The sequence below is a fragment of the Acomys russatus genome, chromosome 23 (genome assembly GCF_903995435.1).
Source record: "Acomys russatus chromosome 23, mAcoRus1.1, whole genome shotgun sequence".
Lineage (NCBI taxonomy): Eukaryota > Metazoa > Chordata > Mammalia > Rodentia > Muridae > Acomys > Acomys russatus.
This window is the reverse complement of record NC_067159.1, coordinates 32717811-33006168: the sequence shown is the minus strand read 5'-3', so window position 1 is coordinate 33006168 and position 288358 is coordinate 32717811. Positions and strand designations below refer to the sequence as shown.

Sequence of the window (288358 nt, the reverse complement as noted above, 5' to 3'; positions counted from 1 at the left end):
TGTTTTGTCGGGTTTGACAAAGCTTTGGGGGGTCTACTGAAAAAACTCATTAGGTGGGGTTTTTGTTTTTGTTTTTTGTTTTGTTGTGTTTTGATTTGAGACAGGGTTTCTCTGTGTAGCCTTGGCTATCCTGGACTCATTTTGTAAACCAGGCTGGCCTCGAACTCACAGTGATTGGCCTGCTTCTGCCTTCCGAGTGTTGGTATTCTAGGCATGAGCCACCACGCCTGGCTCATTAGATGTTTATTTGGTTCAGTCCACTAAGACCTAGCATTAAGCTGTAGTTTCTCCTGTGTGCTAAAGCTCAATATGCATGGCTCTTGTTTGTAATTTCAATTTATATAAATAGGATAATATTTTCCTTGACTGAAGTTCAGTTTCTATCTTTGGTAGATTAAATTCTTTTAAACTCACACATAAACTTAGATAAGTTCTTTCGCTTGTCAGCTGTATTTACACAGTTAATATACCTTATCGCCATAAAGGAGTCATGTGCGTAGCCGGGCAGATTTACAGGGCTAATAAACAGAGCCTTTCTCGGCCTTGGACTTTAGGCCCCTCTGCAAATGTGTTTACCTAGCCTCCTATCAGCCCTGCAGAGGGAGGCTCCCAGGAGTGAGTGGCCTTTAATGCTCCTACCGCAGCTTGCAGCCTTGACCCTGCATCCCATGACCCCTTTTCCATTTGGTTTACTGTAACCTCTGCTAGGATTTGTTGATGCTCTACTGTCTGTGAAGGTTGAATTTCTGCTTAACTGTATCCTGTATTATTTTAGTAGATAACGTTTCTCTTTTGTAGCCATACAGTTATGCCTGGGATCAGAAAGCTTTCTAATGGGGGCCTGGGAGTAGAGAGACAGATGGTTCAGCCCTTAAGAATGCTGCCTGCCCGTGAGAACAGCTGACACTGAGCCTCTCACCACTGCTTGTAACTCCAGCTACAGGGGATCTGATGCCCCCTTCTGGCCTCTGCAAGCACCTACACCCATGAGGCAGGCATGCTAATCAAAACAAATCTTTCTTAAAAGATGGTTTGGATTGGGAAAATTTTTTTATTTTGGAATATTAGCATATACATAATGATATTTCTCAGAAGTAGAATCCAAGCCTAATTATTTACCCTTCATATATGCCTTATATGTGCAACGTGAGGTCATTTTATATAACATTTTAATAATTTTACACATGAATTAAGTTGTGTGCGTTGATGCACAGGAGTTATGAAACCATGAAGGATCACTTGTCTTACGCTGCCTACCTTTATGTCAACTTGGCACAAGCTAAAGTCATCTGAGAAAAGGGACCCTCAATTGAGAAAATGTCCGTATAAGATCGGGCTGTGGGCAAGCCTATAGGGCATTTTCTTAATTAGTGATTCATGGCGGAGGGCCTAGCCCATTGTGGGTGGGGCCATCCCTGGGTTGGTGGTCCTGGGTTCTATAAGAAAGCAGGCTGAGCAAGCCCTGAGGAACAAGTCAGTAAGCAGCACTCCTCCACGGCCTCTGCAATCAGCTCCTGCCTCCAGGTTCCTGCCCTGCTTGAGTTCCTGTCCTGTCTTCCTTCAGTGATGGTCTATGATGTGCAAGTGTAAGCCAAACAAACCCCTCTCTCCCTACATCGCTTCTGGTCCTCTTGTTTCATCACAGCCATGGAAACCCTCACTAGGCAGCTGGTTCACCGAGTAGAAGACTGTTTAGTAGTAAAGATGACAGGCATAAAATGTAGGAACACAGTATGTGATCTGTAACTGACCGAAGGATCCTACATTTGAGTACAAACGGAAGCAGCAGCGGGAATGCTTCCCACAAGACATTACCTCAGGTAAAACACAACTAAGCGTGATACTGCCACCAAGCGAGCCTAGCAATGCTACCTCCCAGTCCTAGCACCAGATACTTTTATCTGCAAATTGGATCCTGGAAGTTATCAGATGCCCCCTTCTACTTCACTCAGTGACTTCAGAAAAAAAAAAAAAAAAGAAAAAGATTGATATCTTTTTATTTGTGTGTATATGTGAGGAAGCAAGTGTGCGGATGTGTACCTGTGACGCAGGTGTCCACGGAGGCCAGAAAAGGCTATAGGAGCTTCTGGAACTGGAGTTACAGGAGGTTGTGAGAGCCCACCCATCCACCTACCTCCCACCCCCCTCACCCCGTGTGGGTGCTAGAAAACAAACCCAGGCCCTGTGCAAGAGCAGCGGGTCCTCTTGTCTGCAGAGCCCCAGCTCCAGCCTAACAACCCCTTTTTTTTTACATGTGCTTTTGGTATGTTTAGCTATAATCACTTCCTAATTTTAAACCTGTAATATGTCCCATACCAATGTACCAAAAACAAGTGTCAGCATTTTGCATTTGCTACCACAAGGGAGATAGATGGGTTTGTAAAGGCCCTGCATCGTTGCAGCGCAGTGTTGTGTAGGGTAAGTCACAGTACTTGGTGACGTGGCGCCTGTTAATGTCTTGGTATGGTAGGTAACCCAAACAGGTAAACTAATCGGATTGCCACCCAAACAGGAAATGACTATGGCTTTTGTCACTTTCTCAGGCAGGGGTAGGAAGGGATAATTATAAGAACGAATATGGCAAATATGGCATAGTCCTCATCTTCACAGTACACATAGAGTCTGACGTTGGATTACCGGGACAAATAGGCTATGTATTTAACCTTAATGAAATCCCAAAGAAAATATCAATTCTCCCACTAATGACAATCAGCGGCACTGTGCTCACGAGCTGGTTCCTCCCAAGGGCTCACATTCTACGAGATCATTATTTCAGTCAAGTTCATGGTAGTCCCCTGAGGTAGGTTCCGGAGTCCTTCCTCTGGGGGAGAAGAGTGGATCGGATTTTTTCCTCCACGTTCCATGTTCTAGAACTAGGTGACTACCTTACAAAGGCCACCTGTATGTGCACTGATAAAGCGTCCTGTATGCATGAACACCAGGCTAGGAGAGCTTGTGGGATGTTGGATATGTTCAGTCAACTAAGCTGGAGTGGGTAGAAACCAGCCTTTTCTGCTTGAGGGCCTGGGTATCTTCCTTGGAAGGTGGAGAGAGGTGAAGTTGGAATCGTGTTGGCGAGGCTCCTCTTGGCAACACTTACTCTTCCCACTGCATTTTCTAAGGCACTGCAGAGAACATTGGTCAGGCTACAGGAACACTGGCTTTCTCATCCTTTCTAGTGTCTCAGGACTTGGGTGATTTTCACAGGGACAGGAGGAAGGTGAGATGTTAGAAGTGGGTGACCCTGATCGCTCCGCATTCCCCATTGATACTTCTTATACTAGGTCGACTTCCCCAGTGGCTTTTCTTTCTCCCAAGTGGGCCGTGTCTGCAGGTGGATGCCTCTTGTTGGAGGAGAGGGACAAATAACAAAAAAACCTTTTATCTAGTGGCCAGCTCATCTCAGGTCTTTCACAATGTGTATATTTCCTTGTCTCCCATAGCCTTGTTGTGGCTCTGTCTCTCTTCAACTAAACTAGGTGCTTTTGGCTGAGTGTGTGTGTGTGTGTGTGTGTGTGAGAGAGAGAGAGAGAGAGAGACAGACAGACAGACAGACAGACAGACAGACAGACAGACGTATGAGAGTGCATTTTCATGCACACTCATGCTTGTGTATAGGCCAGAGGTCAACATCAGATGTCTTCCTTAGGCATCCTGCACCTTATTTTTTTGAGCCAGGCCCGTCAATCTGCATCTCACTAATTCTGCTACACTGGACAGCCAGTGAACCTAAGGGATCCGCGGGTCTCCAGCCACCACCTCGACCCCCACCCCACCCCCCTGATGCACTGGAGTTACTGGCATGCTCCACCTTGCCTGGTTTTTTTAAGTGGGAGCTTGGGATCTAAACTCTGGTCCTTACGCTTGTATAACAGGCATCTTACCAGCTGAGCCATCTCCCTAATCCCTGTGTTGTGTTGTCTTTTTTTTAAAAAAAAAAAAACAAAAAAAACAAAAACAAAAAATAAAACCCTTTAATCTGCCCCTGCATTCCTCAGTGTTGAGAGGAATGGACAATAAACCCTTGTAGTTGATGTTTGCCCCCACAGTTTCAAGGAACTAGCAGGATATATTAACTGTACCCCTTAACATTTTCCTTTTTATCCATTAAATAAAGGCTTAGCTGTCATTGCATTGAATTTACCCGCATCTACCCTGAAAAGGAGGCCTTTAAAATCTAGAGAAGCGTGCTAAAGTTGTACAGTGTGCTCAGGGTGGGGACTAATTACAAGGTTCTAAAACTCCTCAGGTGGCCGGGCTGGTGGCTGACTGAAATGCTGCTTTCCTAAATTGGGAACAGCTGGGTCATAGTGCAAGCTAGTATAAGAGTCGCCAGCTCATGTGGCAAGAAGTCTCTGCTCCTCGGAGCCTGTGTGTGGCACTTAAACCAAAGGTGCCTCTCCTGGGCCACAGTAGGTAAGTTCCCTAAGAGGGACCGAGAGTGCTGGTTTCTGTTGCTTGGTAGAAATTGTGATGATTGTACCAAAATATGGTTATCAGCTTCCAGGGGTAGTTTTTGGAAGTCCACCCTGCCGCCCCTTCTAACCATTTTCCAAATGAGACACAGAAAAGACTTTGTACATCTTTCCACTTTGGTAGTTTGAAGCTGGTTGGCTTTGTGTGTGTGGTGTGTGTATCTCTGAATGTGAAAGGATAGACTGAGGCGGTGTCATCTTAACTACGTTGACTGTGTTACTTTGCAGTCTGTTCATAAAAGTAGTCACTAATGGGATCATAGGGTTTTTTTTAAAATAGAAAGTTAAAACTGCATTATTTTGGAAAATGCAGACAGTAACAATTCGTCAGTTCCCTGAAGTTTTCAATTGTTTTACACTTTTACATTTTTGAGAGAGGGTTTTACCCTTTGGCTCAGGCCAACCTGGAACTCACTATGTAGCCCAGGGTGACTTCAGAGTCACAGTAGTCCTCCTGCCTCAGCCTCATGAATGCTGTCATTAGAAGTGTGAGCCATCCTGCCTTGCCATCTGATCTTTTTTCTTAGACAAGCTCCAGTCTCAGGAAGGAGGGGCGTGGTGTCCAAGCCGGTTCTAGCATATTATGACTTCATAGTTACCAACTTGTGAAATGTTTGAAATGCTGGGTCTCCTGGCTTTACTGGAAGAAATTAACTGGGAATTGATAAGATGTTCATATCTATGTTGACATCAGCTCAAAGAGAGACAAGAGATCCCATATTAAATAATCCAGTGTTTGATAAATAAATTCAATCTCAGCAGCCCTGACTGTGTTCCGAGGATTATCTGTATAAAGCAGGCAGTTTGGGTACTAGCTTCCTTACTTTGAGAGCGTTTACATTTCGTTGGTAATTGGACAAGCCATTTCTGACTTCGTTCTGTTTTGCTCACAGGAGGGACGATAGCATCACCTGTGGCAAAGAGAACCGACTTCCGCGTGGTGAACACACAGAAAGCAGATTGTTGTATGGGAGGACCAGGAACCAGAAGGCCACACGTCTACATTTTGTATTAGCATACACAATCAATTCTGAGAGTCCATGTTGGTCTTGGATGCAGAAGGATTTAAAAGAGATAAGTTTCCACAGGCAGCAGGAGCCTTGCCATCTACTTCGGCTCTGAAGGCTGGCAGACAATGGATGTCATAGAGACTGCAAAGCTTGAAGGCCGTTTGGAAAATCAAACCGACGACTCCACCAACACTTACACAAGTCCCCCTGAAGCTGTGGAAGAAGAAAGCAAAAATGGCAATGGTAAACCCAAGAGCTTACCCAATGGCTTACGAAAGGGAGCCAAGAAGTACCCGGACTACATCCAGATTTCTATGCCCCCTGACTCCAGGAGCAAGTTTCCCCTGGAGTGGTGGAAAACCGGCATTGCCTTTGTGTATGCACTCTTCAATCTTGTGCTGACGACGGTCATGATCACAGTTGTGCACGAGAGGGTTCCTCCCAAGGAGCTCAGCCCTCCACTCCCAGACAAGTTTTTTGACTACATCGACCGGGTAAAATGGGCATTTTCTGTATCAGAAATCAATGGGATTGTATTAGTTGGCTTATGGATCGTCCAGTGGCTTTTTCTGAGATACAAGTAAGTATTGACTGATAAGGTATCTGGGTTTGGGTTTGTTTTTAAAAGAGATGATGTGCCATTAAAATCATCTTTCTCAGGTTTTCTGATGTGTCTAGTTTTACCTAGGCATTTGAGGAAAGAAAGCATAGACAGGCATAATTGGATAAAGTCACAATTCCAGAAGCGTGCATTGAGTGACCATGTAGGAAAGTAAGTTGTGGTAGTCCTGGGGGGGGGGGGTGACTCGGCTTATCAAATTAAAGTACAGTTCCTGGCTTCCAGTAGGGTGGTGCCATAGTCCTAACCTAAATCAAGATGCTTGAAAACACCTTTAATCCCAGCACTTGAGAGGCAAAGGCAGAAGGATCTCTACGAGTTCGAGTCTAGCCTGGTCTACATAGAGTGTTCAGGACAGCCAGGACTACATAGTGTCTCAAAAAAAAAAAAAAAGAAGAAGAAGATGGAAAGAAAGAAAGAAAGAAAAAAGCTAGGAAAGGACTAATGATCTTCAGGCTCTCAACAGGTACAGTAAAGAATAGGCTAAGACACTAACTTATTATGGGATGGTTGGTCTGCCGTCAATGGCCCGCCTTGAGTTTACATCTGTTCAAAAGTTCTTCAGCCCTTTTTCCTTTCTTGTCCTTTTCCTGCCAGGCACAAGGTAACATGTGTTTGTTTAAGAAACTGAATTTCCAGCTGGGTTTTGGTGGTTTGAGTTTTAGATTTCTAAAGTAAACTTGTCCTCCCTGCCTTCCCGTTGGCACTGCGAGAGGACACGGCTCAGTAGTCCAGCCCCTGCCTCTCTCGACTTGTCTCAGAACGGTATCAATTGGGAAGCATAAACTAGGCTTTGCCACTTGAAGCTAGGCAAAGTATGGGCATAGCTCTGGCTTGACTATTTCTGCTTCTCTGTGTAAATTCTAACTTCTGGTCCACAAAATTGGAAGCCACTCAATTCCCCTTGTCCTCTCGGTTGTCATTTAGGTATTTTCCTTCTGCTGAAGCCCACAAATTAAAGCCCCAAAACACAAGTTTGTACAAAATACCCACAATCTACAACTTGGAAAAAAAAAAAAGTGAAGTGTGGCGAACTCCCTCAAAACAGGTCCAGAATTCAAAGTCAAGTAAGAGTTTAGTGTTGGTGCTGCATGGTCACTTTTAGAAGACAGAATCAAGGTGAATTGTTGCTTTGTATTTAGAATTCAACCAGCTCGCCTTAAAGACTTTCCCAAAAGCAACCCTGTGTTTTTAAGTTTTGTAAACGTGCATGGCAAACTGAAGCCATCCGTAAGCAGTTTCCTTAATGTAAGTCTCAAAATGTTTCTTCAATATATTTTGGTAAGCAGCAGAGCTATCAGTTGCCTTCTATATAATAGAAATGAATCGCTTCTCCATGTTTCAGCTATGGCATTCTTTATGCTAAAGGCAAGAGTATATTTATTGACCATTGGTTATCTTTTTAGTGCCTGGAATTGACACTAAACATAGCAGGGCTTGCATAGGCTGTGGGTGTTTACTTTCTCCGTCACTTTCTGTGTGACGCCTATTCATAGTCCCATTTGTGTGAAGAGATCTTTAGTCTGGTGTGGGACCAGACTCCATCCTGCAGTAGAGTCTTCATCTTGGCCTATGTGAGCTCCAGCTGTTATAACTGACTTTCTCTCGTCATCTCAGAGTTCACCGTGTCAAAGTCATGATCACGGACTGGGGATGCAGTTCACGGAGTACCATGCTTGACTTACATACATGAAGCCAATCTCCATCATGAAATAAATAAGTAAATAATAAGTAAATAAATAAATAAATAAAAAGAGAAGAACAATTGAAAAGCTATACCCTGCTCTTATTGCACATCAATACTGAAATTTCACACTACCTACTAAAAAATTATGTGCAGTTATGACGTACCAATTAAAAAGAAATTATTTATTTAAAAAAAAATAATCAAGGGTCACATACCTAGGCCAAGTAGTTTATACCCACTGCTAAGATCTCAAAGAGCACAAATTTGCCATTTTGTTTCGGAAGTAGATTTGGACCTTGTATTTTGGTACCTGGTGGAGTAATTCTTATAACCTTGTTTTTAATGCCCTATCCAAGTAAGAAATCCTAGCCCCTCCCAGCCTCCCTCAAGATGTCCTTTTTTTGGTGCTAGTACCCAGCACACACACATGCCAGGCGTGTCCTCTACCACGAGATAACTCTCAAGTCTCTTTCTCTTTCAAAAGCTATGAGGGAAAATATTCCACGTGCAGTTCTTTTTTCTAGGTAAGCCTGTGGAGTGAATGTTCCATCTAAGTTAATTTTCTATCCTGGGCACAGGATGCTAGAATGGGTATACTTGACTCGTAGTAACATCTCCTTATTTCTTGTCCTCATCTATGGGGCACAATTCAAAGCAGCATTGCTGTGTGTGGGGCCTGGGGCCGAATCCTGGAGTGACTTGCTTTCCCTTAACCAAAGAAAAGCAGCCAGCACTATTGACTGCCTGTTCCTCAGTGCAAAGAGAGCAAAGCTAGGTTACCAGGGATGCAGTCAATAAGCACTTCCGTCAAGTGTCTTGGTCCTGCTTCTTTCCCCGCCCCTCCCCTGAAACCCTAGAATGTTCTCGAAATAGCTATTGGTGGCAGACAACTAAAATAGATATTTGTACATATTATTTTTAATTAAAAATCCCAACAGTTACCAGAATTTGACCTTAAAAAAAATTTCTCATTCCCGAGGCTACCTGTTCCTCTAGAGTCTTGTGGTCAGGGATGGTTGGGAAAGTTTGAGAGCAGGGAGGACGAGCAGCCCAGTGGGATGAATGCACTTTATGTTCTGGAGAAGTTTAAAAAGGAGCAACTCGGGGAGGGGGGTAATGCACCCCGACTCATGCCTACTTTCAGAGCCGGCGCTTACAGACATAACCACAAAAAGAGCACTGTCACCATGAGCTGGACCCGGGAGCCCGCAGACCCTTTTATAACCATGCGGACACACCCATGAGGCAGCCATGCTGTGGGTTGGGAGTTCAGTGGGCTCAGCTTAGGCTGAAGGGTCAGAAGAGCTCAGAGCCTCACAGTGGAGGTTGCACATCCATACTGAAATTTCACACTATCTAAGTGTGTGCATTTGCTACATACCACGTTATAAAGATGTGCAATCTTGGTAAAATGTACAGTGTAAAGGACTTTTGCCTTTATTTCTTAACCTGTTTGCCTTTTTTTTTTTTCATTTTCATTTTATTAAATTCTATTTTAATTTTTGAGATAGAGATAGGCCTTAAATTTATGATGTAGCTAGTGTTGACCTTAAGCTATTGCTCCTCCTGCTTCTGCCTCCCAAATCCTAGGGGTTGGTTTACGCGGTATTAGAAAGCCAAACAAGGACTTTGTGTAGAAGGCAAATATTCTAACACCTAAGCCACATTCATAGGCCTTTTAATTCTCAACTGGTACATAAAGCATAAAAGATTGGATTCCGTAATGGGGTATTATGTATATATTCATATAAATGTATTATGTGATGTCCATATCAAGCTAAGCATGCTTCTCTTTAAACACATTTCTTTTAAAAATATTTTTCAATTTAATTTTCATTTTGCATATATGGATATTATGCCTGCATGTATGTCTATTCACCACATGCATGCCGGGTACCTGCAAAGGCCATGGGATCCTTTGGAACTGGCATTGCAGATGGTTGTGAGATGCCATATGGGTGCCGGGAAGCGAGCCTGTGTTCTCTGGAAGAGCAGCCAGTGCCCTTAGCCACTGAGCCATCTATCTCCAGCCTACTTACTACTTTCCTCATGGCAAAATATCTACAGTCCTTGTAACTTATTTTTGAAATACACAGTTCCATGTTAACAGTAGCCATCTTGCCATATGCAACATCCCAGCACTTGGTCCTGTTCCTAACTGTAGCTTAGTCCACACAACCCCTTCCAAACACAAAGAGTCACCCCAGTCTCTGGTAAACTCTAGTCTGTGCCCAGCTTCTTAGAGACCAACCTTTTTCAGCTTGCCAGAGAAGTGGAGTTCTTCTGCGCTTGTTTTTCTATGACTGGCTTACTTAGCATGATGATCTCTAGTTCCATCCAATTTGCCCCAAATGACAGGGACTGAACACTTTTTCTCGTGTCTGAGTAATATTACATTGTAAATGCACACAATATCTTCTTTATCTGTTTATCAGCTGGTGGGCACTCAGGCTGTTTCCATTTTGTGGTTATCATAAACAATGCTTTAATAATGCTTCAATAAATAATAGTGCAGTCTTATTCAGAAAGAGGCAAACGATACTAACCTTTTCACTCCTTTTTATTTTCTTTTGCCATTTAAAAATCAATAGTGAGTAAGACAATAGCAAATCAATGCAGTAGTTACTTTGGACGTGTTCAAAATATAATTCTATGAAAATCTATGCGGCCAGAGGAGACAGTTCATGCCTGAGCTGTCAAACTACCTCTGGATGGTCCCAATTAAAATCTTTCTCGAAACATAACTAGGGTTTAATGAGTTGTCACATTTCCCTGTGTATCCAATTATGTAATGTCACCTGATTCATTAGATTATTCCTCTATGGCCACGGTTCACTTACACCTCTGATGCGTTCTCTAGAGAGTTCCGTTAATCGTTGAGTTGACTGAAAACAGAGAGAGGCTCATTGAGTTCCCTGGCAAAGGGAGATGCTTTATTAGGAGAGGAGACTGTGTAGATGCTTTGTCTTCTTAAGTTGCCCCTGCCCCCCATATTCTTAGTCCTTTTAGGCCCCAAATCACTTAGTCGTAGTTCAGTTTATAAATCTTTCTTTTTGGAGATGGGGTTCCAGTCTTACTATGGAATTATGGGATAGGAAGTTCTCAGGCCTTAAAACTCTGTGAAGCTGAGCTTTATTTGTTAATTGCACTGTTTCCATTATTTTCAGTCCATAAAGCATTGTCTTATATTGCATTAGGAATACAGGGGTGGGAGCTTGCACTTGTAGTTCTAGCACTCGGGAGGCTGAAGTCAAAGGATCATGAGTTTGAGGTGAGACTCGAGTACATAGTGTGGTCCAGGCTAATTTGGACTAGAGCGAGAGACCCTGCCCCGACCTCTCAAAAAAAGAAATTAATATAATAACAAGACGGAAAACTGCTAAACTTGTTTCTTCCCATCCCTGTGTTTTCTTTAGGTCAATAGTGGGGCGCAGGTTCTTCTTTATCATCGGAACTTTATACCTGTATCGCTGTATTACTATGTATGTCACTACGTTACCTGTGCCAGGAATGCACTTCCAGTGTGCTCCGAAGGTAAGCCTCCGGGTCCCACAGAGGAGAATCAAGAAAGCAATTCCAAAGCCCCCACTCTGTCACACACTGTCATAGACGTTAGCTGCAGTCTAGCATATTCTCTAATTGGCTTTAGATTGAGGAAAGGCATCCATTAAAAACTGTACATTTCCAGCCGGGCGGTGGTGGCGAAAGGCATCCATTAAAAACTTTACATTTCCAGCCGGGCGGTGGTGGCGCACGCCTTTAATCCCAGCACTTGGGAGGCAGAGGCAGGCGGATCGCTGTGAGTTTGAGGCCAGCCCGGTCTACAAAGCGAGTCCAGGACAGTCAAGTCTACACAAAGAAACCTTGTCTTGAGACACGCCCCGCCCCAAAAAAAGACTTTACATTTACATGTATAAAGAATTTGTTTTCTACTAACTAAATATTTACCACCATTTGGGTTTTGTTTTGTTTTGTTTTGTTTTTTCTATTTGTTTATGTATCTCAAGCATTCATTCTGTAAGGATTGTACTTATGCCCTGGCCCCTGTAGTAACCAAAGCACAGGCTCTCTCCTGGAGCTTATGTTCTTTCACGGAACAACAAATAATAAATAAATTCAGTATGTATTGCTTGGTGGTAAACCAGGTGACTGTCAGAGGAAAGCAGTAGGTTTCTACTGTTCTACAGAATGATCAAGAAAAGATGTTTAAAAACAAACAAACAGACACACACAAAAAAAATGCTTGGGCTGGAAGCAACGAAGAGAGTCAGCCACATGGATGGGGTGAGAGCTAGGAGAACAAGTGAAGAGCAGCAGGTAGTGGGAGTGTCAGCAGGGCTGGCCACAGGCTGCAAAGGCTCTCACTGCTGTCGAGAATGTGAGCCTTGGTGCCCGTGATATCAGTGAATTCAAGGCGCATCTTGCAGGTGAGGTTGAGAGGATATACTAATTCTGTGGCTAGGCTTTGAAAGGGGAACAGGAAGGATGAATTCAGCCGACTCAGCCTTGGACATAACAGAGGAGCCTTTGCTGCCGTTGAAGCTGTCTGAAGGGAGGTTAGTTTTCTCATGTAGCACCCAGTCACAGGAGGGTGACCCTTCTTGCTAGATCCCTGGGCACTCGGGTTTATGAGACAAAAGCTTACCGCTCATGTGCTTTCTGGGTGAGAGAACAGGGGCTAACATTAGAGTTCTGTGAACACTAAGCAGCTATGGAAGCATGCGGGGGGGGGGGGGGGAGGGACAGAGTGGTTCTGGAGCAGCCAGCCACCTCCCTTACCAAGTATAGGTGTGGCTTGGAAAGGCAGTCATTTCCTAAAACCATCAAAGCAGTGAGTGTCTGTGATTAAAACAGTGTACGTATTGAATTTAAACACTGGCTGGGCTCGACTGAAACTAATTTTAGACATGAGAGTTCAGAAACGCAACGAGCATGTCTGCATCTTGGCTACTGAACGGATTACAGTGTGTTCCGTAGTGAGGTGGCCACCACAAAGGGGGAGGCAGAGCCTTCCGAGGAATGGATGAGGTTAGCAGGAAGGATCACTGATTACAGAAAGGCGGACTGAAAGTCACCATTCACGGAAGGACATAAATATCCTATGGGATACTCAAGCCTCAGACACTCCTGGTGAAGGCTCCCTGACTAAGCACCCAACAAAGTCAGGGATCAGGCCCCATCCTCCACCCAAGAAGGAGGGAGGGAGCACTTGCCTGCAAAAGGATCTGTAAAACAGACACATGTATCTCCCTGTTTGGCTGAAGGAGCTCTGTGCTGGTAGCGAGCAGGAGTCAAAGTCGCATTCTAAATTTGGCCCCAAGTGCTGCTTCGATCTTGTAGCCACAGGGCTCTTCTGTATCTACCTGTTTCCTGTGTTGGCAAGGCTGTAGACTGTCCTTCAGAGCTAGCAGTGACAGATCTGTCGGATGCTGAAACCTGTCGCTGGGAGAGGCTGTCCCTGCCTGGAAACTGGAGAGCAGCACAACTGTCACTCAGTCAGCACAGTGGCATTCCTCCCCGCTCCTTTCAATCATCCCGCTCCCCCCACCAATTCTCCCATCCCCCACCAAACCCCACTCTTGCTCTTGTAGTTTGGCTATCAGCTTCTGCCTCATCTATCCTATGGCATTTTTAAGCCCTTGGCTGACAGTTTGCTTCACCCCCCCCCCCCCCCCCCCCCAAGCTTTGGTTTACAACCAGAATGTCTATTTGAATGTCTAGGTGAAAGTTGGCTCAATTGTGAAATGATTTCACTTTTCCATTCTGTACAGGGATAGTGACATGCTGCTTTCTCATGGAAGCCTTTTGTGTCTTGCTTTCCCCTTGCAATGGCTATAGATGGCCAAAGGGCTTTTTTTTTTCCCCTGCTCTTTCATTAATTGAAAATTTTGTACATGCATATTATTTGGGGCCTTTTCTCCTTTTATTGGAAATAGATTTTCTTTTCACATTACCCTTCTCTCAACCCCTCTGAATTCTCTCCACCTCCCCTCCCATCTGGATCCACCCTCTTTTGTCTCGCAGTAGAAAATGAATAGGCTTCTAAGGCAATATAGTATAATTAATATAATATATAATATAATTAATATAAAACATAGTATGATAAAACAAAACCAAACATATCAAATAGAACAAAACAAAGAAACAGAAGGAAAAGAGCCCCCCAAAAGGTACAAGATTGGTACGGGAGGGCGCTTCCCATTTCTGAGGAGAAGGGGAGGGGGGAAAGGGAATAAGAATGAAAAAGTGGGACTGGGCAGAGAGGAGGGAGGGGGCTGTGACCAGGCTGTGGTTGAATATGAGCAACTGAGACCTGAGAATACAAACTATAGGGGGGCGGGGCAGGGTGGGGCAGGCCTGGAAGGGCATCATATGCCAACAGTGCAGAAGAGCGTAATGGCGTAAGTGCTCCCACCTTGAGAACCATGGAGTTGCTGGAACAGGTGAGCAGAGGCTAAATGAAGTACAGTGGTATGTCCTTTCAGTCTGGGGTGCAGTACTTGGCCGGCCACCATGCCTGCTCCTTTTTAATTGATCACACCATGGGTAGTTTCTGTATCAGTCTCATGGCAAGGCAAGGGTGATGGCTGCAGATAGAGCAAATGCTTGTCTCTTTGGTGTCAGGGGCCCGGTGCTTTATATGATATAGTCCTCTGCCTTTTTGAGGAGTGCCTAAAGTCAGTCATGTGACTGTCAAAAGGCCCTCCGTTCTTCCCTCTGAGTCTCACCCCATCACAGGTTGGGCCCAAACTCACAAAGACCTGCCTGCCTCTGCTTGCAGAGTGTGAGTGCTGGCATCAAAGGCTTATGCCACCCTGCCTGGGCACTTAGTAGCTAGACGACAGTAGCAGCAGCACTTGCTACGCTGGAAGTGATCCTTAGACACGCGAGAGACACTTCTCCCGCTCATCATAAGGACTCCACTCCTGGGAACTCATTTTTGTTTTGCTACCTGGGCATCTTGAAGCAAACTTTAAGGCAAAATGTGTTAGAAGCCTTCAGTCCCTCACTGTACTAATTCCATTTTGAGTCATTTCTATACAGTGCTTATTTAAGTGCTGAGCAACTACAGTGTGTTTCCCTTCTTACACGGGTCTCTTAGTAAGCAGGTAGCTGTGTGCACTAGGCCAGGAATATATCTTAAATCAGGGCATTTTCTGGTCCCCTAAAGGGGGACAAAGAGTCTGGTTGTAATTCCTTATTGTGCTAGGTGGGACTGTACTCCAGTTGCTTTAAGGCTTTCCCCATCCATCCGTGTGCATCCTCCTTCACAAACCTGTGTCCGCTTGGGCAAGACATGACGGTGTTTGTTGCGCCTGCCACTCTAACCACTGGTACGGCTGGACGTCCACACTTCAGGGACCAGCAGCACTCAGAACCACCAGAGCTGAGTATAAAGAAAGCATATCACAAGCTTGTCCCCAAGATCCCAAGGGACTAAGTCTGTGAGTCTCCTTCATGTAAACTGTCACTTGGTTTCATCCTGAGTACCCTTCTCCAGCACGCTCCACTGGCTTTCTGTGTTGTCCGTCCAGCTCCTCTCCTACGTTTTTATGCCTCATAGTTTAACCTACTCTTTCTTGGATGTCTCATTTTTTTTTTTGAAGAATTTTTCATTCATATTTATTTCTTTTTTTTTTCATTCTCTTAATTTTTTCTTTTTTAAATATATTTTATTAATTTATTCATATTACATCTCAATTCTTATCCCATCCCTTGTGTCCTCCCATTCCTCCCTCCCTCCCATTTTCCCCTAGCTCCCCTCCCCTATGACTGTGACTGAGGGGGACCTCCTCCCCCTGTATATGCTCATAGGGTATCAAGTCTCTTCTTGGTAGCCTGCTCAGTTTTAAGAGGATGTACATCTTTAAACTACTGCCTGATACTCATGCCCTAGCCTGTAACTGTTTCTTATGACATCACTGTGGTTTAGAGAGATTTCAGTACCCTTGACCCCTGTGTAGAACTTTGTGGTATGCTTTCCTGGTCAAAGCTTTGAAAGCCTGCTGCTATAATCCCTAACGTGTCTCTTGCAAACCTATTTAAATTACGGATGATTCTTGTAACCATGTTACCATCAGGTACTAATGAGACCGTGTGCACACTCTGATGCTCACACTCCATGCTGCACACTTGACACAAGGTGCCTATAGATTCGGTACACAGCTCAGTGAGATGGCAGTAGGCACAAATCCTCACTTCCTCCTGCCAAAAGGAAACAAAGTAGCTCTGATCTGCATTTTATCACATAGTGATGAAGTCATTGGTTATTAGTATTTTTAAAGCTTTGCCCAGGGACACAACACCACTAAAAATATTAGTAGTAACAAGCTGAATAATTTAAAACATGTCAATAAGCCTGACCAATGTACTGAGAAGAACCTAATTTGAGGAGTTTCCTCTTGGAATACTTTTGACATTCCATGTTACAAGGAAAAAATTTATAAAGACGATCACAACGTTATGGCTTTTCTACGTGATTTTGAGCGTTGTGTAAACTTTCCTATCTGCCTTGTGTCACTCAGCTCAATGGAGACTCTCAGGCAAAAATACAACGGATTCTCCGGTTGATTTCTGGCGGTGGACTGTCCATAACGGGGTCACACATCCTGTGTGGAGACTTCCTCTTCAGCGGCCATACGGTGGTGCTCACACTGACCTACTTGTTCATCAAAGAATGTAAGTGACCGTTCATTCTCACTGAGCTGACTCCTATAGTGTGCGGGGTCCTGGGGCCTTGGCATGGATAGGATCCCTCCTGCCACTGGGACTGACAGGAGAGAGAAAGATGTAAAGATTCTGCCACACGCACTTTATCATTCCATCTAGCCATCTGTGGCCTGGATCTGAAAAGTGAAGTCTTGCTGTGGTTTTCTTCTAGCGGATAGTATACCTCAAAACACCTCCCTCCTTCCTGAGTGCCTCTCAAGGCATCAAGTTCTTAATATCGGGACTAAGACCAGGTCAAGCCTGGTGGCACACACCTTTAATCCCAGAATTTGAGAGGAAGAGGCAGGTGGATCTTGGGACTTCAAAGCCAGCTTGGTATATATAGTGAGTTCTAGGCTATCCAGAGATAAAGTGAGGCTCTGTCTTTTAAGAAAAATTTTTTTCAAAAAGGGTGTAAAGTAGGCAACAAATGGAATGAAAATTGTATTGTAAAAAGGTCAGTACATCCTAAAGACAAAGACAAATGACCTAGCCGGGCCGTGGTGGCGCACGCCTTTAATCCCAGCACTTGGGAGGCAGAGACAGGTGGATCGCTGTGAGTTCCAGGCCAGCCTGGTCTACAACGTGAATCCAGGATAGTAAAGGATACACAGAGAAACCCTGTTTCAAAACAAAACAAAACAGCAACAACAAAAGAAGACAAATGGCCTTTGACTTTTACAGTAACTCATATGTATCCTCAATTTTATCCACACTCTTGCCCTACTTTATTCCAATGTCGTCTTTCATCACTTCCCAGCCTTCTCTGTGATACTATGGTATGTTGTGGAATATCTCCTCCTTAAGAAATGTGCAAACAAGAAATTGAAATCCTTTCTGTATTGATACACAGAGTCCCCATTATGTAAAGTCCTTATTTTTGTAGTAGTTTGTTGTTTTAATGTTTCTAGTAGTTTACTTTTTCAATTTGATTGGATAGTGTTTGGTGTTTGGTTTGTCGATATTTGATTGCTTAAAATGACGTCTTGCCATATAGCACAGGGCTGGCCTGGAACTCACAGCCCTTGTGTGACCTTTTGGAACCTCTAAACCTACCCCCCAGTGACATATCTCCTCCAACAAGGCCACACACCCTATTCATTCCCAAATAGTTCTACCAACTTTGTATCAAACAATCAAATATATGAGCCTGTGAGGGCCGTTCTTATTCAAACCCCACAGGCAGAGACCTGTATCCAGGGACTTCCCTATCTCTGGCTTTCCTCTCCTCTTTTGATTTTTCATTCATCCAAACAGGTTGAGTCACATGTAGGGTTCTTACCACCTTTGCATTAAACGCCCAGGAGCTTCTGCGCCTATCCCAGAAGTCCATGCACACACTACAGTGTGTTGGGGGATGAGCTATTTCATCTCTTCACAAGCCTCGGAGATTCCCCATTGAGTGGGATTGCCACTTTTCTAATTTGTATTTATTCGTTATGGCAGCATGTTCTTTAAGGTTCTAGTTCTACCTTTTGCCCAAGAAAGTTCTATCCACAGACGGTCCGACATTCTCTAGGCCAGTGGCACACTCTTCAATCTGTAGATTGTAGGAAGCTTCCAGAGGGTGGGCATGCAGGTGTTGCACATCACAGCAAAGGCACTGTGTGTTGAAAACCATAAAGTAGTGAAAAGAAAACATCCCAGGGAACTCAGTGTCCGTTTACTTGGTAGCCAAAGAGTAAGTGATATGACCACGATGATCCTGCTCAGAGAGGAATGGTTCTACGGCCAGCATTAATCTGAGCCTTTGACACAAACTAACTCTGCAGTGTTTGCTTCCCGCCTCCAGGGGCTGCTGTTTCCCCTCCTTTTTTCTCCACTTGTATAGAAAGTGACCAGGCTATTATACACAGCTCTAGTATTTGAGGATTGAGTTTTCAAACTCAGTCAGTCTGACTCCAGAGAGTATGGTCTTCTTCTTCTTCTTCTTCTTCTTCTTCTTCTTCTTCTTCTTCTTCTTCTTCTTCTTCTTCTTCTTCTTCTTCTTCTTCTTCTTCTTCTTCTTCTTCTTCTTCTTCTTTCTTCTTCTTCTTCTTCTTCTTCTTCTTCTTCTTCTTCTTCTTCTTCTTCTTCTTCTTCTTTCGTTTTGGTTTTTTGAGGCAGGGTTTCTCTGTGTAGCTTTGGCTGTCCTGGACTCACTTTGTAGACCAGACTGGCCCTGAACTCACAACGATCCGCCTGCCTCTGCCTCCCGAGAGCTGAGATTAAAGGCATGCACCACCAAGCCCTGCCTTGAGATTATGGTCTTAATTTCTTGGTTCTGTTTAGAAGTTTTAGAGATTTTAGGTTGGAGAGATGGCTCAGACAGTAAATTATTTGCTGTTGCAAACATGGAACTCTGAGTGTGGATCTCTGGCCCTCCGGTAAAAAACAAAAAACTGGATGTGGCGGCACGTGCCTGTCATCCCAGCATTGGGAATATAGAGACAGTATGGTACTAGGTGGGGAAGGAGGGGAGTGTCCCTGGAGCTTGCTGGTGGCTAGGCTTGTTGGCTCAGTGAGTATTTTCATTAAGGTTTCTATTGGTGTGAAGAGGCACCATGACCAATGCTACTGTTATCAAGGAAAATATTCCATTGTCGTTGGCTTACAGTTTCACAGGTTTAGTCCATTACCCTCATGGCAGGAAACATAGCAGCATGCAGGCAGATGTGGTACTGGAGGAGCCGAGAGTTCTACATCTTGATCTGCAGGCAGCAGAAGGGGACTGTGTGGCACACTGGGCATGGCTTGAGCATAGGAGATGTCAAAGCCAGCTTCCACAGTGACATACTTCCTCCAACAAGGCCACACCTCCTTATAGTGCCACTCTCTATTGGCCAAGCATTCTAACACATGAGTCTGTGGGGGCCACACCTATCAAACCACCACAGTAAGCTTCAGATTCAGTGAGAGACCCTGCATCAAACTCAGTGAGGCAAAGAACAACAGAGGAAGACACTTGACATTGGCCCTTCCAGCTTACATACACACACATGCACGCACACACACACACACGCAAAAACACACACACACATGCAAAACAAACACACAGAGAGCAAGAAGAAAAGAAACAAGCCATTTCAAGTTGTCTGGTCTCATACAATTGTCTAAGAAGTCTACTTATTGATAAATAGGACTGTAGAAAGGCAAGTTATGACTAAGTCTATATACAATATAGTTTTCCCATGGCATGATTTTTTTTAAGTTATATAAGTTTACATATGGCATGGGAAGAATTATATTTTCCCAACAACTTTTGGTGCCAAATAAAAAATCAGATCTTCACTGCCTAGTATAAATTCAGCTGTATCGTTGGCCTTCTATGTGCATGGGGTGCTCTGTGGTTGCACCTGTTCTGTGGTCACCGTCTCAGTCATAGCTGTCTTGTTTCCCAGAGTAAGCTAAGGCTCTGGTGGGTCCTCTGGAGAGTCTGCTTCTAGAATAAGTACTGCTTATTATATGTGATTACTGCCCCCCTGGCCTGTGGATCATTCTGGGTTCTTCCCTTGCTAGCGCTCTTGTTGAAAGCGGAGTTACATTGGGATGGCGTACTGGATCAGGACCATGTCATTAGTTAACATGAATGGGTCAATTGCACCAATGTGCTCACGGGAGCCTGGATTCTTTAGAAACCAGGCCCTGCAGAAGTCAGCTGTGGCTGTTAACACTGTATGTCTGGCCTTGTCGTCCATGGATTTTTTTAGTGCTTGCCACAGTCTAATGCCAGCTGTGCTAGAGATCTCACACAGACAATGAGGTCCATTTTTTGTCATGTCTTTATTCGACGCTATCCCTGCTAGAGTAAGTGAACAAGCGGGATGCCCATTGGCCAGTTTGTTTGTTTGTTTGTTTGTTTTCCAAAATAGCTTTTACTAGCTGGATGTGGGTAACTAATGGGGCTGGGGCAGGAGGGTTGTTTAAGGCTATGTAGCGAGAAATTTTGTCAAAGCATTAAATAGCAGGAAAAAAAATCTCAATGGGTAGAGAGGAGAGAGTGGGTTGTGGTCTCAATGTGGCATCATAGAAAACACATTTTCATAGAAGGACACGTGAGGGTTTCCCAGAATTCCTAAAAACCCCACCCTCAATGCCAACAGTCATAAGATAGCCATCCGGGCCATACTGCCCCCTTCCCTCCCCCCCCCCCCATTTTGGCTCTGTTCCTGGTGACCCATGGTACAGAACAGCTCTAAAGCCCAAACATCCTGTGCTTTTAGTAAGTCCCCGATGGCCAATGTGTAGCAAAGTAGGTCAGATGTGAAACTTCAGAAGGGCTGGACCATGGGGCTGCAGAACGCATTTAATGAGACCTTGAGCGTTGCTAGGGTTGCCTCTGCTTTCAGTGTTCTAATGCAATAGCCACTGGACTGGGTCTGGGCCCCCCTGAGGCCCCTCCTGGCATTTAAATCCAAGGATTCCTTAAATTATCTTGGGGAATGTAGAAGCAGGATGAAATGCTTAAGAAATGATGAGGAGCAAACGGAAATGAGAGAATCAAATATAGTGCTGTGGATGTACTTAGAATCCACAGAACTGTAGCTGTTTTGCCAAAAAAATTTTTTTTTTTTTTTTTTTTTTTTTTTTTTTGGTTTTATGATGTAGTCCTGGACTGATTTGTAGACCAGGCTGGCCTCACATTTAAAGAGATCTGCTTCCCGAGTGCTGAGATTAAAAGCATGCACCACCACGCCCAGCCCAAGAATCATGTTGTGTACAAACAATAACTGTTTAGGTCATCTGGAATTTTGGGGAGTCAGCCTTATGCTCTTCAAGCACTGTCTTACAGTTGAGCACGTATGTTGCTATGAGCATAAACAAAGTTTAATATGAAAATGATTTCAGTTTATTAGATCATTAAACTTTTATTGCGAGACAGTAAAGCTTTAAAATAGAAAGAAACAGAATGGTGCCAGATGGCCAGATAACTAGGGGGTAGGCAGTTTCAGCCATGTCTGTCAGGAACACTCCAGTGAGAAGGAGTGGAGGTTGTGACCATATTAGCCCGATGCATACCCCAGTTCTCTCCCAGCTGCTCAGTGCAAAGAATTTCTCTGTTAAAAAAAAAAATTTCTCTGTAGCCTCAGCAGGAGGCTAAACTTCTGTAGGGAGATGGCGAGAAGCCAGAGCGTTCCCCTGGAGAGCTGCACCATGCTATCTGCAACTGTAAACTATACGTGCAGTAAACATCGAACCCCTCCCCAGATCTAGCCGACGGACATTCTCCACAGTTGAGTGGAGAGTGGTGTCTGACTTTCACACGAACTCTGGTGCCTCATATTTGACCATGTCCCCTGGATGGGGAGGCCTGGTGGCACTCAGAGGAAGGATAGCAGGCTACCAAGAAGAGACTTGATACCCTGTGAGCATATACAGGGGAAGGAAGTCCCCCTCAGTCACAGTCATAGGGGAGGGGAGTAAGGGGAAAATGGGAGGGAGGGAGGAATGGGAGGATACAAGGGATGGGATAACAATTGATATGTAATATGAATGAATTAATAAAAAAAATTTTAAATGGCTGAGAATCAAATCTTGCTTGCCACAGTGACATTCCCCATTACAGATGAAAAAAAATACACACATGAAAAAGTAAAAGCGAGCTTAAGACCTCATAATACCCCTGCTTACTCATTTTGTCCCCCTTATTTTCATAGACCTTTTCTGTTGGCCTGTGCTATTTCTCTTCTAGTGGGGTCATGTATATGAGCCAGTATGGGCCAATTCTAGCCACCCTAAATAATAAGTCTATTCTCTACTTCGTTTTTTTTCTTTTCCCTTTTTCTTTTTGTCTTTTGTTTGCTTTTCAAGACAAGGTTTCTCTGTGTAGGCTTGCATGTCCTGTAGACCAGGCTGGCCTTGAAATCACAGTGATTTGCCTGCCACTGTCTACCAAGTGCTGGGACTACAAGGATGTATCACTGCACCCAGCTATTCTCTTTCATATTAAATAGATTATTGATGATGGCAAGGTCTGGAATATCTCGTTACCCATCAACCCCCTTGTCAAAAAATGGGAAAATTGATCAATGTATATGAATGGATATATTTCTGGACATAATAAAATTCCATATATATATATATATATATACACACAGACACACACATCCACACACACACACCCTGAGAGTGACTGCCGTACCTGCTAATACACTTCCCTCCACCCTCTCTCTACCTGGGCAAACTGAGGCAGCACATTGCCATAGCAATCTTTAATTGTTCTGCTTGACATTATTGGGATAACTGTAAGATGTAGCTCAGGGGGGAGAACATTTTCTTAGCATGTGTAAGACCCTGGGTTCCATCCCCAGCCCACCCCCACCCCCAAGTCAGCCAAGCTGGCCATTCCATCTCTGGGAATCTTGCTAACCCTGCTCTCCCACTGCCTAGACTCGCCTCGTCACTTCTGGTGGTATCACTTGGTCTGCTGGTTGCTCAGCGCCGCCGGGATCATCTGCATTCTTGTAGCACATGAGCACTATACTGTCGACGTGATCATCGCCTATTACATCACAACGCGGCTGTTTTGGTGGTACCATTCCATGGCCAATGAGAAGGTGAGAGCAGCGGCAGTCCTTAGACTGCCTTTACATGCCGGGGACCCACATTCATAGACGGGAGTTTTAGATAGCTTCGTGGGAAGGACTGTTGTTGCTACCCAGCTATGTAGTTTTGTCAGTTCAGCTAAATTTACTGTTGTTGCAGCTTATTTAAAAAAAAAAAAAAAAGGCAACAACAAAGAACTTAACAAATACACGTGTGTGGATTAAGAACGTTATAAAATTACAGACAGTATGTTTTGCCAGTCCAGCTGGTTTACACTAGAACTGAAGGAGTGAGTATACACACAAACCGAAAACTTAGGAACCCTCTCTGTAAAAAAGCATTAGGGTGCAGGTGCCCCCTGCCTCACCAATTATATTTTGGGGTGATCAGAACCTCTCTCTTCCCTTCTTCCTGTGCCAAGATGACACCCCCCCCCCCATTATCTTCTCATTCATTCTTTTAGTGCTTCCCCACATGCCACTCCCTTTACCCCTGTCCTGGGAAACATCTCATTTCTCTTGTTCTCTCCCTTTAGGCCCAAGGTTGCCTCACCAACCCACACCCACACCCACACTCACACCCACACCCACACAACAAAGGTTTTTCTGGCTTTGGTAATATCCTTGCTGTAATACGGTTGGTCTGTTTGCAATGACTGATTTATCTTGGAAGACATTTCCCCATGGTTGTGATGACGTGGTAGGTGCATGGTGTGCGTGTGTGTGTGTGTGTGTGTGTGTGTGCGCGTGTGCACGTGCTCGTGTGTATATGTAAGATCTATAAGCAATTGATTTGTCATTGATGAAAGACCTACACAGTGGTGGCCACTGCCCTTTCTGTGGATCCCTTGATCTCACTCTGTTGCTCGGTCGCTCGCTCTGTGGGCCCCTGCCTTCATTAGCCTTCTTACACACCGATGTAGATGCTTCCTGACACCTCAACCAAAATCTCCATCTTTCTCCTCGAGTGTGTTCAGCCTTCTGAGTCGTCCTCCCTCTCCTCCTTGACCCTTCCTTATATCTGACCAGAGCACTTCCTAGAGATGCTTCCCTTGAACGCTGTCCATGTCTTATCCCTGGGCCACCTCTTTAGGGAGCTGCAGGCCAAGGTCTCGTGAGCCACAGAAGGCAGGGCATGGGGCCAAGGTCAAAGCAGAGCTGGGGAAAAGGCAGGGCGGTAGGTAGTTAGTGCCACCCTGTTCACCTTCTAAGTTACAAAAAAAAAAAAAAAAAAAAAGCCATTTAACTAAGAAATCTAGATTGCATCCCTGAGTCACGCTTTATTCCATTTTCCCCCATCTTTACAGAACTTGAAGGTTTCTTCCCAGACGAATTTCTTATCTCGGGCTTGGTGGTTCCCCATTTTCTATTTTTTTGAGAAGAATGTCCAAGGCTCAATTCCTTGCTGCTTCTCCTGGCCACTGTCCTGGCCCCCTGGCTGCTTCAAGTCATCGTGTAAAAAGTATTCACGGGTCCAGAAGATCGGGGAGGACAACGAGAAGTCTACCTGAGCTGCCAGTGGGGCAGCAGCTTTTACACCAAAAGAGTCCGTGCTGCGACCAAAGGCACAGCTTTATATTTATTTTCAGAGACCTGACTGGTAAATGAAGTGGACCAAATTTTGTGCAGAAGATCAGAGTGATGAATGAAGTATTACCTTTTGGCTTTCTTTCTTTCTTTTTTTTTTTTTTTTAATTCATCCCAAGAAACGTATATTTTCCTGCAGCTCTTCGTTAGTTGATGACAAGGCCCCCAAAACTGGGACTGTGAAGAGGCGGTAAAGAACATACTGTGCCTCTCCTCATTTCTTCCTCCACTTCTGCATTCTTTCCAGATTGTCTTCCCCCCTCAGGGTCACAACAATTTGCTAATGTTTTGAATAAAATGCCTGCATATGGACGGCCACTGTGTACATACCCACAGTTGACGGTAGGAGAGCTTTCCATCACTCAGCTTAATGAGGGTCACAGTAAAAGTGGGTCAAGGTGGGTCAAAGTCAAGGTCACTTTGTGTCTACCCTGTGTAGGAGAAGGTTAGGGTGTTTTCCTGGATTCGCTTTGCTGCTACCCCCTCCCCAATGCACTATGTGTGACTTTTACTTTTTTTTTTTAACTTGATAATGTTTTTTTTTTTTTTAAAGGGGTGTTCCAAGGAAACATGAAAGTGACACACTCATGGATTTTTTTTTCCCCCTGTGTGTGGATTTTTCACTTTCAAGTCTATGACATACACAGGAAGCATGGGGCTTTCCTGCTATACACGTTAGCTGCTGCCTGCCTGGAGCCCAGGGCTGTTAAAGGCACCAGCGCAGGCTGTAAACACAGTTGAAAAATGCCCGCACTCACTGGAGAGCAAGCTTGTGCTGCCCTTCTAGCTTGGGCCCTGCTGGGACATGTTTCTTAGGGAAACCTAGAGAAACCATTGGGCACAGTCCACGAGAACAGTTTCTTAGGTTAATATTGTGCATCGCAGGAAAGGCAAGATGGATCCCAAAGGTTTTTACTGTTTCCTTGCCTTTCAGCAAGATACTGAGAGTATCTCCCTAAGTGCTCCTAACGGCACCCACCACCACTGAGCAATTTCACCTTCGCCCTGTGAACAGTTACGCGTGGTGCTGCACTTAAACATGCCATTGGCATCAGAGCTCCAGACAACTACAGCAACCCCATGGGAACAGGGACAGCTGGGTCTGATGTGAAGCTATGGATGTTTAAAATCTGGTGGCTTTAAGAACTATCTGACTTAGTCTGAACATGACTCGAGTGCTGGTTCACTCTCACATAATCCTTGCCTTGATTTCCTTAATTACTGGAAGGTTAGTTTGTGAAACTTCTAGAGAGAGACACCCAGTGGAAGGGCACAGTTACATTCACACTGGTGAGAAGGGAGAGAGAGGCCTCTCCCCCACCCCACCCCACCCCACCCTCAACCCCGCCCCGAGTTATCCTTGTAAGCTAGTCAGCCTTGATTGTTCAAATTAAACTTTAAAGTGCTTGGGGGGAAAGCACAATGCCGAGGTTTTCAGAAGGACCATTGCCTTCTGGTGCTACACTTCTGTGTATGTGTTCAGAGTGTCCTTTTTCTGTGGTTCGGGGTGGGTAAAGGAGATAAAGGCCACTGGATTCAAAGGCAAGGGAGAAAGATTCTCAAACCCACCTGTCCTCACAGGAGCGGAAACCCTAACCGTCTTTCGCAGACTTTGAAACACAGGGATTTTTCCCCCCAAATATTTTTTATCGACTAAGCCAATAATAAATGCATGCCCAGTTTACCTTGTACTAGACACAATTATGTACAGTTTTTCACATGACTGTTTCCTCAGCTTTGTGGTAGAGCAGAGGGTTTTGCTCGGAAACACTAGTTTAACCTCTGTCTGATTATGGGAGCATTGTTTGACGCTGACTCCGGGCTTTGGTCTGTCAGTCACTCATTGAAACAAAACTCCTGAAAGGCCTATCTAGCTGTGCCTGGGCTTCCCCATGTTTCTTCAGTTAAGGGAAATGCTTGGGCCTTATTATATTGCGTGTTGATCATTGGGAATCCCCGAAACAATAAAGCTTGCATTTGGTCAAGTACCAGACTATAAAAAACAATACCATCACGTTCTAAGTGAAAATGCCCATGAGTCTTGTGTGGCCAGTACTACTGCCATGTCTCTGTATTTGCTGTGGCTCTCTAATAGGATGCTGACCGGGAAGCACATGGCCTGAAAATAAGAGCGGGCATCGCCAAGGTTTCAAGATGCAAAAAATAACAGAAACTCATTTCAATGTATGAAAGCAAATTTGAGACTTAATATGCCATTTCGGGATAAAATATAGATAATTATGATGTTGCCTTTGAAACAGTAACTTTATTTTTGAGATGGTCTCATCTCACTGTTTAGCCCAGATTGACCTCCAACTTTCAATTCCCCTGCCTCAGCATCCTGAGTGGTGGGATTGCAGGTGTCTGCTCCCAAGCCCACCCAGCCCAGAGCAGTAAATTATTGTAGCACCTTTTCTTTACCAATTACAATGCAGATCTTTCCCCATTATCTTGGCTTTTGTGAGCCCAAGCTCCTGTTGGAAGGCTTTCCTTTCATGTACTGCTTCTGGAAAACGTCTACAAATGTGTAGCATAAAATATGCCTCATGTCTTTTCTGAACCCTCCCAATGGAAACGGGGCTCTCTCAGACTTCAATATTTGAGCTCCTCCAATAAACCTGAAAGCGGAAGCATCTCCCCGCCAGTTCCTCCTGAGCTAATGTTGACTGTCCTTTGAGTTCCTGGCATCCCAGGAAGCAGTGGCTGAGACTCAACCCTTGAATCTCCGGGCAGGTTTTGTGGCCTTGTTCCTTGCTGTATTACCAGCGCCTCTTGTGGCAATGTGTCATGTTTGGACTGCAAATGCCACTTTAAAAATATTTTTTCAAGGTTTCTCTAAAGTTAGTTTGCTTGACTTTTTTGTTGTTGTTATTCGGTTTTTGCCAAAATTTGAAATTGTTATGGGAGAGAGAGTATTTTAAAGACATTGTAAATCCTTCCCATACGGAAAGAGCTCGGAATCTATCTGATCAAAGAACATTTGCTGGTCATTTTTACCTCTTATGTCACAATCATTAATGTCTAGTCTATAACTACAGACTTTGTTTACTTCAAAACCAAAGTCAACTGTCTCATTTTTATTTATGTGCTAGAATTCATCATTTTATTTTAATTGGTAGTTCTTCTCTTGTTCCATAAATATTTTACTTTTTTTGTTATTATTTTGGTTTTGTACTATAAAACTGATTAAAAATGTAAGCTGGTCTTAACACACCTCTGTAGTGTGAGGAAGTGTGAGAAGGGATTTTTGTTGTTGTCGTTGTTAGTATTTTTGCTATTGTTGTTCTTTGAGATAGGGCTTCTCTGTGTAGCCGTGGCTGTCCTGGTACACACTCTATAGACCAGGCTGGCCTTGAACTCAGAGATCTGGTGCCTCTGCCTCCTGAGTGCTGGGATTAAAGGCGCCTACCACCACCACCGTCTGGCAAGAATTCCTTAATAAAAGAGTTTACATGTCTAAGTCAAATGTAAGTTATATGCATTGTGTTAGAACCTTTTCTATATTTATGTATAAAAATTTCTAATATTGTTTTTAATGCTGTTGTGTTGCAATAATTTAGCTCCTTTGACTCATTTAAAAAAACACATCTCTTATGAAGAAGTGCTCTTGACTTCGATGTCTGTGTACCCAAAGATACGTTTTTATACAGATAGAGGCCTTGTAAGTGCTGGTTTATTACTCACTGATCTTACTGTACTGCGTTCTTAATCAAGAACGACAAGAGTGGGTCACTGTAGAATTATTTTAAACTGTCCTTTAAAAGAAAGAGGAGAAGCTGTGAGCTAATCTAGTTGCCAAGTGGGAATTCATTATTTAATTTACCTCCTATGCAATGAGTAATGCTGCAAAAATGTTCAGTTAATAAGTTACAGTATGTTCACAAAAGAAATATCTTTACAAGGTATGAGAGGCAGCCAGTTGCATTCTTTTGGAAATTTACTATACTATTTCGATGTGTTAAAGTGCCTTGTTGTAAAGTAAAAATTTAAGTCTAGAATTCCTTATTTTCCTGACCTATATTTTTCATTATGATTATCTACTGTGTGCTGTTGTAATCATTTTATTAAATGCTTACATTTTAATCAAGTGTGACTTTCAGTCTCTTGTTCTACCCACTACTATTTTTTACATGTTTAAAAAAGTACTAGTGTGTGGGTGTGTGAATGTGTGTGTGTGTGTGTGTGAGTGAGCAGGGATAGGTGGAGGCAGAAGTCAAAGGACAACTTTGTGGAGTCAGATTTGTGTTCTTCCTCACCAGAGTCACACAGCAAGCATGCTACCCACTAAGCCACCTCATAGTGTCTCAGTCACTGATCTGTCACATGGGAGTTAAGTGTTCATTGTTGGTTTGTTTTAAGAGAAAATGTCCTTTGTTTAGACATAAATGTATTTTCTGTGCTCGTGAAAATATTCTGGGAGGGATGTAGGAATATGACCAGTTTATATTTACATATAGTAAATAGTAATGAGACTATTTTTTTTTTCTTCTATTCAAAAGAGTATGTGTGTACTTGGTTTCTGGCCTACAAATGCCTAAAGCTGTATTTGCTTAGTAATTGCACAGTATTTGCACAGTAATGTCGTCCATCTTTCAAAATAGGCGTCAGCATTCCTTTGCATTCAGAAGTTGTGTTCTTCGGTTTTCAGAGGATGTCGTAAGAACACAAGAGGGGCGGTGATGGCTGGAGAGGTGGCTTAGCAGTCAAGAGCGCCAGCTCCTCTTCCAGAAGACGCAGGTTCAATTCCCATCAACCCATATGGCCACGCTCATAAGGTTTGTCTTGGACCTGAGACAATTTCTCCTCCTCTTCCTCCTCCTCCTCCTCCTCCTCCTCCTCCTCCTCCTCTTCCTCCTCTTCCTCCCTCCTCCTCCAACCCCAGGTCCAAGATATCTGAAACCCTCACACAGATATACATGCAAGCAGAACACCAATGCACATAAAGTCATTTTTTTAAGTACAAAGGATTATTTTCTTCATTTTTTAAAATGAGGATAAACTTCAATTAAAGGAATTGTAAGTAAATTAAATTTTTTATGTTTCCTAGCTATGGATTTATGGTTAAAACAATTTAGAACATTCATGGGTGGAAAAGAAATCAGTTATACGATCCCAATATTCTGATTATTACTGTTCTAAGAAACAAATTTAATAGTCCCTGAAGACAAGAAGGGTCTTTTCTGTCCCCCAGTTCTGAAGGAAATGTCACAGGAGGGTGGGGGATGGGGGGGTGGGGACAGTACTAACCTAAATTGGACTCCTTAGTCATTTCCAAGGCAGCTTTCATAAGGTTATTTTTAAGACTCCCTGGTGAAGATGAAAGGAAATGTAGGAAAGGCAGTCCAATGGGATGAGGGAGGACAGTAAGGGGGAGACAGACAGTGAAGGGGAAGAGAGACAGGAGGGCTCAGAGATGGGGCTGTGGGGAGTGGTCCTGGCTTTAACCCTGGGCTGTCTGGAAGTGATAGAGCAACGGTCCACAGAGGAGATGTGCCACCTCTGCCAGGGTGGCTGGAAAGCTCACCCCAGTGATGGGCATCCTGTTGCAACAGCGGCAACTTCAGCCTCAGTCTGTGGTTATCTAGAACGTGTGATACTGATGGGAATTCTTGCCCATTGAACTAGGTGCAGGCCAGAGCCTCCACTAACAGGCTGATTGGTCCTTTTGTTTTCTTTGTAGGAAGCCCCTGGTGGGCTTCCTGTGAGAATATCACTATCTCCCAGCACCTTAAGAAGTGCTGATGGGATGGACTATTCTGGACCCACAGTTCTCTTAAGCTGCTCCCACTATGGAGCCACATGTCAGAACTGTGTGCAAAGCTCCTGGACAATAAAAAAAAAATTGCTTGTCATCCATGCTTGGTGAGAGGCTCATATTCCAGTTACTGATTTTAGAGGCAGGGTGTAGTAGTGTGCCAAGAGTTCCGGCACCAGGATTAGACAGCAGCCATGGGTGGAAATCTCAGCTAGTGTCACTGTCAGGTTTGCACAACCTGTCCCCACCACATTGGGAGATAGAGCAGCATCACCTCCATGCTTATTTTAACAATAGGCTCAGCTCCAAGGTGCCAAAGGTGTTCTGTTCAGAGATTATTGTGGTCATAGACTTGTAAAGAGCCTTCATTCGCTTCAGATAGTGATGCCATTCTGCTTAGAGGTGACTCAAAGTTGTAATGAATGACATTCATCTCCAAAGAGAGAGGAAAACAGCAAGCTAAGCTTTGTTCACTAGGTATCGACCGAAGTGCCAGTTTGTGCCACGCCCCAGAGCTGCTGATAGAGGATGCACTGCAGAACTCACCCATAACTGCTGGGGGGAGGGGGTTGAATGAGATGTCCCTCATCCTCTTGAGCATTTGAATACATGGCCCCTACTTGGTGGTGCTGGTGGGAGAGGCTGGGGGTTGTGGCCTCATCAGAGCTGAAGCAGGGCACTGGGGGATGGCTTTGGGAGCTAAAGATGTGCCGCATTTCTAGTTCACTCTCTGCTTCATTCTTGAGATTCAAGACGCGCTCCTGTCACCATGCCTGCTGCTTGTGCCATGTTTCCACGTAATGACAGACTCTCGCCTCTCTGGAAATGTAAACCCAACAACAAATCTTTAAGTTGCCTTGGTCGTCCTGTTAGAGAAAGAACCGATACAGCTGCTAAGTCAACTAGTGAAAAGTTCCGATCACTAACCAACAGCGGGGGCTAGGAAGCAGGAAGGCAATTACTTCCGGGGCTAAACTTTCGCTCGATTTTACGTTGCTTCCTTTTTTTTTTTTTTTTTTTTTTTTTTACATTTTGACGAACTACAGTTCGGGGCTAAACTTTCGCTCGATTTTACGTTGCTTCCTTTTTTTTTTTTTTTTTTTTTTACATTTTTGACGAACTACAGTTCGGCCTAGATTTTGTTTCGTCCAAATGCACCTGACCATAGGCCCACAGCATATGTTTGCTGGGCACGTCAGGGATGCAAGGCCAAAGGTCATAATTACTTAGAGGAGGTGCAAACAATACCGATGTGGCATCCATCCTGACTTCTTCAGTGTCCTTCGCCATGGAACTTGGGTGACTAGGGCGTCCAAAGCAACCATGTTGACACTGGCTGCCGCGGCGCCCAGGCACTATAAAGACCTTTGTCTCTGACCCAGGAATCTATACTAGCTTGTTTCCTTTCTGAACAGTCACAGCTACCTCACGATGTGACAGCTAGTGTTTAATCTTCTTCTAATAAAACAAAAATATCAGAAGTGTAAAGTGATTACTGCCTGGGAAGATTAATGGATTACACACCTGTGTGTAGTATATCTATAAAATGAACTGTTTGTTTGTTTGTTTGTTTTTCAAGACAGGGTCTCTGTGTAGCCTAGACTGTCCTGGACTCGCTTTGTAGACCAGGCCGGTCTCAAACTCACAGAGATCCGCCTGCCTCTGCCTCCCAAATTCTGGGATTAAAGGCACGCGCCACCACTGCCCGGCTATAAAATGAACTTTTAATTCAAATGTGGCACATTTAGTGAGGCATAGCATTTTATACATAGTCTTTGATATATATTCTTTAATGTTCCCAAAACTGCGGCAGAGGAAAGAGGGGGTAACCAAATCTCATGAGATGAGAAAGTTGATCGATGTTGCAGTTGGACCTTGAGTTTTGTTTCCACTGGCTGCACTTTGCTACTTTCTTGTCATAATTCCAAGACCATAATCACAGCTTGTTTATTAAAGTTACACCTGGCTACATTCCAAATGGAGAAACTTGTGCAAAATGGCCTTGAACTCAAGAGAACCCCGAGGTTTGAGCGCACAGGCTGTTAAGAATAAAGCAGTTGTCGATCACAATGCCTGCCATTTCCACATTTTTGAATGCCAACTTGATGCATGGATTGCTTCTGCTGTACTTTTCCAGAAACTTCTAGAAATTCAGGAAATTCCTAGTGTAGTTTTTTTTTTTCCCCTAACAAAACAAGAACTACTCGTTTCAATAAAGTAATCTGTGTCTCACCCTAGCTCTATTGCATTTGACTGTGGAAGAATGGTCATTTTACCCTGCCCTCTGGTGCTTGAAGCTGTCTGGTGTCACACAAGAAGCAGGGTTACTGTAGCTCACTGTTAGTGAGCCGACCTGAAAGACCAGCTTATGTGTATTGAGACAAGCACTAGAGACTGGCCATTCTCCACTTGTCTTAAGGTTCAATTATATCAAAGACGGTTAAGCTCAAAGGTAGAAATAGGTGTTAAAGTTCATACTGTAACACAAACAGCTTTCCTAAATGAGGTAGTGAGGAGGCTGCTGCCGGAGCTGCTTAAAACACAGCTGCCCAAGCTGGGCGCTTTGCTCAGTGTAATGTGCTTGCCAACATGCATAGGCCCTCAGTTTCACCCTCTGCCCTTCACCTCCAGATTTGGCTAACTTGAAAAATAAATAAATAAATGTTTGCTGGGCATGTCAGGGGTGCAAGGCCAAAGTTCAGAGTTACCCAATGGAGATGCAATTAAAGCCAAAGGAGAAAGATGAAACCACAGGGGAAAACTGAAAATGTCAGAGGTGATAATGAAAACCTAAAGGAAACAGTGAAAGCAAGGGAAGTTTGCTTTGGGGGCCAGCAAGGTGGCTCAACAGGTAACAAGGATTCTTGCCAAGTCTGACAACCCGAGTTTGAGCCCTGGGACCCACGTGGTGTAGAGAGAGCTGGCTTCCACCTGTATGCTCTAATGCCCACATGTGTCCCACAGCATGAGCAAGCAAGCACACATACAAACTGTCAATCAACTGACAATCAACTAGGAAACCACAAAACTGGCTAAATGTCCATTTCCAAATTATTGACGTCAGACCAGTGATTCTCAGCCTATGGGTCATGACTTGGTTGGGTTTGGTATCTGATATACTGCATATCATATATTTACATGAAGATTCATAACAGTTTAGAAACAATCATCCTGAGTGAGTTAGCCCAGCCCTAGAGGGCTGGAGAGATGGCTCAGTGGTTAAGATCACTGCCTGCTCTTCCAAAGGACCCGGGTTCAATTCCCAGCACCCACATGGCAGCTCACAACTGTCTGTAACTCCAAGATTTGACACTAACACACATGAATTTAAAAATTAAATAAAAATATTTTTTAAAAACCCAGCCCTAGAAGGATACACACGGTATATACTCACTTATAATTGGATACTAGGCCAACATGGATGTCCTCTGGGAGTCTTCACTCAGAGGGGGATTGAGACAGATACTGGAACTCCATGTGAGAGTGGTATGGGAGAATGGAGAGTTCGAAATACTCAGAGGGTCTAGGAACCCTACAAGAAGACCATGAAGGCTAGCAGATCTGGTCCCAGGGGGGGGGGGGGCTGCATAAACTGTTGTACAACCAAGGGCAATGCATGCAGTAAACCTAGACCCCTCATTCAGATCTAGCCAATGGACAGCGCATTCTCCACAGTTGTGTGGAGAGCAGGAACTGACTCTGACATGAACTTTGGTGCCCCCTATTTGACCACTTCCCCCTTGGTGGGGAGGAAGGAGAAGCTGGCTATCTGGATGAGACCTGATAGGCTATGATCATATGATGAGAGAGGAGGTCCCCTTCTGTCACAGGTCTAGGGGAGGGGAATAGGGTGAAAGAGGGAATTAGGGGGGGAAGGAGAAAATACAAGTGAGGGGATAACAATCAGGATATAATATGAATAAATTATTTTTTAAAAATTCATAACAGTAGCAAAATTACAGTTATGTTGTGATTGGGGTCACCACACCATGAGGAACTGTGTTAAAGGGTTACAGGATTAGGAGGGTTGAGAACCAATGCCTTATATTCTCCTGCCAAATATGAAAATTAACTAAAAATGTACCAAAGACATTAAGAGCTACTATTATGAGATTCTTAGAAGGAACATAGGGCTTTTCAAGTATGATGCCAAAAAGTAAGCATTAAAATAAAAAAATGAATTTTATTGAAATTGAGTATTTAAAGGTCACTAATATATTCTACACAGACTAGGACAAAATGTGTGTGTGACATGTCTGGTAAAGAATTAATACTCAGGAGCAGGGCGTGGTGGCGCATGCCTTTAATCCTAGCACTCGGGAGGCAGAGGCAGGCGGATCACTGTGAGTTCGAGGCCAGCCTGGTCTACAAAGTGAGTCCAGGATGGCCAAGGCTACACAGAGAAACCCTGTCTCGAAAAACAAAAAAAAAAAAAAAAAAAAAAAAAAAAAAGAATTAATACTCAGAATATTTAATGTGCCCCCAAATCAACACCAATAAAGCAACCCAGTTCAAAGCTGGAAAAAGAACTTGAATAGCTATCTTCAGAATATTTAAAAATGACCAAAAAGTAGATGAAAATATATTCAGCATCAATAACCAGCAGAAAAATGCAATTCAAAGCCTCAGTAAAGACAGGCTGATAGCTAGCTAGATCAGTGGTAGAGCAGCTGCCTAGGCCATATGCAGAGATCACAGTAGTAACTGAAAATGCTATCAATAAAACGGGTGGTCAGATAATTTTTGAAATTCTGCTAACCATTGGCTAGAGAGTGCATGTGTGTGTGCTTGGAGGCTAGGTGCTAGTTCTGCCTCTTTTGATAATCTTTTTACTGAAATATAGCCACGGTCATTCAAATGTGTGTGGAGTTGGCGGAAAGGAAAACTCTGACCACTTGTTGCAGTTTGACCAAGTGGCCCTGAATAGCTCGAGCAGTCTTTATTTACACAGAATTTTAAAGCATTACACATAGACAATATCAGATTAACCTTTAATAATTATCCAAAAATCTCAACGTATACTGTTTCTCTTGTTCCCTCCTAGTTAGCAATTAGCCTTTATCCATATCTAAGTAATATAGTATTACAATCCAAATGATCATGTCATAACTAAATACACCTAAGTTCTACAAGCCAAATGATTACATTTAGCCAGGCACAACCCAGTTTGGTTTATGCACAGGCTGGGAGCAGACATGCAGTTTCAAAGTAAAAAACAATCAAAATCTGAGAATAAGCCTTTAACAGCAAAATAACTTTTACATTTTATAATCTGAATCAATATACTCATAATATGTATTAAGTTATTTTATAAGCCAATTTTATCTAATTATACAATACGGTCCTACTTTATTACAACTTTCTCATTATCCAATACTTTTTTCTTCCTTGTCCAAAGTAGGAATGAATCTATCCAATTTCTTTTTAAGATAATAACAAATTTTTACTTACTAGCTTCTCCTGAAAACAAATTGGCCTAAGAATGAGTTCTTTACTATTGGCCTTCAGGGCCCCATCTCAGTAGGTCCTATCTCTTTAGGCACTATCGTCTCTTGGTTTTTATATTTCTCTCAGTCTAATGTATTAGCATACTTAGGTACTCAGAAGAAGTAGTTGACCTTTCCAAGCCCTTTTTCTTTCTCAAATATTTTATCAATATTTAAAGACCATCTACTAAGGAATCTTTATTATAAAGGTCTTGACCAATCATGTCTTTACTTGACCTTTAATAAACAAGCAGGGGTCATAAGCAGGGATCATGGCTCCATTTGTCAAAGATTGACATAAGTCATTCTGGGTGTTGTTCCCACTGGATCTTGCCAAATGGAAGAAAAGCTCCAAGGACCTTGCCTCTAAGACATCACTTGCAGAAGACTCGAGTACTTTTCTCAAGAGATGTAACATGGCTCCTACCACACCCTCTTTCCCATTCCCTCTTCCCCTTCTCCTCAGAAAAGCGGAGCCCTCCCCTGGAACCAACCCACGCCAGCACATCAACTCAAATCAGGACTAAACCCATTCTCTTCCACTGAGACCATACTAGGCATCTCAGCTAGGGGAAAGTGATCCAAAAGCAGGCAACTCCATCAATGTCATAGACAGCCTCTACTTCATTTGCTAGAGGACCCACATGAAGACCAAGCAGCCCATCAGCTACATATGTGTAAAGAGCCTAAGTCTAGTCTATACATATTCTTTGGCTGGTTGTTCAGTCTCTGTGAGCCCCCATTTGCCTAGGTTAGTTGACTCTGTTGGTATTCTTAAAGAAGTCTTGTCCCCTCTAGGTCTCTCTATCCTTTCCTCAACTCTTCAGCAAGACTCCTTGACCTCTGACTCATGTTTGCCTGTGAGCCTTATTATCTGTTTCAATCTCCTACTGTGTGGAACCTCTCGGAGGACAGTTATGCCAGGCTCCTGTTAGCAAGCATAACAGAGTGTCATTAATAATGTCAGGGGTTGGCTCTCTCCCATGGGGTGAGTCTCAAGTTGAGGAAGCCTTTAGTTGGCCAATCCCTCAATCTCTGCTCCATCTTTATCCCTGCACATCTTGTAGGCAGGATAAATTTGGAGTAGAAGATTTTGTGGGTAGGTTGGTGACCCCTCCCTCCACTGGAAGTCCTGCCTGGCTACTTCAGTCTCCATGTCCCTCACAGCTAGGAGTGTCATCTAGAGTAACCCCTATATCCTCCCAGGAGCGTACTCTATCACAGATCTCCAGTTTGTCTCAGTGATGACCTCCTCACTCGATTCCCATACTCTCTCCCAAACCTCATGCCTCTCACTCCCACTTTCCCCACATCTAGTCCCCAAATTGTTCCCCTCCCTGTCCCGCTTTCATCCAGTTCCCTCTCTGTCCACTTCTGATGTTTATTTTATTTCCCCTTCTGAGTGAGATTCAAGCATCCTTCTGTGGGACTTCCTTATTATTTAGCTTCTTTGGATCTGTGGATTGTATTATCCTATACTACATAGCTAATATCTACTTATGAGTGAGCACATACTATGTGTGTCTTTCTGGCTCTGGACTACCTCAACCAGGATGATATTTTCTAGTTCTGTCCATCTGCCTGAAATTTTCAGTATTTCCTTGTTTTTAATAGCTGAGTAGTATTCCATTTTGTAAATGCACATTTTCTTTATTAATTCTTCAGTTGAGGGACATTTGACTTGTTTCCAGTTTCTGGCAATTACAAATAAAGCTGCTATGAACATAGTTGAACAAATGTCTTGAAGAATGGTGTAGCATCTTTTGGATATATACCCAAGAGCGGTATAGCTGGGTCTTGAGGTAGAACTAATGCCAGTTTCCTGAGAAATCTCCAGATTGAATTTTAAAGTGATTATTCAAGTTTTGTCCCCCCATCAGCAATGGAGGAGTGTTCCCCTTTCTCCACATCCTCTTCAATATGTGCTGTCGCTTGAGTTTTTGATCTTAGCTAGCCTGACAGGTGTACGATGGAATCTTAGAGTCATTTTGATTTGTATTTTCCTGATGATTAGGGCACTGAGCATTTAAGTCCTTCTCAGCCATTCAAGAACCTCTGCTAAGAATTCTGTTTAGCTCTGTACTCCATTTTCAAATTGGATTATCTGGTATTTAATTTCTTGAGTTTATTATATATTTTGTATATTAGTCCTCTGTCTGATATAAGGTTGGGGAAGATCTTTTCCCAATTTGCAGGATGTTATTTTGCTTTATTGACAGTGTCTTTTGCCTTGCAGAGGCTTTTCAATTTCATGAGGTCCCATTTATTAAATGTTGATCTTAGAGCCTGAACTGTTGGTTTTCTGCTCAGGAAGTTGTTTCCTGTACCAATGAGTTCAAGGCTATTCCCCAATTTCTCTTCTATTAGATTTAGTGTATCTGGTTTTATGTTAAGGTCTTTGATCCACTTGGACTTGAGTTTTGTGTAGGTAATAATAATAAATATGGATGTACTTGCATTCTTCTATATGCAGATTTCTTTAGTCTCTCTCTCTCTCTCTCTCTCTCTCTCTCTCTCTCTCTCTCTCTCTCTCTCTCTCTCCCTCTCTCTCCTTCTCTCTCTCTCTCTCTCTGGTTTTTTGAGACAGGGCTTCTCCGTGTAACAGCCCTGGCAGTCCTGAACTCACTTTGTATACCAGGCCTCAAAGTCACAGAGATCTGCCTGCTCATGCCTCCCAAGTGCTGGGATTAAAGGCACGCACCAACATGCCTGACTTCCCTTTCCATTTCAGATTTTGTTAACTGGGATATTATCGCTCTATCTTTTAGTTAGTTTGGTTAAGTGTTTGTCTATATTGTTGAATTTTCTCAAAGAACCAGCTTTTAGTTTTGTTGATTCTTTGTATTTTTCTCTGTTTCTAAATTATTGCTTTCAGCCTTGAGTTTGATTATTTCCTGCCATCTACTCCTCTTTGGTGTGCTTGCTTCTTTTTGTTCTAGAGCTTTCAGGTGTGCTGTTAAGTTCCTAATATGAGATCTCTTCAGTTTCTTCATAAAGGCCCTTAGTGCTATACACTTTCCTCTTAGCACTGGTTTCATTGTGTCCTGTAAGTTTGGGTATGTTGTGCCTTCATTGTCATTAAATTCTAGAAATTCTTTAATTTCTTTCTTTATTTTCTCCCTGAATCATTGGTCATTGAGTAGAGAGTTGTTCATCTTCAAGCCAAAGTTTGTAGGCTTTCTGTTGTTGTTGAATTCCAACTTTAATCCATGTTGGTCTAATAAGATACCTGGAGTTATTTTAATCTTCTTTTATCTGTTGAGGCTTGCTTTGAGATCAAGTATATGGTCAATTTTGGAGAAGGTTGCATACGGTGCTGAGAAGATATATTCCTTTGTGTTTGGGTGAAATGCTCTGTAGATATCTATTAGGTCAATTTGACTCATAATGTCTGTTAGTTTAATTATTTCTCAGTTTAATTTCTGTCTCGTTGACCTGTCCATTGGTGAGAGTGGGGTAGTGACGTCTTCCACTATTAATGTGTGGGACTCAGTATATGATCTAAGCTTTACCAGTGTATCGTTTATGAATGTGGATGTTCTTGTGTTTAGAGCATAGATGTTCAGGATTGAGATGTCATCTTGGTGGATTTTTTCCTTTGATGAGTATGAAGTGTCCTTCCTCATCTCTTTTGATTTCTTTTGCTTGAAAGTCTATTTTATTAGATATTAGAACAGCTATTCCTGCTTGTTTCTTGGGTCCATTTGCTTGGAAAACCTTTTTCCAGCTCTTTACTCAGAGATAATGTCTATTTTTGTTGCTGAGGTGTGTTTCTTGTATGCAGATGATGGATCCTTTTTCTGCATCTATTCTGTAGCCTGTGTCTTTTCATTGGGGAATTGAGTCCATTGATAGTGAGGTGAGAGATATTCGTGATCAGTTATTGTTGATGTCTGTTATTGGTGGTGGTAGTGTGAGAGTGTGTGCTTCTTTTCTTCTCTTTCTTTCTTCTTCTTTTTTTTTTTTTCTGGTGTAAAATTATTTATTTTCTGTCTTTTCTCAGGTGCATTTACCCTCAATATGTTGGTGTTTTCCTTCTAGTATCCTCTCCTGAGATACTGGAAAGACATTGTTTACATTTTGTTTTGCCATGGAATATTTTGTTTTCTCCATCTATAGTGAATGAAAGTTTTGCTAAGTATAATTGTCCGGGCTGGCATCTGTGGTCTCTTAGGGTGTGCAAGATATCTGCCCAGGTCTTTCTGGCTTTTAAAGTCTCTATTGAGAAACCTGGTGTAATTCTAATAGGTCTACCTTTATATGTTATTTGGCCCTTATCCCTTATGGCTTTTAATATTCTTACATTTAGTGTTTTGATTATTATGTGGTTGGAGGATTTTTCTTTTTTGACCCAATCTATTTGGTGTTCGGTAGGCTTCTTGTATGTTTATAAGCATCACTTTCTTTAGATTAGGAACATTTTCTTCTTTGATTTTTTTTTTTTTTTTTGCTTGTTTTTCAAGACAGTGTTTCTCTGTGTAGCCTTGGCTATCCTGGACTCACATTGTAGGCCAGGCTGGCCTCGAACTCACAGCAATCTGCCTGCCCTTGCCTCCTGAATGCTGGGATTAAAGGCATGCACCACCACACTGAGCTCTTCTATAATTTTGTTGAAGGTATTTTCTGGGCCTTTGAGCTGAGATTCTTCTCCTTCTTCTATTTCTATTATTTTGGGGTTTGTTTGTTTGCTTTGTTTTAGGTTTGGTCTTTTTTTTTTTTTATTAATTTATTCAGATTACATCTCAATTGTTATCCCCTTACTTGTCTCCTTCCATTCCTCCCTCCCTCCTTCACCCTATTCCCCTCCCCTAGGTCTATGACCAAAGGGCACCATCTCCCCCACTATATGGTCATAGGCTATCAAGTCTCATCTTGGTAGCCTGCCTATTCTTTCTCTGAGTGCCACCAGACCTCCCCACCATGGAGAAGTGGTCAAATGTGGGGCACCAGAGTTCATGTCAGAGTCAGTCCCTGCTGTCCACATAACTGTGGATAATGTCCTGTCTATTGGCTACATCTGAGTGGGGTTCAATGTTTACTGCATGTATTGTCCTTGGTTGGTGCAGTAGTTTGAGCAGACCCCCCTGGGTCCAGATCCACCCGTCATGATGTTCTTCTTGTAGGTTTTTAAGGCCATCTGAATCTTTCTATTTCCCCATTCTCCCATACTTCTCTCACCTAGAGTCCCAATAGGAGGTCCCCGCATCTATCCCAATCTCCTGGTAAGTAGAGACTTTCATGGGACATCCCTTTTGGGTAGTGTTTGATTATAAGTGAGTATACACCATGTGAGTCTTTTTGAATCTTGGTTAACTCACTCAATATGATCATTTCTAGTTCCATCCATTTGCCCACAAATTTCAAGATTTCCTTGTTTTTAATAGCTGAGTAGTATTCTATAGTGTAAATGTACCACAGTTTCTTTATCCATTCTTCAACTTAGGGACATTTAGGTAGTTTCCAGGTTCTGGCTATTATGAATAAGGCTGTTATGAACATGGTTGGACATGTGTCCTTGTTGTGTGGTGGAGCATCTTCTGGGTATATTCCAAGGAGTGGAATAGCTGGGTCTTGAGGAAGCCCTATTCCCAGTTTTTTGAGAAAGTGCCAGATTTATTTCCAAAGTGGTTGTACAAGTTCGCACTTCCACCAGCAATGAAGGAGTGTTTCCCTTTCTCCACATCCTCACCAGCATGTGTTATCACTTGAGTTTTTGATCTTCGCCATTCTGATGGGTGTACGATGGAATCTCAGAGTTGCTTTGATTTGCATTTCTCTGATGACTAAGGACATTGAACATTTCTTTAAGTGTTTCTCAGCCATTCGCTATTCCTCTGTTGAGAATTCTCTGTTTAATTCTGAGCCCCATTTTTTAATTTGGTTATTTGGTTTGGTGGTGTTTAATTTCTTGAGCTCTTTATATATTTTTGATATTAGACTTTTGTCAGATGTAGGGTTGGTGAAGATCTTTTCCCAGTCTGTAGGCTGTCACTTTGTTCTGTTGACAGTGTCTCCTGCCTTACAGAAGCTTCTCAGCCTCATGAGGTCCCATTTCTTAATTGTTGACCTTAAGGCCTGGACTGTTGGAGTTCTGTTCAGGAAGTTGTCTCCTGTGCCAATGAATCCCAAGCTCTTCCCTACTTTTTCTTCTATCAGATTTAGTGTCTCTGGTTTTATATTGAGGTCTTTAATCCACTTGGACTTGAGTTTTATGCATAGTGATAAATATGGGTCTACTTGCATTTTTCTACATGAAGACATCTAATTAGACCCACACCATTTGTTGAAGATGTTATCCTTTTTCCATTGAATAGATTTGGCTTCTTTGTCAAGAATCAAGTGTCCATATGTGTGTGGATTTATTTCTGGGTCTTTGATTCAATTCCATTGATCAATCATCCTATTGCTATGCCAGTATAGGTTTGGTCTTTTCAAGATGTCTCAAATTTCCTCAAATTTTGTGTTAGAAACTTATTATATTTAGCATATTCTTTGACTTATGTATCAATTACTTCTGTCATATCTCCTATACCTGAGATTCTTTCTCCCATTGTTTGTATTCTGTTGGTGATATTTGAGTCTGTAGTTCATGTTCTCTTTTCTAGGTTTTCTATTCTGGATTGCCTCAGATGGTGTTTTCTTTATTGCTTCTATTTCCATATTCAGGTCTTGAACAGTTTAGTTTTATTTCCTTCACTTGTTTGTATTTTCCTGTGTTTCTTTGAAGGATGTATTAATTTCCTCTTTAAAGACATCTGTCATCTTCAAAAGATTAGGTTATAAGGGCATTTTCTTGTACTTCACATGTGTTAGGCTATCCAGGGCTTGCTGTAGTAGGAGAGCTGGGATCTGGTCATGCCATATTGCCCTGGTTTTTGTTGAGCATATTCTTATGCTGGCGTCTAGCCATCTGATTGTCATTGGTGGTGGCAGGCTTGAAGGTCTTTAATGACAGTAGGCCTCCAGTAGTCCCTGATGGCTGCCACCCCTGGGATTGCAGGTAGAGCTGAGGCCGGGGAACTGGTGTATGGAGAGCACGGAGCTAACCACATTACTGCTGGTAGACCCTCATGGTTGCTGCCTCTGGGATTCAGGTAGAGCTGGGGTGCAGGAAACATCAGGAATTTTACTTTTTAATCACCTTTTCTACCTTCTTTACTCACATATTAAACCACTGACCACTGCTGTTTCTACAACAGTACATCACGTACCATACTCTGGCCATCCCTTTCTCAGTGGATGCTTCGCAATGTCAAGCCCGCTGTGTCTTCTAACCTTCCTTTCATGCCCTTTTTCCCACAGATGCTTGGTTGCTATTTTTTTTTTTTTTACTTATGTTGTGAAGATATAATTTTCCTAAACTCAAGTGCTTCCATTTGCATTTGGTAAAATGGATACACCATGTAACAAACATGCCTATATCCAGAACATTCCTGAAGACTCCAGAAGAGCTCTTCCTTCCCTGCCTTTCCATTGCCAGTTCTGATCCTGATCACCTGGGCTAGTTCTGCCAGCTTTGCATATATACACTCTGTTTTTGATTGGGCTTCTTCACTCAGCTTGACAGTTGTGTTGAGATTTATCCATGCTGTGTAGAGCATCATGCTTTCTTTTTTTCTACTGCATAGTGGGAACGTGTTATCTCCTGTCCCCTCTGTCCTGGTTGTAGGACACCTGATCTCTTTCGATTTTGGGATCAAACAAGGTACTTGTCCCAATCCTGGCAAAACTCTGCCAAAATAAAACTGAACTCTGTTACCTTCGAAGTTCTGCCTTTTTGCTTGCATTTAGGCATTTCGGCCTGGGGGTGGGGGGGGGGAGTGCCTCCATCTCCTCAAGATCCATTACAGTAAATATGTTCAACTAAGGGGTGAGGGATGGATAAAAGTGGTACCTAGCAGAAGATGACCATGTCTATTTAGCCATCACACAAAGCAGTAAAGGCGTTATGCAGCAATCAGTACGTTGGCTGGGCTCAGCAGCCAGCCTCGGGATGTGTTGGCAGAGTTGCCAATGGCCAGGAACAGGCAGCATATTGTCTCAAGGTATTATAAGGCCTCAACCACCCGTAGACACTGTGCTGATTCTTTCATTTAATCCTTACATTTGATGGAGGTACAGTATAATCTCAGCTTCAGAGTACAGCCTATGAAGGCATGGGAAGGCATGCATCTAAAGAAGTATACAGCTGGTCATGGTGGCACACACCTTCATTTCCAACTCTTGGGAAGTTAGAGGCAGGTGGGTTTTTGTGAGTACAAGGCCAGCCTGGTCAACATGCCTAGTTCCAGGCCAACTAGAGCTACATGAAAAACCCTGAATGTGTGCGTGCGTGTGTGTGTGTGTGTGTGTGTGTGTGTGTGTGTGTGTGTGTGTGTGTGTGTTAATACATAGCCATTGTTCGAAGGAGTATATGCAAATCAAAGAATAAGAACATGAAGTGGAGCTGGTGTTGAGGTAAAGTTCAGTAACTTTGAACAACTAAATAGTATTAACAGCGTTCCTACTTTCTCTTTTCATTGGTATTTCACAGAACCTTCTTAATCCCTGACTCCTCTCTGTCCTTGCTCACTGACCCTGCAAGACTATGATGTGTGGCATATACTTCTCTGACGGCTTAAAAACCAGTTGCACAATTGTGGTTTTGCAAACGGGGTGACTTAACACTGCTCTTGATAACAAGCTTATATAGATAGTTTACATATACAGTTGCCAACAGCTTCGGACAAAATCCGTGTAAAACCAGAAGGATTTCAGGAGGCAACTGACTGGCTTAAAATTCATATTTGGAGCTTCAATAAAACCAATCATTTTTCTGAATGCTGTTACCATTTTTCTTGCCTCCCTGCCCAAAAGACCCTTCTATGTCCTCTTCCTGTACTGTTCCTGGTTGTAACTTTATTAATCTGTTTAAAGGTGAGGCTGTAGTAATGTGTGTAACAGTTTCCTCTGAGATTAAAACATTGTAACCTGCAGGAAGCTCCTTAAGCGGGAAGGTAAAACACTAAAAGTAATTTCAGGAAGTCTCTGAAACTGATCATATTCAATAGGCCCCTCCTCGCCAGTGTGAGCAATAAAAACTGAAAGTCCCCCTAAGATGCAACCAAGCCAAGCTGCCAAGAAGACTTACAAACATGGAAGAAGTAGACATCAGAGGAGCTGCCTGAAAGAGGTTTAGACCAACTAAGGCACCTGCAAAGGACATTCTCCAACTCGTGGAGCTGCTTCCTAGCTGTGCAGTGTAGTCTAGGTCCCCAGCTTTTGTAAGCTGTCACTCATGCTGGGGTGGGCTTTGGTGACAACAGTGGCCTTTAGTAACCCCTCACCCATATTGTTGTAAATCCAGGAAATCTCATGGGTTCACCAAACTGGACTTCGGTGTTATCGATACATTGGTCTGTCGTGAGTTCCCTACCTGGAATGAGAAGATGTGTGCATTGCATCTCCCCAGGGGAATTTTTACTACACAAGAAGCAGAAAGTATCCCTTTACCTGGTAAGAATGTCCTGCATTTTAAACGGTACCCAGCATTAGGAAGAAGAATATGGCTTTCTGTATGAGTTTATAGGATTGCTACCAAGGGATATTGCTAGACAAGGTGGCTCAATGGCAGGAATTTACTTGCCATGGTCTAGAGGCTGGAAGTCAAGATCAAAGTAGTTCCAGCTTCTGAGGCTGGGTGGGGCTGTCTTCTTGCTGGGTCCTCAGATGGCCTTTCTTCTGTGCCCTAGTCCCTTCACAGTTTCCAGTCACATTGGATTAGGACCCACCCACTTAACCTTAGGGCCACTACCTAGCCTCATTTTAAGTTAATTACATATACAACCCTTCCTAGAAATGTGGGCCCTATTCTCAGGTATTGGGGATTGGTTCTTTAATGTATGAATTGGGGCATACAGGTATAACACTTTCTACCATCCAGAGATGTTAGTGAGAACAAGAGAATATTTAGGAAACACCATGAATGGAGTTATACCTTACACAAGATGGAGACGGTTAGCTGTTAGATTGGGTCAATCTTCAACCTCCCTCCGGAATTAGTTGCAAGTATGCATTTCGGTGGTTCTAGGGGAGGTTAAGGGAGGAACCCCCTTGAAAGACCTAAATCTCAGTGGAAGATGGAATTTCAGAGGTAACAGGGTCCAGCTTTATTTCAATAAAGTTGTGCAAGGATTGGAACCAGTTTCTTAATTCCAAAAGTGCAAAGGTCTGGGTGTTTGGTATCAGGGAAAGGGAGGAAGATAAGACAAGCAAATGTGTCCAATAGATTCCTACAGTGCATTTAAAAAAAAAAAAAGACTAAACAGTTTAGTGAATTGAACTTGCCTGTAAAGAAAGATAGTAGTGGTGAGTGTTTTAGAGAGAAAGGCATAAAGAAAAGAAAATGACATCTTGGAGAGTATCTGCCAGACAAGCAATTAAAAAGTCACAGTGTGGACTGCCAAATTAAAGGCCAGATTGTTTGTGAGTTACAGGAAGACCCAGTCCAAGACAACAAAGTAGCAATTAAAATTATAATGTCTTTAACTTAACTTAATAACCTTTTTAAAAGTCACACACACAGAGGAATCTGATAGTGGTTAATTACAGAAAATTGAAGTGGGCTTTTTAGTTTGCAGAGGGGAGAAGGGAGGAAGGAAGTATCTGTATATTTTACAAATATGTCAAAAATTGCATGAAAACAGAAAGCTTGGGCTTCAGCTTGCCCAATTCTGGGGGACTCTGTTGGATAAGGTGGAAGTCTGACTTTTGTAGACTTGGTCTATGAAGGTTGAACTCCCTTTCTCAGAGCAGGGTTCCCACTCCACCTGATCGGGTAAAGGAAAATTACAGATCCTACCCTTTTCTGATAAGGAACTTGTACAAGCACAGGGAATTCCTGGACGTACCCCACTCTATGCTGAGAAGATCCTAGCCTCCAGCAAATGACCTCTAATTGTACCTAGAAGTTATCCTCTCATCCGCAGACTAAGTAAATGCTGTTTTTTCCTTCTTGTGATAGGGTTCCCATGTTACTGCATATAAATGAGGTACTGTACCACGGTATGTAGATTAAGTATCTTCCTGGCATCCTTAGCCCTATCCAATCAGACACGCTAACCCTCGAAACCCCTCCCCATTGCTCAAGGTTTATAAATAATGGCTGGCTGGCTTGCTCCAGGGGCTCTCTCGCTTGCCATTCCTACATCATGACTGTCTGAGACTCCATTTTTTCTGGGAGGGCAGCAATGCCAGAACTGCCTTTGCAGCTGCCTGGAGTCTGCTCCACCACTGTCGCTAGCTCAGTGCTGACCCCTGTGCCCCTCCATCCCCCTACCCCACCCCCACCTCTGTGAAGCACTGCCAGGCCTGTGTCTCACCATACCTGCCTGCCAGCGAGTTTCGGACATCTGCCTGCTTCTTCTGCTTAGCACAGCTACACAAACAATGAGCTAAGACTTTGGTATCATCACAGGCTCGTGGAGCTCCCGAGTCTCCACTGCCATCTGAGACCTGCAGTCTCATTCTGAAAGAGCCAACCTGTCTAACACTCCATGGAAAACTCATTTTCCATCTTCCTCAGAGAGACCAGGAACCTGGCCTAGCGCCCAGGCGACGGGCCTCACCCTAAAGTGTTCTAGCGCCGCCCCCACCTCCCACCCCAAGGGAGAAACAGGGCATTGGGACCTTTGATCCCGATGTCTGTTTTCGTCCACAGGCAAGCAGTGCCTGGACCAACCTTCCTGTCGCAGAACCCAGGCCAACCCGCCAGGCGCTGAATGACACCACTTGTTTGTAGAAAAATAAACAACAATAGGAAAAGAAGTTAGCATCCTTCAAGCTTTGGCCACTTTTATAATGCACCATAGTGTTCAAAATGTATGTGTGTGTGTGGGGGGGTGAGTACTTCAATAGCACGAGCAAGACCTAGCATTTGATCTCCAGCTGACAAAATAAAGAGAAATAAAAAATGGTTCAACTTTGGGCAGGCATGGTACATATGCCTTTAGTAGGCGCAGCCTGGAGGCAGAAGCGGGTGGATCTCCAAATTTGAGGCCATCCTGGTCTACATAAGGAGTTTCAGGCTGTCAAAAGTAGAAATAAAAAATTGGTATAACCTTGACAATTTTAGGGCCTAACCAAGAAACCACCAGCATTGGACCTGTAAATGGCAGGAAGGTAAATCACTCAGGAGACATCAAATAGCAGATTCAAGGACCGAGTTGTTGGAATATCCACAAATCACATGTTTTATTATGAGCCCAGCATCTCAGGTCTGGTCTAATGCCAATAAATTAAACTGTCAGCCTTCCCTCCCTGTGTTTTGATATATCACGCCACGTGCAGAAACCCACAGAAAGCTCTCACTCTCGGGGGAGCCTGCTACGCCTAGAGCACTAACGTGACAAAACAAACAAAAAAACGGTTTGGGACAGCTATGTTCTGCTGCCCTGGGCCTTCATCTGCCTGGGACCACCGGGTGTCTGGTAGTACGTCCCGCCCCCAACCCACGCCGGAGCAGCTGACTGGAGGACACGGAGAGGGTCACGCAGCTCAGCCAATCCGGGGTGCGCGCCTTGCCCTACCCCGCCTCTGACCTTCCAGCCTTGCCGCCAGCGAGATGCCAGCACGGTGCGTCTGCTGCGGAGCTAGCTGCCGGCCGCACTTACACCATGTCCTCGCCCGGGGACCCGAGTCCCGTGGCTGGGGAGCTGCCCGGAGCTGGGCCACAGGGGTCGGCGGCCGCAGGGGCGCTGCTGCTTTGTGGGCTGGCGGTACTGCTAGGCTGGGTCTGGCTGCGGTGGCAGCGCGCATGCGGCATCCCTCCGGGACCCGCGCCCCGGCCACTCGTGGGTAACTTCGGCCACTTGCTGGTGCCACGCTTCCTGCGGCTGCAGTACTGGCTGGGTTCGGGCAGCCAGAAGGAGTCCGTGGGCCAGCACGTGTTCCTGGCCAAGTTGGCCGGTGTCTACGGCAAAGTCTTCAGCTTTTTCATCGGCCACCGCCTGGTGGTGGTCCTCAGCGACTTCCACAGCGTGCGCGAGGCGCTAGTGCAGCAGTCAGAAGTGTTCAGTGACCGCCCGCAGATGCCGCTCATATCCATCTTGACCAAGGAGAAGGGTGAGCGCGCTGTGGGCTCCGGACCCCCGGGACGGTTGGGGCTGCACGTGACCACCTGCTCCTGCTTACCTGCACCCAGCCTTGCGCCAGGACCTGGGAGAGGAGCGGGAGGCATGGCTTCTAGTGCGAGATTAAAGTGGGAGACGTGTAGGAAAGTGAGGGAGGGGGTACCAACGTATGAAAACCAGGGCCACCCTCCTGTTAGTCTTCCTTTCTCTGTCTCAGATAAGGTCTCCCCACTGAAGTCTGACCCCCAACATTTCTAAATGTTGGCCATGTTAGAAAAGGAGGAAAAACATTCTTTTCACCCAGAGACTTTCCATTGCAAAAGTATAGGAAGATATTTTTCATTAAGAACGTCCAGAAACTAAGCTAGGAGACTATTGAACTGGATGTGTTGGTTGCTAATATTTTGGCAAAGAATGTGGCTGCTGTCTGCTCTTGTCTAAAGAATTTGCCTGAGGTTAAATTTAAAAGATATTGGCTAAAACTGGGTGTGGTGGCCCATGCCTTTAATCCCAGCACTTGGGAGGCAGAGGCAGGCGGATCGCTGTGAGTTCAAGGCCAGCCTGGTCTACAAAGTGAGTCCAGAGAAACCCTGTCTCGAAAAACAAAACAAAAGGTATTGACTAATTTGGGGGGCGGGGGCAGAGGATAGATATTTCAAATAGCCTATTTATTATGCCCCAGGACTTCCGCTCTGTTCCCATACTCCACATGTATCTCCTTCTGCAGACACCTGTCAATCCTGTATTCTGTCTTTACACACCGAAGTCCAAGACTGAAGTCATCACTTCGTTGTGAGTGGCATATGTGCTTCCATTCAGGAGGGTGGCCCCTGACTTCACACTTTGATATCCTCTCCTTTTCTCCATTAGTTACTTTCCTATGGAAACTGCCCCCTTCATGGCCTCAGAAAGGCCCTGGAATTGGAGGCACCTGTGATCTAGGGAGACCGGCGAGCACTGGGCTAAACGCAGGGAGAATTTGAACGCTGTATAGAGTATAGTTCGTTCTTGTTCCTAAGACCGCTCCAGCCTCTGCAGGAAATAGAACATGATTGCTCTGGACTACACTGCATCTTAATTGGCCTCTTGGCTAGAGATGGGTTCAGGATGGGCATATGACAGCCACCATGAAAGATGCTTGTAGATTAAAATTCACTCTGAATGAAATCTGAACCAAGAATACCCAGCTGCTGTGTCCGCTAGTGGAGGAAGATGAGGAGATGCATCTTTGGCGTCAACCTCCAGTGTTCTTCCCATCCTTCACCCAGTTTAAGTGGCAACTCCTTGTCTTTAGAGCCAGAGGCTGCAGTGAACAGACCAGCCTTCTGGCTTGTGTTCCAAGGCCTGAGACAGGAGAATCACTTCCGCTTTCTGCCTACCAGCGTAGGGGTGAGCTCCTGATTCAGCAGGAGGTAGTCAGTGGAATGAGGCAGAGAGTGGGGTACCCCAAACCCCTCCTTTGGCCTCCTCATGTACCCGCCTACACGTGTTATCCATCCCCATCCCCACCCCAGTTATCTATACAGAAAAACATACTTGGATTTATAGTTCACTTATAGGAATTATAGGCAAATCATAGAGAATTAAACGTGAAGAAAATCAAAACCTGGGGACTAGAGAAATGGTTCAGTGAGTAAGAGCATTTGCTGTTGTTCTTCCAGAGGACCTAGGTTCAGTTCCCAGCACCCACATGGCAGCTCATGACCATCTGTAACTCCAGTTCCATGGAATCCAACACTCTCTTCTGGTCTCTGTAAGCACCAGGCACACACATGGTGCACATCCATACATTCAGATAAAACATGCATAGACAGAAATAAAAATAAATGCTTAAAAAAAAAAACAAACAGAAATCTGTTCTCAAAGTCAACATCTTAAAATTTTATAAGAAAACGGCGTGTTTCTGAATTTCTGGTAGAAAAGGGTTTCTAAAGTAAGACATACAGCACAAATCATAATGAAGATGACGTGGACAGGCACAGTGGCACACACCTCTAGTCTCAGCAGTTAGGAGGCCGAGGCAGGAGGGTTGACGTAACTTTAAGGCCAGTGTAGGCATCAACATGAGGGCTGGAGATATTGCTCACTGGTTAGAAGCACATACCGCTCTTTCAGAGGACCCTTCAATTTCTAGCTCTCATGTCAGGAGGCTTTCAGCCACCTCTAACTCCAGCTGCAAGGCACCCAGTGCCTGCTTCTGGATCCCACAGGCATGCACATGAACACATGGCACACAGCCACATACACACAATAAATAAATTTATTTCTAAATTCACACATGATATCTTTAAATTTAAAACTTATGCTTATAAATAATACCATTAAAAGTTAAAAAACACAACACATGATGAGAGAAGAAGTTGGCTATGCATTTAAAATATATAGGAAGAAAATCTCCATGCAGTAGTGTGACTCCTGAATAAGAAAGCCGCGTGTGTGAAGCTTCTGTGACCCACACTGACAATCACAGAACCACTAATGAAAACCACACAAGATACATTTCCTCCCTCTAGTGGCAAGAATAAAATTTGCAAGTACCAAGCAGGCAGCTGTTTTAAACAGATGATGCTTATATACTTGTGGATGTACTTTTGCTCCACTCTTAACCTACTTAAAATAATTTGGCAGTGTCTATTTGTGGTGCCCACGCCACCGTGGTACTGAGTCAAGGGCGAGGGACTGCGGATTTAACACACACACACACACACACACAAACAGTGGGTCCTTCGTGCTAAGAGAGCAGCAGCAGTGGCAGCAGCTTTTATTCAGTGTCCAAAGAGCCTTTTTATAGGCAGCAAAACAGGAATGCCACTCGCAGGTGAAATCTCTCAAGAGGTGATTGCACACAGGAGGGAAAGTCCCGAGGAGGGGAGGGGCGTGTTCTCAGAGCAGTAAACATGACCAGCTAACCAACATAAACACAGACACGGAAGCTGCTAGAAACAGGACATGAAACAGCAAGACAGGCAGGCAGCCCAGTCAGGCCTGGTTCATACATCTATTTATGTGAAGATTTACATATTTTATGGCTCATCGCTGCACCCCTGAAGATATTTACTGATGTCTGTAAAGTTTTGGAGGAGGAAGTCCATATTCACCCATGCATTTGTCTACATAAATGTTTATATTGATTGAGATGCTTCTTTTCCCCCCTGTTTCTAGGGGTTGAGCCCTGGGATTTGTTTTGTTTCCTTTTTTTGCATGCTAGTTATACACTGTACTGCTGAGCTGAACCCCCACCCTTGGAAGACACCTTATAGAGGGACTTGGAGTATGAAAGAACTCAACAACAGAACCAGGCCTTTCTTTATTAGCAGTTGTGTACCCCACACCCCATGATAAGGATTCAGAGCATGGTATGGGTGGGCTGAGTGTGGACTGTCCCTCATGGGCTCGTGTGTTTCAACACTTGGTCCTAAATCGTGATAGTGTTTGGGGGAAGTTTTAGACCCTCTAGAGGGTGGGTCCCAGCCAGAGGAAGCCGGTCCCTGGGCCTTCAGTGTGGATTAAAGTCAGTCTAGCCCCTAGTCCAAACTTTCTCCTTCCTGACAAAGGTCTAAGCAAGCAAGCTAACACTTGAGCTGCAAGGTGCTCACACTGCCACACATTTCCAGCCACCGCGGGCTGTCCCCTCTCAAACCAGACGCCAAAGGAATCCTCTCTTCCCTAAGGAACTTCCTTTAAGGTATTTGCTCACAGCAACAAGAAAAGTAACCAGTGTGTGTGGGAAGAGAGATGCTGTGACCTGCACAGCTTTGGAGTTGACCCAACTAGGGCCAGGGACAAATGAAGAAAGGACAGACACTCGTGAAGTAGAGCTGGGATCTGGCGGTGGGGATGCACAACCAGCTTCCAGGAATCTCAATGCATTTATTTTATGCTTCTGAGCCGAGGAGGCAGGGTTATTGCACACAGAGGAGCAAAGGAGGCAGGATCAGCTCATCTTGCTAGGAGGTCTCTATGGAGGAGCAGTTTTAGGCTGTCAGCATCAGGAAGGAGGACGCTGCACCCAGTACTTCCTGAACATATCCACACGTGGACCAGAGGAAGGCTTTGCCATTTCTTTGAACCTGATTGGGGCGGGAGGGGGGAGGCTTTGCTGTTTCTTAGTGTGAGACATCCGGGTCCTTAACATGACCATGCTCATGTCAGCAACACACATTTGCTCAGGACTTCATCTGCTCCCCACAGGAAGGAGAACTGGCTGAGATGATAAAGGAGACCTTGGAAATGAGAGGGATGAAGTGGGTGGCAGGAAGTCAGGAGCATTTGGTAACAGCTGGCACCTCCAGGAGCAGCTCTGTTGAGTCCTGTGTTGGGAGACGGATATGTTAGGATCAGATAGGATGTAGCTCTTGATGCTCATGGTGAGCACAAGCTCTGTCGGCTGCGGTAGCCAGCACTGTGCCAGAGGCCAGAATGGCGTGGGCTCTGCTCGTGTGTCCGTCTGCTGTTGTGGCTGTACTTCCATTCACAGCGTTTGGAAGATGTGTGCTTTGAGTATGGGTGCTTTTTGTTTGGAAGGTTTTCTAAGCCTGAATCTATTGTTTTGAAATATAAAGCTATTTAAGTGTATAGTAAGTTTAGGCTTCAAAACCCTTTGCTTTTCATTTTAGCAGAAGTGACAATAAATATTAACAACTTTATAGAAAATTATCCTAATTTAGACTCAGCTTTTATTGGAAACAAATGTCTTTTTCATGAAACTTGACTGGTTGTCTTTATCTGCATTTGATCCGGAGACTTGGAAATACAAAATATACCTCCTGGTAGGTCCCGTTTGCTCTTCCCAGGCTTTGCTTTCACCTTCCCCTCTGTCCTTTGCAGGGATTGTGTTTGCACACTATGGTCCAATATGGAAACAGCAGAGGAAATTCTCCCATTCGACCCTTCGCCATTTTGGCTTGGGAAAGCTTAGCCTGGAGCCCAAGATTATTGAGGAGCTCAAGTACGTAAAAGAAGAAATGGAAAAGCACGGCGACGCCCCCTTCAACCCTTTCCCAATCATCAGCAATGCCGTCTCTAACGTCATCTGCTCCCTGTGCTTTGGCCAGCGCTTTGACTACACCAACAGGGAATTTAAAAAGGTTCTGGATTTCATGTCTCGGGGGTTAGAAATCTGCTTGCACAGTCAGCTCTTCCTCATCAACATATGCCCCTGGTTTTACTACCTTCCCTTTGGACCATTTAAGGAACTCAGGCAAATTGAAAGGGACATAACCTGTTTCCTTAAAAACATCATCAAAGAGCATCAGGAGTCTCTGGATGCCAGCAACCCCCAGGACTTCATAGACATGTACCTTCTGCACATGGCAGAGGAGAGGAAGAGCGGCGGTGGCGGCAGCAGCTTCACCGAGGATTACCTGTTCTACATCATCGGGGACCTCTTCATCGCCGGCACCGACACCACGACCAACTCTCTGCTTTGGTGCCTGCTGTATATGTCACTGAACCCCAGCGTGCAAAGTAATTGATAGATTTGTTCTTTACTCAGGGTAAAGGCAGGTAGTAGCCTCCGTAATCTGCTGGCTCCAGGTACTCAGGGCTCCAGGTTGGGAAAACAAAACGAACACCTGCATTTTATAGGGAGTTTAAGACATGAATAGTGAAGCCTCAGATTTCTAGATGGGCTAGTGCCATCGCTTGCTTGCCTATGCTTCCAGCTCTGGAGTCCGGTTCCCTGTGAAATCTGTGAGAGTAAGGGATGGTTAGGGAAGTCAGTGTTTTAGAGCTAAGGGCATCATAATGCTCATCTTGCTGTGAAAATGGAGAATACAAGTCCAAAACAGTCAGTGAAAGTCATAGCTGGAACAGCCACATTAGCCCCAGGAGATGGCGGGTGGCAGTGGCAGCAAATGCTAGGTCAATAGGGGAGCGTGAGACACTGGTTTCTACCTCAGCCCTAAGTGTTCACTACAATCTTAGTCACTTAAACAAACCTGAATTTGCTGCAAGTCAGAAGTGTGACATTTGCTTCACTGGCGTAAAGGTGGGGTGTTGCCCGGGCTGTGCTGATCTTGGAGGCCCCAGAGGAACATTCTTTCCCTTGCTGTCTCTGGCTTTTCCAACTTCTGGTCCTCATCTCCTCCATCTTCAGAGCCAGGGAGCTGTACCACTCTGATCTCCTTCTGACTAAAGTCAGCTGGCCAGGGCTATCTGATTTTAACACCCATGTTACGTGGTAATGGGTACATGTCCTGAGACTATGTCAATAGATGATTTCATCATTATGCAAGCACCACAGAGTACACGTAAACAAAGGTAACCACAGGGTCGCTAGGCAACATAACCTTACAGGACCATGCTTGTTGATGTGGTCTGTGATTGACCAAAGTGTTATCCCACAGCATAAAACTACTTCGCTGGGGATACACCTCAGGATGTGTTCCCCGTGTTTAGTATAGTCCCTCTGCCATGTGCTGTCACATGGTATGATTTGAAAGTATCTCCCAAAGGTTCATATACTACAAGTTTGGTCCTCAGTGGTGTCACATCGAGGCCATAGAACCTTTGAGATAACCTGCAGCAAGGTAATTAGTCATAGGAGTTTGAGAAAGCTTAGTCTGGACCCCAAGATTTTTGAGGAGTTCTAGTACGTAAAGGAAGAAATATTAAGGCATGGTTGAATGCCTTTCCCACGCTCTCTCTCACATCCTCAAACAGGTTAATGTAGTACTTATGGGAACCTAGTCAGTTCCCATAAGAATGGGTTAGTGTAAAATAGGTGGCCTTGCCTCCCCCCGCCCCCCGGGGCCCCTCTGGTTTCCTTCTTGCCATATGACCTCTCCCTCCCACCATGCTGTCTGCCATGCTATGATATAACCAAAGAGGAGCTTCTGAAACTGTGAGCTAAGGGTTTCTCTACAAAATACCCAGCTACAAGTGTCCTGCTACAGAGACTGAACAGAGAGAGGCCAGGGATGGAGTGGTGAACTCCGTGAAGGTTCTGTCTTCTTTTTCTTACCACAGACGTCATGGTGGCGACCTACTTGAACGAGCTACTACTAAGCCACAGACTATCCCCAAAATTAGATGCTTAAAACAACAGCTTTTATTATTTTATAAAATGTTGAAATATCAAGAATCCAGGTGGGCTGGGCGTGGTGGCGCACGCCTTTAATCCCAGCACTCAGGAGGCAGAGGCAGGCGTATCGCTGTGAGTTCAAGGCCAGCCTGGTCTACAAAGTGAGTCCAGGACAGCCAAGGCTACACAGAGAAACCCTGTCTCGAAAACTAAAAAAAAAAAAAAAAAATCCAGGTGGGTGAGGGGTACATGTCTATAAACCTAGTGCTGACAAGCATTGAAAAGCTGTGACAAAGTATGCCTGGTAATTAGGTGACCAGAGAGAAGTGTTTGGGCTCGTGGCTTCAGTCTGTGGGCAGTCGGCTCTCTTGCAGCAGGGCCTGTGGTAAGGCAGTGCATTGTGGTAAGGAGTTTCCTTGGGGCAGGAAAAAACCAGAAGTGCCATGGTTAGAGCCATTCTGTTCAAGGACACACCCCCCAGCCTAAATCTTCCCACAAGGTTCCCCCTCATAATGACACCACTGTAGGGAACAGACCTGCAACCACAGGCTTTTGAGGGCTGTTCTCAACTATATATATAGCAAACCCAAAGGTGGGGTTTGTTGGGTATTAATTTGGACTTTCACAAAGTGTTAGTGCTTAAAAGAGTCACATGAGAGGTTAATGTTGTGTGCCCCTGAGTCTAGAGTGCGGTTTCTTTTGCCCGGTCTATTCTGCTTTCCTCCAAAGCCCCAGTGTGCCAGAGCCCCACCCCCAATGGCTTGTCCTGTCTACCAATCCCAAATCAGGCCACCATTGCCAGCTGATCCCTTGGTGGGTAAAGCTTGCATAACATTGCTGACTCAACTCTCCTGTGGTTTTTTTTTTTTTTTTCTTTCGCTTTTGCATAGAAAAGGTTCATGAAGAAATTGAAAAAGTCATTGGTCATGATCGAGTACCTTCCCTCACAGACAAGGCCCAGATGCCATACACAGAAGCCACCATCATGGAGGTACAGAGGTTATCCATGGTGGTGCCGCTCGCCATTCCTCACATGACCTCAGAGGAAACAGGCAAGTCTGGATCCGCTGTCGCTGCACACCCCTCATGGAAGTCCTCCTCCGACTGTGGGGAGGGGGTGTGATCACCTCAGAGCTAGGTCAGGGGTTATTTCGACCCTTAACTGCCATCATTGGCTCAGGCACTGTAGTCACCACTGGGAGTCTTCTAGCCTCCAGGGCACGCATACTTACGCCAACAACTCAGATGACGCTGTCCTTCAAGTCAGCTGTCCTGCAGAAGAAACTGGCATTGAAGTGACCCATGTAGTCTGTCATTAGATGTCAGAGGAGCAGCCAGGGTAAATGTAGAACTCAGCATTTTGGCTAGAAGTTAGCCCCCTTTGGTTTCTACAATTCTGTAACCTAAGTGTAGTTATTTAAAAGTGGGAATGTTCTAGCCTGATTCTAGGGTCACCAACTTTAACCTAGGACATTTGTCCACATGGTGGAGTCCACAGTGTCGTTAATCTTCCCCTTTATAAGGCGGGGTGCCCCACACCTGTAATCTCAGCCCTTGGGAGACTGAGGTAGGAGAATTGTGACTTCAGGGACAACTCTGTTTCCAAGAGGCAGAGAGATAGAGGCTGATGGGGAGGGCAAGTTTAAGGCTTCTGGAAGCATCCCCGGGTACACATTAGAAGCACCAGTGAAGAGAGAGCACCTGCAGCATACCGCTTAGCCTGCCAGCTGGTAGTACTGGGAGCTGAGTTCTCTGCAGAGCTTTAATCTTAGTTTGCCTCCCTATTCTGTGCTGCATAGTTTTATGTCAACTTGACACAAGCTAAAGTCATCTGAGGAGAGGGAACCTGAGTTAAGAAAATGTTTCTGTAGGAGTGGGCTGCAGGTAAGCCTGTAGGACCGTGGTTCTCCGCCTTCCTAATGCTGGGACCTTTTAGTACAATTCCTCATGTTTTGGTGACCTCCCAACCATAAAATTAGTTTTGTTGCTACTTTGTAACTGTAATTTTGCTACCGTTAGAAATTGTAATTTTTAAAAAGTAAATGTCTGATATTTCTGATGGTCTTAGGTGCTCCCTGTGAAAGGGTTGTTGGACTCCCAAAAAGGTCTCCACCCACAAATTGAGAAACCCTGCTATAGGGTATTTTCTTATTTATGATTGATGGGACAGGGAGTATATAGCCTATTGTGGGTGGTATCATCCCTGGGCTGATGATCCTGGGTTCTATAAGAAAGCAGGCTGAGCAATTCATAAGAAGCAAGCCAGTAAGCAGCACCCAAGATTTTAACAGTCTATCTAGGCTCATTGATTCAACACCTAGCCCCACTCCTCCTGTCTCAGGTTGGGTCTTGGGTAGAGCAGAGAAAAAGTCCTAGTTCATATAATCTTATCTCCCTTCTCAGGCACCTCAGAGTTTGGTCTCAGCCGACTACAGTGTTAAACGGGTAAATATTTTCACCCTCACACAGTGAGGTTTGAAGAGCTTGTTAGCGAAAGGGTGGCACTGACTTGGTTCTCACTTGTTGTCTACAGTCCTCCAAGGATACACCATTCCTAAAGGCACAGTGGTCCTACCCAACTTGTGGTCAGTACACAGAGACCCAGCCATTTGGGAGAAGCCAGATGACTTCTGCCCTGATCGATTTCTGGATGACCAAGGACAACTTTTGAAAAGAGAAACTTTTATTCCTTTTGGGATAGGTCAGTTATACCCTGGTTTAATATTTGGTGTTAAATTCATCATTATCGGGTGTGTGTGTATATGTGTGTGTGTGTGTGTGTGTGTGTGTGTGTGTGTTGTGGTTTTCCTTCTCCCAGGTGTGTGTGTCTGTGTGTGTGTATTGTGGTCTTCCCTTCTCCTAGTGGTGTTGGCCACCTACCCACGAGGACAAAGGGAGCAGAAGCGACAAATGGGGTTTGGATGGCTCTGAGTACAACAGAGAAAACTTGCAGGAATCAGGTTCAGAGAGGCAGCTCATTTTATTGTTTCAGAGATGAGGTGTATAAGGGTTCTTAGGGTAGGAAAGACACAGTACCTAATTATTCTATGGTCAGGGGGAAAGAGTGAGACTCATATGCTTTGTCACAAAGTGTTTGTAAGAGGCTCTGTTGCAGGGCCACCCTCCAAGTAAGGTCAAGCATCTGTGCCGAGAGGCGCTCTTCAGATAAGGTCAGGCAGAAAAGAGGAAACCCCACTGACAAAGGAAGTCCCCCATTTTGCGCCAAGCTGGAAGAGCTACCCAGACATGGGGGCACAGCAGCCTTAATAGCAGGGTCTTCCAACAGTGCATGTTGGAGATGTATATATGTGAGGGTAGGTATAGGGATCAGATCAGAAGACAGCTTGAAGGAACTGGTTCTTGTCTACTGAGTTACCTTTTTTTTTTTTTTCTTTAAAAAATAAAACCAAAAGTGGAACTATGGACAGAGGTTACTCAACAGTGCAGTGTTCTGTTTGCCTTGCGTGTGTGAGCTCCAGTTCTATCCTCAGGGAGAAAGAAGGAAGGAAGGAAGGGGGCGGGGCCGGGCTGCTTCTTTATGACTAGAGCTCTTCTCTTCCTGGTTGTTAGGCTCTGTGGGGCCTGAAAAGCAGGGAGGTTAGGAACTATTGAGTTAACAACAACTTTTTTAAAACATTACTGTTTATTTACTTACTTACTTTATGTGTGCATTTGTGGCAGTGAGGGAGACAGATGCCCCAACACGTACGTGTAGCTCACAGGACAACTCAAAGCAGGTAGCTCTCTCCTTCCACCATGTAGGTCCCTGGGATTGAACTCAGGTGGTCAGTTCTGAGCAAGCGCCTCTACCATGTTACAGCTCCCCCATCCTCCACCTCCTGCCACCCTCCCCCACCCCCACCCCACACCCCCACATCTGCTAGGCTCGGGAGTCAGGTCTTTCTTTAGGTTCCTAGACTAAGGCACACAGAGTGCTTTCTGTGGTAACAAGAAAGTTCCAGAAACTTTCATCTCACTTTCTTCCCCGTAGTCCTCCAGGTGACAGGGAAGGTGAGGAAGTAGGAAGGTAGGGTGGCGGCTGCTCTAGATCCATGCCTAGTTCCCATCTCTATGACTAGGAGGTCAAAGGTGAACCAGCGTGGTCAAATAAACTGAAGGAGACCGTGGTTTATGTGGCAATTTTGCTTTTAAACCCTCCACAGACTCCAGTTAGACACCAGCTACGAAAGAACAGGATATGTCATAATTGTCCCTTCCCTGCTCTCACTTTTAGGGAAGCGGGTGTGCATGGGAGAGCAGCTGGCAAAGATGGAATTATTCCTGGTGTTCGTGAGCCTCATGCAAAGTTTCACCTTTGCTTTACCCGAGGGTTCCGAGAAGCCCTCCATGACTGGGAGATTTGGTCTAACACTAGCCCCACACCCATTTAATGTAACTGTCTCAAAAAGATGAAGATGCTACTGAGAAGAGAGGAGGGGACAGCAGCCAATATGTGTCCTAGACAGCCTTCCCGCTGCTGTTGAGCCCGGGCCCATCAACTCGGCACGTGAGAGATTCCAGACGAGAGACGGAGAGGGCTCCTCAGCAGGACTCCTCGCATGGCAGTGATGCCCACGGCCCACAGGGAAGCATGGATGCTGCCTCCATTGGGAGGCAGGCCTTTTCGTCTCAGCCTCCATTGTCCCATGGTAAAACGAGGATAATGGAATTTCTGTCCACTTCTCAACTCTGAGGGGACCGAATGCATCATGCATCTCTGCTGTTAGTTAGCAAATGCAATTCAGGAGTAGACCTCCTTCAGACCTTTCAAGGCCCCTGACAATGGGGAGTGTGTTCAGCATGGATACCTGGTCGGAAAGGGATGCAGACCTAGGTTAATATTGAGGCAGACGTATTTACTGTCTGTCTTATCTTGTCTTTTTTTTTTTTTTAAGTATAGATTCAGTGTCACTTTCTTTGGGCTTGTCTTAAAGTATCTTTTTTGTTTAGGGCTGGGCTCTTTACTTTTTATGGAGCTAAGATGAGTCGACCCCTTGCCCAGTTTGTTGAGGAAAAGCAAAGCACCTCTTGAAGTTATTGTCTACCCATGTGTCTGCTGCTGTGTGAACCATGAGCCTGGCTACACAGTACAGGTCCACCCTGCTCAACTGAGTACAAGAGGTACAGCTCTGCCTGGTTTGGACCCTGGATCCAGGACAGGGGAATTTGATAATGGAATTGTGGAATTGGTCAAGAAGAGATTTCTCATTCCAATGACTTTGAACCCTCATCTCCTGTTGTGTTACCAGCCATAGTATAACTGATTTGAATACTCTCCAAAACAAGAAGCCATTTCTTGATAGGCGTGCCCTCTAAAGGCTCCTTCAAAGGCCATGTGGAATTGTGGGAATGTATTTATCATATTGGCCTTTTGCTGCCCCGGATGAGGCTGATTGGTGGTGAAGCCATCCTTCCCAGTCAACAGTGTACATCTCAGTGTGTCGGTACAGTCTTAACACCGAGGGAGCTGAGGCTTTGCAATGCCAAGGCCGGTCGTTAAGAAGTGCCATTACCGGGTCTCTAAGATGCTCACCCTGTGACCAGAAAGCACTTTGTGAGCCCCTCTCAGTATTGCCTCCATGTGGTCCTGAAGCTGGCCTCAGGGACCTGTGCTCACCCTCATCCCAGTGGACTCCTTGGGCCAGGCTTTGCGCTGCTGCCTCCTCACTATGCCTTACCCATGTGGATGCCCAGACAACTTGGAAGTGAGTCAGCGAAGGTGGTCAGGGGAAACACCCACCTATGGGTTCATTACTGTCAGTCCAGAATAGTTTTAAAACACAGTATAGTTTGCCCTACCTGTGTAAGCCAGTGTTCAAAACTGTACTAGACTTTCGTTTATCATTTAACCTTTTAGGCAAATTTAGGATGATGCCTAAACATAATACACAATGAAAGCTTCCAGTAGCTTCCCGCTGGCCACACCCACAGACTTCTGCCCAAGTGCCCTAAATGCTTACTGAGGGAAAATAACAGCTGCCGAATAAGAGTCTAATATGAGGAAGAAAGGAAGTACAGATATTGCGTAACCACGTGTTGGTTAACTTTTTGATCCTGCATTTTTTATATTTCCTGCCACACTTTTCCTTCTCATACATCATAAGCACTTTTAGAATAGATAGATGAGTGAAGTACAGGCTAATCTTTAGGTGTCTTGAAGATCGTTTTGAGGCCAGCATACTGCATGTAGAGGGACTGAGACCGCATATGCTGTACATGAGGTGGTGCATGAGTGGGTTATACTGTTGCCTGAGCATCGTACTCTGTCCTGATCTGAAGGTCATGTGATTTTTAAACCTCGGCATTTGCAAGCCCCGTCTTCCTTGACTCACACAAAGATTTCTAGACCTCCTAACCAAAGACTTCATGTTGTACTTGAAAAGGACTTCTGTCTTCGGTGAGATGACATCAGAATTCCAAGTTTACCCAGCAGTTTAATATCCGGTGCCTCAAGCTGTAGCATTTTGAAAACCCCTTTACACGTCTAGTACAAAGGGCCTGTGCTTTCCCCAAGTCTACTGATATTTCACCATTTTGCACTTCACCTGAAATGTGAAAAATAACTGTAGTCAGTTTTCTAAGCCTAACAAGGTCTAGACCTCATCTTTAATGGAGCTCTTGGAACTCTTATTAAACCTTTTATTCTAATGAAGAGGGTGTCATATCTGGTTTGTGTTTGTCGTTAGTTGCTTAGCAGTTTGTTGGTTTTATGAAATCTTAGTCAAAATGAAAGAGGAAGCAGACCTCCACAGAAAGGGTTCCACAATGTCGTGCAGGCATGGCCTAGAGTGACTCTTTTTAAAATATGACACTCGGAGGACCTGGTACAAACAGAGATGCCCAAGCAAGCCAGGTGTTGCCCAAGCAAGCCAGATGTTCTTGTAATTCATTTTATGTGTGTGAATGCTTTGCCTGAATGTACGCACATCTGTGCACTACATGCATGCTTAGTGTCACAGAGGCCAGAAGAGGATGTCACCCCTAGGACCGGAGTTACAGATGTGAGCTGCCATGGAGGTGCTGGGAGTTGAACCTGAGTCCTTTGTAAGAACCAGGGCTCTTAACTGCTGAGCCCGGTTTTCTTCCATCTCACCACAAACCCGTGCACAGAGAAGAGGATGTGTCTTGTGGCATATTATTGAGTGCCTGTCCGTAGAAGTTAGCGTTTGAGACAGTGGTGTTTGGGCATCTGCAGTGCTGCCTGGTACATTCACTGAAGCTCCCGGACCTATTTGAAGACTGGAGCCAGAAAAATGCCTTCAGTCCTCCTGCTGAAATGCCATTAACCAAGGAAGATGACGCTCATGTCAGAGAGAGAGACTGAAATGAAACAATGCATGTAGGGCCAGGAGGAAGTTTATTCAGCACACTGTCTGTCCCTCTCCTTAAAGTCATGGACTGCTCAAGATGCCTCCAGCCCCATCTCTTTCTCTTTCTTTGACAAACCCCTTTGTGGTTTGGGGGGTTTTGTATGGTCTTCCTATGATGCCCCTTTCACTCAGAAAAAGGAGCTTTAAATACCTGAAGCATCATTTATTGCCAGTGGATGAGCTAGCTCCCTCCAGCCTTTTCAAAGCCATTCTTCCTCCTGTAGCTCACACTTCGGACCAGCTCTGCAGAGAGGACCCATTCCACATTCCTATTAAAACTGAATCCCCAAGAACTCCCAGACCTCACTGACAGCTTATTTCCTCCAGAGCCACTTCACTATCTTTATGTCGTTGAACTTAGTGCCTGTCATCTTCCCCACCCATCTTCCCTCTCTCTCCCTCCCTCCGCCTTCCCTCTCCTCCCTCCCCATCTTCCCCCTCCTGTCTCTCCCATCTCCATTCTCCTTTGCCTCTCATATTCTCTGTGTTCTATCCTTCCCATCTCCCACACCTGCCACATCCCACCTCCCACCTCTGGTCCACAGAATACAAAGTGCATGCTATACCCTGTGCCTCATTGGAGCAAGTGTCGCATACTGTACAAGTGCTGGGTAAATCTGCTGAGCAAATGAAGAATGAAGTGACTCTGGGGGAAGGCAATGGTTTGACCCTATAGACGGTCAAGTGGGCAACATGGCAAACCTTCCACTGAGCGCTGTCTCCCACTAATTGGGACTGTGGCCCTACTGTAGGCATCTCAGTTGGAAAAGCAATAGCGGCATAAAGGCACATAAGAAATTAAATTGTGCCAGGCGGTGGTGACACTCGCCCTTAATCCCAGCACTTGGGAGGCAGAGGCAGGTGGATTGCCATGAGTTCAAGGCCAGCCTGGTCTACAAAGCAAGTCGAGGACAGCCAAGAGTACACAGAGACAGGGTTGTCTCAAAAAACCAACCCCCCCCCAAAAAAAAGAGAAAAGAAAAGAAATTAAATTGTTTGGCACCCTTGAGTCTGCTTTAGTTTTGTTATGTTGCTTTGAGAAAGAAGATTTATTTAAAATGGGCATTTGTTTAATAAATGATTCATTATCTGTGTTAGTCACTGTTCTATTGCTGTGAAGAGATAACATGAACAGATCAAGCATTTATTGTGGCTTGCTTACAGTTTCAGAGGTTTAGCTCATTTTCATCATGGTGGCATGCATGGCACTGGAGAAGTAGCTGAGAGCTACATCCTGATCCACAGGACAAGAGAAAGACACTGGGCTTGGCATAGGCTTTTGAAACCTCAAAGCCCACACCCAATGACACACTTCCTCCAACAGGACCACACCCCTTAATCCTTCTAATCCTTTCAAATAATGCCACTCCCTGGTGTCTAAGCATCCAAATACATGAACCTTGGGGACATTCAAACCCCCACCATGTTAGCTAAGTGATTATTTTGTTATTTTTGCTTTTTGAGACAAGTCTCCCAGTATAACCCAGGCTGGGTTGGTATCCACTATGTAGTCCAGGCTGGCCTTGAACTCATGACAGTCCCCCTGCCTCAGCCTCCTGAGTGTTGCACCACCATGCCTGATAGAATGGTAAATCTCACTGAGGTAAGTCTTCACTAAGGGGAAAGGCTAATGCAGCAAGGCTTGATGGTCACCAAGCATTGTCTCACTCAGTCTGGGGTGCCATGCTTAGATTCCTCTGCAGATGGCATTGTTTCTGGAACTGTGATGACAATGCCAGCAATGAACTTCTATTTGCTCATCATAATTCTCACACTCACTTCCCGGTGTTTTGAAATCTCTGAGGCTTGGCTTGCCTCCTTCCCCAGAAGCAGAGTCCACTGAACTAGAACTTCAGATCCCCAAGGATCCTGCCATGTCGCCTGGAGCCCTGGGACCACTGTCCAGACACTGTCCACCCTAGCCCCAAAACACTCATGAGAAAGACATTCATGTGACAAAGAGGCAAGTTTTGCATTTACTTACGTGTAATTATATCTGGCTAAAATTCCACAAAATGTATCAAACTCACATTACCAACTCTCAAATGAAAAATGTCACAATCAGAGCCCCAGAAGCCACCCTGATGCCATGACAGCATCCTTCTTCCCAAGGCTCAACGGAGCACATCCTTTTGGACTTAGCAGCGAGCACCTTTACCAGCTGAACTGTCTTACTGGCCTGCTAGTGGCCAGATTTTGAGTAGACACCTCTCTGCTTATGGAAACTAGAAGCGGGAGCGCCTATCTGAAGGTGAATTCAACTTTGCACAGCTCTCCCCCTGCCCCCTTCCTGGGGCCTACTCTTTCCAAGGTTCCCAGCATTAAAAAGTCACTACAGATGATTTCCTCTGCAAACATCCTCTTAGCTCATCTTAACTTCAGCCTCATCTTAAAGCTGCTTATTAGGAATAATGCTATTGGCTGAACAGTCTCAGCAGAAATGACAGTGGAAATAAGTCACTAAATAACATAGTTCAAGAATATTCACATCAGCCAATGAGACAACACAGCATATTAGCACATCCTCTGAGATTTTAAAGAGTGGCAGTTGTGTGTGTGTGTGTGTGTGTGTGTGTGTGTGTGTTTTATGCAGCTGGGGGTGCAGGAGGGGTTCAGGCCCCTGTGCGTGACTATGAGAGGCCAAAATAGGGTGTCAGATGTTCTCCATACTGCCCTAGTTCAGTAGTTCTCAAATTGTGGGTTGCAACCCCTTTGGGGGTCAAACAGCCCCTTTTGCTGAGGTTGCCTAAGACTATTGGAAAACACGGATATTCATATTACAATTCATAACAGTCACAGATTACAGTTATGAGGTAGCAACAGAAATAATTTTATGACTGGGGTCACCATGTCATGGAGAACTGTGTTGCAGGGTCACAGGATTAGGAAGGTTGAGAACCACTGCTCTAGATGCCCAATCTTAGCTCAATGAAATAGGATGGATGAAACCTTCACCCAGGCATAGAGGATTGATCTAGGCGTTGGGACAGCAGAAAGGACATCGGCAGTCTATGGCTTAGGGAGTGGAACACTCTCTGCCCTTCAAGCCAGGCACCATGAGTAAGATGGATAAAATATGGCCAGTATACTAAGGAAAGGTTAAAAGAAAAAGAAAAAAAACTGGAAAAGAGAATGCAGAATGCCAGGGAGAGATTGTAATTTTAGGTAAGAGGTAAAGAAAGCTGTCCTGGAAGGTGACTTCGTTGGGGGGAAAACAAACAGGAAGAGAATGGTGAGTCCCCAGGACACGTAGGAAGAAAAACCCTCGACAGAGAACCACCCATACCGTCCCCCTTCCCCCTCCTTTCCACCCCTCCCAATCTCCCCTATATCCTCCTCCACACCCTTCCCACCCTCCTCCTACCCCCCAACCCCATCCCCAAAAGCTTCCTGGGAAGAGCAGACCCGGAATCAGTCCACAGTGACAAGAAGCAATCATGGCCGCAAAGGGGCAGTGTTGCAGAGAGAGCTGAGGTCAGGCCGGCTGTTAACCAAGCAGAGTTATGAGCAGAAAAGAGACCTGGGCCAATTTGCAGTTTATGTGGCTGGGTTTTGTTTTCTTCTTCGTCTTTTCTGTGCTTCTCAAGTTTTCTCTCATAAGCATGCATGTAGGAATAAGTGAGTGGTGCCCTGTCAGGTTGTGTGGATTGCTCCCCTGAAACCAACAAGGTCGTGATAACTAAGAGCCTGTTTGGCTCACAATACTTTAATAACCATCTAGAAGGTCAAAGCCTTACTTGTTCTTCGTGAGTCAAACTGAATGTTTTCAGTAAAGTGTTCTAAAAGGAGCTGGGATGTAGCTTGGTTAATAGGTTGCTTGTTTAGCATGCAGAATGCCCTGGGTTCCATGCCTAGCACAAAGATAAACTGGGTATGGTGTGCACGCCTATAATCATAGCACTTTGTAGGATTAGGAACTCAAGGTCATAGCAAATATCCATTGCCTGCATATAGAGTTTGAGAGCAGCCAGGCTACAGGAGATCCTGCCTTAAAAAAGAAGAAGAAGAAAAAAAAAAGGAGGGGGCTACAATGATAGGCTCAGGTTCTTTAATTACAGAATTTTTGAACTAAAGGAAATTTAAAGCTGATCTATTTTAGTTTCCTAGTACTTTAAGAAGTGGGGAGATCCCAAATGAACAAAGCAGCCCAAAGGCCCTTGGGTCCAGAAAGAAAATCTGCATGTTCTGACCCTGACCCTTGGTCTAGTTGCACCAAATGTTCAAGACTCCCAGAAAGCAACCTTTAGGACTTAGCAGAAACAACAGAAGTATGGTTCTTCCTACCAATGACGTCATGTGGTTAAATATCCACCCATTCAAAAGATTATTTTGAATAAAAAAAAAAAAATGAGGCTCGGAGCTGGAGGAGTGGCTCAAAGGTTAAGAGCACTTGAAACTTTTGCAGAAGACCCAGGTTCGGTTCCCAGTACCCAAATGGTGGCACAACCATCCATGACTGTACTTCCAGGGGATTCAATGCCCTCTACTGATCTCTGGGACCACCAGGCACACATCCGGTGTACATAAATAAAACTAAAAGAAATATGGCTCAGGACCACTGTAGAAGAGAGGGTGGAGTGAATGCAAGACCCTGAAGAGGAAGGGCTGTGAGCTGGCATGCCCACTGTAATCATGGACTCGCAGCAGCTGTGGTTGCCTGCACGGACTACCCATCAACAAGCAAGCATGCCTGGGGCAGGGCTCACAGAGCCATACTCCTTACTGCTAAATACTGCTGAACTGCTGACTACCGGTAAATTCTAGAAGACGGGGGGGGGGGGGGGGGGGGGGGGGGGGGTGCCACTGTTTTCAGTTGTGTGCCCACTGCTGATCCCACCAGGCTCCAATAGACTAGCTCAAAACTCATGGTCACGTAGATGGTCCTCATGAAAGTCAGCCCTCTGTGAAAACAAAACAAACAGAAATGTGAGAATGAGATTTGTGGAGAAGTGGGACAGACAAGATGGCTCAGTGAGCAAAGGTGATTGCTGTCAGGCCTGACCACCTGAGTTTGATCCCTGGGCCTCAACATGGTGGAAGGAGAGACTCAGCTCCCAGGAGTTGTCCTCTGACTTCCACATGCCCACTGACAACAGTGGCATCCATGTGCCCACACCCACACCCACAAAAACATGTGAACACGTGCCTCCTATGCACAGTTAAAATAAACAACACAATCAGGTCTAAAGAAAGTCCCCCCTCCCCCTCTTGAGAGAAGTGGGTTGAATAAGCTCTTGGCTGCCCTCTTGTGGACAAAAATTCTTCCCATTAAAAATCTAAAGGCAAACTGGGCAGCGGTGGCACAGGCCTTTAATCCCAGCACTTGGGAGGCAGGGGCAGGTGGATCTCTGTGAGTTCCATGACAGCCTGGTCTACAGAGTGAGTTCCAGGACAGACAAAACTACACACAGAGAGACCCTGTCTATAAATATAAATAAATAAATAGACAGATAAATAAATATCTAAAGGCAAAAGCTACATTGGAAATAGACTTTCTCAGGGTCTGAGATTAGTTTAGAGCTACTGCACTGCATTTGCTGTATGTTCTTTCTACCTCGTTGGTGTGAGGTGTAATAGCAAGGAAAGCACCTGCACAGGTTCACGAAGGTAAACACAGAAAAGCTGGACCACAATGGAGGCCAGAGGTGACTTGCAGATGGGCAGAGTGCGACCAGAGCATCCTTCAGACCCGAGTCCTGCTCTCTGTAGGCCTTGCCTTCCTCTCCTGTCCCAGACTAGGAAAGACATCTTTCAGATGCTCTGCCTAACATGGATTCCTACTGAACATCTGGGCTGTGTCCAAGGACTAATAATATCTAAACCCCCACCCCCAAATTACCAAAACTACCTCCCTGCAGATCCTAGATGTAGGAAGTTGAGATGTTTCTGTATTGACATACTCAGGGATACAGATGGCAAGACGGTGTCTGCGGTGGAGCACTTTGCCTGCAGTTGTCTGTGTAACTTTGGCATGCCTACCCTTTCTTTGGGTTTTGATTCCCTTTATGCCACAGACTAGAGTTTAACTAGATCACTGTTCTCAACCCTACAAGGATTTTAGAACCACCCAGGCATTCGATAGAGATATGAACGCTGATGGTTCACTTAAGATCAATTAAACCCAAATCTCACTGAGATCAGGGTTGAGTACCAATGAGTGAATTCAGCCAAGGCAAAAAAAAAAAAAAAAAAAAAAAAATCCATACATTAAAAAAAAAAAAAAAAACATATTAGGTACCCATACTTACAGCAGCTATATAAGCAAGACAGTGTGGCGCTAGCTCAGAGGAAAAGAGCAGTTCATAGACCCAGCATGTAAGCACCTGTGATGTGTGACAAAGGGACACTGCAATGCTGCCAAGTAAACAGTGAGTCTTGTAACAGTTCTCTATGGCCTTGGGATAGCGCAGTAGCCAGAGCCCAGGATGGATGACCCAGACAGTCCTGGTGCGGCTCCCTCCCACGCTGATCAATATGAACCAATGTAAACACCAGGCTGCTGTGGAAACGACAGTGTGAAACTTTTGAAGGTAGGTCACAAAAACACTGTGACTTCTGCCTTTTGTTCCCTGGGACCACTTCCAATAAGGTAAGCTAGCTTACCTTAAAGTTAAAGCTGAGCAAATGACTCACTTTCAAAGCATACAACTTTGCTCATGGAAATCCTAAGAAAACAGTTCCAGAGTTTCGTTTGTAAAGATGTAACCTGCACGCATGCCATTTCCCCTTTGGGTGGTAAGGAATTTACATTGTCCCGTCCTCACGGGTCTACTTGCTGATTCTTGTATCTCAAACAAAGATGCCAGAGATAGTTGGCTGAGAGCAGTCCATTCTCAACAATGCCGCCCACCCCTCCCCCCCCCCCCCCCCCCCCCCCCCCCCCCCCCCCCCCCCCGTGCTATAAAATAGGAGAATCCTGACATACAAATCCCACAGGCACGAGTTCACAGGTGACGTATGCAAGGGCTTGAAAGTTTTAATCCACACTGCATCAACTTTCCACAAAGCATTTTATTTTCCTGATTCAGCATTTTCTGTAAACAGTCACTTTAAGTGTTTGGTTTGTTTTAGTGAAACCACTTTGTTCTCAAGAGCAGTGTGTTTTAGGCTTTCTAGACTTTAGTTTTATCGTGTGAGCTGGAAATGCCACCTGTGCTTTGGAATAGAGAGAAAGGTTTTCCAAGTGGCTGGAATGATAAGACAATCTCAGACACATACATGAAGTCAGCCATGACCTTTTCCCCCTAAAAGCTGAAATTGATAAAATTAATTTGTAAAAATACCCAGTGTTGTTCAAAATCTTGGCTTGTCTGTCATTCAGAGGATGTTTTCAGTTGGGCTGTGCAAACACAGGACTAGGACCTCTCACACTGATTACATTCCTTAGCTGTGCAAATCATTAATTTATTCGCACGAAACCTCAGGCAACATCAGTCGTCAGGTATTTTTCAGTAAGTGAGCCTTTGGCTCAACGCTCTGGGCTTTGGTGTTCTACCACTCCAAGGAGCACAATTTTTTGCTTTCTGATATAGGAAACCTAAAACTTATTCAATAAAACAAGAACGTTTACTTTCCATTTGTTCCCCCCCGCCCCCAGAAGCCAGAGGTCATTCACTTTCCATAAACAATAGGAAAATTACAACCTGTTTGATGCATTTGCTCCCTGGCCAATGCTTTTGGTTGTTACCAAATCCTGCCCCTGTATGTGCCTAGGAAGGGCTGTCTGCCCAGCTTTCTCTGCCTGGCCACGCAACCTTGATAAAGCACAGGGACTACTGTTACCTGCTTCTGCTATTCTTAGAGCCTACTGGGTATGTTGTCAAATAACGCTGCTTTTGTGTATCTGGGGGCATATGTGTGTATGCCCATGCGGTATGTGAACAGGCACGTCAAGGAGTACACACGTGGGGCTACAGGTTGATGCAAAATGCGCTTTCCTATTACTTTATCTCTTTCTGCCTTATTCGGTGATGCAGTCAGTCTCTTACTGAAGCTGGAGCTCACTAATTGGCTAGACTGGCTGTCCATCAAGCGCCTCCCCCCCCACCCCCGGGAATTCTCCAATCACTGCCTCTCCTGGGCTAGGATCAGAGGTATACACCTCCTCACCCAGGTTTTTACATAGGTGCTAGGGATCTTGACTGCAGGTCCTCATGCTTGCAACAGCAAATACCCCAGAGCCATCTCCCCAACCCCAACTCATGCTGTTTGGCTGTGTTCTAAGTATTACAATTATCCATCTATGGGGACCAACACAGAAGCCATTGTTACTTAGCTAGTCCTCTGTGCCAGGCCCTTCCTTCAGCAAAGCAAGCAGGGTCCTGTTTGCCAGTGCTAGCACCTTGCTCTTTCCACAGAGAGAAGGGATGGAAAGTCCCACCACCATTCGAATGAAGGTGCAAGTCAGGGTCTGTAGAAACGGCTATCAGGCTCTCAAACACTCAAGGCCGACAGTCCCAGCAAAAGAAAAATTCCATTGTAACTGTTATTTGGCTGGCACCGAGGAGAAGGAGGGCGGAGGTGATCTTTTTTGTTTCTCAAGACTACACTGGATGACGTTCAGGGAGCAATTGCTGAAGATCTGAAGATTTTATTCTTGGACCATTTCTCTTGACATGAAAAATCAAACAGAGAGTAGGCCATCATAGGTCACATGGCCCACAGTTGCCAGCTTCGGAATTCCAGAATTTGCCCTGCAGCTGTTCTTTCTTTTGTTTTATTGGGGAGGGGGTGGGGTTTTTTTGTTTGTTTGGTTTGGTTTTTTGAGACAGGGTTTCTCTGTGTAGCTTTGGCTGTTTTGGACTCACTTTGTAGATCAGGCTAGTCTCAAACTCAACAGCAATATGCCTGCCTCTGCCTTCTGAGTGCTGGGATTAAAGGTGTGCGCCACCACTGTTTCTGGTTTTTTGAGACAGGATCTTGCCACATAGCCCAGGCTGGCCTTCCATTCACAGTCTTATTGTTTCCTGTCTTGTTTTGTTTTGTTTTTTGGTTTTTCAAGACAGAGTCTCTCTGTGTAGCCTTGGCTGTCCTGGACTCACTTTGTAGACCAGGCTGGCCTCGAACTCACAGGGATCCGCCTGCCTCTGCCTCCCGAGTGCTGGGATTAAAAGCGTGTGCCACCACACTTGGCTTTGCTTCCTGTCTTTACACAGCACTTTTCTTTGTGATAGATAGCCATGGATTTGAGAATCACTAGGGAATAATACAGTAGTGTTTGACTCCTCTTCAAATTCACACACTGAAACCTAATGTGGGAGCATTTGGAGATGGTCTTTGGGAGATAATTGGGTGGGGCTAGTGGCTTAGAAGGGAAATCCCAGAGGGCTCCCTCTAGACCAGTGGTTCTCAAATTTTCTAATGCTGCGACCCTTTAATACAGTTCCTCATGTTGTGGTAACCCCAACCATAGAATTATTTTTGTTGCTACTTTATAACTGTAATTTTGCTGCTGTTAGAAATGTCAATGTAAATATTTTGGGAGATAGATGGTGGCCAAAGGGGGTCTCAACCCACAGGTTGAGAACCACTATGCTAGAGGCACAGAACAGACAGAGGAATCGGTGTTAAGCGTTAGGACTTCTTAGACTGGCTTACACAATTGGGGCTTGAATGGCCATCAATGGTGTCCGCCGCTGGAGAGCTAAGAATCTCACCGAGAATTTCATAACTGCTCAGTCCACAAGGCTGGCCATCTCAGCAGTCCCAGTCTGGTCCTGGAATCCTGGAAAGTCTGGACTTCAGCCATGTTGCAAGGCCTAGGCCAGGTTCTGACAGCAGGGACGGATGCGCCCGGCAGCTACTGCAGAGTAGAGGCACTCTCCATCAGGAGAAGGCAGCCAGGCAGTCTACTCTTTCTCTCAGATCTCTTCATAGCTAGGGTGCACCCCACCCCCAACTCTGTCAAAAGTGCTGCCCACTCTGGGAGGACATCTCTCCTCTCTGAAATGCCCCCATGGGCTCTTCAGAGGTGTTTCTCTTTGTTGGTTCCAGAGTCATTCAAGTTGACAATCAAGATTCACTGTTCAGCCCCTCCAACCATCTGAGGTCACAAGAAACTACCCTTGAGCCAAAAGTGGGTCTTCATCAGGTAGAGTGCCTGGTAGTACCCCGACTTGGCCTTTCCTTGCTCCCAGGAGAAACTTGGGGGTTTTGTTACAGTAGCACAAATGGACTGCAACACAATCATCATTACTTCTCAAGGAAAAGCAGAGATCTGAAAACGTTCCGTACCTCAGGCATGAGATACTCATGAGATTACAACCCAAATGCCATTTGTGAATACACTGTAGGGCTGGAGAGATGGCTCAGTGGTTAAGAGCGCTGGCTGCTCTTCCAGAGGACCTGAGTTTGAGTCTCAGCAAGCACACGCATGGTGGCTCACAACAGTCTGTAACTCCATTCTAGGGGATCGGATGCTCTTTTCTGGCCCCCTTGGATATGGCCTGCATGTAGTGTACAGACATACACTGAAGAGAAGAAAGAAGAAGGAAGGAAGAAAAAAATTATACTGTCACAGCACTAAACTTGGATTGTAATTAGCCTTTCATTGGATACGACTTCTAAATGAAAACAAAGTTGAAAGTCTCTTCATCGCCTCATTGGGCCTTCTTTCTCCCAGTCCGCGCTCTCAGCTGAGCCTCTGGCCTCTCATCTCTGTCTTGCGTTCTTCTTCATCTGGCTGCTTCACATTTCTTTCTTTATACATTTACCTGTTTGTTCTTCAAGCCGTTAAGTTCCTGTGGGTAACCTTCCACTTCCGTTCCTAGTCTCATAATTTTTTTTTTTTTTTTTTTTACTTGTCGCACTCAGGGGTCTTTGCTTATTCTGAAGAATTAAATATAAAAACAAGATTCAAAGCATCAATGCAAAATAAAGCCCTCGCTCCAAAGGGAATGAGGGAGCGATCCTTTTCAGCCACGTGCAAGCGCCTGCGACAGGGAGCATGTGTGGAAGCAGTTCTGAGGGATAAGCTCCACTGCAGGAAGGGTTACGTAAACTTTTATAGCGACACAACGAAGAAAGTCGTAAATCCCTACATTTGCCAGAACGTTGGTGAAGACCCTGGGCAGGCAGGTTGCCCTGGAGCAAAGAACTCTTTTTCTTGTTTTGTTTTTAAAATTTGTTATGCTTTAAAAAGAAAAACAAACAGTCTCAGTTTTGGACTGGTGGGAGCGAGCGGCCTGCTGAGCAACACATTCCTAAAGTTGTATCTGTTAGATACAGAGGTAGGTAACTAGGAACAGCCACAGAGAACTGACTATCTCCAACATTTCATCTCTCCACAGATAAGAAGTTAGTTCTATTCTGTAGAATATTAGACATAGATGAGGCTTTTGCAGGGACATTCAGTCATTCAGTACACACAGGATTAACCATCGTTTCTTCCAGAGGGGAAACCGGGACGGATTGCTTCCCTGTGGATGGTGAGTTTGTGGGGGCAGATCAACCTTTAGAAATAAAGTCAACCGCAATTCTGTAACACTAGCGCAATGATTGGCAGAAAATTAGCCTATGGCCAACCATTCCTTTCCAGCCTTCTCTATCCCGGGTTACCACTCTCACCCTAAACAATGCTCAGGATCACAACTTTCCCCAGCCCACAAGGTTGCGATGGCAACAACAGGTGGCCTCTGGCTCTGCCTTGAGTTTCTGCTTGCTTGAGTCCAGGAGCCGCCCTCGGGCTAGACCAGGAGCTTGTCAAGCTGGTGGGTGGGGCGTGCTCGAGGCCCCGCCTCTAACGTCACCGGCCACGCCCACGAGGCTCTAGGACCTCTCGCGCTGTCCCGCCAGCTTGTTCTCGGCTGCTCCGCTGCGCCATGGCGTTCGTGACCAGGCAATTCGTGCGCTCCATGTCCTCCTCCTCCTCCGCGTCGGCTGCCGCCAAGAAGATCCTGATCAAGCATGTGACAGTCATCGGCGGCGGGCTGATGGGCGCGGGCATTGCGCAGGTGAGCGGGCCAAGCGCCTTCGGTGTGATAGAAGTAGTTCGAAGCGGTCCGTGAAGGTGCAGCATGCTCCACTGTCCCAGATTTAGAGGCTTTGGCCCGATCTTACGTGCATGCTTAAGAACCAGCTGTCCCCGGCCCGGGAAGGCTCGGTGGAGAGCACTGGTGCACGCGTGCACGCTGGAGCTGGACTGTGCACAGTTCTGCGTGCAGAGTTGTAGAGTGCGTTTGCTCATCGCCCGGAGCTGACAGGAATCTGCTTGCCAAGACCTGGGCTGAGATTCCTTTTAGTTTTTCTTATCTTTTTTTTTTTTTTCCAGCTCTCTGGTTGTTGTCTGGGCAGTTTTCTTTCCAAGTGTTCTGCCTCTTCCCCAAGTTTCCTTCGTTGGTTGGCCTTCACTTTTGTAACAATTTGGAAAGTCACTTAGTGGGAGAGTGTGGAGTTGTTGAGACTCTGCCTAGGGCTGGGCTAAGCCACTTTGACCTTTGACCTAGTGCCGTGGGGCAGAAATTTGGGCCTGTGCCCAGCTCTGCACTTCAGGAGAGTGGAAGACAGATAAAAGGGCACTGAGAAGTCTCTAATCTCTAATCTGCTTCTGTAGGACTGCCTGGTGCCAGCTGAGGCACAGTTCTGGATCAACTGTACAGTTCGGATACTACAATGCATGTAGTCTCTTTTCCTGTTAATAGTTACCTTCCTGCATACACTGGAGAACCACGATTTTTTAGATTTTTTTTTTAATGTCCTCGCTGTTATATTTTTACCTTTTTAGGCCTTTGCAACTTGAGTTTTGTAGCAGTGGAGGGCAGTATGCTTACCTAATTTTAAGTAAGGAAGATATCCTCGGATCATGGTCTTTTCCCAACCAAATGCATACTTGCATGCTTGCTTTAAACATATTACCCAGTTATCTGGATTGATTGCATTTTCTTCTAAAATTTGTTTTTTCATTTTCGTTTTTGTTTTTCCATACAGGGTTTCTCTATGTAATAGCCCTGGCTATCCTGGAACTCTCTTTGTAGACCAGGCTGGCCTTGAACTCACAGTGATCCCCTCCTGTCTCTGCTTCCCTAGTGCTGGGATTAAAGGCCACCATTCCTGGCTAAAATCTGTTTGTTTTTTGTTGTTCTTCTTGTTGTTTTTTTTTAAATACATGCCTAAACTGGAGAAAGTACAGTTACTTTGCATCCCTCTGCACTAGCAAAAGGGGAGGAGATGAGACTAGATTGCCTGTCCAGGTCCAATGACACAATGTATCCCTTAAGAAATGTTTAAGCAACATCTTAGTAACAAGATAATAGGGTTTTATGCCTCCAGTAATGATGTAGGATCCAGAAACAGTTGTGGATCAGAAACTAAGTAGAAAGCTTTTATGCGAATGCAGGTTGCTGTGCTCTGTGGATGCTGTGTCCACCACTGACAAATAAATGAACGAATAAATAAATAAATAAATGTGTTGAACTGCCTGAGGACTCACTCATGAAGCACTTAAAATTAAGTGGATAAGGTGCTAGACCTGTGACCTGAGAAGAGCAGACTGCGAGTGATTGACAGGGAAATCACAGACCTGTGGATTAAATCCTTGAGTGCAGGACCCGGGTGTGCGTATGGAAACTTAAGGGGGAGGAAAAAGGATGATTTACTTCCTAGCAGAACTAGAAGAAGGAGAAGAAGAAACAAAGATACAAGGTCTAAATAGTAGGCACTCATAGGACCAGCCTTTCTCTGGGGCACCTTAGGTGGCAACTCTGAGGCTGCTTTCCTGCATATGTCTATCCTATGTATCCAATGGTTTAGCTGGTCCATTTCTTACACTTAGCGTTGTAGCATGCGGTTCTAGGTAGTACTATCTACCCTCTCCATGCCCCCCCGCCACCCCCTCCCTGTTTTTTTTAAATTGCAACTTGAGTTACAGTTACAGACAGTTGTAAGCTGCCGTATGGGTGCTGGGAACTGAACCCACGTTCTCTGGAAGAGCAGCCAGGCCTCTTAAGTGCAGAGCCATCTCTCTTAACCATTGTGCCGTTTCTTTCTTTTTGAAAAAAGAAATCCATAGTGGACAGTTTTTGTACAGGGTAGTAAACCTTTTTTTGCCCCTGGTACCAGTGATGAATTATTAATTAACATGTTGAACATAGGGAGTTGGGTGGTCTACATGTTGGTGAAAACATAAGGAAGTTGCTTCTCTCTGCACTTTACTTTCTCTAGAATAGGCCTCGTGTTGGCTCTGTAGGAGCGTGGAAAAGGAACAAGTGAATTAATTAGCACACACATAGCGTATAGCCCCAAGAAGGCGTCAGAACTGCTTTTGTGACTATTGCCATCACTGCTGTGATGCTGTCCCATTGTCCTTTTAGCCTCATGTCTAATTTTTTTGGTTTTGTTTTTGTTTTTTTCCAAGACAGAGTCTCTCTGTGTAGCCCTGGCTGTCCTGGACTCACTTTGTAGACCAGGCTGGCCTCAAACTCACAGAGATCCGCCTGGCTCTGCCTCCCAAGTGCTGCGATTAAAGGCCTGCGCCACCACTGCCCAGCCTCACATCTACTTTTGTCCCCGATCTTCGAGGTTGAGACAGTTTTTTTGGGGTTTAGGTGGAGGAGGACATTGATCCCAGGTTCCGGGTCCCTGACACAGGTACCAGCTGACAGCGCAATTTACCCAGGGACTGCTGCAAAGGACTGTGCCTCTTATTTCATTATTCCACCTGAATGAAGCCACGAAAGTACAAACACAGATTAGCATCTAGGGTCCCTCCGTGAGTCACCTGGAGCCGCCATCTCTTCTGAGCACTATGAATCGGTTGAAGTCAAATGGCAGTTCTGTTTATAGTTTTACCTAATTGATGTATTCCAGTGTGTGCTGAATAAGATGGAAAAAAAAGTGTAAATAGATTTTGTATGCACCCAATGCATTTATCAAACAGTTAAGTAATTTCAGACAAGTGAGGTCCCTGTGTAGGTACATTTGGCCAGAGCATAGGCCATTAGTGCATGTGTACTTTCTAAGAGCGTCTACATTGCCTGCCATTTTTTGTTTGTTTTAAATTAAAAAAAAAAAAAAAGAGCCCTCTTAGACTGCAGGTTAATATTTAAGTGCACTGACTTGTTTTATGTGTTTGCCTGTTATATACTTGCTGATGGCTGCCGCTTTATCTTCAAGCAAAGAGGCCTGTAGCATTAAATGAACTTTGAGTGGACAAAGATTGCTTTTTGCTTTGTAAAGAAGGAAGGAGGAGGCTGCAAGCTCTGTGCTTCTCAGGATGGGAGAGGAGACCTTTCCAAGGGTTGCTCTGCAGGAACATGTGTTTTCATATGCAGAGTCCACAAAGCTGACACGCCTCATTACCTGTCTGGCGAGCAGCCACTGTGCCGACTGGCAAGACTGTTTCAGAGACTTTCTGGCACAGTGTATCCAGTTTCTTACACTTTGGGGTGGGGGAAAGTTTGAACCTGTGGAGATTAGGAGTGTAAATTCATCTTACCAAAGCCCCCAAACTTGTGTGGTTTGTGTGCTTGTGTGTGTGTGTGTTTGAGCATGTGTGTCCTTTTCAAAAAGTCAAAGATGAGCTGGCTGGTAGTAGCTCAGTGACGAGGCTGTGTGACTGTAGTCCCAGCACTCTTACATGTGAGATGGGAGGCGAAGATAGGAGAATTTACCTGGAAGCTCAGGGACCAGCTAGCCTGGAGTATGTAGCATGACGGCAGCCACAAGAAAGACCCTGCCTCATGGTAGGAGAGAACCGACTCCCAACAGTTACCCTCTGATCTTTTCATGCACAATATAGCACATGCACGCACACACGCATAGACACACAAACCAACAATGAACTTTTCTTTAGCGCTCTTTAAAGTCTTGAAATGGCTATAGGGGAGTATTCTCAGCTGCAGGTGAACATTTGCTGGAGTCTACTGCTCTTGCGCAGTGCTCAGTAAGCGGGCAGATGTAGAAACGTAGAAGTTGGCACATCACAGGAGACTGGCATAGTCCTGGACTGTGGACGCTTCGGTTGACTGTTCCTTATGAAGGTCATGTTTTTATTCCTAGTGGTTCTGTCCTCCCTCCCTCCTTCTCTTCCTTCCTGGTTCCTCCATGTAGTCCTAGCTGGCCTGAAACTCACCATATAGACCAGACTGGCCTTGAATTTACAGAAGTCCCTTTCCTTCTGCTGGGATTCAAGGAGGGTATGTTCGTACCCAGCATACTGGCAGTTTTTTTCTGCTCAAGGCCATGCCATTCGCCTGTCATGAAGTTCTCCATGCTTTTCTTTTCTTTGTTTTAATATACTTCTATGTTTAATATATTTAATTTATTCATATTACATCTAAATTGTTATCCCATCCCTTGTATCTTCCCATTCCTCCTTCCCATATTCCCCTTAGTCCCCTCTCCTATGACTGTGACTGAGGGGTATTTCCTCCCCCTGTATATGCTCATAGGGTATCAAGTCTCTTCTTGGTAGCCTGCTCTCCTTCCTCTGAGTGCCGCCATTGGCACAGGAGACAACTTCCTGAATAGAACATCTCCATGCTTTTCTGAGTTGTTGTTGTTGTTTTAAACTGGGTTATTCTCTGGTATCGAAACACGGCCCTATGACATATCTATCTTCCAACATGAAGTGTATTTGGAAGTTCTGCCATTCCTAGAGGCTGTAAGAGGTTGGGCTGTCGGTTTCTCTTTGTGATAGTGATATCCCACTTTACCTGTCACCTGTCCCTTGCTTAGGCACACATCCGTCCTCACTGCCAGCTGTACGAGAACATGTACACACAGTTACTGCTGGAAAAGGCGCCTGGTGTCTGGCGGGCCGTGCTCGAAGTGTGACAGAGAAGACACCAAGCTCCCTGCAGGAGTATGTTTTATTGTTTACATGATTTTATCATTTAGTGTATACACACACCATCCATGCCACAGCGAACCCCTGGAAGTCAGAGGACCGTGCCTGTCTTTGAGTATTTGTGGTAGGATTGGGAACAGTCAGAAGTCAGCCGGGAGGACAATCGTCATGGCATTGGGAGTTTGTGGATAGACTGTGATGTTGGAGCAGTACCTCCCTCCTGGGGTGGGGTCCCAAGACACATTCGCTGGAGATGTGCTGAGGGCGTGGGCCAGTCGATGCTCGTCTCTTGGATTTATGATGTAGTTATGCTTCAGAGACCTGGTTCAAATTTTATGATGCATTAGCAAAAATATATAAATCCAGCCTGCTTCTGCTTGGCACAGTTGCTCGTTCGTTTGGCTGGAGTACTGGGGGCTTTGACAAGTGTGCTATTCACTGGACCTATTTTTACAGCTCTGAAGCACCCTTGTCTAAAAATATTTCCTCTTTGGCTGAGCCTGCCTTCCCCAGGCCTAGGAAAGCTATGGAGCTAAGGACATAGCCTCCAAATAGTTGTGTGTTGTCCAGAGTGTTTGCCCTCAATGTCTTACTGTGAGTGTGCAGGCCACTGTAATATGACTTAAGTTCTCAATGGCTTAAATAACAATCACTAAAGTTAAAGAATCAAAAATAGTCCTGTGTCAGTCTCCACAGTTGAGTGGAGAGTGGGGACTGACTTTCATATGAACTCGGGTGCCTCATATTTGACCATGTCCCCTTGATGGGGAGACCTGGTGGCACTCAGAGGAAGGATAGCAGGCTACCAAGAAGAGACTTGATACCCTATGAGCATGTACAGGGGGAGGAGGTCCCCCTCAGTCACAGTCATAGGGGAGGAGAGTAAGGGGAAAATGGGAGGGAGGGAGGAATGGGAGGATATAAGGGATGGGATAACAATTGAGATATAATATGAATGAATTAATAATAATAATAAAAAGAAGATAAAAATAAATTCAAACTAAGTGAAAAAAAAAAAAGTCCTGTGTATTACAACATTGAATACACAGTGGAAAAAACAAAATGAAAAATGACCTTTGTCCTCTGGTGTTTCACTCTACACTCCCAGCTCCAGCCTTTCCAGACAGTAGGAGTCCAGGTGTTTATGTGACTCAGGAAGCCGAGTGTTGTTGCTTTGTTTTTAAAGCAACTTTTTAACGTGTGTGTGTGTGCATGCAAGCATGGCCATATGTACATGTGTACTTGCCAGGGACTGCATAGGGAGATCAGAAGAAAAAAAAAATCCTATTGGAGTCAGTTCTCTCTTTTTGCCATCTGGGTCCTGGGGATTTGAACTAAGATGACCATGTTTGGCACCAAGCTCCACTTCCTGCTGAGCCATCTTGCCTGCTGCCCGAAATCTTTTTCTAATACCACCCCCCATTAGTGTAATTAATTATTATTAAATTAATTGTAATATAATTACTCTTGAACTATCAGGAGAAGTCTTCAGCCACCTCCAAAGGAAGATCTGATGGCTTTTATCTGTTTTTAATCTCATAAGCATAACCCCTGCCCCTGAAAATGTGGATTATGCAGTAATAAGGTGTTTTAGTTCTTGACAGATTTCCATGTTTTTCCATAAAGGTATTATTTTGCATTCCTTCAGCAATCCGTGAGAGTTGTTCTCCATCTCCTTGCCTATACTATTGTTGAATATAATAGCTGTTATTTAAATTTTTCATTTATTATTTGATAATTTTATGCAAGTAGACAATATGTTTTGATCCTCTCTACCCCAGCTCCCTCTCCCACTTTCATAACCTCTTCTCTTTGAATGGCTTATTGAGTCATTCGCAGCTGCTTGTGTGCACAAGGGTGGGAGGCCGCCCAGCAGAGCTTAGGGAACCTACCAGCCACGGCACTCCAATGGCAAGTGCCTCCTCCATCCCCAGTAGCCATCAGCTGCCAATAGCCGGTCCACCAGGGGTATAGAGCCTCGTGAGGTCATCATCCATCCACGTGGGATATTTTCTGGCTTGATCTTGTGCAGGGAACCATAGCTGATGTGATCGCTTGAGTGCGATGGCTGTGCCGTGTCCACAGGGCGCCATTCCTCCCCAGCCTTCAGCTCTCACATTGTTTCTTCCCTCCACCATCTTCTGCCATGTTCCCCAAGCCTTGTGTGTGTGTGTGGGTGGTGGTGGGATGTCAGTACAGATGTCCTATTTTGGGTTGAGCACTTAACAGTCCCTTATTCTTTGCATTTCGACCAGTTTCCGTCCGTATTAACTGAGGGGGCGGTTTCCCTGACGAAAGTTGAGAGCAGGACTGATTTACGGGCATAAGCATCACATGTAGAAGGGTGTTGACAATGACATTTAGCAAAGTGATAGTAGGCTTTGACCTAGGGTCTATCACCTGCCATGGGCTGTTGACCAAGTTTAGAGAATCAGGAAGCATGAATTCCCTGTTATAGGGCAGGTCTTAAATCTAACCAGAAAGTACTTGCTTATCCCAATAATAGTCATTCCACAATTGTACCAGGGGACACATCTTGCCAGGTGGGTCCACACTAGAGCGTGTAGGTCTACCACTGGGGTGGTTGCCATTGATGACTCTTCTCCCCTAGTAGCTTACACAGCACCTTTAGGCCCTGTGAAAACCAGCCAATGGGGAGGAAGACTGCAGGTTAGTTTCGGCATGATAAAACTAAAGCATGCTGTGTCTTGGCAATAGTGTCTTAGTTGTGATGGGCAACCAAGGGCACTGATAGTAGCCTGCGTTGTTTGGGGAGCCTCTACGGCCTGTCTGATCATAACTTGTAAGGTGGTATCCCAAACCTGGTGCTGGGTTTCACTTAACAACCAGTCCTCTCAGCAAAGCATTGTCTACCCATGCAGGATACCTCTGTTCAAAATTCTTCTTTTAAAAGAATTTGTTTTTAATTAGCTTACAAAGTAGTGTGTTTCCATAAGGCCTTTTCATACACCTTTAGTTTTGGTTAACCCCCTTTCCTTTCTCCAATCCTTTCTCCCTTCTCCCCGTCTCAACTTAAGCCTTGACTTTCATATCACATGTACCCTATGCTCTCCCTTCCTGAAGCCTTCTTTCCCTCTCTTCTCTCATGAGCCCCTTCTAGCTTCCGGTCCTCTGTGGACACTCTGAATTAGACAGACAAGTTTAAAAACTTGAATCAGCCATGCTCAGCAATAGCAAATGGATGTGACATTAGCAATAGCTAGGGCTTTCTTACAGTGTGCTCTTGGATGGACTTTAGCAGGTCCACGAGACTCCTAGTGGACTCAGTTGCTCCTCTTTCTGACCTTTGTTTTGTTTATTGGTCAATTGTGTGCTTTTCTATGGAGAAGGGCTTCCTGGCTAAAAAACAATTTGAAAGGTACTGCTGTTGGCCAGTGTGCCAGGTGATCTGTAATTAATACCCTGAGCAATAAAAGTCTTGCTAATCTATAATCTTATAATAATGAAGAAACTACAGTCTCTTAGTCCCCTGTGGGATGGAGGGAATCACTGGGTCTCTGTCCCTGACAGACAGGTACAAACAGCAGGGTCCCTTTGATAAAGGGGTCATGACACATTGACCGGCTAGACTAATATGAATTTGACACTGTCCACTTAGAAATCACAGGTGTGGCGGTCAAAGGGCATAAAGAACATGGGTTCTCTGTAGGCAGCACACAGCACTTGCCCCGCTGTTTGCTTTTCTCCAGCACACCAAAATAGTTTCTGCTCTCAGCTCATCTCTCTTTTCTTACTATTCTTTGCAAGCTAATGATGTGATGTCTCACAGTTCTAAAACACGTGCACGTTTTCTACGGTTGGCTGTAAAGGGTTTCTAGTCACAAACGGCAGTTACGGTTTCTTAAGCACTCATTTCTAAAATAATTTACAAACCAGGGCTTTGGAAAAGCAGCTCATGTCACCCCTGTGTTGTTGTTTTTATGAAGCCCTCCCTTCCTGAAGCCTTCTCTCCTGTGTTTGGCAGCAGGTAAGATATGGTTGTTGCCCATGAGGAACTCCTTGTCTGCTGAGGAAGAAGTACAGGTAGGAGCTTTACAGACCCAGGATGGGTCAACACAGATGAGTTCTAATAGCTTAGTGCTATGTTACAGTTCTTTTTAAATTGCATTTCTGGGGGGCTGGAGAGATGGGTCAATTGCAAGGAGCACCTGCTGCTCTTGGGTAGGACTCAGGTTTGGTTCCCAACACCCACATCGAGTGGTTCATAACTCCAGCTCCCACACCATCTCCCATCCTCTGCAAGCACCCGAATGCATGTGGTGCACATACAAACAGACAGGCGCGTGCACACACACACACACATACATAAAAATAAGTTTTTTGCTTTTCTTTTTGATGGAGTGTGGGGCTGGGTTCTGAGGTTGAATCCGAGACCTTCCAGCAAGCGGAACATGGGCCCTGCTGCTGAGCGTCCTCGTCCTCCTCGGGCTGCGGAAACGTTTGTTTTCAGTTCTTTCCTGTAGCAGAGTCTCAGAGTTTATGAAGACATTTTAAACATAGATTGTAAGTGAAAGAGTTAAGAGAAAGAGGCATCAAGGAAGGAGACGGGCTGCGCAGAGGGCATGGGTGTGCACTTTCCAAATAAGACTCTCCAGGAAAAAACAGAAACAAAACCAAAAGCCATTGAGACTCTTAAACGGTAGTATGACATATTAAGTGTTCCTTCTCATGATAGGGAAAAAGGGACATTAAAGTACATGGTGTGTGTGTGTGTGTGTGTGTGTGTGTGTGTGTGTGTGTGTGTGTGTAAAGAAAGATGGCACACGTAGCTCTACCTATATGGACCTTACAGTTACTGGAAATTTTGGTTGTTCTGTGGACAGGGGTGTTCCCGAACTGCCTTGGGGCTGCGGTTGTAGCAACAGCAACTTCAGAACCTGCAGTAAATGATGCAACAACCGTAGAATTAACCCCCACAGCAGTAACTGTGTTCATGGCTGAGAATGACTGTTGACCAGCTTCTCAAGTTTTAAATTATCCTCACGTATCTTCTATAGCTGGAATTTTTTCCCTCACTTTGGCTGCTTAAGGACCAAAGTTTGCAAGTTTTAGTGGAAAAAAAAAAAAAAACAACCCCTCCCCCACACAATCAGTTCCCTGCCATTTCATGTTCATTGGTGTGGAATTGTGGACTAGGTGGAGGGGGAGGAATTGGGCAGTGTGTTGAGCTTGACCAGTTGCCTAAGGGAAAAGATTTGAGTCGATTTCTGTCACTAAGAGATTTTAAATATCAAAGCAGACAGATTAAAAACCCATCCAAAATAGCAGAGTGTGTAAAGTGAATCACCTTGTAGTACTGGATGAAACTGTTGGACAGAAATTAAAGATGTCTGTGCTGGAGCAGTGACTTATCAGGGAAAGTGCTTGCTGTGCAAGGGTCAGGAGCAAAGTTCGAATCCCTAGAACTCATATAAAGCCCAGCTGGGTGTGTCAGTTCACCTGTAGTTCCAGCAATCTCACCTGCAAGCAGGCTGGGCAGATCAATCAGAGCTCCGGGGTCAGCAAGAGACCCAGATTCAGGATGAAAATTGGGAAGTAATCGAAGAAGACACCCCATGTCAGCTTGTGGCCTTTGCATGTATGCACAAGTCTCCCCCGGCCCCATGCATGCACACACGCACACACGCACTCAACAACACACACGCACACACCACACACATATACATTTTTTAAAAGGGGGGGAACTTAAAGATGGGGTTAAGGGAAAAAGTATTTTCAGGAAATTCTGTTCTGCAGGACGGTGAGACCAGTAATGACAGGAGAGCTGGCTTTAGGGCAGAACGTATCGGTTTCAGGTATGGCTGGAATTACAGGGTTGATTGGCATTTCAGGAGGGAGGCATGTAGAGCCAGGAGAATATGGACAGCAGAGACTTGAAGGATATCTTTGTTTAAGGAGAGTCAATTCACAGTGCCAAAAGGAGACACGTGAGAAATTTGCAGGGTCAGAGCAGAAACTCCAGTTGGCTATTTCATTTTGTCCCAACACTGATATTGGTAGTTGTTGGGGGTCAATGGCGCTTCCAGAAGGTTCTTGAGTCCTAGGACAAACAAAGTAATAAGATATGTTAAGATGGACATACTTCCAAGGATGCCCTCTTGCCAGAGCAACCCAAAAGCTCAGCAGCTCCTTCTGGCTGCACTGTGGGGGCGGGGTGGGGGTGCTTTATGTCACACAACCTGGGCTTCTGGGGTCATTTGCATAGCACGGACTGTTTGGGTCACTTACACTGTAGTCTTTCTCATGCATGCTCCATTATATGTAGTTCTACATATGGTTTTAACCATTGCACATCTCATTGAATGTGCATTGTAGTGTGGTAATTAGCTATAGATAGGTCGTCTTCAGATTACCTGTCTACAGTGCTTCTGAATCTGCACCAGTGGCACCAGTGGCACCAGTGGCACCAGTGGCCACATTTAATTGGGCTCATATGGTTGGGTTTTTTGTTTGTTTGTTTGGTTGGGTTTTTTTTTTTTTTAGCTTTCTGATTTGCCAGGAGTGTTTCCTTGTATATTGACTACGCTCCACATAAAATATGGCCGTGATAAATGAACATAGACTAGATATTGGGAGGGTTCTCTGTTGCTCTAATAATACCTGGTGCTGTTCGTCAAGGAGAGTGGTTTGCTTAACTCGTAATTCTGTCGATTGGAATATCCCATTTCAGGCAGCCAGATCTTGTGAGGGATTTGTGCTGCCTCAACTCCTAATACAGAAGGGAAGGGAAGGTGGGTTCATCCAGGAGAGAAGCAGGAGAGCCACACTCACTTCCTAGCAGCTTGTTCTGTGGTGATGGACCCACTCCTGCAGAAGACTTTTGTCTAACGTGTCTGTTCCCATAATCCTCTAGTCCTCACCTTCCTATACCAACAGCACTTCATTGGAACCAATGCTGAACACAAGGTTTGGTGGGGAAACAATTTCAGTCTACAATAGGCCTTGATAAATCATCTGTAATTCGTGAGACAGTAATGGTAGTGGGAGCTGGGGACCAGTTTCAGGTCCGTTGCAAGAACAGCAAGCACTCTTAACAGTGAGCCAACTCTCAATGGTCTAATCACTTTAAACAAAATAATCTCAATCTCTCTCTCTCTCTCTCTCCTTTCTGCTCTCCCCCCCCCCCAACTTGCCCTGCTCTGTGCTGAAGATTGAACTCAGGGTCACATGCATACTAACTACATCCATTACCACTGAATTACACCCCCAAGCCTCTGGGGTTTTTGAGTCTTGCAAAACGTAATAGCCTACAGGTTGCCAAGAGCCTTATCGATCTATAAATTAACACAGATTTTTGTGTGTTATATGTATTGTACACTGTGAAAATGCCAGACCCCAAGAGGTCCCTTAGTACTGTAACAGTGAGCTGGAATGTTCCCACCTTCAGGTGGCACAGTGCTCCCACTATGAGAATGCATCTATGCGATGGTTCAGCAGTGCGATGTGCATTTGGGTAACGTTCTGAGGTTATGATTTGATATTTCACCTTTATTTACATTTCTCTCAATTGCAAATGGAACCATGTGTGGTCAGAGCTTGTGAGTGTAAGTTTTGACAAGTTTTGACTTTCTGGTGTTGTACTTCCCCTGAGGTGTCTATTTCTTTATTGCCTAATTAATTTGTTCTTTGACAACGTTATACTTGTCCATAATGCACTTGGTTACTCTCACATGCCTTACTCTCTCTCGTCTCCTTCCCACCGGTTTCAAGTCCCCCCATCCAGGCCCTTTCCCATGTCTAGGTCTTTTTGTTTTCTTTTGGGACCCACTGAGTCTAACCGGGCCCATCTGAGTGACCGTGGGCGTGGATCATACAGTGGAACTTGCTGGGCTCCGCAGCAAATACACATTGAAGATAATGACTCCTTATCCTCCACAGTGTACTGCTCAGCCCAGATGGATGGGGCCCCATGAGCCCATCCAATCCACGCCTTGCTGTCGACTGGTTCAGTCATGTTCAGGCAAACGTTGTGAGTCCACGGTTGTACTGGGAGCCTTGTACCTAGAAGATGCCGTTCCTAAAGACCCTCTTTCTATTTACTCCAGATAGAAAGTGGTGACAGACCAAAGACGTTATTCTACCCACACTCAGTCTGGCCAACCAATGGCTTTAACAGGGTTTTTTTTTTTTTTCCCTCTCATAGGAGCTGGCATTGGCTTCTCTCCAGCCTAGGGTAGATGATGAAAGCTGTATCACCAGAGTTCCCTGTGCAAACTGCAGCAGCTACGTCATGAATGCTTCTCCTTTCCCCAGGCACTTGCTTACTGCTCATATAACTTCCCAGGGAAAAGCCTTGTGAGTCTTAGGAGTGTTTTGAGCCTCTGAGACTTGTAACCTGGGCTTCTCTCTTTCCAGGAAGGAATGTTTCCATCCGGGAGAAACAGATACAATTTCTTATAACAAATAGGTTTGTTTGTATTTCATGGTAGCAAATGGTAAAACAGATAATCCTATACATGTTTTCTGCATTGATGACATACCGGATTCTCTCTTGGTTCTTCGGGTACCTGTGCTTTTTGGAATGGCTGCACATCTCCCAAAGGCCTCTGTGTGGATGTAGCCAGTCAGTTGGAAGCTGTGCTGCAAGATCTGCTGTGCTTGACCACACTGGGCTGAGCCTGGTCCAGTCCTTAGGCCCTTACAGAAGGCGGAAGGGAAGCCTAGTGTGTACAGGTAGTGAGTGCTCTTTGATGATGCACCACCATGCTGTAAGGGGTTAGCTTGCATTCCCAGGTGCACTGGTCCCAGCCTTTCTATTGCTCCAGTTCTGTAGATGAAGAGATGGGTAGGGGAGGTGAAGGGATAGTTTTCAGCTTCCAGTTGGCTCTCAGGCACCAGAGTTTGGCCCCTGCCCAGCCCATTTCAGACTGTGGCCCCAGACCCTACCATGCCTTGCCGGGGTAAGGACATGTGAGTGAGTGAGTGAGCAGCTCCAGTTTCAAATCCCAGTCACATGTCACCTCTCAGTTTCCTTACTGCTGCAACGAGAGCAACGTACTTCCCCACAAAGGCCGTTGCGATGCGATGAGATGGTTTGTGAGCCGTGCATGACTTTTGAAGACAGATTTGGTTGTTCACCGTGTTATCCTACTAAGGCTTGGAACAAGGTCCCAGCTGTGTATGGAGTCAACAACAGGCAGTAGTTAATGAAGAATGGTACCCTGCGTAGTGTCCTCAGTGGTAGTTACAGTCCGTGACGAGAGTGCAAAGGCACTGGGGCAGGCTGTCACTCACCCTAGAAGCCAAGTATTTTATCTGTGACCTTTGATCATTGATAGAGGGCATTTCTAGTAGCCTCTGAATTTTATCCCAACTGTGGAGAACTCTGCATCCCCACTCTGCAGGCTGTTTGTGTACTCCACTGCAGTTGCTTGGCTGCCAAGAAAACACATGTAGCTGAATGCTGTGACGAAAGCCTTAATCATGTTCATGTTTCATATGTAGAGACCTGGCTGTCTGGTGCAGGAATGATATGAGCCTGTGGAGACAATATTTGAACTATACCATCAGAAGATGAAACAAACCTCTTCTGGTGAGTGGGAGAGTGAACTTGAAGGCAGGAAGTCCAAATGGAAGGCTATTGCTACAGTAATACGCCTCTAAAACTAGAATGTGGTTGTCTCCCATAGTGTGGAAGAAGACTGTCGAACCAAGTATAATTATGTTCAGCTTACATGTGCGTTCGATCCTACAAGTCAGTGTGCATCTCTTTCCTAACAGTTGATCTCCTGGCGTGGTGGTTTGGCTGCGAATGTCCCTCATAGGCTCATGACTTGAACATTTGAGCCACAATTGGCGGTGCTGTTCGGGGAGGTTTCGCAGGCGCTGATCTTATTGGAAGAAGTCTGTCACTGGAGGCAGCGTTTGAGAGTTTAAAGCAGTGGTTCTCAACCTTCCTAATGATGTGACCCCTTAACACACCCAGGTCCCCATGTTGTGGTGACCCCTGACCATAGAATCATTTTTTGTTGCTACTTCATAACTATAATTTTGCCGCTGCTGTGTTATGAATCGTAATGTAAACATCTGATATGCAGATGATCTTAGACGACCCCTATAAAAGATTCACTTGACCCCCAAAAGGGGTCATGACCCATAGGTTGAGAGCCACTGGTTTAAAGACTTCCGGTGTTTCCTGTTCACTTTCTTTGTTTCATGTTTGTGGTTGAAGATGTGAGCACACCTGCCACTCTTCTCCATTATCATGGACTCTAACCTTTGGAACTGTGAGCCCAAATAAACTCTTTCTTCCTCAAGTTGCCCTGGTGACGGTGTTTTGTCACAGTACACCTGGTTCTCACCAGTAACCGTAGAGAAGAGCTTGGTATGTGATGCTGCATCTCAGTTGTCAACTCGATGAGGTCCAGAATCTCAGGTGGAGGGGGGCGGGGCAGTGCTCTGGCCATTTCTGTGGGCAGCTGTTGTGGATAGGCTCATTATGGTGGGAAGACCCACCATGAAGTGGGCGGCACCATTCCCTAGGCTTGGCTTGTAGACTGCATAGGAAGGAGAAAGTGCACGGATCACTTCCATTTGTTGCTTCCTGACCGGGACACAGTGTGAGCAGCTGCGTCGGCATCCTGTTGTGACTCTTCCAAGACAAGCCCTACCCGCCTTAGGCAGCCTTCATCACAGGAGCATGAGAAGTGACAAATAATAAATACCCAATGCTTCTTGACTTTGGCCTTCAGGCTTATTTGCACGGAGCCCAGAAGTTTTTAAAGAACATTTTAAACTTGGGTTTTCTTTTTTTATAAATCAGTGATTCTGGATTAAATGTAGGCATGTTATGGATGATATGGGTGTCTGTTTTCAGCACTCATGAGGCATCAGTGTCCTCTCTACCTTTACATGCAGAATCTTATTTGTGCCAGATGAAGTCACAGATTCTCTTTCAGTGACATTTTGTCACAGATTGAGGAAAGAAAAGCAGTGGGAGACTGGGCAGTCGCAGGCATGCGATAATGAGTTTCTAAGGACATTTGGTCCATAGATCTGAGCCTCGCTCACTCAGCACAGTGTTTACAGTGTAGACACGTCCATTACCTGTGCTGTCTTCTTGGATCAGTACTTACTTGGGTGAGTTTTCCTTTTCAAAAATCAAAAGCAATCATATGCTCATCAAGTTCAGGTTTTAATGTCATGATTATCACATTTTCAGGAAAGCAAACTGTAGAACTATATACATTAACACTTTGTTAAAATTGGCATTCAAAGCTTGAGAATGAGTTAAACAAGGCAAAATGAGATTCCATAGGTCTGCTATTTGGCATAGGCAAAGTACTCTTTAAACTCCTTAAAATTTTGCTTATTTTGTACTATGTGTACATGTGTAAGTCTGCATTAGTATGTGTACTCCACGTGTGTACCGGAGGCAGAGGAGATCAGAAGAGAGCATTGGATCCCATGGGACTGGAGCTACAGTCAGCTGTGAGCTGCCCTGTGGTTGCTGGGAACCGAACCCTGGTCCTCTGCAAGAGCAATGGTGTCCTTAACCACTGAGCCACCTTTCCAGCCCCGGGAAGGCATTCTCCCACGGAAGCCGTTCTTAGGGTGGTCAGTCTCTGTGGGCTCTGCTTTTCTTTTGCTGTGGAGCCTTTCTAAAAGAGTTTAGTCTCCAGGAGACTTTGGATGTTCTCCTAGCATTACGGCGTGTGCAGAGAAGTCAGGAGACGGTAAGTGAGCAAGAATCAGCACAGGCGCGCTTGATACTCGGGGTCAGAGGTCAAGGAGAGGGGACTGGAACTTAACGAGTGCAGGGCCCAACCTTTAAGAAAAGGATCGAACAAGTTCTACTTAGGGGAGGGTGGCACAAGAAGCCTGGGCTGAAGGCGACGTTGGGGGAGTCTTTGGGCAGTCCCTTTATGATACAACATCTGAAACGTTTTCATGGGCAGAGTCAGGAAGGCTTTTCAGCGGTACCAGTTTGACAGAGATTTCCTGACTCTTGTGTTTGAGGAGACTTGACAACCCAGGAGTGACATGTGGAGAATGCTGAGCGGTTGTAACAACTGTCAATAAAGCGCTGTTTAGCCAATCAGCTGGCAGAAGAACAGGAGTGGAAGGCGGGACCTCCTGGAGGAGAGCGAGAGGATTGTTAATAGGGAGGTAGGAGATGGTTGACTGTGTAGGAGGATGAAGGGGAGAATGGCCGGAGGAGCATCTTAGTGGCAAATGCTTGGGGTGTATGTATTATATATCATTTTAGAGTAGTTTGTTTACCGTAGTTTAGGAGAAGATTTGTACTAGTTTAGATTCTGTTCAGCCTTGTGCTGGCAGCCTTGACATATGCTTCAGACTCTTGTGTCTTTTATTAGCAATCTTAGGCTGAACCGATACATTTTTAATGTAACAGTGACATGTGTAGGAGGAAGAACAGGGCTGAGGTCAACAGGAGTTGGCGGAGCAGTGCTCTATGTAAGGGACTGTGTAAAAGCATCCGCAGGACTTTTAAAATCCATTTCCTGGGCACTCGGTAGACTGGATGGTTCATAATACCCGCCTGTGGTGCCTGCCCTTTGGTCATTAAAGTTCCCAGTTGGGTCGAGTTTGCAGCCGCATTCTGGTCTTGATCTTGGGAAGTAGTTCTCAGACCTCAGCAAGCATCAGAATCACCTGCCAAGCTTTGTTGACCCACAATGCCCTGCACCCACCTAAACTGAGAAGGGCTGGGTTTGTTGAGGCATTTAAACTGCTCACAAGTCTCCAGCGACAGTATTGCTACTAGCCTAGGACTGGCACTTGGAGGTCCCCTGCCCTAGAGATGCAGACTGTAACCGGTCCCATACTGCCTTACAGCTTCTCTCATGGAACAGGGAGCTCACCAAGCAGGCCAGACTAGCTAGCCAGTGAATCCCAGGCATCCTCCTGTCTCCACCTCCCCCCAGGCATCTGGCTTTTTATATGGGTGCTGGGAATCTGAACTCAGGTCCTCTTGCTTTCAGAGTGAACACGTTAGCATTTCCCTAGCCCTGACAAGTAATTTTGGCTGTTACCATAATTATGCTTGACTGATGCCATATGACTGTAGACCTGTCATTCTCATTAAGTTCTGTGTTGTGTAACAAGACTTTTCCTGGGGAGATGAGACACACACGCTTACTCAGCCGAGATGAGAACCCATGACAAACCAAAGTCCAACTTGGTCAACCCATGAATTTTATTGGAGTTACTTACAGGAATATGGGTGATGAGTTACTTAGAGAAACGACTCGAGATAGCTGCATTACCAAAGCTCACCCCTGCACAGGTGACCGCTCACAAAGCTAGGAGCCTGGTTCCAGGACAGCCAGGGCTATATAAAGAAACCCTGTCTCTATCAAACAAAAACCAAACAAACCAACCAACCAACCAAACAACCAAAAAGCAAGAAAAAACAAAGCCAGGAACCTGGATCACATTGCACAGTTTGCAGGCAGTGTAACAGGTTAGAGAGCATCCTTTCTGGGTGCCTCAGTTGGTCTGACCCTCTTAGCCGCAGCTCTCTTGGTTTTTGCATCCTCCAGGCAGCTGATCTGGCCTGAGAGTCTTCTTTGCAGCTTGGCTTTGCTGCATCCGAGAGCGGACTCTGGGCTTTTATTGCCTACTCTGGCAGGAAGGAGCCTAGAGATTCTGGTCAGTTTCAGGGACTTCCTGAAGCTATTTTGAGTTGTTTACTTTCCTGCTAAAGTAGCTTCCTATAGGAGAGATGTTTTAATCTGAGAGGAAACTGTTGTACACACTGGTAAATTTCAGTTTTCTTCATTTATCAAATGAAAGATAAGGTTACTTTCATAAGCACTGTTAAAAGGTATTGGCTCATCAGTGGGGGAGTTGATTTTTTTATAAGTCTCTAAGCATCAGTGGGGGAATTGATTTGTAATAAGTCTATGAGAGGATCGGTGGAGGAATTGATTCATTATAAATGTATCAGAGCATCAGTAGGGGGAATTGATTTGTCATAAATATATGAGAGTCTATCAGAGCATCAGTGGGAGTATTGATTTGTTAGTTACTTAGTAGAACTTTTTAGTAATATTGTTACCAAGCCTACAGTAATTTTTATTCTCTGTCTCTCTCTCTCTCTGTGTCTCTCTCTGTCTCTGTCTCTCTGCCTCTCTCTCTCTCTCTCTCTCTCTCTCTCTCTCTCTCTCTCTCTGTGTTGAAAGAGAATATAAATTTAGTTTGTATTCTATAAATGCTATTTTATAACGACCATATCTTGAAAGCTGATTATTTCAGCAGATAGTCCCAGTGTCATGTGTGCCTCCAGCTGGATTACAGGAAGACAAAGCCTGGAGCCAAACAGTCTTAGAACTTAATTCTGGCTTCCCATCTTAACTGAGTGGCTGTGGTAAAGCAGTCCAGCCTCTTTTGTAGTGTGGCATATTTGCAAAATGGCTGTTGCTTGCCTCACCAGACTTGTCGGGCTAGTCAGAAGTAGTCTTGGGAAAATGCAGCCTTGATCCCAGCACTCACTAGGTGCTCAGTCCATGTCCTTTCTAGTTCTTGTTAGTTTTCTTCTTTTAAAAGGGTTTTTAAATTTTTCTGTTGGTTAAGAGTAGGTGCAAAACGTTCACTCCACTGGCTTATGCAAAAAAAAAAAAAAAAAAAAAAAAAAAAAAAAAAAAAAAAAAAAGCAAGTCCATTGATAATTCAGGAAGAAGCACATTGGCTCTCAGAAGGCCTTGGCTGCCTAACCTAATACCTAAAGTTGCCCTGAGTGGGTGGATTTCTCTGGGGCAAGAGCCAGACTGCTCGCTGCAGCATCCCTCTCTGTCGTAATACATTTAAGCTGCCTAACCAGTAAGGGGGCTATGAAGCTGGTGTAGAGTGGAATGGTAGAAGCAAGGAACACTGGTCCCATAACCCCATGGCTATTTTATGAAGTATGTGATATGTACTAGGCCGTGTGCTATTTGTGGGTCTGGCTTTGATGTTTTCAAAGATGATTAAGACATGTTGTTGCCCTCAAGTAGTTGCTGGCCCGTGTCTCTTTGGCATCTGCTAGAAGTGACTGTCCGGAGCCTGAGTATTCAGACGGTGATGGTCTTGGTAGCGACATCTTTTGTGTCTTATGATCAAAGTGGGAAATAAGCCAATGATTTACACAGAGTCCCTCTGATGTGATCGTGTAACATGCATTTCACTCTCCTGGAAGGTTGCCTGGAGGTTTAGTTGCCCTACAATTAAGTAGCTGTGTTTGGCCATTGTCTGCACATAGGAGCACCTGTGGGTTTCTTTTAACATCTTCTTAAAGACGTGAGACTAGCACAGCACCTCATCTGACTCCTAGCGAAAAGTGCTCGGTGACGTCAGTGAGATGAGGTTGTATTAACTGGGAAGGTGGTTTTCTAGAAATGTCACCTGCAGTCTCACCAAATGCACTCTCCCACTTCCTTAAGGATTGGTCCTTGCTCCCTGGGATGCTGGGCCATTCCTGGCTTGCTGGTTGACAGGAGGCTTCCTCATCACCAGTTTTTTGCTTTCATGAATGAGATTATAAACTCATGCAGGAGGGCTGTCACCGTCATCGCTCTTCGCCGCCGTTCCCATCAGCTTTGGTATTATGTGCCATAACTATTTAAATCATCTTGACTCTAAGACCTGAAAAGACCCGAGCAGCTTCCCACTGGAGATGAAGAGGGAGAAGTACAGGTTGGGACCCAGGTGGCTAAGAGTCCAGGAATCCTGTTTAGCCACCTCAAGGAATGATCAAAAACAGAAGTCAAGAGAAATTATGTGAAAAATCACTTGTTTCAAATGCCATAGGGATTGCATGACAGAGGGGCCAAGACAAGTGCAAGAAGTCCCCAAAGCAGCTCCTTACTTGTCCCTGCATTGAAGGTCACAAGTGAGGTCCATCACTCCTGCTTGTCAAGTGACAACTTCCAAACCCGGAGCAGTTCAGTTACCTGCCTGGCCCTAGCGGGACATTGAGATTTACCAATTTCTGGGAAAGTGTCTCTCCTAGCCCTCCCCCCACCTGGTTTGACAATTCTTGAGGAGAGCCCACGGGACCCACATACCGTCATCCTCATGCAGTGCTTTGCTACTGCAAAGGTATAAAGCACAAGTGGCAAAGAGGAGGGGCCTCAGGGTTAGTGTCAGATGCCAGGCGAGAGCTTGCAAGGGTCTTCCGTCTCCGTTGGACATGTGCAGTTCGCTCGGCAGCAAAGTGAGGCAGAAAGTGTTGAAGGTTGTCTATAGGGGCACCAGCTAGAGCCTTGGTGTTCAAGATTTTTACTGAGGGACGACCATGATATCACTCCCTACCTGCCTAGAACATTCCAAAATTGCACTGTCTCAGAGGGCAAGCCCACAGCAGCATAGGCTGCACTGTCGGACAATGGTAGGGACTCACTCCCACCCAAGGTCCAGATGTCAGCCCCACAGTCAGCTTTGCAAGCAGCCTTCCTGAAGACAGAAGACCTGGGCCTTTTGTGTTCACTCCTTTCTATGCTGTTTTAAAAAATTGCTCTGCCATTCACCTTGAACTCACTGAATTGGAGACTCAGATTTGTGCATCATCAGAGTTCTTTGACTTGCCGGAGAAATGCTGGGCTGGGTCCACGGCTGTTTTATTTTGGAAAACAGTTTGGCCTCATGCTGACAACTGGGCTCACTGTGTGCTCCTGTCTTTTATCAAGGTGACTTGTCCTTCTTGCCCGCATTGCCCTGATCTGTCAGCTCAGTGACTTTCTCTTCTGCTCTTCCCTTTTTGGGTTGCCGAAGCTGCTGCCCACAGGCCGCGCAGGCCCTGTCCTGTACCGCTGCGTGGGAGAAGCCCCAGGTGTAGTTGCAATGTGAAACCTGCAATCTCAAACTTGACGTTGCCTTGAAACTCTTACGTTAGCATCTTAAACCTGTTTGCTTAGATTGCGCATTTGCTTCTGTCTCTTTCCCTCTTTGTTTTCCGCTTCGAGGTTTAGTTGCTTGGCTTCCAGCATCTTACAGGATGACTGCGGTTTGAGACTTGCTGTTTTTTCACCTTCTGGTCACTTCTTGGGCAGATCTCCAGCTAGCCTGCCTGTCTTTTCACACCACCAGTGCCCGCTGGTCCTAAAGCAGTGGCTCTAGGGAGTACTTCGGGTCCCCAGGGATCTTTCATTGGTGCTGGCTGTCACATCGTGGCTGTGTAGCTCAGGTGTGTCTTTCTGCTCCTGCCTGGAATTGAGTCACTTAACTGTGTAGGTGAGCCAATGGCTGACTTTCCAGACAGACTTCCTGTTCTGTGGTCTGTGCTGGAGGCTTTAGCAGACAGACTGGTGAAAGAGGGGCCGACATGAGAGACTGACCATCTATAAACCAAACTGCTTGTTTGTGAACTTGAGAAACAGCTTTATTCAATATACCTGCGCCTCAGGGGCTTCATCCACACAGGATGGAATGGAGGAAGTGACGAAGTCTGGAATGCCTCAGCCCCCTTCCTTACACACTGGCTAATTGTCACAGTCCTTGCTCTCCTTTAAGTTTTGTCATTAAGTAGCTCCTGGGGATAGGGTCTTCTTTGGCTTGGTTAGAATTTTAAGCTTCACTTACTTCTGATTTAAGGACCTCAGAAGCGAGACAGTGGAACAGAGGGAGATAGAGGGGTGGAACTGCACCCAATCAAGCTCCGACTCCAAGGTGAAATTGCAAGCTCCTTTCTGGAATATTGAGTAGTCAGGCCACTGCGTGGAAGGCCTTCTGTGGCCTCCACTTCCTGTGGGAAGGTTTATGCTTCTGTGATGCATGAGAATTTGCTGTGTGATTTAGGATCATCCCAGGCAACAAGTACCTGTCCAATGGTGGCTGATTCTTAACCTTCCTGAGCTATTTTGAGTGGAACAGTGGTAGAAGTAGCGTGGAATAGGAAACTGATTCTTTTTCTTTCTTTTCTTAAAAAAAAAAATTTTTTTTTTTTTTTAAATGCAGGTGGCTGCAGCAACTGGACATACAGTAGTATTGGTGGACCAAACAGAGGACATTCTGGCAAAATCCAAGAAAGGGATTGAGGACAGTCTAAGGAGAATGGCAAAGAAGAAGTTCACAGAAAACCCTAAGGTAAGTTCTTCTTCTTTTTTAAAAAAAAAAAAAATTTATTCTTTAATCAGTGCTCCGTAGGCCCTCTTTTTTTTAAAAAAATTAATTTATTCATATTACATCTCAATTGTTATCCCATCCCTTGTTTCCTCCCGTTCCTCCTTCCCTCCCGCTTTCACCCTATTCCCCTCCCCTATGACTGTGACTGAGGGGGACCTCCTCCCCCTGTATATGCTCATAGGGTTTCAAGTCTCTTCTTGGTAACCTGCTATCCTTCCTCTGAGTGCCGCCAGGCCTCCCCGTCCAGGAACATTTTTGGTGGCGTGGGCACTATCTTTTCCCTACTAGGGAAAGCCAGGGCTGATTGTTCTCCTTCTCCTGAGCAGAAAAACCAGAAGACCGCGAGTGAATGGGGGCTTTTGCTTGTTGGAACTTCCTGCTTCCAGCACTTTCCTGGGCATTCACAATAGTTTAAGGAAACCACTCCTTAACCATGCTGAGAGGACAGCAGCAGATGGAGGAAGTAGGAGAGCAAGAGCAGGAGACTAGATGGGTGCGCTGGGCAGAAGCGGAGAGCCACAGAAGTCCACACTTAGCTTGCTTTCTTACTGTATGTAGTTGGGATACCCCAGCCCAGGGAAGGGCGTCACCCATGAGCTTGGTCTTCTCAGTTCAGTTAACCTCATCCAGATAGTCCCTCACAGGCATGCCCATAGGCTAGCCTTTTGGGCTCTGTTAAGTTGGTAAGATAACAATCATAGTAAGCCTACAATGAAAAGGGTTTTGTTGTGGCCATTTTTATACTCATTAATAGTTTCTTGCACCCTCCCTCCTCCCAAATAGTACCTCCTTTTGCTGTTTTGTTTTTTGTTTTTGTTTTTTCAAGACAGGGGTTTTTTTTTTGTGTAGCCTTGGCTGTCCTGGACTCGCTTTGTTTTTTTGTTTTTTTTTTTTAAGATTTATTTATTATGTATGTATAGAACGTTCTGCTTTCATGTACATCTACAGGCCAGAAGAGGGCATCAGATCATACCACAGATGGTTGGGAGCCACCATGTGGTTGCAGGGAATTGAACTCACCACCTCTTGAAGAGCAGACAGTGCTCTTACCCTCTGAGCCATCTCTCCAGCCTCTGGACTCGCTTTGTAGACCAGGCTGGCCTCGAAATCCTCCTGCCCCTGCTTCCCGAGTGCTGGGGTTAAAGGATTGTGCCACCACATTTATCTCCATTACTCTGTTTCTCCACACCTTTTAAGGTCTCTCTACCCACCTCATGGTGCCCTTTCTACCTCTGTCTCTGTCTCTGTCTCTCTCTCACCTCTCTTCTTCCTACCCCTCTCCCTCTTACCTCTATCTCTCTGTCTCTCTGTTTCTCTCTGGGGTACCCCTCCCCCCTTTCTTTCTCTCCCCATGCTCATTTAATAAACGTCTCCATTTAATATTTGTTGCCTGGCATCTTATTTTTTTAATCATTTCATAAGGACCTCTGTGATATGTTGGCTTAGAGCTTTTCATTGCAGTGCTGTAGCAAGTGAGGTACCTCCATACTTGTCTTCCAGCAGTATGTTTTAGGTCCCCCTTTCCCACATTCTTGCCAACACTGGCTGTCACTTGCTTTCTTGATGTCACTTGTTTTCTTGCTGTCAGTCATTTGTTTTCTTGGTCATTCTGTCTGGGATGAGAAGGAATCTTAAAAACAGTTTTATTGTTTTTTGTTGTTGTTTGTTTTTCAATACAGCTTTGGGTGTCCTGGAGCTCACTCTGTAGACCAGGATGGCCTCGAATTCACACAGATCCGCCTGACTCTGCCTCCCAAGTCCTGGGATTAGAGGCGTGCGCCACTGCCGCCCAGCAGCCACTTAAAACCGTTTTAAACACTTTTGTGTCTTTTGAAAACTGTCATTCACTAACCCATCTGTTGACTGGATAACTTTTGCTGTTTTTACTTGAGGCATCTACAGCAGTATGTGTGACTGTGTGAGGGAGGTATCCAGGCAGGGAAGCGAACCCCTGAGAATAGTTAAAAAATAAAACAACCTGGTGCAAATTGACTTCGTCAGCCTGGATCAGACTTCAAGGAGTCTAATGCCAGGTGATTTGGTTGTTAGCATGTTTAAAACACAGGACAGGGGCCGAGCATGGTGGCACACACCTTTAATCCCAGCACTTGGGAGGCAGAGGCAGGTGGATCTCTGTGAGTTTGAGGCCAGCCTGGTTTACTAAGTGAGTCCAGGACAGCCAGGGCTATTATGCTGAGAAACCCTGCCTCGAAAAACCAAAAAAAAAAAAAATAAAAATAATAATAATAATGATAATAAATAAATAAAACACAGCACAGTTTGGGGAAAGGTTTCCAGGCAACAACCAGCCCAGTTACAGATGCACAGTAAGCTTAAGGGGACTACAAGAAACTCCTTTACCAAGTACATGTGACCATGAGGGTGAGTGCTGTAGCCAAAGGCCCAGAACCCAGTGTGGTCTCTGACAGGTAGCATAGAGGTCAGCAGGTCATAAGGTACACGTGACATCTCCCCTAAGGATGGGTAATGATCTGGGAAGGGAAGAGCATGGGATAATCATCCTGGGCAGTTTTGGTTAGGTCCATCTCTATAGCAAAAGGTGGGTGAAGGCTGCCTCCGCAGACAGCACAGAGGTTACCAGGTCACTAACAAACTCTACTCAACTTTCTGGGTGGAATGCAGGTATTTGATTTTTATCCCCTCCATTGAAGAGACACCCCCTCCTGCTTAAGATCCCTGGCTCTCTTGGTACTTCTCTGTGAGTACAGGGACCTCTGTGCCCCCTCCCCCAACAATTGCCTTACATGTTTTCTATTGTGGTATGTATTATATATACAACTTAAAATTTGCCATCTTAGCCATTTAATGTTTTATTAGCATGTATGATTTTTACACGGTGCATTCTACATTATGTTGCGGCGTTTTTACACACAGGCACAGTGCCTTTCAATCCTATTTGCTCTTCTCCACTCTCTTGCCTCCCACTTACATCCAGTGGTCTCAGTTATATTTGTGTGTGCACTATTCTAATGTTTCATGATTTTGAACAGAAACCATATTCATTAAGCAGCTAACAAAATAGTCCCTCTGTCCTCTGCCCCAGTAAACGGTTATTACTTTCTGTGTATAGTCGAGTTTGCCCAGAGGCTGACTCTTGCCCTCGTGTCTGGAACAACATGGATGTTCTTGTCCCTCCTCAGGGAGGATGGGAGTTTGCTGTCGCAGAGTTCCAGGTGGCTTCTGTTGGCTCTGGGTGTGCTGGTCTCTCGGGCCTTGCACCCCACTTCTGCCTGAGCAGGGGGGCCCTGTCCCCTTGCCGGCAGAGCCCAGTGAACGCTCTCTTCTCCTTCTTGTCTGCCTAGGCTGGCGATGAGTTTGTGCAGAAGACCCTGAGCTGCCTTTCCACCAGCACGGATGCAGCCTCCGTCGTGCACAGCACGGACCTGGTGGTGGAAGCCGTGGTGGAGAACCTGAAGTTGAAGAATGAGCTGTTCCAGAGGCTGGACAAGTTTGCTGCAGAGTGCGTGGCTGGCTTTTCCGGGTGCATGCTGAAATTTCTGGGGGCAGGCTGAAAGCTTTTCCCCTCTACCTCCTGAACTTCTCTTTCTGACAGCAGGTCCACCTCTCCGCTACCTGACATTTCTGTTTCTCTTGCTGTGAAGGGTCGTCATGACCAGGGCAACTCTTTCTTACAAAGGAAAACACTGAATTGGGGCTGGCTTACAGTTTTCAGAGGTTTAGTTCATTACCATCATGGCGGGATGCATGGCAGCGTGCGGGCAGACATGGTGCTGGAGAGGCAGCTGAGAGTTCCGTATCTGGGGCTACAGACGACAGGAAGAGTGAGTCACTAGGCCTGGCTTGAGCTTCTGAAACCCCAAAGCCCACCCCCAAGTGACACACTTCCTCCAACAAGGCCACGCCTACTCCAACAAGGCCACACCTCCAACAAGGCCACTCCCTATGAGTCCCATGGCCTACTTGGCCACATTTCTCCCTTCTTAGAGCTGAAGGATGGAGTAAGATTATAATAAAACGTAATTCTCAGGGAAATGCTGGTGATCTGTGGCTCTAGAGAAACACTTACATGTTAGCTTACAGGGCTGTAAATCTGTATGTCCCCGTGGCTGGGAGGCCCTGCGTCTTCCTCCTGTCTTGCCTTCTGTACAGCGCTCTGCTGGTCATGTGCATTTAGCGTTTCAGAAACATAGCGACAAAGAGGACACTCCTAGTAATCAGGGTTGGGTTTCAAGTCAGCACAGAGCCTGGCAATGTAATCAAACTCAGGCTGGTCTACAAAAAGTGTAAGCAGTTTGTTCTTGATGCAAGGAGGTCACTTAGTGGCAGTGAAAGGTCCAACTGCCCCCTGATGTCGGTGGAAGGTAATGAGAGGAGGGGATGGGGGTGGGGGGTGGGATGAGGTCAGGAGGCTGACCCCGTCCCACCACGTTTTCTGTCTGACCTTTGGAAGTCCTGAGGTTTAAAACCCGTGTCACTTAAGGGTCTTGGGGTAGAAAATTTTGACCATCTTCCCAGTAGGAATTAGGTTTTAAATAGCCTGCCATGAAGGTTGAAAAGAGTAGATCTACAAAGCAGGCTCTCCTGAGCTGAGGCCTCAGAGGTCTTCATCCTTTACCTGCCTGCCCACTTCAGCATCTTCCCACAGTCGCCAAAGGCAGTGTCTTCTTCTGTAGTCTAAGATGACAGCCACCAACTCACAGCCCTGCCTCAGGCATCACGCACTAGGATTACATGTACATATGAGCACTCTCAGGCTGTCCTTTCCTTTCACCTCACCCTTCTCTCCTTTCCAAATTACTGCCTTCTTTTCTCCTCAGCTGCCCTCTTCCTGCCTGCCCTTGACTTTAACAGGAACCCCTAGAGAGAATCTGGCCAATAAGGGCCAATAAGGGCCACTATGACCAGCTCCAACTGTGCGGAAGGGCATCCTGCCGGTTTGTTAGTTATCCACAAGGTGGCGCTGTAGGAAAGCCTAGCGTCCAGCCGGAGGAGGATTTACCTGGGTGCCTTTGGCACCCTCACATTACTCTGGTCTTAATAAATTAAATTTTGAGAGGAGAAAAGAAAAGAACTGGATCCGGTCAATGAGTATGGAATTTGTAAGTTGATAAGTTAATGTTTACAGTTTTTATCCTTCTTCCACTAGTCTGATCGTCCCACTAACCGCTACCATTTCTTTCCCTCACATACCATGAAAATTAACTAGTACATGTAGATGAGAGAGCTTGACTTCCTACAAATTAAGGAAAACTTGATGAAGATTATGTCTAGGGAGCTGGTAAGGTAGCTTAAAATTCAGGGATTTAAAATAAAAATGTGATAACTTGATTTCAGCCGCTTGTGTAGACTTGCCTTTTGACTGACTTCCCCAGGGGGGGTGTGGGGGGCACATGGGACTCACTCTGGTTCTCCACGGTTGTTCTCTCCACAGACACACAATCTTTGCCAGCAACACCTCCTCTTTGCAGATCACAAGCATAGCCAATGCCACCACCAGACAAGACCGATTTGCCGGCCTCCATTTTTTCAACCCAGTGCCGATGATGAAGCTTGTGGAGGTCAGTGCGCACCCGGCCCTGCGCCTTTCGCTCTCCGCCTTTGCGCTCTTGGCTTGCCGAGTCTTGCTGACCTTCCCATTGGGGGATTATGTTGTGTGAAACTGAACGGGAGCCTGGAAGGTCACCCTTTTGTTTTTCCCTTGTCACAATTTGGCCTCCTCAGGACCAAAGAAAGAAAATGCTGCTCGTACCTAGGAAGGCACCTCTGCTTTGCTTCTTTGTGTTCCCGTGTTTGTCATTGAGCTGTTTGTGTCAGGGCCAATGGCAGTGCTGACAGGGACATCAGACGGAGAGGGACACTAAGGGTCACTGATATGAGAGAGCTATGACCTGTAGACTTCCATACTGTCTTGCTGAAATCAGATTGCTCCATGCTAAGGATGCAGTGCTTGTCCGGCATCATGAACTCACTTGTCTGTCACTCCTGGCATGAGTTCTGGTCCCAAGCAGCATTCCTTTAATATTGTCTTAGGTGAGGCACAGCTCCATGCTGCGAACAGAATTTTTTTTTCATTTTCGAGACAAGGTTTCTCTGTGTAGCCTTGGCTGTCCTGGACTCACTTTGTAGACCAGGCTGACCTCGAACTCACAGCGATCCACCTGCTTCTTCCTCTGGAGTGCTGGGGTTAAAGATGTGCGCCACCATGCCCGGCTGGAACAGAGTTCTTAGAAGCAGCTTCCTGTAGCCTCGAGCCTGCTGACCTCAAAGGCGGGCGGTAGAGGGAAGGGCCAGGCAGGGCTTGCCAGCGTTCCTGTTTGGACTGCTTCAGCTCACTCAAGGGGAAACTCGCTTGAGGGAAATGGAGTCATGATAGACAATTTGTGCTTGGGGTGTGGCAGCGTGCCCTTTCTGGGGGTTAATTACAGGGTCTCTGGGAGAGACGGCTATTAAGGCAGCATTTGGTCTGAGGTTGTGGAGTTACTGCTGTGCGAAGTGTGGGGGACGCTGCCATGTGGAGCCAGGCCGACCTCCAGACACTGGCTGAGGCCTCTGTAGGAGTCGTCTGTGGCTGCCTTCTCTCCCAGCCCTTTGCCTTCCATCCTCCTCACTGCCGATCCCCAACATAAGCATGTTTTATCCTTTCTGGCTGCTTCACATCCGCTTTTTCTCAAGTGCCAGGTCTAGTCTTTCTGCAGTGGGAATTTGACATTGCTCCTCTATTCCTTTAGGCTGGTATTAAGGAACTTAAAAAAAGGGGGGGGGCAGGGCTGGAGAGATGGCTCAGTGTTTAGGAGCACTGGCTGCTCTTCCAAAGGACCTGGGTTCAATTCCCACAGCATCTACATGGCATTTCACAGCTGTCTGTAACTTCAGTCCCAAGGAATCCAGCACTATCTTTGGCCTATGTGAGCACCAGGCATACCCATGGTGTACAGGCAGGCATACACGCAGGCAAAATACATATACATATAAAAAGAATAAATTAAAATTTAGAGAGGATGTGTCCAGTGAAAAGAAGAGGCAGGAGAAATCATGGGGAGGAGAAGGCGCAATTGGCTCTTATGGAACATGCAGCAGAGAGGGGGCAGGGCGGAGGGGGGGCAAAGGTGCTCATCTTAGCACCTAGCAATTCATTGGTTCTAGCGACCAGGTTGGGTATGTTTGCGTTCTGCAGACGGTACCCATTCTGTAGAGTCACTGTAAACAGCAGGACTCTTTCCTACTGCATCCTTGAGAGAAAGGGAATCTATTGGTTAGCAGGTGATGCTTAACAAATGTTATCAGTTTCTAGAAAACATTCTATGGAAGTGTTCCACCCTATTGAGTATTTATAGTTTTTATTAATTTTTGTGAGTTCTCTGAGAATTTCATATGATGCATTTTGATGATATTTACCTACCCCCAACCCCTGCAACCTGTTCCAGGCCCAGCTCTCATTCCTTATCTTCTCAATTTTGTGTCTTTTTTTTTCTTTTTTGTAAATAAAACCCACCAAGTACAGTGTGTATGCAAATACATTGTGTGTATGTGTGCATGTGTGAGTGCTCACGCACGTGCACACATATGGCTTCCCACTGAAGTACATAGACTCTTGGGTGTGTGGCTTCCCACTGGAGTATAATTGACTTCCCAGGGGCCACACCCTTAAAGAAAGCCTACCCCCCAGATCCCAGCAGCTGTCAGTCACCACTAATCCCTCCGCTAGGGCTGGGACTTCTTGTCCAACTCCCTATTGATGATGAGCACCAGAAAAAAACAGAGTAGTGAGCCCGGGAGTCCTTCCCTCCCCTCCCCTGCCCTTCCCTCCCTTTCCCTTCCCTTCCCTTCCCTTCCCTTCTCTTCCCTTCCCTTCCCTTTCCTTCCCTTGGGGCAGTGCTTGTGTTGGGGCTGTAGGTTACCCTTGGAGGCTGCCCTTTGTTAAAAGAAGGAGCAATGATGCATTCATCCTCTTTACAGAACTCCCAGACCTCAGCCTCTGCCTCCTTTAAGTCAGCAACTTACCTTGAAGATCCGAAGCTGGCAGCTTTTGTCCCAGGTTCTGATCTGACACCAGGCCTTTTCGGGTTCCCTCAGAAGAGTCTGAAGTGTTTCTGGTCCATTCTGTCCTCCTCACCTCTTGGAGCTTGTTTCTGTTTCTGCCCAACCCCTGCTTCCTGGCCTGTTATGTCGCACCACCCGCTGCAACATGGGCTCTCCTATACTTTATATGTTGCTCCCTTAATCCCTGCGCAGACTTGTTCATTTAGTCAGAGTATCTTCTTACATGGGAGAAGAGAAGGAGACGCCTGTTGAGGGTCTGCTATACAAGTTAAGATGCCTCATTATGACTCTAGTTGATGCTCCTTACTGACAGTTAACATATTTGTGTCGTATGTGTTATGTATAATCATGTCAGGCACTTCCCATGTACCAAATCTAATTCCCGACAAATGATCCCGAGAGCTACAGTTGGGGTCACCTCTTCTAGATTCCAGTGGGGTCACCTCTTCTAGGAGCTGTGCCCTGTGTGTCAGGAAGGTTGTCACCAGCCCCAGTGGCAGCCCCAGTTGAGGGGGGTCCTACGGGGAAAAGGGGGAAAGAAAGCATTCCTCTCTGAGGTGCAGGGGCCTGTGAGCTGGGTCCTCTGTGTGGGAGCGGGTGGCACAGTGAGACGGGTACTCACGTAAGAATCTAGGAGGCTGTGACTTAGGCATGTCAGCCCTCATCTGCAGCAGAGGTGGGTTCCATGCAGAGAACCTTAAGAACAGCCACCACCCTCCCCACCCATGGCACCAGTTTCCACCCTGCAGCCTTTAACAGTGAAAGGAACCAGAGCGGGTGTCTCCTGGGCTCGCTCTTCCGGTAGGCACCATGATGTGGCGCTTTACGCTTTACCCTTAGTCTCTTTCTTACTTCAGCTCCTTGATGTGGACAGAGTGGTTTTAATGTCACTTCAGCTTCGAGAAAACATGCCCCGTGTCCCATGCCACTAGGTGTGGTAAGTGGTGCAGCTGGGTCTGACTCTTGAGACACCTGCATCACTGAAATGCCTCAAAGGCTCCCTCCCCAACTCCCCCCCCACCTCCTCCCTCCCTCCCCACCCCCTCCTGCTGCACAATACTGGCTTTGAACCCTTGGGCTTGTGTATTCTGCAGACTCCAGGGTCTTGAATGGGCATTTGGGCCAACGTTCTGCTTCTACTCAAGACATCTACTGTGCTAAGACTAAAGATGTTTTTGTCACCTGTGTCACTTTGTCACCCGTGTTAACCTTTGATTCAGCTTTCTCAAACTATTCTACTGCTTCTCAGTCCTCCCTGGTCGTAATTCCCTGCTTTGCAATTTCCAGGTTATTAAAACACCGATGACCAGCCAGAAGACCTTTGAATCTCTGGTGGACTTTTGTAAAACCTTAGGAAAGCATCCTGTTTCCTGCAAGGTAAAGCGTGGCTTTGTGTTTCTTCTGTCTGTCTTTTGTTACTATAGTAAAACACCCAAGGCAGGTAACTATGAAGGTGGGGCCGGTGAGATATTCTTTAGCTTGTAATTCTAGAACTTTCGAGGGCAGCATGCCTGTATCTGTTGAGCTCTAGTGAAGACCTCATGGCTAGTGGAGTCACAGTGGCCAGAGATCACTCGGGAGGAAGGAGCACATCTTTTTTTTTTTTTAATTTTTTAAAATTAATTTATTCTTGTTACATCTCAATGGTTTCCCATCCCTTGTATCCTCCCATTCTTCCCTCCCTCCCATTTTCCCATTATTCCCCTCCCCTATGACTGTTCCTGAGGGGGATTACCTCCCCGTGTTTATGCTCATAGGGTATCAAGTCTCTTCTTGGTAACCTGCTGTCCTTCCTCTGAGTGCCACCAGGTCTCCCCCTCCAGGGGACATGGTCAAATGTGAGGCACCAGAGTACGTGAGAAAGTCATATCCCACTCTCCACTCAGCTGTGGAGAATGTTCTGACCATTGGCTAGATCTGGGTAGGGGTTTAAAGTTTACCACCTGTATTCTCCTTGGCTGGTGTCTTAGTTTGAGCGGGACCCCTAGGCCCAAATCTGGCTATAGGAGCACATCTTTGTACAGCAAGTTAGAGGGCTGCTCGGCTCAGGTCACTGGGAGGAACTCTCCAAGAAGGCAGTGGTCTCTTCCGGGGCCCAAGTCTTAAGTGATCTAAGTATCTTGCCTCTGGGGCTAATCTCTTCCAGGAGGCCAAACTCCCAACACATGAACCCCTGGGGGATGGACTTCAACTAGCTTGGAAAAGAGGTGATTGTACGTGGATGCTTCCAGGAGAACGGTGCTCATAGACAATGTGACTCCTGGGCTCTGCTGACAACAGGCCTCCCCATGTCCTGGAAGGGCCAGGCTGTGCTGTATTGTAGTCTGGAGGCCAAGAAACCAGACTCCAACCAAAGCCAAGCCCAATGCCACCACATGTGTATTTTGAGATCTGAGTGGAGCCAGGCTTCGGTTAAACTGAAGACTCAGAGATCCATCTGGGCCCTGACTCCTGCCTGTTTTGTTTAATAAAGTATATAAGAAAATAAGATGATAAGATACCAGGATGCCAGGCAGCAGATACTATGTTGTAGAAGAGTTTATTAAATGAGCATGGGGAGAGAAGGAAAAGGGAGAGGGGTACCCCAGAGAGAGACAGAGACAGAGGCAGGAAGAGTGAGAAGAAGAGAGAGGAAGAGGAAGAGGGAGGAGAAAGAGAGACCTCCTTAAGGGTCTGTTCTTTTATATGGCTCTGGGCAGGGCCACGCCCCCATGTCAGATAAGCAGTGACATCACAGGTAGGCGGGCTGAAGCAGAATCCTAACACTGCCTATTGGACAGCTATGCGTTTATGAACAGTTTCTGTGCCTCTATCAGTTTTAGCAATTTCTGACCCTTGAGAATTAGAAGCTTGTCTGTCAAACCCAGTTTAGTGGACACAAAACCCTAGCAGAAAACAGAGGGCTGGCTTCTGGAAAGAACACTGCAGACAGTTATGGGGGTGCTGAGACAGGAGGACACCAACCTGGCTGAAGGGCATTAAGGAGGTGTTTCTCAGTGGCATGCAGAGCTTTTCTGTAAGAAAACAAGATTGAACCCTCAGAGGTTCTGGCTGCTCTTCCAGAGGTCATGAGGTCAATTCCCAGCAACCACATAGTGTCTTACAACCATCTATAAAGTGATCTGATTCCCCCTTCTGCAGGCAGAGCTCTGTATACATAATAAATTAAAAAAAAAAGAAAAGAAAAGAAAACAAGATTGTATAGAATACAAACTTGACCTACACACACGCACACACATACACAAGCACACACACATACACACACGCACGCACGCACACACATACACGCGCACACATACACACGCACACATACACACACACACTACACCACACCACCCAGTTCTTAAGAGACCCTGTGGCTCTGAGTGCTTTGCTTCTGCATAACTCTGGGCCGGGTGAGCCTGCCTGCTGACGTGATAGCCACGTTACCTTCAGCCTCTCCCCTTGTATTAATTCTTCCTGGGTTTCACATATATGGTAGCCACATAGAACGAGGATCATAATGCTTCTGTGAGAGACAGTACATACAATTACATGTTACATAACAAAATGTTCCTGTTAGAGACACATGGTGTGTGTACCAGTGACCCCGTAATACACAAGAGCCGAGAAGACCCTGTCACTCAGAGTACTAACACGGGACCGATGGTGCTTCCAGCTGTTTAGAGGCAGGGCACACACCACTGTGTGTGGTTCATTACCTGAAAACAGACAGTGGCATTACTGGTTTACATGTCTGTTACAACACAGTTTTCTTCCCTTCTATTTTTTGAATGAAGACATGTAGAGCAGCTTCAGGTGGCTCTTGGGTGCTCTTTCTGGAGGGGAAAACTCACTTCTGGCTCAAGCCAGTTGCCACACAGGCGTTGCGTTCACTTTGTATGTGGTGTGTTTTCTGTTTCCTGCCCTGTCCTGACCTTGACAGTAAACCTGATGTTGAAGGGTGCATTTCGGCTGTTAAGAAAACATCGTGGTGTCATTAGTACTCTTCTGGCTAAGGTGCTGTCTGTGGAGGCAGTGGCAGGTCTTGCTTTCTGTGTGCTGGAGCAAAGGAGCTTTTGGACCCTGTTGCCATGATGGCCAGTTAGTGCGGCGTGCAGCTGGGTTAGCTCTGAGGTACACTGAGATGACCCAGGGATAGCTCTGGGAACCTGGGCAATGCTACTCCTTGGATGAGTGCTTGAAACTAAGCTGATTCCTGAGAGGGAAGTAGAGGTCAGAAGCGGGACTGTTGCTGTGTGGGACAGGAAGGGACTTCCCAGCGTGTTTTGAAGATGTGACTGGCATAAGCACAGGCAGCACAGTCCAGCATGAGAGGCGATGTCTGTACTGAACAAAAGGCCAAGCTTATCAAAAAGTCACTGTCTTTCTCTCTCCTCTGCCACAGGACACTCCAGGCTTTATCGTGAACCGTCTCTTGGTGCCATATCTCATAGAGGCCATCAGACTTCATGAGCGAGGTACGTGTCCCAGGCCAGGCTAAGGCCTGCAGCTCTCAGGCTGTGTGCAGGAGGGGTGGGCTGTGCAGGGCCTGGGGAGGGGCTTTCTTTCTGCTTTGCAGCTCTGCATGACTAAGCTTTGCCTTTGTCACCCAGTATCTTTGTCACTGGGTTCTGAGGGTCCCAGACCTCCCTGTGAGCCTCTGTGCTAATCCAGACTGCAGCAATGGTGTCGGTGGTGCAGGACTCAGTTGTGGAACTCTGCTTTAAGTTTACTGTGTATGGTGGGGGTGGTGGGTGGGTGGGGGGCGGGTGATGAAGAGATGACTCAGCTTTTGAGAATGTCCTGCTCTTCCAAAAGGCCCAAGATCGAGTCCCACCACCCATGGTGGGCAGCTCATACCTACCTGTGAGTCCAGCTCCAGGGGATCTAAAATCCTCTTCCCAGCCTGCGCGCGCGCACACACACACACACACACACACACACACCACACTACTACAAATAGTAAGAATTAGCTGCTTTCAAAATTGATAGTATTGATAGTAGCCTGGCATGGTGGTGCACATCTTTAATCCCAGCACTCGGGAGGCAGAGGCAGGTGGATCACTGTGAGTTCGAGGCCAGCCTGGTCTACAAAGTGAGTCCAGGACAGCCAAGGCTACACAGAGAAACCCTGTCTTGATAAACTAAAAAAAACAAAACAAAACAAAACACAAAACTGATAGTAATGGAAAAATAACCAGAGTAGAAGTTGTTTTTATGTTTTTTTTTTTTTTTAAAGATTTGTTCATTTATTATTTGTACAGTATTCTACCTGCCAGAAGAGGGCACCAGATCTCATTATAGATGGTTGCGAGCTACCCTGTGGTTGCTGGGAATTGAACTCAGGGCCTTTGGAAGAACAGACAAATGCTCTTAACCTCTGAGCCATCTCTCCAGCCCTAAGGTGTTTTAATGTAGAAAACCTGTGACTGACTGTATGACAGGAGATGGGAAATGAATGACAGAGCTAATGCATGGCAAAGATATTGTCTTTATTGAAAAATGTCATGGAGGCTGGAGAGATGGCTGAGAGGTTAAGAGCACTGACTGCTCTTCCAGAGGTTCTAAGTTCAATTCCCAGCAACCACATGGTGTCTCATAACCATCTATAATGTGATCTGGTGCCCTCTTCTGGGGTGCAAGCAGAATGCTGTATACATAATAAATAAATAAATCTTAAAAAAAAAAAAAAGAAAAGAAAAACGTCATGAAGCACTGTTCTACACCTCATGAATGTTCTAAAATGCCTCCATCTCTTAAAAAAAACACTGGTTATTTGTGCACATGTGTGTGTGTGTGTGCTCATTTGTGTGTGTGTGTATGCACACATGCCTGCATATCATGCCATGGTGTATCATGTGTGAAGATCAGAAGACAACTTTGTGGGGTCAGTTCTCTCCTATGCTTATGCAGATGCTGAGAAGCAAGCTCAGGTTTCCAGGCTTGCGTGGCAAACACTTTTACCTGCTGAGCCACCTCTCTGGCCCTACGGCCTTTCTAAGGTTGGCAAAGAGTGACTTTGCCTGCTGTAGAAACAGAAGGCTCAGGACACTGTGGTTAGAATGGATTCTTGCTCTCCCTGCCTGGCTTCTTTCCCATTTCGGAGAGGGAAAGTGTTATGTCTCCTGAAGGCAAGCAAGCTGCAAGGACTGTGCTACCACAGGTGCCATGCAATGTGATGCTAGCGACTTCATTTACAAATACTCTCCAGAATGCCATTTCCCGAACAAAGCATTTACAGCAGCTCTTCTCAGCAGATGAAAGCACGTTTGCTCCTCAAAACTGCCTTTAAATATTAAACTTGCCTCCGTGCTTTATGGAAGCAGTTGCCTGCTTTTTACTCCAAGATCAAACCAACACTTCTATGTTTATCTTCAACAAATGTGCCTAATTACACCTCAAAGAAAGTATGTGGCATTTTGGCCTACGTTGAAAGACATTCCAGTTTTTTGTTTTGTTTTTGTTTTGTTTTCTTTTGTTCTCTCTCTCTCTCTCTCCCTCTCTCTCTCTCTCTCTCTCTCTCTCTCTCTCTCTCTCTCTCTCTCTCTCTCTCTCTGTCTGTGTGTGTTCCCCCTAATAAATGTAATGTTTCAGAATGTAGCACCTCCTCATGGTGGCTTTCTCTCTGAAGCACGCTGTGCTTTCAGACCGTTCCCATGTGCCAAGTATCAGAGGCTCATCTGAAAACCGTGCTCTTCACTCCCATTGCCCCTTGCCAGTACCAGCCACCTCTATGTTGCCTCAGGAAAAGCAGGACCTGGCTCCCAGAGGATGCTTCAATTTGCTCTTGCTCTTTCTCTGGGTGTGGGAGAGGGGGCCTGTCATTGCTGGTCCTGTGGCCTCTCTCTCTTTCTCTCTCCTCTCTCTCTCTCTCTCTCTCTCTCTCTCTGTAGCTTTCTGGATCCTGTGCCAGACCCTCTGTCCTTCCTGAAGTCACTAAGTGTCATGTGGGTACAGGTCTACAGCACCTCATGGTGTGCTCTTACATCCCCTTTGCCCCTCGCTGTAAACCTGGCCAACACTGGCAAGTGCTCAGATGCATGCCCAGACCCCTGGCTTCATCCACATCTCTGCTTTTTCACTGAAGGCTCTAGATCTTCCGACTCTTGCTGCTTGTCACCTTTGGTGCTTGGCTGTCTTCTTTGTTCCCTTTCTCCTCCAGCCCTACCTCCTCCTGCCAGGAGGCTCAGCCAGGCAGCCATCCTGGTTACTACATGTCTTTCTTAGGTCTGTCTCCTCCACTGTGCTTGCTGTGCTAGTGCTAGGTTGCCAAGAAAATGGAGGAGACACTGCTCCCTGTTTCTGTCTACACACCCCGCTGGGGCCTGGCCTCAGCCGGTGCTCTGGTTTTTTTCCTAACTCCTTTGGGGAGAATTTTTTTGTTCTACGCTATTGACATACTGTGTGTATATGTGTGTCTGTGTGTTTGTCTGTGTCTTCTGTGTATGTCTGTGTGTGTGTCTGTGTGTCTGTGTGTGTATGTCTGTATGTGTGTATTTCTGTGTGTGTGTATGTCTGTATGTGTGTATATCTGTGTGTTTGCCTGTGTGTGTATGTCTGTATGTGTGTATATCTGTGTGTTTGCCTGTGTGTGTATGTCTGTATGTGTGTATATCTGTGTGTTTGCCTGTGTGTGTGTCTGTGTGTATGTCTGTATGTGTGTGTGTATCTGTGTGTGTATGTCTGTATGTGTGTATGTCTGTATGTGTATATGTCTGTGTGTGTCTGTGTGTGTATGTCTGTATGTGTATATGTCTCTCTGTGTGTGTCTGTGTCTCTGTGTATATGTCTGTGTTTGTGTGTGTATGTCTGTATGTGTATATGTCTGTGTGTGTGTGTGTGTGTGTCTGTGTCTCTGTGTATATGTCTGTGTTTGTGTGTGTATGTCTGTATGTGTATATGTCTCTGTGTGTGTGTGTGTCTGTGTCTCTGTGTATGTTTGTGTGTGTGTGTGTGTCTGTATGTCTCTGTGTATATATCTGTGTGTATCTGTGTCTTTTGTGTATATGTTTGTGTGTGTGTATGTGTTGGGGGATCCCTGCAGGTTAGCGAATGCTATTGTGATGGTAGAACCTGTAGAAGGATGTGTGGGAGACTGGTTAGTCAAGGGCTTAGAGAGCTGAGCTGCCAGTTAGTACACCATGAGTGCGTACCACATCTCTCCCACTTCGTGTAGAAAGAATCTCCTGGAGGCTCACCGTATTTCTGACCTCCGAGAGCCTCCTGTGGAAGGCCTTCTGTGTGTCTTAGCTGTGTGCTGTCCATGGCGTCACTCCTTCAGGCTGATGGAGGCGCTGGTCAAGTCCCAGCTCTGAAAGTCAGAGTGGTGTCGGCTAGGGAACCTGCTGTTCCTCCACCTTGTCCCCTTACTCAGCTCCAAAATGGTGGCCAGGGTGCATGGTTAGTTCTTCGTAAGAAGGCTGTGCCGTAGCTGGGGAAGTCGTGGGCTGCAGGGCATCCTATTCACTCATAAAAATTCCACAGCCCCAAACTCCCTACCTCACCCAGCCTCAAGTTAAGTACAGCTGTTCTCTGCTAACTTGTGTACAAGCCATGGCTGGAAATTCTTCCTCCTCATCCTCGGACTCTGCCATCACCTCCACATACCTCATTCCATCTTTCTCACAGAGCCCTACATGGTCTCCCTGAGGGCCAAACCAGGCATAATCTCTGCGGTGGTTCTCCCTTGAGCCATTTGCCACCCTTCCTGTGGCATGACACATCTGTCAGAGTCCTCATCTCCATGTCCCCAACAGCTCACTCCAGACAGGGAGTGAGGACTCGGCCATCTGTCAATGAAGGAGTGTCTGGCCAGCCTCCTCTCCTTGCTGGAGCTCCTGCGGGTAATGTTGAGAATGGCCAGCAGGTGGTGCCAGAAAGCCAGAGAAACACTCAACCGTGCCAGCAGGTCCCTGGCTGCAGGCTCCAGTCCCAGGCCTCCAGCCAGCCAGGTTTGGGGGTTTGCTGAGGAAGCTTCTTATTGTCCTGAGTAGAGTTAAGGGCCCCATATTCAGAGGAGCTAGAGAGAGTGAAGCACAGCTTTGTGATTTTTCTTTTTTCTTTTTCTTTTTCTTTTCTTTTCTTTTTTTTTTTTTTTTTTTAATGGAGGGACCATTAGGTTCTTGGACAAGCACTGGGCACCTCAGAATTTGGGAATTACCAACATCTTGTTGTGTCACTTTTCTGTCTTTTTCTCTTCCCCTATTTACTCTGATATGCTTAAGACAGATTTTTTTTTCTTTTTAAAGAATTGTGCTGACTTTGTATACAAGCACTGATTTTTTTTTTTAAGTACTCTGTACCATTCAATACTTTTGGAAACATAGTAATAATCCTCCGGTGAGGGTCTGAGTTGGGAATTATAGCCTTGCCTTTGGGGCCCATAGTCTTTGACTCTGGGTTTGATGAAATAGTTTTGGGTTAAGTTAGATGCTGTTAGATTTCAGTCCCCAGGGCATGTGCATTCTTTTGTAGGGCACTGCCTATTTAAATGAGCAGTCAGTAAGGCTCTGACTGACAACCGTGGGGGCTGTACAGGGGTGATGCGTGCCCTGGCTCCCAGTCCTAGCAGCTACTGTTTCCTGCACTGCAGGGTGGGCATGGGGTGGGATGGGAGGAGAGGCTCTGATCGGAGCCATCTGAACAGAAGCCCGGGGGAAGGAAGAAGCCGAGGCCTGAAGATGTAGGAAGGCTTATTGTCCCAGACCCAGGGCATGACATGCAGGAAGGAGTCCTGGGGCAGGAGCCCGTGAGGGTGTTAGGTCTGGCATCTGGAGGCAGCTTCAGCATTATGGGAGCCTGGCGTGTCCACATCCTGAGCAATGCAAGTGTGATCTGTGGAGTCAGAACCCTGTCCGTACTACATAGCGTGTGCCCTCTCTTGTCCTCTGCGCAAGTGCTGTAGTGTCTGCCTCAGCTCTTTTGAGGTTCCCTTCACGGGTCAGAACCTGGGCCTCAAGGGGCAAGGGTGGACTGGTGAAGTCGGAATGGACCTGTTCGTCTCTGCCCACACATTGTGAGCTGATTCAGATGCTACTGTGTTGCTTTCTCTTGCTCCTCCCATTGTGTCAGCAGCACCTTGAAAACTTGGCCTTTGTCTCTTTGCAAGTGTCTAGTGCCTGCCTGGTACCTAATGAGTACAAACTGCTGCGGAGTGAAGTAAAGCTGAGGCTGTAGCCCAGCGGTAGGACACTCGCTTAGCATGTTGTGACCCTGGCTTCAATTCCCCACCCTGCCATGGGCCCGAGAGGGAAAATGGGCTGTGTGAGACCACCTGGTGAGATTTGTATGTATGCCTATTTTGGCTTTTGTATTTCTTAAAAATTTAAAGTGTGATTTCTTAGAGGCCTCTAACTCTAATTTCTAAAGGATTCGTTTGCTTGCTTGTTTGTTTGTTTAAAGTGTTTGAGTGTGTACGTGGTTCCCACAGAGATGAGAAAGAATTGTTAGATTTTCTGGCACTGGAGTTGTAGATGGTTTTGAGCTGCTATGTGCTGGGAATCGAACCTGGGTCCTCTGCAAAAGCAACAGTTTCTCTTAACCACTGAGCCAACTCTCCAGCAGCTTATCTAACCCTAATTAGTAAAGTATTTAGCCTCACTCAAAGAAAATAATGAGAGAGAGAGAGAGAGAGAGTGTGTGTGTGTGTGTGTGTGTGTGTGTTTATAGGGTCCTACTTGGTCCAGGCTGGTCTGGAACTCACTCTTCTCTTTCTGACATTCCAGGCATGTAATCCTGTGCCACTTTGTGTGGTATCATAATCACCCGAGATTGCACTGACATCCTCCAACATTGTTTTAGTGTTTTTAAGTGTGGCATTTATGATTTGTGGTCTGTATTGTTGAAGAAGAGGCTCCTAGTTAAAACAGCCAATGTTTTTAGGTGTAGAATGCACTGTTTTAACACTTCCTTCAGCTCTGGTATTATTGGCCACTCCTTTATGCTTTGAAGCAAAATTCTGGATAGCCACATTTTATAGGTGGTTCCTGTTTCTGTTTTTGGAGGCAGAATGCATGGTCCTTACGCGGTTGGCTTGACTGTGTGAATGCAGGCCCAGTAGAAAGCTCATTTGTAAAACACAGAATGTTTAAAAATATACACACACAACACAGAAACTGAAACCTAAGCTTATGTGCAGATGTGAGCTTGTATGTGTGCATGTATATATGTGTATATGCACATGTGTGTGTATGTATATGTGTGCATATGTAGGTATGTTTATATGTGCATATGTATATATGTGTGTACATGTGTAGGCATATATGTACACGTGTATATATGTGCGCATGCTTGTATGTGTGCGCATACGTATATATGTATGAACGTGCACATGTATGTGCATGTATAGGTGTACATGTGTATGTATGTGTGTATGTTTGTATGTGTGTGCATATGAATATATGTGTATGCATGCATTGCATATGTGGGTGTATATGTGTAAAGCCCATCCATAAAGGAAAACGCTCTAGTATCAAATGACATTTTTGTGAATGGCTCTAGACCTGGGTAATCTGAGTCTGTTAGGGAGCCGGTGCCCCCAGGGCCGGGCTGCTCGCTCCCTGCACTGGGCAGCAGGACCTAGGTGTCTCCTCATTTGCTGCAGTTGGTTTGACAAGTTTATGACCTGTGTGGCGTGCGATCTGAGACAGAACTCTCACCCACACCGGGAGCATGGACTTTCAGACATTTCCAGAATGTGTGTGTCTACACAACTCTGGTGGTTCTAGATGTTCCAGGGTGGTTTCAGGGACGGGGAGAGGTGAAGGAAGGTGGTGGCAACTCAGGGCCCCTTTCTCCACAGGCGATGCATCTAAGGAGGACATCGACACGGCGATGAAGTTGGGAGCTGGGTACCCCATGGGCCCATTTGAGCTTCTTGACTACGTTGGGCTGGATACTACAAAGTTCATCTTGGATGGTAGGGGCTAAGTCCTTCTCTTTCGTTTGTAAACTGCATTCAATTGGTCTCCAAGAACTATAAATTGCAATGCCAATTAAACAATTACAAGGAATGTTAAGACTTTTTTCAAAGTCTTGCCTTACCTTGTCCGTTTTGTGTTACTGTAGCTAAATGCCTGAGGTAGGATACTTTATAAAGGAAAAAAACAGTGTTTGTTAGTTCCGGTAGCCAGAGATGTTCCAAATGACAAGACACTCCTGGCTTTGTCACAACATGGCAGAGAGCCTAAAAAAACAAAACAGCCAAGTAGAGAAAGGTCTAAGGTATCCCATATAGGTATGGGATGACCCCGGTTTGTTATTGATTGTCTACTCTCTCAAGAAGTAATCTAGTCACTAAATTTGACCCACTCCTGAGAAACGTAAAAGTGCACTAGCATTGGTGGAGCCCCATGAGTTCCCTTCCCGGCTCCACTTCTTGAAGAGGGTTCCAGCACTTTTCACACTGCCACACTGGGAATCACGCTTTCGGGGAACAACAGAAATCCAGCCATAGCAGCAGGCCAGAGATTCGTATTGACAGCTGGCAGGAGGAGGGAGATTTGGAGACAATCATAGGTCCATAGGCGTTTCTCATCTAACTCAGGCCCTGTATGTCCTTAAGTTTCTCCTCCAATAAAAATGCAAGTCAGGACATTGACGGAGGTACGCTGAGTCATGCTGCCACAGGCTGATTTGTGTTACCACCCTTAAAACCAAGCTATTCAGTTATTTTTTTTTTTTTATAAAGGGTAGCGGTTTAGAAGACAGCACAAAAGTCATTAAAAGCTAGACTTCTGAAGTCTAGTGTAGTGTACTATTCCAGCATTTCACCAGAAGCTTTTGTTTTGCTTTGTTTTGTTTTGTTTTGTTTTGTTTTGTTTTTCCAAGACAGGGTTTCTCTGGATAGCCTTGCCTGTCCTGGAACTCACTTTGTAAACCAGGCTGCCCTCCAACTCATAGAGATCTGCCTGCCTCTGCTTCCCAAGGGCTGAGATGAAAAGTGAGTGCCACCACGCCTGGCTCACCAAAAACTTTTAAATATTGGGCAGGAGAAGGGTCTTAGCTGACTTATGTAATTTGAAACTGTATGAGGCTGCAAAATACGCCAGCCGGCGGGAACAATCCAGGATTGAACAAGGATCTGGAAAGCTGCCTGCCTTTTGACAGTTAGTGGGAGAGTCTCTTTGTGCTCTTGGCTTTGCAGGGAATCCTGGGTAGCAAGGCACAGGCAAATAGTGGCACGAGCTCTGGAGGGTCAGTGTCGCCTGTACATGCAAAGCTTGCCTCACGTGTCTGCCGTGGTGGCCCGGCACGCCCTGAGAATACCAAAACTGAAGTAAACCTTTGTCCTTCCTCTCAACAGGGTGGCATGAAATGGACCCAGAGAACCCCCTATTTAAGCCCAGTCCTTCCATGAATGATCTGGTGGCCCAGAAGAAGCTGGGCAAGAAGACGGGAGAGGGATTTTACAAATACAAGTGACGCCGCGGGAGCCCCTCAGCGGCATCTCCAGCCAGCCACAGGACAAGCATGAGCGCGCTCTGGGAGGGGCTTCCGAGGCTTGCCACGGGCTGCTCAGTGGGCCCTCCTTTGTAGGCTCTCTGAAGTAATCATTTGACTAGTTATAATAACGAGATTCCTCCACTGAAATCTAATTCTCTGGTTTAGTCTGTACTCTTCTGCGTTTTTGGTTTTTGTTTTGTTTTGTTTTCCTAAAAAGCTTTAGAAAAAGCCTTGGTGCCTTGGAGCAAACATCTTTTTTTCTGAACCTTGCCGTTTCTTGTAAGAGCCTTGCTCCGACTCATTCACTCATGTCTTCTGAAAAGGAGTATGCTGTGTTTTTCTCCGGGTTGAACCCAGGGAGCAGGAGTCATCGTGCCTACAGATGCATCTAAGGGCAGCAGGCAGGATTATCCCGAGGCCTTGCCTGTCTGGGAACATTTGCAGCCGCCAAGCCTTAGCCTACATTCTGGGCATGACAGAAAATGTACCGTCTTTGTTTATTCCTCCTCAGGCCAGGACTTTTTGAGTGATGGGCAAGAACTTGGGTTTTGGGGAAAGGCCTGTCTCTGGCCATTCAAATCTTAACCGTGGCTATCCATCTCTTTTTTTTTTTTTTTTTTCCATGAAAAATCAGTGCTATGAAGTGCCTATGAATTGACTCTACCAAGATGCAGTCTTTTAATCTGTCAAAAATTGGAATAGGGATAAATAAACGTGTATACCTTAAAATCATAAAATGCTTCAGTAATTATAAAAACGGACCCATCTTCTCTGACCTCTGGCAAGAACTGAAGGGACAGCGTGGCAGGGATGGGGGAGAGCATTTGTGTGAACCCAGCCTATGTCTGGCCCTTCCATGTTTCTTACCAGTAAAATAGTAATAAGGGCACAAAGCATGGCTTTCAAGAACATCTGTTTCTTCTTTGCCAACAAAGTAAAATAACGTAACATAAGATTCTTTTAATCATTGGGTTGACAGGGTGTCTTCCATGATAGAATGTGGGGTTGGAAAGACATCAGAAGCCCTGAGGTCCAGTGGCTTCGTTAGCAGAGAGCATAGGGGGATGTGTCCAAGGTCATTAGATATTTAGTAGCAGATTCCGGATTAGATCTAGATTTTTGGTGATAAATACAAAAGAGTGAATCTGGAAACCTCAACTCTAAACTTTCAGATAGTATGTCCCCTAAAGCATGTACGTGTTATCTTAGGTCACAGTCCTATCAGGGTATTTTTGTTTTCCGTATTTCATTGTTGGTAAGAGAGACTTTATTAATTTAAAATGCTCTGAGCATCTCATAGAATGAGAAAATGCACACCTACATGCATTTTGGCGGCAGCACTCTAGAACCCGGTTGATGCCTGGTCCCAGGAGGACAGCTCTGGGCTTCTGCCCTCATCCCTGTTTCTAGGTTACCCGTGGCCTCACAGCCCTGCTTGTTCTCAGGATAGCTCTCAACCTTTGCTCTGACCCCTGGCCCATGGGCTTCAGTTTGTCACCCTCTAACCAGAGTCTGCAGAGGATGTGGGCACTTACCCTGAAAATGGCCAAGCTCTTTCTTAACCACTAAGTTTCAGGAGAGAGAGAGTGGGGGGTGGGGGAGAGGACAGACAGACAGACACAGGAGAAAGGGGAGAGAGAAAGAGAGAAGGGGGGAGGGAGAGGAGAGACAAACAGACAGGCACAAGAGACAGAGACAGGAGAGAGAGAGGGAGGGAGAGAGACAGAGAAGGAGGGAGGGAGAGAGACAGCGTGCTCAGTAGGGCAACCAGCAACTTCCAGAATTGGGAAGGACACAACACTGTCTCTGGATGGCATTTTTAAGTGCACTTTGATCCTGCCACGTGTTCAGAAGGCTTGGCCTCTGAACTTTTGCCGTTTTATCTTTCCCATGCATTATGTTCCTGGGAACTGACAAGAGAGGGATCTGGAATCTTCTCCTCTTCTCAAGTTAGCACTTGAGGAGAGGTCTTCTGTCCCCTTTGTTATGATGTAAGTGGTGGACACAGCAATATTGGGAGGCGGTATCCAGGGGCTACCTCTGGGCGAGGTTAGAGAGAAAAGGAAAGCGAGAAGAGGAGGGACTGGCCTCTTACAAGTGGATGTAGCGCATGTGTAGAGGGAGGATATGTTAACAGTGGGAGATGTGTCTTCGCAGCTAGTGATGAGGTATCCTGCTGTCACTGGGTACCTGGGGCAGGCGGGGGAGATGTCTGGTTGCTAACACATTCCTGTGGCTGTGCCTGACCTTGATAGGCTTCCTATCTCCTGTGCTTTCTTACCTTGGCTTTGGTCAATGTTGTGGTGGATGAGCCTGGTCCTCAGCTTCTAAAGTTGCCTCCTAACGACCAGGGTGTTGGTAAAACAAAAAGTCTTCTTCCTCTGCCCCTCCGGGTCATTAATTCCTCTAACAGAAGTGGAATTTTCAAAGGAAATTTTCTGGTTATTTTGAAAACATGTTACAGAACAAAGCCTATGGTCCTTTAATGTCCATAAGATTTATTGTTAATACAGTGACTAAAAGGGAAGCATTGCTTAACTTGCTAGCACTGAGTCTGAGGTCTGTTTCCATTGGTTGATGTAGCATGCGGTCACACGGAAGCAGTGCTGAGCCTGTGAAATGCTGGTGTTAGCCAAGTGTGGGGTGGCACATGCCTGTAATCCCTGCACTGCGCACGTGGAGACGGGGATTAAGGAGTTCAAGACTGATCTGGGCCACATGGGCCAGATCCTATACCCTCCAAAGCCACTGAAAGCCTATCATAAAGGGATTTGTCACTGGATTGTGCCAGGTAGTTATGTTTGGCTAATGTCAGCTTTCAGAAACTCATTTGAGATTGAGCTGTTTGTTGCTGAAGAAAGTAAAACCACAGTGTGTGAGTGCTGGCTCACACAAAGGCTGTCTCTACCTGTGACGTGGGCTTTTGTTTTGTCCCACCTTAATTTTAATCCCCTTAACGTCTCAAGCCAAGTAAGTCTATTAAAGATACAAGGTGTGGCTATAATTCTGGGGATTAATTTTCGTGTTAAGAAGCAGTGAGCAAGGTAAATAATAATCTAAAAATGCTTGAACAATGGAATCACCATTGTGCTCCCTTCTGCCCCTCTAGCTTGGAGACAGAGCCTCCTCGTGTGGCCTGAACTGGTCTCAGATTTACTACGGAGCCCAAGATAACCTTGAACCATTGATCCTCCTGCCTCCACCTTTTGAGTATTGGGACTTGAAACCCAGGACATACTGTGTGTCAGGCAAGGACTCTGCCATCTGAGCTATATCCTTAAGGCTTGTCACTCTCAAAACCATCCTTTGAAAGAACCCATTTGATTTTGTGTGTGTGTGTGTGTGTGTGTGTGTGTGTGTGTGTGTGTGGTGGTGGTGGTGGTGGTGGTGGTGTTGCTGTTGTGATTGTTTGTTTTGCTTTGTTGTTTTTTTGAGACAGAATTTCTCTTGTAATCCTGGATCCTGGACTAGAGAGGAGGCTGGCCTCAAACTCACAGAGATCCACCTGCCTCCTCTGCCTCCCAAGTGCTGGGATTAAAGGTGTGCCCTACCACGCTCAGCTGTGTTGCATTTTTTAAAATTGGTCTCAAAGTTTCATAATCACTGGCGTTCCCCCTCCCATGTTTTTTGTCACTTTTTTCTTAGCTACCCTATTGATGATAAAGCAAGGCTTATCCACTGAGGACAGAACACTGTCCATGCCAATGTTGCTGGGTTTTTATCTCCACCCACCAGTTGTAGCTGCTGTAGGATTGTCATTTCTCTTCATGCCTTGGGCTTTGAAAGGAAGCAGCTGGGTTGTGGTCTTCAGCCCCACTTTGTTTGCCTGAGTAACCCAGAGGGGTTCTTGTCTGGATATATCCAGTAAGATGGACAGAGTGTTGGACACAGCATCCCTGAGGAGGCTGAGGAGCAGATCTTGAAGTGAAGGATGTCACATGTCTGCTGGAGAGGCCTGCTGGAGAGGAAGCCATGAGGCTTCCACAACACTGAGTACTTTATACCTAGGGGAATGAGCTACTGGACTTCCTGGTGCATATTCCACTCCCATGCCTACTAGGGTAGGGCTCTCCAAGTCCATAGAGAGGTGGTGCATCAGCGATGTGGAAAAGTCTGGTATGCTGGAGGAGTGGCTAGTGTGTGTGTAAGTTACGGTTTATATATAGGCAGTAGGGTAGATGATTTAAGACTTCAGGGCAAAGGTGGAGGCTTCCTCAAGTGTCTAGGCATGCATGGAAATGAGGCAGTACATGCACGTTATCCTACTGTGTTGTGGTTTATAGCTTTAACAAAAATTTCCATGTATTTTACATGTTGGGTGTTTTGCCTGCACACATCTCTGCTTTGCTTGTGACCTGTGCCTATGGAGACAGGAAGAGGGTGTCCTTATCCTGCATCTGGATTTACAGATGTTGTGAGCTGCCATGTTGGTGCCCAAACCAATGCTCTTAACCATTCAGTGATCTCTATACACACACACACACACACACACACACACACACACACACACACACCACTCCCATTGTGTTTTCAAATAACACTGGATAAGCTGCTAAGGATTTTATGGGAATGAGTCCCCTGTAGGTATATTCAAACAGGGGAGAGAAGGCAGCATCGTCCTCAGTGTCCACACTAACTCAGGCTGATATTGGCTCATATTGTAGGGGATTTGGCGGTGTAACTGCCTGAAACAGAATCCTGTGTGTGGAAGGAAAAACCCCCCTTCAGGTCAGAGTGGTGATGCAGGCCTTTGGGGTCCTCAGAGACTGTGGGCTCTAGATGCTGTCTTCAGCTCTTGGTGAGATGCCTCAACTTCATTTCTGTAGATGACTTTGCTAGATCATCCTACCAAAAGCATGTCCCATTCTCAGGTGAACAGGCATTTACCAGGGAAAACCTCCAGTAACTGCCCTTGCTGGCCTCTCAGAAACAGCCACTGACTCGGAATTACCAGGTGGAGAAGGTAAAACAAAACAAAACCGGGAGAAAACTCAGGCAACTTTAGGTGAAGGAACCATTCTGCCTCACTTGGGATCATCAATTTTCAGAGCCTTTGGCTTCCATCTTAAAGCTGTAGGGAGGCAGGCTGGGAGACTGCCCCCCCCCCCCACCTCTACCCACTGACTTCCAATAGGACTAGAGAAGACAAAGTAGAGAAGCCATTGCCCAGTGTCATCTCCGTTTGCAGGCAGTCTTTAGTATTTGGACACACCTACTTTGTCAGAAGACCAGCTGCTCTTCCTCACATGGCCTCATGGTGGGTCATTGAAGTTATGCCTGCAAGAATCACAGGCCTAAGGGAAGGTTGTTAATGCAACTTTGCATTTCCTTGTTTGCTTTTTGAGATGGGGTCTTTCTGTGTAGTTCTGGCTGGCCTCAATGCTACTATGTAGATGAGGCTAGCTGGGAACTTTGGGCACTCTTCCTGCCTTTACCTCTCAATTGCTAGGATGGCTGTGTGCCAGCTCACCTGGGGGTATGTGCCCTTTCTTAAGTCTTGGGTGAGCACACTTGTGTTGGGGATGATTTGCTGGAGGAGCAGTGCTTGGCACCCCTGTATTAAAATCAAAAGGACCCCAAATGTGGAGGTCAGAGGGGGCAATAGAGCTCACTCTTGTGGTCTGTAATTAGTAGCTTCCTCCTCTCTTAAGACTCTATGTACCCCACAATTTCTAGTAATGCTTGGCATCCCACATCTCAACCAGCTGAAGACCTCATCATTGAATCTGAGATGCTATTCTATGAAGGGGCGGGGAAAGGAGAGAGAGAGAGAGAGAGAGAGAGAGAGAGAGAGAGAGAGAGAGAGAGAGAGAGAGAGAGAGACGCAGGCAGAGGGAGATATGAATGAAAAAATGAATCCAAAAAGTCATGGCGAGAAAGTTTGAGGTTCCTAGCACCCCTGTCAGGCCACTCACAACTTCCTGTAACTCCAGCTCCAGAGGATGCCATCTACTGGTATCCATTGGGCATTGCAGGCGTGGTACAAATCCACACACATTCATGCTTCATTAAAAAAACAAAACAAAACAAAAAACCTTTTAAAATAGTAGCAATTGCCAAGTGCCTCATAAAGAAGTAAAGTGACGTTTGCAAGGGCATCTGATGAGTGTGAATGCTCTGGGCCAGAAACAGAGAGACAGACAGCTAAACGGAAGCCGAGGAAGGCAGCAGGTATAGCCTATAAGTGTCAGATGCCGGCAAATGTCAAGAAAACTAAGGTCATCCACAAGTTATCTGTGGATTGTGTTAAGCTCCCTAAATGAACACCACCCAGACCTTGTCTTGGGAGGCATACAAGTTGGGCAAGTCAGACTTGGGAGCCCGCTTTAAACAGAGCACATGAATGAAGGAAAAACCGATGGTGCTGGAGAGATGGCTCAGGGGTTAGGAGCACTTGCTGCTCTCACTGGGCACCGAGGATTGGTTCCTAGCACCAACATGGTGGCTCACAGCCACCTGTAACCCCAGTTCATGGAGCTCTGATTCCCTGTTCTGATTTTTGAGGGTACCAGGCACACTCGTGGTGCGCACACACATACATACAAGTGAAACACATAAAAGAACACTCATAAAATAATAATTTAAAAAACCCTTAAAGGCCTGTAACAACAATAACAAGGTTGGTTTGTGGGGCTTTATTCCAGTTACCTCATATGCTTTTCTTTTTTCCTGGAGAAAACATCCCAGCATAGAATAAAAATTCAGCAATGCCCCTGACTTCACATTCTGTGACAAAGGTAGGAAATATGGCTACTCCACTAATTCTGCTGTGACTGCAAAGAGATGACACGCGGCCACATCTGCTGTTCATGTGAACCATTCTCATTTCCATCTGGCACGTATGTTTTCTGTCAATTTCTCCCACACATCTAATACAGAGGTAAATTAATTTAGCTATTAACATCTCGAGCTACATTCAGCAAAATATTTCCTCTGTAACCTTAGCACTGGGGAGGCAGAGGCAAGGAGGATCATGAGTTTGAAGCCAGCTTGAGGGCACAGAGTAAGATCCTGCCTTTAAAAAAAAATATATATATGTATATATATTATACACACACACACACACACATGAGCCAAGGCACACAGGACCGCTCAGTGGGTAAAGGCTGCCAAGCCTGATGACCTGAGTTCAATGCCTGGGGTCCACCTGGTGAGAGGTGAAAGCATTTGCAGGCTGTCCTCTGGCCTCCCCACAGTTCTGTGGCACACATCCATGCAAACACATGCAAAATGCAATTTTAAATGAGAGATGTTGAGATTTAATGCATGCACACTCATTAGTGTTGTGACTAATATACCAACGCTACATCCCCTTGTCTAAGCGCCATACTGTTCTTGAACTCAAAACAGGCTGAGTCTTTTAAACACTTCCCTAAATAAACTGTGCACCAGCATTTTATGGCCACAAGATAGCCACACAGGCCAATTAAAAAAAAAAACAAAAAAAACAATGGACTTATATGTATCTCCTAATAAGGGGGAAGTCCATTCATGAACTGTTTCATACCTACTGGGGGTCAGTCACTGCTGTGTGCTCTGTGCCCTAAGTGCTGAGCCTGACACTAACATGCCTGGCTGATTACTTAAAACCACTTCACTGTGGCCCACAGCATTTGATACATGGACGTGTAGCATCGTTTCCTCAATAAATAAAAACGACCTTTTTGAGCCAGGCGTGGTGGTGCATGCCTTTGATACCAGCCAGCACTCAGGAGGCAGAGGCAGGTGGATCTCTGTGAGTTCGAGGCCAGCCTGGTCTACAAAGCGAGTCCAGGATAGTCAAGGCTACCCAGAGAAACCCTGTCTTGAAAAACCAACCAACCAACCAACCAACCAAACAAACAAACAAATAAAAATGACTTTTTTTTCACTTGGGTTCTTGAGCTTTAGAGTTCTGTGTTATTATTATATCATATATCGGGTTATATTCCCTTCTTCCTTCTTTCTGAGGACGATGACTATTTTTTTTTTTCATTAATCAGCAGCATAAGTTTAAAATAACAGCTTCCACAATGAGACCTGAGAAAACCAATGGTGCCCTCTTTGGCATACTCTACAAAAATTCTAGTAGTTCTGCTAGAAGTATTACGGTGGTCAGCTTCAGGTTCACATGTGGAGGTCGCATGGGGCAGCTCCTCAAAGTCCCTGGCACTGGGAATGTGGTGTCCACTGGAGATGCCAAGTTTACTCTCACTCATTAATTTCCTATTAGCTCTTTTGTCTAAAGTCTTTTTTGGTAAAACTGGTGTGGGAAGTTTGTTACACCATTGCTATGTGCTGTGAAATTTAAATGTCCCCCTCCTGTTGGGGCTAGCCATCATCTTATTCCATCTCCTTCAAAAGGAAAGTCACACACATGTCTTATTACTGCTGGTCAGCAGAGGTTTCCACGTTGTTGCAAGCCTTATGCCGAGCAGTGGGAGAAAATGAGTACATTAGGACAGCCATGTTCATGAAATAGTTGGAAAGGTCCCTTCCAACTGGACAGGTACTGCCGGTTACCCTGACAACCAACCCAACCAAACCCAAACCAGGAGGAAAACACTTCTTTCAAAGGCTGGTGTGTGCCAACTGTGACCTCAGGCAAGGCGAGGCTCCCGGGAAGGCTGGGCTTTGTGCCAGCTGCTGGCAGGGGAAGCCACATCACTTTTTAGATCAAACGGAAGTGGCCAGAAGAATCTCTCCAGCCATGATGGGCAGCCTTTGTGATCTGTCTCTAGGAGTGGTGTGTGTGTGTGTGTGTGTGTGTGTGTGTGTGTGTGTGTTTCTTGATTCTCCTCCCCTAGTACAAATGCCTCCAGAAAGCAGGTTGACAGAGTGGGTGGGGATGAGCCTTACCCTGCTAGCTGTATCCTTAGACATGGCTGCGGTCCCATCCTCCTCCCCCAGAAAAGTAGTCCACCATGTCACCATGTTTGCTTTTGTAGCTAACGCCCCAAGTGATCATCGTGGTGGCTGTCGGATGGAGGGCCTTGAACCGTGTATGTTGAGGAGACACCCCTGAATGAAGGGGCTGAATATGAAACCTTCCTAACAAGGAGGACCCCAGAACATAATACGGTTTCTCCTGGTTCAACTTTAGGCTTAAATGTAGAGGAGATGGAAAGGAGCCAGAGGACAGTAATGAAAATGATTAAAGGGCTGATGATGAAAGCCTCAAGGAATTGGGATTACTTAGCCCGGGGAAGAGAAATTTGAGGGGTGATTTAATGGCCGTCTTCAGTGCAGTATGTGGAGGGTTATTGCAAGCATGGGAGCCAGCTGTTCCCCAGCTGTGCCCACAGTTGAAAGAGGAGAACTAGAAATTTCAAGGGGGTGGAGATTTCAGTTAGCTAGTGATACCAAACTCAAAAGGTGGAGGACCACATTTTAATGTATGCAGTTTCTGCTAAATGAAATAACACGTACTACGACATGGCCTTGTGCGGAAATTATGGGTTGTCACTAAACACTGAGAAAATGTAGGCTCTGAGGGGATGAACAGGACTGATGACTTTCTTCACTGCTTGGGCCCCAGGACTTTCGGGGATTGGGTTGAGATCCGATGAGCTGAAGAGGGAAGAGGGCAGGATGCGCATTGGCTGTTGAGTCTCACCACACCAGGGCTGGGGTCCGTGTGGAGCCTGTGCTGTACAGGAGAAGCTCACTGCCACATGGCTCTGGTAACTCCCTCTCTGACCTGTGTTACATCTGTGCCTGTCACAGAAGCGGAGACCCTGGGGTCTGTAGGCATGGGAGGCAGGGACAGCCCTGTACCCACACAGCCCCTTTCTTCCGGGAACTGCTGCTCCTGAGCCCCACCCAGTCCTAGCCTTGGTTGGCTTCAGTTCATTACGAACTCTCCCAATCATCAGCATTTATTATTCTTAATAAAATGACACTTTTAAAAAATGTTTTATTACAAAGCTTCTTAAAAAATGCTCAGCACGTTAACTCAAACTGGAATGACAGACGTTCAGATGACAGTTTGGGGCAAAGGCTGTGCCTTGCTATTTAAAAATAACAGGTACATCAATGCTCATTTTAACAACTGGCATAAATTCCCACTAATTGGCTAATAAAAACAGATACAAATACAGAACATTGAAAGTAATAATTCAAGTGCTGGGCTTTTTACATGAGTGAAAGGAAAGAAGTGAAAATCCACTGCAAATGGGTTTGCTCAAAGTATGTGTTAAGGTTTGCTGTTATAAAAAAAAAATATCAGAAAATGAAGGAAGGGAGATGGGCTGCCAATCGCTACCTCTGACATCAGTGGGTTTGGCTATCTGTTTAGCTTTATCAGACACTACACAGGGCAGAGGCCACTGTGTGTCACAGAGAAGCCACGTACTGGACAAGATCTCTCAGGAAAACAACAGCAACAACAAAAGGTTTCTTTTCTTCTTGTTTTTATACTAAACTCTTCCAGACCTATGAATTTCATTGAAAAGCTCAGAGCTAGCAAAATATACAAGGAAATAAAAACTTAAGAAAAAAATTTAAAAATTCAAGTTAAAAAAAAAAAGAAGAAGAAGAAGCAAACACAAGCTTGATCCTTTTTTACTGTTAAATAAAAACGTGAAGAGATAGGAAAATGAAGACAGAAACAGGAGGAATCTTCCACAATTCTCACGCCAGGATGCTAATGCCTGCTCTGGTCACTGGCTCTAGTTGCACATGACAAGGCAAACACAGCCAAGGTACTGTCCTTGTTGAAGGGTGACAGGCCTGCGCAGAAGAGACTGGAGAAGTGCAGGCAGAGACTGGAAGCAATTCTGCTCAGGGGGCAGGGCCTGCTAGCATTCTCAAGGGCTTTTTTATTTTTATTTTTTAAATTTTATTTATTTTTCAGAAGCAACCGTTTTTTCAGCTTTCTTTTGGAAGTCGGTGCTTGCAGTAGACAGGAGGGAGGGGCTGGCAGTGACTGTCTCTGTGGGTCAGCGTCCGCTAGCAGTGACCTCAGGGTAAAGTTGCTGTCAGTGCTCCTTGTGGTCAGCCGGACAAGCTATGGAGACAGTCTGGGTTTTTCAACAAGCTTCCATCTCCAGAAGAGGGCCTGGGGTTGCTGCCTTGGCTTTACACGTTGGGAATGAGCTTCTTTTGCCACCTCGAGAAGGAACAAATGAAATACTATTAATACAAATTTGTCACAAGCCTTTAAAAAACAGTGCCTTCTCTTACAGGCAGCAGTGTCTGACCTACACATTTAAATTATCCATTTTCTTGAGTTCACATCAGCTAAAATGGATTGCTGCATACTAGCCAAAAGACTCTCAAAATATATCCCAGGGTAGCTATATAAAACTGAATTTTTACTTGGCCCTGAATATGTATATCAGAGATATGACATAACATGTATTTTAAGTGTTAGCTCTTAGTTAAACAAACAAACAAAACAAAATCATGTATGAGAAAATATCAGTAGGAGGGAGGACTGAGCTAGACATGAATTGGAGAGGTGAGCAAGAGCCTCGTCAGGGGAGATCTGCCATGCTGAAGTATTACCAGTGCTTTCAGTTCACTACAAGGAGCCATTGCAGGATTCTACACAGGACTAGACCATTCCAAACAGCCAGCATGCTGCACACACATGCAGGATAAACTGCCCATTCTTATGGTCCAAGGGGTAGAAGCACCTTTGCTTTCACTTAAGTTCTCAAGATGAGCCCCTCCATACCAAGGAAGGCTTCTCACATTATCTGAAAATGAATATGCTGCAAGTAATTAGCTCATGCTTTTCAAAATGGAGAGCTCTAGTCCCCAAACTCTTAACGACCTGAAACTTTACAAAGTAATTAAAGGTTAAAATGAAATGCCATGACAAAAGGAGACAGAGGAAGGTGAAGACACAGTTTAGTTCCTTTGCCCCAGGAAGCACTGGTCTCCATGGCTTTGTGTCCCACCTGGAGCCTCTGATGGCCTCAGATGAACCCAGCTCTCTGTTTGTGGTTGGTATAGCCCCTTTACAAGTACAGTGCTCCTCTAAAGGGTTAATTCTAAATGGTGGCCCCTTTATGTTTTCAGTGAAGAGTACAGGAATCAGAATAATCAGATGACAGAAGGAAACCTGTGACCATTTGAAAAATAAAAACACAACCTGGGTGGCCGAGAGCTTTCCATAGGACTGTGGTTCAGAGTAGGAGAGGGTGCCTGCACACAAGCTGTGCTGAGAAGGGTGGGGAGTGTTTGCCTGTGCATGGGGATAGCATGCCTGTGAGTGGGGGGTCAGCAAGCTTCTGTGTGGAGGACAGCACATCTGTGTGTGGAGGACAGCCAGCCTGTGGGTGGAGAATAGCAGTCCTGTGTGTTGAGGACAGCACACCTATGTGGGGGGGGGCAGCACACTTGTGTGGGGGGGGACAGCACACCTGTGTGTGGAGGACAGCACACGTGTGTGGGGGACAGCCAGCCTGCGTGTGGAGGACAGCATTCCAGTATGTGGGGGACAGCAGACCTGTGAGTGGGGGACAGCACAACTGTGTGTGGAGGACAGCAAGACTGTATATGGAGGATAGCAACACCTGTATGTGAAAGACAGCCAGCCTGTGGGTGGAGAACAGCACACCTGTGCGTGGAGGATAGCATACCTGTGTGTGGAGGACAGCATGCCTTGTATGGGGGACAGCACACCTGTGTGTAGGGACAGCACACCTGTGTGTGGAAGACAGCCAGCCTGTGGTGGAGAACAGCAGTCCTATGTGTGGAGGATAGCACTCCTGTGTGTGTGGGACAGCACACCTGTGTATGGAGGACAGCACATGTGTGTGGGACAGCACACCTGTGTGTGGGGGGAACAGCACACCTGTTGGGGGGACAGCACACCTGTGGGGGACAGCACACCTGTGTGGGGGACAGCACGCCTCTGTGTGTGGGACAGCACGCCTATATGTGGAGGACAGCACGCTTGTGTGTGGAGGACTGCACACCTGTGTGGGGGACAGCACACCTGTGGGGGGGGGGACAGCACGCCTGTGTGTGAAGGACAGCACGCCTGTGTGTGGAGGACTACTGCTCTCACCACAGTTGTCCCCACAAACACCTGAACCACACTGTGAAGCAACTCTATCCCAAGTAGCGACTGAGAAATAAGACACACCAAGAAAATGGGAAGAACACCTCCCCTGTCCCACTCTCCCCACCGCACCATCTATAACTATGAAGTCTCCAGAGAAGAGTTAAAGTCCTGACTCCACAAAGCTAGCCTTTCCCTATTAGTACACTGTTCAGTTGCAAGCCTTTGTTATCAACTGAGCAACCTGCCAGTCCTTCCCACGGAAGATCAAAGAGCTAAGAGAGGCAAGGCCTTTCCGATGACAGAGGAACAGGCCTGAAGGCTGCATGGGCGTGGGCCCCGCAGGTCCCCGGTTTACTTTGTGCTTTTGCATCAAGGTTGTTCAAAGGCTCGGTCCACGCTGTTCTTCCTGGGCAGTTTTCCTCTCAATCTGTGACAGGAAAATATTGTTTCCTAAGAAGGTATGGCCTTGAAGTTCTAGGCTGCTGGCCGAGGCCAGACTGCTGGGGTTTAGATCTGAGTGGACACAAGGGTCTGGGAATGTCTTCTACTATGGAGGGCAGCCTGGCCCTCTGCTGACGTCTGTCCACAACCCCAGGTGCAGTAGGAAAATCTCAAGTTACGCAATGCAGACAACCTCTGTGGCCTTGCTATGGCTCTAATTGTATAGCAGAGTAGGACTCCTTCTCCCACCTGCCTGTCTTACTTACAAGTCCCTTTTTCCTCCTGTTTGGAGTTGGGCTCAGTTATAATAGTTATAAAGACAAACATAGCTGCCTAGAGCATCATTCCTCATTGTCAGGACATTGGTTACGCCGACAGAATCTCTGTCTCCCAATAGTCACTTACCCACACACGCATGTTTTGGCTGTTTTTATTTCATCACTCTGCTGCCTAGTGACTCCCCCTGACACGTTGGCTATCTTCAGAGGTCCCTTGTATGGCAGCCTACCAACCCAGGGTGCATTCCTAGTGAAAAACTGTCCCCAAAAGTGGCCAGGGGAATTCTTGACCACTCTGTTAAAATACAGGGCGTCGGGGCAGACCATCTCTTACTCCCTGGGGAGAAATTGGGTCTTGAGTGTGTTGTCTTACGGGTATAAAACGGATCAAGTAAGATTGTTTTTGAAGAAACCAAGCTCCAGAGATGGGAGACTTGCCATAGTCTGCAGAAGGGCTAGGTTGCTTGTTGGCAAGGGACAGGGTCCACCCACTTAAGCCTTCCTTTGCAATCAAAGAAGCAATTACCAAGCCCTCAGCTTCAAAGGGAGCAAGCAACTCTCTCCTGCAGATGTTAAGGCCAGTGGCCTGCCACGGGGCCATTTGTGCAGTGCATTGACAGCAGCGCAAAATGCAATGCCCTGCATACCTGAAACACTGATGCTTTTCTTAAACAGTCTCTAAGCTGACTTATCACCTCTCTACTGGAATGGAACCAAGACCTCTTTCTGGCTTATGAGGAACCCGAATAGAAAGGGCAAGCCTGAAGACCCCTCCTGGCTGGTGAACTGCAGCTGACCCTGACAAAATGGGCCTCTGGCGTTGGCACAAAATTGAGAGGGATGGGGCGGGGGAGGGAGGGAGGCAGGAGGAGCTCCCTCCTTATGAAAACATATGCGGAATTCTACTAAAGGCCTGGAGACTTGGGCAGCCCAGCTATCTTCTGATGGGAGAGTACCCCTGAGCACCTGGGCTTGGCAGCTATACATGCTAAGGCAGGGCTAGCAAAGCAGGTCTCTAGGGACAAGATGCAAACTCTCATGTCCTAGACAGCATGCTCAGAACTGGTTAGCAACCAAAAGCACTGAATTGGGATAAGCTGCAACCCCCCTCTCCGTTGCCTCAGCCTAAATGCCACCAGCAGGAAGTAGGGACCCGAGTGTGTTTTCAGTTATGACATCATCTTTGGGGAGATGGTGTTAGAGACTAGCTCTGTGGAGGTGAAAGGAGGTTTGAATGGCAAGAGTTGCCTTGTGGCAACATGCCACAGCCCTCATGCCAGCAGCCTGCTCTTCTCTGCCTCTTGCAGCGTGGCGGGGACTCCTGTGTGGCACAATTTGGTGTGCAGGGTGGCTGTGCAGGATTCCAGGGCAGGAAACAAGCATGGCAGAGCTGTCTAGCCCTGTCTTTCTGCAAAAGAGTCTAAGGCAGATTATAACATGACAGGCCCAAGGTGACCCCTGGAGCTGTTCTCCAAGCATTCTGATCCTACTACCATTGCCATGTTGACTTCAAGGTGACCGTGCCTGCCAGAAGCCCCAGCACTGGGACAAACTTTACAGTTTCATACTGCTGGGACAGAACACAGTATGTTCTCACTTATCTGCAGAGGATAAAATCAAGGCCCAGGGAGGTGAAGAGCTTGTCTGACGTCACACAACCCACAGCGGGGATGGGGGTGGGGTAGGGGGGTGGGGGTGGGGTGAGGGAAACGCCTCTGAGCTCTCAACACATACTCTCTCCACCACTCTTACTAAATTATCATTTGTTTTCTTGACCCCCGCCTGCCTTCTCCCTGTCCGTCTGTCTGTCCATCACTAGGCAACAGCACCTTTGTCCTGACACTGCACTCTACATCTAGAATACTGTAGCTTTGCCCAATCCAAGATGCCACGCTGGTTGGTAGCAAGCCAGTAGTAGAGAGGCCTAAGCTTATCAGTCAACGACGCAACTCCAGTGCTCTCTGAGGGTCTGTTATAACCTGCTAAGCCTGCCCGGGGATCCTTGGCTGTGAGGCACAACCCGGGATTTGGGAAAAAGACAAATGGAAACGTGAGGTCAGGAAGCTTGACACTGAGTTGTGCTCCTGCAGCTGGATTAGTCCTTGGCTCCACACTCAGGACTCGTCTGTCCCTTGACCATAGAGGTGTGGGAAGAGTCAGGAAGGGGTCCATAGCCTTGGCTTTGGACTCCAATTAGACCAAGGTGGAGCCCTAGTGTGCAGCTTTCCTTTGTGTTGGTTGACCGGTTAAACTAAACTTTGGTGGTTCCGAAGTGACGGAGGCAGGCCTGGGGTCTGTCAGCGATGACTGCAGGGTAGTTTCTGTCTTCAATCTATACGCACAGACCAGCCTGGTCTCATGTCCTGTGGGGAGGCTGCAGCTCCAGTGACTGCTGGGTCTACAATCTGCAGGCACACTTGGGACATGCCCTAGATCAGTGGTTCTTCCTAATTGCTGGGACCCTTTAATACAGTTCCTCATGTTGTGGTGACCCCACAACCATAAAACTATTTTGTTGCTACTTTATAACTCTAATTTTGCCACTAGTATAAATTGCAATATAAATATCTGATTCACAGGATATCTGACCTGCAGCCCCTACCAAAGGGTCGTTTGACCCCCAAAGAGGTCACACCCCACAGGTTGAGAACCACTGCTCTAGAGAAATTAAGAATTAATTTCTAAATTAAGAAAGCACCAAAAGCCAATTTTATTTCTGTGAATATTAGCTCCAAATCTAAATTCTCTACTTAGTCCACATTTCTCTCATCTCGACAGAAATTCACCCAGAGAGGGCAGATGTAACTTCCCATTACGAAAACGAGGCAACAGGCTCTATGTACAGTGCTTTCCTTTTCAGATCAGCTGCCTTTCACGTTTACACTGGCTTGTAACATAGTAATGTAAGGACATGGAGGGTGGGGAGGTGACGATGTGTGTGAGATAAGACTTCCCAGGACAGACAGGTCTGAGTCAGGCTCTGCAGTCATCACCTGGCTTTACTCAGGAAGTCATTGGAGTGTCCAAGTCCCAGTTCCTTATCTGTAAGGAGCAGCTGGCAGCCAGCTCTTGCTCCCAGTGTGTGGAGGGACGAAGGGTGTTCCTGGCACCTGGTGCTCTCTAAGAGACAGTAAGCGTACTGACATAGGACGAAACACGCATGCGTAAACTCCACTACGGTGTTCAGCAGGTGCTATGGTAGAGCAACAGCCTAGGGTTCTTCAACCCTCCTAAACAGGTGAAGAATGTGGGCTATGTGGGCTGTGAAGGTGAGGAGAGAGGATTCGCTGTCGGCCGGCCAATAGAGAACCAAGGCTAAGCACCGAGGAAACGAGATGACACCAAATGGGGAATGTCTGGCGTAAAATAAGGAGCAAGAGGGTTTTCCTGGGTACAGGATGTCTTCTAAAACAGTGGTAGCTGAGAAAGTCTGAGAAGCAGAGCTGAAGTGTTACCGGCAAACAGAATATATAGAACTTAGCGAATACCAAGGCTGAACAGAAGCCAAACCCGTGAGCATTCTTGCTTTGGATTTTTCTATCACGTGGTTATGAACGACGACGTCTCCCTGCTAAAGCGCCACCCAGTCGCCGAAGCAGCGCAGCTTCAGGCACGGAGAACAGTGGAGCGGTTAAAGCATCACAGGAAGCCACAGTGGAGCCACGCAAACCCAGCACATCTCCACAGCGCCCTGTACTTTGACTCTTACTATTCAAATAATGTTCGGTTTTTGTTTTGTTTTTGTTTTTGTTTTTTTGAGGCTTCAACTCCCACAGCACGGCAGAAGGCACATATTCCTGGAGGAAGGGGAAATTATTCCATATAGCAAAGGAGGTTACAGAAAAATCAGAGACGGCAATTTAAAACTTTTATAAATTATTTGGAGTCATTTTCAGCGATTAACAAACCATCATCTTCCTTGCAGTATATACAATATGCTACACACTCTGTAGAATGGTGGCATAAAGTACCAAGAAATAAATTCCAGTGTACTATGTTGGAGGCAGAATTATACTTAAAGTCTTTTTAAAAAACATATATTATGTGTGTATGTTGCCTGCATGCATGCATGTCCTCATGTTACCTGTGTGCCTGGTATACTACAGAGTCTGGAAGAGGACGCTGGATCCCCAGGAACTGGAGTTACAGGTGGCTGCGAGCTGCTAAATGGACACTAGATCCTCTGTGTGAACACCCAGTGCTCTTAACTGGGATAAGCCATCTCCTCAACCACCTTAAACCCTTTATAAAGAGTCCATGTTTGGCGATGTGGATTTTGCACAGTGGTAGAACCTACTGCCTTCAGAGTTTCTGTTGCTGTGATAACGCACCATGACCAAAAGCAACTCAGGGAGTAAAAGGTTTATTTTATCTTACACCTCCTTAGCGTAGTCCATCATCAAAGGCGGGGAGGGGAGGAGCAGGTGCAGATAACAAAAGTGCTGCTTAGCAGCCTGCTACCCCTGGTTGGCTCGGCCTGCTTTCTTAAACAACCCAGGACCACCTGCCCAGGGGAGGCACCACCAAGTGTTCTGGGCCTGCCCGCACTAATCACCGATGAGGAAAATGCTCCTTAGGCTTGCCTACAAGCCAGTCTTATGGGAGCATTTTCTCAGTTGTGACTCCCCTCTCTCAGATATCTCTAGCCTGTGTCAAGTTGACAAAAAACCAACCAGGGCACCTACCAAGCACAAGGTCCTAGGTTCTAGTCCTAGTCCCCCACACAAGCCAATTTCTACACTTTGATATTTAAAGGCATTAAAACTTTAGGTTTCAGAAAACTTTGTTACTCAGAAGGTGGCACTTTCCATAACTCTAGGTACCCCAGTGAGAAAAAGATTCCATTGAAGTTTGTCTAAGGCAATTCCTTCTTATTATCAAAGTTATATTAGTGCACAGACATAACTCCAATTCCTAAGTACTGGGGCTACTTTAGATATTATGTTATCTCCAGCAAGTTTAGTGAGTTTCCTGCGCATCTCTTCATCCCTTGTTATATTTCAAATATTTACTTCTAGTATGTGGGTGCTTTGTCTGCATGCACGTATGTGTGCAAGGCGTGTGCCTGGTATCTCAGAGGCAAGGAAGGGGCCTTGGCTACTATACTCAGACACTGGAACTGCGGATCGCTGTGAGCTGTTGTATTCGTCTTGGAAACTGATCTTGGGTCCTTTGGAAAAGCAGCCCGTGTTCCTAACCACTCAGCCATCTACCCTTTGGTTACATTTTAGTAGCAGCTAAACTAGTAAGTCTGGTTGCTAGCTGAGTTCCACTTTGCTAATTAATTCTGCCTTTCTGGCCCCGCAGCACAATGGTCCTTGGTCCCATGAGATGGTCGTGTAAGCCAACTGCAGGCCCTTCCGGTACAGCTGTCCTTTGGTATCCATAAAGGATCCTTTCCTGTCATATGTGAATGAAATGGCACACCTCTGCATATAACTCATGTATATCCGTCCTGTACTTTAAACAATCTCTAGGTTGTTTCCAACACCTAAAACAATGCAAGTGCCACCAAAGGGTTGTTTCTTTGTATTGTTGAGGGGATAGTGTAAGAAGAAAACTGATGCCCAACATGGCTGCTACAGACACAGTTGTTGCAGGTTCAGCTACACTGGGCACGCCTGAGAAGGAAGATGGATGCTCAAAGGAGTGTGGGAGAAGCCCACGGCTGTTTAAACGAGGAAAGTCTTCCACTGTCTTGGGCATCTTGACTGCTTTGTCTCTCCAGTTAGTGGGGCTGTTTGGGGAGGATTAGGAGGTGTGGCCTTGTTGAAGGAAGTATGTCACTGGAGGCGGGACTTCAGAGTTTACCATTTCCGGTTTCCTCTCTGTGCTTCCTGCTTGTGCCTCAAGATGTGAGCCCTCAGCGTCCAGCTTCTGCCCCATGCCTGCCTCTTGCTGCCATGTGTCCCTGCCGTGGCAGAACCACAATAGCACAAGTATATTTTCCTCTGTGGGTCGCCTTAGCCATAATGTTTTTATCAAAGCAACAGAAAGTAGCTGAAACCATGACGGCAGGCACCCTGGCCATGGGGCCGGAGTTTAAAAACCTACACTTTACACAGCAGCTGCCTTAGCCACATTGTTATTTTGTAAACTATCTCTATGTTAAAACAGCCTCACCCTCCCTGTCCTAGGTCTGAACTTCCTAAGGAATACTACAGCCAAGAATGGTGCCTTACAGAGTCTCTACCAGGCTTCTACTCAGCTGTGACAGCTGTGACAGCTGTGGCAGCCACTTGTAGACACTCAAGCACTCCGAGAGGAGAAAAGTCACAGGAGGGTCATCCCTTCAGAATGGGCAAGCCAGGGACTGAAGCGCTGTGGAAGAGCCCCTTCAGGACACCAAGATTCCCAGCTTCAAGCAAATGAGCCGGGAATCTCAGGCAAGACAGACGCAACAGCCTGGAGCCTCTTGCCTGGGATCTAGACTATGCATCCTGAAGGGAGGCAAAAGGCAGCGTCCACTAGGGGCGCTGCTGAGCACAGAGCAGCTGTTTGCCTGGGAGATGGCGTTAACTCCAGCTGGGTGCAGAGATCCACAGCAAGCCTCTCTAGCTGGCCAGGCACTCCTCTCCAGAGCTAGGAGCTCTTTCCCAAAGTCTTTAACTCCCTTTACTTCCTCATCGGGCACTTCCTGTGTGTTACAAGATGAAGAAGGGCGCAGCACAGCCCGTTTTAACTCTAGCTAAAGACAGGAGTCTTTTTTTTTTTTTTTTTTTTTTTACTTTGAGACTCTGAGCAAGTGTTAGGATTTCTTAAGCTGCCTCCAACGTCCCTTTAATTTTACCATTAAGAAAAAGGCCTGGCTTTGTTTTCTAACTAAATAACAACCCAGAGAAGGACACCTAGAGGCTCAGATGCCTAAGGAGGTTGGCTATAGGCGCACTTGTGAGTACAATCGGGTGAGCATCAAACTACATAGGAAGTAAATGTTTGGTTTTTGTTTTGTTTTGTTTTTAAAGACCACAGAGACTGTGTGAGTACTTCCCAACTCTCAGAAAACAGGGATCAAGCTGGGGCTGCAGTACAGGCTCCCCAAGACCATCAGGGTTCTGCCTTCCCTCCATCCATCCTTACAACTCAGTTCTTGCCCTGCAGCTGGGAGGCTCTACAGGAGGAACCACAGCACCCAGGAGCCTTGAGCCTTTCCAAAGCCATCATCAGACAGAAGCCAGAAACCTTCCCCCGACCCCCCAACGTAAATCCAAGCACTGCTCAATTAACTCCTGTAGGCTGTATAGCACTTGCAATTACCTCTCCCACACAGCTCCTGGCCGCGGGGCAGTGGAGGCTGAAGGTTCTACTTAGTGATAAACACACTTCTTCATTTAGTTAGCCAGGTTCTGAGATAAAGAATATGCCAAAGCCAAAATTGGGGTGGGGGGAGTGGGGGTGGGGTGGGGGTGGATGTGAGGGAGTTGTGTACACATCTGTATCAGCAGGTGCAGTTCTGTGCCTTTAGCCAGAAGAGGTTTTCTATCGTCTAAAAGTATCTTGCTTATACTTTTAAATTAGTTTGTGGGCACTATATAATCAGAGGCGTTACATTGAAACCGTATTTCTATATATTTTGGTGTTTGGGTTTGTTTTACTACAGTGAATATTAATAAACTTGTTTACAGGGTTGCTTTTTAATTCATGAGCTCAAGTGATCAATTTTCCTGATGTTTCGAAACTTCTGATTCTTTGCCTACTGTCTTGGGCATCTTGCCTAAGTGGGGAAGAAAGAAAAGTCAAATCTTCGGTAAAAATCCCGTAACTACTGGCAAACTGTTGAGGTGCTATAGGCTCTAAATCAAACCCATGCAAAAGCCCAAAGAACTCCCAGCAACATAATCAATGTGCTGTGGAATCTAGGCACTCCCTCACTATCCACAGCCCAAGGGACAGCCACCCAGAAAACCACCACTATCCTACTCAGATTTACATGTTTATTTTACATACTCTTTATGTATAACATGCTATATGTGACTCATAGCACATAGGGAGATTCCTCTGGGAAAGGAAAGGATCTCGTTTAGCAAGTAGCCCCCTCCCCAGGGTGGTTCTGACCCTGTGGGAGCCACCCTTACTGGCGGTTTGTTGCGTGGATAAGCCACTAGTGTCTGTGACATAGAAGGCACAGAAGAGTGGGCCAGTCTTACTTCCCAAGGCCCGGGTTCTCAGCTTTCCAACAAAGGACAGGTTAGTGCAAGCACAGCACAGGACGCATTTGGACTGTTCACAAGAGCCCTCAGGAGTGGCTTTCCCTGCTCCTGTTTCCAGTTAGACAAAAAGATGTTCTGGTACCAAGAGACGGTCCACAATAGTTTCAGAGTGAATTTGCATATGGCCTTTTCACACATGTTTCATTCTGGCTGATTCACCTTGTCCTTCCCAATTTCTACATGGGGCTTGAAGAGGCCACTTAGGGTACAGCGCCCCTCCCCCAACAGAGAAGCATAAAATCGAATTCATGCATTTTTAGGAGTTTAAAGAGCTTTTTAAGCATTTGAGCTGTGTATTCAGAGGTGTGCTTTCTTTAATATGCCAAGTTAGTGTTAGCATAGAGCAGCCGAAGGGAAGAGAGGACAGAAAGGAACCCAAACCAGTGAATTCACAGACAACTGATTCTTGACAAAGATACCATAAATAGAGGCTAAGGACAGGACAACTTTAAGAAGCGGGGGAGGGGAAGCTGAAAACCCACATCTTGAAGGTTGAAGCTACACACCAACGTCTGGCTCTCTGTGGGCTGAAAATCCTAATGTGAGACCTGAAACTTTGAAACCACTAAAGAAAAACGTAAAACATAAAGATATTGGCATAAACACCGACTTCAGGAACAGGACTTCAATAGACAGAGAGAAAGTTATTATATATGGCATTTCATTGAATTAAAAGCTTCTGCAAAAGCTTTTGCAGACCTACACAACAGGAGAAAAATTTGCCAACTACAAACCTGGCAGAGGTTAATAGCCACAGACTTTTAAAAAGAAACAAAACCCTCTGGGGGCTGAAGGGGTGGCACTGTAGGTTAAGAGCTCACACTGCTTTTACAGAGGAGCTGAGTTCGGTTTCCAGCACCCACATCAGGTGGCTCACAACCTGCTGTAACTCTTGTTCAGGGGGATTCAGTGCCCTCTTCTGGAATTCATAGGTACTGCATTCATGCACAAAACCCTGATTTAAAAAAAAAAAAAAAAAAAAAAAAAAAAAGACTTCAAAGCAAACACCCAGCTCCCAAATATAACAACAACAAAAAACAAAAGCAAGCAATGCAACTGATACATGGCTAAATTACCCGAACAGATAGTTTTGAGAAAACATTCATTTTATTTTTCTTTTTCCGTTTTGTTTTTTGTTTTTTTCAAGACAGGGTTTCTCTGTGTAGTCCTGTCTGTCCTGGAACTCACAGAGATCTGCCTGCCTCTGCCACTCCAAGTGCTGGGATTAAAGGTATGCGCTGCCGCCACCACCCAGCATGTTCAACATCTTTAGCTGTCAGGGAAATAGTAGTTAGAAATACACTGAGAATATATCTCACCCCACTCAGGATGGGCACTGACGGACGCACACACTAGTCACGGCACATCCAAGTGGGCATATTTTTGGCGGGAATGTGAGTCAGTATAACCATACAGAAATCTGTATGTGTTGGATTCCCAAAAAACTAGAAGTAGACCTACAGTATTACCCAGCTCCTGGATATACACCCAAAGTCAGTATATGACAGAGATGCCTACATACCCATGACTCCAGAGGGACTGTTCACAATGGCCGCATTACAGAACCAGCCCAGGGCCTTGGCAACACATGCATTACATAAAGACACTTTGGTTGATAGCCATACACAGTTGAGTACTATTTAGCTCTAAAAAATAATGCAACTGAGTCATTTGTAGGACAATGGAATAAACCAGGGGTGATTATGTTAGGCAAAACAATCCAGACCCAGACGGAACAATGTGTCTTCTCTCAAATGTGGAAGCCAGAAGCTTTCAATAGTGTGAAAGTGGGGAAGGAAAGCTACACGGGGAAGAAGAGGACCAGCAGAGGGGAGGAGAGGGTTAGGGGAGGACGGTGGGGGGGGTAGGGGGAAGAGGGGGAAGCAAATCAGAACAAAGCTAACACATGCATACAGATATGCCACAACAGTGGTTGGGGTAAGGGGCATCAACCAAAATGAAATTATTAAAATTCCCCATGGAAACCTCTTACTTTGTTAGCTGATTGAACAATAAAAATAAAACATTTTAAGAAGAAAATTTTAATTGCTGGTGCGTGGTGGCACACATCTTTAATTCCAGCACTTAGGAGGCAGAGGCAGGTGGATCTATCTGAGTTCAAGGCCCGCCTGGTCTACAAAGTGAGTCCAGGACAGCCAAGGCTACACAGAGAAACCCTGTCTTCAGAAAATAAAAACAAACAAACAAAAACCAACCAACCAACAAAAGAATCTTCCATATCAAAATCCATTATTTTGTATACTAACCCCAAAATTTTGACTAAAAAAATTTTTATTTTTCTAAAAGAAAGAAAAAAGACCTTAAAAATTCAGAAGAACTACTGGGGGGGGGGGGTAGGAGACCGGGAGAGGGGTTGAGATGAGAGGTGGAAATGATTGAAGGGGACGGTGGATATGACGAGGCAAGGCGTGTGTGTACTGGAGTGTCACTGTGAAGTCTATTAATTGAACTGTATTTAGTTTAAGATGTGCTGTTTCCCTGGGTGCACTAGAGGAGAGGAGTGAGGCCTCCTGGAGGCGGAGTCTCTGCCACCTCCCCTGCTCAGGCATTCGCTTAGCTTTAAGTGTACCTGGCCTCTCAGAACTGACAATTAGCTGGGGGTGGGGGTGGGGGTATTTCACGTCCGTCTAGAGCAGGGGTTCTCCACCTTCTAATGCTGCGACCCCTTCATACAGCTCTCCATGTTGTGGTAACCCCCGACCATAAGATTCTTCCCATCGCTACTTCATGACTGTAATTTTGCTACGGGTGTGAATCATAATGTAAGTATGTTTTTGAGATAGGGGTTTGCCAAACAGGTCGAGACCCACAGGTTGAGAACCACTGCTCTACACAGAGCCTTGGTCCTAATCAAGTACTCCATCTCTCCTGGGCTTGCTTCTTAGGGGAAGGCAGCTTGGCGGTCAAGCCAGGACCTTCCTACCCAACCGGAGAAACCAAGCCCACACGACCAGCAATGAACACGGCGGGGCATCAGAAAGCCGTTCTGGGACAGGAAGAGGCTTCAGAGGTGTTCTTCACAGGAAGTGAGGAACCACTGTGGGCACACATCACGGTCACAGTCACAGTCACACAGGAGCGTCACTGCTACACAGAAACCCTCTGGGTGGTGGTGAGTTAGGGAAGGGGGTACATGGGGTCCCTGTGGTGACACTGTGAGGCAGGGCAGACCAGAAAGTACATGACAGTGCTGGGGCTTGGAGTCTCCCTTCTCTCTTACCCCATGCAGGCCCAAGTCCAGAGACATGCTGGCGTGCATGTGGTCCAGGTCTAGCCTGCAATGCCAGGTAGAGGAGGCATGGTCCCTGCAATCCCAGCACTGGGCTGGTAGAGGCAGGAGGATCAAAGTTCAAGGTCAATCTTGGGTACATAAGTGAGTTGGAGGTCTGCCTGTGCTACATGAGCCTCTGCCTTAAAAAGACAATACAACAACAACAACAACCAAGTAGAAAGAATGCAAGGTGTGTGTGCACACTCACACTATTTTCTAGGTAGTCGTCTACGAAGCCAGGTGCACCTTGGGGCTGAGATTATAAGTGAAAGCTAGCTGGCTGGCTCAGAAGACCTTAATGAATACCCACTCAATTACGTGTGGCCGCCCACTGTGACTGTGCTGTGCTTGGCTATGATGGATGGTCACAACCCTGTGAAGAAACGATCCTTTTAACGGGGAAGAAGCCACCGAGCCTCAGGTTAGAACAGGATAGAACAACTGTGGTGTCAGATGGGGCTTTGACAACCTGGGACGTCAGGATGAAGAAAAAGCAAGAAAGTTCCTCAGGAGAGGAAGTGAGTGACAGGGTTGTCGGGAGGAGAGAGGGGCCCTTCTCAGTCCCTACCAGCCAAAGACAAGGCATGCATTACATGCATCCTTCCACTTCTTATAAGAGTAAGACGCTGACACAGAGGGCCCAGGTAGCTGATTGGATTTTAAGTCTAGAGCCGCCATTGGGAGATTTCTGTAGGGAATATAGCTTGAAGCTTCAGGACCAAAAGTAAACGCTTAAGCTTGGATGAGGCTCCCTGGCAAAGTCAAGAGCATCCATACTGCAAGCCATTTGAAGGAATGCTGCCCAGATGGGCGTGTTTGTAAGCGGAGTGTGTAGGCCTTTCAAGCACCGGGACAGATGGATACCGTAGGTGGTGCCCTCCACCTACCAGAAGAACTCCTAATTTTGTTTGGACAGAGCATGGGTCTCATGTGGTCCAGTTTGGAAGTGAGGAGAACCAGTAGGCAAAAGACCTGAGGCACGGGCACAGGGATGGGGCACGGGTTGCAGATCCCCACTGGGTGATGTAGCTGTACCCTTCAGGTAATAAAAGCTAGATGGTTCTGAGCGGTGATGTCATTCACGTTTCAAAAGAAAATCCCTCTGAAAGCAATATGGAGGAACTGTAGAAGGAGAGTCTGTGGCCATAACAATTCTCCCAAAGGCTACAATAAAAGCAATATAATAAGGGACTCAGGGCTGGGCAGTCATGAAAGACAAGTGGAAAAGAAGACCCAAAGGGAGCCCAACAGGGCTGGGTGACTAATGGCACAGGGCTGTGGAGAAAGAACAGTACAGAAACAAAGGCAACTGTTGTGGAGGAGGGCTACACCCTCCAATGAAAACTTAAGGCCCAGATTCCGTCCATGAAGCCAGCTTTCCTGAGTCACGTGGACAGAAATGAAAAGACAAGTGAACTGGGTTTTACTTACAGATCGTAGGGTGAGGTCTAACAATGGGCACCAATAAAGAAAAACACGCAGTAGAAGAAGTAAATCAGTCACTTCAATGCCTATGTGATATTAATATATATATATATATATGTGTGTGTGTGTGTGTGTGTGTGTGTGTATGTGTCTGTCCACATATCATTTCGACCGAGTCTTTACCACGTAACAACAGGGCTGAATGGGATATCAAGATGGCCCCAGACTCATGCTGGATGGTGGAGGAGGGTGGCATGCTGTTTCCTGTTTTGTTTTTGTTTCTTAAAGCAGATTTTCCACAGGTCAGTAAGAAATAGCTGAGAGAAAAAAGGACTAGATTGAATTGGATGACTTTTTTTTTTTTTTTTTTCCGCATTCAGGGACAATGCTGAATGGAACTCGTGAGAGCAGGAAGATCCACAAGCAAGTGCCTCTTGTTAGCGCTAAGTCAGCAGCGGGGCCCGAGAGTTGTCTTACCATGTTTCAGATGTAGGCAGCTGTCATTCTGGGACCTGTACCTGCAGAAAATGGTGTCTTTAACAAACTTTTATGGAGAGGTAGGTTTCTGTACATTCCAAACACGCAGTAGCTACAACATCGTGTGGACCTGCTCGCTTTGCTTTTAACGGAGCTCGGAGCAGCCATATCTGTTTGTGCAGTGCCTGTGCTGGCCCTTCTAGTAGAGAGAAAAGGGAACTAACGTGGGGCCTCACTGACTCCTGCAACCAGTGCAAGGCAAGGCCCAACATTGTGTTGTTTAGTATTAAACACTGAAAACACATGAACAATGCTCAAGGGGAAACAAGGTAGCATGGTTTACTGTCATCACAACAGTCACGTATCTAAAGACTACGCAAACAGAGAAGAGGCGGAAGCAAAGAGGACACAGACAACAGAAGGGGTCCTGGAAATCAAACACATATCCTGTGACTCCGGGACACAGGGATGGGAAAGGTGTTTTTTACAGGCACCTTCACATGTAAAAGAAAAGTCTTTTGGAAGTGTTAAAGAATTTCAGGAGAGAAAGGTGAGTTAAGGCATCATGTGTGGCAGTCGCACAACGAGGCAGTATGTAGGAAGATGCGGACTATTTACAAGGATGTCTGCCAACAGAGAGCCACGTGGTACCTACCTGACGTAGATTCCTGTAGCTTCTCTCTCTTCCTCTTCTTCTTCTTGCCCTGGAATGACAGAGAGCAGATGGTGGGCATGCAGGTACCCACTGCACGGAAAGCACAGACAGAGGGTGGCCAGCCAGAGAGACCCCGAGAGTCAGCCCTTCACTCATGCTTTCTTGGGCACTCCTCTCACGGACTGCCATGCTCAACACGCAGCCCTGCTGGGAAGTGCACTGAGCAATATCGCATGTCTATGGAGTCACCTGGGTGCCCAGATCCCTGTGGCAGAAGCATGACACAACCAAGGAGAAAGACAGAGGAATAAGGGGCCTGGGAAACAGGCCTCTGCTTCTTCAGAGACATGACACCGATATAGGAGCAACGATAAATACGTTTCAAAAACATCTCAATGACAAACTTTAAAAACTCACATTTTAAGTAATTAAAAAAATTTAATTTCTCTTCAAAACTACCTTTCATTTTCTCTCTTTCTCTCTTTCTCTCTTTCTTTCTCTCTTTCTCTCTTTCTTTCTTTCTTTCTTTCTTTCTTTCTTTCTTTCTTTCTTTCTTTCTTTCTTTCTTTCTTTCCCTTATAAAAACACTTAAGTATGGCTGCAGCCACAGCCCACTCTTGTGAGTCATGAGTGGTGAACCTGTGACAGGAAGTTTCTTTCTTCCTTTTTTGTTTTTTTTTTTTTTGAGACAGGGTTTCTCTGTGTAGCCTTGGATATCCTGGACTCCCTTTGTAGGCCAGGCTGGTCTCAAACTTACAGACATCCGCCTTCCTTTGCCTCCCCGAGTTCTGGGATTACAGGCGTGTGCCACCGCGAGCGCCCAGCTTGTGACCCATATTTTCACCCTCTGTAGTCAACAGCTCTGAGATAACAGTAACAAGCAACCCCAACCAGATCAGTCCATCAGAGCTTCCTAAATCGGTCTTATGACTCTATAAAAGTATAGATATATGTATGTCCCCCAGAGCCGTTTTCTTTGGGTCACATGGTTATTGAACGAGGCCTTCAAGTTTTAGAAAGGTGACTGAAACTCTTTTTCTAAACACTAAGGCAAACAGCCTGGATCAGTGACCTGGGAAATGGCTCATCAAAAATAGGAACATATTTAATGTGACCAGAGGGGTTCCCGGTGGGGTAGGGGTAAGGGAGTGGCAGGAGAGAGCATGCTACAGTCACAGCGATCTGATCCTTCACTCAAATACATCTCCTGCAATTTGGGAACCACATTCCTGAGAGGCAGCTTTGTGTTTGGGCCTTCTGCTCTTTCCTCTCCTGGTTTCCATTTGCATGGGTCCCAAGTGTCATCTCTTTCAAGACATTTCTCTGTCTCATGTCTTACCCCTCTTCCTTAGACAAGCCTGGGATTCCTCTGATGAGCAAACTCCCTCATGACTCTGAGCTCAGGGCCATGGCCCACCTCACCAGAGTTCCAAGAGCTCTGCCCAGAGCCTCCCTCCACCCTCCACACCTGGCACACAGCCAGTATGTATGGCTCCAAGCATCACTTCTGATATTGCCTGTGTGGTAGTTTAGGTATAAATCAGTGAGGAGTGAGAATATACATAGGATTTATGGCAGGTAAAGAGAGACCAGTTTGGATGACCTTTTTTTTTTTCCCCCCCGAGACAGGGTTTCTCTGTGTATAGCCTTGGCTGTCCGGGACTCACTTTGTAGACCAGGCTGGCCTTGAACTCACAGAGATCCATCTGCCTCTGCTTTCTGAGTGCTGAGATTAAAGGCGTGCACCTCCAGGCCTGGCCTTTTGATAAAAGGTTTTTTTGGGGGGGGGGAGGGGTAAAAATTCCATAGACTGTATGATCTTGGGAGGCAGGATACCCTCACTCAAGAAAACCCATGCACTGCTGATTCACAGAAGCTTCATTTTTTAGCCCCAATTATGGAAGTAAATTTCAACTGTAAAAATCAGTGATGCCCTTGAGCAGGCCATTTTAACAAGGAACCCGGATGTATGTTTAGTGATCTCAGTGGATCAGGAGGCGTCCTGACTGGCCGTCCTGCTCCTGATGCTGTACTTCTGTTAGGAACAGTGATAACAAAGATGCCCAGCTCTGCTTTGCCTCAGCCACTGATGAGATTGTCAAAAACAGAAACAGAAACAGAAACAAGATAGTATAAACAAGGCTGGGGCTTCCCTTCGTTCAAGCAAGGCACACGCAGAACAATTTCCTTTAACCATCGTGGAGAGAGAGTACAGTAAAATCTTTACAGATAACCTCGCAGTCCACCAGCTTTCTTCAAAACTATTCTCTTTTCACATGTAGGGGCAGCAAGGAACTAGAGTAAGGCGAAGGAGACGGCTTTTACATCTTTCTAAATGCTAAGACTTATCACTTTAAGATCGGAACTGAACTTCTCAAGACATTCAGCAAGCAATGCTAAGTATGCATAAACTTGGCAAAGCTCTTACATGGGGAGGGGGGTCAGAGAGTAAAGGTCACCGGTCCTCTCCCAGGCAAGCCACAGCCAACGGGCATGCAAGGCAGAATGGGAAGAGGACTTTGTGCATGCCTCTGGAAACTGATCTTCCCCAGTAAAAGGGCTTAGCAGAGGCTCCATACATGCAGCTGGTAATTACTGCCCAGGGAACAGAAGCCAGTAAGATGTGGAGCTAATCCTCGGGGTGGCGGTGGGGAGCCATGCAGATCCTCAAGCCAAGCCCATGTGGGTTTAAATTGCAGTGTAGCTACCTACTCCACAGCTGTGGACAAATTGCCTAACCTCTCAGGCCTGCCCTGCCCTGCCCTGCCCTGTGAAGTAACGATGACGATGCCATTGGGCAGTTGTAAGGATTAGAAAGTAACAGAAAGAATGGAAGGCGCTCCCTACAATCAGCATATGGCAGTTATTAGAACAACCAAAACAGCAGCTTGGGAGGTGACTGTGCCGTTGCTTCCAAGTAGCTGCCCACAGGACTCTTATTTCCTGTGTCAAAGTTATATCTGATGTAGCTTCAAACCCTCAATAGTAAAGTGGCATTTTCAGGGGAGCATATTATGGGGTGGGGGGCAAAAATGCTCAAGCCATTCCCAGAAAGATACATATGTGTTCAAATGCTGTAATTGCTATTATGGGACATGTGATCTTAGACACACATTGTTGCCATTATCTCTATGAGAACTGAAGCTTCTACAGCAAAGGCCATCATCAAACTGTACACAGACTCATTGGCTTCACATGTGCTGCTGAAGGGACAATTCCTCCTAATCAAGACTGGCCTGAATGCTCTTCCTTCTGCTGGTCTTCTGCTATCGGCTTATGTGTCCCCCTCAACTTCTATACTGACATCTTAACACCTCCTGTGTGTTGGAATCAGGTGGAGCCTTTGGGAGGTGGCGACTGGGGACTATGAATAGGACTCGTCCCTGGGGAAAGGGCAGCCTGGTGAGAGCACAGCCAATTGCTTGGAGGTGGCCCTTTCAGACGTCCAATCTATTGGTGCCATTGGCCTCAGATGCCTCAGCCTCCGGAACAGCGAGCAATACATTTTTGCTTTTATAAGCCACCTGGCTATGGCATTCTCTTGTAGCTGTCTGAACTAAGAATGATTTTCAAGCTATTAAAAATCTAAACAATCAACATTGTTACTTTATACAAAACGACAGACTTTCAAATGTATCATTCATGGTATATGTTCTATGCAAGAGTCTTTACTATATCAGTTAAGACAACTTAAGAGTCAAGATAATATCAGAAAGATGTTCAACCCCTTCAACAGGAAAAGGGCTGGCAATATAAGTGAGGAAGTTCTTGACAATAAAGTGAGTGTATCCTAGGACAACAACAACCCATACTCTGTCTTTATTCAAAGTACATAGAAGATGCCAGGGTATATTAATATGAGATTTTTTTAAAAACTATGCAGTTCTAATCCTGTGCCAAGACAGTCACCAAAATATGGTGGAAGATTTGTAAAGGAATCATCACCTGGTAAGAAATCTGACAAGAACTGTAAAATGTTCTATCTTCTTAACTCAACATCCTGCTACTATGACTCTTTCCTGCAGAAACAACGGTCCTGTGCACAGGAAAAGCATCCTATTACTCACAGATGTACACACAGCAGGGTGCATTATGTGTCTCTGAAAGGGGGCGGGGAGGGAAACTCAAAATCTAAGATCAGGAAAAACCAGGAAACTGGGACATTTATCAAATAGAAAATGGATGTAAACATTATTTCATAGGGGGGAAACCCACATTTTTAGATAAGAATAGGAAACATGTCATAAAATAAATGTACACATGCACTCTTATATTTCACCTATATGTGAAACTAAAGATGCACAGAAAAGGTACCAGAAGGGAATATAAGTAGTTATCATTAATTTTGCCTTTACATGGTGAAATTATACGGTTTTGCTTGTTTGTTTTACATCTTTTTCTCCTGGTATTTTAATGATATGAAGTTTTATGTTTTGATCTTTAAAAGAGCTGTATTTTACAAATAAATTAGTGCTTACAGCAACAAAATAAAAGCTTAAAAGTTTTCAGAACACAATGTACTTGTAAAATCTTTATTACACAGTTTGTTAATTTCCAAAAACAAGAAACAGTACCAACACCATACACCGTCCAAACACCCCCTTGAGACTGAGTGCAAGGTGGGCAAGGGAGGACAGAAGGACTGGGTAGGGGTGGGGGGTGGGGGGTGGGGATGGAAAGCCATGGGACAGAGAAGAGACTTACATAGTTGTCTCTTGCTGACCAGCCTGGATAAAGCTGCATATGTAGCTGTCTTTCTTTCCGTGCTAATTCGTAATATTTGGCCTGTTCTTCCCGGGAGAGGGCGTGCCACTAAAACCAAAAAGGAAAGGGAGAGAGAGAGAGAGAGAGAGAGAAAAATGGTAACTAAAGCAACCCCAGTCCAGCTTGTGTTTCAAACCCTGACCGAGGGACTTAACGTGAGCATTTAAACTCTGTCCACCTCTAAAGGGCAGCCGACCTGGTGCTGCAGGGACCTCCTCGCAGTCTGGTGGCTGCAGTGAAGCTCACATTTTTTGCTTTCTCTGCCCCTGTGGTCCTGAACCACATGCAACACATCAAAGCACTCAGAGTATAAAGATCTGTCACCCACCCTTTCTTTTTGCCAATATAAATAAAAAAGAACCCTCGTGGGTGAACCCCGATACCCAGCTTTCCTTTCATCGTCTGGAGCTTACATTGCTAACTGAACCCAAGCACACTTTACTTATGCAAAATGTGATAAGTTCCAGATGCCTTTTTTGGACAAACGAGCCTCCTTTCCCACCCAGACACCCTCCCAACTCTGTCATATGAAGCCTGGAACCTGAATCACGTGATCCTACCAGGCATGGCATCACACTTACACACAGGCCCACGTCTATAGGATACTGGTAACACCGTTCACACCACACACGCTGACTGTGGGTTAGCTTCTGTCCAGTAGGAAGCAAGAAGCAACATCTAAATTTGTCACCTATGAGACTGGGTTTCTGTATCTATACAGAAAACGCAGCTGCTGACAACCCTTGAGTTCCCCTTCTCCACTGTTATTCTGGAAGAAGGTATCTATTTGAGACTTTGAGGATTTTGTTTGTTTGTTTGTTTGTTGTGCAAATATTTGTAAACCACTTGCCTGGGTCCCCAGCAGACAGTTTTCTAGTATTTTCCCCACTTCTCCAGTGCCAGGACCTGCTGAAAGAACGGTAGGCACGCACCTACTGTGAGATAGCTACACTAAGGTGATGTGGTCTCAGGAGAAAGAAGAATGCCTTCCTGAAAATGCCTCTTAGGTAGCTGGGAGCCTCTGCATCCTCCTGTTCTGTACCAGGCTGTCCGCACGTTGATGCTAATCACATTACCTTGTTTGTTTGGTTTGGCTTTTTTTTTTTTTTTTCCTCACAGTGACTTAAAAAAAAAAAAAAAAAAAAAAAAAAAAAAAAAAAAAAAAAAAAAAGTTGTAGGTGGTTGGGGAAGGGGAAGAATGGAGAAAGGAGGAAGAAAGGCTGATAAAAGAACAAGATCTCACCAAGGTTGGGCTTGGACTGGAAAATGTGGCTCAGCATCCTTGCTACAGAAAACAGGAATGCCTCCTGCTCTAATAGGACAAGGGAACGTCGAGGGAGCCAACCTCACAGAGCTCCTGGCACCTTGCTGCCATGACAGCAGCACCCAAAGGCTGGTGGGAGCCACGCTTGTACCCTTTGAAAACCCCTTTGACATGAGCCCTTGGTGTTGGATCAGGCAGATGGTTTTGTTGTTGTTTATTTTTAAACTAGAGGTGTAGAATGTAAAGGTAAAGGGATTTGATGTGAGCATAAAAGGCAAAACAAGTGATATGCTTTTAAAATGTTTCTATTATATTGGTATACTTTGTGTTTGTACGCATGTGTGTGTGTGTACATGTGTGTGTTCGTAGGCACACATACAACAGCACACATGTGGAAGTTTAAAGACAACTTATGTGAATTGATTCTTTTCTTCCAATATGTGGTTCTCAGGGATCAAACTCAGGTCGTCAGGCTTTGTGGCAAACATCTTTACCTGCTAAGCCATCTTGCTGGCCCATAGTAATACACTTTTGTTTAAAAAAAAAAAAACTAGTAGGGAAATATGGCAAAAGCTGGACACTATATGCACACATGCACATATATGCATACATATGTATATATGTATGCATGCATCTGTAAAATATTTATTTCTATATATGTATATTAACAAATCCCTGATCATTGGTTGACATTTATTAACTTTCATGATAAATACATGTGACTGTCAGAATGGAAAATATCACTAAGCTGGGTGAAGAGAGGAAAAAGTCAAAAGACAAAGACAAGAATTATGCCTCTTTTAAATCTGTCCCTCTACTCATCTGGCAAGACCCTTGCCCTTGCCTTGTATGACAGGAAGATGTTGGCATACTTGTATGTAGCTTAGGAAGGCATTGTAACCTGAGAAAAATCTAGAATGGTAAACAAAAATTGAACTCCAAAGAAAGCAATCCAGCATGGATCTTTTACCCAAACTGCCAGGTATGTATTGTGCAGGACAAAGCAATTAGGAGGGAAGACAGGAGCTTGTAGTGCTTGGAGTCCCTGATAATTCCTAATACTCAAAGCATCAACACATGCTCACAAATCAGAGATCATTCAGCAGACTAACACAGTAGGTTCCACAGCAATATTGGAGTTTTGCATTGAAGACAAAAAAAAAAAAATTGTAAAAAGTAGAGAGATGGTCTACATTTCAGGGGCTTCAGAAACACAGGAAGAAAAAATAAGACTAAAAAAGCATTTTCCTTACTCTTTGACTACTGAAAATGCACATTAGAAAAATCAAATTTTATTGTTTAAAATGCCAAGCTGTAGGGGAAACATTTGTTCACTTTTAAGAAACTGCTAAGGCATTCTAACAGTCAAGCTGTAGCAGATCTGTAGCAAGCAGACTTCTACCAATAGCCTGGCAAGTCAGGTTGTTTTGAAATAAGATTTGTGCCAATGCTATTTATGATATATGTTAAGAAAACTTTGATTCATTTATATGAATGGGCATTTCTATTTTAGAGGCAGTAAAGGTTAAATTAAAAAAAAAGAAATCAAGAGATAAAAATGTTCCAGGATGGATTTAACATCCACTTTTAAGCAGTCTAATCACGCTAGTGTAAAACTTCATGATTTTTAAAGCCAGAACTTTAAAGAGCCGGTAAGCACCGCTCCGCCAGAGGGGAGTGCTCAAAGTACAGAAAACCTGATCTTAATCAGAGAGCCAGGGGCCTATAAATAGAAACAGGTGTCTAAATCAAAGACAGAGAGAGACCTCAAATGAGAACCATCCTTTAAGACACACATGCTTGGATCTGGGGACCATTCAGGGAGCTGAGAAAGTAGCAATTGTTGGAAATGTGCATTAAAAATAGGAAGCATACCTCAGAGATCATATTCTTACCCTCTTGAGCAGGAAAATAATTCCTGCTGCAGGCCCAGAAGGCATCTGACTCAGAGATGAAAAAAGGAAAAAAGTAAAAAAAAAAAAGAAAAGAAAAAAAGAAAAAGAAAAAGAAAAAAGAAAAATCTAAGAGAGGCATTTGAGCTGGCATAAAAAATAAACCGTCAAGCCCTCTTTGCGCCTGCTCTCTTGGTTTAGAAAGATAGAGAAAGTGGTCACCAGCCTTTGGGCTTTTAAGGTGGAGCCCTTCAAAAGCTGATAGACTCACCCCTCTGCTGAGATCTGGCTAGGGAATTACTGTAATTATCATTATTAAGTGTTTAAGAACCCATAGGGAGATAGGGCATCGCACTCAGAACAGCAAAGACTATAATCTGCCGCTGTGCCCTGCCCTCAAGAGCCCGAGTGTCTCACAGATGGGAGCTGGCAATGGGTTGAGGCTCCCGGTGGGAACAGGTAACTCAAGGCTTGCTTCTATATTCTGGGTTGGCTGCTGGCTTCCTAAATGTCTTATGAATGTTCCAATATATTGAGTTAGGAGCACAGTAAGGGAGTGTCATCAATGGTAGCTAACACATAATTCTCTCTGTGTTTCCCAAAGGTGGTTAGAGGCCTCTCACCTTGTCTGAACTTGGCGGGAGCCAAAACACATATACTGGAGTTACAAACTAAGAAGCGGCTGCACACATGTGGTGAGCACTGGTGCACAAAGATGAAGCATTTTGCTAAGTTGTAACACAATGCCAGTAAATATGTAACTTTTGATTTAGGTGAATTTGAGTTGGCCCTACAGCTCTACAGATACCAAGCTGAGAGCGTTTTAGTCCGGTGGAAAAGCACTCAGAAGGAACAGTTAGTCTTTTGAATAGTTGTTGGAGAAAGAATTTTAACCTGCCTATAACCTGGATATAGTCTAGGACCTTCGTATATGACAAGGGCTAAGAAATAAAACAGCACAGCTAAAGAAGGAGCAAGGGAAGAGGACAAGCCAGAAAAATGCCACACATTGGCTTTAAGCTGCAGAGCGCATCACTAGACACGTGACTTCTTTTGCTCCTAATGCGCTTGTGGAGTCTCAGAGCAGGACAGACAGCACTGCTTCTGTCTGGGGAGGGGAGGTGGGGCTTCCGGTAGTTTCCCGGAAGTTCCGCTGTAGCTCCTTCTGTGGGTTTAGGGAGTCCTCCGCGCCTCCAAGTGTCCATCCACCTACTAACCAGTCTCTCAGGTCTGACCATAAATGCAATGCCCTTAGACCAGTCTTTGCTGGCCCTGCTGTTTATTCTTAGATAGTCTTGCTAATTACACCCACAGTATTTACTACAGATTTTAATTTTACCAGGTAACCTTATTTGGCTAATGTCTATATCTGGTCACAAAACACCACACTCCAGGAAGGTAAGGGCCATGGCTGTTTTATTCAGTAACGAGTACCAAGCATCATTACAGACAAAGATATTTGATAAGTATTGTTTAAAGAATGGTGATAAAATCAGTTATCTATGTTCCAAATATAGTCAAAATTGTCACACACGCACACACACACACACGATAGGTAACTAAATCTCAGTACATTTTAAAGAAGCCATGCTATGGGAGCCATAATCATTGTGATCCTTTACTTACCCTTCTGCCCAGGATCTGGTTGATAGCTGCACTCTCCTTTAGCGTACACTCTGCTACGACGTTCGCTCTCATTTCTTTCATGTATAACATGAAAGCGTTCAGAGGCTTCTTAATGTGAGGTCTTTTTGGCTCCTGCTCCTTTCTCTGTTCATGCTGAGGCTTCCTAAAAGGTGGTGGTGGTTGGGGAAGGGGGCAGAAGGGTCAGGAAGCGAGAGAACATCGGTTCCCGTTGCCAAATGTGAGGATGACCCTCCCAGCTCTCTGCAAGCCCCAGGGACACCTTCGGCCTCGAAGAACAGTGTGTGAGGCTCATCTGATGAAAACCCAAGTTGCAAACAACTCAACCACAGGATTTCTTCATTTACACAGTGACACTGTGAATACGGTCCCTTTACTCTTGAGAAAGCTCCATCTAGGGCCCCAAAGCTGAGGCACTAGGTTAGCCCCAAACAAGTTGGACACCAAGTATGGGTGATCTTCTAGTGCGGTGGATGTTTACTTTTGGGGATGGGGATTGAAAGACATGTTGAAAAGCAAAACGCGCCTGTGCATGCGTGTGTGTGTGTGTGTGTGTGTGTGTGTGTGTGTGTTTGTGTGTGTGTGTGTGCACGTGTGCACGCGCGTGCATGTGTGTGTCAGAAGTCAACCTTGGGTATTGATCTTCAGTTGACATCAATCTTGGTTGTTTGTTTAGAAAGCTTAGAAGGGGTCTTTCATTGGCCTGGCAGCAGATCCCAGGGTTCCTCTTATCTCTGCCTCCCTAGTGGTGGCATTACAGCCACATGCCACCACACCTGGCTCTTTTTACATGGCTACTAAGGACCAAGCCCAAATCTTTATTCATACAATGCAAAGCTCTTTACGACTGCCCATGCTCCCTAGCCCGAATGAGATTTTGAACCTTCTTGCCAAAAAAAGAGTCTCCTTTGAATATGTTTTCAGGAGCTTTATGGGCTGTCAACACTGTTGCCCTATCCTTCACATCCACAAATTCTAAATAAGAGGAACTGTTTCTTATTCTTCCAAGACAAGCTAATATAGCCTGGCTCTGAAAGTTTGAGTCAATGCTGGCCCAATAGGGAATTTGGTTGCAGATGGCCACAATTTTCTTGGATTCCTTTGCTGTTGAGGACTCCAACCTGGGCACTGTATTTGCAGAATAGTGTGCACTGAGCCCGCCACCCTGTTTTACTTCACTAAAGGAAAGTCTTGTGTGGTAAGTGGCCTATAGTTCAGAATTCCTTGCAGCTACATGCAGGACATTGCTCCATTCTGGTGAGTGCCCATGAACTTTTAGTCTCACGGTCCTTTACAGACTCAGAATCAAGTCCCTGCCCTCAGGGACAGAACCTTCCAGGCCAAGCTACATGGAATTTCACAACAGAAGAGGAGGCTCAGAGAAACGAGGTGTGTGTATGGAGGGGGGGTGCTCTACTTACACATGCATTAGGTCGCTGTCAGTGTGGGGGTGCTCCTGTTTGACCTGAGGCGTTACAATAGCTGGATGAGGGATGCCAGTTGTGTGGGGGCCAGGAGGACCAGGAATCATATGATGGGAAAACCTATACAGAGAGAGGGAAACAATATGCACTTCTGGCTGTTATGGCCAAACCTAGGTAGAATGAGAAGGCAACTCACTGATTGTGATCAGCTATGGGTGAAGATATGTCTGTGTGCACCTGAGCATTAACTATGGTCTGGAGTAACAACTGGTTTTTTTTTTCTTTCTGAATTCAGCTGGGAAAAATATAATTATTCCCTGTAGGTTTTCAAACTGGCATCCTTCCTCGGGAGGGCAGCAGACACAAGATTAGGGGACGCTGAATCAGTTTCCTTGCAAAGCAACTTTCCAACAAAAATTTCGATAAGAGGAATGACTGGAAATGTGGTATTTTATTAAGATTCAACCAAAGATATAGCATTTCAAAAATTGCACACGAAGAGTAATGCTCTCTCATATTGCTGGCTGTTGAGTTGACGTCAGAAGGGGACAACTGAGACAAAGGACAGGAAGAGCCTTCTTGGCCCCTCCTTTGTGAGATTATCTTCTGCCCAGCAGTAAAGTTTGGGAGATGGGGTTTGGGGAGGGGCGGAGTCTGGAACTAAGGGCAAGGGTTAAATTAAAGGGAGGGAGATTCTGTGCTCAAGCATCTCCGCCTCCTGTTGACTTTCTCCTGGGCATGGGTATGCAGCACTCAAAAAGGCAGCCCATCTCCTGCCAGCCATTGTGAAGGAAGAAACCTACCCTACTAGGAAAAAAAAAAAAAAAAAAAAAAAAAAAAAAACCCAATGGCGCATCTCAGCAAACACTGGGTAAATTTGGATATGCCTTGGAGATTTCCTTTTTCCGATCTGTTTTAGAGTGAACGCTTAATTCCACAAGGAAAATGTTCTGTGGTCCTTCCCAGAGCCCCTCATTAGGAAAGGAGAAAAGGACCTCTGCTAGGGTACCTAGGGTTTCGGAAACAAACGTCTTAATTATTAAGGAGACGAAAATACAAACATTTGACCAAATAACAATGCCCTGCTAAGATATATGGTGCTTGACGGTGGCTATGTACCTATGAGGCAATCTTTGTCTTCAGCTCTGTTTTAAAAACTATAAAAATGAGAAATATTAACCACCTTAGGCATCTAGACTTATACTTCACTGAACAAAGAATATATACATATATATATATTGAAGCTGAAATTTACCACACAAACTATAAACATCCAATCCACATTAAAAAAAAAAAAGAAAGAAAGAAAGAAAGAAAAAAAAAGACAGATTCACAACCAGCTAATATCTCACCATTTGACTTCCAGCACAGTAACACACTGGCTTCCTTGAGAAAGCCATGGGCACACACAGATGATACAGCACAAAGCTGTGTGTACATTGGGTACATCAAGCACAGGCCACAGAAGGCATCCCCTCCAGAAGCAGAAGCGCCACACAGAACAGCCCCAGAGGGCTTCACTTGCGAAAACATGTCCACACAGGGCCTGATTCACACACTAGGATGTACACGCTGCCGTCACAGTCACAGCTGGACGGCTTGTGGTTACTGTCCCCTTCCCCTGCAAAAACAGAGGGCCAGTCGAGGGAGGATCTGGCTGGCCTATGGGGGCTGTTTTCAAGTACTGCCATTTTAAACTGATTGAGGTTTCCACAAAAGGGAGCAACTGTACAACTCAAACTCAACTCATTTTCATGGCTCCCTCTCAGGCCACCCGCCCCCAGCATGATCTACATCAACCAAGGTTGTCTTCTCAAGCCCACATTGAGGATATTTGCCACCCCACAGGTAGGTGGCAGCGAACTCTGGAGTCGCAGTGTTTCCTGGTATGGCTGGTGCCCTGGAGTCATTGTGACACCTAGTGTGGGAGCCAGGCACACTGCACAGACACACGCGCACGGGGGCTGGGTTATGAGGCTCCTAGCCAGCCAGCCCAGAGGCAAGCGGGGCGGGGGGGTGCGCACAATGCGAGCAGGGGGATCGACCTGGCCGGTCCACCTCCACCTACCTGGACATGGAAGTGTCGCCTGACAGTGAGGATGGGTAGGGTTGCCTGAATCCACCCGTGATGGGATATACAGGCTGACCTTGCCTGAGGTCACAGAAGAGAGGAACCCATCAATGACAAAACACGAGTTACAAACTAGCAGTAAGAGTTTGGTGACAGGAGGGACAGGTACCAGAAGGCAGCAACCCCAGCATTTTTACAACGCGGGACTGTTTCCCTTCCTCACCCTCCCACATTTCACCCATCAAAGCACCCGTGTGCCTTCAAGAAAACCTTCCCTCCCTCAGCTCAGAACACAAGCTAGCCCATCAATGATTCTTTTATCCTTTCCCCCCATCCGACACCTTTAATGCAAAGTAGGACTTAAAGATGCTTATTGAATATAATGCAGCCCATAGAATGGCAAACTGTCCCTTTAGAGAAGCAGCTTAGCCAAGCCTTCATCCAAACCTTTGAGAATTTAGAAATAGAAAGGGCACCGACTGTTCTATTTACATAAAAATAAATAAACATTTCAGAGACACTGTGCCTCTCCTCCCCCTTATATATGCCTGTTAGAGTGAAGAAATCAAAGACCGGTTCACTGCGATTACTTCGCTCCTCCCTGAGAGCTCCCTCTTCCCCCTCTCTTCTCTCATGTCTTTCTTTACAGTCTATTTCTAGCTGCCAGTGATGGCACAGGCAGATTGCTCCCCGAGTAGGTGAGTTCAGACAGAATAATTGAGCTAGGGCTCAAGTATACACACAATCAATTAAACCCTGAGAGACTTCATGACAAAGAGGGAGGGTGTGGGAGCTCTGGCTTTGCTGGAGAACATGCCAGAATGCCTGGGTGTAGAGGTCACGCAGTGGTGTGGGGGCTGTAGGGAGAGCATACTGAATAGAGAACCAGGAGAATGGCAGTAGCAGCAACACTTCAACAACAGGGACTGGGGAGCGGGGAGGGCGGGGCATGGAGCTGGAGGACAAAGCTTTGTGACGTCACCCACATGGGCCAGATTTATTTTTCTCATCATGATCTTCCTTTACTTTCATAAAAACAAAACAAAACAAACAAGAAAACAAAACAAAACAAAAAACCCCAATCAAACAAACCAACAAAAACTGAGTGGGCGGCAGCTGCAGCAGCAGCAGGAATGTTTCTGGAGCTCACGTTAGCATCTGAAGTCTGAAGGAACCCAAGCGCCTAAATATGATTGTTGTGCCTCCAGAATGAGCTTGGGTGGGTGCTTGTTAACATTCGAAAGACACCTGTGCTCTGTTGATTGCTCCTTAGTTCTGTGTTATTTGCCTTACTTGATCACTTAGAAGCAAAAGTAGACATCCAATAACTCTAAGTTCATGTTTCAAAACTATGAGTTGTAAAAAAAAAAAAAAATCCGGAAGAGAAAAAGCCCCCACTGAGGCCCAGCTTCATATGGCAGAGCGAATGCCCAAAGCCACAAATTGAATCCATAAAACTATAAGCTTCAAAGCAAATGTGATGCAGTCATTTTCTACACATATTAGTGGACGGATTCAATCCATTTCAAAGTCTGTATGCTTTTTTTTTAATCTTTCAAATTGAAATGAAATAAAGTTAGCACCTTGCTTGTTGCTGTAAAATCTTCTCCATTCCACAAATGCAACCACACACAGAACCGCTTTCCGTGAATGGTAAATGGAAAGACACGTGTCCAAACACTGCATAGAAGGTTGTATGAACGGATATGGGCTCTTACCAGCCAAGGGGTGGGGTGATTTGTCCAACGCCGCCCGGAGACAGGGGGTAAAAGGTTGGGATTTCGGGAGCTGGAGGGTGTCTTGACATGGCTGTTAAAAGGAACAGAAAAGGAGTCGCGTTTATATTCACAAGACAGACATGCAGAAGGGCAAGAGAAAAAGCAGAAGACATTTCATGTCACTGGAATTTTCAGAATAGAAACTGTCCATCAGCTGGGCATGGTGGTTCACGCCTTTAATCCCAGCACTTGGGAGGCAGAGGCAGGCGGATTGCTGTGAGTTCAAGGCCAGCCTGGTCTATAAAGTGAGTCTAGGATAGCTAAGGCTAGAAAAGAGAGACCCTGTCTCAAAAAGACAAAAACAAAAACAAAAAACAAAACAAAAACAAATAAAAAGGAACTGTCCATCAGATCTAGTGAATGGACATAAGTCTTTCACAGGATTTCAACATCTGAGGGAACAGGGTCTTCACATGGACAGTTGTAGCTGGGGAAAGCCATGCAGGGATGTTTACCCTTCCAAGAAAACAGCCATCTGAATCGTCTTTTGATTTATTCTGCCCTCATTATTTCCATTGGAAGAGAGTGGTAGGCAAGTGTTTTTGTGTAGAAGAAAATGACAGGCCTCCATAAGAAGATGGCCTGCCACGGGGCTCAAAGATTAGGTAAATTGCCATTTTCATCAGGTCCCTTATGGACACATAGATTTGGGAAATGTGATACCTCAGAGGATCAAAGATTAATTAGGAATCATCTTCAGACCCACAGTGGTCACACTTGATATGATTCATTTGTTCTCTGCTGCCATTTCAGCTCCCTCTAAGCTCCTCATCAACTCCAGTCCTCTGGGCTCCAAGGTCACGCTGCTCCGTATTAGTTGTACTCTCCGGCAAAGGGGAATGCCACCAAATTGTTTCTCAGGGTTGAGTTCTCCTGGGAGCCCAGTGTCTTGTAACTGTGAAACCCACCTAATCCTAGTCCCAGATGACATCCTTTTTTAGACCGTACCTTGAATACAAAGGGGGAGGGTGGGGGGAACAAAACTGACAGGACAAATGCACAATATGTAAAATAAGAAATTTAATGTACTGGGAGAGGTGTTTCTGAAAAGCGCTAGGCAAGTTGCTACATAGAAATGACCACAGCTTCAAAAGACTATTTCCATGTAGGGCAATGGTTCTCAACCTGTGCGTCATGTCCCTATCGGAGGCTGCATATGGGATACCCCGCATATCAGATATTTACACACGAATCATAACAGTAGCAAGATTATGGTTACAAAGTAACAAGGAAAATAATTGTGCGGTTGATGGTCACCACTACCCGAGGAACTGTATTAAAGGGCGGCAGCATTAGGAAGGCTGAGAATCATTTTATAGGCTTACCAGGCATTGACCGTAAATACACTAGTTACTATGCGGAACCAGATGAGCACATGGCAGAGGCTCTTTAAATAGTGTGAAATTTTACTACCTAACGTGCGCATGGACTTCACATTGGATCTTAAGATGCCAAAGGACTTTGGCGTGAGAGGACGCTAGCCTTCCTGCTGCCTTTCGCTTGTGCTAATAGGACCACCTCTTGGTTCTTACACAGAGCAGCATGGAGCCGAATGCCCCTCGTGTCACACTCAATATGGCTCTTATCTCAGGTCAATAGACATTTTGCTGTTTTCAAAATCACTTCAAATCTCCTATAATTTTTAAAAAAAATTTCCTTTGATCCCATCCCAATGGCTCCTCAAATTTGTTTTCCCTGGGAACATTTTTTGTTTCTTTGTTTCTGGAAAAGGGCAGGGGTGGGCTGAGGTAGATGCCTCAGGACTTTTGACAAGTTTTTCAACTTGTTGCTTGTTCCCTAACCCTAAGATTCCCAAATCCTCGAATCTCAGGGTCTTCTGGGAGGTTCAAGTTAAAAAAACTAACAACCTTCTCCCTGACCAAAGTCAGGTCAGACCAACTTAGAGCATTAGAAAGGTGGATTTTACTACTTACAAAATGAGAACGGTTTCCAAAGACAGTTTCTGTTTTCTGGGTCTTTCTGCCTATGGCTACTGTATTGGACATAATAGTGTTGCTTTCCCCGCCACTAGTAAAGCTGACTAGCCTACTGGGAACATCAGTGACTCTGGTCTCTACCTGAGCTACATGATACACACTGAGGAAAGCAAAACATTAAAGCAACAGAATAAGTTTGTTGAGATGGGGGGGGGCTGAAATTATATAAACTCACTGTTACGTAAATGAGCATTTTCAAACCAGAGTTTACGTGTCCCCAGAGGTACATGATGATGAAGGACATGAAGCTCTGGACAAATGTTAATTAAAACCAAGGTCTCTACACTAAAACAACTAGAAATAGTAGCTGGAATAGACTGGGCAGTAGTCACAATTTGTTAAAAAAAAAAAAAAAAAAGGAAACAAAGACTAAAGAAAGCTCACACTACTAGTCCTCTCTTTAACCATGCCTAGAGAAGTGAGAAAACAGTTATACAAATTGAGGAAGAAGAGGGGCAGGAGTTAAAGAAAAGGGAATCAAATGCCTTCGGGGGGGGGGGTTATAAACTATCCTAGAATTCTTCAGAAAAAAAAAAAAAACACTCAAGAGCGATGTGTTGTTCTTTTAAACAATGGCTGGTCTCAAAATGCTCAAACAGCCGGGCAGTGGTGGCGCACACCTTTAATCCCAGCACTCGGGAGGCAGAGGCAGGCGGATTGCTGTGAGTTTGTGGCCAGCCTGGTCTACAAAGTGAGTCCAGGACAGCCAAGACTACACAGAGAAACCCTGTCTCGAAAAACCAAAACCAAAACCAAACCAAACCAAAATAAAACAAAACAAAAACAAAAAACCCTCAAAATGCTCAAGCAGCACACAGAAAATAATATTTCACCATAAAATTTAAATGAATAAAACTAATAACACACATTTAGTGGATTTTTTTTTTTTTTTTTGATAGCTGAGAACTTTTAATCTCCATTTTCCCCCACTCATCTTGGTATACAGTCTGCAGATATGTATTCTGGTTCAGACCTGCTCTGAGATCGTGACCCACACTAGCCAGCTTACATCATGCCCCTCAGGAGAAAGCTCAAAGATTCCCCAATTTGCCACAGACGACGTCACACTGGCTTTGTTTCTTTGCTTTATTCCATCCTCAGCACTAACTACAAATTGAAAAGAAGAACAAAACAAACAAACAAACAAAAAAAACCCGGGATCTCCCGTGTCAGGCAAATGCTCTGTTGTTAAGCTGCGTGCCCAGTTCCCAGGATGACAGTCTTCCCTTGCCTACACAGGGACACTCGGGCTCTCCTCAAGTCCAAGTCCAAGAGGAAGTGTTCAAGTTAAGTGTTCTAGTTAAACTGCCAAGGATCTGAGAGCCCTAGTGATTGATGGCTAAGCGGGAAATGGTAAAAAACAACAAGCGGGCTCAGAACACCACTCTTTTCAGACCGTCAATAGAGGTTGTCCACTACAGGTCAGAGGGCAAAATGCAAGTGTGCCATGCTTTGGCCTCTGCACTCTGGGCTTTCTTTTGTTTTTTTGGGCCTTCCATTTTGGCTTTCTGGAGCCCTGCTGAATCCCAAGGTTGCTTGTGCAGGGAAAGACTGACAAGCTGTGCTGAGAGCACGCTGCCCTCCAGACTGGCTGAGAGGATGGGCCCTGGGGTGAGAGAACCAGCGACCGGTCTGCCCAGGCCCTCCGTTTACCGCAGGCAAAATGCAAGCATTTCAGTTTTATTCAGACTGTCATGTATTTTTCTGCAAATGGAGAACAGGTGGAGCTTGTTATTAATGCAGAGAAGTCAAACTCAAGTTGGGTGGCTTTGACTCTAGGCAGAGATGGTTTCATGCATTACTTATAATATCTAAATATACAAGTATGGGTTATAAATATAATGGTTTTGTATTTATAATGTCTAAGCTGATGATGGGACATAAAAGAGGGCAGAATAGTAGAAATATAACGCAATAAAGAAATTTCAAGAGGCTGAAAAGAATGACCCTTGAAACAAAAAATTCCTACTTTACTCCTTTTGTAATATGCACGCGCATGCGCGCGCATACACACACACACACACACACACATCTATATATATATATATATATATATATATATATATATATATATATATATATATATCAACAGTAGCTGGAGATGTGGTTCAGTGGTAGAGTATTTGCCTAGAATCTGCAAGGCCCCAAGTTTGATTCCCAGCATGGCAAAATAAATAAATTAATTAATTAATTAATAAATTAATAAATTAATTAATAAATTGATTAATTAATCAAAACTTTTAAGACCACCACCATCTTACAGGTAGTCACCATCTCCCACCCCAAGTCATGGATCCTTTTTTCCCCACAGTTTTAGTTCTCTATTGTCCACTAAGGTCTAAAATCTTAAATGGAATGAATCGTTTTATACATTTTAACCTGAGCTTTTTGGCTTCTTGTCCTCTGCTTAGGACACACACACTATCTTTAGGTCCCACATCCACGCTGCATACACTGCTCCCCGCTATTCAGTTAGTAGATGTCTGGGGAGTCGCGTCAATTGATCCACTGTCCTAGCATTACACTGTCCAAATAACCCTGGTATTATTTAAAAATGACCTGGAGCTGGGTGTGGTGGCACATGCCTTTAATTCCAGCACTCAGGAGGCAGAGGCAGGCAGGCAGCCTGGTCTACAAAGCAAGTCCAGGACAGCCAAGGCTATACACAGAGAGACCCTGTCTCTAAAAACAACAAACAAACAAACAAACTAATAAATAACTAAATAAATAAGGCCTGGAGAACACATGCAGCTATTCTGTTAAGGAAGATGTATCAAGGCAAGTCTATGAAGTTCCTCCTTTTGGTGGAGAGGGGCTGTTCTAGACTTAATATGGAGGTGAAAGAAATCAGGTCTCAATTTCTGAGATCTGAGATAAGAGCCAATTTCCTACCTGTGAAGCAGGAAAGAGAAATCTGTGCTAGCCATGCCACTCTTCCTCAAACTCCAAGAGTTATGGCCATAGTTTGTGATAAAGGCTTAATGATGGAGAAAATTGATTAAGTGTGGGGCTCATGTTTCTTCGACGGGCATGGGGTGGGGCTTGGAAAAAAAATCCCCTGTGACTACTCTAGTGAATGAATGGCAGAGAATGGAGATTTTTAGTCTGTTTGCACAGCCTACTGGTTTGTATTATGGATCATAGGCTTTTTAGATATGACACTTACAACATGACAGCATCATGTTTTTCTTCTGCATTTTTGTTGTTTATTTTCTGTTTCATGAAAAAAAAATAAAGCAACACATTTTTTTGGGTGTCTGAAGAATTGCTGACCAACCATATGGATCTTCAGGTGCATTTTGACTCTCATGGGACAGAGACACCCGCATACCTGGAATGGCGTCAAGGCTGGCTGCTGGATTAGCAACAGAGGCCTGGGCAGGCCAGAGGTGCTTACCTTGCTTGGAGTTGACATCTGACGGGATGTGTGACGGGTGTGATCCTGGAGAAAAGTGCTCGTCACTGTAAGTGATGAGGGGGGTGAGAGGGTGGACCGCGTGAGATGGCTGCACCACCGGCACTTTATTTGACTGCAAAGTAACCACAAGGCCAATTGTTAATATGGCCTCCTGACTCTTCTTCCCTCCTGACCCCACAGGGAAAAAAAGTCACACAGGAGCAGTAGGCAGTCACGAAGGGAACACAAGAGCCATGTAGTCCTGGCTACCCAAGGTGCCAGAATTTCCATGCAAATACTCTTAAGTACAGGAATGTTTCACAAGGAGGCTGGTGGCAGCTTCCTCAGTGGCCTGCAGAGGTTATCGGGCCAGCGTGTTTCCTGTGACCTGAACCTCTGCACATGACTCCCATCTCCTCCTTAATTTCTGTTTGATAAAGAGCTTCTAGAGCGAAAAGTGATCTATAAGCTCTCCATTCATTCTCTATCTAGCTGTAAAAGACCACTTGATTAAAAAAATTGTCCTTTGAACAAATTATTGATTAAATATTGTGAACCTAAAGAACATAGTAGGCACAGATTTATAATTTGCAAGTCCGTAATGCTTTAGCACGTCTTTTCAGAAGCATGCTCTGGCAACTTTTTTCACATGTTGCTGCTTTGTCAGATGTGACCAACTGCTTTTGCTGTTACTCAGTTGTCGCCTGCTCCTCTGGCTTCCAAAGAATTGTCAATCTTGTGTCTAATTTCACAACATTAAAAATAACGCCTTGAAAGAACACTTTAAATTGACAACATTCAGCAGGGTACTAAGACTTATGCCTGTAGCCCCAGTACTCAAAAGGTCTAAGCGGAAGGAGTGGGTATTGAAGGCCAGCCTGGGCTACAGAAAAGACCTCATCGCAAAATCAAACAAGCACACAAACAATGGAGCCGGGAAGATGGCTCAGTGGATGACATTGCTTGCTGTGTAAGCATGACACCTGGTTCCCTCATAAAGCACCTGGTGTAGTGGAGCACGTATGCAATCCTAGCACTGGGGAAAACCAGACAGCCAGATTCTGGGGCTTGCTAGCCAGCCAGTCCAGCTCAAATGATGAGGTCCATGTTCACTGAAAAGCTTTGTCTTAAAAGATGAGTGGTTACAAGACCCTAATGCTGACCCACTATATGCCTACATAGGCACATAAAACAAACAAAACCACATGTTATATATCAAGGATATATATATACATACCTACACATACACACACAAGAAAACTTTGTTCTTTTGTGCTGGGGATCCATGAGCCAAGAGATATTTAAATGCTGAGACAGGGCTTCACAAAGTTACCCTGGCTGTGCTTGAACTCACAACAAGCCTTCTGTCTCTGTCTCGCAGACAGTTTACACCACCAGGTCCAACTTATAAACATATTTTATTCAATATACCAGTAAATTTTAAAAAGGATTCAGATTATCTATTTCATGTTATTTATTTAAAAATCTGTGATCATTTTGATTGTGGCAAAGTTACAAGTCCTCTCTCCACCCAAGCCAGGTGTGGTGGCACCACATGTCTTTTGCCCCAGCCTCTGAGAAGCAGAAGCAGGCACGTCTCTGTGAGTTCAAGCCAGTCTGGTCTACGTAGTAACTTCCAGGCCAGTCACGGTTACATAGTAAGAGGCATCTCAAAAATAAAATAAAGAATAAATACACGTTTCCCTGTTCAAGAAAGGGATTACTAAATAAATTAGTAGGGTAATGAAGACTTGAGAGAGACTCAACATTTGGATGACCATCTTAAAACAAACTCTAGCTACTGACAATATAGTGTGTGTGTGTGTGTGTGTGTGTGTGTGTGTGTGTGTGTGTGTGTGTTTTTACACAGAAAGGAAGAAGGGAAGGACAGACAGGAGATGAGAAGGAATGAGAGATAGGCTGACTGTGTAGACCAGACTGGCCTAGATCATCTTGTACCAGGCCAAGCTTAGTGGTATATGCTGCCATACCCCATCCCTAGTCTATTGTCTCTTTGAAAACCTGGTGAGTGGATGTTAACCTTCATAAAGTAATTCATATGTTAATGAACTAGATTTAACCACTCCACTTCAAACCATGTTACATATGGTAAGTACATACAATCTTATTCACAAATAAAAACAACAACAATTAAAATAGAAAGACATTTCCCCATTGCCCCCAAAGAAAGGAAGCGTAACACGATTACACAGATGTAAAAGGTGGCTCTGATTTTTAAACCATCTACTAATTGAAGCAGCCTTGGGAAGATGCCCGTGTGGAGACTGTACAGTAATGAGAGACTCAGATCTAAGAGGAACCGAGTGTAATGAATTCACTAGTTCAGGCATGCCTTCACCGTAATTAGTTTGAATTAGCGACATTTTCCTGTACTGTGCCAGGCTAAGATTACTGTGAAGCGAGCTTCCCAAGAAGTAAATACCCATATAAAAAAAGAAATCAAGGAAGTGTGTCCCGGTGTGAACTGTCCAAATGTCTGGCCATATATCTGGCAGCCAAGGGACTCCATAACACACCTTTGTGGTGGCTACACCTATGGCGCACACTTCGAACTGGATGCTTTTTACCAATTAAGGGCCAGAAGGATGTGGTTCAGTGTGAAGGTTACCCTCAGGAAAATTAGGAGCAATCTTCCCGGTGATCCTTAACACGCCTTACACCTATCATTATAGCCAGCACCCAAAGGAAACTCATGTGGAAAAACAACAACAACAAAAAAAAAAAACCAAAAACAAACAAACAAACAAGAAAAAAACGGGAAAGGAAGGCAGGTTACACTTTTTTTTTTGACCATAATAGGATTTCTAAAGTGCTTACTATACCAGCCCTAAAAAAAATGTATCTTTGTAAATTGTTGGGCAATTATACTTCTGCCTGGTAATGACCAGGTCCTATCTAATGGCAGCCCTTGCATGGCTCACATAGCCCTTGGCCTTTGTTAAGAACAGCATCATTGTCAAAGCCGCACAAGTTTTCTCTACACATATTAACACACACATCTATGTGTATACAAATAAAAGGTTTAAAACTACTCCAGCGCTTTTCAGATGTTAATGAGGTCACTTACTAAATATATAAGAAGGGCCTCTAAAATGAAGGAATTCAAAGTGCTAGAGAAGACGGGCAGGTTGGGGACAAAACCATAAATTATTATTATTTTTTTAAGTAGAATATTACAAAACCATGGCTTCCCGAACGCAAAAAAATGAATACACTTCAACTGTTGTTTAAAACGACTACTCTGAGCCTTAGACTGAAAGCCTCCGGAGCAGTGTGATATGCGATTGTCAAGGGATCTGCAGAGATCCTCTCTTAGGGTTGTTAGCATCAGCACCGCCGAGATCTTCTGGAAGGATCTCTAGAGTCTGCATGCCGTTCCTGTTTCCAGAACAGCAGCCTAAGGAACTCGAGTTGGCAGGCAGCGGCTCTTAATTCCTGACCTGTCCCTCCAGCCATACAGCTCAGAATCTGGGGCTGTGAATTTTTTGCTAAATTATGCTATCCTTGCTCTCCTCTTAATTTTACGGTTTTCAACACAAATTTGCTTTCCTGTGGGAAAGAGATAAGAAGGCTGGGGATTTTAATTTAAGCTCTGGCCTTGTCTTATATTTTGCAAGATGGATAGCTCAAGCAGCACTGGTAGGTGTGTTAAAGCCAGCGCAGATTACGTCCATTTTTGTGGCCAAAAATAAAAGTCACATGAAGTCTCAATACTATGTGTGAGCAGAATTCTAAGGGGTTTGCCTCCTGCAGACCATCTCCACGACACGTATAAATGAAGCAACATAGATTCAGGCTACACAGAGGCTGTCTGCCACAACAGTGCCCCTGTGGCCTGCTGTCCTCAGTCTGAAATTCATGACATGATACACACACACATTGTCAGAGCCTGAGTCTTGCCATTTTGGTTAAATTCTAAGACAGGAAACAAATATTACCATTCTGAGTCCTGCTCTTCTCACCCGCAAACAGCATGTTCTGGTGAAGAACACACAAAGGGGAAAATGACAGACCCACTGCCTCAGTCTCTGAGATAGACTTCCACAGCGACATTGTATGCAGTGACACATGTACACCGTTCTAGCATCGATAGCACAGCTGCAGTCTCTGCTATTTTCTAGGGGCCTGGAGGTGGGGACAGCTATCACTGGGGGGAGTGTGTGCTGAAGATAGACAACAGGATGAAAAAACAAAAACAACGTGGATCTGGAAGGCAAGTGTCGAGTGATGTGAAGGGCACAATGGTGGAGGCAGCATGGGTCTAGACCTGTGCCTTTGTATCACAATAAAAGATGCAAGAAACCTAAAGAACAATTATAGCCTCAGGCCTCTTAAAAAGTAGGAAAGAGGGCCTAGAGAGATGGCTCAGGGGTTAAGAGCACTAACTAACTGCTCTTCTAAATGTCCTGAGTTCAATTCCCAGCAACCACATGGTGCCTCACAACTATCTATAGTGTGATCTAATGCCCTCTTCTGGCCTACAGGTGTACATGCAGGCAAAACATTGTATATCTAATCAATAAATAAATCTTTTTTTTTTTTTTTTAAGGTAGGAAAGAGAAACAGGGGTCACCAGGGGTAGGGAAGAGTTCCAGCAAGCACAGCAGCAGTAGGGTTCCCCCATACACCGGCTCCAAGTTGCAGGGAAATCAAGAGATCCTTTGATACTCTGTGCTGAGCGATGTGCACACAGTACTTTCCTTCATATAATCCAGTTTTCTCCAGTCTGCTATAAGAGAGGGAGGAGGAGCAAGGGTGACATTCGCTTCTTCTTCATCCATGGGTACAGTCAAGTAACTCTTACTTTCCAGTAAAGAATCGGCAGATATTCCCAAAATGCATTTCTAATATTTTTTATCCCTGATGGCTGGGGTACATAATCCCTCCATCTTCCTGAAGTACCCTAGAAGCACTATGTCACCCCAATCTACCACTTGGAGATGTTAAGCAACCTCCTTAAGTTCACAGGGCTAGCAAGTAGCAGAGAGAGACCAAGAACTGGTTCTAAGTGTACATAGTGGTAAACAGAGGGAGAGTAATCAATACAGGACAGCAGGTTCTAGAGAAGGACAGAGCCGGGTGGTGGTGGCACACGCTTTTAATCCAAGAACTTTCGGGGGGAGGGGGTGGCGCTGGCACAGAGGCAGGCAGAGCTCCGAGTTCAAGGTCATCCTGGTCTACAGAGCAAGCTTCAGGACGGCCAGGGCTACACAGAGAAACCCTGTCTCGAAAACCAAAACCAAAACCAAACCAGAAAGCTTAGAGGGCAGTGCTGAAAACAGTTTTCCTGCCTGCGCTCAGCACTCAGATGTGGCTGTGTCGGAAAATGGTGGAAGTACTTTTCCAAGCTTGGAGGGCTCAGCCCTGGGCCATTCTATGATTTGAACATACCTGTCATGGCAACTAAAGCTGACCAAGTGCCCCTCTAAGGCAGGTGTGATTTTTAGGCTCTTATAGATGAGACACTGCATGGGGCAAGGGTAGGGTGAAGGTGGGGTGGGGGTTGTGGAACACTCAATACCTTTCCAAGGGCTTGCAGCTAGTGTGGCAAAGCACAGAGTCTAGCTCTGGAAACCAGGTTCATTTCCAGCATACTGCGTGGCCTTGGATTCTGACCATCCTGGTCATTGCTGACGGCCTCAAGTGACACCTATGTGATGACTCTGTGGTCTCTGTCCTGGGCCCAGGAATTACCTCAGACAAAGAGGCATCTCAGCAGAGGTGGTCAGAGCAGCAGACACTGCTGACACCCAACAGCCGCATTTCTCCCCACAGCTGGAAAACATCCCAAGGCAGGCAGGCAGGCAGGCAGGCTGGCTGCCGCCCAGGCTGGACCCTGCAGGTAGGAACCGCTTTGGCATCACAGCCAATAAAACCCACACCTCCTGTGGATATGAAATGGGTGCCACTTAGGGATCTGAGAGCCGTCTCCAAAGCCGGGTTCCCAGAAATGACCCACTCACCACTGGCTGGCACAGGAGTGTCCTGAAAGTCATCACTCTCTGATAATGTGGTCTGGGAAGGTCTGACCATGGTTTACCTCCCTCCCTGCTGGAGTCCTGGGCCTGCTGGGAAGTGGGAGAACTGGGTGAGCAGCTGGCCGACCTGGTAGTCTATCTCCAGATTTCAGCTAAAACCACAGCTTGGGATCTAGCCATGGGCAAAACTGGTGCACGCCATTACAGCAGCCTGTGCAGTTTAGCAGCAGGGCTCCCGACTGTAAATGGGGATAACATGAACAAACACTCTACCAGTTGACCTAGGTGAGAAAACGCACCTGACCTCAATCTTGAGGGTGGGAATTTTACTTTTGATTAAACTCCGGTATTCCCTAACTAGAGCTGTGTGAGTTCAGTGTCTTCTGCACCCTTGTGAGAGCCGGAGTCCCAGCCTCCTCACAGAGGGATGAGGCACAGAGGCACACTGAATTCCTCACCAACTAGGTAGTGCTTTGTCTGCAAAACTTTCAGCCATCTTTCCATGCTGAGTGTAGGGCTCAAGCCCAGTGTGGCCTCTCACACCTGAGAGCATCCTAACTGTGAGCCAGCGGCCTCTTCCAGGTTAAGGAGAGACACCCAGATTCTCAGCATGTCATTCTCTCTCATCAGCTCCAGAGAAAAAGGGCCGTCTAGAGACCTTCACCATCAGCAGATAGAGAGGCTTTTTTTTCCCCCTGAGAGGAAGCAATGACTATGGACTGGGTGCCCTGTGAATGCCTGTCATTACAAGAATGCTTTCAGATGTGCGCTGGCATGCCTCCACCCAAGTGGCTATCATTAGCACAAGTTTACAGATGAAGGGGCTGAGTCCTTTTGAACGCAGAGCTAAGTAATAATTAGTGGACAGATGAGCTGTATTGCTGTTGGTTTGATACCAAAAGCCTTGCTCTTCCTACACACACACACACTGCTGAGTTTACAGTTCCTTTCTCGGCACCTCTGTTCCAAGGTACCAGCCAGGTGAGCGTAGCCTGCCATGCGTCGTGCATGCATCTATTTTAGTGAAAACATCCAGATAGGAGCAAATGGCAGCTTGGAGAGGGTTGGTATTACCAGCAAATCTCCAACAGACTGGTGGGCGAGCTGCCTTAAGACAAAGGAAAAGACAGCCTGATTCTTCAGGCTGTCAGGAGGTGAGGGCACGAGCTCGGTTACTTGATCCAAACAGGCCTTACATTGGATGCTAAGCTTCCTGTTTCACAGAGAACATTGATGATCTGAGAAGATAATTTCTGCACAGAAAGTTAACTCACAAGACAGAATTTGGGCCCGAATCCGTGTGTCCAGAGCCCACACAGCTTGTATACCAAGGGATCAAAACCGGGTGGTCCTGGCATCCTCTGGTTGTCATGTGTCAGCCACCAATAACAGTACAGTTTGGTGGCACACGTCTTTAATCCCAGCACTCGGGAGGCAGAGGCAGGCAGATTGCTGTGAGTTTGAGGCCAGCCTGGTCTACAAGTGAGTCCAGGACAGCCAAGGATACACTGAGAGACCCTGTCTGGAAAAAAAAAAAAAAAAAAGACATGAAGGCACTGGGGCAGAGTTCAAATCCTGGAGTGCAAGTGTGAGCAGTTCTTATACTTGGTAACCCACTCAGTTCAGCTCTTCAGAATCTGTTTCTTCATTTGAAAAACTGGAAGATATTAGCTCCCAGGATCACAGTGAGGATTAGGAAGCAACGTAGCTAAAGCCCTGAACTCAGGTCCTGCCGCATCTGCTCGGTAAGTGCTCTGTGGGGTGGATAAGGGAAAGAGGACCCGGAAATAAATCTGTATGCTCCAAACCTCAAGCCACGTACCTCACAGACAGGCTACCATTGGTTTTAGAATTCAGATTTTTTTTTTCCTTCAGGTAAATTCCCACAGAAGATTCTCATTTCCTGCTCTAAGATAATTTTAATTTGTACCAAAGTTTCAAGAAGTTTCATCTGGTTGTTGCTTGCTAAAGTACCTCCCCTGTTCCTGCGTGCAACCTTAACGAATCCTGTCCATGCTGGTCTGGATCTCACAGCTGCATAGCTGACCACCACGCTTGTTTTATATCTCTCAGACTGGCAGCTAACACAACAGATCCCGTCTATGCTTAGCTTGTAGGCGGTTTCAGGTAACCATTACACTCTTAAAAACCACGAGATGCCGGTGAACCTTTGTTTATGCAGATTTTTTCCAGAACCAGTCACCATATTCAAAATCACAATAAAAATCTAAAAATACTTAACTCATCTTGAAAGTGGCAAACCTATCAGGTAAATCATTTTATATAAAAACCTTATTAAAATAAGAAATGAGAAGACTAGCAATGTTTATAGCTTTTGGCCCCTCTCTTTGGTGTCTGCCTTAATAGTCTGCCTCTGGCTTTAGATTCCAATGTTCTCTGTGATATGTCATATTTCAGTCCAATTTAACAGATATGCTGTTGCGAGAGGTTATTCTAGAGGCTTCCCTTCTCCCATACTAGGTCAAAACCTGACAAGTAGCCGAGACTTTCCTGGAGGTTAGTCACAATGTACTTCAATACCTATGGCAAGGTAGCTTCCCTGTCTTACACTCTGAGCTGTCTCTCGGGTGACTTTGTAGTGTGGTGCGGAGGCCGTTTGGAAAAGGAAAAAGCATTTGAAGAGTTTACTGGGTCAAAACACTTCCTGACATAGTGTGAAAGCCCTGGTCATTAATGATCCCATTTTGAAAAGGTTAAGGCTGGAGAGGAGACACCAATGCTCGCAGTAGTGAAGCATCAATTTTGAAAATTTCAATTTTTGTCTGAAAGCTTACTTAAAACAACAACAACAACAACAACAACAACAAAAAAAAAACGCTGGTAGTAAATGATGCCAACTGTTGTCACCGAAGGAACAGATGCAGTTTGCTCATTTGTGAGAAGACACATGTCAGACACCAAAACCGGAAGAATACACTCAGGAGTCAAAGGTAACAAAGTTGATCATTTTAACTGATTTCTTAAGGAAATCAGTGACACTTGACTTTCCTGGCAACAGAGCGCAGACCTCAGCAACTAACCCTAGAGTTACCAGCTGTTTTATCCACCCTTGTTTTAACGCCACCATGGCAACCCCCCTCCATCCCCCACAAAAATAATGACATAGAGGGGTCTCCATCTCCTAAGGAGCTGTTTTGACTCATGAGTCGTTGACTCAGGGCTTAGAACACACTCTGAGAACTGATGTCTTGTGGTGAAGTAACCACATGTGACAAGACATTGTGTGCCAGTGACACAAGCCAGCTAGGTGAAAGGCACTATTCAGGTGACTTCAGGAAGCAATTGCTCCCATGGTTTACATATTTGGAATGGTGTTGGCTAACGAAAGGGCTCCTTGCATGACTGTCGCTGTGTGTCTGTAGCTCTTTTCTCTCACTAGGAGGAGGGTGTAACTAAGTGATTTATTCCTAACATTTAACTCAGGTTCTGGCAAACCCAAGACTGTCAGTGTCTATGTCATGTGATTGCTGAGCAGGCTCATGACACTGCTGAGTCAACTCCTTCTAAGGAAGAATTAATTCAGACCTTTATATTACAAACAGGGTCTTTTGCCTATATTCTTTCTCTATTGCTGCATGAACATTTACCGCACCATGTTTTAGCTCCAGTTTACATGAAAAAGGACTTTGGGCCAGTCTGATTAGATTCTCTGCTCAATGTATCATGAAGTCAAATCCTGGTCCTGGGCGCACCGAGTTCTGTTGTTAATAGAATGCAATTTTCCTCCATTGTTTTCATTTCCTTACTGGATGTTTGCAGGGGAAACACCCACATTTCTTGACAAATGGTCTTCTCTACCATAAAGTCAGCGATAGTGTGTTTAAATGATTCAGGTTTTAAAATCTCTAATATCTTTTTCTATCACCATGTTTGTCTAAGGAACTCATGTGACTCTTTCAGGCCACACTCCTGTCTGCTAGTGAAGGAAAAGGGCAGCCACACCAAGGCCAATAAAAAGCAGGCCAGGTAGGTGGCTCAGTGGGTAAAGCACCCACTGCTCGATCATGAGGTCTACAGTCTGATCCCCAGCAGGCATATAAATATCTGATGGGCATGGAGGTCCACCTGTAATCCAGCAAGCAGGAGAGAGAAACAGAATCCTGGAAAGAAGCTAGCTAGCTAGCTAGTGAAATCATGGAGGTTTGCTTTAATACATAAGGTAGAGAGCAATCAAGGGAGACACATGCATGCATACACATGCACACACACCTGAACATATGTATACCCACATACATGCAAACACACACCGAGGAAATGTCAATTTCTCATTTTCTTCCCTGTTACCATCCTTTGCAGATGATATGCTATGACACACCATTTGATACTATAATTATTCTGATTCTTCTATAAAGGTTTGAGGTCACCTAGTTTTTGTGTTTGTCACTGTTCAATTCAAGTATGTGCTACTCACTGTCACCAAAGCTACACTTCAGAAAGAAGGAACAAGAGGTAGGATGTCCATGCCCTTCCTTCTTCCCACAGCTGGGAAACAGAACTGTGTGCAGGGGGCCTTCCACAGGAACTGCAAGGTCAGGGCTGAATAGATACAAGGAGGAGGGTATTTGTGAGTGTGTGTGTGTTTGTGTGTGTGTGTGTGTGTGCGCGCGCGCGCGCGCGCGCGTGCATGCGCACATGTGCATACACCCCACTCACACAGTCATTAAGGAGAGTTGAGAGTAAAAACAAAACAAAACACAGCCTTATTTTAAAGAAAATAGAGAAAAAGTTTAACAGTGCTTTATCTTGCTTTCAACATTACCAGTCAGCAGAATTTGGGGCAACTGTCTGCCTTTTAGGAAAGGTTCTATCAGAGCTGCTTAAGCTCTAACTTAAATGATCTGACCTTTTAGGGCAGTGGCTCTCAACCCCTTTGGGTCGACATAGCCTGCATATCAGATCATTTATAATTCATAACATTAGCAAAATTACAGTTGTGAATTAGCAATGAAATGTTTTCATGGTTGGAGGTTATAACAACATGAGGAACTGTATTAAAGGGTCGCAGCATTAGGAAGGTTGAGAACCACGCTCTAGGGTGACTGGAAAGATCCATAACTGAGCTGCCACTTTAAGAGAGGAGGTGCAGGCCGAGGAGTAAAAAGCCTGCTGGGTAAATGAGACAGGAGGAGGTGTAAGTTTTCCCTACTTTTCTTTAGGGAGTCCCGTGTTCAGTGGGTACAACCTCACTCTTATCTACCATTGGATCCCTCCTTTAAACTGTTCCTTACTGTATCGTACTCCGATCTTACTATGTAATAGTTCTATAACAGTCTAAGGACTTACTCCACCAGACCCACTCACCCTCCCCACAAGCTACCTAAGGGTGGCTCTCCTGAACCAAGCATGGCCATGGCTTTCCTGGTTCTCTTTTTTGGATCATTGGTTGATGTAATCATGTCACTCTTGCTTAGACCTTGTATTTTCAACCCTGTAAAATTTCTGTCTTCGAGTATATGAAGATTCCAAACCAAACTCCTCATGATGCAGCCAAATCCCATTACAGGTGGCGCAAAGCCAAAGCCTTCTCTCTAACCAATAAAGTAGGGGAAGAGTCTCGTGGTGCCTCTCAGACAGGGTGTGTGGTGTCATCATCACAAAAGTTAAAGAAGGATGAGAGCTTTACTCTTCAGCTCCTCAAAGGATTTCTGCGATCTAAGGTCTCTGGGGGATTTGTGGCAGGACAGTAGTGAGGTCCAGAGAGGGGTATCAGGATTAACACAAGAGAGAAATCAGTTGACAGAGAAAGGCTGGAATGCCCTCCTCAATTGGGCTACAGACAACAGTATGTGTGAGAAAAGCCCATAGCATATACACAGAGAGGGCAGACTATGTGAGTAATCTACAAAGGCTCAGAGCTCATCTGGTAAGGTGTTCCTTTGAGTGTCTGTCTTCCCAGCTCACAAGCCCACTTCCACTCTTGGGAGGGCCTTCAGTTGTTCATGTTTCTTAATAAACTGTCCCTATTTCTATGATAACCTTCCCCCCCCCACACACACACAACAAATACAAAGTGGAAAGTCATTCTCCCCAACCTACTTAGCACCTCTACCAATGTCCAGCACAGCTGTGAGCAGATAAGGAAGCTAGGCTCAGGACTAAGGCTTTGCTGAGGTCACATCTGCTCTAGGCTATTCACTGGGGAAAGATGACAAGGGGGAAACACTCACACCCAAAGGGCCCCACTGTTTGCAGTAACCGGACTCTGTAAACAGAGTGGGATGAAGGCTAGAAACTAGGACCACGGTAGACATGTGAATGACATTTAATGCTGTGACATTGTGACATCCCATCATAGGAATGATTTTTACAGCCTTTGACACATTCCCCAATCCTGTGCATGCACCACTATTTTTTTCGTGTGGAAGACTGCCCTCTGAGATGAGAACCATAGTCAGTCAAGATAAGCAGCCAAAGACAAATCGAAGCAGACCTGAGATTTACTGAGCTTAAGGCAAAACATTGTAACTAAGGTGATATAGCCAATTCTAAGGCCAGATAAAGGGATGAAGCATCATAGGTGAAAGGTTGGCCAGTATCTTGGGAGGCAAGGTCAACAGGATCACCAGCTGGGAGAGGACTGGGGACTTACGCGTGCCTGTATATAAAGACCTGTCTACAGGGCAAGTTCGGGGCACAACAAGATATCAAAAGGTCACAACACTTCCTGGATCATGGACACTGGAACCTCATTTAATCACAGATCTGTGGATTGGAATTTTGGGGCGGGTGGCTATAGTTTGCATAGGGGTGGACAAGGAACAGAATGGCCCACAGTCCCTTGACTAAAAACACATTCTCATATCCCAAGAGAGAAGTGTTCTGCTCTTCATTGCATAGGAAGTCTTTAGTACTGACCTGCTCAAATATAGTCAGTTTGGTGACAACACTATTTGTAGAGGCCCTGGTTACTTTTTGTCAATGTGACACAAACTAGAGACACCTGGAATAGACACTCAGGTGAGGAACTGCCTCCATCAGACTGGCTTGTGGGGCATTTTCTTGATTAAGGACTATTGTGAAAAGGCCTAGCCCACTGTGGGTGGTGTCACCCCAGGAAGCAGTCCTGGGTAGTGTAAGGAAGCAAGCTGAGCATGCCTCATTGTCTCTCCGTTAGTTTCTTGGCTTTCCACAGTGATGGATTGTAACATACAAGCCAAATAAGGCCTTTCCTCTCGAAGTTGATTTTGGTTTTGGGTGTTTGTTTGTTTGTTTGTCTTATATCACAGCAACAGAAAACAACTAATACAACAGCATGGGGGAAATAACAAGATAAACAAATTAGGGGTGGTTTGTGGGAGCAACCCAGACTCAGACTTCCTCCTGCTTCCATGCAGAGCTCTGTGCAAAGGCAGCGGTCTGTGTTTTCTTTTGCAATCCAGTGATCACGGCTCATAATGATCCTGGGCAACGGGGTCTGTATGACGTTCAGGGAAAGGAAGAATGTTCCAAGCCCGAGAGAGGACTATAGATCCCCTGGGGTGGGGCAGCCAGCTGGAGCTTACTCAGGGTCAAGGTCAGAGAAATCCCACAGCTACCCAGATGGAGAGTGTTTATATGCTTGGACTGCAGATGCATGGTGCAAAATTCCACAGGGGCGAAGCCGGCAGACTTACACCTAATTATGTCACAGTGAGATGGGCCCTTCCCACTTGAAGTAACTATAGAAAGAATGTGCTTTACTCTAATTGGTTTTTGTCTCAAAGTCAGGTGTAAGATGATGACATGAGTAATGGTTATGTAAGAGTTTGTCATCGAGCCTTCCTGTTGGTGCTAAAAGTGCTGTTTCAAGCCATCTCTGCCATTCACAAGAGGAAAGAGTCAAATTCCAGTATGGAGGGGATGCTTTTGTGGAGATGTTGCTGGAGAGCCTTAATGGGTGAGGGGGGGGTGGGAGGGATTGCCACACAGATTACTTTCATTAAAAGGTCTAGTGCCAAAAAGTGTACCTATAAGCTAACCCAGGGAAACGTAAGACATTTCCTAGGAACACCCAGATGTGTTGCTGACCTCACAAGGCCAGCACTGGGACACTCCTACAGAAGCCACGCTACAGTTGAATTCACTGAGTGGTGCTTGTGACCTGCAACCACTACACATTGAGAGGTGCTGTTTGTATAAAATACACACTAGTTTCAAGCAGTGTTGAGGCTGCAGTTTTTTTCCCTTTCTCAAAAACAAACAATCAAACAAACAAACAAAAACAAACAAACAAAAAACCTTTTGGGGGTAGTGGCGCTGAGGACCAAACATGGCACCTCACCCATGCCAGGCAAGTGCTCTGTGACTGAGCCACGTACTCAGCTTCATTTTTAAAAATATACTTCATTAACTAAAATAACTCAAATCAGTTTTTTCTTGTTTGCTGTCACACTTTTGGTGTGGCTATGAAATAATGAAAAATTACAAAGACACTATGTGTTTGTAACTTGCATTTTCTTTCCCTGAGGAAGCGGCCCTTGCAATCTAAGTATACAGGAGGAGAGTGTGCCCTTTGCCTCATGATCTCCAATTTGACTTCCAAAAAGTAGTTATATAGGGGCTAGAGAGATGGGTCAGCAGTCAAGAGTACCCAGGAGCCAGCTCACAACCATGTGTACCTTCAGATTCTCTGCGCCCTCTTCTGGCCTCTGTGGGTACTGCATGCACATAGTGTATACACAAACACACACACACACACACACACACACGCAAAGCATTCAGACACAAAGAAAATAAATGAGTAGATGAATAACATTTAAAATAGTTACACAACCATTTTCTAGGTCCCTCTTTTATGGAGAAGGAACAATATGAATAAAGAACTGAAAATCGGCAGGAGATGGCATCATATGCTGGTGACCCAAACAGCTGGAGGCTGAGGAGGGAGGTCCAAGAGTCTGAAGACAAGCTGGGCTACACAGTAAGACTCTTGTCTCAAGATAAATACACAAACAACAAAAGAAAAATCTACAAAAAAAAAAAGAAAGAAAAAAAGCAAGGAATGAGGGGCAGAGGTGGGATAGGATAGTGGAGAAAAGGAAAAGAGGAGAGCAAAAAAGCTAATGATATAACAAGTTATACAAAGCTACACAGAATTCACTATGTATATGGAAAGAATATATTCTATACGGGGCCGGTCCTGTACTGTCCAATAATCCTCAAGAATAAATGGTGTATGCTGTGGAGGGTCCTCAGCTGGCTTTATGCTTCTGGGAACTGAAGGCACCTTCCTGTCCATGTTACCATCATCACTACTTTCAGGATGTACTTATGAGTCAAGGAAAAAGCACCTTTGGTTTTGGATTTAAAAAACAAAATTCTGAAATGAGTTAGAAATTGAGGCTGAAAACTTAAAACACAGAGAAGATCCCATCATCAGGGTTCTACAAAATTCTGTGTACTCTGAGCCATCTTAAATGTCCAAAGCCAAGCCAAAGCACACTCCTCAATGTGTGTGTGTGTGTGTGTGTGTGTGTGTGTGTGTGTACTTTTAATTCTACTTATATGTTTTCAGAAAAATGACAATAGTTAATGTCATTGTATGCTAGTAAAAAAGGACAGATTTCTGAAACTATAAAATCAAAGTCAAGCTCTATCTTATGTCACTGAGCATCAATGGGAAATGTCCTTCCTGTACCCCACTTTGGGCTTCCATCCTTTTTCGGTACACATTGGAAGAACTCAGAGCAACACTGAAGGCCTGGTTCATGGATCTTTCTTAGGGGGAATCTGCATAGCCCTGGATGTACAGCGGTGTCCTGGAGATGATGCAAGCAGTGCAAGGAAACTGCTAGACTTTCAACAATTTTAAGAGCTGGTTATTGTGCAGAATGGAACTGGTTGCTTCAGGACTGTCTACACTCTGGGAACTGGAGAATACGTGAAGTACCCTCCCCAGGGCATGCTAAGTCCCTCACCGGGGCACTTACGTAACACTCTTTCCCTACTTTCTCTTTGTGACAAGCAATGGGAACAAAATCTTGACCTTTGTCTAAACTATTCAAGAACAGAGAGTCATGGAAACGATCATTTGCCAAGACCTAGAACGCCCCACTCCCTGCTGCGGGGGCTGTGGTCTCCGGTCACTGGTTCCTCTGCCAGGCCACTGCTGGTGGGCTGAACAGCGCTGAGTCTGAGTTGCACTGTAGGTGCAAGCTCCCGTGCACTACAGTGAGATGAGGTTTGCAGGTTTATGGGCAATTTCTTCTCTCTCACTCTCTCTTTTTTAAAAAACTTATCAGGGGACCAAAAATAGACCAAACACAGTGAAAAGCACTTGATGCAAGTAAGAGAGTCAGGAAGACATTTCAGTGGGTGAAAAAAAACCTGTGCTGGCCAAGTCTAAGATACCAAATTAGAACCTCAAGACGATGGGAGGAGAATGGATGCCTGAAAGTTGACCTTTGACCTCTACAAGTATCTGTTCCATGTATCTGCCCCCACACACACTCACATGTGCACATATGCACGCATGCACTATACACTTATGAATGTGTACACACATATGGACATACCACATTGGTGGCTGGTACTCAGAGGCCAGAAAAGAGTTTTATATTTCCTGAAACTTGAGTTACAGACAGTTGTGAGCTGCCATGTAGGTGCTGGGAAAAGAACGTGGGTCCTATAGAAGAGCAGTCAGTGCTTTTGATCACTGAGTCACTACCAAGCCAGCTCTCAGGCCCAGTAATATACATATTTTAAAGTTGTCCGTAGAAGTAAGGTTTTGAATTTTGGAGATGAGTCAGTTGGGAAAGTGCTTTCCACAGTTATGAGAGACCTGATAGCACCTGAAAAAGCTGGGCATGGCATATCTGTAGTGCTGGAGGTATGGGCACAGAAGGACTTGCTTGTTAGCCAGCCAGCCTAACCACGTCAGTGAGTGATCTCATCTCAAAAAGCAAGAGGAGATCAACTGAGAAAGACACTTGACATCAACCTCTTGTCTCCACATACACATCTACCCACACATGCACTCATATGTACACACACACACACACACACACACACACACACACACACAGTCACACACATACATGCTAATGTGAAGAAAGAGAAATGAGTTTTACATAAAAATGCAAACCTGAGACTATTTCACTTGAGCAATAAATAGATGGATGGGACTTTAAGCCTGGGGTGGGTGGGGGGCGATGCCTCAGAGCAGGTGCCCTGGCTGAAGGCACTGGGGCTGCCATTGGCTAGAGTCTGCCAGAGCAAGCTGAAAGGCTGTTGCTTTGCAGCATGCTGACCCAAAGAATAAATACTCTCTCTAAGGAGTGGGGGGAGTTTCGAAACTCTCAAGGTTTGTATCTTGGAGAGACAGCCAAATTAATCTGTGGTCAGGATTGGAGGTTCCTGGACCAGTAATTGGATTTGGAGGCCAGTAACCCAGGTGTCATTCCTGGTCCTACCTGCTAGTGTGTGTAATCTCCGCTCAATGACGCCTTATCATTCCGTGCCTCACCTTCTCCGCTTAGTGAGGGGAGCACTTTCTGAGCACTGGGTTTGTGTTAGAAGCAAGTATGATCACATACAGAAAGCACATTGCAAGCACGGGAAAACTCCAAGTCAATATGGTAGCCATTCCATTGTGGCCTACCAGAAGCCATTAAGGTCACTCCCCACACCGAGAGCATTTTACTACAGTCAACATGTATAGCTTCAATGAATGCCAAGGAAATCTAACTTTGCATTTTTCTGAAGCCGCTATAATGGCCTCAGGGCTCTTATCAGTTCCGTTCCTCACTGCTGCCTGGCAACATATAGGAAATCCCTGCTTTCTTATTAAGAAACTTTGTGGGAGAACGTGTTTCCTATGGAACAATGTGGTCTATCTCTGTACCTCAAACTCTGTCAATTTACCTGGTTGCTATGCGTCAGTTGGTCCAACGGAATGCCAATATTTTCAAGGCAGGTGAATGGATGACTGACCAGACAAGTTTAATCAGAAAGTGGCAACATTTTAAATACTGGGAGAGTAACAAATACTGAGATAAGCCATGAACATACCAGCTTGCAAGAAAGAAACGCTTTTGAGAAGTAGGCAGGAACTCGAGTGCAACAATGTAATGTTTGTGACTAGCTGGTGAGTGCTGAAATCCTGAGGCCAAGGAATGGTAACACACAGACCCCTGTCATATCTGCCATGCTCTTTCTAGCTCCAGTGGCCCCATGACCTGTTGAAAAGCCCAGTTCTAATCATCTAAAACTCGGGAGTTTGTCTCCACACACAAAAGCGAAGATCCCGAAAGGAAGAAATGATGCTTTGGGTGAGGAGTGACTTTAGGACTGAGAATATTAATAACTGATTTTAAGACAGATCAGTGCCACCAGGTGGGCCACAACTTGATGGCTGTGTGCATTAATAACCTAAAAGAGTCTAGTGGAGTTTACAGAACAGACATAAGACGTTGGGGATGAGTGTTTCAATTCCTATAAAATTATTTCTATTGTCATTACAATGAAAAAACCCAATTTCTTTCAGTAGAAAAATCTGTGAGGTTGTGCTTACCTTAAAGGCTGAGGGATGGAGGGATTTGACCTACAGTTGAGATGCATTCATCTTGCCTGAACTGCAACAGGAATCACACTTTGGACAGGACTCCCTGTACACTCCTGTGCCCTGTATCTACTCATACCCCTACCAAACCTGACCTCCCACAAACCCAGCTGACAGGTCTGTGGCTCAGGGGAGCTGCACTGCTCAGGTGCAGGGGAGGGGCTGGAGGGGGGATGACACTCAGCAAAGCTGATCACAGCAGGTGTAGCCATCTGTGACACAGATGGCTGATCTGAGCTGCAAGGCTAATAAACTCCTTGACTTGAATGCTTGCGGAGCACCAGAACTTTCAGAAGCTGACTGTGGAGGAAGAGTCCCCATCCCATTCCAGGAACCTAGCCTGAAGGTCTTATTTGAGTCCTTTGTTCTCAAGGGCTAAGAGAGAGAGATCTTGTCTCGGAAAGCTAAAACCATAACCAACAAAAACAGCCATCACAAAGAAAGGTGGCACAAAAACTTGGTCTTAAAGCTAGAAAGGAACAGCAACAACACCTTCAGAAGTACAACACTTCAGAGAGAAGCTGGGTAGCAGTTTCCTCAGAACATTCCATCTCAGAAGGAGACTTAATTAAGACTCTGGAAATAAACAACTTACAAGTCTCAGAAGTCCCCACGATTACAAGTCCTTCCCTCCCCAGTTTAAAATAAACAATAAAGACAGCTAAAGACTCCCGTACTCTTTGCGGCCTCCAAGTTGTGCAGAAGGCCTAGAGGGCAGGGATGCTGCTTCTATGAGCTTCATCCACAGTAAGGCGGCCTTTAGGTGATGCAGCTGCCTTTGAGGTGCCATGGTCCTCTAAGTAACCTGACAACCACAACCCCCTAGGCAGCCTCAACAAATTCTGGTTTGGCAACTTTTACTTTGTGGAGAATCATTGCTTTGGTCTGTCACTGGTTCCCTGTCTGGAGTGAAAAGACATCTGTTCAGGTGTCCCAAAGGAAAAGTCACCAACACTGTCTCATTTGGATTGTGTCATCTCTCAGTAAAGAAGGTGCTAATAGCTCACGTTTCAGAGATGGAAGCCCCAAAGTTCAAAAACCCTCACAGAAAGCAAGGGCTAGACCAACCCTGTTTCCTTTTCACCAAACCATGACACGGTCTGCGCCTGTCACCTAGAGGCAGCAGCCCCTCTCAAGCACAAGGGTCTCCCTAGGACAGCTGCAGGGGCACGGGGCCTCAGGGGCAAAAACGAATCACAGTCCCTTCCTCAGACGTGCCACTGTCATCTGTGTTTATGCCCCAGAAATGGCCATGCAAGGTCATCTGAACGTACCCACCACCAAGATCACCATTCAATAAATCACTCGTAAGTCCCATGATTGAGTCAAGGTCACCAGTGAACACCAAGAAGGGTTGATCTGTTCAGACAATTCCTGTCCACTGAACAAAGCAACAACACTAAGAAACGTTCCGCCTTCCCTGAACTGTCCACTTCATGCTAAGACTGTTCTTCAAGCTTTCTATGAAAGCGGCGCTCAAGGTTCCTGGTCAACTCTGTTAGTTTTTAAGATAATTCAACCTTTACATCACCAGAGTCCAAGTGTGTTCAAAGGACCCTGTGGGAATCCAGTCTCAACCTTTAAATGTGACTTACCTTAAGGCAGTGTTAACGATTCTCCTGTCTAACATGACTTGAACTTGTTTCTTCTACTGTTAATGGTTCATTCAGTTGTGTCTCTCTAAAAAAATGTTCTGATTAAATCCCCACCTTTTTATTTATTTTTACCAATTGGTTGATGTTTAAGGCTTTAAAAATATTCAAAGCAGACAGGAAAACTGTTTTATAGTTTCCTCAAAAAGTTAAACACAAGTTACAATATCCAACAATTTTATTCCTAAGATCCAAGAGAGCTGAAAGCATTTATTCACATGAGTATTTGTATATAAATATTCATATGAATCACTACACATAAATTCCAAAAAGTACAAAACAACCCCCAGAGACCTACAGACTGACACATGAGCAAACTGTGATAAATACATGCAAAAGAATATTATTCAGCTATAAAAAGGAACAATGTACTGACCTACGGTTGATGAACCTGAAAGCATGTTAAGCAAAATAGACCAGGTACAAAAAAGGGTACATATTTATGACTTCCTTTATATAAGTGTACAGATTTAGCAAATCCATGGAGAAAGGATAAAGAGCTATCACTACCCAAGAGGAAGGCTGATGAAAACGTTCTGAAATTAGATAGTATTGACAAATGCCCAACCATACACACTGTAATGAACCCCCCCCCCCACCGAATTGTACACTTTAAGTGGATTCTAAGCTTAAGCAAATTATGGCTGAGTCCAAAAAACCAAAAGGGTAAAAATGAACTTGGACTAAAAAGAAGGCTTATTTTTCCTGTATCTGTAGGAAGACATACAAGATTATGTACACATATTGACTCTCTGAACCTTGTAATTTTACATGCACTGATGACAAGGGAATCTTAGCAGGCTGCAATTGGTTTATATATAACGAAAGCACAACCCACATATGGTATACCATGTGCCAGGGGCACAGTGGCCCCACATTACTACATGGAGGACATGCCTAGAAGCCATTTGTATTTCCTGGACCTATATCTTAGGGGTGGCATAAAATCTCCTTGCTCCTCATATACCCTGACTGCCTGGTTCCTACAATAGGCAACTGGAAAGGGCAAGGGGGAGACTGCAGGACAGCATGTATGCACACTCCTGGGACCCAGCACTCCTTGTTTTCTGCCAGGTAGATGGATGGACACACACAATGGGAGCTGAAGGGAGCATGACTTACACATTCTAATACCCAGATTACAGGAAGGCCACAGTCATGGGCCAGGTGCACATAGTCTTCATCAACCCTGAAGCCATACACACTCACCTGAGGGCTTAGAACCATGATTCACCTTCCCCACAGTTGGTCATAAGAGCACTTTTTAAATCGAAAAGAGCACAGACTCCACACTGATGCAAATGCCTGTCCTCTAAGACAACTACAGAGTCTAAGTCTTAGACTTAGACTCAGAAGTTTAAAAGTTGCTCTTTGGGGATTTTAAATAAAATTACCTTGACTGTTTCCACTTTCCCTTTAGTTTCAAATTAATGCCAGTACCATTTCAAATCACGCTTTGAGTCCTCTTGGACATGAATGGGATCTAAATCATCATCTAATTTTTCTAGAGGCTCTGGCTAAGTTCTTCTGACCAAGCCACGGCTAAGATCTCCTTCTCTGGTCTGAGATTTCTCTCAAGGTCTTCCATAGCTGCCTGTCTCAGGAGATATGCAAAGTGACGCTCGAGGTTGGGATAAACCGTCCAAGTATTTGCTATGAAAGAGCCAACACTGCCCTTTCAGATGAATGAGGGGTAAAACCGTTTAACTGAGGGAGGATTCTGGAGCCTGAGAGAGCGTTTCTATTATACCATCCTCCCATCAACCAGGGAGCAGAAGAGCGATGCTCACATGAGTGGGGCAGCTGAGTGCACAGGTGGAACCCAGGGCTGCATCAGGCACTCCAAGCTGCCTCCTGACTTTGCAGTAAGTGAGCAGAAGTGAGCCCAGCCTAGTTAACACAGCTTGTTTCTGGCCAACTCAATGAATGTTGAATCAGACTCCTTCTGTGCCAGGGAAGTAAAGAAGGGACAAGATAAGCACAGTCTCACTGCTGCCCCCAAGAACTGGACCATGGAAAGCAAAAGCAGGTACCTAGGGAATGATTGTCCAGGCAGAGAAAGGCAGTGACTGCAGGAATGTACTCAAGAATGAGCTCTGTTCGGGGCATAGAGAAGGCTGGGGAATGGCCAGGATACTGGGGAATGGCCAGGATGCTGGGGAATGGCCAGGATGCTGGGGAATGACCAGGATGCTGGAGAAGGGCAAAGATGCTGGGGAATGGCCAGGATGCTGGGGAATGACCAGGATGCTGGAGAAGGGCAAAGATGCTGGGGAATGGCCAGGATGCTGGGGAATGGCCAGGATGCTGGGGAATGGCCAGGATGCTGGAGAATGGCAAAGATGCTGGGGAATGGCCAGGATGCTGGGGAATGACCAGGATGCTGGAGAAGGGCAAAGATGCTGGGGAATGGCCAGGATGCTGGAGATTGGCCAGGATGCTCGGGAATGACCAGGATGCTGGGGAATGGCCAGGATACTTATGGACCTACATGGGCCGGCAGAAGGGATGGGGGATGACGACAAACTCCAATGTCAGTGTCGGAAGAAAGAAGTCAGCACCAGTACTGAAAATCATTCATGTACTGAGTACCAGATTTTCCATCGATGCTTCCTGCAACCAAATGAACAATGTGACTTGCGTAAGTCACTAGGCCACCAAGTAGCAGGAAGGACAGCAAGACACCAAATGAGACCTGCTGTTCTGGGGCCACCCCAAGCTTCCATAACGCTGTCTAGGTTAGGTGCATTCTAAAGATCAGTCGCAGAAGTGCAGCTTGGGTTTCTAAACCCCAGAGGAACTGGTTAAAATAAAAGAACCGGGTAAGAACAAGTGATGGCAGCAGAGCCTGGTGTCATAGGCCTGCAATTCCAGGGATTCTGGAGGCTGAGGCAGGAGGATCACAAATTCAAGGTGGGCCTGAACAACTCAGCAAAATTCTACCTCTAAGTAAAAGAGTACATGGATGAATCTCAGTGGGCAAGCCTTTACCAGGATGCAGAGCTCTATAGTTCAATTAAAGCAAGATTTAAAAAAAAAAGTGATATTACATGGTCATTTTAATTCTTCACTGTGCTTATGGAGGAATGTTTCCATATATGCTCATACCTCCCTGTCCTCTGTGCGCACTGGGAGAGGAGTGCCACTGCAGGGGAATTGACAGTAAGGCCAAACAGAGGAATGCTCTCAGAATCTAACAGCTGGCTGGTCACTTGAGCCTGACCGGAAGGTACAGAAAGCCTTCCCCTTCCCCTGAGCCCACTGACCTGCACCTCCAGCAATCTCATGGCCTCTGTCCAGTGTGGACGCCATCACCACAAGAAGGCAGATCCATGCCTGGGGGCCAGGGATAATAAATACAACGGAAGGTGTGCACATGGGAGGAGTTCAGGGCTTTCTAGCAGACCATACAGCTTAATCAGACTTGGCTGTAGGGAAAGTCAATTTCTGTATAAATAGAACAAAGAGGAAAAGGCCTAGAAATAAATGCGCTGAAATGGTCAGCAACTGTGAGTTTGTTAGGTTATAGGCAAAGCTTGTCACCTAAAACATGTGTTATTCTTGTAACACACCCAACTAGTGAATGTGTGTTTTATGAAAGGGTCTCACTACATAGCCCTAGCTGGCCTTGAACTTGCAATCCTCCTGCTTCAGCCTGCTAGGGTTATAGACAAGTACCTCCATATTCAGCTATGATGTGCTTTCGGTTCAGTGAATGGAAAAGGTGGACTAGCACTGACTCCATTGGTCAAACTCCACTCATCTCCTACCCTGCTGCCTTCTTGCTGCCACTGTGTCTTTGATTGGGACAGAAACCAGCATGGGCACACAATTGTAGGGACACTTGCCAGGTGAAGTTTCTTCAAGTGGGATCCAGAAGCCAGGACTGCCCCCCACCCCCCGCTACCCACCACTCGGAAAGTACAGTTAGCAATGCATAGGCAGATATTCAGAGTTATAGCTGATGACACAGTGGCAGGTGCCTGAAAGGGGAAGGAGGGAGGAGTAGGGAGGGGGCACTCATTTTCACATCGAGAGAAAAGGTGGCTCCCACCTCCCACTCTAGTTTGGGAAGAACCCAGCAGCAATGGCCACAGGCTCTGTGAGGGTGTGATGGTGCCCTGGCCATCCTCTCCACTGCTCAGGTTTTCTATGTCAGCCACAGGAGCATTGGCAGGAATGACAACTGAGTGCAGGATGATGAAAGGACATGGGTCAGTTGTCACTTTATCTGCCATTAGTGTGTCACTGTGCCTTTTTTTTTACTTTCAGATTCTTCTGTGTTTGACTCGCTCTTTCTTACAACCTGACCATGGTTAAAAGGAGAGTCCTAAGGACATTTTCCTCTGGACTCAGTTTCTCCTGTCCAAATGAAAGGATGAGGTAAACTCTTGTTTCTCTTCCTTGTGTGTCCAGTGAATTATATGCAAACAGCCACGGATCTGGGGGCGCTCACATCAGAGCAAGATCAAGCGCACTCAGGAAGCCTTGAGCTTGTAAGGCAGATGACAGACCTCTCCCATGTGACTAGCAACAGTAGCACAAAGTCCACCCTCCTCATGTCCCTTGCTTGTAAAACACTGACCTTGGCTTAGGATGAACAGTTAAACAGAAAGCTTTAAATATAAACTGAAAAGAAACATCTAAGCCCCTCCGTGCTAGACTTCAGGTTTCTCCCCCGCCCCCTTCCACTCTTGCCACTATTAACCCTCTTAATTGCATTAAAAAGAATCTGCAGTGAGATCTTACACATAATTAGGGTTGACTAGTGTGTGTTTTTCATTTTCTATCTGCAACCAAGACTACATGACGGGTAGCAGGCCAGCTGTGGAGCTCGGTAGGCCTCTCCCGGTCCCAGGTGTAGTGTGAGGACTAGGATGTCTGAAATCTTGACATTTCTATCTGGGTACTTCGTCTTGTTGACAATGACACTTGGCAGATGGAAGGCCAACTTGTTAAATCTGTTTGTCTCCATTTCTGCAGCCTTTAGGTGCATCTGCAGGTGCACCTGTGTGGATGAACCAACTAGATAAAGAGCAGGAGGAGAGACGCGCTCCGAGGAGGGAGACCAGGCACGAGGCCATGGCTTTGGGAGCCTTGGGCAATTCTTCCGGCTCCATTTGTCTTCATCGTTAACAGACAAAGACGGGTGATTTGCCAGGGGCTGCCTCGCCTGTGAAGGCTTTTCAAACTCTAGAGGTACAGCCTGCCCCACAGGACAGGAAAGCACGAACTCCACGCCTGTTCTGTCAGGAGTGTGAGTGTCACTGCTGTCACGTCCCAACAGGGTGACCTCTGGCAAGTCACTCCGTTATCGGTCTTTTTTTCCCCTCACTTGGAAAATAGGAGAACTGGGGTGGCCCAGGAGGACTGTGTGGAGTACAGATGGTAATATGTACAAGCCTCTTACAATGCAGCTTCAGCTGGCCCTGTGTCAGCGTTAAAGTCAAGGTATGTGAAATGCCCGACCTGGGGCCAGCAGGCACCACATGTCCTAACTAATTCCGCACTGGTACACACTTAGGCAAAGCTCAAAGGTTCAGCATTTGAAGACATTCTCTGAGGTCACCACCATGGCTTCCTGTTGTTACATACAAGATTTTTTAAAACTAGGGAAGTCTTTTTTTTTCTTTTCTTTTTTTTAACCCCCAAGTCCCAGGCTTGAATAGGGGCAGGTACCACAGGCCTCAGTCCCCAGTAATTAAACAGAAGCCACCGATGGACAACACATATTCCTTTGAGATTCTCTGGAGTTTTACCAATACAAATCGCTTCCCACCAGTCTTTCAAGCAATTATCACTTTTAAAGGCTGAAGGGGGAGGGGTGTGAAAGGGAAAGTAATGAGGATTCCCATCAGAAAGGTTCTTCCTTTCCAATGCTTCTCCTCATCGAGGGCCTGCAGCCTCTATTGGGGCATGTGGGGGGGGGGGGTTGGGGCGGATAAAGGGTGTGGGGGGGGGGGGAGAGGGGAGGGAAGAAGAGGGATGGGGAGGACGAAGAGGAAGACTGCAGCCCTGCTGGCTAAATAATTGTCAAGGTAGAAAATAACAACCACCAACCAATACTTAAGTGCTGAGGGTGTGTGTGTGTGTGTGTGTGTGTGTGTGTGTGTGTTGGTGTTGTTGTTCCGAGTACAGTGACAGCAGCAGCTCAGCAATGGAAGCCCACCCCCCCTTTCACTTTTTAAAAGTAATGTGCCTCACAATTTTATTCTCATCTCTCTGAAGTTGGAATCTCCTTCAAGCACCATATACTACAGCAACTCACCGTCTCCACAGCGTAATAGCTTTAGTTTGTCCCCAGTGGTACAATTGCCTGTCTGTTGCTTAAAAGATTGCTAAAAAGTCATAGTTGTCTTTGAGATGGAACTTGTGTTACAGAAATGAGCAACACAAACACTATTTCTTCACCCTCCTAAAAACACTCCTCAGCCTCTGGTGACTGTCTCCACAGCCCCTTCTGTGCCCCTCCTCCCTAGCAAGGCTCCGGCAATGGGTGGTGTGAGTGTCCTTGTCTCTACTTAACTCCTCGTCTTCCACTGTAAATGGAGAGGGCGACGTGTGTTAGTACAGGAAGCTCTAAAGATATAAACTCCCAGGTGAGCCAGGTTTGGTGGCGCACACCTTTAATCGTAGCACTTGGGAGCAGAGACAGGGGGAACTCTGTGAATTCAAGGTCATCATTCTGAGTTTCAGGTCAGCCGGTGCTATAGTGAGATTCTGCTTCTAAATAAATAAATAAGCACGGAAATAAACCAAGAAATGCAAGACATTCACAGCAGCGACACGGCTGGCTTTCTCTACTGGTTTTTATCGTTGGCTTGACACACACTACTGTCCCTGGGAAAAGGGAGTCTCAACTAAGGAATCGCCTCCATCAAACCAGCTGTTGGCATGTCTGTGGGGGCTTTTTTTTTCCATTAGTGATTGATGGGGGAGAGGCCAGCCCACTGTGGGCGGTGCCATCCCTGAGCAACCCATGGAGAACAAGCAAACAGGCAGTGCTCCTTCAGTGGTTTCTGCATTTATTTCTTCTTGAGGTCCTGGCTCCCCTCAAACAATGGGCCCTATCTGGCAAAATGTAATAAACCCTTTCCTCTCCGAACTGGTTTTGGTCAGTGTTTTGTCCCAGCAACAGAGAAGAAAATGAGAACTATGCTTCATATTATTGCCAGCTTGGGTGGGTCCTATCGCCATAGCATTTTTGAGATTTGTCCAGACTCTGGGTGGCAGTTTGTTTTATGATGTTTCGATGAATTGAAAGGTGATTAACTTCATGAGAAAGATAGTAGCTCTTCGTGGAGAAAGGCGGCCTATCAACCAGGTCAAGTTAGGAACAGTAACCTCCTTGAAGCACTTCAGAATCTAAGGGATAATCAATGCCCCGCCCCCCACCTCCAAAGAGACCAACAGAACTTAAGAAGCAAAAGTGACAGTGACCTGAACAGAGCCCTGTAAGAGCCAGCACGGGATTTCCTTCTGAGATGTGTTGAGATGTGTCCCACCTCTGCCTTCAACTCCCCCATTTCTCCCCTGAATGTGTCTAAATCTGTCTAAAGCTTTGTAACTTCTAACGGTCTGCATGCATTTATTTTAAAGATTTATTTATCTATTATGTATACAGTGTTCCAACTACATGTATGTATGCACACCAGGAGAGGGAACTTGATCTGATTCTAGATGGTTCTGAGCCACCATGTGGAGTTGAACTCAGGACCTCTGGAAGAGCAGCCAGTGCTCTTAACCTCTGAGCCATCTCTCCAGGCCAACCACAGGCTGATATTTGAGAGCAACACCTGCTGAGTATTTCAGAGACCCAGCCATAGACTTCTCAGATGGCTCAGTAAGTACTAAGCAGGCCGGCTGCAGTCTTCACAGATGCTGTGGGAAGAGGGGAGACAGAGGGGAAAGCAAGTGGTAGCTCTGAAGAGGGATGCCCCCACTTCCTCCGCTCCCACTCAGCCCCCACTGTGTCTTTATTCTTGAATAACAAGTGAGAGAGGAAAGGGTGTGGGGGGAGGAGGAACACAAGGCAAGCGAGAAGGATGATAGCCTACAAAGAAAAATATAGAGTGGGCTCAGGCCTGTGCCTCGCTGAGTTTTCAGAAACATGGAAATCTGCCCTATGATGTTTTGACAGAGACAGATGGAACCCACGTGGAGGTGGTAAGAGGTGTGGCTACTGAGTGTATGTCGGGGAGCAAAGCCACACAGGTCCCAGTGTGACAAGCCCATACACACACACACACACACACACACACACACACACACACACACACACACACACAAATGGATCAGTGTGTGAAGGTGAGGGAAGTGAAGAGCAAAGTTGGGGCACCCATCCTGCCGCAACCCCACAGCCTGCAGGCACACTCACCCAAACATCCTGTTTTGCTACACTTCACAGGCACCCCAAACCCAAGACTGCTTCCCGGGCTGTCAAAATACCAAACACCCTCAAGCAGGCTCTGAAGAATTTTCTGGTATTCTTTTTCAAAGCAAAGGACGGGTCAAGCATGGTGGCTGTGACCCTGTGGCAGAGCAGGGTCAGGGTTAGGGGCAAGAGGCCGGGCAGCAGGAAGCTCCCCACAATCACACTTGTACCCGAACGTCACCGGGCTTGGAACAAGCAGAGAGTCAAAAACAGAAAGATACAAGTTGAAAGTGCATTTGTTCTATTTTTAGCTGTAAAGATTTAGCTCTGAACTCCAAACTCATTAAAAGAAAAAAAATCCCACTCTGTAGACTAAGAATGAAAGACAACATGTAAGTAAAAAGCAATCTGAAGTTTGTTTCCCCCTTAAGGAGAAATAAGAACCTGGCAACAGAGGTGGCTCTGGGGACTGGATTGGGACCTGAAGAGTAAAGAGGACAGAGGGAGCCAGGAGAGGGACCCAACTGACAGAATAAGTAATAGGGCCCAAGAGACATGTCCACTTATATCACAGTTGAGCTTGGTGCCCTGATTAATCCCCACTATGGCTACACATGTTTTAAAAAAAGAAAAAAAAAATCTAACTTGAAAACTTCCTGCTGCTTGTTACCCAGATCTTAGCTCAGTGTGCACTATGGAACTCTGGGGGATCTTAGCTCAGTGTGTGCTATGGAACTGTGGGGGGTGTCTTAGCTCAGTGTGCACTATGGAACTGTAGGGGATCTTAGCTCAGTCTACACTATGCAACTGTGGGGGGGGGGTCTTAGCTCAGTGGGCACTATGGAACTGTGGGGGATCTTAGCTCAGTGTGCACTATACAACTGTGGGGGGGGTCTTAGCTCAATGTGCACTATGGAACTGTGGGGGATCTTAGCTCAGTGTGCACTATGCAACTGTGAGGGGGGGTCTTAGCTCAGTGTGCACTATGGAACTATGGAACTGTGGGGGATCTTAGCTCAGTGTGCACTATGCAACTGTGGGGGGGGGGTCTTAGCTCAGTGGGCACTATGGAACTGTGGGGGATCTTAGCTCAGTGTGTACTATGGAACTGTGGGGGGGTCTTAGCTCAGTGTGCACTATGGAACTGTGGGGGATCTTAGCTCAGTGTGCAGTATGGAACTGTGGGGAAGCAATGTAGGGTCTGGGGCCAGATCACCCTGGGGGTGAGCCCTTGGCTTTCCCTCTTGCAGGCTGTGTTGCCCTGAGCTATGATCACCTCACCTTGGCTCAGTTTCTGAAGTGAGGGCAGCCTCACCACATGGAGCTGTGTAGAGGAAAGGTGAGCCTAAGAACAGTGCTAGCACCCGCAGGGCCTCACAGGGAAGGGAGGGGTTACATACCACAGCTCCAAGCCCACAAACCCCCAAGGTATGCGCCTGTGAGCACAGGTGCCCTCAATTAGAGATAACGCTGCACAACACACTGACCTGCATCCTCCTTACTCTGAAGACGTGAACATTTCCATCTGAGACAACTTGGTTTTTCTCTTTAAAAGTGAAAATTCAGCTGCTGCTTCTTAATTCACGTAAAACACGTAGAAAATCCAAATTTTAAAAAGAAAAGAAAAACCTTGGCCCTTCACTAAGGGAAAGCAGTTTCAAATAGAAACGCCTTTCTGATTTTCATTATAACTTCATACATGCAATCCAAATAACAAAACAAAACTGTGAGGCTGGGTAGGGCATACACTGCACACTTATAATCCCAGTTACTTGAGAGACTGAGGCGGGAGAACTCCTGTTAAGTCCTGACTACAAAAGCAAAACATTGTAATGCTATTTTGTTATCTGGTGTGGCACTCTACACGTTCTCCCTCGACTATGTATTTTATGACCTATTTTTGATGGTTGCATTGTTTGATAGGCAAGTAAGCTGCTTACCGTCTCTACAGTAAGATTTGACTATCTGCTTTCCAAAAGAAAACAAAGGCATATAGCAGAGCTTTTAACGGAGACCTCCCTGCTTGCTCAAGTTTCTCCCCAGCTCAGCCCTGGCCCCAGTTCCTTTCCCTCAGAGCAGGAACTGCCTGCACAGAGCTAGGTGAAGGGGGCGGGGTGGGCAAATCTAGGCCACTGGGGAACTTGAGGAAGGCCTGACCCTTCGCAGGCTTTGATCTAGCAATCTCCTGCAGAGCTGTAACTGGTCTGGGGAAGCTGCACAGACAACAGGAGGAAGAGTGGGGAGGGAACCATGGCAGTGTGAAGGACCCTCCTCGGCATAGCCACAGAGGTCCTGGGAGGTTGACTCAGGCTGACCGGAAATGGCCGCTGGCAAGGTGGGGGAGGGGGAAATGGTAGCGCTCACCTACCAACTCCCCGTTTCAGAGATCAGGGAACCAAGGTTTGGGAAGACAGCAAACCTTAATGAGCACTTGTGAAAGACAACTTCACTTTAGCAGACGGTAAGACACGGTAAGACCTGCAATTACTGACAGCTGGGGCACCATGAGCCAAGCGGCAGCGTGCAACAAATGTTTACTCCTAGTGACAACCCCCCTGAGATGGCTATCCCACTGCCATCTCACTGCTTTTAGGGAAGGGGAGTAGTGAGCCTTGCAAAAATGAGGCGAGTTGCCTGAGACCCCATGGTAGGAGTTAGAACCAATTTGCCTCTCATGGAAGCCTGTGCCCTGATCAAGTTTAAGAATGAATGGCTATTTATTTTTATTTATTTATTTATTTATTTTTTTTACAAGTTAAACTCAGTCTTGACTGCTGATTTAGGGGTGGCAAAGAATCTACACTTGCTTCTCTGGTTGCCATTTCACCGTGCTCCACGTTTTTATCTGCTCAAAACGTGGCATCAGAAGAGTGGTCAATCTTCTCATGCTTCACGAGGGGCCTGATGCCGGGAAAGGCCCGTGTGTCACCTGAAAGGGGCCCCTGCCAAATCCAGTGCCACTGCTGAACTAACCAGCATGAAGATAAGACAAACACAGTCATCCTTTGACCATCCCTGTGAGGCCACTTCAGGTCTGGAAAGGCCTGGGGACTCTGTGTGCATACTTATGTTTCTCCTAGGTGATTGGCAGGTGGAAGGTGAAGATTTCAAGTAGTTTGTTTACTTATATTTTTTTTTAAAGGCTCTTTCTCAGAATGACTCATGTGAACAGTTTAAGCAAACAGCTGTGGCAGGCAGGAGAAGGCCACAGCCACCTGCTCTGCGGGTAGGATGCGCTCAATCTGTGTAGTTAATTAGATCAGTCTTGACTCATTTTCTTTAATGAGATGCTGCAAAGCACAACATTCACCAGACCTGTTTTCTGGGCTATGTTTCACCTGTTTGTTGTTCCATCTGATCCACTCTTGAGCTCCATTTTTGGTTAAAGCAAAAAAATGGGCAATTTTAATTTTTTTTAAACACAGATTCTTCTGTGAATACTTGACAGGTATACACCATTATGAAATGGCTAGTGAGCCATAACATCGACTTTCTGGTCAGTTCTACTTTGGTAACTTGCACCAAAGTGGGGGAGGGACAAACATTTACAGTGGGGGGATTACTTGAACTTCTTTGCCCTTTATGCATGTTACCTACATAGAGTTTGCTTTAAAGCAGCTTAATGTTATAGCGGCCTCTTCTTCCCTTCTGGTGTGTAGGACTACATGGTAATTACAGTGATTTTTCTCTCTTACTCTAACCTCTGCAACTGTGTTTTGTAGGACACTGTGGTCTAGAGGCCAAGAGGAAAGGTGTGATTGCCACCTTGCCTAGCAGCAGGCAACTCCCCCACACAGGACAGGGGCCCAAATGTCAGGCCACAGAGCACCACACCCTGAAGAGAAAAGTGAGTCTTTGTGTTAGAAGTTGTTTGCTAAATCTGTGCTTCGTAGCCAGGAGTTTGGTGGTGGTGATAATTGCAGCCTTTAAAGCGACAGGCTCCTTTCACTTGGTTTTGATAGAAAGTCTACCAAACAACTGAATACCCATATTTGACCTGCCAATCACTTTACAAAACACAAAGCTAGGCCCATGTGTGTGTGTTCCCAGAGACAGTGGTGGCTTATTCCTACCTGCAGTGGCACTCCACATGGCTTCCCATTACCTCCCCAGGACAATACAAAGACACGGGATCAAGGGCCTGGTACCTTCCACTGCTTTGTTAAGTGACACTATCTTTTTTTTTTTTTTTTAAGCTGGGAGTCCACAGTGATAAAGAATTCACTAGTATTCTCACAGCTGGGGCCTCTGCCATGCTCCACGTTCAGAGCAGCAGTTTGGCCAATCATTGCTTTCTTAACACCAGTGCAGATGTCAACACGGAAGATGGAAGGGGGAGCGATGACATCAGATTATTGTGAAGACAGCTTTGATCTCACGGATCCTCTGAGACTGTCTCAGCAATCCCAGAAGTTCAGAGAGCAGACTTAGAGAATCCGCATCCTAGAGTGAACCTGCTCACACAGGTCAGGCCTGGGGGAGGGTCTCACTGGTAGAACCATTTGCCTAGCAAATCAGAGGCCCTGAGAGGCCCTGGGATTTGATCTCTAGCAACTCACCCATAGGCACCAAACCACATACATACACACCACACACATACACTCACACACACACATAGACATGCATACAGACATGCATACAGACATATATATACACACACACATATACCAGACAGATACACACACACACACACTCTCAGTCACACACACCAGACAGATGCACACACATATATACATACACATAGAAACCACATAAACAGACAGACAGATGACCGACAGACAGACACAAACACACACACCAAAAAGAGAAGAACAAAAACTTAATTTTGTTGTTTCTTTCCCCCCTCTTGACAGAAAGGACAGAGACAGCAAAGCATAAGCCAACTGTGCTCTGGGTTCTGGGCAGAGCTGTCCCTTCCTTTCTAGGCCTCCCACTGCCATGAACATAGATACCATTCGCTGGCCAAGACCACGAAGGATGATCTACAGTGAGGTCATGAGCAGGGACCCGCGCTAGCCGCAGAGAGGACGCTGACAGTGATGATCTGCCATCACTCCTATTACCTCAGTCGCTCCCTTTGATCTAGCCGACTTGGACTCCTCGGGGTTGTTTGTTGGTTTGTTTGCCACTAAAACATATCAGACAGCAAGTTTTCCTCTTGATCCACCCTTGCTTACCACTGGTTCCGATTCATAAATTTCTTATTGTCATTCAGACCAGAATATTTGCTTTGACTTCGGGGACCCTTAGAAGAGTTTTCTTCATCGAGAAAAGGGTGTCTTTGGTTCCTTTCTCCTAAATTAATGACGCTGTGATCAGAGAATGTGATATGCTACAGTTAGTTGTTTCAAGTTTGTCAACACTAGACTTGCATCCCAGTGTTCTATGTTCTGAACTGCTCGGGCACAGCAAGCCATACAATGTATGTGACTAGTGGCTGTCAGCTTTATTTCACAGAGAACATGCAGGGAGGGAGGGCTTGGTGACTTATCACTTACTAGTAGAGTCGAGTTAAAACTCCTTACTAGAAAGTAGGTTTCTCTGTATTTCCGTGCGGTTCTGTCACTTACCTTGAAGCTATGTACTGTATGTAACAACTCAGAACCACATTTTCCTTTGTATGATATCGCGGTTCTATCATGATACTTTCCAGACCGTAGTTTTCACAATTTTCCTTTTTGTCTCTCTGTAGGCTGTGCTCTTCCAATCTCTATTCCATTTCATTAACTCACCTAAGCCTAACTGCCATTAAACTCATCCACCTTTATTATACTTTATTTTTTCCTCCATAGAATTCTTTTTTTTTTTTTTTTCAAAATTAAGTGGCCGTTTTTATAAAGCTACGCTATCTAACATGTGGCCGTTTAAATTTCACCCACTACCTGTGTCTCTGTAGTTATATGCATGTGGCCACTTCCACCTGAGAGACAAGACAACATTGATAGAACATTCTTATGTCTGACTCAGCTGAATGGTGGCTCTTGTGTGCTGTGATGTTTGCAGTTTTTTAACTCTGAATGTCTACTTCTGATCAGCTTATCTGCAGACTATCATTGAGGCCTCCATTAGTGGTATTTCTAGCGAGGACTTGTTTTTTGTTTTGGGGGTTTAAAATTTTTTTTTTTTAATTTTTTGTTTGGTTTTTGGTTTCTTTTTTCCCCTGTAGGCTAGCAATCATCATCAAACTGGATTATTTCTTATAATCCTCAGGCTGAAGTCTTTGAGTCTGCCCTAGCAAGATGCATGAACTTGGAGCGTAAATCTCAGTGTGAGTCACCTGTATGACTCTCAGGGAACACATTCTTCCTCTTCCAGGTGGCACAAATGTGTGACACAGGGAAGTCTTTCCCTGGCAAAGCATGTTTGTATCTCGTTCGTCCCCATCTCGTGGTTGTAGCACAGCCTTGGGGATCCTCGCTTTCTCCTAGAGTTCATTTCTCATTTTCCCAGATAAGTGTCCACTCCCTTGGACAATGCAAGATGGAAGATGAAGCGTGGCCCATCACATTCAGCAAATACCAGCGTCAGGGGTCCGGTTACACCACTGGGCCCCTGCATCTCCTTGTTTACTGGTCTCTTAGTGCCCTTTACTTTCTAGTCAGCTCTGGGATGCACTCAAAATGTATATTTTGAGAAAAAGGTTTTGCAGATTGGATATATATATATATATATATATATATATATATATATATATATATATATATATATATATTCATGTTTCTGGCTCTATATAACATATGTGCACATGCTGTGTGTTCCTGTAAGTGTGTACATATATGTAGCCTATGCCTGTGCAATTTCTATCTTTTCTGTGGAATGCTAATTTATCTCATCTGCCGTGATGGTAGACCACACACACAAAAAAACTTTTAAGGCAGTAGAGCCAATTTTAAATCTAAATTAATAAAGCCACCATAAATTAAACTGTCTTGACTTATTACATATCAACCATTTTTTGGAAGCTTTCTTGTTTAAAATAAGCTTTACTATGAACAACTTGAAAATAAGAAACTCCACATAGTGAATTTAAGCAGACCCGAAGTCTATGACTACATCTCAGTGAACTTACATTCTGAGGCTGCGGTGCATCCCATTGCACCTCCAAGTCTTACTGTCAAATGCATTTTTAGGCACTTATCCACCACCCAAAGCTTATGACAGTTAGAACGACAAAAACAGCTATCTTCATATCCCTTTCATAACGCATCTATTACCTGAACACAGTCCTTCCTTATCTGTTAATATTTAGCTTTTCTTGTTCTTTTAGACTTCAAATTTATACTAAATGTGACCATACAATCCTTGAAAGAAAAAAAGGGGTTTCCCTTATATACAGAACCCAGCCAATAATATACGTATATCTGTAAACAAATGTATATGTGGGTACAGCACAACGTATTTTAGAAAAACCCTGAAAACTAAATATTACTTCTGAAGTTAAATAACTCGCACACAGTCACACAGTGAGATACAAAGTCGAAACAGAAATCCAATTTTGTCTGATACCATACACTTTTCTGTTCTAGCAGGCATGGCGGTGAACGTCTGTAGTCCCACCACCTATAAGGACAGCCTTGGCTAGACTGAGATTTTTGTTTTTGAGAACTTGTCTCAAAAGCAAGGGCCGAAGAGATGGCTCAGCAGTTGGGTGCTTGTCCCCAAGCGAAGTGGGAGGGGAGAACTGATTCCTGCCAGTTGTCTTCTGGCTTCCGTACATGTGCAGTGGCACACATGGGCAGACACGTATGCATGCGTGCACACATAGACAAATGTATTCAATTTTTTACAAGCAGAAGGAAACTCTGACTGTCCCAGCAGAAAATCCATCTAGTACCATTACTCTGATCTATGTGAGGTAATTGATGTTCTGTTCACTGTGGGTTAAGAAAGAACCCCTGGGGGCAAAAGATTTCACTTCGGAATATCCATACACACCAGGACAGCAGACTGAGCACCACACACTGTATAACACCCCAGAACCCCTTCAGGACCGTCAGAAAACACAGATACTAACATTACAATTCGTAGCAGTAGCAAAATTACAATTATGAAGTAGCAACAAAAATAATTTTACTGTTGGGGTCACCACAATGTGAGGAGCTGTATTAAAGGGTCGCAGCATTAGGAAGGCTGAGAGCCGCTGCTCAAGACGGTTTCACCCCTCACTCAGATATTTCAACTTTTTTTTAGTGACACTCACTAAAAAAAAAAAAAAAAAAAAAATCACACTCAGTGATACTGATAAAGGACATTTTTTGGGGGCGGGGGTTCGCTTTCACCACGAAATACCTTTGCAGACAATTTTAGATTTCAGGGTTTTGTAGATTTTGGCCTTCTTTTCTCTGCAAGTGGTCTGCCCACAGTTAAATCTAGACCAAGGACTACAACCTTCATCTCCCGACAGTGCTTCCTAGACAGGTCGGGTATGTCCAACGTACTTTAATGAAGCAATGATGGCACTAAGCTATGGAAGACATTGCTCTGGGCCTGTTAAATCTGATGTGCGTTGTCCACACAGAAGAGTTAGTTCCTCCTGACTGAGAACATTAACACATCAACATAGATCAGTGACTATTCTCTGTGCTGATGCACTGAATTGATTGGTATTCGGTGCAGGAATCAGTTTAATACAATTCAACCAACAAAGTATCAGCATCATTGGCAAAGACTGAGCTACAGTTCTTCCAAACTTGTCTCTTCCCACCCTATTTTTTTTTCCAGTTTCCTACCATTTCAGGTAGGATGCTCACAGGTTTAACTGTTTAAGAACTCACTGTATAAACTAGCAGAAAGCTACGGAAGAGCAGCAGGTATGTGCCAATTATATCGACAGTTTGTCTGTTATTGGTATGTGTATGACTTTGAGATCTCGCAGAAAAATCACCTGCTGTATAACATGACTGCACCATATGAAGTTTTTAAGAAAAAAATTGTTATGCTTTATTAGTGAAATTCTGGGAACTGACCCACAATATATAGTGTAAGTGCAATGTCTGGCTGTATAGTCTCACTGTTATTAGGAGGCCACAGTTTCTCTGGGAACTTAGGACAATCTATAAAAGATGATTTCTGTAATCTACATGTGAGATAATCTTAAATGTGTCACACTTTAAAAAAAAACAAAACTCTTAAATTCAGAAAGTTACTAACTGTATTAACACTCATCAGGTTTTTCACCACCAAAGCCCACAAGAGCAAGCCATGCCTTCCAGCCAAGAACACATAAGCTCTCGCAGCAGCAAGAGAAGCAGCAATTCCTGGGACTGGCCGTTCCAGAATATGGTCCTGCCCTGAGTCCAGTGGCCTTAAATTCATCACGTTCAAACACATGCTTCTGTTTCCTCTAAGAACGTAAAGGTCAGTTGTCCTACATTTATGTAGTTGATATGCACAGGCATAGAAGAAGCCAACCCCAGACTTTTTTTTTTATAATAGTGAAAAAGAGCTATTGTGGGAATGTGTGGGACTGTCGGGAAGCATTTCAACCGACTGTGTCAACCTCTGTAATAGAACATTTCCCTGTCAGTTCCTAACCGGGACCAAGACTGATGGGTTGCAATATCATCATTTGGGCTGTAAGTCAGTGGCGGTCTCTCATGTGGCCAGGACCACGGAGACACACAATTATCAACAAGCAAGGGATATTCAGGGTTGAGGTGCAACACCCACATCTTTCAAATTCTGTTCATTTTTACTGTCTTAATAATAATATCGTGTTCATTATTATCAGCTTAATACAGTAAGATCACAAAATATACAAAATTGACGCTTGCTGGCACAGACTAAAAGATTGAACGATGAAGTGTAGCTGGTTTATTAGAGTGAGGAGGCCTAGAATGGAAGCTAATTTTATTTTGGACTGAAAAACAAAAAGAAAAAAAAAAGAGAAAAACAAAAAGAAGAAAAGAAACTCACAAAATGACTATCAAAAATGGTTGTTATGGCAACAGACGGATATCATGACATAAAATAAGAGGGCATTTCCTAAGTCATGAGCCATTTTTGCTTCAGTAAATAAAGCCGAATAAAGGCGCAGCATGGCCACTGGATGCCAGCTTTACAGTCTCTTTCAGTAACATGTGATGTAGAAAGACCTCCCTTCTGGCTCTACTCTCTCTCGCTCACCTTCCTCCCACCGCCTGCTGGTTCAGGAGATGGAGCGAAGCAGGTGGAGAAGTAGTTTCCTTTGCTCCCGTCTTTCTGATGATAGCTCTGGTCAGTTCCAGATGGTTCTTCTGCAAAATGCACCAGCTGGTCTGGTACCTAGTCTCTATAAAGCCCGTGTGCCAGCTAACAAATTAACCAGGAGGCAGAAATCACAGACACTTCCCATTCCCAAGAAGCAGTTTCCATGCTCTCCTTATCCCTAGTGTTCCAAGAAAACTGCAATTCCAAAGAAAATTGTCATTTTAGGAGGGGAAAAATAATCACTAAATTATAGTTTCTCTGAACCCTGAAGTCCTACCGTTTCCAGTAAACAGAAGTCGGAAGCTCATACTATGTATGGGTTATGTGGATTTTGCATGTTTTGCCCTAAAAAAAAAGTTAAAAAAAAAAAAAAAAAAAAACACAGTTCATGAATGATAGGAAAGCAGGAGAAAACAATCCAGGTTGGACATCGCTTCTTTTTAATTCTGAGAAAAATCCTCAACAAAAATTCCCACCAGGAGGCTCCATTTATCAAAACAACAAACAAATGCCCTGTGACTGTTTCCTTTATCCTAAATTCCCAACAATAAAGTACTTAATATTAACAGGGTCAGACCTTGTTGTTTTTGTTTGGCAAAGTGAAGAATATGGTTATAATATCTGTTAGCAACAGACACAAAAATGCAACACATCTGTTGGCTCACTGGTGGGTATTTTAATCATTCTGTATGTTATTTGAACAATTTACCTAGTGTACCTGAAGTGCAGATGACAAACGGTGTCTAGTTAGGAAAGAAACGTGACTTTCTTATGTCACATTAGGGCAGCATTGCTGTTTACAGAATCAACAGCAATCTTTTTTTTTTTTTCTTTTCTTTTCTTCTATGACATCCTCAGCTCCGATGATCACACCTCAAAACTTACTTCATAATACTTCTCTTCGAATTTCAGAATGAGCCAGCATAACCCATTGCATTTCTCCCTTCAAATGAGGACATTTTAGAGTTTTAGAGGCAGGGGTCAGAATTATTAAGGGTAAGGGCATAAAAGAGGGAAGGGCTGAGGAAACAGATCAGTCAGCAAAGCGCTTATTTGCTGTGTAAGCATGGTACCTGAGTTTGGATCCCTCGGACCCACATAAAAGCTGGGATCAGTGGTGTACAACTGTTACCTTAGTGCTGGGGAGGGCTGGAGTGGTAGATGGATTACCTAGAGCTCACATTGACTGCTGTGGTGGCTGGTCTATCCCCGCGCCCGCCCCCCACATAGACACTCAGACACATACACACGAAGACACTCTCACACATATACAAACACACTCTCTCTCACACACACACCAATATGTACGTTCACATACTCACTCTCCTACACTCAGACACACACACACAGGCAACAAAGATGTCTAGAACCAATTGTTAAGCCAGCTGATAGAAATCTTACTTAGGAAAATGCTAAAGAGCTGCTGCTCTTGGGCTGGGAAGATGACTCAGCTGCTAAAGTTGATGCTGTCAATCATGAAGGACCAAGTAAAATCCCTGGCAGCATCCAAGTTTTGAAAAGCTGGTGTGCTGGCAGACACTTATAATCACAGCACTGACAAGGCTGAGACAGGAAGCCTGCTCAAAGGAGCTGATGTTCCTGAGGGTAACACGGAGGTTGTCCTTTAATGATGCTATGCAATGCAGCTTGTGTGTGTGTGTGTGTGTGTGTGTGTGTGTGTGTGTGGGTAGACATGTCCATCCCAGGGAAGGGGGCAGGGAGAGGGAGGGAGTGAGCTGATCACACCAGCCTGAATAATTTTGATATGAAGTCTAAAGAAGCTATTGTTTGGTGTCTGCCAGTCCCACAGCACTGAGTGTAATCAGCCCATAATCATGTGATCAAGTGTTTACAGCTCACCTCACCACAACAAGACCTTCCCATCAGTTAGCTAAGTAAAAACAACTCCCTGAACTCCTCCTCAGAACTCAAGGCTTTCTTAAATCAGGGAAGAGTGGAAATTGAAGTCTATGTCTAAACAATATAAAATACAGTAAGCTTATTTGTCTTGATTGATACTGAACTCTTCCCAGATGGTGATGTGGGTAGTGACATGCTTTGTAGGCACTGTAATTTATACCACTCAAGAATACCTACACAATGCTTGCAAAAAATCACCAGAAAGTCATCTCACCCTGTAGCCCTAGACACAACCCTGGCTGCAGGAAAGACATTTGGAAGCATCAAACTCTTGCCTGTTTGACTCAGAGTCAATCTCCACAAATTGCCCATGTGGTCTATACAGAAGATTGCTAAATGAATAAATAAATAAATATGAAATAAAGTTAGCCTGATAGCATTTGCTATCGGTGAAAAGAGACACACCAACTGCAGACTGTGAAGCATAGACTCTTCAGGAGCATAAACCTTAAAAAGTTCTGACAGGTTAAAATCCTTGACAGAGTCATGCCTTTATGTTGCTTTATCATAATATAAAACACACCCGCTGATAAACAGTCTAGAATGTAAATGTTTTAAAAACCAGTAAGAAATTCAGAGGTGGCTTTCATAGAAAGCAGCGTTTACAAACCTTCCAGGAGAAGCTAGGGGCACAGCTGGCTAGTAGACCGTTTGCTTAGCATGCATAAAGCCTTGGGTTCAGTACCCGGTGCATCCTAAAACCACGCCTGGTGGCGTAGGCCTGTGATCCCTGTACAAAGAACATGGAGCCGGGAGGGAGGGTCAGCAGCTGGTGGTTTGAATGGCAAGTTCAAAGCCAGGCCAGGTTCAACAGACACTGTCTTTACAATGACATCCCACCAGCGCAAAATAGGAAAAAAAGAGAGAAATCATGGTGTACTTAGTGAACGCACTGAGACAGGGCTTGCTTGGATTTAGGTAGAGCTGGAGGGAAATTTCAGACACAAGTTCAAGGTGCTTGCTGATGATCTGCCTGCTGATGTGCACTGCCCATAACAAAGAGAAATAATAGGGTAAGGTTCCCGGGTCCCAAAAGCACTGACTCTGTATCCACATCATGGGAGATGGCAGTCATTTGGCCATAGGATCTAGCAGTGTATCTCAATCCTGGCAACACAGGGGTGTCATTCTATGTCTGAGCCCTCAAATCTAATCTGGACCTACTTCTCCTCAATGCTCATACTTCCCCAAAGCCCCTCCTCCTTGGGCCAATTAAGCTTTCTTCCTTTTCATTCTCCTATATGTTGAGTGTTGTTGAGTGTTGCTTACTGCCCCCTCCCCTGACACACACCCCCTCCTCCACCGAGGACAGTGTGCAGTAACTTAGACCTGTCTCCCCAAACTTCAAGACTCATGGGTCCCTCCAGGTTTCTTCACGAAGAATCCTTTACAATGTTTACTAAATTAGCTGGGATGACCTGTATGGATTAGTAAGACACTATTTCCAGTCCTTAACCTACAGCGTTTCTTAGAAGACCCAAGAGGGGGCTTCCGAGGTAGCTTCCAAGCACTTGAAGACGGCACGCTGAGACCCACGCTGAGATAAGCTTTAGAATAGAAGTTTATCAGACTTCCATTTAAACTCTACCATGACAATATACCCATGGGAATAAATCACAAATGTGAAGGTGACGGGCTCCTCCATGGGGAGCCGTTCTCTGCAGCACAGGGTGCCCAAGAGCTTGATTTCTGGTCTAATTCTTGCCTCTGCTTCCAGACTAACCTTCCTTGAGCTTTATCCCTCTACACTAAACAAATTGTCTTTTAGATTAATAACACAGGCCGGAAGGGCCCTTGGAGGTCTAGCTTCCTCCACAATAAGCTCTTTTGGTACCATCCTTAAGAAAAGTTTCATAGGGCTCCCAATCCCCACTGTGGATGGTCTGTGCCTGGACACTAACCCCTTGGAAAATCAACTCATTTGTTGTTAAGGTAGGGTCTTCCTTAAAGACACTGCTGTTTGTCTTGTCAAGATGCCCACCTACCCAGTGCAAGCCCATACATAACACTGGAAATCACCTCATTTTATTGTCAAACAAGTCAGGGAAGTCTTCCTGAAAGACATGGATATTTGTCTTGTCAAGGTGTCCCCTTACCTAGCTTGGACTGAAAACCTTCTAATCACATACCCTCAGGGGACATTTGTCACAGAGTTTTAAATTTCAAGTTTTAGGAAAAGCCACGTGACCAGCATGCTTTATAGTATATATTATATTGCCCCTTTTGGGGTTCAGGACATCACTTTATTATCAAATGCATTTATATTTTTGGAGTGAAGTGTATGGGTCCTCACAATTAGTGGAATAGATATATAAATGATTTCACATTGATTAGCATAGGCTTTTCCTGCTAACTGTTAAAGTCTCCAATTTCCAGATTATCTGTCAACTGCAAGGTTACAAGTAAAGAACCATGGCCTGCTACTGTTTTGCCCTCAGTGAAAACACTAGTCAACCACCTTAGGGGTCCTGCACCTAGCGGTGATGGCCAGCACATGCTAGCCCCTACTTCGCCTCCTTCTGATTTATCTGTCAACTGCTAAACTAATCCATCGCAATGAGAGAGCAAGCCAGAGTTAGGAAAGAGCTCAGAGCTTTGCCCAAATCAGCTTGGTGTCTTTAAAGCTCAAATGTGCAGTGAAGCAAGGCACAGGAAAGCCACCAAAGGAACTAGCCTCCCACAGGGAAACGGGAAGCCTTGTGATGATGATGGGCACAGGACTGATTTTAATACTTCTAGACATGTGCGTGAGTTACTTGATCTGATTACAAAAACAGGAAAAGCGAAAGACCAATATCTGGCTACTATACTATGTTAGTTGGCTTTATGATTTATGCACATGCATCTCATTTCTACACTGCTCTATAGAGAAGGTTGTGACATTATTCTTTACATGAGAAACTTAGGAGCTCGAGCAGTGAAGTTATTCAAAGCCATACTGCAGGCCAAAGGCGGATCCAGGATTCTGAAGATGAACTGGTACTCTCCCGTTTAGTGGTCCTCTGCATCCGCTGTTAGCCTTGCTGCAACACGTGTTTTAATCAGTGGCTGCAGAGGATGCAGGTGCCCCACATGACCAAGTGGCATGGAGAGAGGAAGCCTTTAACGCGGATACTGTGACACTCTGTGAAGCAATGTGTCAGAAGAGGGGCCTTCTAATAGTTGCCAGGTTGTCAGGAGATGAGACTAGGATTCTAAAGGTTTCAACTGCATCAACAGAATGCTACACTCCAGATGAAGGAGGGACACTTAACAGCCCTGCCCTGGAAGTAGTCAGATCCACTCTCAAGTGCACAGGATGGCCACAGGTGAGGCAGAACAGAGGGTGTGACAAAGAGGCTGGCTAGAGCAGCAAAGGGGTTGGAACAAACACCAGGGTCTAGAAGGCCTGGGTTTGTTCTGTCTAAATGGTGACAGGCAGCCAAGAACAACAGCCTCCAGTGTTTTTAGTGATGGCTCCAAAAATGCAGACTGCTCTCCACCTGGGCCCCAGTGGCACAGCCTTGGTTTCTCTCACTGGGGGACATGCAGCTGACCAGGTAAGGATGTTAGGTTAGGCTGTGTGCATCCTGCAGGCTTGACTAGGGGTCTGTAAGGCAACAACCCCCTCTCTGTGGAGAGCCTGGACCAGTGGGAAGGGAACTTGGGGAGAGGGCAAGTAAACAGGCTGAGTGACACTTCAATGGCCTGCCAGTAGGAGGGAGGGAAGGCTTTAGGCAAGCGGTGACTTGTAGGCTTCCTCCAGCCATCTAGTGTCCTTCAGGGCCTGACCTGCTTGGATCCTCGGATAGTTGTTCCTTCCTCTCCTCTCCCCACATCCCACTGTGGGCTGGCTCCAAAGAACCTTTATATTTTAGCCCCACACCCTTCTTGAGCCCTGCCTGGATGGGAACAGTACATCAAAGAGTGTAATTAAAAATACTCGAAGCTGACTTCTTACTCAGCCTAAAGAAAATCGTTCACGAAATCGACTGGTCAAATGAACATAAAACTGGCCTCGGTTTTCCGGGAAGCACCACGCATGCTCAGAGCGAGGTGGGGATGAGGTGTGGAAAGAAGCTAATGCTTCAGACGCTGGGTTCCCAGCTGGCCAAGGGAGCCAAGCCTGGTAAACAAGGACAGGGAAGACTCCAAATTTAAACGCAGAAGAATTCTGAGACTATCATAGTAAACGTTCTAAGTTCTAAACTGCAAGTCATCTTTTCTGATAAAAAGCCAACACTGTGTACCATAGAGAAAGCTCACCTATTAAACTTCTACTTGGTACTGGCCTTTTATAGAAGTTCCAATTTTTTGACTATTCTGCTTTGTCCTTTTACTGAATAGTTTTCCAAACTTTTAAAGATTAAGTCTCCTGGTTATTCAAGCATGTCTCCTAAAATCAAAGGATTGGGAGGAGTGGGGAGGTTCTGGTTTTCTTTTTTTGTTTGTTTTAAACATGTATGTTCTACATAGCATGATGCCAGCTCAAATACTTCTAATAAAACAGCATACACCTCCTAAAATTTCCTTTTCATAAAACAGTACTAGGTTCATTGCTGTGGAGCTACAGTTCCAGAGTGGGATGTTCTGCTCACATAGGAAAACCTTGTAATATATACATATGTCCAGTGCCGGGGCTCAGCCTCTTCTAGGCCTTGCAATAGCAAATCCACAGTTATGGCTTACATGTTGTATATAGAAAACACCTTAGTTCTTAGAGAGCATGAATAATAAATTTGAAATCTAGGATTGTTTGCCCTCATAAAATTTGTATTGTTTTTGTTTAGAAAGCATTATTATTTATGATTATTTATCAATCATACTACATTTGTAAACATTTAGTAATGAATCTAGAAACATGCAAGGGCAAAGGGGAATTCATTTCCAATAATTTTTATGAAGTTATTATAGGCGTATACAGTCACTGAAAAAAATTGTTACCAATAAAAATTCTAAGTCTCCTCTTAGAATGACAGGTTTTTATGGTATAATGTTTGCTGTGAATATAGATGCTTAATTTATATTAAGTGCATTTTAAAAAATATTTATTTTATGTATATGCACACCAGAAGTGGAAATCAGATCCCATTATAGATGGTGGTGAGTCACAATGTGGTTACTGGGAATTGGACTCTGGACCTCTCAAGGAGCAGCCAGTGTTCTTAACCACTGAGCCATCTCTCCAGTTCCCAAGTGTATTTTTATGTAGAACAAAACAACAAAACAAAACAAAAACCCTTCAGTCTTTTATTTATTTCAAATGCTACAAAGTTAATTTCAACACTAATCAAAATACATGTTGGTGCCCCTCCCCTAAATAATTACAATTATTCTCCAAACAGGACAGAATTTGCAAGCTAAACAAAGAAAAGTTTTTCAGACTAGTTTTTTTTTTTATAACAACAATACACATCAAAGCTGGTGAGTTCTCATTAAAACAGAGGTTCCAAATCATAGTTTCAATATCACCAGGCTATGTTTACACTGCAAGGGTTTGAATTTGGAGTCTGTTGTGGCAATTTAAAAAAAAAAAAAGTGATGACAACAGTGAGACTGAGAAAAGCACTGTGGTTCCCAGTAGACCCTCAGCTGACTCTTAGGGCAGAGGTTACAGGGTAGAAGAGGAGGAGCTTGCTGGGGAAGAGGGGAGGAGCTTCTGAGGTAGGAGGGGAGCCTTCCACAGGAAGCCTACAACTACAGCTAAGGTTACAGGAAAGCTTCAGCTTAAGCTAAGTAAGGTTCAGGTCCAGGACAGGGTTTCATCTCACAAGACTATGAAAACCTACTGACTTCTCTTTCATTTGTGATATCTGCCAGACCCCAACCAGGGTACATTTTAGATCTTAAACTTACATTTTATTTGTTATTCAAAAATCTGAAGACAGTTTTCTTTCTAACTGTTGCAAATGCTAGTAAAAAACTTAACCTTGTCTTCTAGAATACATCCCACTACATATAACATGCAAAAATCCAACACTTGTGCAATTTTAAAACTATTTGCCACATTGAAATATATAGCTAACTCTCCTTGGTGTATTAAAAAGGTAGCAGGGAACTATAAAGAGTGGTTAGGCTTCCCTGAATCCAAATTCCCGAACTCTAAAAGTTTAACACATTTTGAGGCCCACATTTTCCCTCATGATCATGCAGCCCTTAGGAACACAAAACCAATATCTGTTCTTTCTTCCTCAATACAAGATAGGCTCAGACGGCACATGCTGGACAACTCCACACGTCCCTCCTCATCTGGCTCTACTCTGAAAACAGGTCAAATATTAGCATAAACAAAATAAACAATAGTTTATCTCAGAACAAACAAACAGTAACGGGGCTAGAGACTGTGACACCTCATTGGTTAGGAGTGCTTGTTGCTCTTGCAGAGGACCCTACACACACACTGCGTGGCTTGATGCACCACTAACTGTCATCCCAGGGGCCCAACTCCCTCTTCTGATATCTGTGGGCACGGCACACTCATGGTGCACATAATGACAAACAGGCATACACACACGTCATTTTTTTTAAAGTAATGAAATGAAAAACACGCACAGAACACAAGCTAAACATTTTTAATTGCATGACAAACAGGCTTGTGTTTTCCAACAAGGATGACTAGCACTTGGCCAGTGTCTAAATAGGCAAGATGGCGGCATTTCTCTCACCTTAATCTACACCTTCTACTAGCCCGTGAGTAACCACTGCTATTATTCGCATTATCCAGCTAAGGAAGCAGGAGTAGAAATAGTTTGTGTAAGCTTCCAAGGCTGCTAAGGAGTAGAGCTGGGATCTGATGAGTGCTGGCAGTCTGGTTCGTGAGCGTTAAATACTGCATTTATATATGAAAGCACACGTACACATATGTACATGCACACACATACTTGTCTGACAGTGTACCTACCTTGCACATCTCTACTTACAGAGAACTTAAGGGTAGGAACTTGGTTGGGCAGTGTACCTTGAAGACTGCTTTTAGTTAGCAGTCACTGGAGGTGGCTCAGGACCCTTGGAGACCATGGGAGCTCTCCACTTTCTCTTCCCAACCCCTTTGGAGACACCAGTGAATATTTAGGGCTGAGAATGTGAGGAATTTGAAGGTGCTTCCAAGCAAGGACAACACCTATGCACTGGGCACACCATCTTGCCTCACTTCCTTCCTTGCATGTCAACACGAAGCCACTTATAACAACATCCTGTAAGCAGCCTGGAAGGATAACAAGAAGGGATTAAGGATAGGAAATGGTACAGAGACTGGCGTGGAAATGCTGGCTGAAGCCAGCCTGAAGGAGAGTCAGAGGACAAAGACCTAAAAATACAGCCTGAGACTGCCTTATCACAGCTCCTGTTTAAGAAACCAGAAATAATCACACCTCTTCTCTCCAGGCCTGTGACACATGCAGCTAAGCTTCACTGTTTACTGTAAAGTACATTCATTAATGCTTTTTTAAAAAAGCTTTAGACGTATGGAAATGGCTCTGCTACTTTTCTGCTCATTAACTCCACAGTAGGAAATAAAAGTTGCAGTAGACAGTGTGTGGTGGTTGTTTTCCATTTGAGTTTATTTAGTTTTCAAAACAGTGAGTCATCTGAACTATGCAAAAGAAAGTTATGACGGCTTTACTCAAATGATTAACTATAGTTATATAGAGAGCACAGTTCCTTAAATAGCAGCCTAGAGCTCCACAGTGCCAAGCTGACTTCCTTTTCTCCTGTGAAGCCTGCAACCCAAATCCTGCAGGGCTGTGACATGCCACTGCTTCCCTCAGCTCACATGGGGTGGGCTGGGCAGTAGCTGAAGAGGTGGATGTGAAGCCAGAGCCCCACCCTGCTTGTGCCCATGGTAATGCAGGTCACCATTCTTCACGGAGTAGAAAGAAGGAGGAGAATCAAGCCTTGGGGGGGGAGGGACCCTCTGTGAACCCTTAGGGAGGTGAATAAATGCACTGTAGTTTAGCTAAGAAACTATTAGGTAAAATGACTGCTGTTTTACAAGACTATACTTAAAATATGAGCCTTTTTTGTTTTTTTGGGGGGGGTTGGTTTTTTTTTTTTTTTTTTTTCTTGACCCATCAAAATATACATATACTGTCCTGTGGATCAAAATGCTGGCCAAAGTGCTTCAGATGGCAATTTTCCATATATATATATATTTGATATTAGCCACAAGAAACAGGGCAAGCACAGATGCCTTACCCCAAAAAGAATGCATGGGGCTTTCCAGCTATTAGAAACGTGTCCACAGAATGAACACACACTATGGAGATTTGCCTAACTCCTCGTGGAAACCTCAGCTTTCAATAAACACACACACACAAAACACACAGACCTACTCCCCTTAATTTATATTCAAAATACCAAGGGATTATCAAAACCTCGAACTTGCTGCTGAAGCCAGTGGTGAGTTTTATACATTGGGAGAAATGCAACCTAATTCCAAGGTGATTATATTCAAAATGGGGACTGCAACTTTATTGAGGCCATAGCTCCAGGCAGCCTGTGGTTAGACTGGATCCAGTTTGAAGGGAACCAACCCTCAAACTTTGGGATAAGATAAAAATCCATTGATGTTGGCTCACAGGAGGCCTACTTCAACTCTGACTTGCCCTCCATGAGTCCCTGGCCTATCTGCTCCCTTCTTCTTGTATCTGGCTTTAGCGTAACTTTACTTTTCTCTTTTATCTTTGCGTAACTGCACCCAGGGACTGGAGGGGATTGATTATTTTTTGTTGTTGTTGTTTTCACTTATTGTTTGAAGATCTGTAACTCAAAGCGCTCTCACGCCTCTGATGTCTAAGCTGGAGCAGCATAAAAGGTAAACCCAGGGCTTGGGTAGCAAACTGCTCAGCAGCAGTACTGTGTTTTATAATCAGCCATCTAAGGTTTCATCTTCTCCTCCTCGCCCTGTCCCCCACACCTAGGCTAGTTAGCAAAGTGTGAGGTGACTCCTACGCTTTTGTTAGGTGTCGATAACAAGTTAAAATAAAAATAAATACCTTGACGGCTTTGCATGCCAGGGAAGGGAGATTAAATAGAGCTCTACTGAAGGCAAAAAAAGTTTTTTCCTATGTAGAAAATTGGCCTTGTTTTTGTTCACAATGGAAGGAAATTTAGAGGCTTTTCACAAGGTTGCCTTGTAAAATCAACACCTGAAAACAAGGGAAGATGGTACAACTGACAAAAAACACTTTCCCAAAGGGCTCACACCAAAGAGCAAACGTAACGCCTTTGTAAGACAGATCAGCTGATTCAAAACAAAATGTTACTTGTGAACTGGGTGTCTTAAGGAAAGATTCACATATTAACGTTAAAAATTGTGGTCTCGGGACCCCCAAGTAAGCACAGCACACTCCAAATGAGTAAATAAAACAACCCAGAATTAAAGTTTCTTTCTTTTCCTCTGGCACAATACTAAATTATTTGGATTATTCTGATCTTTAATTCTGCTGATATTAAAGTCACGTGCTAGTACACACATAGACACACACAGATCTTCACAGGAGTTTTTAAAGGGTCTATTCCCTAAAGTTGTTCGGCTTGCTGAAATATGGTTACATATGCAAACATTATCTCCCAATTGTAACCTCATTTTCTGCTCTGCTGGACAGCGTGACCAGCATTTGTCATCGTGCCTCCCCCGCCTGCCACACCATTCATATGTCTATAATTGTCATCGAGATGTGGCATGTCAGCAGGACTCCAGTGTTCTCTGCTCCCCATCTCCACACAGTCACTCAGGTAACAAACCGGTAATCTCGTCCTGTTTTCATGATGGTTGAATTACACATAATTGTTTCTGCACAGTGATTGATTTCTGCCTGAATAGAGACCTCTGCCTTTTTTCAGTGTAAGCGAGTGGCAGCCAAGTCTCCCCATCTAGGAGGAGGCAGCAGCCTTTGAAGAGATCAAAGCCAAGGCCGCGAGCAGTTGTGCGCCCTGGGAATATGGAAAGCCTTTATGCTCTCAACCCCATTTCCAGCATCATGTTGGACTGCAGCTGCACTGCATTCTGCCAGCATTCTTAATGCTTTTAGTATTGACTCTGACATCACCGATAGCTGTTTTAAAGTAACAAAAGCCGAAAGATGACTTATTTTCACAACTCTGTAATTGGAACATGCAAAGGTGGGGGGTGGGGAAGCCAGAGCGAAGGGGAGGGGAATACATTTGCTTTTAATTTAAAGCAGCACAAAAGAGAGACCAGGAAAAAAAATTATATAAGTTTCCACAAATGAAAACCATGCTTTTCATATGGAAAAAACCAGCGGGGGCATTTTATAACTCAGACCACACAAAATGAACTGATGGCTAAAGACACACTTTTTTTCAAGCCAAAAGGGTAAAATGAAAATGATGGTGTAAGTGATTCCAATTGGGAAAGGGACTCTGACGTGCACTGGGGACCGAGACTGCAGACACTGGTGCAAGGTGGAACCTTGGGACCTGTCCCTCCCCCTAACCTGCTCCCTTTTCAATCAAGGAAACATAGCTGAGATCTGCGTTCTGAGTACATCAGAGGGCTTCTCTGGGAAACTGCAAACCAACCCATCATTCCCAATTATCAGGAGGAGGAGTGGGGTAAAAAGTTGTCCCTGGCTCCAGATGCAAAGCCGCTAATCAGTCTGCCAGGATCACACCTTCCAGGCACAATTGGAAGCTTCTGGATGGCATGGAACCTCATCACATCATAGAGACCAAAAGACATCAACACTAACATTCTATTATTTCTTAAGATAGGAAACAAGGATGCGCCTATTTCTTATTTTTCAAGGCATTGTGGACTCTATTACAAACAAGTATATTACTATATGCTTAACCCATCATTATACTTAGAATCAGCACAGACAAGCAGGTCAAATGCTGTTTCTAGTGTTAGATACAATGCTGTTATAACTGCCACTCTCTAGTTAGACAGCCTTCTTTTTATGTTCTTATTTATTTTTTGAGAATTCCATGCAATGTGCTTTGGTCATATTCTCTCCTCTCCCCTAACTCTTCTCTAACTCTCCCCCTCCCTTCTCTCCCAACTTTGTGGGTTTATTTCTTCCTCTCCTAAAGAAACGACACCCACTCCAAGAGACCATAACTACATACATACATACAAAAAAGAATAGAAACACATGGGGCTTGATTTGTGTTTGTCCAATCACAAGACAACCTATTGATGCTGCAATTCCAACATTTAAGTTGATGCTTTGGAGAACACTCCAATGAACACATCTACCTCAATTTAGGGGACTTCAAATGTAATGAAACAACACTTTTCTGTGAAGAGAGTGAGAAGTCAGAATCCAGAAGGGACTTTTGAAATTAAATGTATCTCATTCAATAAAGTCCGGTCTTGATGCTCTTTACAGAGACAGTAGCCAATGGACCACTGGTGTTTGAACTTTTCCATGTCTGCTAAGTTCTAAACCTCACTGACATCGAAGAAATGGCTGTGGTACATGGCTCCATTCATTCCAACAAAACCTCTTAGTTCAGAAATACCAAGTAATTGGCAAACAAATGCTGCCTTTGTGTGGTAGGATTCTGAAGCAACAGGCCTGCCTGTAAGGTAACCAGCTGTAAATTTTCTTTGCCTGCAATTGTGCTGAGTTAGAAAACACTTGGTCTGAACCACCTGCTTACCTCAGTTTACTCGCTTCGCTGGGCAATAGTATTTTGTTTTGCTTTTCTCTAGATTTTAGAGGTATGGCACTGCAGGAACTGGGAGTTACAAAAGCAAAATTTAGCAGGAACCATAGTATTTCGAAGTCTAGATCTTTCTCTTTTGAAAAGAAAAAAAAGACATAATTTCTTAATTTATCATCCAAAATGTTGAAAGTAAGACCCAGGGTTCCTAAATGTTTTTCTCAAGGCTGCATTTCTCATAATCTTACTAGACTTTTGGCAACCCAGGACCTCAAGCTAACTTCAGGTTATCAGGCAAAAATCACTTCTTTCATGAGTCTATCATTAGCCTCCTTCAGCAAACAGAAGAGCCAATGGGCGCGTCTCAGGCTTCGAGCTTCTCATTGACACCTGAGGAAAAAACGTTATCTGGCTGCTAACATACACGCACTTGGCTTTCCCTAAGTTCTTCCCTGTGTGCCTAACACTCAGGGTTAGTTAGTTCAGGGCTCGCCTCAGGGAAATCTGTACTTGGTGTTTTTGTTCACTTAACTATGTGGCAGAAAGCCACACCTTTTGCTCAGCTACTAATCCTGTGACTTCACAGAGCTAGGCAGAGACAAAGTGAAAGCACACAGGAGCAGTAACTTCCCGGTTGTAGGCACATTCCTCGGATTGCCCCCTCAGCAGAAACTGTCATAATTGGGGACGGGGATGACAGTTGTGTAATATGCCACAGGAGACACGGCATATAGCATAATGTCTACACCTGCCTATTTATTGTTCCCTTCAGGAAGGAATATAATCTCTTCGGGGGCCTGGGGGGAATGAGGAGGGGGTCGGTTAGAGTGCTGCTGTGGAAAGTGAGAAATGAGAAAGCAGGGCGTGCTGGGGTTTTGAAAAGGCAGCAGATACATTCCAAGCCTGAGGTCCCTTCAGGTGAGGCAGTGCAATCTCATTAGACAAATACTGAGCCTTAAAACCTACAGACAACCCGATTCTTTGCTTGCCTGTCATAACCCACTGCAGTGCTATTAGCCTCGCCCTCTGAAGTAATTCTCCCAACCTAAATTCCAGAAACAACTGAAGCCTCATTTCTTTTGGCCTTTTTATTTTTTCCAGTAAGGAAGAAAGCTACACACAGACCTGTGTTAGACAGTCTTTCTGGTTAGCCATATTTTTTTTTCTCCTGCCTTCCTACCTTCTCCAGCACAGGTGGCAAGCTGCTTGTTAAGGCAGACCCCCCTGGGGAGTAGGTTCTGCCATCAGGGCACACAAGACTAGGTCCAACATTGAAAGCCAAGACCAGAACTACAAATAATCCAGCTATACCATCTCTGGGTGTCTTCCCAGTGGAACCAAAGGCACAGAGGTATCTGTCTGAACAAGCATGCTGGGGTTCACGATGGCTACATTATGGAATTAAGCTCGGCGTTACCATCAATGGCTAAAGAAAAGTGTGGCATACACACACACACACACACACACACACACACACACACACAAAGGAATATTACTCTGTCATAAAGCATGAAACTGCATCAGTTTCAGGAGATCCAGACAGAACCAGGGATCATCCTAGTAAATGAAATAAGGCAGACTCGGAAATACATGGCACATGCTCTCTTACATGTGTAGTCTGGATGTTCTTTTTAAAGACATGAGACTAAAAGGTAAAATATAAGGAGGGAGGAAGGAAGAGAGTGATATATATTTGAAATGTATTAAATACACATATGAAAATGTCACGAGGCATTGTTTTATGTATGTAATGCACACTAATAAAATAAATTATGTAGGTCTGGGGTTTAAAACAGGATTATATAGGCTTAGAAAATAAGTAGCTAGCTTGCAGTGCCTCAACCAGCTTGTGAAAACCTGAGGACTGAGGACTGGCTCCTTGTCAGTCAGAAGCTGTGTCACCTGCACAGTGCATCTCTGGTTTAAAATGAGAAGCACCCTAGGGCTGACAGCAATCCAAAGGGAAAGCAGGCAGCAGGACTCCCACACAGCTGACGGAGGGTAGGGCCCTGAGAAGGGTGAACTGTGGACACCCTGGGGTCAGTGTGAGGCAGATTCTCCAGGGATGGGGTTCAGCTGGACTCCACCAGCACAGAGCACCTTAGGCCCACAGCAAGCTGGAACCAACCCACGTGACCCTAGACAATCTTCAAAACAAAACAAAACTGAGTGGGGCTGAGGCACTGACCCAACCAGGTGAGTTGAGGAGCAGTCTCCTGACGATTGTAAGTTGCTGGAATCAAATTTTAAAAAGTTCCTTCAACACAGCACCGTCCACTGAGACACAGGAAGAAATCGTTACCATCCCAGTTTTCCATATGGAACATGTAAGCTTTATCAAATATGTAATACGTAGGTTATCACTGCCTCCTTCTCCCCCCCCCCCCCCCGCCAACCCCTTTGCTTTGCCTCAGATGGCCAAGTGTGGGATGAAGCGGGTGGGAGCATTAGCGGCCCAAGCCAATCATCAAGAAAGAGGCAAAGATGACAGTTCTTTGGACAATGGGACCTGACAAGGCAAAAAAAAAAAAAAAAAGAAAGAAAGAAAAGATGATAGTTTATAGAAAACAAGAAGTTTTAACATTCTATCAGTAACATTGCCATAGGTGTGTAATGTAATCTGATTAAAAGATAATTATGTAGTCAAGGTACATTCCCCATAAGTAAGAATACAGTATCCAATTAAAAAAAAATAGATAAAGATCTTCCATCAAAAATATTCCAACGATAGATTTAGGCATCTGAAACAGCAACTAGCTTTGGTTTTTTTTCTTTTTTCCTCTCCCAGTACAGAATAAGTTATCTTCCCTCACTGCACACTGATATATACATCTCTGCCTCCCTGGCCTTCAGGAGAGAGGTGCAGCCCCAAGAGGCCAGAGGGGAAAGAGAGTGCTGGATATTAGGACAGTAGAACAGGTTAAGGGAGCAGTGTGGATCACAGCCTGGAATCACAGCACTTGGGAGATTGAAGCAGCAAGATTCAAAGTTTGAAACAGGCGTGGACTATATAAGCAAGACCTTGTTTTGGAGGTAAAAAAGAAAAAGAAAGGAAGAAAATCACAAAAGACCTGCACACTCTGTCCATGATTCTATTTTGTGAAATGTCCCAAGCCGAGCAGTCTTTTGATTAAAACAAAAACAAAAAAGAAAAACAAACGAACAAAAAACAAAACAAAACAAAACAAAAAAACAAAACCCCAAACCAAACCAATCCCAAACCCAAAACAGATCAGAGCTCCGGTCTGGTTGGGGTGGGAGGTGCTGAGGGAAGCAGAGCTAAGGGAAGAATGTGAAAGGCACAGGCTTATTTTCTTTCTGAGGTGGTGAGAATATTCTATAGCTGACTGTGTTAATGACTTTCAAACCCTGACTACACTAAATCCCCAAAAGTGTGTCCTTTAAATGGGTTGTGTCCTTTAAATGGGTGAAACCTTCATTATGTGGGTAACTCAATGTAGCCGAGCAATTACAAAGTATGAACCCCCCAAAATCAAACTACTGATCTGACCAAATGGGTAAAGAAATTCTTCTTCTAAATAATAATAATAATAATAATAATAATAATAATAATAATAATAATAATAATAATAATAAAATAAAAAATTATTATTATTATTATTAAAGAAAATAAAGAAGCACAAGGGAAAATTCTCCTAGATAAGGTCTCCAAGAGTAAAACTACCATGTGGCTGACTCCTGGGATGGATATACCGGTGACAACAAAACTCCAAAGTGTTTTCTCAAGAAAACGAAGCAATGAAGCCCACAGGAACTCCAGCACCAGCCTGAGGCAGGCCAGAAGATGGGGCAGTGGGTCTTTCCATGCAGTAGTTAGATGGTATCAAGTTAGATGCAGGTGTCTTGCCTGCACTTCTCTCCTACGACTGGCACTGAGGCAGGTGGTCTGTGCCCCACTCCATGCCCCTCTGCTTTGCTCTTCCCAGCAGACTTTGGGTTTCCCCTCCACAGCATAGAAAACCTCCATCTCACAAAAGACTCGATGATGAAATAACTTGAAGGGGGTGGGGAAACAAAACAGATGCGTTTCCTTCCGTGTACTGGTTCAAATATCTGGTACCCAAGAGACCAGGGGCTTTTAAACAGGAAAGCGTGGGGGGCTGGACTGTGTCTTCCTTAATCCATGTAGGACCCTTTGCTGTGGCCCCTTTCTAGATGAGAAAGCAGCTCAAAGAAAGTACTAGTTCAAGACACAGGGAGCCAGTGCACTGCCCAGTTCTACTCTGGTCTTTCTGGTCTTTAGCACAACTTTAAAAAGTTCAAAAGGCCTTTGAAATGACTTTCTCAAGTGGCTATGTATTTTCAATTTTCATGCTGCATAGACATCACTGAGTTCACTTAAGGACTATTAAAATAACAAACAAGAATGAAAACAAATAGCCCAGATATTCCTGAAGGATGGCCTGGCCCCTCATCAGCACCTCGAATGTCAGACTGCCTCCATTCCAGGGACTTCTGCTCTTTCCAAATTCCCAGACAGGTTAGGAGAGATTTACTTTTGAAGCCCCAAATCTGTAATTACTACAGCTGAATAGAAAAGTCCCTCATGGAGCCTAATTAATTTAAGCTTGCATCACTAGACTTTGCTGTTAGATTCACTTTGTTTTTTTTTTTTAATTAATTTTTTAGTTTTATGAGTGTTTTGCCTGCATGTATGGCTGTGTACCATGTACATGCCTGGTGCCCGTGCCCAGGGAGTCCAGAAGAGGGCATCAGATCCCCTGGAACTGTAGTCATAGAAAGTTGTAAGCTGCCATGTGTGCTAGGAACCAAAGCCAGGTCCTCTCAAGAGCAAATGCTCTTGACTATAAACCCATCTCTCCCCGCTAACTTCACATTGTTTACTAAATAGTATGGAAGACATAAAATGAAACATCTTCAGACCTCGAGTTCATAGGCCAAGGCTGCTACTTTATTCCCAGTATTGTGATTTCTTGGCATGGATTCTGATCAAGGTTTTTTTTTTTTTTTTTTTTTTTTTTTTTAGTTAACAGTAGCTAAGTCACCATTTTTAAGCAGCCATTTCTTCCTATATTTCCAATCATATTTAGGATATCAAGCATTATAGTCAAGTATTCACCATCAGGAAATAGAAGCAAACAGCTTATATACTCAACCAACTGACAAGGGGCTCGAGCTGGTTTGGGATCACTTACTTAAGATGCACAGCAGGGGCCCTCAGGCAAGTCACAATGTAAGGACAGGACGTGACACCTGTTTTCCCTCCTGAGGGTTTGAACACCCAGCTCTAACCATAGTTAGGTTGGACACTACCACGTGGTGCCCTCAAAAGAAAATGAAATGAGGCCCCAGTTAACTTACAGCGACAAACTTGTTCCTTGTTCAATGGCTCTAGAAATACCTCTGAGTTATTTTATTAAGTCATCTTAGGTTACTAAGGATGCATGTCCTTTTTTGAAATATTATTTTATGTATATGAGTGCTTTGCCTGTATGTATATCTGTGCACACACACAGGCCTGGTGCCTAGAGGCCAGAAGAGGGTATTGGATCTTTTGGAACTGGAAGTATAATGGTTGTGAGGTACTATGTGGTATTGGGAATCCAATCCAGGCCCTCTGGAAGAGCAGCAGTGCTTGAACTGCTAAGCTGTCTCTCCAGTCCCATGCATGTCACACTCCTCCTCCTCCTCCTCCTCCTCCTCCTCCTACTACTACTACTAATAATAATAAAACAATAACAACAATAATAAAAAATACCATCAATCTGCTTTACTAATTGAGGCTCAAATTCATTATCTATAAAACCATTTCTACAAGTAAATCAAATATTCTTGACTATACTTCCAATTAACCACACTGACTTAAAAAGTCAGGCTCAGGGCAACACACACAAAACTACAGTCCTACAAGCCTATGGTAACAGGCTGCTGCATTCCAGGGTACAGATGTCTCTCTCTGCTCCCTGCTGCCTCTCCAGATCCATCAGGTAGCTCCTCTCTGCTCTGTCCTAAGCTGTGAGCCCCTTGAGGGTGTTCCTGATGGGACTCATCCTACTGTCAAGAAAAGCTCTTTCATGGAATATCATGGGGTGAAAAAGGAAGCTCCTGAAACACAGCAGTCTTTGGTGCCTGTCTTCATTCTGCCAGGAAGCTGGCCTAATCATAAACTGTTGGATTGTTTCAGACATCACTGTAACAGTAGGTATCTTCTTTTTCTCATTGGCAAATTGGAATTAAGATGTGTTGTCAGTTTCTGTTCCATCCTACCAAGGTCAAAGGACCTTTCATAACCCTGTTCTCCCGAGAGTAAAGAGTGAGCCAAAGAGGATGGGAAGCCTTTCTCTTGTTAAGGACCTAGCTGACTGCATAATACAGGAGCCCCTCAACTGTGCACCAGTAAAAAAGTGGAGAAACAACATACATTTTGCATGAAGTAGGTTTGAATCATTTATTAAGAGTATTTGAGGGAATCAGATATGGGAACCTAGGCCTATAATCCCAGCCTCTCAAGAAGCTGAGGCAGGAGGATTATAAATCTAGGACAGCCTGGGTTACATCATAAAAAGGCCTGCCTTAAAATGAAAACAAAAACAAAAAAACAGTAATTAATTTAAATTGTCAACAATTATTAAATCAAGAAAGACAGGAAACTGTAGCTGACATGGACAAAAATAGGTTCTAAATTTATTTTAGCATGCCTTCCCTGAGGTATTAGTTAAAACAAATCCCTTAACAGCCAAAACTGAAGATAAAAAAAATTCATAACAAGGTGAAATCCACAACTAGATCTATATTGATTCACATAGAAAAATAAGCACATGGAATTTTTAATAAAAACAAAATGATTAGCAGAGAATAATTCTGTGAGTTCATGAGTATCTATCTACTAAGACACAGGTAAGTGAAACTCTTATGTCTGAACGACAGAAATCTAGGTACTTTTTCTTTATTTTTCTGTTCTTTATGGGTTTTCCCCGACACACACACACACACACACACACACTCTCTCTCTCTCTCTCTCTCTCTCTCTCTCTCTCTCTCTCCCCCCATATATGTACATATATATGTATATACATATATATGCACATGTATGTGTATATATATATATATGCACATGTATGTGTGTATATATATATATATATATATATATATATATATATATATGTATACATGACAAACAAGTAGGAGGGGAGGGGAAGGAGAGGCGAGGATGGGGTGAAGAAGAGGAGGAAATTTCCTTTTATGAGAGAAAAGATTGATCCTAATAAATACGTCCTTAAAAATGTTCCTTCACTTTTTACAGAAAAGCCACTGCCTTAGGAATGACCACGATTCCCATTATTATTAATTTCTTTTATTTACTTTATCATGATGACACCAGAAAAAAAAAAAAAAAAACCAGCACTAACTGCGGGGAGTGACGCACATCCTACAACATAATCATGTGCTGCATGAAAAGCACTCTTTTTGCTTGTTATTCCAAGTCAGGCTTTTCTCTGTGTAGTCCTGGCTGTCCTGGACTTACAATATAGACCAGGCTGGCCTTGAACTCACAGAGATCCATCTGCCTCTGCCTCCCAGAGTACTGAGATTACAAGTGTGCGCCTGTGTGTGTAAATGCTTGGCTGTGATAGGGAAAAAAATGTTATATGACTTACTAAAGAATTCAAGCTTTATGTAGTGTCTAGGCACACAGCAATTTGACTAACCTACTTAGTACTAGTAGTGTGGGCCACTTTAGAAGTGATCAATAAAGATTCCCTTAAAATAATAAGTGAAAAAAAATTAAGTGCAGAACAACAAATATTCCCTAGGAATTTTCAAGACCATATGGAACAATGACACAGTTATGTGTTAAGTGAACCAGATGACAAGTTTCTTTTTTTTAATTAATTTATTATTATTATAACTTATTTACATCACATCCGGATTGTTATCCCCTTGCTCTTATCTTCCTGTTCTCACCCTCCCTCCCTCTTCCCCCCTCTTCTCCTCCCCTATTGCTCTTAAGGGGGATAGGGGCTCCTCCCACACTGTTTGATCACAGTCTGTCACGTCTCATCAGGATAGCCTGTTTCAACAGTCCTCTGTGTGTCCCCAAGGCCACCCCACCAAGGGGCAGTGATCAAGTCACAGACACCAGAGTTTATGTCAGAGGCCGTGCCCTCTCTTTCCTCCCCCACACACATAGAGCATGAGCTGTCTGTCCATCAGCTACATCTGAACAGGGGGTTTAGGTTCTCTGCATGCATTGCCCTTGGTTGGTGTATCAGTTTGTGCAGGCCCCCTGGGCCCAGGTCTGCTGGCCTTGGTGGTCTCCCTGTGGAGCTCCTGACCCCTCCGGGTCCTTCCATCCTCCCTGCCCCCCACTCTTCCATACAACTCTCAGCTCTCCTCCCAAGGTCCGGCTGCAAGTTCCAGTATCTGTCCTGAACCCCTGCTGGGTGGAGTCTCTCAGAGGACTTCTACATTGGGCTAATATCTACTTATGAGTGAGTAGTATATACCATGCATGTCTTTCTTGGACTGGGTTACCTCACTTAAGATGATCTTTTCTAGTTCCATCCATTTGCCTGTAAATTTCAGTATTTCCTTGTTTTTGATAGCTGAATAGTATTCCATTATGTAAATGTACCACAGTTTCTTTATCCATTCTTCGGTTGAGGGACATCAAAGTTGTTTCCAGATTCGGGCTATTATGAATAAAACTGCTATGAACATAGTTGAGCAAATATCCTTGTTGTGTACTGAAGCGTATTTCAGGTATATGCAAGGAGCGGTATAGCTGGGTCCTGAGGTAGCACAGATGACAATTTTCAAAAGTTCTTAGCATCTATTACTTAAGCCACCCCTGAAGCCTAGATATTTACAGTGCTCCAAAGCACAATAGTCATCCTCAGTCCCCAAAGTAGCTCCCTGATGGCGGAACTCCTCCCAGGCCCCTTTTGTGCAGGAGTATTAGCTTATGGGCTGAGTCCTGTCTCTAGAATCAGAGACGCCTGTCCCCAAATCCAAGCTTTCCTACTTGCTGAACAACTTCAGCTCTACAGACAACCAAGAAATCGCTGTATGCCACAGGTTCTTCATGGGAAACATGAGACTAGCATTGCAAGCTCCACCGTTTGTAGTGAGGATTTAACACAAAGTGTGTGTTTAACGTGAGCCTTAGCTCGTATGTGCACTATCTTACTAGCCCATTTCTTTCCTCATCCATGGGCAGCATGTTTATTTCTCATGGTCAGACAGAAGCTTCTGCTCAAGGACCAGGAGATGTCACAGGGAAGTGGGGTGAGCTTATGAGGCATTGCTTGCTTATATTTAAGGATGGACCAAAAGAACAGTCCTGACACAGATGTCTTGGTTCCTGGTCCGTTAGTTTTTATTGTTGTTGCTACTGTTTTGTTTTCTTGACATAAAAGTGAAGACATAGAAAAGTGCCTAAGTAAAACTCATGAATATGTCCTAGAACCTACTCCTCATTCTAACTATTTAGTTAACACTCCCCTCAGCCTTCGAGCTAGAACACTCTAAAGCACTCCCCCAACTTCTTCCATCTTCGTTCCTTAGTTTTTTGTCCACACACATTGTAGCAACTCTCGCCACCAAAGATAATGTGGGGAGGTTCACACTTTGACACAGTATTTTGTTTAGCATCACACACTTCTCTATGAATCACTTCTAGTGATAAAGTCCATTGACTTAAGACTCCTCTGGTACCTCTGGGTACCAATGGTGATGACAGTAAAGACAGGCTGAGGATGCAGAAAGCAGCCAGCAATCAGAGCTAAGCCTAGGTCCCACACTCACAGTCCATCTACAGGCCAGCCGTGTGACCCATGGGGCAAACTACCTTCTTCATATGGTCTTCCATTTCTTGACCTTTTCCTCCCTCTGTCCCTCGGTTCGCTCATCCTTGCCTAGTGGGGTGCTAGGGCTAGCACTGAGATGCCTTGAGGATGACATGACCTCATGTGGATGGAGCATAGAGAAATTCTGGCATGGACCGCATACTCAAAGCTGATGGCTTAACGTCAAGTTCTCAAATATTGTCTAATGGTATGAAAATGTCTAAGCTCAATCTCAACTTTATGATTCAGCACAAATCTACACACGTTTAAGAGTTCTCATTTAAAGGTGGACCAGTATCTGGTATTACCACTTTTCATTCCTGAAGTTTAAAATTCCTAACCTATTCTATTAAACATCTGGTGAATGATGTTTAGTATAACATAGTATAATATAGTTTAGTATAATATAGTATAAAAACTTGTGGGTACCAGAAGATTAAAACTCATGACCTATCTTCAAAGGAGTTGGCAGTAAGAAATCAACACAGAGATACTCAACTCATACAAAACATATACACAATGGCTGGAGAGATGGCTCAGAGGTTAAGAGTAAGTACTACTTTTGCAGAGGACTTGAGTTCAGTTCCCAGCACCCATGCTGGGTGGCTCACTATTGCCTATAATTTCACCTCTAGGAGGTTCCAACACCTCTGGCTTCTTCAGATACCAATGCACGCGCACACACACACATGCATGCATGTGTGAGCATGTTCCCATGCAGTGCACATGAACACGCACACACATGCACATACACACAAATATGCACATACCTACACACATATACACATACACACATGCACACACACATAAGCCTACACAGACACTCAATTACACACAAAATTTAAAAAAAAAATCTATTTTTAAAATTTATAGAGGACCATGAAGACCCAGTAGCAATGCACAGGAGAGCAAGGTCATTCCTCATTGGAGGGGAAATGGCTAGATGTTTCATGGGGGTGGCACCCTGGACCTTTAAGGATAGATAAGAAGATGAGCTGGTTATTTCAGGGACACTGGGCCACAATAACTCAGAGATTGGGATTTGGAGGAAGGTTTACAGTGCATATCTGGGAAAGTAGTTGCTGCGAAGGGAAGTGAGGGGTGAGATCTCAAGGCAGCAGTTCTAGACTGCAGGAAGCTATCCATATGATGCTGAACAGTGTGGCTTTGGCTCTGGGGTCAGCATGGCGAGGCACCAGGGGAGAACCCGATCCAGTCTGACTGCAGGTAAGCACACTAGGACCCTCCGCCTGGGCTTGATCAGGGTTGTGGGCCAAGGGGCCTGACAAGGATGGAACCCAGGCCTCTCAGCTTTAGTATATGCCCAAAGAAAGCAGTCTCGAAGGCTGCACAGCAAGGCTTTTTAGTTAAAATAGTTCTTTTACTGTCATAAAAAATTGTTAAGCACTTTGAAAGAAAACTTCTAACCAAATCAAGTAGCTTGTTTGCTTTAATTGTTTATCATTATTAGCATCGATTTAATAACATTTTTCTATTCTTTCTAATGACAATAAAGAAGTCTACACCGAAGAAAAGACCCCAACTGTACAGTCTCTACTAACCTGGGGTAGACGCCTGCCATCCTGAGGGCAGCATAGCAATTTTAACCCACACCACAGTTTTACATGAATAATAAACTAAGGTACGAGGCAGTAGTTTTTAAAAATAAAATTGTTCTCCATTTTCACTTTAAAGTAAAAAAACAAAAAACAAAAACAAAAAAAAACAACAAAAAAAAACCCAGTGATATATTAACCTAAAATAAAAACCAGTAAATATGAGTCTAAGGATTTTAATATATTCATGAAAATGAGCATAGAAACACACTGAGCAGTGTTTGAGAGATCTGAATCTCTTCCTTAACCCTCCAGGCAGGCTGGCTAGTATGCCCCATGGTGTTAGGTGGTACACATTCTTTGCTTTTGGTACTTCTGTTTTGTTGGTTTTTTGTTTTTTGCAGTACTGTTCGAAAGTCAGGTTGTCGACCTTACTCTGTCTAACATCAAGCCAAACCGTCATCTCATGCATCGTCTTTTCTATGATCCAAGTCATTGGAGCTAGTCTACAAGGGCAACGTGATCAAGGTTAGAAAGTACCATATTGTAAGAGACATTATGGAAACTAGGATTTTCCAGACTGATTTTTCCCACCTCGATGCTAGCTAACCCATGCCTTGGAGCTTTACCTTTCTTGGTGCCAAGACAGATAGAAAGATTTAAGCCAGAAGAAAATGTAATGAGAAAAATGTTACTTGCCCCTTGTCCTTGCATTCCCATGGCCTCAAGTTCCTTGCCATGTAATTTTGCAATGGGGGAAAGAAACCTAGGACCTAAAGAGTTAAGTGGAAAACCCCCTTCTTACTCAAAATATACTCTCTCTTATGCTGTGCAAGGAAATACAGGTTATTTGATCACTCCCTATCAAATGTTGGAAGGATATGAGACGTCAGCACAAACTTGGAAGCCCATCCATTACTCATCCCATTTCCTTAGAGGAGAGGGAGGTGTTAAAATTAAGAAGGACTCTCTCCTCTCTCCCAACATCCAGGAGAGAAAGGGAGCCCAAGAAATACACCACAAAGAGACAAAGATGCTGCTGAATTCCCCATACTTAGTCGTGCAAATACTTCCCAAAGGTTAGGGTAAGGCCTTCACCCAAGGTCTGGGTTCTGAGCCAGCATTGGGGGCACGGGAAGAATCACGTGTCCTTCCTTTCTCAGAGCTTCGTGGTCCAGCTGTGCACCTGTCACGCCATTCTAGACCTCCATCTACCGCCATGGCTAGGAAACAGCACTTTGATGGGGTTTGTGCCTCCAGAACTCTACTTGGCAGGCCAGCCACATAGCATGGTGCCATTTTGTAAATGAGGAAACAAAGGCTGGGGAAGGTTAAAAACACTCACAGAAGAGAGAGGGCAGCAGACTTTGGACTAGGCCTCGGGTCTTCTGATCTCTACCTTGGGGCCTCCCTCCATCAATGCTGCCCTAACAAACTCAAAATTAGGTTCTCAATGTCACCAGACAGTGCAATCAATTTAGGGCGCACGGCTCATCTGTTTCAAGCCACCTCAGCTACATGTGTCATGAAGATTATATTGAATTTCCAATATCTAAAATTGCCCCAACTGTTGGTAAAAACCTTGTCCTTTCTAGCTTGGAGAAAGTAGAAATAAATTGCAAAGCATTAGTGACATGGCACTGAAAGGTGATGAGGGATGGTTTTTATTTTATGTTGCTGTATTTTCATTGTGTGTGTGTGTGTGTGTGTGTGTGTGTGTGTGTAAATATCACATTTCTGCCATATGCATTTGTTCTAGGTTTCTAGGATATCAGTAAGAGACAAGAATCCTCTTGAGGCTCTGGTCTCACTCATGTTTATTCTTCCAGTGAGCTATTTTTCAGTTATTTCCTGAAACAGAACATTCTGTGAGATACGGATGTTCATTAAGCGCGGTGGTCTAATTAGTAAAATACTACAAGACAGCGTTATTTAGCAGATACTTTCGGGCCTTATATTTCATAAGGAACTTGGTTTGATAGTGAGTGAGCATATTGGGGATTTAAAAACATGCAAGGGTGTATACAATTCCTGTTGGTGCTTTATTGATTGGGCAATCTGACTGAGAGCATCTCTTCTGTTCTAGGCTGATGTAACTATCTCAATCCTGGATGAATTCGTGACTAAGTGATCAACGGCTATCATCCTTGGCAGTGTTTATGACAAAGCTTAGGGGACTGGGGGATGGAGAGACAGAGGGCTGGGTGGTTAGGAGCACTTACTGTTCTTCTAGAAGACCCAAGTTCTATTCCTCGCACCTATACATCCAGTGGCTCAGAACCATCTGTAACTACAGTTCCAGTACACGTGATGCCTCTGATCTCATGTATACATATCTGCAGACATTCATATACACCTACACGTAACACACACATACACAAGTTTAAATCTAAAAAAATTAAAAAGAGCAGATTTAACAATTTGTAGATAGGTGACTTTCAGAGGCTGACAACATTTTTTTTTTCAAGTGAAGATTCCCTAAAGGTGCTCGCTCCTCTTTGCACATCACAGAGCCTCCCCCATCTCCCTCTTCAGTCTATCTTTCTCAGTACTGAGTTACAATGGGCTCATTCATTCATTCATACTGCTGTACTGGGTACTGAGCCCAGGGCCTTATGCATGTTGGGCAAGCATCTACCTTGGAGCTATATTCCCAGTTTTCCTTTCCCTTTTTTTTTTTTTTTTTTTTTTTTTTTTTGAGACAGGATATTACAATTTTTTTCCAGGCTGTCCTGAAACTTCTAATCTTCCTGCATCAGCCTCCTCAGTAAATGGGGCTACGGGCCTTTGCCACCGGGACCAAGGCCTGGCTAATCATCTTTATTGAAGTGAAATTTATATCATCTCAGTAATTAATTACTCTGATGGAGATCAAAGTATGATTTCTGCAAAGCCGTCATCAGGTGCTATATAGGATTATTGGTGGGTAGGGGAAGTCATAATGACCAATGCTTTGAGAGACTCATTGCCCATAGACAGTTACAAAAATGCGAATGTATATTTCTAGACCTCCTATGGCGCAACTCCCTGGCCTCCAGCTGGCAAAGTGCGAGAGCCATCCTAAAGTCTTCTTACTTGGTGCTGCTACGAAGAGCCTGCTATACAGAATGTCATCCCCTAGCGAACTTTGGTATGAGCTCTGTGGGCTTCACTGGAGTGGACACTGAACATCCATGTCTTCGCTGCAGACTGTGCGGTCCTCTCTAGCATCACCACACGCAGCCGAGCTGCCGGAGTTCCTGAGTCAGCAACTGTTACCTGCCACACAACCCCTCTGATTCTTCACCCCTATTCATTTCCAGACTCTGCTGTCGGGGCTTTAACTCAGTTTTGGGCTTTGGGCCTCCAGATTTTAGAGATTGGATCATGTATACCTTTAAAATAATTTATGGGGATACAAGGAAAGTCTGCAGTTCCTAATTTGTGATTTCACTTAAAAAAAAAAAAAAGAAAGAAAGAAGGAAAAGAAAAATATAATAGGGCCACCTTGAGATGGCTCAGCAGGTAGAGGCACTTGCTGTGCATGCCTGATGACCCACAGTGGAAGGAAAGAACAACGTCCCAAAGTTGTCCTCTGATGTCTACACACGTGTCCATCTTGGCATGCTCACAATGGTATTCACTGGTATACACTATGTAGACCACACACACACATGAAGAAAATTAAATTAAAAAAATTAAGTTGTAATATTTAAAAAGCAATTATGAGTGTATATATGCACATGCACGTGTGCGCGCTCTCTCTCTCTCTCACACACACACACATACACACACATACATACACACACACACACACACACACACACACACACAGAGAGAGAGAGAGAGAGAGAGAGAGTTTTGCTATGCCTTGAACTCCTCAACTCAATCTTCCTGCTTCATCCTTTCAAGCAACTATGACTGCAAGGTGTGTGCCACCACCATCTGGCTCTGAGAGTGTATTTTTAACAGTTACTTCAGTGAAACCTATAGCTATTGTTGTCCTTGCCCACCCCTCCCCCACCCTGACCCCCACCCCCGTGCCACCTCTGGCTTTTTAAATTTTGAGATGGGGTTTCCTGTAGCCCAGGATGTTCTTGAACTTACTATGTCCCTATGGATTAGTTTGACTTTCTGGTTCTCCTGCCTCCATCTTTCCCACATCCTGTCCTGGGTTTACAGTTGTGTGTGTGCCACTGCATCGGTTTGTGGGGTGCTGAGAATGGAACCCAGGGCTTCATGCATGCTGGGCAAGCACTCTGACGAGTGAGCTACATCTTCAGCTTGCGAGGGGAGCATGAGCAGAGCTAATTCTCTACTATCAGGGTCCTGACTTTCCACAGACTGGACCAGCTTGTTAAGGTTGCTTATATGCTTTCTTTAAAGAGGACAAGTTTTGAATGAACACCCCCTTTTAGAGACCAACCATCAGTCCTATAACAGCAACTCCTGTGGTATGCCAGCCAGCGAGTGCTACACAGACCTGGAAATGACGCTCACATGCTTTTTTCTGCTGGCCACAGACAGCACTGGAATGCTTTATTTTTACACGCATATTTGGAATCTTTCTCCAAAATCAAAGGGAAACCAGTTTATAAAATCTTGATCTTACCCGTAATATGTAAATGGAGAACAAAGGAATCAGAGGGGAAAAAAGGGGGGGGGGGGAGTGGATCTGACTGCTGAGAAAATTTCTGCCACATAAATCCAAAATGGTCTGCCTACAGAAATAACAGAATTACTTTTAAAGACTCAACAGCTGCGAATGTTCTCAGCTGGCATGCTTGCGAGGCTCCAAGTTCAAGGCCGGAGAGGCTCACTTGTGAGATTCTGGCGCTGCCAATCATTCTAAGTCAGCAAGGCTGGACTGCATACTGACTTAGAACAAGGAGGCTGAGAAGATTAAAGTGGAGACCTGCCCAGAGCTGTATGAACGCTTCAAAACCAGTAGGGTTCAGCTGGCTGTTGTGCCTTTAATCTCAGCACTTGGGAAGCAGGGGTAGTTGTATTTCTGTGAGTTCGAGGCCCTATGTAGTTAATACCCTGTCTCAAAAAAATCAAAACCAACCAATGATAAAAGATCTGTTCCCAGTTTGACTGAGTGATCTTGCGTTAGTGAAGTTACTATATTTTGGGTTGTTCATATGTCTTTCTGAAACAAACAAACAAACGAATAAGAAACTACTAGGGTCAAGTCAACAGACATGACTGAGGAGTGGTCAGTGATGTGTAAATATAGGATTCACTCCCACAGGGCCACGTGGAACATGGCTCCCTGGCACACTGGAGTAAGCAAAGCTATCAGAGATCCGAGATATCTGGTGGGAGGAACAGAAAGTAATCGCTCCAGAGTCTGGTCAATTTTGAGTCTTTCCCAATTTTGTAGTGAGGAAGGATCAAACAGAGTAACCGAGGACTCTAAAGAGGAATCTTCTCACACTTCTCCTGAGAGCCACATACAAATATTACACAGAATACGTTTTGAAAACATACCCTATGCTTGAGAGTAAAAGGGAAAAAGCCAGCCTACTTAGCAGTGAGAAATTAAACAACTAGAATCAGAAAAGTAAAATTAATTTATCAGGAAGTCAAACTAGGTACAAATAGCCTCCTCCTTAAATGGGAGTGGATCTGATTGCTCAAAAAAAAAAAAAAAAAAAAAAATTCAGTCATATGAAGTACAAGCCATAGTCACTCTACCCACGAGCCATTTACTATTTTTTATCATTTGTTTCAAAGCCATACGCCATTAGCATACTGGTATACAGAAGCTTCATGGTTAGGCAAATCCACCTCAGTTGCTTTGTCGCAGAAGTGCACTTTGACAAAAAGCAAATCTTAGCTGTTTGTAAACTAATAGAAAACGAGGAGTCATAGACCTAATAGACAGAGAGCCGCTCTTCAGAAATAGAAATGTTGACTCCCTAAAGAAAAATAAATCATTCAATGGAACTCTTCTAAATAACTAAAAACTAACACCCATAACATTTCCATAACAATCCCTACTTTAAAAATAAGGATTTCAAAGGCAGTGAGACCATAAGCATCTTCCCTTTCCTACCCGAAAGGTCACTCTGAGGGAGATCACAGAGTACCAGAAGCCCTCATGACTCAGAGCTACTGTGGTCAGGGGCCATGGGCCACTTCCTGGATCTCTCTCTCCCCAGGCATCAGAAGAGAAATGGAAGGTGCCTCTTGTAAGGTGTTAACCATTTGGGCTGCAGGAGGGACAGATGGAAGTTTGACACCTAGGATGACTGACTACAGGCTAATCTTACCCCACAGGGGACTTTCTTGTGTTAAAGCAGCTGAGCTCACTTGCTGGGTCTGGACACTCAGCTCCACCACTGAGCCTGGGTCATGGAGCACTGCTTTTTTGTCATTGCTGTTGTTTTAATACCTCCATGTTGATCCTATTTTCACAAATAAGCTTCAGAGAAAGAAGGTTTGGGAATATGTTTTTAATAACCTCTCTGTGGGTCCTGGCTCTGGAATATTAACAGGCGTGCACATCTTCTCGTCCTCTGGGCCTGAAGAGCTTGCACTGACACCAAGTGGGTTGTCATAGCTGCTTTCTCCTTGACTGTTCAATTTGTCTGCACTAAACACTCGTATTTAAAACTCCAGGACAGACTCGTTTATAAGCTAGCTCGTATAGATGCTCACACTGTTAGCATATAACCTCTCTGTATTTTTAAAAAATACAACACGCACTCCCTTACAGGTTCCAGTTCTAGAACGAGATCCCAACAAAAATGTCCTTGTAGAAGGGAAAAAGATGGAGGGGCGAAGGCACTTCTCCTCGGTAGGTGCCAGATGCCTGACCCGGTTTTAAACTGGAGCAACAGCATATGGTTATGGTGAAAATTCAGAAGAGGCATCCCTGTGAGTGCCACTTGGCCACAGCTGGAATCTCAGGTTAGACACAGAGAGGAGGAGAGGGGCCAGTAGATGCTTTACCCTCCCACAGATGCTTCCCCCTAGTTCTCACAGGCAGCAGATGCAATAAACTAGGAATTGTTTGTAATGCAAATTCAAGTCACGCAGCTGCCCCAACCCTAAAACTCAAATACAAATGGTCACCCAGCTCCTGACACCGGCTAAGAAGCCTACCATTGCTGATGTCAGTGACACAGACAGTCCTGCTGAGGCGAGGAGGGAGGAGGAAGAGAGCAGAAGTGTGCTTAGGGTGAAGAAGACAGTCTGCCTTCCGGTTAGAGTGTTTTTGATCTCAGAAACATTACAAACAGCTGTTAGGTATCAAGGACCAAAGATTGTAGCTCACTTTAGTTGGGCTCTAAAAAAGTTGCCATAGCCTTGTGGTTAAAACTGAAAGGCTTCTGGAATTGTGCAAACTGCAAGGTCTCTCAATAAAATATACCTAACACGAATGCATTTTAACATGTAAGAGGAGTCATCACAGGCATCAGAAAACAGAGGATTGGTTCTCTGAACACGGTCTACACCTAGTGACATTTACGAAGCCCACAAATCTTTCCTAAGCAATGAATGACTGACTCGCGGATGTCAATATTTAAATATAGAGATAACAATAAATGTCTTTCATTCTATTGACATTTCAAAATGATGCTGAGATATAGGGTAGGGAGGCATGTGCCCATGCATGTGTATGGGCACGTGCTCACGCGTGTGCGCGCGCGCGCGCACACACACACACACACCCCAAAATGAGTATACTGGAGAAGTCAGGAGAAAAGGCTACAGAGACCTACAACAGAATAGCTTAAAGGGGAAAGGATAATTTTCAATATTTGTAGGCGCTAGGTATAAATATCAGGAAGTTTATTACACTAATTTCCCTAATTTCTTGTGTGAAGAAAGAAGCACTTGGGCTTTCTATGGAATAAACCACAATTCTGTACGAACTGTACTCATAAATTAAACAAACAGTTTTGGAAATGATTTTCTTTTACCAAAACTCTAACTTCATTAGAAAAGATTATGTGCTCACCTGTCAGTCTTTCTAAAGGAATCATCAACTGTTTCTTATCCAAAATGTGCCCCCCCCATTAAAAAAATGCACAACTATTACCCAAAAAAATCAGATATATTTCTCTATCTGGCTCAACAAGTCCTCTACATGTTTTAAAACCCAGAAGCATTTTTGGTGAGTGTGGCGGGGGGGAAAGGATTAATCTATAAATAATACATTATGATTTTATTAGTTCATCTACATTTTATGTAGAAGATTGCTCACACTGCACAGACATTAAATATTTGAAATGTTTTAAATTAATGGGAGGGAATGTTCCTTGTAACAAACACCACAAAACATCTCCAAGATTTGATCCCCACAAGCTGTTTTATGAAAAGGAGAAAAACCGTGGTTCCCTACCTGAGCTTAAATATCCATCTAGGATTTGTAGAAAAATTATCACAATAAATCTGCAATCACAAGGCCCACCAACCTCACATACCTATCATTTTAACTATCCAAGCCTCAGAAGATTGTGTAGCCACAAGCACTCCAGCTGACTACCAGCCATTTCCTCTCTGCTGCTTTGGTGAACCACCCAGCTCTCAGATTCTGTCACTAACTAAGGTATCTGTGGGACTCCTTTCCCCCCAAGTGTTTCTCACAGACCTTTCAGTTTGTAGAACCATTGAGCCCCACGGAGACTGGAGACCCATTTCTGAGTGTTTCTCACTGGGCTTGAATGCTGGAGGAGTGGGGCTGGGAACAGGTTAACTAGCTCTACAACCACCTCAGCAGCTTCAAAAAACATGGGGATATTCAGTGTATTTATCAGTATGATCACGTGCACATCCTCTGCAAGTTACCATTCAGTTATTTTCTCAAAACAGGTGAGGTCTCCACCCCCCAGTTAAAGAGAAATAGCATCAAATAACACACATGAAATTCCTCAAAATATTGTGCATACCAGCATAATGTAGTCTCTACAATACTGCATTTTTACAACTTTAAGAAAATTGAACCCAAAGGTTAAAAATAACAACTTTTCATTATATGGTCTTCAGACATTTTCCCAACTGACAATAAAGTGAAATGACTCACCTAGGCCCCCCTTAAAGACAAAAGCTAATATAATAAAGATATTTTTCAAAAGCCAAAATAACATTCTGAATGTGTGGCTCCAAATGAGCATCAGTAGTTCTGACTCTAAAGAGTTTAGGGTTTTGAGAGCTACCCAGCTCCTCGGTCCCTAAAAGATTAAATCCATTTTCCTCCAGTCACCAGCACAGAAACACAACACTGATAAAAACCATAGATTAGCTACGTGGCTCCATTTAACTTCATAACTTGGGATCCTCTGCTTATTCATCTTAGCCCATCAAGCCTAAATCTAAAAAATCCAAACGGGAGACATAAAGACAGCACTGTTCTCAGGCCTGCTGCTCCTTACGCAGCCCTTACTGAGTGATGACTAGTCACATACAATGAAGCCATTGCCAATGTGTTGGAAGAAATAAGCATTCTGTTGAAACACAAATTAATTTGCACGTCTGGAAATCATTTTCAACATCAGCATGTTACTCACTGTCCTTGGGATGGGTGGAGAAAGGGATCCATTTGACATGTATGGGTCACTATTCATATTTGGCATCATGATGTAGCCAGAATAAGTGGAGTAGGGGGCTCCCTTGGTGTACAGGCCTCCATCTGGATGCTTTCCTGGGAGAATCCAAAGAACAGTCAAAGAGGCGTCAACTTCCCTTTTATACCACACCATTTTTCATCAGAAAACCTTTTGCTTCTATGAAAAGCCAGGCTTTATGTAAAATATTTGTTTATAAAATACCCTAACTGGATTATTATGCTCTATTTTAGATTGACAGTGTTTATACTCTTCCATGGCTTAACAGCAAACCATATGTTTAAAAAACATGTGGTTCAATTTACTCCCACTACTGACTGATGTTTTTACAAAAATAAGTGTTATTCATCTAATTTAATTTGCTCTAATGCTAACAAACCGGACTGAGGAATAAAGAAACGCAAGGGAACACACACAAACTTAAAGCTGAAATGTTAGCGTGAGGCCTTCTACCCCCAACACACATACACATTGATACATTTGAAGTGTCTTTCTTTTAGACAAATTAAAAAATTCCACCTGTGCCTCTGGATTTCTACTGAATGCTAGATTTTTACTGAGGAAAAAAACAAAACAAAACAAAACAAAACTGCATCTAGTGTATGGTTAAACCCCAAATTTGTAGTGAATTAACCTTTGGAAGTCCTAATTTCATGGCTAAATTTACACCAGTCTACCGAAGAAATGTCCCTTTGCTTTTAATCTGAATAACTACTTGTTGCCAAGAAGGAAGGCTGATACACAGCTCTCTCCCCGCTCCCTGGTCCATGCACCGAGTGTACAAACACTCCATTCTAGACAGGCCAATTGTTATGCAATTGAAAGAGACCAGAAATGCCAACTGATTGGCAAGTGAACCCTATGGTGATCTTATTAAACTTGGAATGAGCAAAGGACTGTGTGTGTGTGTGTGTGTGTATGTGTGCGTGTGCGTGTGTGTGTGTGTGTGTGTGTGTGTGTGATTTTTTTTTTTAAGTATTGACAAGAATCAGCAATAGGGGAATGTCTACCATATGATATGTGTAACTTTGAACATCTTTTATATTTTACAAGCTATGTTCAGTTTTACTGAATGCTGACCCATCTACCCACACACTGCTTTCCTTCACTGTACTGAGAAGCTACACACAGCAATTTTGGGAATGAAAAACCTTCTTCAGAATGAAATGAAGAATACTCTTCAGAAACATTCCTTCTGTAAGACTCTGGATGCCAATGGGAATCCAAAGGCTCAGACTCATTTAAGGAAGGGTTCTAAAGGATGTGATTGCTACACACAGTGAGAGAGAAGCCCTGAGTTTCTGGGCATTCTTTCTCATGCTGTTAAAACAGTATGTGGGCACAGGCTTGCATATCTGGTTCCAGCCAACTGAACTCAAATAGAAGTATCAAAACAGAACCAGATATTAAAATTGCACTTGTTCTAGGGTTAAGTGGGGAGAAAGAGAATCTGGCTTCTTACCATCATCGGGGTGCTCTCTGGCCTCATCGTGGTAGGGCTCCTGAGAGGACTGTGCTTGTCTCACCACCTAATGGCCACCCCCAAAAGAAAGAGGACCATTTTAGAGTTTGTAACTGTTGTGATAAGTCTGTGGTAATTCAAGGCAGAAGATTTAAGTAAAACCCAGTCTACCCATTTGGTTAAAATTAAACACAAGCTAGGCTTGAGTACTGGAAAATCTCCCAATCAGGATGTCTCTTTGAGTGATTACTAAATACTCAGATCAAATGAATGTTGGGGGGGAAAAGTGAATTGGCGATGCTCTACCAATCCATCAATGCTTCTTGGTTGCCCGACTTCAAGGACGCGTTGAGCCCCTTCAGCCTTAGTTCACTTTGACAAGAGCTGATTAAAAAACGCCACCAGAAACATTTTGTAACTGAAAATAAGATCTGGGAACATACACAAAAGGACCATTTTGCTGAGGTCTTAGAGAAATTGCCTGAGAGCGGTCCCGGCTGGAACTGCCTCCACTTTTACAGGCCCGAGTGCTAGCAGGCTGTCAGAGTTGAACTGGTCTGTGGTTAAAGGGAGGGTAAATTGAGAGTCCAGTAATAGATACCTAAAAGGTAGCCCAGTTAATATCAGTTTTGGTAAGCGCCACCCACCGACTCAACCAGACTGAACCACGTGTGAATCAGTAGCATCTGTGGGGCTGCTTGATCCACGATCCACTTCCACCAAGGAGGAAGGATGAACAGTTCAAACTCCCAACCCAGGTAGTTCTCAGTTTCTAAAGCTCTAAAGCACTGCTTTTTTTTTCCCCTTCAGGCTAGGAAACCATAGAAATGTGAGGTGGATGGAGATGTGTGCACTACTCCAGTAGATGGAAAGAGGCTATTTTACAGTATGCCAGAAGTCCCAGAGTTTAGATGGTATTTGATTCCTTGGACCCATGCCCTCCAGACGACCTCATTCTTCGGGGGCACACAAACCTTTTTTTTTTTTTTTTTTTTTTCTTTTACCTGACTTTGACGGCACCCACCCTCCCCCTTTCTACTTTTTGCTGGACTTTGGGAATAGAGAGCCCCTTATACTCTAGGAATCGGGCCCCCAGTCTTCTCAAATGCGTACTCACCCCTGCCATCGGGATAGAGAAGGTAACTCTGAGGTGTTTCTTAAAAGTACTCTTTAAACCCAAAATGCCCCGCCCCCGAAACCACCCTTTCTTTGGGGTGGGGGTGGGGATGAGGGCAGAAGGCTGCCATTTAAGGAAAAGGGTATACTCTTTAAGTTTCTCTGGGAGGGAAAAACGTTAGGGACATCATTTGGGTATGGAACTTTTCTACTGGATGTCCCGTGAGATTTACCCAGCTGCTGAGCCAGGGTGGCCGCTAAAGTGTGGGCTTTGGGGCTCTACGCCCATCCGCATCCTAAGCTAGCGCGTGGCCGGGCTCACCGCTCCCTCGCGCCGGCACCCACGTGTCTCTATTTACTCTACTCCGGTTACCAGCGCGCTCGCCTGCAGCTGGCCCGGAGATCTGATAAAGTGCGTCCCTCCTCCCCAGCCGCGGCCGGGCTTCCGCCGAGGGCTTGCCTTTCTTCAGCAGAGATCCAGGGCCTGATTCCAACCCAGCCTAACCCCAAATAAACGCTTTTCTTTCCACTTTAAATGCCCGGGTTGCGGGCGGAAGGACTGCGGTGTCTGTGCCGTTGGGCAGCTCCGCTCGGCTCGCCCACGGCTCCCCGCTGCAGCCTCGCTGGCTGTGGGGACCCGGTCCCGCAACGCCCCCGCAGTCCGGGCGCGCGCTCTACTCCACGGCGGTTGGGGCGGCCCCTTCTGCCAGGCCCACGCCTGCCTCTCCTTCCTCCCGCCTGGGACTTCTCTCCTTGGAGCCCTCGGTGGTTTAACGCACTTTTGCACATTGTACCGAGAGAGCTAGCGGATGCACTTTGTTTTCCACCTAAGGATGGACTTCGCAGTTGTGTTTAGACATGACTGCTTTAATGTATCGGCCCCTCAGACCAGCTGAAACAGAGGACGAAACGGGACGGGCTAAGGCCAGCGTTTCCTGCATATTCTCCACCGTTTAGCCACAGACCCACTTGGCTTAATTTCCCTGCCCGCTGCTCACACACGTGCGCACTGTGGACCAGGGGGCCGTTATTCCCCGCCCAGCCCGCGAGGGACCGGGGCGCAGCGGCCACAGTGGCCGCGCGCTCTGCCTGCTTCCTCTCTGCGCCCCTCAGACCCGCCACGCCTCTTGGGACAGTGGCCCACTCACCTCATGCCCGTTGCTGGCTGGGATGATTTCAGACTCGTTAACCAAGGATGACTTAATATCGGCTAAGTCGCCTTCCTCTTCGGGGTGACTGATCTCGGCGAAGATCTTCTCTTTCTGCGGATCGCCCTCATCCTTGAAGGGGATCATTTCATCGGTGGCGCAGAGTTCCGGGTCCCCTCCGCCGCCGCCTCCAGAGAGTTGGGGCATCCCGGCGGCTCTGTAATCTCCGCTCCGCTGCGGGAGCACTCGGCGACAGCAGGAGAAGGGGGCGGGGGGAGTGAGAGTAAGAAGACTGTGTGCGGGAGGACTACGAATGGAGGCGGATTGGGCAAATGTGGGGCCCACGGCCAGAGCAGCTGCAGGAGCCGCTGCGATTGCCGCGCTTTCCCTCTTCACTTAGAAGGACGCCGGCGCCCGGCCCTGGGGCGAAGGGCACCAGACTGCGAGGGCGGCAGCCGCCGGCGCCTCTGGGAGCGTCTGCGCCGCTCCGCGTGCACTAGGCTAGGCTGCCAGGACTGGGTGGCCACCCCACGCGGCCCTCGTTGCCCGAGTCTGTGTGCCGCGAACGCCGGCTCTGGAGGGGACACGATTTTCCAAAGTGCAAAGGAGGATCCCGTGGCGCTTCGTGCAAAACCTCTCTACCGTGGATTCCTCGGATGTGGATTTCGGTGTTTGTTTTGAGAAGAGGAGAAGTGGGCCAAAAGGCCCCGTTTGCCCAGCGGAGGTGCGAGGAGAATCAGAAAATACCGAAAAGTCCACTTCCTGAAGGGTAAACAATAAAGAGCCACCAGAGCTGCAGACGTCCGTGTTAGAGCTTCTTTCCTTTCCTTTCGCTTTGGTGTTCCTTCTGGAGAAGCATTTAATCGGCTAAAGGAAAAGGGAGGGGGGCGGAGGAGGAGGGGAGAAAAAGAGAAGTTTGCCAAGAATAAAGTTTGTGCTGGTGAGCGCTGGGAATCGGCAGTGGCTGGCACTGTAGAGTCTTGGAGAGTCACAGCAGGAGCCTTGGGCCCAAATGGTCCAGCCCGCAGCTCCGGCCGATACACACAAACACACAACACATACACACCCGCGCGCGCGCGCACACACACACACACACACACACACACACACACACACTCGAGCCCTATCCTTCTTTGTTCCCGGCTCGAGTTTCTGCTTGGCTCGCTGGCGCTATTACTCGCCTCTCTCCCCGCCTCCCCTCTGTCAAAGCAAAGAGCTGCTAGTGGCCCCTCGGCTCCTCCGAGCCGGACCGGAGAGGAACACCCGGAGCGTGGGGCGCTTGCAAGGCTCCAGGCGAGTCCGAATGCCAGGGCCCACGAGAGCGCAGCCGGGTCCCTCCCGTGAGCGCTGCCCCGCAGGTGAGCGGTTGCGCCTTCCCACCGCTTCTCCTCACCGCGCCTAGCCGGCGCTGCAAAGCTATTCAGTTGCGTCGCTTCTCCTCCCCCGCCCCTCCCCCGCCTCCTGATCTCCTTGGCTGAGGGCTGGAGGGGTGGGGAGATGGGAGTCTGCTTGGAGAAGGAGGAGGAGGAGATCCAGGTTTTCCCCCCAGCCCTAGTTCATTTCCTAGCGCCTGGAGGACGAGTCATAGTTTGGGGGGCGCCGTGGGGATGCGTGTGTGTGTGTGTGTGTGTGTGTGTGTGTGTGTGTGTGTGTGTGTGTGTGTGTGTGTGTGTGTATGTGTATGTTGAGCGTGCGTGCGCGCTCATGCTTGGTTGGGAAAAAACAACCTAGAGAAGAACCAGGTGCTGCTTGTAACCCACCCCAAGGCAAGCTGTTGCAGACATGAAATTGACGAGAAACTCTGCCGGAATGGCTTAACTTCATCATCTAAGCATTTCTTCTTCTCTTGCCCCCACTCACTTCTTGTCCTTTGCCAGTCTCTCTTCAACCTCCTTTCCGCTGCCCACTCTAGCCCCCCCCCCCCCTCCCCCACTCAGGCAAGGGGAGGAAGATGAAAGAGAAAGCCGCCGGCACTGTGGTCGACACCACATTGATAGATGCTCTGACAGGGAACGAGGCGAGAATTAGGGACTAGGAGAAGGAAAGGGAGAAAATGTAACACATTGCTTACCTAACCAAAGAGAAGAGGCACAGCAGGCTCAAGGAAAAGGAGTTGTGGCTGTACTAAACGTGTATCACACGTTCTTCGGAGACAAGAGCGCACACGCTAGCGAAAATAAAATCTCCAGGCTTACCAAGAGGGAAAAGACCGGGAAGAAGAGAATGAAGACAGCCTTAATTATCGCTTAAAAAAACAAACAAACAAACAAAAACCAAACCATTGCTTTTATTGTGTCCTTACTACCGAATGAACGTACGTTCACGACTCAGTGTGTCCTCCCAAAAGGTTGCAAAAGGACCTAGGAGAGGGAAACAGGGCTGGGCAGTTGCTGACATCCTGGTCACTCCGCTGAAAGGACCCTTGAGGACGTAAATCGGACTCCAACCTCAAAAATTCCTCAGTTCCCACTGTCTCTTTGATGCATTTTGTAAAAGGGCAGAACTTTTAAGGGTGATGCTTTGTGAAAGTTACCGTGTAAGTGAGGCTTAAGGGAACACATTACATTCTGTCCCTTAGCGTTCAACCCCTCCCCTCAAGTCAAATATTCAGGCAAAATTATTACACCAATGCGGCAGCCATCTGTAAAAGCCTAGGAGCAGTAAACAGGAGACAGAATTGTACCTCCGTCTTCCCTAAACTGAAAATAAAACGCTACAGAATCATGTCTTAGTGACATTACATAATAACGCTTAGGCAAAGGTCTCTCCTTTAAAGGTGAAACTGTGGGCTATTGAACATTGTAGACTTTAACTGTTATTTAAGTAAACGTTTAAAACTTTTCTTACTGATAACTGCCCAGTTTGGGAGCTTGCAAGGATGTGGTTTTCATAGTTATCAGTTCAGATGGCCCCACAGGACCTAGTTGGTCATATGTAATCCGATAGATTTAGGCGCAGTAAAGGAGCTGGCTAAAGAAGTCAGAATAACGAAAACTGTTTTTTTACATTTAAATAATTGTCAAAGCTATGATTTAGAGAAGCCCTAAATGACATTTTACTTCAGGGTGTCAGGGAGAATAATAGAAAGGTTGGGACTAAATTCACTTTTATAGTGATGCTATGCAACCTCCATTGCTATTAACGTGGCAGGCGAGGAGAGAGGGACCAGTTTCAGACATTCAGAGTTCCTGCTAACATACATTTAACAGAGTCAGAATTCCTCCTCCGAGTGCACCAATTTGACTGAGCAAAAGAACCCTGGAAGATGCAGTTTCCTCTAAGCAGCCGGAGTAGACGGGTCCTTTTCATCAATCCCAGAAGGGGGAGGGGGCAAGAAGAATAGCTAGAGGGCATTTTTTTGAAAGCCAAGAGGAGATTAAATGACGACTCTACATCTCCCCTGTTTAAGTGTTGCAACTAATTCGAATTCCCATTTTCTCCTTCGCGTTAATTATCTGGACTCTGTGAGTCATACGGAGCTCCGCTCCAGGTGTCCCAGAGATTAGGAGCTCAAGAAGATGGAGATATTTGGAGCAAAACCCAGTGAGAATGGTTTAGTAAAGGGCTGGGGTAGGTGGCTGCGTTTGATACCTTGCTGTAACCCTCTTTGGAAACATTGGTTCTAACGAAATCACCTAATGGCTTCGCTCTGTTCGCCTGGCGGTGAGTGGTCTCCTCAGTGTGTTGTCTTTAGCAGTGTTGCAAATCTTAAATGGGGGCTACCCTTAAAACCATGCGCCCACATGTTTTAAAGCTTGTCGGTAAAGGGGGATTGGCATTTCCCTGTGAAGTCTCTCTTAAGAGAGAAAAGCAAGGAGACACAGGAGGGGCAAAGTAACCCCAGGAAGTGGTGTCTCTGGACTTCGCCTTCCTGGCAAAAGCATTCCAGTCGCCGGGCAGTCTCTCCTAATTCCTGTTGGGCTGTTATTAGCATAAGCATCAGCTTCTGCGCTTCTAGGGGTTAGGGGAGTGGGATCCTAAGTCTGGGATGTGGTGGGTGCGGCGCAGGAGCAGCCCTGCCGCCCCCTTTCCTCGGATGTAGAGGCAGGTTGTTCGTGTGAACTCTAGCGAACCACTGGAGGTTGGCTGTAGTAGGCTTACTCCTTCAGGATGTGGGTTTCAGGGGGGCGTTTTGATGTGATTTAATTCCGACCGTGAAACAACTGCTAGGGGCTGGTTGCGTTGCTGTCCCCCCCCCCCCTTCCTGGTGGCTTTGGGTTTAGTTTGTGAGTGAACTTGTTTTATCATCAACACTTCCTTTTACACAAGGCGCTGTCTCCCGTGCTGTGCCTCTGGGTGGGGGTGGGGATAGAGGGGGGCGTAGAGGGGCGAGGCGCCCAACCCCAGCCGGAACCCAGGCTGCAGGGAGCAGAGTTGGCCCCACTGCCCCGAGGTGAGCATAGCCCAGTGCGCCGCGCGGGTGGGATGGGGATGGGGGTGGGAGCTGGGGGCGGGGCAGAGAACAGAAGGACTGACCCATACCCACACAAGAAGACCCCCCTCCCCCACCTAGCGATTTTGCAGCCAAGTGGAGTTCGCTGCAGACGGTCCAGAGAGTCCTTAATTACAGGGATGAGAAACGCAGTGCCCCCGCATAGCCTCTCCGCCCCCTAGGTCCTAACCCCAGCCCAGGCCCCAAATCTTCCCTTTGTGTGGCCTAGATTCTCTGCCAGCTGCAACCTAGGTGGGATCCCAAAGGAAGGAGGTGGCGGGGCCTACGGAAGAGGATGCTCCGCCAGACAGCCGAGAAAGGACTAGAAAAACGAACTCATGTGATTCCAGGGGCGGAACCGAGACCCCGGTTTCCCACCCTAGCTTCAGCAGGGGTCTAAATCTGTGGGCACGTTCAGTTTAACCGACGTCACGGAGAAGCGGGACGAGGGAAGTGGCAGTTTGTGTCCCAGGGGTTCTTCCGCTTTAAACAAACAAACCCCAAGCCCCTTCCTCCAGGGTCAGGGAACTCGTGGGACCGTGAAAACCTCCTCCAATCCCGTGCCCGCAGACGCCTGGTTTCCGCGCGGCCGGCGCCCGTTGGCGCGGTCTCCCGGGCGGGCGATTCCAGCGTGGGATCGGCAGCCTGGTCAGTCCTGTGCGCCCACCTCGCAAGGTGGAGGAAGCATGGTCCACTCTACTCTGGATTGTCAACCGCAGGAGGGAATGCCGGTCCCAACGTCTTAGCAGCGCGGACCTGAGGGTGGCTGAGGACGGGCAGTGGATGGGACCGGGGATGATCTCAGGGGAACAGAATGACCCCAAGAGGGTGCAGAGGTTTGGCTCTGCACCGGGAATCCGAGATCCCGCACCGAGAAGCCAGCGTGACATCGGGACAGGGGGATGCTACACGTGGACTTCTTGAATACACGTGCCGGCCGAAGAACCGTTAGTTTAGGGGGCGCAAACATCACATTCTTTTTCTCCCTTTCTCAAAACTTTTCTCCTACGCCTTAATGTGGGGTGGACAGCGATTTCTGGAAAACACTCGCGCCCTTTCGGCCCCTCACCCGCGGACCCTGCATCCCCCTCTGTCCTTCCTGGAGTCCGGACGCGCGCGGAAGAGCCACCCGCGCCCCCTGGTCTCGCCTTATATCGGCTGAGGGCGGCGCCTGCGCAGGGCCCGGCGTGGCGGCGCGGCCTTTGAAGTCGCTGCGGCTCCCGCTTTCATCCTTTCTTTTTTCCCTCTCAGGCCCCTTTGTGTGACTAAATTTGGCAAGAATATGGATCCCAGCCAGTCTTTCCACGTGTGCTCCCAGCTCCCAGCTGAGAAGGCCAAGGGTTCTCTTCCGGGTAAGGAGACAGGGAGAAAGATCAAAGAGTTTGGGGAGCTGGATCTGAAATGTGAATTGAAAATAAAAATCAAGCCTGGACACATTCCAGTTTCTAAAGCAAAACCAACCCTCTGCAGAGCCCATCTCACTATGGTGCTCTTTCTTTCAGCTCCGTTTTGCCCCAACCCCCTTTTTTCTTTTCTTTTCTTTTTTTTTTCTCGAAATCACTCTTGAGCACATGGGATAAAATAAAGACAACATAGGGAAGCACTTAGATTCTCCAGATTTTGTTTTGCAGTAATTTTATTAGGGAAAATATCTTGTTCATAATTACCGTTATGTGAGGCCAAATTTCTTCAGCCATAAATATTGTCTTCTTCCAGCATGCTTCACACTTTCTTTTGTGGCCACATTTTGTCAGGGAGCGCTGACACAACACGTGTGGCCATGCTGTTTGTGCATCCTGCTCCTTAACCTCTCTACACACGATTTTTTAACCCCTGAACACACAGTTACGGAAAACTGCATATCTCTTTCACAGAAATTAGATTCATGAAAACCGATGTTAATGCCATTTTTAATCGCTTTCCCGGTTGGTTGGTCTAGATGATGTGAAGTCATTGTGTTGATGGGTCTGCCCACGTGAAACGTTTGTGTCTATGGCAAAAAGCCTGTAAGTTTTCTCCTCTGAGGCACTTCTTGAAAGGTGTCCCCTACAGAGACAATTTCCCAACAGTGTCATGCAGAACCAAGACACCCCAGGCCCAAGACGGGCTCAGCCCCTGCCTCCCTTGCCAAGGGTTAAGTTAGATATGGCATTTAACCGCTCATAATATTCATTTTCTCTGCAAATAGGTGTATAGTAATCTACCTGTCAGTGAGATAACTCACGTGAAAATATGCCAAAAGGAAGCTATTAGGATGAAAGATGCTTATTTAAGGGGAATGCCGCTTATTTACAAAACCAAAATTTAAAAAGCCCTGGGACCCTTTACCTGAACGGAGTCAAGTGTTAATGTGGGGACAATGAACACATGGAGAAAACACTTCGAAGATCAGCGGTAAGAATTCAGGCACAGTGGTGGGAGGAAGTGCAGAAAGACATGCAAGAGGTGTTTTGAGAAACTGTGTAAACCTCACCATCAGCTGTGTTTTAGAATATGGTGTCACCAGCCTCGACATCCCAAGTTCATAGTGCAGTGAGGATGCTGACTATGAACTGGCAGGAGGACAAGTGTAGTACTTAAGATACTAAGCTCATGTGTGGTGCTAACTAATCCCGAGGAGACCCGCCAGTGGAGTCATTTTCTGGGCTCAGTTTCTCAGTATAAACTTTTCAAAGTAGACTGCATTCAGATGGATGAAAGTGTGGTCCGATGGCTGGGGACTTCCAGGGCAAAGGAACCGGGATCCTGAGATGCTCAGCTTTCTGCTACCTGGCACTCCAGCCTCCAGCTTTGAAAAGTCTCCCTGAAGGGACCTCCCCCACCCTCCAGCCATCTGGGTTGATTGGCACGTAGGAGGTGTCTTCTATTTGTACGAAGTACCTTTCCCCAAAAGTCACAAATTAGAAGTGGTACCAACAGCAATCTTTCCTTAAACACACACACACACACACACACACACACACACACACACACACACACTTTTTTGAAAATTTAGTTTTTGCCAGAGGAGGAATCTCACCGAAGTACTGAGAGTCCTAGGACTCTCTTATTTGAGTGGGCAGTAGGGAAGCCCTGAAAATACTAAAACAGCAGCAGCAGCAGCAGCAGCAACAACAACAACAACAACAACAAAATTGGCTTTCCCTTTAAGGAAAAAAACTATGAAGAAGGCAAGGTGGCTAAGGGGAGTTACTTCGTACTGTCAATCTGTTTCCTCGGTGGACACAGTAATGGAGGGACCTGTTAGATGTTGGTAAATGTACCTCATAGGATGGTCAGCCTTAGTTTGTATTCTGTGGCTTCCGGGGCTCTGTCAGCATTGGGCAAGGCCCTAATCCCTGGCTTGAAGATTGAAGCCAGAGAGCCACAGCCTTCTTGCCTAAGGGCAGCAGTGGAACCTAACTGAACCCTAGGGAGATTACTGCAGAAGGTCATTAGGCTTATTGTCCACCCAGTTACTCTTAGCACACAGTGATAGGAATTTCACCTACAGGGGCTGCAGCCTGCCTTTGATGTGTATGATCTGTACAGTTTGGTGTTCTGGGAAAGTGCCTGACTGACAGGCTCAACATCCAATGCTTAGAAAACACATCTCCACAGGCACTGCTTTATACCATATCAGAGCAGCTTTTTGAATGGGTTTCATCAAAGTCAATAAACTAACCTGGATGCCTGGGATCAAGCCTCCAGTTTTTCATAATATGACTTTGGGGAGAGGGGAATCCTTGCCCTTAATTGGTGCTTGTTTTCATTAGAAATAGGGATAACTTTTCCAAATCATTTATTTCTCCAAAGGGGGAAGCCAGCCTCCCTAATATTTGACCTGGAGAAAGCTTTTGTTCTGTTTCTGTCCAATACAAGCAGACTCACTGGATGAAATACTGTTTCTAGCTCTTGATGGTGTCTTGCGCAGCTACACTCAGTGCTCAGAATGATCAGTTAGGGAGAGAATTCAGAAGGCTGAAGGTGCCAATACAAATAGTTTAGATCACATCATTGTCATCTGGCTCGAGTAAACATTTATTCGGCAGAATAAGTCTAATTGCCTTGTCTGGATTTGACTGAAAAGGTTCTGTACGCTACCCTGCCAATTCCAGATCCCAAGCCCACTTCCCTTAGGTGGACTTGGCAGAGGACGAAGCAGAGAGCTTGGTTACTCTCCTATCACGTTAGGCAGTAAATTTCGACTGCCAGTTCCAATAACTCTCCAGACTCAATGAATTTTAGGGCGTCACGTAAGCAGACACGTGGTCTTTGTCCCTCAGGTTCTAGGGGTGGCCTTTAGACTGCTTTTGCTTTGCATTACAGGAGCAGAAACTTGGGATTTATCCAGTGGCGTTCACCTTTCCTAATGCTACCACCCTTTAATACAGTTCCTCATGTTGCGGTGACCCTCAACCGTAAAATTATTTTCGTTGCCACTTCATAACTGTAAGTTTGCTACTGTTATGAATCATAGTGCAAATATCTGTGTTTTTGCATGGTCTTGAGCAACCCCTGTGAAAGGGTTGGTTGACCCCAAAGGGGTGGTGACCCACAGTTTGAGAAGCACTGCCTTTATCCCTCTGTTCCCTTCACTGCCTAGCATCTTTATCGTCCTCATTTATTAGATGTCCCTCCCCTTGGAGCATGTGTTTCATGAGGCGGGCACTTTGTTTTGCTGTGTCTTCAACATCACAGAAATTAAACTAGAAAGGCAATATAAAGTTACCCAGCATGCAGTTGGTAGTAACCATAATTAATTTGATCCTTACCACGAATGGGCATACAGATGAAAGGTACAGATATAGTTTTACACTAAAAATCCAGAAAGCAACACATCAAATTAACTTTAATAATATAATTTACTTAAATCAAATATCCAAAGTGTATCTATTCCTCTGTTTCCAGGAGAGATTGGTTCTGGAGTGTCCCTGTTGTCGACCTCCCCCTCCCCTACCAGTACCCGAAAAATCCAAAGATGCTCATAGCCTTGTATAAAATACAACTGCTTGGTGTGCTTACATATAACCTATGTGAATGATAAAAAGAAATAAAAAGGAAAGGACATGACTGTTCCTAGGTATGGTGGAGAAAAACAGTTACTGTAGATATGTGAGAGAGCATAGCCAGAGGCAGGGACATCTGGGAGAGTCCAGAGAGTCCAGAGTGACCCTGAGCCATGTGGGGAGAGGAGGAGAGGGAAAAAAGAGCAGAACCAGGTGCAGCAGCCAGGAGCCCAAAGGTACAAAAAGGGCAGGTAACCAAAAGGAAGAGCCTCTTGGTGTAGGGCAGCCGAGCCCCTGGGATGCAGGGTTCAGGGTAGAGGTCAGGCGTGCTATCCATACGTGCAATAGCATCCCAGTTTGGGATGCTGGGAAAACCTGGGCGCCAGGTCACTTTGAAATGTTAAATAGGCACCTCACCCATTTGTCTGGTTTGAAACTTAACACTATGCACTCTTCCATATTGCTTTATTAAAAAAAAAAAAAGTCAATGAGCAGAAACTCATTGTACAAAGTGATGAGCTTTCTCGTGGCATATTCTCTGAAGAATACCATGGCCATTTAGCATGTGCACCATCGTGTCACCCTCTCCTGCCCACTCCCACTGCTATTCCTGTCCGGCTTCCCAAACAGTCTGCTTGTCTAGATTCCGTTTCTGAAAGAAAGCATATGATATTTGTCTTCTTGATTCTGGCTGGCTTTATTTAGTATGGTTCTATCCAGTTCTACCCATTTTCTTGCTAAGGACATAACTTCTTGGTGGCAGAATAAACCCACATTGTTTATGCATGCTGTATTTTTTTTTTTCCCCACTCGGTCACTGGTGGATACCTGGAATGTTTCATCAGGAGCAGAACATCAGACATGGATGCACAGGTGTCCCTGTAGCGTGCTGTTGTACATTCCTTTGAGTGGATTCCCCATGGGGGTCAGCCATACTGATTTTCAAAGACTAATTTAGTTCCCACCAGCAGGGTTCATCCTCCTCCACCCCCTGATGTTGGCCAGCATTTGTTGCTGTTTTTGTTTGGTGTGTGTGTGTGTGTGTGTGTGTGTTTTGATCCATTCTGAAATTGCACTGTATTTTGATTTGCATTTTCCTGATGGCCAAAGATGTTGAACCTTTTTTCATGTATTTACTTGCCATCCGTACCTCACCTTTTGAGAGCTGCCTGTTCAGCTTGTTTGCCTGTTTCCTGACTGGATGGCCTAGACTTGGTTTGTCTCAGTTTTTTTTTTTTTTTTTTTTTTTCATTAACTGTCTAGGGATATTAATCCCCTGTGAGACTTACGCCTGGCCAAGGGTTCCACCCGTTCTGTGTCCTGTCTCTTCCCTCCGCATTGTCCTTTGCTGTGTAGAAGCTACTAGATTCCATGAAATCCCACCCCTCAAGCCTTGCTATTAAGTTCCCAAGCCTCCCAAGGAGGCTGTTGGCCTCCTTTTCCAAGAGTCCCTGACCATGTCTAAATCTTGAAATATCTTCTCTGTGTTTTCTTCTGTCAGTTTCCGAATTCGAATGAAGAACTTTGATCTATTTTGAGTTGGCTTTTGTATGGCGTGAGAAATATGAATGTAGTTTGATTTGTCTACATGTGGCTATCCAGTTTCCTAGCACCTTTGTTATAAAAAAAAAAAAAAAAGTAGTTGTAGCTATATAGGCTTTTTTTTTTTTCAATGCCATTGGTCCGTGTGTCTGCCTTATTGTGTCAGTGCTATGGCATTCTATAGCTCTGTAGTATAACCTGAGAGTCTGGCATCATGCTGCCTCCAGTGCTGCTCTTTCTGCCCAGAATTGCTTTGGTACCCAGGATCTTTTGTGCTTCTGTAACAATGTATGATTGTTTTTGTCTTTCTTCGTAGAATGCCACTGGAATGTTGGGGGAGAGTGCTTTGAATCTCTAGATCACTTTTGGTATCATAGCCATTACTCTCCCATGAAAAATTAATCTGTCGATTTCAGTTTGAAGTTTCGTAGGGTGTAGACATAAGTTATTGTGTAATTCCAACACTGACTTCTGTACCCTCCATATCTAGTTGCAATCCTTGTTCTGAGAGTTTTCCTGTTTCAGTGTTGGATAAACACTGTGCCCCAATTGTCCCTTGGTATGACAATAAAGCTGCTTATAGCTAATTACTAAGCAGGAGAGAGAGTAGGCCTGGACTTCCTGCCAGCCAGGGGAGGAGGAGTTAGAAGATACAGCCATGAGAGAGGTCCAGGAGACATTAGGAGAGAGAGAGAGAGAGAGAGAGAGAGAGAGAGAGAGAGAGAGAGAGAGAGAGAGAGAGAGAGAGAGAGAGCTGGAACAAGAAAAGCTACAAAGTGCAAGTATCTCTGGGATATAAGCTGGGAGGAAGCCATATTAGCTTAGAGGGTTAAGAATAGAGTAATAACTGCTCAGTTCTTGTGCTGTGAAACTTCTTTATATAATAGTCTCAATTATTTATGGGATAGCTAGGTTAAGAGAGAAATTGAGAAACAAACACAGTTATATAAAATAACATTAACAGTAGAGATTTTTTTTTTTCCTTTTAAATCTTCTTTGTTGAGTTTATTCCTAGGTAGTTTGTTGTTGTTGTTGTTTTGAATGGAATGCTTTCATGGTTTCTTTTTCAGTGTGTTTGTTAGTATTTAAAAAAAGATACTCATTTTTATATGTTGGTTCTGTGTCTTACTTCCTTGAGGAGTGGGCTCAACAGCTCGACTCCTTCTGATGGGGTCTTGACAGTCTTCTAAGGATAGAATGAGATGGTCTGCAATTGAAATAATTTGACTTTTTACCATTTACCTTTTCTTTTTTTCTCTTCCCTATTGATGTGGCTAGGACTTCAAGTGCTGTTTTAAATGAGGTGAGAGTGTCTCCTTCCTGATTTCAGAGGGGCTGCTTTCAAGTTTTCCTCATTAGGTGTAATGCTGGCCAGAGATTTGTATATAGCTTTTACTGTGTTGAGGTGTGTCCCTTCTTCTCCTACTTTCTTCAGGGCTTTTATCAGGAAGAAATGTTGAGCTTTACCAAAGGCTTTCACTGAATCTATTCATAGGATAATGTGATTTCTATCACCAAGTCTATATGCTAAGGCATTTATGGATTTGAGCACATTGAACCATCTTTGCATCCTGGAATGAAGCAAACTTGGTTTCTCTCATGTGCTTTAAATAGTTCTAGATTATGTAAATACCTGTTATATTGTATTGATTAGGAAATAACAAGAAAACAAACCTTTGCATATTCAATACAGACACAGAATATTTCCACCTATAATTGGAGCCCCAGTATATTCTTATATACTATTTACTTGAATTTCTGTTTCATTAGAAAGCACTCAAAAAAAGAATAAGCAGGATACCAAGATCAGACTTGACAGGCTATGACCATATAGTAGGGGAGGAGGTGCCACTCCGCCATAGACCTAGCGGAGGGGCATAGGGTGAAAGAGGGAGGGAGGGAGGAATGGGAGGATACAAGTGATAGGATAACAACTGAGTTGTAATCTGAATAAATTAATAAAATTAAAAAACAAACAAACAAACAAAAAAGAAAGCAAAATAAATTTCTGTGAATAGCTCAAAATTGCAATAATTGTTTATGGATTTGGGGGGGGGGGTTGCTTTTTTTTTTGAAATGGAGTCTCACTATGTAACCTGGGCTGACCTTTGGTTCATGATCTTTCTGTGTCAGCCTCCCACTGGAATTACAGGCATGCACCACCATGCCCAGCTTTTGTAATAATTGTTTAAAAGTATTATAACAGGACTGTACCCGTAATAGATGTGAGACAAGTATTTGGTTCAGTGTGCTGCTGGATTGTTTGAGTATTTCTTCCACACATTCAATAATGAATTTATGATTGAATGTGAGGCAGCATAGAACCTGATGGTGTTCTGTATTATATATTCTAGGATAAGTTTTTTTCTGCCCTGCAAAAACTGCCAGACTCACAGCTCTGTGAGTCCTTTGGGATGAAAGTTTTCTCAGGGAATCTATACCATGGAGGGAATCTGTTCCCCTCTACAGAGTCCATATTCAGCTACACTTTCTTACCTGTGTCTTAGTTGTGTAGGTAAGGTAGTAGATTTCCTCTGGCCTGTGCCTGTAGTTTTCACCAGAATTCCTTCATAAACCATTTTTTTCACCATTTCAAAGATATTAACTCTGTGAAATAAGGTGAAGGTAAGCAAAAGAAAGCAGGGTCATTTCTGACAAACAAAACAAAAAACAAAACAAAACAAAAAACCAAAAAGCTTTGTGCCAGGCCTGGTGATGTATACCTGTAATTCAAGCACTTGGAGACTGAGGAAGGAGGAGAGTGAGTTGAAGGACAACACAGGCTACATTTTGAGACCATGTCTGGAAAAGCAGAAGGAGGAGGAAGAAGATGAAGAGGAGGAGGAGAAGGCCACTCCTAAGGCTTTGCTTTACCTTTACAGTAGAGAACTAGATGTGTGTCATCCTTTGCTATGACATTAAAAATGACTTAAAAGGGACCAGTGAGATGGCTCACCAAGCAAAAGCGCCAGCTGTAAAGGCAAGTCTGACAACCTGAGTTGATTCCTGGGACCCACATCAAGATGATAGACACACACATAGTATCAGTTACTGTAGTGGAAGTTTTGGTTTCTTTAAAAAACCCAGTTATGTTTTTGTTTTAATCCCAAGTGTGGGATATGGGCCGCTTTTAGTTGGTCCATAGCTGATAATTGCCTTGTGCAGTTCAGAGAGGGGCGTGGTCTTTGCCAGCTGGAGTTAGTGGAATTTTGAGGACTCTGGGAGAGTATAAATATCAGAGGCCAAAGAGAGAAAGAACACTTTGAAGAGACGGAAGGAGGAGAGAACAAGAAGGCTGCTTGTTCGTCTTGCTGCATTTGCTGTTTGCTGTTGCTGGACTGCGGATATCCTGATGACTGAGATTGGTATTTTCCCAAAGAACCTGATGACTCTAACCAGCCAGAACTAAGTCTAAAGGGGTGTACGTCCCCTGTCTATTCTAACTTTTCTCTCCTACCTAGGTCCTGGGGGTTGGAAGGGAGGTGGAGGAATAAGGAACCTCAAATAAAATAGAGTTAAAAAGTAGCATCTACAGATTACTTTTCTGTTGCTGCAGTAACATGCCAAGGCTACTTATGGAAGAAAGTTTATTTTTGGCTTATGGCTCAAGATAGCAGGAACTGCATGGCAGCAGGCAGCAAGCATGGCTGCTAGAACAGCAAGCTGAAGGCTCACATCTTGAACTGTAAGCACAAAACAGAGAAGGCAAACTGGGAGTAGAGAGAGGCCTTAAGAGCTCAAAGCCCACCCTAAATGACATACTTCCTTCAGCAAGGCCATATACCTCCTAAGTGTCCCCAAACAATACTACCAACTGGAGACCATGTATTCAAATACATGAGCCTATGTGGAGAAATTCTCATTTAAACTATCATATAATAATAATTAATAATAATAATAACAACAACTATTAGAATAAACTATAGATTCTTTCATATGAAATATAGAAATTGAGCTGAGGAGATGGCTCAATGGGCAAATACTTGCTTTACAAGCATGAGGACATAAGCTTGGATCCTCAGCACCCACGTAAAAGCTGGTCATGGTGACTCATGTCTCTGACACCAGTGACAGATCCGGTGGGGATGGGTAGATCTTTGGGGCTTGCTGATCAGCCAACCTAGTCTAATCTGAGCTCTAGGTTCTGTGAGAGACTCTGTTTCAAAATTAAAACAGAGTTGTGATTAAAGAAGACGTCCCTGATGCGAACCTCTGGTTGCTTTGAATAGATCCCTTTAATTCTATAATTTCTCATCTCTATTTGAAAAAGCCTGTGGAAGTAAAGTCTGTCTTCTTAGAAAGTATTCTAATCATCTATTTTAGAGAGAAAGCAGCAGTGGAAATCAGGCTATTGGCTTGGCAGCTGACGTGTTGAAACACCAGCCAAGTCAATTCAGTGAGATAATATGTATTACCAAGTGTTTACAGTAGAATAGATGAAAAAATGGCAGTGGGCCCCAGATACCAACAGTTAGAAGAGGTCTTGGCCTCTCCAGACGTGGGCATTGGAGGAAGAAAGCTCTGGCAGCAAGTGATGAGATTTCCAGAGGCAACTACATCTCAGAGATAGAACTGTGGAACTCTGGTGCATGCAGAATAGAGTTGGCATGCAGGCCAATACAGTGAGCTATGGCAGGCCACAGCACACCTAGGCTTAGCTGCCCTCTCCTTCAAGTGCACACATGCAGCCCATTAAACAGAGTGACAGCAAAGGTCTTTGGCTACAGCATAAAACTATACTCATTAAAAAAAAAAAAAGAGCATTTTCTGAATTTCTCTTAAGGGAAATGTTAAAAAAAATACAGATACAATGTAGTCTTGACCCTTGCCCACATTATAAATTACCCAAAGTTTCTCCCTCTCTTTTCCTCCACTTCCAGCAGTCCTCCAGTCCCAAACAAGTGCAAAGCCAAGCAGCTTAAATATTAAATAGGGCTTCAGAGGTTCATCCCCAAATAATCTGATCAATACATATATTAGAATTGTCCAGAAGGGGACTGTAGGAGAAACTGAAGCATGGGGTAAGATCAGAAAAAAAAATCTTAACTCAGTGTCAGAATTTCTTGGGCTACTCTCCCTAGTCCTGAAGACCATTGCATTGTGTGGAGAAATAAAAACAATGATAATCAGTAAGGCTGATTTACTTCATATGTGGCCTTCAGAGCAGGCAGCACTTGAGTCTTGCTTTCAGCGTTTTCAACCCATCCCTGCCCACACTTCTCTGTGGGCCCCGCAGCATGCAAGGTGTGAAATCACTCGATAAACTGTTTCCACTGGTGTGCTGTGAGATTTTTCATAGTTTGACCCCTGAAAATGGAAGGAATTAGAACTGATGGTGGGGATGATTTGGTGCCCTTAGAGGTCAATTAATCTCCAAAAAGACACCTAAGGGGGAAGCACCATCGTAGGATATCTAGAGAAATCAGCGACAATGAAGCTGAAAGTTGGGATAACAACGGTTGCTTTCTTGCAAAGACTGACTGGACAGAAGTGAGCAACACGTCCCTACCATAGCCTTAGAGGGAGAGCAGCAGAGAGAAGTGACGCAGCTACACATCTGCTGCTGTTTCTCTCCTAGTTAGCCGAGGTGGCGTCCGCTTTCCACACAGGAGCCATCCCCCATGATTAGCTACATTTCTTATTCTAGCAATGGCAGCAGAAATGATCTTTAATCAGAAATCGCTGCTATATTTTACTTTTTTGGTTACTAAAATTTGAAAACTACAGAAAATCAAGTGAACATTGTGCATTAGCTACTGTGAACATTTCACTTACTATGGATTTTTTTTTTTAAATCTTCTATTCTGTTTCACTTAATGCATCAAGTAAATTACATTTTCTGCCTCTCATATTTGAATACAAGTCTGTTATCTTATGGTTTCCAGCACTGTGGAAGAAACATTTCATGAAAGAAGCACTACTTCAGCCATAACTTTTCTTCCTACTCATTTATTTATTTATTTGTTTGTTTATTATTAAAGAACAGGAAAAAGAAAAGAAATGACAAAAAAGGAAAGAAAGTAAGAAAAGAAATGACAATTTCACCGTGCCTTGGTCCCATGAGGCTGTGAATAAAACTGCCCTCACACCCGTTAATCGGGATGGCTGGTGCTGTATTTCCTTCTAGCTTCTTCCCGTTTGAGATGAAAGAGAAATTCATAATCAAATGAAAGTGGCACTGCAAACATTACGACTAATTTATATAGTTAAAATCCCAGGATTGTATTCAAATCTGACTGGGAACATGACACAAGGTTTAATTTAAAAGGAAAAAGGGGCAGTTTCTCCTTTCATTTTGCTAACTCAATATATATATTGTGCCATGACTTGGTCATTGTGCTGCCAGCCCCCCCTGTGAACACTGACAAAGTGACTTGACCTCATGTCTCTGTTCCCATTGCGACTGGATCCAGACAGGACTAGCTGTATCACTCAGGTGGCTTGGGGTTCCCGCAGGCTCCTCACTTTCTTCCTATGGTCTCTCCTTTTAGCCTGCCTTCTTCATAACTTGTGCTTGATGGAGAAAGAAGGGAGAAACTTACTATTGTACTTACTACAAATTATTTGTTTACCATGTAGACCAGACACACAGGCTACCAAGCAGTTCACATGCTGTAGGACATAGCCAATGTCTCATTCATGTTGGAGGTAGAGGCAGGTGGATCTCTGTGAGTTCAAGGCCAGCCTGGTCTACTAAGTGAGTCCAGGACAGCCAAGGCTACACAGAGAAACCCTGTCTTGAAGAAGAAAGGAAAAAAAAAGTAAAGCAGAAGGCTGCAGTTGTAGCTCAGTGATAGAGCATCTGCCTGCCATACACAAGGCAGGAGGTTCAACCTCCAATGCCCCCACCCCCAGCCCCAAACTAGCTGAAAATCAGCAAGTCCAGTGTTTAAAGAAGAGAGCCAAGAACTGTAAGTAGCCTGTGGTGTAGGTCTGTAATCCCTTCATGTTCAAGGCCTGCCTGAGCTAGGTAGTGAGTCCAACGCCAGTCTCAGCAACTAAGTTAGAGCCCTTCGCAAATTTTTTAAAAAGGAAAGTTAAACATAGATATAGCTCAGTGATAGACACTTGCCCATGATGCACACCTAGGCTTAGATACATGAATAACATAATTTATGCAGAGGTGGAAGTATAACCCAGTGGCGTGTTCCAAATGTGCCAACTCCCCAGCCCCAGCCCCTCACTAACTAAATAGAATGCCATACTGTGAAAAGAGTGAGTCTGAAAATTCAATTAAGTAGAGTTCTATTAAATTAGCCTCCCCGCCTCCCACGCCGAAAACTAGAAACTTCTTTAGGTTTTAAGCAGAACTGAAACCAGTGGCAAGAAGAAGACAGCAAGGGAGGGTGTGTTTCTCTCGTTTTTCCCTGAGCAAGATCTAAATGACCCGGGGCTGTCCCTCTCCAGTCATGCCAGTCTGCTGATCAGCTGTGGACCCACCAGCTAACCCACCACTAGCATTTCACATAGCAGGTTTCTTTCTGCCCTTGCTCCTGGGCTCTATCACAGCTTTGGGGATCCTCCCTCCTCTCTTTGGGCTACTGTTTTCTCCCCATCCCCTGCACTTCAGTAGGTGGATCACCTTCAGCTTGGTGCCTTCCATTCTCCTGATGACTTCGTCCATTCTGGTGCCTTCCATGTGCTCTGTATTTGCTAACACCTCCCGAGAGTTCTCTCCAGCTGGTGACCACCTCCCCATTTAAGTGTCCAATAACTACCTGAAACTTCGCATGTTTATAACCCAACTCCTAAGCCAGGAAGTTTGACACAGCCCTGTAATCCAAGCTCCTAGGATGAAGAGACAGGGAGTATGTAGCAGGTTCAGTCTAGCCTGGGCTGTAAAGCAAGAAAGACCCTTTCCCAAGAAAACAGTGCTCGCTGTGTGCAAATGCAGCTTCGAGTCTCTTCCTCAGTCTGCTCATGCGTGGTCTTCTCTGTCTCCAGAAATAGGAGATCCAGTCTCCCATTTGCTCAGGCCAGAAGCACAGTTCACCTTTCTATGTCTTTCACTCCCCGAAACAGTCTATCAAAAAACACCTGCAAGATGTGTCAGCCACTTCCATCTGACTCAGTGTAAGCTCCCTCAGCTTCTTTCTGGATTTTACTATCAGCCACCTCTCTGATCTCCCAATTTTCCACCTACCCCACCTGCCTCTTGTCTGAAGAGCCACCGGGGACCTTTTCAAACCTGTCAGTTTAGGACTGGCCTCCTCCCTCAGCTCTCTAGAAACTTAACATTTCCCCCATGGTTAGCAAGGCTCTGTGTGGGCTGCAGTCTCTCCAGTCTTCTGCCTAGCCACGTGAGTGTGTTTGTTGCACCCCTCATTCAGGAATGCCCCTGTATCAGATCTTCTCCACATGCTGATTTTCTGAGATCTTCCCTAGGCTTTCTCCTTCACCTCCTTCGGACCTTGCCAACTTCCCTCCCAGTAAGATCCTATCTGTTCACACTCTTTGAACAGAGTACCCCTCTGTCCCCCCAGCAGTGGTACCTCTTATCTCCTGTCCCTGCTTTAAGTCCAGCACTTATAGCTAGCAGACATCACATATGTATTATTAATGTGTTTATTGATTACCTCCATCCTCTAGATTGCAGCTCCCTGGAGGTAAATTCTTGTTGTTGTTCTGCCTTCAGTACTGTAAATTCAGGTACCCACAACAGTTCCTGACATGTAAACAAAGTCAAATAAATGTTTTTTTTTTTTTTTTAACTAAAGGATATCTACAAAAATACGGGTATATAAATATATAAATATAGTAACGGGACCAAGATACATTTGGTCCCTGTTAACACTGTGATCCCTAAAACTCCCAACAATAAATCATTCCAAATGCACCAGGGATACTGTTACTAGAAGGAACCTGATGGCCATTTTAGAAGGGTAAAGATTATTTTTTAGAAGCGCCATTGCTACAGGCGATGAATGAATGCTGAGAGCGGGAGAAATCATCTTCCTCAAGGAAGAGCTCACCAATTAGTTATCCATTACCAAGTGGTCAGCCCTGAAAACATACATACAAGTAACATATATTCAGGCCATATTGCATATATAAATGCAATATGTATATATATATGTACATATATGTATGTGTATATTATATATGCAATAACAATCAATTTAAAAACCATGAATATGAAAGGGAGCAAGGAGGGGTGTACAGGAAAGGTTGGAGAGTGGGAAGGAAGGAAAAGATGTTATACCCGTATTATGTCTCAAAAAGTTAGGGCACCGTAGAGATGGCTCAGCAGTTACGAATGTCTGCCGCTTTTCCGAAGGGCCTGATTTTGGTTCCCATCACCCACATTGTGTGGCTCACAACTGCCTTTAACTCCAGCTCCAGTGAATCCAAAGGCCTCGCCTGGCACCTACACAGATGTGCACAAACAGACACACAGACAAAACATCCACAGATCCTTTTTAAATCCTACAGTGTTTTCTTTTTCTTTTTTGTTTTTATTTTTAGAGACAGGGTTTCTCTGTGTTGCCCTGGCTCTTGTGAAGCTCCCTCTGTAGACCAGGCCAGCCTCCAATTCAAAGACCCACTTACCTCTGCCTCCCCAGTGCTGGGATTAAAGGTGTGTGCCACCACTTCTTGCCTCTAAATTTTTTTTTTAAGGGTTATGAGCTCTCAGTCCAGCAAGATAGCTTAGTGTGTTAAAGTACTAGACAAGCAAGCAGTCCTGATACTTGAGTTTGACTCCCAGATTTCCTAGAAGAAGGAGAGAATTGTCACTTGGGCACCCGCACTTACACGAAGACATCAGACACATACACTAATTTATTTATTTGTTTGTTTGTTTGTTTGTTTTTGAGACAGGGTTTCTCTGCATAGCTGTCCTGGACTCACTTTGTAGACCAGGCTGTCCTCGAACTCACAGGGATATGCCTGCCTCTGCCTCCCAAGTGCTGGGATTAAAGGCGTGCACCACCACGCCAGGCCTAATTATTAATAATCCTAAAGTATACTTGTATTTGTCTGTGTTGTAAATAATATGTTTTTATTTTAATGACTTGCTTCCACAGAGCTGAGTCTTTTAGAAACTTCATCGAGGCCTGGAGAGAGCTAAGTTGGTAAAGCACTTGCTTTGTAAACTTAAAAAATCGCGGTTTAGTCCCCAAAACTAAAAAAAAAAAAAAAAAAAAAAAAAAAAAAAAAGCCAAGCATGGCAGCATGCTGTTATAATACCAGCACTCAAGGAAGCAGAGAGAGATGGGTCCTGGGCCTCTCTGCCTAGGCTACTCAGAGGTGTCTACGCCAGAGCCTGAAACGGAAAGAGAAAAGGCAGATGGCACAGCATGTTTATAGAACGGCATGCACCCCCTGCCCCACCCTCATGAACATGCATGCACACACAATAATAAAAAAGAAAAGAAACACCTTTGAGTAAGCATCATGATGAGTCTCCCGAGGCCCTAGCCTGGCCTTGAACTTGCTGTGTAGCCCATAGCAGTCTTCACACTTTCAAAGCAAATCGCCTTGCTTTATTTAGCCTTGCAGTGCTCCAATCACAGACATGTGCCGCCACACTAGCTTGATGGGTCTTTCCCTTACTGGTATCTTAAAAGGTAGCCTGGTGTAGATGAAGTAAGCCAGGCCCCTCAGGACAGGCTCTATTCTTGCTGAGCTGCTCCAGGCCTCCCAGTGTCTGCGTGGTTCTGGGGTCAGGGAACCTTGGCTAGTACAGGAGATGCTTTTGAGAGGTTTACAGACCCAGCAATAAATTCCTTTGACTCGAATAACGAGAAAGCCATTTCCTTCTGTCTTTGAGTCTCGGTTTAGGCCTAAGTTAAGCCTGTGTTGGAGCCCTGGCCCACATTTCTCCATCACTGGTGAGTCTGTCAGTGGCTGCTGGCTCTTGCATCTGAGGCCCTGCTTTCTAAGGCAAGGGAGCCCAGGAGAGCTGAAGAGTTAATAATGCTCCAGAAATGAACCTCCAGCCTTTGGCTGACAGCAGATAGCTTGTGAACACCTTGCTCTCTGGCCCTCTGCATAGGCTGTCTCTGAGCTGTACTTGATATTGGCTTCACAGGAGTCTGTACAGGAATCATCATCTTGCCTTTCCCCACCTTCTTTGCAGCTTCTTACTCTTACCAAGTTAACTACTCGCACAAGAGTTCTTTTATTTTTATTATAACTCTTTTTACAATTTTGCTCTTTATAGCTTTCTTTTTTTTACATCTTTATTAGATATTTTTACATATACATTTATATTATCACACATATATACAATAAACCACCTACAGCAAGAAGAACCATGAAACAATCAGGAATTATATAAATGTTATATAAATTTGTAGTGTTTTTGGCTATTTGTATTTGGCAGCCTTGAAGAAAACATCTTTCCAATATCTTGGTGAGTCGTCTAACCTCAGAGTTCAGGTCTGGAGAGATCCAAACTCCACAGGACCTAACCTTTAACCATGCCCACTGCTTGTTCATATCCGCCTTCACTAGGCTAGTGGTACCCAGCCCCACACTAAAGAGCTTGAGCTGCCAAGTGCCATCTTGCTAGAACTACAGCTCCCTTTTCTACACTATATGTCCTTAGTGGTTTTCCTTTTGTTATAGCTTTCTACGTCATACTATTGTGTTAAAAAAAAATGAGTTGGCTGAAACAAAACATTTGTTAGATAGCAGAGCTGGTGATGAAAATATTTGGCAAAAAGCATTTGGAGACCACGCTGCCATTGCTTTCTGAGCTGGCATTGCTGGATCCTGGGGGCTTGGGGCATGGGATGGGGTGTGATTTCCACACCATGTTACATGTGGTATATTTTCCAAATGCAAGCAGTAATAGTGGTAGCCAGGTTATTATTTTATGCTGCATCCTCATGAAGCTGACCTCACCCTTATGAGTTTAAGTTTTTGAGCGTCTTGAGCATTACTGTTTTTTGTCTGCCTCACAGTGTTTCCTCTTGAACTAGTGCACTCTTTTCCTCCAAAATAATTATGTTGGCATTGTGTTATGTCTCCTTCCTGACTCCACATAATAATATACATGTTATTATACATAAATAATACATATAAATGACACATGGAACTCATATCAGGCTAGCTCCCTATTTGGCTATGATGTCCACCAGAAAAGCTGGTTTCCTTTAATAAGTTTCCCTGTTACTAGAACAGTGTCTAAGACATTTTCCTTCCGTGTGTTCTCTGCTTGGCTGGTCGCACCCCAGCCCTATTCCACCCCCAGGGTGCTCCTCCATCACGCCAGGAAGCTGTCTTAGCCTTGCTCACGTCTCTCCTCCACACCTACTTCTTTGAACGACATTTCTCTCCTCAGCTCTAGAGTCTGGAAATCCTGTCCATGCCCAAAATTATGTTCCTCCTATAAATTTGTCATACGCATTTGTGTCTGATGTCATGACCATACAGTCAACTCATGTCAGCATTTTAGTATAATATTACACACATGTTTGCAATGTATCTTGACTTATAGCCACCTCTCATCTCCCTCGGCCTTTATCCCACATGTACTCCTCTCAATTTCATAGCCGCTCCCTCTTTTTCAAGTTTTGGTTTTGACATAGGATTTCTCTGTGCAGCTTTGGCTCTTTGTAGATCATGCTGGCCTCAGATTCACAGAGATCGGCCTGTCTCTGCGTCTTTAGTGCTGGGATTAAAGTCATGCACCACCAGTGCCTGCTTTCATGACCTCAGGGCCAGGTCTTCCTCCTGCCACAGGTGGTAAAGGGTGAAGGGAGGCCTTTCTCTTTCCCTCATGCAGATGAGTTGTGGGGCCAGCTCACCAGCATTTCAAAGTTTTTAAACGTTGGTTTGTTCGTTTCTTTTGTGTGTGTGTGTGTGTGTGTGTGTGTGTGTGTGTGTGTGTGTGTGTGGTACATTTGGAGGTCAGAGGGCAATTTGAAGGAGTTGGTTCTGTCCTTCCACCATATGTGTCTTGGGGATTAACCTAGGTTGTTTGGCTTGGAGGCAAGCACACCCTCTTGAAGGCTCTCCTGGGAGTCATTTTAAAGCTGTCTACCAAGTTCATTACCCAGGATCATGTCCCCAGGGACATAAATGTTCTTTCTAAAAAGGCTAAGAGGAAGGCCAAGCTTCTGGGTGGGGATGCCCCTGGCTCAATATAAAAGTATGAACGCCATAGGAATCTTTCTCACCAGCCAACAGTGCTCTAAGACTGGGAGGTGTGTGTGTGTGTGTGTGTGTGTGTGTGTGTGTGTGTGTGTGTGTGTGTGTGTGTTGCCTGGGTATGTTCATGTTTTCTTATGTGAGATCTGATAAGGAGTACAAATGATGAAGGAGAGTCTGATTGATGCTAAGGAAAAGTAGTAATATTGTGGGGAAATGAAAGGTCTAGTCACCTCTTCCTGGGGAACAAGGGTTGGGGCACAGCAGCAGGATTGTGAGTTCCAGGAAAGAGGAAGACTCTCAAATGGACCAAAAGCTTGTGTGGAACTTGTCTGAAGGCTACAGAGCGCGAAGACCTGGGACTTGCTGAGAGAAGCTGACACTGTCATAGAAGGAAGCGAACACACAGAACACAGAAAAACAACAGAGAGTGACTCCTGTGTATGTGTCACCAAAGTATTAGACTACACAACTTACAAGGAAGAATTGTCAAGGTTGCCCCTGGTTCAGGGGTTCCATCCATCTGCTTTGGTTCCATTGATTCTGGGCCCATGGCAAACCAGAACATCGTGGTGGCAGGAACAAGTGGAAGAGGAGATTGTCAAGATATGACAGGTAAGTGTACCTCTTCCTGTGACCTCCTACTTGCAGCTGGGCCCCACATCCTAACTGTCCCTGAACTTCCCAAAAAAGCACTCTTTTCTGGGACCAAGCATGCCTGTAGGGGCACAGATCACCTCTCTATCCTTGAAATTCCATGAAGTAGACACTTGTTTTTCATACTCAAGGCTAAACTGAGTTGTAGCTTCCTACGAGCTGCTGGCCATAGATGACAGTGCCTCGATGCAAATACGGGTCTGTTGGATGCCAAATGTGTCCAATTCTAGCCCATTCATCAGTCAGGGGAGGTGAATGAACTACCCACTGTGAGGTGTGCCCTGCACATGTACAGTATTAGGCACACTATTATGTGTACACTTAGCACTGCCGATGGGCACAGATAAATGGAAACCAAATTTGGTCAGGTTGCTGTGGGGAAGTGGACGGCTTCCTGTTGCCAAATCCTGTTCAGGATTTGGGCCACACAGTGCTTTGATCTAAAAATTTAAGTAGACAAAGAATGAATATTTATTGTTTTTATGATCATTGTTTTATATAAAACAAATTTGGGGGAGTGGGAAGGAATAAATATTTGGGACAGCAAGCATTTAAATGCCAGTGGTTAATTTACTTGGCTACCTTGATTTACAATGGTAACATTTGGGTGGAGAGTTAAAAAGAAGGAGCACTCTTTTGTTCTTGTTTTATTTAGAATTTCTAAAGTCTAAAGGAATGTTTTTATAGCAAGTACACACAGTAATGAGAGAAAAAAAAAAAAAAAAAGAAAAGAAAAAGCCACCAAGGATTTAGACACCATTATAGAAGCTTAGACTTTGGGCATGAAATGAGCACAGGCTAACTTAGCAAATTTCTCTTAAACCTTTTTTCTATTTTCTTTTCTTCTTAAGATAATTTTCAAATCCAAATTTGTAATTACAAGAAAATAGGGGGCAAGGAGAGTTTGAAAGGGCAGGAGGTGGGGGTTGGTTAAAAGGGAGTTAGCTTTAGGTGACATCACTGAGAACGGAGTGACTGTGGGTGGTTTGGGGCCAGTGGAGATGGTTAGCTGACCTCTCTGGAGGGATGTGTTGGGCTGACTCAGCCTGCTCCTCTAACGCCGCTGGTGGCTCAGCCTTTTGCCTGGAGATCTGGCCAATGACTAAGCACTTATCAACTTCAGAGTCTTAGGGACTTGAAATCCTAAAATCACATTTAGAGCTAATATGAGGTCGAGCAAGGGTCATGGGGGAGGGAAATCACCTGATAGGCTTAGAGGGTCAGAGCCTAGCTCTCAAAGTCTCAGACGTACCATCCACCGCGATCAGCTGTTATTTTCAGGGAAATCTCACCCACAGTGAAAACGTGCTAAGTTTTTTTTTTTTTTACAAGGTTCCCATGTGTACCAGCATACACATATTCAAAGGAAAAAAATGAAACAGCGAAAACAGCTTGTGTTCCCTAGGGTTCGCCCGCAGATCCATTTCCAATTTGGTTTTCCTTATAACTTACTTGGTTTACATCATTATCTCACGCAGAATGGTGTAGCTATGACACTGCTTATAGAATCTGTGTGTCCTGCCCAGGGCAGCCGGCTGTGGAGCCCTGGACCCACACTCGCACTCCGGCAAGGAGGAAGATGACATCAAAGAACCTGAAGACAGAGCACATTTACTTTTCTGATTCAAATTACTCTGTTTGGAAAACAGTAAACACAATTACCTTAACAACAGAGCTCGGAGGCTTTGAGGGTTTAGGGGGTTTAACACACTGTTTTCCTAGCAGGCGGGCGGGGACTGCTTAGGATCACAGCAAAGGGCTATGAACCAGGTGGCTCTATTTGTTTTCACTTTTTCTCATCCCAGAAATGAGTTTGAGTAGTTGGGAGGCTTTTGATCGAGTTCCTTAAAATTGACTTTGTTTATTTTCTTCATCTCAAATGAAATAAATGTTCATTTCTCTATATAAATAAGACCAAATGGGAAAACCTTACACATTCCATCCCTGAGCCTTATTCTGTATATTTCTCCCCAGGAAATGTCCCCTACGCAGATTTCTATATCCAATTACAATCACACACCACAGGCACACACGCTCAGACAAATGCAGACGACAAACAGACACACACACACAGACACATGCACATGTGCACACACCACACAGACTGGCCCTACACACCAAATGTCAATATTCATCCATTGTCTTGTTACTATTATTATTTGTGTTTGTGTGTATGGTTGTACGTGTGTGTGTGTGTACACGCACATAGTCATGTCAGGGCCTTCGGGTGCCAGAGAAGAGCATTGGGTTCCTTGGAACTGCAGCAACTTTTGCAGTAGTTGGGCCCCGTTGTTAGTCTTAGTCTTGTTATTTTAATGCAGTCTAGATATGCCTTCCACTTTTGATCAGTATAGTCACTGTGTGTGTGTGTGTGTGCGTGTGTGTGCGTGTGTGTGTGTAGCAGTGTTCCCTAGGTTATCTCTCCTACCTTCTTAATATATCCTTTAGAGATTTTTACAGTTTTGCTCTCACCAAGAATATGGCAATTAATATTCTGTTTGCATGCCTTTATGATTATGAGACTGTGCTTGATTTAAACTACTCGGTCAGATGGGAGGGGCATGTGTATTCTGGGTTGAAATTACACTGTTACGTTGTTTCCACACAGCTCAAAATAACGCTTCTGCCAGCCAGCCTCAGAGTGCTCATTAATTGATAACACAATATATCAAACTTCAAAATCTTGGCCAGTCTGAAATGCTGCCTTAATGGTTTTATTGCATTATTTTTTTTATAAGAATGTACTTTTTTTGCATAAGTGTGAAAAGCCCTTTGTATTTCATATTCTATAACCTGTTTAGTGTCTTTACCAATTTTAAAAATTGGATTACTAACCAGGCATGGTGGTGTGTGCCTTTAATCCCAGCACTCAGAGTACAGAGGCAGGCAGATCTCTGTGAGTTCAAGACCAGCCTGGTCTAACGAGTGAGTTCCAAGGCTGTTACACAGAGACACCTTGTCTCAAAAAACAAACAAATAATAAAAATTGGGTTACTATTCTTTCTTATTGATTTGCCCAAGCTCTTTTTATATTAAGAATGCTATTTTTCCCTGAGTTATAATCTTAAACATATTTACCAGTTTGCGGTTTCTATTTGTTTTTAGATTTTTTCCATGCAGAAACTGTTTTTCATACCTCTTATGACTTAGAAATTTCCCACCATACATAAGAAAGCTGACTCTTCCAAAACAGACTATTTAAACTTTTTTTCATATTTTATCTACTTTGTCTATAACATTTTTTAAATATCTGGAATTTATCTTGGTGGAAGGTTAAATAAAATACCAGTCTTAGTGATCTGTCCCCAGCTGCCACTCACTATCCTCAGAACAATATTGGATATGATGCCTTGTAATTAATGTCTTGATTACTTGGCATGATATATTAAATTACATCATGAGTTTGGTTTATTTCTAGGCACAGTAGTTTTCAGACATCGGACAGGTTTCATTAGTGTTTCCATCCACGCCCCTTTTCTGTTCCAGGATTGAGTCAGATTGCCACATCACTGTTGGCAATATTACTCGGCTGTTACCTTACACAGAGAAGCAGCTCTTTGCAGCCCCGGATTAACTATACATGTCTGCATCCACAGGGCCAGAAGAAACCCAGACAACCGCAGAATCCCGTCACGTGATTGCAGGGTATCAGTACCACTACCTGCGCCTTCGTGTGCTTGCACTGTCCCATCAACTCACCTTACATGATGTTCTGGGTGTACTGCCTCATCGGTTCCATGTCTGTAGGTGTGCATGTGTGCAAGTGTGCATGTGCATGCGTGTGTGTGTGAAACCAACATGCTTTCTATGCCTTTGAGATGGCTGTCTTTTAAACACTATTGACGAGGTTCTTACAAGCACTAGGATGAAGCCATTGCCAAGTTAATGGGTAAGGCAGTACACATCTTTAAGTCCAGCACTCCAGAGCCAGGAAGATCCCTGTGAGATTGAGTCCATGTGGTCTACATAGTGAGTTCCGGGCCAGATAGGGCTACACAGGGATTCCCTGTCTCAAAACCCTTAAAAACAAAATTGATGACCTTCAACTCCTGATCCTCCTGCCTTCTAAAGTGGAAGAGTTGCAGTGTTCTTTTTCATTCTGTTTTCTTTGGCCTCAGTGGTACAGATGAGCCATTACAGTTTGGCCGGTGGTTAAAGGACAAGTTACTGTACATGGCCACCTATAGCTTCGTCCCCTGCAGAATGGAGATGATTTGCACGCTGCCTGTCGAACAATATACATTTCTAATAAAAAAAAAAAAAACTTTACCGTACTTAATGCCCATCACTGACTCTCTTCAGGTCAGCTTTCTGCTAACGTCTGCTCGGAGTACAGCCTTGGGGGCTGGCAGTGCAAACACTGGGCTGTAAAAGGACTGAGTTAGGGTAGCGCTGGTTCCGGACAAGCAGGGAGTCTATCCACTCCTCTGGTTTCTCCGTCCATACACTGCTACTTCTAACTTGTTTCTACCTGTTATTTCTATTTGTAGATGGTTTCTCAGATGGGCCAGAGGGAAGGACAGTAAATGTCACCTCCCATCTCTCAGGTGGCTGTGTGTATCGCTGCAGCTGTCTGCACGTCTATCCTGATGGGCTTTGCCAACCGTCCAGGTGCTGTGGACTGGGTGGAGCTCACAGACTTGGTACTGGAGGTGTATTCTCTGTCTATTCCATATCTGTAGGTATGTGCATGTGTGTGTGCATGTCTGTGTATGTGTGTGTGTGTGTGTGTGTGTGTGTGTGTGTGTGTGTGTGTTGAAGGAGGCCCTTACAGAGAACGTCCGTGGATGGTAGCTCTGGCTTTTTCTGGATGCTACTTCTAGGCTTTGCCACCAAAGGGAAACTTTTTATTGTACCTGAGGACATTTGGCAAGGGTGTCAGGAGGGGTGGCTTAGGTACGGTCTCTGGGCTGTTCTAGTCCAAGGTGTTTCTGGGAGATTTACTGTAATGAACATTTTTCAGTCAATACCATTATCTCTGTAAAACTTGACACATTTTACAATATGAAAATAAATGTTCCTGGCTTTCCACAGAGAAGCACTCCATCTCCGCTCACATACTTCTTTACCTGAGGGTGACCCGATGACGACTTTTTATAATCTTCTTCCTACCACGATTATAAAAGCCTATACTATGTATCTCTATATACAGATATGTAGAGTTTTCTTTTTTTAAAAAAACATTACTTTATTCTTATTTTATGTGCATGAGTGTTTTGCCTGCATGTATCTATGTGTGACAGTTGTGTGCCTGGTGCACACAGAGGCTAGAGAAGGTGTTGGGTTCCCTAGAACTGGTGCTGAGAACTGACCCTGAGTACTCGGCAAGAGCAGCCAGTGATCTTAAGCGCTGAGCAAACTGTCCAGCATCCTTTCTTTTTTCTTTCTTTCTTTCTTTCTTTTCTTTTCCTTTCCTTTCCTTTCCTTTCTCTTTTGCTCTCTCTGTCTCTGTCTGTCTCTGTCTCTCTGTCTCTGTCTCTCTCTGTCTCTGTCTCTGTGTATGTGTGTCTGTATGAATATTTGTCTGCATGTATGTATGCATACCACATGCATGCTTGGTGCCCACGAAGGCCAGAAGAGGAGGCCAGATTCCTTGGACCTCAAGTTACAGATGGTCATGAGCTGCCTTGTGGGTGGTGGGGTCTGGACTTAGGTCCTCTGTAAGATCAGCCAGTGTTTTTAACAGCCGAACCATCTTTCCAGCCCCATGTAGACAGTTTTCTTAAAGTGTTATTCGAATTAACAAGTAGGAAATCCCAGTGAGAAAGTCAGCACCTGGAGCTCAAGAGCTGCTTTCTCTCGTGATGACTCTCTTCTTCATGCGTGGGAACATCTGGTGGGAGCCCACAGCATCACAGGCCCACTCAGCAGCAAAACAATCCCGAAGTCCAGTCATAAATGGTGTCTGTGCATACCACATACTTAAACACACACACACACACACACACACACACACACACACACACACAATCGTGTAACACGGTCAGGAGAATGGTGGGATGATTTCTTATCTTTGATATGTTATCTTTGGTATGATATACTTTTGCTTTTTTAGTTAATCTGTTCATTGACCGATTCATACATGTATATACTGCACTGTTAAACATTTTCACCACTTCTCTGCAGAGCCAGTATATGGCTCTTTCTATCTCCCAGTGTGAATATAAATTACCATTACAATATTATGGAAGAGAAAGGAGCCTAATACATACATTTCCTGCAATGCTTTCTTTTCTTCTTCTTTCTCCACCCTCCCCCCACCCCCAAGGAAAACCAGTTCAGCTATTAAGGGGACCACTCAGTGCAGCCGAGCAAGATCAGGCAATGTTTCCGAGAGGAGAGCTGTTTACCATCAAAGAGACTGCATCCACAGGCATGGGGTATTATACACAAAGATGGAGGTAAATGCACCATGGTTTTCAAGAGTAATTTACTCTGCTTAAAGAAAGGCACTAGGCTGTCTACAATTCTCATCGATCCTATTTTCTTGTTTCTTTTTTGTTAAAAAAAAAAATAAAATAAAGCCAACTAAGAAAATGTAATTAAAAAGTCAGTTGTCTGAACCCCTTCCCTTGCAATTGCCTAGTTACTTCTGTTGTATAAGCATGTACCTGTCACACAGGAATGATTCACTCTATGTGAGAAATGCCAGCCTGGTAACACTACATAAATGGAAATTTACTAGACTTTCATTTTTCAAAATGCTTTTCTCCTCGTCATTTTTAAAAGCAGGGATATTTCTTGGAGTTATATATTTCCGGGGTTAATTCATATTTTATAAACACATGGAATGATTAATTCATTCTATCTGTAGCATGTATGGACCCCGAAGCTTGTGGCAGGGCTGTTATCTGTTGTAAGGTTGCAAACATGCTCTTTGATGTGTTTTTCTTAGGGACTTGGGGATAAAGATGAAACATTCATTTGGCCAGCCTCTGCAGACGGCTGAAAACTGCACTGACGGTTCGTGCACTTCTCCACAAGACCCTCTCCTCTGCATCACCGTGTTGGTGACAGAAACATCAGAGTAGCGGCCTTAGTCCTTCCCACTGTAGCCCCTTCAGGCTAAGGCATGGGAATCCCAGCCCACAGATGTCCCTTCCAACACATGTCTGGCTCAGCAGGTCCCTTCCCATGGTGTAGCATGGCATTACACTTTCCAGGAAAAACAGCCAAAGTGAGCGACCAAATGCTGTGCTTACACAGTGTGAGGGGGTCCCCCCCCCCGCCACAGCACACACAGCAACCGTGTCACGTGGGTTTCCCAGTAAGCCCGATTCACAGACAAGCAACCGAGGCACACAGTAGCTAGCTGTGCACTGTTTCCCTGCCACACTGTTTTAGTTAATGAGGATGATTCTTGATACTGAGTTGTAGTTCTGCTTTTTATCTGTCATTATGTTAGTCAGCTTTCTCCTCACAATGGCAATACCCTAGGTAATTAACCTAGGGGTTATTTTAGCTCACGGTTTGGGAGGTTCTACATTTTACGATCATTCATGCCCTGTTATTGTGGGTTTAAGGAGAGGCCACGCACCATGGTGGGAGTGTGTGGCATTTACCTAGTTAGTCAGGAAGCGAAAAATGGAAGAGGTGGGGCAAGGGTTGGAAGTCTCATTTAAGGTTGTGCTTACACAGTTTCTTTTTCCATTCTTCGACTGAGGGACATTTAGGTTGTTTCCAGGTTCTAGCTAGTACGAATAAGGCTGCTATGAACATGGTTGAGCATATGACCATGCTGTGTGGTAGAGCATCTTCTAGGTATATTTCAAGACTCACATGGTATATACTCACTTATAATTGGACACTAGCCCAAAAGGAATGTCATGAAAGTCTTTACTTATCAGGAGATCAGGATAGATGAGGGGACTTCCTATTGGGATTCTAGGTGAGGGAAATATGGGAGAATGGTGAAACAGAAGGATCCAGAGGGTCCTAGAAACCCACAAGAAAAACATCATGATGGGCGTATCTAAACCCAGGGGGTCTGCTCAACCTACTGCACCAACCAAGGACAATACACGCAGTAAACATTGAAGTCCTACTCAGATCTAGCCAATGGACAGGACATTCTTCACAGTTGTGTGGAGAGCGAGGACTGACTCAGACATGAACTCTGGTGCCCCATATTTGACCACTTCCCTTTGGTGAGGAGGCCTGGTGGCACTCAGAGAAAAGATCAGCAGGCTACCAAGATGAGAAGTGATAGGCTGTGACCATACGATGGGGAATGAGGTCCCCTTCTGTCATACACCTAGGGGAGGGGAAAAGGGTGAAAGAGGGAGGGAGGGAGGAATGGAAAGACAAAAGTGAGGGGATAACAGTTGAGATGTAATCTGAATAAATTAATTTAAAAATGAAATAGCAACAAAAGATTGTGCTATAAAGCCCTGACACCCTCCCCAAGTCCCTCTTGCCTCCTAGCAGCACTCCCAACGGGGACCACAAGGACCTTTGGGGGACATTCCACATCCACACTCTACTTCTCCCTTGGAGACTAAACTGTTCCTTCAGTCAAAAAGTATGTTCTAAGAGATTCTATGAGAGGATGCTGCTAAGGATACATACGGTCATGCCCTAGACAGATACGATGGAGGACCACAGTGTTACACTCTATCTAGAAAGGACAGGTGTTAAGTGAGTCACTCCTGTGGACTCAGTGGTGGGTGCTATGGGAAAGCAAGGCAAGATCTGATCTCGGGGGCAGGGAGATTAATGTCACTTAGCAGGAGAGTGGGAATTAATTAATGCATTGCCAAGGACATCACCTTGGGAACCTAGGAGGGAGACAGTTGAGGAGGAAGCTTGAAGCTGGAGTGTGGTGACACGGGAGAGTAGGAAAGACGCTTGGAGAGGCTAGCAGAGGTGGAGGAAAAAGGCCAGGCTTTGGAGACTCTGCCATAAGGGAAGCTTTAGCAGGGCAATCAGGGAGTAACGTCGCCTAGACCACACCTTCCAGAAGCCCACACATACCCCTGCTCTGGAGTGTCCCAAAGGGAAGATAGGATTGTCTGGGAAGACCTATTTTGGTACCACCAACCACTGGTGATACTTATTTTGTTACTCCACATGTAGGAATGCCCCCCCCCCAAAAAAAAAAAAAAAAAAAAAAAAAAGTGTTCTCTCTAGTTAGCATAGGTCAAAGGTCAACTGGACACAGCACTATGTTCTACCAAAAACTAGAGAGAAAGTGTGGATTCTGTATGGTTAGGTCACACTGATAAGGACCCAGCCATCTGTGTGTACTGGGGATTGCTGGGGAGAGTCAGTGCCTTGGGATGCTTTGTTCCCTGTTGGTTTATTTAATCAACGTGTTAATCCAATAGACACATTGGCTCTCTAATTTTTATCCATTTGCTAATAATGACAGCTATTATTTTTTAAATATCCAACATGCATTGTTCCAGACCTCGGTACTGTTATCTTTTATTTTTCACCACTGACGTGGAAGCTTCTCACAGCAATGACAGCTAAGTAACAGATCCAAGACCTGTGCATGCTAAGTCAAGGGCATCTTCAGCAGCCTGGCATACATAAAGCCCTGTCTCAGCGAACAGAAGAAGGTTTTGTGACACAGCTAGTGAATAACATGCAAATGAGTCAGTCAATGAGAAAACTACGTTCATACCCGCAGCTGTCAAAAATAATCTGCAAGAACCAACTATCAGAGTAAACCAAAGCTGTAAGTTCCTGTGGGCCATGAGTTTGGTGTTCACTAATCAATAGTTTATATTAAACAAGACAACTCAAAACAGAAGTGTGTTTAAGACACAGCTGTGCTTTGATGGGTTGGTGGGACCGATGTCCCCAGAGGCTTGGAGAAACTTAACCTACACTTCTGTTCAGAGGAACAACTCAGTATTCACTAATTCGGTGCTTGGTGTGGCCAAGAATCAGATGCGTTTTCTTTAAAAAAATTTTTTTTTTTGTTTTATTCATTGACGCTCTCATACATATATATAATGTTTCCTGATCTTACCCACCTCAATCTTCCCTTCCCACACCCACCGGGCCCCCTGAACAGATCCCTTTCTTACCTTCTTGTCCCTCTCTTTTTTTCATTATTATTTTATAGCCCACTGTGTCCAGTGAGCACAGCCTACTGCAATGCTGACTCATCTTAGTGGCTCAATCACCCAAAGATTGTGTGAAGAGGATCACAGCGGTAGTGAATTCGTGAGGGCGATAGCTGTCCCACGTCAAACTTAACAGCACTTCTCCTTACCCTCTGGCCCTAACTTATATTCCCTCCTTTTTTAAAATTTTATTTTATGCACAGATAGGTATTTTGCTTGCATGCATGCCTGTGTACCACGAGTGAGCTTGGTGCCCACTGAAGGCAGAAGAAGGCATGAGCTCCCCTGGAACTAGAGTTATAGATGGTGGTGAGCTGCCTTGTGGGTGTGGGAATAGGACTCAGGTCTTCTGGCAGAGCAGCTCTTACCTACTGAGTCATCTGTTCAGCTCCTCCCCTCAAGAAGTCTTACTGTCTTTCTGGACCCTTCATTCACAATGTTCTTTGAATCTTCAGTGTGTGTGTGGATGGAGGTGTTGCTTAGCTTTCCTATTAAGGACTGAGCAATTTCATAGTCAAGGAATCTAGCACACCTTCTTATTGGAAATTCTAGAATTATTTGGTTCATTTTTTCCATTTCTAAAAAGATTTTTAAACTCCATTTCCTTATTTGGTGGGGAGCTGTCTTCATTAGGCATTCCACTGCTGTGATAAACACCGTGACCAAAAATCATCATGGGAGAGGAATGTGTTTGCTTCATCTTATACTTCTAGGTAACAGTCTGTCACTGAGGGAAATCAGGACAGGAACTCAAGCAAGGCAGGAACCTGGAGGCAGGAACTGGTGCAGTATCATAGTGAAGTGCTGCTTTGATCTTCATGGTTTACTCAGCCTGATTTCTTATAACACCCAGAAGCACCAGCCTGGGGCTGACACCACCCACAATGTGGTAGGCCCTCCAACAGCAATTATCAATCAAGAAAATTCACTGTAGGTTTGCTCACAGGTGAATCTGATAGAGGCGTTTTCTCAATTGTGAATCCCTCTTCCTAAATGACTCTATTTGGTGTCAAGTTGGCATAAGACCAACTAGCACAAGGGCACACACATGCCATGGTGTGTATGGGGGAGGCCAAAAGACAACTCTCAGAGATCAGTTCTCTCCTTGTACTATGTGGGTTCTGGGGAATCAAACAAGGTCTGCAGGCTTGTGCCAATACCTGCTGAGCCTGGTTACTCTCCACTCTAATTGTGATTTTTGTTTTTTTGCCAGAACTGTACTCATGCCATCTGTCACTGCCTACAGAAAGGGCCTTTTGTGTCATATCTGAACCCAAAAGAAGAGGCATATGAGCATATGTGCCACCCCTTTATGCCGCTTCTCTCTTGAGGTTGTGTAGACTGTGACATAGGCAGTAGTGAAAGGTGCTTCGTTTGGTTTCTTTGTTAAGTCTTTAACTCTTGGGCTACTATTGTCTCTGCCTCAAAGTCCTGAGTAGCTGGCTCTTCACAATGGAGGCTTTTAGTCTTTATTTAAAATGTTACACTTTTTATTTATCTGTATGTGTGTGCTTGTGTGAATGTATGCTGCATGTGTGCAGATGCCGGGGGGAGGTCTGTGGAGGGCACCGGATCATCTAGTGCTGGCGTTACAGGTGGTTATGAGTCTCTGAGTGGGTCCTGGCAACTGAACCGGGATCCTCTGGAAGAGCAGGAAGTGGTCCTAACCCCCAAGTCATCTCTCCAGCCCCAACATTTTTATTTTCTAGCCTCGCGTTTCCATGTAGTGTGTTCAGGTTCTTTGTTACAAGAAGTACTCAACAAAGGTTTTCGGAAAAGACCGCGGCCTGATTAATGGTGTTCTAGAGCTCAGTAACAGGAAAACATTTTCTAAATGGTGGACTCCTTTCCATTAAGTTGTGTTATTGACCCCAGGACTGAAGGCATTGTATTGCAGAACTCATTGGATTGTATGCTCACAACCAGAAGGTCAGTTGCTTTTTGTTTGTTTGTTTGTTTGTTTGGTTTTTGTCTTCCCAAATGAGTACCTGGTCCTAAACAGAGGACCAGGAGCTAGACTTAAATCCACATTTGAAATTCATGATGTCGGGACTTTCCTCCCGTGGCAGGCATGCTGTTTTGACCTATGAAAGTGCATTAGGGGAACAAGGATCAGGGGAGCACAAAGTATCACATTGTCACCTTCTTCATTCCGTGCAAAGGATGAAAGGAACAGACAGCACAAACCTCATCTAGAGTTGGTTACCTGAACCAAGAGAGAAAAGTGCACAAGAAAGAAAAGACACACACACACACACACACACACACACACACACACACACACACACACACACACACACACCATCATCTATTTTGTAGCATTTAAATGAACAAAAAAATAAGGACAACATTGGCATAACATCTAGATGTCCTTACTAGAAAAATTACAAACTTCTAGAAATGCCATCTTTACTTCTATGGGGACGACTAGACCAGTAGCTGCAGCATCGAACACCAAGACAGAGCTTCGGGCAGAAACTCTTGGGGTAGTGGTAATTAAATACAGTTTTTTTGGTTACTCCTGTCCTATATCCTGCGCTAAGTTGATTAACCTGTTTAATGAGTATATGAGAGTGGCCAAAGCTGCCCTCACATCAAAGAGCTCCATTGTTGCTGTGTGCTGACCTGAATTTTAATTGCGTACCAGGTTCGTTAATTGCTCAGAGACGTGATAGAGAGTGGAGTAGCTTTTTCAAGCTGCAGTGAGCTGCTTTCCCAGCTGTGTTCAGTTATGGTGTCCTGCTGAATAGATACTCAGAGCAGACACCCCACCCTTCTTTTACACACACACACACACACACACACACACACACACACACACACACACACACACACACACCAGTCTCACTTTTTTTTTTTTCTGGCCAAGATTTGAAGTTTAGCAGCTACCTTTGATAAAGATGGCTAATTTAATTTCCATGGTAAAATTTTTATATCATTAAACATCCCAAACGGACTGGGGGTGTGTGCAAAGCCTGTAAATAAGTCAACAGTGAATACATTAGGATCCAAATCGTCTCTGGGATTTCCTGAAGGCCTCCAGCTGCCCTGAGCATCATGAGAGGCAGCTGCGGCTCCCTTACTGAGCACTGACATCAAGGACCAACTGTTAATTCAAGCTACAGGTCCCAGCCAGTAGTAAACGGGCAGCTAGTTCTTAAGTGATAATATTGATTTATTTTTTTCAAAGACAGGGTCTCACTCTGTAGCTGAAACCCATGGCAATTTTCCTATCTCAGCCTTGTGAGTGCTGGGATTACAGGCATAAGCCACTATGCCTATAACAGCAAAACCAAACAACTCCCCACCCCCACCCCAAAGACTCAATAGCATCGGCTACAATCCTTCCAATTTCCTCTTTGTTTTTGCAAACAACTCAAAGAGGTAGCTTGGCTATTCACTTTCTATTGAGGATGGGTGGGTGCCGGGGAGATCCTCCCCAAACCAGAGAGGATGAAGACATTCTGAGCAAAGATTTCACTGTGGCACTTAAAACAAAACAAACATGAACATATATATATATATATATATATATATATATATATATATATATATATATATATGTTGTTTAAGTGTTAAGAAAATAACTCTTGTAACTCTGTCTGCAATGTGTGTATGCATATTTACATGAAGATAATAAACCACCTCTGTTCCTTGTGCTGTACCATTATGTCCATTCGAAGAGTGAGGCAGGTCCATTGAGACAGTGAGGCAAGGTCTTCAGAAGACTAGTCCATCATCTTTGTTCTAGACTAGTGATGCTCCGCCTTCCTAACACTGTGGCCCTTTATGCAGTTCCTCATGTTGTGCTGACCATCACCCATAAAATTATTTTTTGTTGCTACTTCATAACTGTAATTTCACTGCCATTATGAATCAAATGTAAACACCTGGTATGCAGGAGATCTGATATGTGACCCCAAGGAGGTCAAGACTAACAGGTTGAGAACCAATGTTCTGCACAGTGATCCCTTCTTGAGGGTGAGTAGAAGAGGCCCCAAAATTGGGACGGGTAGTGGGGAGTACTTAAGAATCCGAGGAGGGGAAACAGGGTGTGCGTCTGATTTGCGTAAGCCCAGCACTCTTGTATTCTTCAAGCTGCTTTCGTGGTCTCTTTTTCCTGTTGTCTGCCTTGCTCAGTTTCTTGGCTAAATGTTAACTTGTACTATGAATTTTGGATACTCATTTTATTTCTTTGGGCCTTGTTGTCCCTATCTGAAAAGCAAAGGTTAGGACATCATGAAAACTTGTTCCAGGAAAATGAGCTGTCTGCACTGCTGTGATGGTTTTGTCAAAGTTTTGCATAAGAAGGCAATTGAATGTGTTTTTAAAAAAAGTCTTTTCTCTTTAAAGGTATTTATTTCTTTGCTTTACTTTATGATCCTCCACAGGCATTTAAAAAAAAAATCTAAACTATTAGTTATAGACGGTTTAACAGCCAAAGTATCTGGACCTACATAGTCTCCAAATGATGTTGGGTTTTTTTTCTTCTTTCTAGAATTATGATTAATTTTCTAAAAGATAGTGTTTATGTTTGTGCATCTTGGTACATTATCGCAGCCAGAAACAGGCCACATTATGAAGGTTAGAAAAGAGTTTTGCATTTGCGTTTGTGTCACTGGCAAAAATCCCATTAGTGGTAATTCTGTCTCCACATAGAAAGTGCTAGATTATTGTATTGTTCAAGGAAGATTGCTAGCGCATCTGCTGGACTTCTCCCTCACACAATGAGTCAGCAGGAGGCCATGGAATTTTGTTCCTTAGTGCGTCTGGCGGACACTAATCCTACATCTAAGTGGATGGCATTATGTTTCCTCCTGGTGTTGACTGGAGTCCCGCGGTGGGGCCTTCTGTGGATGCTGACAATGTCAGGGAGGTTCAGAAGCCCACTTCTGGAAGGCAGTGTCTGTATATCCCTCCTTAGGGCTGTCCCTGTGGGGAGCAGTCTTGAGGTAGATAGCAGTGACAATGGTAGTAATGGGAGTGGCTGCTGAAAATAGAGGGAATGAAAGGGGCAAAGATCAGAGTCCGTTACACACACACACACACACACACACACACACACAGATACACAAACACATACACATACACAAACACGTACACACACATATACACACATATACACACATACACACAATACACACACATACACACATACAATACACACACATACACACATACACAATACACACACACACACACACACACACACACACACACACACACACACCATGACAGCCTAACTGTCTCAGAAATTATCTATCTGTGAATAATCTTTCTTATCAGAAATCCCTTTGGCTTGCTTCTTGCATTTTTCAGGTGCCCATTTCTGAAGCCTCCTGATCCACATTTGGGTCTCAATATAATGGGGGAGGGGTTATGCATGTGGGAACATTAGTCTACATATACCCTCGTGTCCTGTACAGTGAGATGCCCATTCTGCCCAGGGATCACTCCCTTCTTCCAAGCCATGCCCTCTAAGAGGTTTTAGTATATCTCCAGGCACCAGAGGCATGAGAGCACAGAGTGAGCTTCCGACTGTAACTCCAAAGCCCCGAAAGCTGGTATCAATGCTCAAGTATGAGGAGGACAGGGTGAATGTAAGAGTTGTGTCTAGCTGGTGTGCCAGCGATCTTCCCCAGAAGGAAGGCTGATGACTGTGAAGTCCCCTAAACACTAGTTCTAGAATAAAACCCACACCTCACCAAGCTCTAGTACTCTTTAGGGTAAAGGGACAAGTGAGTGTTTGACCATTGGTGGTTAAGGTTTCTGTTTAGGAGAGATGGCTTAGGTGTGGTTGAATTGTGAGGCTGATCAGGCACGAGGTTGTAAAACTGGCTCCTTCCCCAGAAGAGCTCAGACTCAGTTCTAGCCACAGTGGCTATCAAGGAAGGCCAATCAAGCTCCCTGAAAGCCCTGAGATAGAACCTAGACATTGACACATTAGCTGTGGGCATCGTCTCTTTGTCACTTTGTTGCACTATCTGTGTGGATGTACATAACGAAGCACTGCATATGTTCACTTCACTCTTCACTTCCTCCGTAACAGACACAGAATGGCACTGTTACGTAGTTTTCATTATTACCTCACTGTAAGCTTAAAGAACAGAGATGTGTGGTATCAACCTTTCTCTCCCTACTGGCAACTCAGGAGCAGCCTTGTTAGCTTAGCTGACCTCAGTTCTTACGTGTGGTATGTTAAGTACTACCCTGACCCCCTTCTGACCTCTATCTTCTGGGAGTCGGGGGCGGGGGAGGCAATACTTGCCCATTGTTTACCTGGCTGCCAAGATCAATTATGTTGGCCACTTTACTCAGCTCAGGCACGGACAGCTCTAGCCTTTTGTCCACATGCAGTCCAGGACTACCATCTCTGTGGGCTTTTGCTTGGAGGCCACCCAAAGCCATCTGCTTGTAGGACACATCTCTCAATTCACATGGGCCATGGGATCGAAACTCTACGAACAATCTATTTATTCATTCCATAAGCGAGTAATGATCACCTTACTGTCGCTATGGCAGGCTCTCTGGGCAATTGAGAGTAAGTAAGACGTAGCCCTCTGCCTGAGACATGCAGTGGGCCTGTGCAGAGACAACTGTGAAAGGGACGAAAGAGCATGGCATGAGAGGCAGTACAGTAGAGCTTGTGTGCACAGCCCCAGGAGTTGGCCTGTTGTCAGTCCTCAGCTGAGGGAGCTTGCCACCAATCTTCCCCAACCTCAGTTTGATTTACCCATCAAGTGAAAATGATTGTGGTTCTCACTGAACAGCCTGGGATAAGGCTTGTTACTATTGAAACATCTAGACTATGTTAAAGCACTGCCTGCACCCCAGATCCCTAAAGGAGGCTCATTGGGGTGGTGGTGACAGGTGCTCCCGGGTGGAAGGCAGAAGAAGGTGTGCCAGCCATGTCAGGGGGTGGGGATGGCACTGCAGAATGGGCCTGCCAGAGGACAGGAAGCACCTTCGGGGTACACCAGCACACAGGTGTACAAGGGAGGAGAGAAACATTCTCTGTGATCTCTCCAGCAAGATGCTGAGTCTATTAGCCACTCAAGTCAGAGCCCCATGGCAAAGTGGAAACAACCAGGTATGCTTCTGTTTCTAGAACATTCTGTTTGTCAGCACAAGGGGAAATTGTCTGTGCTGGGGAGAGTACAGTTTTCAAGCAAATGCTGTTGTCAAGTAGGTGTAATGGGGACTCGGAGTATAGTGAGACTGGTAACAAAGAAACCCTTCTCCAGTTAACTTGGGTCGAGGAAGATGCTTGGCCATAAAAGTGCTGAACTGATTTGAACGAATTATACAGTGTGGTGATGAGGTCTGAGTCTTAACAAATTATTATTACTTTTAACTTCCTTTAAGACCCAAGCTAAGGGGCTGGAGAGATGGCTCAGCGGTTAAGAGCACTGACTACTCTTCCAGAGGTCGTGAGTTTAATTCCCAGCAACCACAACCATCTATAATGTGATCTGATGCATACTGAATACATAATAAATAAATCTTTAAAAAACTAAAAAAAAAAAAAAAAAAAAAAAAAAAAAGACCCAAGCTAAACCAAATGAAAACAAGAATGCACCAAGTCCCAAGAAGACTGACAATGTACCCATGGTGTGGGTGTTAGGCCCAGACCCAGGTCACTCCCTGACCTTTTATGCATCATTCTCAGAGTGATAGGGGTTGACCTCAGTCTGTAAAATGCTTGCTGTGTGCGAGACAAATTTTGTGCACCCAGAACCCATGTAAACAGCTGGCGTGGCGGGGGCATGCACCTGGAATTCTAATGCTAGAGAGGTGCAGAAAGTGGAGACCCTGGGGCTCACAGGACAGCCAGTCTAGCCTGCATATTGACTCCAAATTCAGCAAGGGACCCTGTCTCAAGAATTGAAGGGGAGGGGAAGACATCTTGTTGACCCCGACCTCTTCTACACACACACACACACACACACACACACACACACACTCACACGCGAGCTATGAAATGTTGGGGGGCAGTCTCAGGATGACAGAAATAACTAAAACAAGAGGTAAAAGAAGAAGAAAAAAACACTTCATATAGCTTTAGCCTTTACAAAAAAAAAAAAAAAAAAAAAAAAAGCTTATTTATACAATCCGGGACATTCTACTTGAAAACATTGAATTCCCAAACAGAGTAATCAGTTTAAAATTAATGTGGTTTATTAACAATTAAAAATGATAACGAAAGCTGGAGGAGATTGGAGGTGAAATGTGGGGTTCCCTTTGATAGGTAGAGTAATTACGAAGTGTGCTTTTGAAGTTCAAGAGGACAGCCTTAGGACACAACATTTTTAAAGTAAAAAATTGGCTTGCACTCTGTTCAAGTGATTTATTTTGCACTAAGAAATGGGTGTGAGACATGATGTGACTTAAAATTTCATCCCTTGCTGAAACTGCTGGAGGGCGACAGTTTTTCCCCCCCTTTCCTCAGCCTGCTCAGACTATGAAGTTTCCTATCTCAAAGTTAATCTTCTGAAATTCCCAAGGAATCTAAACAAGCCTGATCTTTCAGTGTGTGAATAAAAGTATATGGCTCTCCCTCTGACACTTGGATGGGGGAAAGAATGGCCTCACAGCCGCTGGAAGGACCTGGAGCTTTCCCTGGCCAAGCCTGTGCTTTGTTACCTGTTAAGTAATTAGCTGGAGAAACTGCCTCACCTTTCCCATTAAAGACTCTTGAAAGGTGTGTGGCGCTGAAGTGACTGGAGGCAGAACTTACCTGAAAGAGGAAAGCTAAAAGGAATTAGGATTCAGTTACAATGGAGGACCAGATTACCAAGGAACGATGGATGGCAGCTTACAAAGGGGGTTCACAGTAAAGGTGTCCCACCTAGGTCAGTGTCTTCCACTTCTCTTTTATCCAGGGATACATAAAGCAGACTTTGAATCATGCTCAACCAT

At 45.0% G+C, this 288358-nt stretch overlaps 4 protein-coding genes and 1 long non-coding RNA gene across 8 annotated transcripts; 4 read left to right on the top strand and 1 right to left on the bottom strand.

Annotated features, from left to right (window-relative positions):
* Window positions 1-5411: 5411 nt before the first annotated feature.
* Window positions 5412-24723, top strand: Sgms2 (sphingomyelin synthase 2). The gene is made up of 5 exons (XM_051165521.1): window positions 5412-6065; window positions 11208-11325; window positions 16317-16470; window positions 22870-23036; window positions 24332-24723. The coding sequence occupies exons 1-5, from the start codon at window positions 5611-5613 to the stop codon at window positions 24533-24535; spliced, it is 1098 nt and encodes a 365-aa protein (XP_051021478.1). The 5' UTR covers window positions 5412-5610; the 3' UTR covers window positions 24536-24723.
* A 23782-nt stretch (window positions 24724-48505) lies between these two features.
* Window positions 48506-60725, top strand: LOC127206337 (cytochrome P450 2U1). The gene is made up of 5 exons (XM_051165624.1): window positions 48506-48953; window positions 53789-54427; window positions 56876-57037; window positions 58519-58686; window positions 60220-60725. Exons 1-5 carry the CDS (start codon window positions 48506-48508, stop codon window positions 60396-60398), a joined length of 1596 nt encoding a protein of 531 aa, XP_051021581.1. The 3' UTR covers window positions 60399-60725.
* Window positions 60726-75123: 14398 nt separating this feature from the next.
* Hadh (hydroxyacyl-CoA dehydrogenase) lies at window positions 75124-119853 on the top strand. Its single transcript, XM_051165579.1, has 8 exons — window positions 75124-75306; window positions 98055-98183; window positions 101546-101703; window positions 103636-103762; window positions 107532-107621; window positions 110632-110704; window positions 118027-118143; window positions 119530-119853. The coding sequence occupies exons 1-8, from the start codon at window positions 75175-75177 to the stop codon at window positions 119646-119648; spliced, it is 945 nt and encodes a 314-aa protein (XP_051021536.1). The 5' UTR covers window positions 75124-75174; the 3' UTR covers window positions 119649-119853.
* A 10009-nt stretch (window positions 119854-129862) lies between these two features.
* Lef1 (lymphoid enhancer binding factor 1) lies at window positions 129863-245694 on the bottom strand. 4 transcript variants are annotated; one of them, XM_051165450.1, is made up of 12 exons: window positions 244647-245694; window positions 242383-242449; window positions 240864-240997; window positions 167676-167808; window positions 162222-162312; window positions 160501-160584; window positions 158430-158552; window positions 156991-157153; window positions 152149-152256; window positions 147445-147493; window positions 146790-146830; window positions 129863-130758 (listed from the first exon to the last, which is right to left on the bottom strand). In XM_051165450.1, the coding sequence occupies exons 1-11, from the start codon at window positions 244851-244853 to the stop codon at window positions 146796-146798; spliced, it is 1194 nt and encodes a 397-aa protein (XP_051021407.1). In that variant the 5' UTR covers window positions 244854-245694; the 3' UTR covers window positions 129863-130758; window positions 146790-146795. The 4 variants fall into 4 exon arrangements, with proteins under 4 accessions (XP_051021407.1, XP_051021406.1, XP_051021409.1 ...); XM_051165449.1 differs by lacking the exon at window positions 146790-146830; XM_051165452.1 differs by lacking the exon at window positions 160501-160584.
* A 1932-nt stretch (window positions 245695-247626) lies between these two features.
* Window positions 247627-275758, top strand: LOC127206478 (uncharacterized). Its single transcript, XR_007832796.1, has 3 exons — window positions 247627-248309; window positions 250330-250430; window positions 275632-275758. It is a non-coding gene; the product is annotated as an uncharacterized LOC127206478 (long non-coding RNA).
* The last annotated feature ends 12600 nt before the right edge of the window (window positions 275759-288358 follow it).

Bases quoted from the DNA above. Each gene is read 5' to 3' on its own strand.
- Sgms2 (XM_051165521.1), top strand. From the start codon at position 5,611: ATGGATGTCATAGAGACTGCAAAGCTTGAAGGCCGTTTGGAAAATCAA. The intron at 6,066-11,207 runs GTAAGTATTGAC...TGTTTTCTTTAG, and splicing joins TGGCTTTTTCTGAGATACAA to GTCAATAGTGGGGCGCAGGT. The intron at 11,326-16,316 runs GTAAGCCTCCGG...TGTGTCACTCAG, and splicing joins ACTTCCAGTGTGCTCCGAAG to CTCAATGGAGACTCTCAGGC.
- LOC127206337 (XM_051165624.1), top strand. From the start codon at position 48,506: ATGTCCTCGCCCGGGGACCCGAGTCCCGTGGCTGGGGAGCTGCCCGGA. The intron at 57,038-58,518 runs GCAAGTCTGGAT...TGTTGTCTACAG, and splicing joins CATGACCTCAGAGGAAACAG to TCCTCCAAGGATACACCATT. The intron at 58,687-60,219 runs GTCAGTTATACC...TCTCACTTTTAG, and splicing joins TTTTATTCCTTTTGGGATAG to GGAAGCGGGTGTGCATGGGA.
- Lef1 (XM_051165449.1), bottom strand. From the start codon at position 244,853: ATGCCCCAACTCTCTGGAGGCGGCGGCGGAGGGGACCCGGAACTCTGC. The intron at 167,809-240,863 runs GTGAGTAACATG...GTTACTTTGCAG, and splicing joins CTCCACCCATCCCAAGGACA to TCAAATAAAGTGCCGGTGGT. The intron at 147,494-152,148 runs GTAAGTCTCTTC...CTGTCATTCCAG, and splicing joins GGTCAGCAAGAGACAACTAT to GGCAAGAAGAAGAAGAGGAA.
- Hadh (XM_051165579.1), top strand. From the start codon at position 75,175: ATGGCGTTCGTGACCAGGCAATTCGTGCGCTCCATGTCCTCCTCCTCC. The intron at 98,184-101,545 runs GTAAGTTCTTCT...TTGTCTGCCTAG, and splicing joins AGTTCACAGAAAACCCTAAG to GCTGGCGATGAGTTTGTGCA. The intron at 107,622-110,631 runs GTAAAGCGTGGC...CCTCTGCCACAG, and splicing joins AGCATCCTGTTTCCTGCAAG to GACACTCCAGGCTTTATCGT.